The sequence below is a fragment of the Falco punctatus genome (assembly GCF_963210335.1).
Source record: "Falco punctatus genome assembly, chromosome: 15".
NCBI lineage: Eukaryota > Metazoa > Chordata > Aves > Falconiformes > Falconidae > Falco > Falco punctatus.
In genome coordinates this window covers 8752534-9015373 of record NC_137595.1, presented here as the reverse complement: position 1 = coordinate 9015373, position 262840 = coordinate 8752534, and the positions used below count along the sequence as shown (strand labels likewise).

Sequence of the window (262840 nt, the reverse complement as noted above, 5' to 3'; positions counted from 1 at the left end):
CTGCAGACCGTGGTGAAGAGGGTAAAGCTGGAAAAGCACAAACGTTCAGCACAACCTAAGGCCTGGCACTGAGGATTTGCATCCCTAGGGAAGCTGAGAAAGGGATGGTGCTAGCAACTGCCAAGTGTTAAAGGCTAGTGCAAGGTGTGTGTGGGGGTATGTTTGATGGCTGCAAACGTACTTCTGTGTACAGGCTTTGCTCCAGGCTGTTCTGCACCGGTAAAGCACCCGCTGGTGAACTGAAACATCTCAGAAGATGGAAATCCTCGCGGAACCGGGTAGGAGAGGCAGGCCTGACACGGTGAGTACATCAAGGGGCAGGTAGATTAACCTGTTCCAGTAAGAGCCTGGTGTTTGTCTAACAAGTGACTGCTGGTGGCAGCTTTATGTTTTCCCCCCACTATAACCAAAAAGGGAACCAACCATTGTGCACCTTCGGCATATCTCCAGGCTGCCTACGCTGCACGTGAGCTGCAGCTCTGGGCAATAGGGGTGGGGGATTCCCACGCAGTCCGTGCCCCCCTGCAGACCCTGCTTCCCCACCCCTGCCCTTTGCAAATGTAGGCAGGAAAATACCCCAACAAGTAGTGTCTGTGTGCATAAATAAGGAATTCCCTATTTCCAGCTCCTATCCCAGCTCGTTAGGTAGGCTTCCAATAGCCAGGTAGCTCCTCTGTGGCCAGTTTACAATCCTGAAGTCTGAGGAGCATCGGTGGGAATGCTACAGGATTGCTTTTGGAAGAAATTTGGCCACAGCTCAGTTCTCCCACAACAGTTTGCTACGCTCAGCAGCAAAGTAGCCCGATTTATTTCACCTGTTCCAACCTTGCGGCTGAAAGCACCGCATCTCTCCGTGGATTTTGGACAGGAGAGTATGCCAGTGCCCCATATGCTGCGGATGCTGGCGTGGAGCTGGGTTTGCTCCTCCAGCCGCAGCATCCGCCGGGAAAGGCGCCTGCCACGATGCGCGGCCGGGAGCATGGAGCAGCCTGCGGAGCAGCTGGGGCAGCGCTTGCCATGGGCACCGGGTGCTGGTCAGCTGTCCCTCGGGTCAGAGAGGGATAAAATCCTTTTCCCTGGGAACGGGCTTTCTGGGTATTGATGGAGCGCGCCGCCTTTCCTGCGCTTTCTGCTGGGTCACCAGTGGGGCCCGGGGAGCACCGGGGTGGCCGTGCCGATGCTTCGCTTGACTGTTCCCCACCTGAGAAGCTGGGATGTGATAGAGCCAGCCCTGAGGCAGGGGGGAGGAGGGCGTGGGGGTGTGCCCGTGCTCTCACATGTGCATTGTGGTGCCATTATCAGACCTTTTCTTCTCGATTCCCGTTCTCACTCATTTTTTCCCTTCCACTCACAAAATGCAAAGCACGCAATAGCAATCACAGAATACAAAAATACGAGGTAGAAATATCCTTTGCAGTGAAAACTCCTTACTTGCAATGAGAAAACCATCTTGTTTGTGCTTGCCAGTAAAGGATAACCAGATGCCCCCCCTGGTCTTGTCTAGCTGCATCTCCCACCCACCCCCAGTCCCCTCCCTGCCATCGGACCCTGCCTAGCGGTCCTGCACACTCACATCATTTCTTTTCAGTGTGAGTGTTTTCTCTTACAGAGCATATGGCATGAACCCTCACCCTGGACAGTTTATAAATGAGTATGTGCTCTACTTGAATTGTACTTTGAGTAACCTTCAGTAGTCCGTTACTTGAACAGCACACAGGAACGCCTTTACGTGAGAAATTGCTGAGAGTAATGTCTAACACTTTGCTTCAGAGTTGCAAAGACTTGAACTTGTATTTTTCTTCCATGTGGTGAGTTTGTTGCCAAGAACCACTGATTCATCGGGGTGCCAGAGCTATTGTTTACTCTGGTCATCACAGTCTTGCTTTAGCAAGCCCTTACTGGTGGAGCAGGTGACCTCGCTTCTCCTTTGCCATGTGGCTGCCACCTGCCACGTTTAATTAACCCCAGAGATTTTGTCTTGTGCAACTTTGCATTGGCAATACTGGTCGCTTCCCCCTGAAGCCGGCAGCGTAAGCGGGTACACGCTTTGTCACCTTATTTAGCCATAATTACATGTGCAAAGAGAGAGCGGGGCATAGAAAGTGTTTCTTCTCCCCAGCACCAAAAGCAAGACCTGAACTTATTAACAGCTAGCACTGGGAGCTGCTGTTGTGCAAGGCACTGCACAAGCACCTACAACAGTCAGCCCTGGCTCAGCACACACTGGATGTGAGCTGAGGAAAAGCAGATGAGGTGGGTGGGCAAGAAGTGCAAGGAAAGCAAGATAATGCTGGATACCACAATGAGCTGCTAACCTCTGCCAAAAATTCCTTTTGCATCAAAGGAGGTGAGCAGGAAAGCACTGAAGGTAGATAAGGTGGCGTTTGGGGTTGCTTTTTTAGTGTTTACAGGAATCTGCAACACCTCATTTGGCTCCCGCACCACCAGCTCTCTAGTGCAGGTACCTGGTACTGTGAGCAGAGTAACACAACCTCTGTCTCAGTGTGTGGGAGGGTTTCGGTCTGGGTGAAATTAAAAAAAAAAAAAAAAAAGATCGGTGTAGAAATGTGCGATTGATAAGTTTGTCTAGTGTCTCCCTACTAAACCCTGCAGCCATGCAATGGTGCGATGCTGTGCTGCACGTATTTACCTTCCAGCGGGAGCTGCCGCCTGCCAGCCCGTTTGTAAAAATCACACCAAAAACTCCTGGGAGGTTCAAAGACTTTTCCTCCACAGTGGGTCATATATATTCCTGATGCAGCAGACTTCACATTTAAACAGCAAAAATACATCTTGCTTTATCCTACACGAACAGAAAAGCTTGCCCATGCTGCTCTGCACGTGCTGCACAGAGCAATGCATGGCGCGCCAGGGCTCCCCGGGTGACTGCAGTCAGACCAGGGATGCTCCGCAAGGGCATGTGTTGGGTTTTTTCAGTTGGTTTGTGCTCAAACGCAGTAGTGAAGCTAACCTGCAAACACGTCGAAGGCAAGCTTTTATGTTTAAGGAAAAAGAAACGAGAGGAGCTTCCCCAGCTTCTCAGACAGAAAAGCGCAGCTGGATGCCTACCCCCTGGGCTTTCTGTATTAATAACTGGCAATATCCTGAAATATCTGGAGCAGAGCAGATGCGCTCACAAGGTACCTGGAGCAGTGGAGGGGAGCTGAGGCTGCCCGTTGGGCACCGCGGTACGGCCGGGGCAGGTGCCCAGCCCCACGCTGTGCCCGCAGCCTTCAATCCCTGCATCCCTCACCCCCCGCTCCCCACATCCCCCCGCCCAGTTCCTCGCATCCTTCACCCCCGGCTCCCCACAGCCCCCTCCCAGCTCCCCGCATCCCTCACCCCCAGCCGCGCAGGGACCACTCCCACGGCTGGTGCCGCTTGCCCACAGCACAGCCGCTTCCACGGGGACACTTTCCTGGCTCCCCTGGGATCGTTTTTCCTATTAGCTTGATTTAGCCTCAATTTTATTCTTGCCCGCTGCTCTGGAAACTCTGCGGTGCTTTTACTCTCCTGTTAATGTCAAGTTGTTTTGATCCTGGCAGGGGACTGTAGCCTGAAAGCAGTTTTAGCCAGAGTCTCCCGTTTTGAATGAGGTGGAAATCTCTTTTTTCTAGCTGAGTAAAATCAAAGTAATCACAACAGAAAAGTCTAAAAAGGAATAAACCTGATTTTTAACTCTAACACTCCACCTAGAAATGCTGACAACAGAAAACTTTCTCAACCCCCCCCCCCCCCGATGTAAAAATAAAAGTACAGAATTACAGAATTAATCACTATACTGACCAATTTCCCTGCAAACCAAGCTATCGGCATTTTCCTGAGGGAAAGCAGTATTTTATATGGTGATTAAGGGCTTGACTTGCAGAAAGCGGGAACGAACTGTTTTACAGATGCAAGCGAAAGAAAGAACACCAATGTCCGATTTGAAAGGGGTTTGCCGTGCATCTGAATATTGTGACTTCCACCCGCTGGTGGGCAGAGGCTTTTAAAAGCTGCTCCTACCCACACACGTGCCTCCTGCACCTCCCGTGCCAGAAGGGCTCAGGTGCTGTGGTGGTGTCCCTGGTGCCCACCTGGCAGTGCCACTGCGTGGACCAGGAGCAACAGGTAGGCTGTACATCAGCAAGAGGATGCTCCCCCACCTCCCCTGTCCCACAGCTATCGACTGCGATTTATTAATTCCTAGAAACAGTTGAAAACCTCCAAATGTTATGGGATTCACAGCCACCAGCGCTCAACAGACCACAGGACTGGGGCTGTTTGTGATGCACCATCACTGGCAGGAGAGGCAACCCGACTCCCACCGCAGAGGATGGATGCTCCATCATGAACCCACCATCCCCACCCTTCTCAGGAGCACCCCCGAGGCCCGAGTGGTCCCTGTGTCCATTCCTTGCTCCTGCCAGAGCTGGGAAGCTGCAAGAGGCACGATGCCAAGGGCTGACGAAGGAAAACCCATTCACCTTGGGGCTGGGCTTGCTCCGGAGGAGCTCACCACTGCACCACTTTGTCAGCAGGCAAACCCTGAAGTGCTCCAGCCACCCCACCCCACCCTCTGCACCATGACGCAAGTGCCGTGTGGGTGCTGGCCATGGGCAGCCCCCCACCCCAGCTGAGCCTTACCTGGGTGCCCCAATGGGGAGCTGCTTGGGTCTGGGGAAGTGATCCATCCCAGGGCAGGGCTTCCCTAGGAGCACCCCAGACACAAGCCCAGGGCCCCTCCTTCCCACCCCCCTGGGAAGCTCCCATCCTGCTGAACCAACCCCTCCCCAGCTGCTGGAAGCAGCATCATCCTGTGTTGCCCACCACCATGTATCCCCCTTCCCCATAGATGCTGGGAAGGGCTCAACACCATCCCAGTACCCTCTGCCCACTCCACCCCTGTGCAGCCCCCCCCCCCCCCCCCCATTAACGACACCAAGCCCTCGTTCGTTGCTGCCTCCGCAGTGGTTTATTAGTGTGGGAGACGAGAGCCCCCCAGCAGCAGCGTGGAAGGCACCGTGGGGGGTGCTGGGGACGCACCCTGAGAGCCAGGGCCCCGGCTCCTGCGGCAGGGACCGATTTCCAGCCTCACTAAAGCAGCAATGCAATACTGGAGAGCAACAGGCAATCCCAAACTCCAGTATTTACGTGCTGCTAGAGCACTGCTGACAGCTCTCCATCCTAGCGCCTCGCCACGGCTCCCAGCCCCCCTCCTTTCTCCCCACCCCCAAACACAGGGCGACAGAGTACCTTGGCCGATCCTTTGCCGGGGCAAGGACCGAGGAGCAAGAGGTGAGGGGTAAGGCACCAGCTGAAGGCACAGTGCTCGAGCCAGCATCGGCCATGCCCATGCTGGAGAACAAAAAGGAGCCGCAAGTCCTCCCTGCCTGCAGGGCCAGCCCCGCTGAGACATGCGCACAGACCCATAGGGAATGCATCTGTAGCAGCTGCAAAGGGTGTGCGCAGATACGAGCACCGGCAGAACTTATCTACACGTACCTGTTCACCTGAACTAAAGGGACACATGGGAATGCGTTAGCTTCCACATCTATGATAACCAGAAGCTCACCTTCTTGTCTTATCCTTGAGGTAATGAGGCAGCCCAGAATGGTCTGTATCTCCTTGTCCCTACAAACCATGATGTGCTGCTACATCTCCTCAAAGCCCACTGAATGTTGACATTCCAAATGGTATTTTGAATATTATTTTTTTTTTAAACCATGATACAAGGTACTGAAGAACACTCTACAATGAAGACATTTAACGTGCATGCATTACCACCACCATGGGACTTTTTTGTTTGTTTTTTTTTTTTTTTTTCTTCACGGGTGCTATCACAAAGTCTGTAACTATAAGAGAACAAGCAGTTACACAGTGCAAACAAACCAGTTTCAGAAACAAAATCAGAAATTAACTGTTTCCCCCACCCCCAAAACATACTTCGTATTTGGGTCCTGGCAAATCTACACTTGCAGAACTGCAAATCTAGCAGATCTGCTGCTTTTGCTACTGTAAGGAGCCCGCAGACCTTCCTGACCCTTCCAAACGGTCTGCGGGGAAACATTACCTTGTACTTTCCTCTTAGGGGCTGCTGAACATCAAGGACTTTCCAGGAGTTGCAATGTTAATATTTCAGATAAATAAATCCCAATTCCAATAGTTCAAACCTGTTAAGTCTTCCTTAAAATGTTTTTATTCAGCTCATTTTGACTTTTGAGAAATCTAAAAAAAGAAAAATGTTGATTTTTTGAAAGGCTAGACGACGTGCTCAGTTATTTGGATGGACAAACCTTACGTGACCAGAAATTAAAGATACCCTGGCACTCCATTGCCTCCCCTGCCTGTACCAGAGAAGAAAACAAGTGCAGGGCAGAAAGGAGGCAGGAGCTTTGAAGCATGCAACTGCTGAAGGCGCTTACAAGCCAGCCTGCGAGGGCTGTGCAGGAGCCGTGCAGATAGCCTGACATTTTTTGTGTTTCCTTTCAACTCCCCCCGCCGCCCCCCTCTCCCCCCCCAGTTATGTGACAACTTCCTTCAATTCATTTTCTTAAAAAGCAGCATCACAAAAAAACCTGAACAATGTCAGAAATGATGCCATTAGTTCAAATGCTTGTGCCGTCCCCTCGCGCTAAACACGCCACCTCGCCAAGTTCCAGTTTGTCCTCCTCCTAGTCCCTGCCTGTTTAGCAAACTTAAAAATAGGAATTTCAAAAGCTCTCATGACCCATGCCAGATTACTGCAGATTTTAAATCAAATATTTGCCAACAAAAAAAGCAGATTTTTTTCACCACTTCAGTGTCCTCAATACCAACAGCACCAGCTCCAACTCTCTAACGAGCAACTGCTACTTACTGCAAAGCCAACAAGCACCCAGAGGAAGTTAAACCTGTACAAGCTAAAACAAAACAACCCCACACGTAATTTTACCATTAATTATTTCTGTAACAATCTTTTACTTGACTGTACCTGCGTAGTCTTATTTCTTTCATCTCTTCAAGTGACTCAAAAAAAAAAAAAAAAGTAACAGCAAACAAGCTTGGCTCTAGAACCCATTTTGATTGTGCTTGAGGTTCATGTTTTAATTAATGTTTTTATACATGTATATATAAACCAGCCTTTAGCCTAGTTCAACAAGGGGGACAAGAGCTCTTTTTAGCAAGGAGGACTTTGCAAAGCGAGGGCTCAGATCACCTCCACCAGTCTATTCTCCAGCACATGGAGGGAAAAAAAAAAAAAAATAAAATAAAATAAAAAAAAAAAATCAACGTTCACACCAAGTACTGGGCAAGTGGAAATTTGGGATAGGCACTGAAATACGTATCTGAGAAAATATGCGTGTTTATGACATGACACCATAATTATTTCAAGCAATAGAAAGCTCTGTGTTTGAATCACCCCCATCTTGCACTTCAGCTTCTTTCAAACTTAAGTTTGTGCTTTGGATTCTCAGCGTTACACCAGAAAGCTGCCAGCCGAACGGGCCAACCTGAGTTTCTCCCGACCTCTCCGAGGTGTTGCCTTGCGGTGCCCAAGAAGGGAGATGCATTTAGGAGGAACCTGCACCTCCCCAGGGGGATGTAGGCGCGGCAGGTATTTCGGAGCAGGTGGGACACGCCAGCTTACCTTCCTGACTCACCTCTGACCGCAGGCGCATCGGCTCCTGCGCCGGCTCTCCCCGGACACCAGACAGTCGCCGCTTCAACGGGAGCTGGAAAGCAACACACAGAGGAGTTGACGAGGCACTCGCAGGGGGGCTGGCCTGTCGGGCAGCCTCAGAGCGGTCCCCCTCCCCAGGCATGCCCAGACCACAAAGGCTCAAGTGGGTGCAAATATTCTTAAAATTAGGGGGGGGGGGGGGGAATTAAAAAAAAAATAATCAACTTTTCACCTCCAGATAGGGCTGACTACAAAGGGGCACTGAAAGAGGGACTGCACCCCTTCTCTCCCTGTTCTCCCCATTCCCGCAGCCAGGGCTACCGGCACCGCTGCTGCCAGGAGTGCGGCTCGGTGGCAGCACCCAGGGCACACTGGTAACCCCAACTGGTCACCCAGGTGCTGCACAGCAAGGCAGGATGGCACGGCTCCTGCTGGGAGAAACTAGTGGCAGCTCCAGGGCTGAGTGGGAAAGCCAGCAGCAAGCCCACCTCCTCTCCCTGAAGGGGTTAAACCAGCAGCAGCCAGAACCAGTTACTGGTCCTAAAGGAAACACCTTGTTTACACCGATTCTGGTGACAAACCATGCCTAGGACCAGAAGCAAAAGAAACACCTTATTTATGGTGATTTAGGTGACAAGCCATGCCTAGGATGCGCAGGTAAGATGCAGACGGGCTAATGGGAGGAGGCAGCATCCCAGAAGCACCCCAACCTTGGAGCAGCACCCCACCACAGCCAGGAGTGACCTGCTGTGCTGGTAGCCCCAGATGTCAAGAGAACCACCCCAAAAGCTGCACCTCGAGGCCAAAGCATCACAACAGCTCTTCTGCTGCACAGGCTCCATGCCCGCGGCGCGTACACCAGCTGTTTCTAGAAATCGAGACTTCTACCTGTCATCTACGTCAGCCAGCCACCTACGGAGGTTTAATTAAATCCCCCAAATAACTGGGGAATTTGAACACAGAAAAATCCATTAGTGGAGTTCACAAAACAATGCAACTTCTGCTTGCCAAAGTATACTGGGCAATTAAGTAAAAAACACCCACCCAGCCCCTGCCCCAAGCCCCAACACACGCACAAACCCTAGCCAAATTAACGCTGAAATACAGGGTTCCCTTAAAACACAACCTAGTCCCTCCTCCTCACTGACAGTGTAACCAGAAAAAAAAAAGAAAAAAAAAAAAAAGGAGAAAAAAAAAAAAAAAAAAGAGTGAGAAAGAGCGCCATGGGAAAGGAAAGGAAATCAATACAGGAGCCCGTGACAGGCCAGATTTGCATACAGAGAATTCACTGACTCGCACACTTCTGGGCTAGGTAAGCTCAAAATCAAGTAAATATTAAGCATTTCCTCTCTATATAAAGCACAAGGGAAAAAAACCCCGTCAACTCTGCTATCGAACAGTTTTTCAGGAGACACGCACAAATCCTGAAGTCATTGTTCTCATTTGAAAGAAGAATTAAAATAAAAAAGGGGGGGGGGGGGGAGGGAAAAAAAAAAAAGGCAGCATTTACTATTTTACAAAAAGAGTAAAATAAATCATCTTGTTACAGATGTCCCAGGCATTAATTAGCGAGACACAGTTACAGTACCAAAACAAAAAATAAGGGGGTGAGTAGCAGCACTGAAACACTTTGTATCTGCCCCGGTCTGAAAAATCACACCATCTTCATTCCTGCCTCCCTTTGAACAATGAAATTTCAACAGAAGTCACGTATTAATATTTACAGATGTGGCTAATAGCTGGAATCAGACCCGATGCTTGATCGACAGCCACCAAATGGTTCCAGCTATTACATTTCCGATACGACTGGCCTCGCAGGGCTGATGAAGGCGAGCGAGGGCTGCGTAAAGAGAAATGACTGAACGAGCACGAACAGTCCGACGTGGGAACTGCACGCAGGCAAGTTACTTTCATTTGCACGGGCATCTACAGTGCATCCCCTCGGCGTCACGCAGCACGCAGACATCGCCCGGACACCCGTCTTAGCCCGCTAAGGCTTCCTCCCGGGTGGCACAAAATATTATTTTTCTCCCTGCTCATAGGTCAAAGTCATACCACAGCAGACAGCTTCTCATCCTCTTCACTAAAAATAATTTTTTCTCACTAATTTATCCAGAAAAAGGTCAGAGATGCAACACGTATTTCATATAAATAACAGTGTATTCGAGCTGCGTTTTAATTTTAGCCCAGCGTACCTTTCGCGCATGAAAACCACACGATGTGAATGCGCACCGAGGTGGGGCAGAACACCCGAAACCAAACTGCAGCCACAAAGGGCAAATTCAAATAATGCAAAAAATTAATTCGTTAACTTCACTTGATGTGAAACTCGACCCTGATCCTGTTTCTAGCAGGATCAACTGTATCTCTCTAGGCGAGGCTGTTAACACAAGGGAGAGCTACTGGCGCTCGCAAAGGCCTGCGGGATAAAACTTCCAACTTACAGTACTCCAGAAAACCAGTAAAATCCACAGTAAAATTCCAGGATCCACAGTTTTTTCTCAACACTGCTGAGAAGAAAAGTATGATGCTTCTTGTTACTTCCATTTTTTTGCATTGTCATCTCATCCAGTTTTAAACAAGGGACAGATCTGGAAGCCTGATTCCTACAAAGTTTATTTGTTAAGAACAGAAAAAAAAATTTTTTTTTTTGTCAGATGAACAATAATTCAGAACATAAGAAGCATTTTTAGTTTTGTTTTGTTTTTGTTTTTTTTTTTTAATATTTGGGTCAGTTCGCCTGAAGCATTAAAGCTTCCCTCTTATATTTCATAAATATTTATTGCATTAGCAGTTCAGTTTTACTGTATTTCCCACCAAAGTGGATTAACTAAATACAGACTTTTGCAGTTGCTGGTGAGCAACGAGACTTTCTTTGGGCTTCTCCAGAGCAGAAGATGATGAAACTTGGCAGAAGGTCCCTCACCTACACACGTCCACACCATACAACACACAAGCACAATATTTTTTTTGTTGTTGAGGGGTGCGGGGGGTAGCAACTGATGTTTTAACCTTGGGCAAACTCGCTCTCTAAATGTAAAAAAAAAAAAAAAAAAAGTCTTGCTGTACCTGATGCACATGTGGGAATAATATCGTCTTTGGGATCAATTAAAAAGGAAAAAAACCGGCGGCGTGCGTTGCCCCCATCCCCGCGGCTGCCGGAGCGCAGCTTGGAAGCCTGCCTTTGCCAGGATATTCAAATTTCCTGTACAAAGGAGTAACCAGCAAGGGGAAAAAAAAAAATTAGCAAAAGCTGGGTGCCAATTTTTTTTTTTTTAATCATTTCAATTATTTCATCGAAGTATTTTTTGGTTATACGAGTATTTTATTTTTTTAAAGGTATTAAACTACTTTCCCCCGTGCGCCCGCTCTGGCGGCGGGAGCTGGGGAGGGGCGCAGGCCCGACGGCAGCGCAGCGGGGGCGCAGCCCCCGGGGTTTCTTTAAAAAAAAATAATAAAACCGGGCAAATCCACCCCACACACCCCCCCCCGCCAAGGCCCAGCCACACCTGCGGGGGGCGGCCGCGGCGCCCCGCCACGAAAAAAAAAAAATTAAAATTATTAATAATAAAATCCCCGCGAGGGAAAGGCGCCCGGGGAAGGGGGGTGGGGGTGGGGGCAGCTCGGCGGGGCGCCCCGCACCCACGTGGGAACCGGCCCCCGCCGCTGCGCGGGGGAAGGCGCCGCTCCCGCCCTAACGGTCCGGCGGGGGCCCCCGCCCCGCCCCCGGCCCGGCCGCCCCCGCTGTCACTGCCCGCTGCGTCACGGGCCGCCCCCCGGGGCCGCCCCCCCGGGGGCCGCGACCCTCGCCCGGGGCCGCCTTTGTGCGGCGCCGGGCGGGCGGGCGGGGGGCGCTGGCGGTGCCGCCGCTCCCCCCCCGCGCCGGGAAAGTTTTTTCGGAGTTTTTTCCCTTCCCCCGCCACAAGTTTCTCCCGGGCCCGTGTCCCGCCTCCCCCCCCCTCCCCCGCAACGGGAGCGGCGCGGCCCCGCCCACGGCGGAGCGGGGGGGTGGGCAGCGGGAGGGGGCCGCGCCGTGCCGCCCCCCCCCCCCCCCCCTCCCCGGGCAGCGCAGCGCGCCCGGTCCAGCCGCCCCCCCCCCGCCGTGCCGAGCCGAGCCGCGCCGTCCCGCCCGCGGGGGGCAGAGGGAAGGGGGGGGCGGCGGTCGGCCCCCCGCGGCGCCCCGGCCCCGCCGCCCTGCCCGCCCTCCCTCCTCACCTCCGAGTCCACTCGAAAATGGCGCCGAAACCGAAAAAACTTCGCAAATTTCATTGTAGGCGGCTGCAAGGGCTGCTGGGAGCGGGGGCGGGGCAGCACCGCCCGACGGGGCGGGCCGGGCCGGGCCGGGCGGGGCGTGCGCAGCCGGGCGGGCCGGAGCGATGCTCCCGCCGGGAGCCGGGCGGGCACGTCCCGGGACCGGCCTGGGTGGGATGGAGCGGCAGCCCCCCACCCCCCGCCCAACTCCCGTGAGCGCGTTCCCGCGTGGGTGCGCGGGCTGGCCGGCGGGGGGCAGCCCGGCGGGTCGCACCGAGCTGGGTTCACCTGCCCCGGGCTCCGGTGCCGCGCAGCGGGCCGGCGGGGGGCTGCCCGCGGGGAGCCCTCTCTACGGGTGGGGGTAAATGTATATAAACCAGCCGAGCCGCACGGGACGGGTGGGGGGCCCGGTCCTGCCCGGTCCTGCCCGCAGACGGGCTGTGCCCCCGCGGCCTCGTCCCGCCGCCGTTCCCAGCCTCTTGCAAACCAGCCGGAGGAGGGATGAGGCTTTTCCAGCGCTGCTTGAGCAAAAGTTGATTTCTCATTGTTCGACGTGTGGCTCCGTCCGTGCACGGCACGGGGCATCGGGGCGAGGTTTATAACTGGGGCTTCCCCCCCCTCCATTACCGTGATGCTGGGGTTCTCCACCAGCAGCCATTCGCAGCCTTCCCCTCCCCGACCCACCGGCTCCGGAGACATTCCCAGCTCCCCGTTCCCCACTCCCCGTTCCCCATTCCCCACCATGTTCCCGTGCATGACTGGCACAGCTTTACAACCTGTCCCCGAGCCACCCGGGAGTGACAGGAACAGGATTCGTCACCCACGCTGCCCATCTGGGTGCGGGATGGCACCACGGCGCACTGGCAGGGAAGGCGGGTGGTTTGGAGACACGGGTTTTCTGAAAATGTTTTAATCTGAGGAGTTTGGGAGGCTGGTGCTGCGTGCCAGTGGGAGCCTGGCAAGCTGAGGCCTGAGGAGGAGCGATGCTGGGGCAAAGCAGTCCCTTCCAAAGGGAGAACGTGGATCTGAAGGTCACAAACTTCAAGGTTTATCTCATCCATCATCAGGAATGGACAAAGCCAAGAAGTCTCCTGTTGTCTCAGTGGGTTTGCAACCTTCCTGTTGCAATTTTTACTTCTACCCCCACCCCAAACGGCAAAAAACTCCCAAACCCTGTTGCTAAATAATTGCTCTGTTCTTACAGGTGAGAAGTGAAGCTCAATTAATTCTGCTTTGTGAAGCGCTTCTGATCCTTTGATGGAAACATGTAAGGGCAAAACACTATTATTTTGCAACTTGCGAAGGCTGATAAGAGCGGTAAAACGGAAAAAGTCTTACCACTGAAGGGTATTACAGCCCTGCGCTTTTTCCACTCGAGATCTTAGAAACTAGCTGATGGCTGCTGCTTTTCATTTAGCAGGGTTTTTCCCCCCCTTTTGAAAGAAACGCAATCACTACCAAGTATTCTGGAGGGACTTCATCTTTAAACAAATAATGTTTTTCTTGTTGGGTGTGCACTATTATTTTCTTAATTATTCCTGGATTTCTGCCTGTTCCAAGAGTTTTCTCAGATGGCAGAAACAATTGGTCCTTTTTTATTACACTAATAGCAAAAAGTATCCCTAATAAAAAGGCCCTGTACATCCCATAAACTCAAACAGGACACGTTTTGCCAACAATCACACCTCTTCATTGAGGCATCTTATATGCTTTTTTTTTTCTTTTCTTTTCTGTTCTTTTTTGGTTTTGGTTTTTTTTTTTCTGCGTTACTACTATTGTTTACTACTCGGCCTCACTGGCTGGCTGCATTTTGGTGCCAAGACAAAAGGAATCGGGTCGTTTATTTAGCACCAGAGCCCTCCCACTCACCCTGAGCGTGTACATCGAGATCTCAGCAGATGTGGTGGGAAATGAATGGGCAAAAAGATTCACCTACACCTCTCACATCTGCTTGTGGGTGGCCTCTAATTAATTTGGCTTCGAGGCTTCGCTGCAAGGTAGATGGGTTAGGAAGTCTGGCCAGGAGTCATCTGTTTGAATCATACCTATTCGATGGAGAACTTCATTGTGTAGCTGTGTCTGACCCGCACCCTTGCGAGAACTAATTAAAAAAAAAAAAAAAAAAAAAGCCCCACACTTATTGGAATGTCAAATATAAATGTCAGCGTTTCAAATGAAATGGTATCTTGGGAGGCTCCTGCACATTTAATCAGGCGGTTGCGCCATCTATATCGTGGACTCAAAAGCTGCAGTGAGAACCACGAAAGGCACTGGCTTAACATCAGCAGAAGTGTTTGCCAAGCTTGGATTATGTCACTGCTTTATGATCTTGCTTTGTAAAGGGAGAATACTCTTGGGGAGAAAGGACTCGGCATGCCGGATCTACAGCGAGAGCAAGGAATGAATGCTGCTTGCAGAAACCGTGGGGGAGGGCGAGGGATTGTGTTTGCTGGGGTATTTTTGCAGATGGATGCTTTACGGCCACCTTCCTCGAGCAGAGATGCGCCCCACATCGCTTGGGCTGAAAGCAGAAAGCCCAAAATACCCCAGGGAAGCTGTTTGCTGCTTTCCCCCTGTGCTGCCTTCCCACGGACACACCTGCCAGGGCCCCTGCCTGGGTGCTGCTCCACCACAGCCCGCCGGCTCTTGGTGCATCGCTGCTTTGCTCCGGCTCTCGGTGCATCGCTGCTTTGCTCTGAGAAGGTAGCGAGCAGTGCCAAGGCCCGCTGGCTTTCCCTCGCCTGCGGCTTGCAGACACCTGGCCAGGTTGGGGCTTGTCAAATAGTCAAAATGTGGTGCCTTGCAGAGATGGCAGCTATGGAACCGGTTAAAAAACAAACATCCCCGCACCACACACATTAAATGTGGCCTGCTGAAATGCTTCTGCCCCTTGCAGCAGGGATGAGCCACGGCTACTCCTTCTGTGCTGTAGGCTGGTGGCAAAGGTAAGAAACTTTCTTTGAAGACACCAATTCTCTTTGTCCAGCCCAAATGCCAGGCTCACCTTCACCATCTGCAAGGGGAAAGAGAATAAAGCAAAAAGCTGGGCGGTTATGTGCCCTGTGAGGAGTGCTGTTTGTGGGACAGGGGACATCAGAGGGGACAAATGGCTGAAGAGAGATGTCTCTTCAAAAGTAGCCCCTGGGTGTGAGAGCTGCATTGCTGCGCTGCCCTTGCTTTCGTGTTGCAGTGAGAGCCTTGTGCGGACCCTGCTCCACACCCCCCCCCCCCAGGCGCTGCCAGAGCATCCTGCCCAGCCTGGAAACTTCCCACAGCTACCGCGCTAATAAACTGCGGCTGCTTCTGGACGAGTGTCTGGCCAGCCCCAAACTGCAGCCTGACACGGGGGTTTGGCATGGGAAGGTGGGTCCCTGTGTCTGCAGGGGCTGTGCAGGGCACGGGGAGCGCGGACGGTGGCAAGGAGCAGGTGTGGGGGGGTGTGGCCACAGCATCCCGTGGTTCCTGATGTGCAGAGCGGGGAGCCGTGCTTTTTATTTCTTGCATTACCCCACGCGGTGCAGTAAACTGCCCATCTGGAGCTCTGGCTTCTGCACTAACCCTTCCTCCAGCGCTTCGGTCCCTTGCGACCAGACCGGAGGGGCGGTTCTGTGCTCGCTTTCTGTATGACTCTCCTTCATCTGACCTTGTGCGCTGGCCCTGACATTTTGCAGTTCTCCCAGGTCTGCACATGGTGTGGCAGTCCCAGCCTGGCCTTCCTGGGCACCATCGGTGTTTGTAGCAGCCTCGGCCACTCGCTGCCATGTGGAAAACGGGTGTGGTGGCCGTGCCGATGGGCTTTTGGCACCATCCCCTGCCTTCCCTTGGCTCAAAGAGCGCCCGGAGCGTAGCACTGTCTGGACAGGGATTTTATTACCCGCCATCCAGCCTGCCAGCGCAACCTTGTCATTGCAATTTGTCACACATATTTGGTATGTGTTTGGTATCTCGCTGAGGGCTCGTTTGCCAGGCGATCCATCTAATCGCTACTTGTCTGCTGCGAAGAGCGGCTTGGCCTCGGCCAGGCTGCCCCGCCGGTGTGCCGGGGGCTGTGCCGCGCGCTGGGAGGGAGCACTGGCCTGCCAAAGCAGGGAGGTGTGAATCAGCAGCGTGAGATTCCCTACCGTCAGCCTCCTCTTCCCGCTAAAGGAGGGTTATTTTTGTCAAAAGTAACTCTTTTTGTCGAAACTAATTTTAAAGGATCTTTTTGTTGTTCAGGGATGGAAGCCTTCTGCGGAGGCACCAGCTCCCCACTCCTCCCCTCCTTGTTTTTCTTTGCAGTTATTTGCTCTATTTATTTACTGCAAAATTTGCTGTATTGCCTGACATTTTTCGGTTATCAAAATATTTTGATTATGTGCAGTGGAGGGGGCGGGTTGATAGTGTGGCCGACATCTTGATAGAAAATTGCCTGTAAATTATTCCAACTTAATTCAGGCTGGGGAAGAGTGAGATGCTCCAGCCTGTCCTAGGCAAACCCTCAGTGCTGCTGCTGCAACCTGGGCCTGTGCAGAGCCTGGGGGCAGCTCAGACCCATTTCCCTGGATATTTCTAGCCCTTTGGGGTCTGGAGTGTGAGCTTTCCCCACGGATGCACCAAATACAGCAAGCAGAGAAAGGAGAGGAGGGCAGAGGGGAAGATGCTGCTGCATGAGACACGACCCGAAACTGCTGCGGAGGTTTTTTGATGCAGCATGAGAAGGGTTGGAGGCAGGATACAAAAAAGCAGAGCTCGGAGGGGTGGGAGGGGAGTTGCCTATGAAGGTCACTCCGAAAAGGGCTGGAGCACTACACTTTGTTTTCTCTTGCTGCAAGGAGCAGAGGCATGGCTCTCCGTAGGATAACCACCAGCACATTGGCTACGGAGATGTCTTCTGCCATCGGTGGATGGGCTGAGCTGGGAGTGAAGAGCCACTTGCATCTTGAAAGTAATGCGACTCTCATGCATTTGAAATAGCACTGAGAAATTACCGATTATAGCAGCTCTGCAGTTTCTGAGTGCGATGCTGCGAACAATTTTGAAGATCAATATTTATGCAAACAGCTTATGACGACTTTGCTGTTGCGATTTTTCTGTGTCTAAACAAGCTTGTCTTGCTTCCCTTAAGCCAATAGGTTTAAAACTTCTTCTGACGTTACCAAACTTGCAATTTGTCATTAATACTGTATTGTGTCAGAAATGCAGTATTGTGGGCACGTACATATAAATATTGTGCTCTCCTGGCAAAGCAAAATGTCATGATAGGATAATGTGTTATTTAATAGAGCTGTAGATTATACAGGGACATTTGCAATACAAACCAGTCCCAACATCAGACATTTGCAAAAGTCTTTGTTATGCTGATACAGTAGAAAAACTGATATTTCCAGCTGAATATTTTTTGTATCATGCTCCTTGGCCATCCCGTGGACCTCTGCCATATGACACGATATCGTCCAAGAGTTATTTTGTACAATTCAAGGCAATAGCCCCCGGAGGCATTCCTTAGACATGCGAGGAGTCTGTGAAATGGTGTGTTGGTGGTTGTCTTTAGATGCTTTGGCCCTCCTCCAAGGAAAGACGTTCTAGCTCCTGGCTTGTTACCTGGAAGATGTATTAATTCCTAAAGGCTAGCTCCTAGAACTGCTGAAAAGAAAACCCAAGCAGTGAAGCTGTGCATCTCTGGTAGTTGGCATCTGACAAGCCAGCAGGAAAACAGGGTTCTCTGAGTTGCTGGTTGCCCCATGGACTGCTCCTGGGCAGGTGCTCCCAGGAGATCCAGCTCCATTTCCAAAGCAAGCAGGTCCATTGCCAGGCCAGGGGCCCCAGGAGAGAGCTGGGGAGGCTTCTGAGCATCCCCTGCCTGCACGCTAGCACCGTGCTCTCACGGCTGTGTTTTAAGCCTCTCACTGGGATTTTCCTGAGGAGCACCTTGCCCTTTGCTGTCCGTAGAGAGCTCATTCCCATGCTGGGCGTTGGGCTGTGGTCGCTGCCCTTCCAGATCAAAATCCAGATAGATTTGCTTTCAAAATTCAGGCTGGGCTTGTGGAGGACAGGAGTAAGGGTCCAAATGCTGGCGGGAGCCTGGCAGGTCAGTCCCAAGCACTCTGCCTGCTGGCGTGTCCCTGGTTTCCCACCCTGGGAAGGAGTGGAAAGGCTTTGGGAAGGGTCACGCAGCAGACCTGTGGCCCCCCAGCCCATGACCACCCCATTTTCTCTGGGGGCTCTCGCACCCCCACCCTGGGGGAAGTTTAACTCAAGGGCCTTTTGGAGGACCCAGCTCCCATAGAGGTCTTCGTTCCTTTTGAAAATCCCCATCCTGGTTTTTGTTGGTGACACTCATTTTCCCAAAGAGAAGTGTTGCTTTCTAATAAGGCAGCTTGGAGTAGGGATAGCCGCTGTGTGCCGAGGCACCCGATCCCAGCTGCTAGCCCTGTGTTCCAGGGTGGGAAGAGGAAATCACGGCACCGAGTGTGCAAGCTGACCGTGCACCAGTTCCCCTGTTAGCAGGGTTTTAACAGGAAGATGAGCATGGCTCCTGAGGGTGAACGTAAATTATGTTTCTAGATGGGCAGGGCACAATATACCTTTAAACATGCTTTTTACCCTGAATTACTCAGTACACTGAGTTACACCTATTGTACAACAGAGTGTTTTCCACTCAGAGAAAGGGGATGAAGAAGCATTGCTTATGCCCTGATGTCAACGCTCACAGAGCTCATGGGGAGTCACTTTGTTTGCATTTTCCCTTTTTCCAGAGCTTTCTGTCTCATGGTGCCTCCAACTTGCAGGGAGGCTCGAGGGGTGAACCTGGAATTCAAAGCCACACAGGGTCTGACTTTCTGTGCAAAACTGCAGGCTTGCACCAGGAGTTAATTCAGCAATGCACAATGCAGAAGCAACGGCAAAACAGGCTTCAAATTGTATTTCTTGTGTTGTCCGAGGTGCAAAGAGGAGAAGTTGCATGTGTGGGAGGCCAAAACCTGCATGCAGTGTAGGGATTGATTGCACCACGCACTGCTTTGCAAATGCACTTAAAACAGTGTCATTTGGGACAGGAGGCCAGACATTTACCTGCCATGTCTGGCCCAATTCCAGTGAAATCTAGTATTAGCTTTATTATTACTATGCTTTCCATCTAAACTGCAAACTGTAGCATTATTTGCAGAGAATAGTATCCATATGCATATGTTTAACATCATCGGTGGACATCTGTCACTTGAAAGCTGCAGTTGTTCTGGGGCTCGTGGTGCCTGTGTGTCTCTGTATGGGTGACCTGCCCTGGCTCGTGCGTAGGGCAGCGGGGGCTCTGCGTGCCAGGGAGGGACGCGGTGCAGCCGGGGACATGGAGGTAAAACTCCTGCCCTGCACCCGAGCAAGGGGCAGCCAGCGGGGCTTTGCGACAGCCACCGCGGAAATCCCCAGTGGGGGTAGCAAATGCACTGGGAAAGGCGAGAGAGGAGAAAACGTGGGAGAGAGGGAAGCAGCAGCAAAACCAGTCTAACCCAAAAGGCGGAACGCCAAAATGAGACCACCCAGAATATGTTTAATTAGTACTTTTCCTAAATTAGTGCTCTCTGCTCTCAGTGCTCATCTTTCATTCATTTTCGCCTTCGTGAAATGTCAAGTCAAAGGGGTGCGATAACACGTTGCTCTCGCTCTCGGGAGTGGGAGAAGGGTGCGCAGGCAGCGAGGGGGGGCATGGGCAGGGACCCCAGGCTGCCCGCAGGTCGGGGGGACACAGCCAGGTGTGACGGGATGGAGCAGAGCTGCTGCAGAAATGCACGTCTATGTCTAAGCACTGCATACAGCAGAGTGCCCGTTCACCTTGTGAGCTGCACAATTTAAAAAGCACGTACAATGTCTGAGTTCGCCCGATATTATTTATTTCAGTGGATGCTGAAACCCGCCAGAAATAATAAGTGCCTTTTAATGGAAGGGGCAGGAAGATCTCTCCTTGGAGAAGGAAAATCAAGCTCTTCAAAGCTGAGGCCATGCTCCCATCAGCTGTGGGGTTGCTGCCGCAATGGATTGCAGAAGGATCTCTGTGTTAGAGGCCAGTTTGCTGGCCGGGCAGGCAGTGGGCAAGGCACAAAGGTGGGTGTCTGCACCCCGGTTGCAGTCTGGGAGGGCGGTGGGTGAGCCGTGACCACACAGCAGCATCAGCTTCCAGGGGGGCAGCTGCTGATGCACCTTCCCTGCCTGCATGGTTGGGAACGGTGCAGCTCGGCACCCTGCCCGGGGACCCTGCCCACGGGGGACGCACAGAGCAGCCTACAACACGCCGCTTTGCCCTGGAGGCAAGTGCTCCTCATGCCCTCCTGCAGTGCAAACGCCTGGCCCCAGGCAAGGATAAAGGTGCTGGGGCTGCTCCTCCTGCGAGCCTGGCTCCCTTTCACCCACACCAAATCTCGCCTGCCATCACATCACCCATCGTGTGGCTGCCTGGCACGGCCAGCTTGGCTATTTCCTTCCCGGATAGCTACATACCCTCTGCAAAGCATGTGTCCCCAGGGCAGCCAGCTCCTCACCCAGGGTTAGGTCAGCCCTGCTCAGCCTTTCCAGCAACCCCATCGCAGACATGTGCGTCGCATGGTCCTGAGCATCCTGGCTCCACAGGAGCACGCCCAGGAGGCAGGAGACATGGAAACCTCCGGGAGAAGCAGGGCTGTGTAATTCATGGGGTGAAGGCAAGGAGGGAAGCAAGGCAACCTCCTCTTTGTCTTCCAGTCTGATATGTGATTTGGGAGAGCTGGTGATGAGATGGTCTGTTGGAGCTGCTGCCTTTTAGTTTAGTCTTTTGCACTGACTACGTCTAATAAAATATTCTAATAAAAAGAATAACGATTTCTGAATCTTGCTTCTGGGAACAGGATCTACGTTTCTGTACTTCTTACAGGAAAGAAACCCAATTTTGTTTGAAAGAAAGAGAAATTTCAGCCTCTTGGGGAAAATACCTAACTGTAAAGAGACAGAAGAAAAAGCCCAAATTAGTTTCATGATGTCAGTAAATGATACCATGAATTGAGAAATCCATGAGTTTCGCTGAAACCAGTCACGGTTTCCACCTCCCCCTGCCTCTCATCTGCTTTGAAACGCTTTGTTCAGGCTCGGGGCTGGAGGAGTGCAGAGGTAGCTAAATATTTCCACATCTGGTTTGGGGAAGATTCGGAAAAACAATTTCACTGCAGAATTAACAACAGTTATGGAGTTTATTTGTGTCTCTCGGTATATGGCAATATATTGTAGCATTTCTCCCTGAGCACACGCATGCCAGGGCTGCCTGGCCTGGCACTATCGACTTGCCTGCTCCTTGGAGAGGAGGGTTTGCTGCCTCCCTGAGAGATAACAGGGCTATTCTCAACCATGGAAAAACTTTTACTGTTTCATTTTATCAGCCTGTGGTTAAGGAAGGTTTCACCATCTGAGCCCTGGTTCTTCTACACTTTCACTTACTTCAACTTTGTGGTTTCATGCACTGAAAGGATATCATCTGTTGGTGACACCAAGGAAAGTTAACACGGGAGACAGCTACATGTGTTTAACCGTTTGTCTGCATCCACAAAAGTGCTCCCAGAAAACAGAGGGATCTGTTTTGAAAGATGAGCGATGTCTCTCGGGAAAACATTTTGCCTCATGAGTTGTGCAAAGCAAAAGGGTCGATGATGACACTTTGCCTGGAGAGCGCCCCATGGTGTGGGACCCCAGCGGTGCCCACCCAGCCTGCTATGGCTCTGCGATGGTCAGTCGGATGCGGAATTTCACCTCCTTGCATGCAAGGATGATCTCCAAAACACAGAAGCAGCTGGTTCCTTTCAATGGCACGGCTCAGGGACTGTGGGTGGGTGCCCACACTGGCGGGCAGCTGTCCCCTGCCAGTGGTGCCAAGGCAGAGCAGGACACCTAAGAGGGACTTGGAGTGTGGGGTGGTGATTAGATGGAAAAGTGTCGTGATGCACAGAAACCACCTGTGAGCTCTGCATGAGAAGAAATGTCTGTGGGGCATCACCCACCACTTGCAGCTGGTGTTGGCAGAAGCGCTGGCAGCTCCCCCCGAGGGGGCTTCAACAGGGTGCCCCAGAGCAAGGCGGGTGACTTGGGGCTGGGGAAAAGCAACAGCTTATGGTGCCGGTCACCTCTGGGGAGCAGCCACGTCAGCAGAAGGCATCAGCACCTACCAAAACTTCTGGACAGGTTTTGTTTTCTCCAGCAGCCGCAGTTTACAAACTTGAGCCAGCCCTCACCTCCTCTGCCGCCTCTGCCGTCCCCCGGGGGAGGGAGGTGGGCAAGAAGCCACCGCGCTCAGGAAGAGGCTTTGTTGCAGGGCTCAGCCATTGAATTCAGCAGCTTTCTGAGAACCCCACACTTGTTTTAAAGATTTATTGTTCACTCTGGAAAGCAGCTCTGAAACGCCGAGTCCGCACAGCCCGAACACCAGCACGCACCGTCGGGAGGTGCCAGGCTGCTCGCTGCCCCCAGCGAAGGCTTGGACGCTGCATGGGGCCACCCAGATTTTGGGGTGGTGGGGGCAAAGGCTGGGTGCAGTCTGGCACAGCCCCCGTGGTTGGTGATGCACAGTGGGTTACTGTGGCTTCCCGGGGCGCGGTGGCAGTGCTGGGGAGGAGGAGGCTGGTGGAAGGGTAACGGCACTTTTTGTGGTGGTGGTGGTCAATTTACAGCCTCTTCCTACTCCTCCCCGCCTTGAAGCTCCCCATCGCGCTGGGCGGCTCCTGGGCACAGCCAGGCTTCCTGCTCGCTCGGGGCAGGTATTTCACCTCCTTTGCTAGGCAGTGGCTCCTCTCCAAGTCCCAGGAACGGCAGGAGCATGACAGAACCATGGCGGCGAAGGGGGCAGCCGGACACTGCCACATGGGCAGGGATGGGGATGGGGACAAGGGGCTTTGAGCCGAGGGGGCTGGCTGCGCGGCAGCCTCCTGCACCGGGTCACCCTCCGAGATGTTTGGCTGGGACGAGGCAGCCTGAGCCATAACGGGGCTTTCATGGAGCCTCAGGGAAGGCGCCTTGGCAGCTGTCACTTGCACCGTGTGGAGCGCAGCCCCCCCTCTCCGTCCCTGGTCGGCCATAACCGCCAGAAAGCAGCCTTGAAACAACAACCAGCTTTCTAATAAAGCTGGCAAGTCTGGCCAAGGCAGCGAGGGCAGGAGTGCCATGTAGAGCCGTGGAGCACGGCCCGCCGCCACCCCCCGCACCCCAGCCCCATGGCATGCCCCCCCGGCACCTTCGGCAGGACGGTGGCTGGTGGCCGCTGAAGGCTGCAGCCTGCGGCCTCCTTCCCTGCTGGTGGCATGTTGGTGGCTGTGCCTGTGCAAGGTCCGAGTGAGGCAGGTCACCGCTGACGGTGGTGGCGCGTCACACGGGTTGCACAAGCTGGGGAGGCGTTGGCGCAAAAAGCCGCGCAGCGGATTTGTCAAAAATGGGTTGACAAAGCTGGTGTCCCCTCTGTGTGACAATTAATAAAGTGACCCCTGCGGTACCCATCCAGCTTGTGCAGTCTCCATCACAGCCACGTGCTGCAGTGTCACATTTTTTAAAGCTGTTAATGTGGGGGAGGTGTTTGTGCTGTTCCAAGGGTGTGCGGGTCCCGCCTGGACCCCGCAGTGCCCTGCTTGGTGCAGCCCCCCAGCGCCCTCCGCCCCGCGGCCCCTCCTGGCTGGGGACCTGCCCCCAGCTGTGCTCCGGGCTGAGCGGTGCCCCAAGGGCAGGGCGGTGTCTGGGCAGGGTGGGGCGGGGCGGGGCAGGGTGTGGCCGGGGTGGGCTGGGCTGGGCTGGGCGGGACCGGGCAAGACAGGACAGGGCAGGGTGGGGCCGGGTGGGGTGGGGCTGGGCTGGGCGGGCCCGGGCAAGGTGGGGTGGGGCAGGGTGGGGCCGGGTGGGGCAGGGCTGGGCTGGGCTGGGCGGGGCCGAGCAAGGCGGGGCGGGGCAGGGTGGGGGCAGGTGGGGCAGGAGTGGGCTGGGCTGGGCGGGGCCGGGCAAGGCGGGGCGGGCCGGGGTGGTATCCGGGCAGTGCGGGCGCTGTGCGGTGCTGGGGCCGTGTCCGGGTGGCTCGGCGTGGTGCGGTGCGGTGCCGTGCCGTGCCGGTGCGATGCGCAGCGGTGCGGTGCTGGGCCTGTGTCCTGGCGCGGCAGGGCGTGGCGGGCGTGGCAGTGTGCGGGCGGTGCCGGTGCGGTGCGGAGCGGTGCGGTGCGGTGTCCGAGCAGTGCCGGAGCGGTGCCGGCCGTGCCGGGCTAGGGACCAGCAGAGGGAGCGCAAGAGCGCAAAAATCCCACATGGGTGCAGCGGGCCGAGGGCTGCGGCTGCGCTGGTGCGTACTGGTGTGCGCTGGTGCGTACTGGTGTGCGCTGGTGTGGTGCAGTGTGGGCCCCACGGCTGCTCTGCCCGGTGGGCAAGGCACCTGCCGCCCCATCCCGGAACCGCCGGGCTGCCCAGGGTCAGCGAGCGCTGGGGGGATCCACAGAGGGAAAGCAGAGGGCTGCCGGCAGCCACCGCGGCTCGGGGTCTCCATCAGCAGCCCCCCAAGCCACGTTATCGGGTGGGAGCCAGCGGAGATAACGGACCCCGTGCTGAGGACGCAGCCTGCATGGCATGGTGGAGCTCTGCGGCGACACGGCAGGTGCTTCAGGTCACGTTTCAGTTCAGATTTTTTTGTCCCCCAAAATTGAGTCCTCCGCCGCAGGCTGCTGGAGTGAGCAGCGGGGGCCGGGGGCAAGGCAGCGGGGACGTGCTGCCCCCCAAGAGCCATGCTGCCCTCCAGGCCGTGCAGAGAAGCTTTCAGCACCTCTGAGCCCGACTCGCTTTTGAAGTTTGCTGTGAAAAAGACGCTGTGGCAAAGTTCAGGGGGTTATTTTTGACGGAAAATGATATTTGAATGAAAGCAGAGCCACCACCCGATTCTAGCCCAAGGACCCAGGGACAGCCCCGCTGCGGCTTGGCGCTGCCTTTCTTGCTTCAACGCTTTTTCTCCCAGGGCCAAAGCTACCCTGAGGCTCCAGTTTACACCAGTTTATTCCCATGGAAGGTATCTGCCCTGGTGTTTAGGGCCTGCAGCCTTCCTGTCTTCATCAAATATGTCTCTGGCTGCATTTGCAATGTGATGCCCGGGCTGGAGCCTCCTTCAGCACCCTATGCCCAGCAGCAGCAGCAAGGCAAGCTCCTGCACCCAACAGGCTCCACCTGGGCTGGGCGATCAAAGCAGGCTACCACAGGGGCTCACAAAGTAAAAAGACAAATCATTTATTTCCAGCACGTCACTGCTGGAGGGACAGTACTGAGGGCTGGTTTTTCTTGCTTGTTCAAGAGGTGAATTCCACCCGGGAGGAATTCACTGCTCGCCTGTGCTAATATTAAAAACGTGCTGGATGGTTTAATTTTAGGCCCGGTTATCTTTCTCGCTGCAGAGTTTAACACAATTGCATGGCAGGATGTCTGCCGAGGTCAGATGGGAATAATAGAGGTGTTAGTCACTCCAGAAAAGGAATTAAATCACGCCAGGGAGTTTGCACAGTTACTTCTGGCGCTGCTGCGGGGAGAACTGCTAGGTCTTTTCTAGCAAAGCTTCAGCATTGATTTAGGAAAGCATAGCCAGCATTTTTTACATTTTCAGCTGCCTTTCATAGCAGGACAGTGGGTCCGTGTCGCAGCTGCTGTAGGGGACTGTCCCGCTGGCGGCTGGGTGCTGAGGAGGGGTTATTGTCCCATTGTGCGGATGGGAAATGCAAGCAGGGAGATGCAGAGCTCTGCTCGGAGGCTCACAGTGGCTGAGCTCGAGTCTCTGGGGCCTTAACTACAAAACCATCTCATGTGGTCCTCCATGTGCCGAGCAATGGGTTTTAGAGCATACCCCTCCCTGCCTGTGACCCCTCAGCAGCAGCTTCCCTGTGCTCGCTGCAGGGTGTTCCTCTGGAAACCCTGCCACTCTCTCCAGCTTAGGCAACAGCATGGATAAACCTCTGTTGCAAAAGTCTGAGCCCCCAGCCAAATTTCCCAGAGGCCGGTCGAGCTCTGGCAGCACAGAGCCAGGCAGGGTCTGGCTTGCCCCAGCACCGATGCCCAGCTCCGAATCCCAGGGGCTGGTCCCTGAGGTGTGGGTGCAGGTGACACCATGCATGAGGTCCATGAAGCAGGAGTGACCCAAGGACCTCCTCGGCTTAAAACACAAGCTGCAGACCAAAGCGCATGCATCTGCCCGAAGCTGCTATGGGGGAAAGGGACCGAGCTAACACCGGCAGGAGGGAATGGCAGTTTTGGAAATGCGTGAGTCATGCTTGGGTCTGACATTCAAGATAAAAAGGCTGAGATGTGCAGGCTGTGCTGGTTTCCTCGGCGGCTCCTCGGTGGGTGAGAGGGCTCTGGTGGGTGCATCCTCGCGGGGCCCGGCCCCGCCACTCCGGGGCATCCAGACGCGCAAGAACAATTGTGGCTTTCTCGCTGTTGGGCAATGAACGGGGCCTGAATATTGTTGTGGATTTCAATGGAAAATGCTTTCAGATTGAAATGACCTTGATTACAGCTGGTTGTATAATTTGTTGTGAATAAGGTTCTGTGCAAAGTTTGGCATTTTCATTTTCATTGCATAATGATTAGTGATTACATTTTCCCAGTATTTATCCTGTGCTAATCTTGATATGAGCCTGAAACGCCAGCAGTGTGATGACAGGAACCAGCATCCATGCCAGCGGGGGCATTATTTGCTTTCTATAGGCCAGGAACATCAAGCAGCCCAGAACTGCTTCCCTCTGGGAAACATACCACTCACTGATGCCCGTTTGGCTATTTTTAATTTTATTAAGGGCTCTGCAAGTCCCCCTCAGGGGACAGGTGCAAATGGGGAGGTGTGTTTGTCAGGCCTGTGCACACTGTGAACAAAAACCTTCTGCAAACGTATTCCCATGTAAACCCATTTATTCCCACAGTGTTCCTTTCCATCGTTATGGGACTATGGTTTTAGTAATGAAAATGAGGATGAATAATCCCTGATATTTACACTGACCATTTACAGAACCAGAACTTCTTGCCTTCTACACAATTTCTGGCAAAAATGTGTCAACAGAATTATTTAACAAAATAATAATAAAAATCAGCAGCTGTTCATAGAAATGTAATTTAGATTCAATGCATTCTTTTGTATGTGATACGGATCTAAGGACACAAACGGAATTGCACTGATTAAACTACAGACACAGCACTTAAGGTGGGAAAAAACCTGTATGAGCACCAGTATGTCTTACTCTAAGCTAGAATATGTCCAGTGTAAATTGTTTGGTGGTGGGTTTTAAGTAAGCCACAAAAAGTGCCTGCTCTAAACCACCACGATTGTGTCTGTACAGGAGGTTGCATCAGTGTCTTTAAGCTGATGTGAATTTGCGCGCAGGCAAACCCTGCGTGGGGTGGCCTGGTGGAGGGTCCCATTTCAAACTCCCTGCATGCTGTACCTTTTCTGCTGACTGGAAACCAGGACAGCACCAGGAGCTAGGGCAGAAGCCTGAAAAATAGATCATTAAGATTTGTCGGTGGTGATCAATGAATCTGGGACAAAAAAACTGCACTAAGTTGTCAGCTGCAGTGAATGGATCACCTGGTATTTGTTTGCTGTTCTGTTTCCTCCATTTGGTCTCACTGAATAGTAGCATTCACAGGAACTTTATAGCATTTACAGGAACTTTATATGTATATATGTATATAGGATTTATAAGAAGTTGGGTTTTTTTGTAGGTGAAATGCTATTTCTTTGAAGGATAACTATGCATTGCAGTCAATAGCAACAAATGAGTTCAAGTCCGTGCTCTGGCTGTCATCGTGGCAGGTTGGCTGCCATGAACTTGAGCCTGTTGGTTGCTGTATGTGCTCAGGCTGTTGTAAAGCACCAACAGGGCTCTGGGACCTGCTGCTCTGAACCCAGCAATGCAAAGGGACAGCTTCAAATATCCGCGCGTAAAGGGTGGGAAAGCAGTTGCCAGAGCATCTCCAACGGGGCATCTCCAAGGGGCTGCACTGGGAGATGGGCTCATGCCTTCCTGGCACGGGCAGATGCAAATGCAGAGCTGGAAGGTGCATTTGCAGCAGCAGAGCTCTAGAAGTAGGGCTTGTCCCATGCAGAAGTGGGAGATGAGACCCTTCTGGCTTCTCCAGCCCAGACCCAGGGGGGTCCAGCCGGCTCTGCTGTAAATGTTATTATATATTTATAAACAAGAGTGGGCTGGAGGGATGACATGGCTCTGTTTACCCCAGTGGCATGTAACAGTAAACACCCCAGATGAGTTGATCATTAACTTGCCTCCCTTGCTTTGCTTTCGTGGCTTCTTACATGAATAGGAACATCCCCCCCTTGACTCCTTGGCTCTGTCTGGTTTTGTTTGCTCTATCTCCACAGGGCTGATTTAATAGCCCTCCTTGAACTCAGAGAGGGCTATCATTTGCTTGCAGATCAAAACAATGCTGGCTGCCTTACATCTGCAGAATCCCCAAATTCTGCTTTACGATTGAGATAAAAATCCTCCTCTCAGTTTCATAAAACAAGCAGCGAAACTTTGCGTGGTTCGGCATAGTCCCATGAAAACTGAGACTTTACTGAGAGCTTGGGAGCAGGCCAATTTGATGCATTAACCTCAAGAAATAAATCACATAAATAAGAGATAAGCACATGTTTCCCCCCAAGCAAATAGAGGCCACTTGGCTGTGAAAGGCACATCCTTCTCAAATAATGAGTGGGAGACTCTAATTCCATGCTTGCAGTCAGTGTTTCTTTGGGGGCTTACAGGCTGTGAGTAGAGGAGTAGCTGAGCATTATCAGCCATCTATTGAAAGGCTGTACATCTCGTACAGCTCGCATAGCTGGCAGAAAAGTCAGCGCAGACTATTTTCCCACCCACACACTTTCACAAGGAGTGAAAGGCGCCACTACTGCACAGGTCTTCTAAAGGGTCAAGGATTTATTTTTCTTGAGTGAGCAACAAACTTCTTTTTCCACCAGCAATAATATTTTGTGACAGCGAGGCACCATCCCTAGGAAACAGTAGTCTCTGATCCAAGGGATGCCGAAACTGCAGACATGTCTGCTGGGTGGGTGCCCAACCTTTGGTGGCATGCAGAATCCCCTCCTTTGTACCAGGTAATATTTCTATGGCAGGTGCCAGAAAGGTAGGAAACACCTGAACCCCTACTTATGAAATCTTTATCCACCTCCTTCGTGTTTCTTTGCATGAATTCAGGAATGAGGGCTTTGCAGGCAGCTCCAAGGATGCTGCTTGGGGTGTTGGGAGAGGCAGACTGGGACCGGTCCAACACCGAGCACTGGTGGGGCAGGAGGGCTCCCAGGTGGAGGCTAACAGGTACCAGCAGAGACCGAGGCTGCCCAGGTGGGAAACGGATGGGAAATCAGGCAAACAGTCTGTGTTACTTTGCATCACCTTGATCTTTGTTTTCCCTTTGGACAGTGAAAAACTGGGGTGTTCTGTACGGAGAAGCCACATGGGTGAGGTCCGGTGCAGATGTCAGCCCTGAGCCCGAGCATTGTGACTCGACATCAGTAGCTGCAGCAGCAAACTCTGGGTAATCTGGAGTTTAGCTTTTGTGAGTCAGGAAAGGGGTTTCATGAAAACCCAAACCAGCCAAGTCAAATCAGGGTGAGTTACAGATGCTCCTGAACAAGCACCCACCAACTCAGTAGCCTGATGCTTTGCTAAAATTAAGTGCCCTGAGACGGGCTTCTCTCATCAGCACTTTCCTAAACTCATCTTTTCTTGCTTTTCTTCCCCCTGCAGCATCCACAGAGCCAAGCAACCCTGCAGCTCCCTGGGGCTGCCTGTCCCTGGCTTCATCCCAGGTGGCCCCATTTCTGTGATGGCCCCGAGGGCTCTGCTCCTTGGCCCTGGTGTTTCGCCTCTCCATCCCCACGGCCCTGTTGCAGCCTCTCACTTATTCTGGGCCATATTGGCAGCTGGCTTGATTCTTGCAGAGCTACCAAACCACATTTCATGAAGATTGATCACAGAAGCCATTGTTGTCCCGTGTAAAGCCATTTATTTGCTGGCTAATCCCCAGGGTGTCTCTAGAGGGAGAGGGGGAAAGTGGACAATAACGGGAGCAAAGGGACCCTGCTCGGTGCAGGCTTTCTCAGGGATGTGAAACTGCCGGCTAACCACAGCATGCTTCCACCCAGACACTGGGCTATTTTTAGTGTAACATTTCAGCTGGGTTGCTGCTCCCTCCACTCAGAGCCCAAACGTGCTCTTGGGAACTGACTAAGCATTGCCACCACGAGTGGCCCAAGGCGGGCGGGTGGCATGGCTCTTCACCGCACGCTGCATCCGCCAGGGTGGAAATCAGGGCAGGTGGCAGATCCGACAGCCTTACCTACAAAGGGCTCTTCAGGGCATCCTCTGGTGGGGTCTGCACCAGGACGGGCATCTGCTGCCTTTATTTCTCTATTCAGGCTCCGCTGAGCTACCAGCACTGTGTGCAGCTGCCGGGTGGCAAGTCCCTTCTACCAGACCTGCAGAGCTGGATCGGCGTGGGAGCAAGCTGTGTGCAGGGATGCTGGAGGCCTGTGAACGACATGCAGGGTGGTTGCTCTCGTATGCATCTCCTGGTGCTGCCAGTGCATGTCACATCTGCGTGGTGGCAGCTCTGCTTTTGCAAAGGGTATGTAGGAAAAAACAGGGGTCTAAAAGAAGCACACCATGGGACATCACCCCTTTTCACGCTCTGCCCCCATGTGCAGGCGGGGAAGTGCAGGAAAATGCTTTGACTTCCTACTCAGCAGAGCAGCCCTGACCCCCAAACCAGCTCCACGTTGGGCTCCCAGCCAGCCCGTCCTCCCTCACCTGGCTGCAGGAGGCAACCCCTCCTCAGGGGCTTTCCACGGCGGCTGGAGCTATCTCCTTGGGATAACATCCCTCCCGCTCATGGGGTCCCAGAGTGCAGGGACAGGAATTATTGGACTGCTGACCCTGGGACACAATTATGTCCTCCAGGGTAAACAGAAGAAGATAGAGAATAAATACTCTTTTATAATCTTTGCCAATGGAGACAGGGGTGATGTGTAGCAATCAGTGTCTCCTTTGGGGCAACAGAAGGGTTTCTGGGCAGGGGTGCCTTCCCACGCTGGGTGCTCTGAGAGCTCTGGACCTTGCTTTCTGCCAGGGTGCTGCCGGTGAGCTCTGCCGTGCGTGCTCGTGTGCCTGGCTGCCTGGGCACAGGGCAGCTGCTCCTGCGCCTGGACTGGGAACATTTTAAACAGGAGACTGAAGAGTAGCAAGTAATGAATACCACACTCCGGTCTGAGGTTTTTGGATGAATAATCATTGGTGTTGAAATATATGAGACGCTGTGAGTCTGGGCTCCGAGTGTTTTCACCAGTACTCGGTGGTTGTCCAAATACAAACAATGAATAACAGGAACCACAGCAAACGCAACGTGGGGAAGGGGAGTGCCGGCTTTGCTCTGTCTCCCCTTTCTGTCACCAAGCGAGGGGACAGGGACTTGTTGGGTCTCTTGGGGATGCTGCTGCCACCACATGTCCGGGCTAAACAAAGGATGTTTTATGCCCAAATCCCCCCCCACCTGGTTCCCGGTTTCCTCTCCCCATGCCTGCCCCTTCTGCTGCCGGTGGGCTGCAGACCTGGGTGCGCTGGCTCCAAGGGGCTCCTGGCTGCATACAACTGCCCGGTCCTTGTCCAAGTGTCGTGTCTAGGACTCAGCCAGAGCTTTTTCCATGAAGAAATTGCCTTGGGAGCCCTCGGCTGTGGCAAGATGATTCATACTGCCTTCAACAGCCTTTGGAAAGAGTCCATAGCCAGCCAAGTCTCGAGCTGCCAGCTTCAACCAGAGAAGTGGGTTAGCAAAACAAAGGCAGATGGCAGGGGTTTAACTCGAGCGCTTTTTCATTACCGCTATCACAGTGTAGCCATCGGGAGCATCTCTGCAGCCTTCGCTGTAACCGGAGGGCTGGGTTCCCTCTCACCCCTGGCTCGGTGGCACACTGTGCTCGGCCTGGGGTCTGCAGGCAGCCCCTGCACCTTCCCTGCCGGGACTGGGACCAGTCTCCGTATACACAGCCGTACGGAGAGCAGTGCTGTAGGGGCTTCTGTGTTCAGCGAGGAAGGGAGGGCAGGGTAAGAGCCCTGAAAGCCATGTCCCACAGGAATGGGGAAGGAGATGGGTCAGGCAGGCTGGGATGCAGGGAGGTGATGGAGCTGGTGGGGATGGGGATGCATCGAGTCAGGGCCCAGCACCCACGAACAGGTCACAGTAGCAAATCTGCTGTCCCCCAGACCTCTGGCATCAGCTCTGACAGTGCAGGTTTATTGAAGGACTTTTCTGCCAGATCGTTCAGGGACCATCCCACTTCTTGGGGTACACGGGCGTCCAGGCTGATGTCTGGGTTTAGGATGGGCAGCTAAAGGGTCCTGGGCTTCATCCAGCCCCCACAGTTCTCAGTCCCATACGCTTCAGGGGACAACTGCACTAGCCATCCTGCTGCCCTGCAAACTGGGGGTCTGCAGCCCCTGGAGCTGCTCACCTACCAGCCATGCCCAGCTGGGTCTCCCTATGTTCCTCAACCCTTGCCCTGGACTTTGTCCAGGGACAAGTCTGCAGCAGGGGAGCGTGTCACTTGTTGTTCAGACGTCACTGATTCAGGCCAGCATCCCCTCAGTCACACCTGGAGTCAGTCAGAGACTGATGTCAAATCCAAATAATTGCTAGATAAAAGTGAGAGGGATCTGTCAGCAACAATACAAGAGAGATTCATTCCTTGCATGGGTGGAGGGGAAATACATCCTAGGAAACGTCTGGTTTCCTTCAGCAGCATAAATGGCTCTCTGGATGGGAGATGGATATGTCCCCTTACCGGGGAGCATGGCACTGGATTTGCAGGGCTTCTCCCTCTTCCAAGTCCGGCTGCTGCAGAAATGCAGGCAGGCAAAAATGTCTGGAGTCAGGAGTCACCAGCACTTGGTTTTTAAATAGTTTGACTGTTTCACATGGTGACAGTGTTTGTTTGTTAGGCCACAAGCTTTGCACAGCCTTCCCCTCCAAATCCACCTGGAGCAGAGCAGCTGGGCACCAGTACAACTGCTGCGATGGTGGCACCACAGTGGGGCATGTCTGCCAAGGGACACGGGAACTGTCCCTACCTGCCACCATGAGCAACCTCACAGCAAAACCTCAGCCTGGCTGCTGGGTGGGAGCTGCCTTGTGTCACTGTTTTAGGTGGCCCTGAGTGATGTTTGGCTGCAGGTTCTTCTTGCCTGTGCTGGAGCTGCTGATTTGTGCCGGTCACTGTTTCTCTAGGTGGCTGTGCTGGGTGATTTCAGCTTAGCCAGCAAACTTTTTGTTCAAACATCAGCTGTACTAAATTTGTATGGAGCAATTCTCATGCTGTCCAGATGCCACTGCTTCTAAAAATAGTCCAGTCTAGTCTGTTTTCCCAGCTTCTTGCCTTTTATCAGTAATACTTTTATTAGTCTTTGCAATATTTTAAGGAGTCATTTGTCCATGTCAGGCCAGCAACTACTGGGAACAAGAGTCCTTCCCAGTTCCCCTATACTCCCATTCATGCCCTACTCAAAAAAAGACCATGAAGAAGCTCTTTTTTGCACTGGAAAGCAGAATTTTTCGGTGCATACTCAACAGGAGCTGTGCTGCATTGGATGAAGCCCAGGCTTTCCTTGCAGAGCTCTGCAGCACACAAAAGCTGCTGTGGGTCCTTCCCTTGGCACTGGTGAAGCATCTGGAGTGGGTGCGGGACATCCCTGAGGGTCCTCAACATGGTACTGTGTTGTGCAATGTGGCCAGAAGATGGAGAGCCATGGGATGGGGTGAAATATGTTGGTTATGGGGTCGGGGGGATGAGGTGAGATGAGATGGGATTGAGAGGGATAGTGTGGGATGGGATGGAATGGGTTGGTACGGGGTGGGGTGGCTTGAGCTGAGATGGGATGGAATGGGTTGGGATAGGGGTGAAGTAGGAGGGGACAGTTCCCTCATGCTGCCAGCCTGGTGGGAAAAGCTGCAGCATACACTTGTGCCTCGGTTTCCCCATCTCTCAGTGGGTATGACTGTCATTTGGGAACCTGGGAGCTTGGTGGCCGTCATGAATGCCAGAAAATGATACTATCTGTGATGCTATGTTGCTTGCTAATATTTTACTTCATGAAAAATTCATGCCATTTCTGAAGCATTTCTGCAAACACAAGCAGATTTTAAGGACCTTGGCATCATTTAAGTATCCAGTGATGTTCTTGAATGTTGTGGCTTTTCCTGTGTTTATTTTTCCTCCTCCTGGACCTTTCGCTTAGCAGACAGGCTGGGTTTTTTTTCTTTTGGCTCTGCTGACCTGCAGTAAGTGTCCCAGGAGGTGCAGCATTGGCAGAGCTGGTGCAGGGCTATGTTGAAGCTCCTGGGGTGGTCGCGGGAATGCCTGGGGGTCCAGAAGGAGGTGCATGTGTGTGGGGTGGCCAGCAGCCCTGCTCATGCTGGCGGCAGAAACAGAAACTTGTGTTTCCTCAGCAGCAGGTCGATGGGACCCATGGCATTGCCTCTGCCCACAGAGGCAGGTGAGCAAACTGGGAGAACCCCTCCAGGCCACCCTTCCCTGGAGCTGCTTTGTGCTCTCAGTGTGCCCGGCAGCCCTCCCAGCAGCTGGGGTGAAATGACCCCGAGAAATCCAAGGCAGTTGGCTTGGAAAATCCCAAGGAGTTTGATTTACTCACAGAACATGTTTGCGTAACAATACAATGGGGGAGCCCTATTTTTGGTACAATGCATCACTCTGTGTGCCAAGATGTGCTGATACTCCCCGGCTCGGGCAGGCACTGGAGTTGTGTCCTGGCTGGCCGCTCTCACCCTGCAGCCTGTGGGCAAAAAGAGGTGCCTTGAGGGGTGGGGGGCACGGTGGGGTGTCTGGTCCCCGGCAGGGACCGATGCTGCTGCTTGCAGGGCTCCTCGCTGGGCTGTAAAACCTTGTGTGCAGAAGTGATTGGCATTCAAGGTGCAGGACATGTCACCGAGCCAGCTTTTTGGGGGGATGGCTGAAGAGATTGTTGAAAAGCCCCAAATGGTTCTTCAACAGAAAACCTGGGAACTGGTGGGAAATAGTGCTCAGTGGGTGGAGGGGCCTTTGCTGGGCTCTGCCTTGTAGGACCCCCCCTGGTGTCTGAAATGCTCCACCTGACAGCACTGTCCACACCTGGTTTAGCTGTTTACTTGAGTCATATTGGGGGATTTTGGTGTGGAAAAGAGCTTTCCTGTGCCCCAGCATCAGCCCTGGCAGGCAGTGTCACACAGTGGCTGCTGGGTGAGCATCCCTCTCCGGGCTGCCTCCCTCACCCTACTGCAGCCATCCTGGGGCAAGCCTTGCTCCCACAGATGCTGATGGGACCAGTGGGCTTAATTGCAAAGACAGTTGCTAACAAGCATGTCTGGCTGCAGCCGCCAGCCCGGGGCTGACCTGCGCTGGCAGGGCTGCTCTGAGGGTGGCCAGCACCTTCTGGCCAGGGACAGTCCTGCTGACCGCAGGCTGGAGTGTTCCCAGGAGACCCAGGGCTCGCAGCAGCCCTGGCACAGGCAGCTCAGGCCCTCCCAGAGACCACACAAGTTATTTCTAGCCATCCCTGCAGCGGGGCAGAGCGGCCGGGGAACACCTCTTCACCTCTGGCTCGGCAGTCCTGCTTCTGATGGCTGCTGGCCTGAAAGAGCTGCTCCCCGTGGGGCGGCTGTGGGGGCTCACTCGGCGCCAGGTGAATGGGAGCGGCTGCCCCCCCGGCCCCCAGGCACGGGGTGCCCAAAGAGGGCAGCCACTGGGAGCCCCCCCCACGGCATCCCAGGAGGGCGAGGGGCACCTTGAAGAAATTCGTGCACGGAGAGAGCCGGGGCAGGGGCTTTCCTGCAACACAACCACCATCAGCCCAGCTGGCCCTGAGGTTGCATTCAGGTTTCAAAGTGTGATGGATCAAACATCAAACCGAGCACACCTGGAGAGGTGGTCCGGGAGAGGAAGAACGCTCCTCCAAATGCGGCAGCACCACTTCGGCTTTGCAGCTGCACTGGGCTTGTACCTGAGACCCTCCATCAGCAAAGCTCTGCCTGTTCTCCTTGCAGACGAGCCTTGGGGGCCAGTGGATGTCATCAACACTCACCCAGGCATTTGCTCACCGGCAGGAGATGTGCCGGCTTGGCCGTGCGGGCAGGGATGCTCACGCAGGCTGTGCCCAGGAAGGGTGGCAGGGGCTCAGCCAGGGCACACGGTCCTGTTTGCCTGCCCGGGTCTCCTCTGTGGGAGCTGGCTCCCATATCACTGCCCTTTATTCTGCTTCTTCCCAGCGGCTGCTGGGAGGACGCGGAACAAACAAACACAGGAACAATGCTTTCCAGGAACCGTGTGCTTCCTCCCAGAGCCCCAAGGTCAGGGTTACAAGCACCGCAGAAACACCCTGTGCTCGACGTGGCCAGCAAGCTGGAGTGGTGAGCATCCCGCTGAGCCATCCCGTCGGCATCTTTGTTCAAAAAACAACAAAAAAAAAGATTTCTGACTTAATCCCCATCCCCCAAAAAGAGCATTTGAATTTCCAGCAGCCCGGGGGGTGGTGCCAGCGTGAGGACCGGAGCACTCGGTGCTTTTGCATGTTGGTGTTTTGGGAAAGGCTCAGGAAGTGCTGATGAAGGTTCAGGCTTTGGGTCTTAAAAACTGGAGGGGAATGTGCATGGCAAGAGGCTTGTTCCCATAGCTCCACCAAAAAAATCCTTGCCAGCGTGCATTTGCAGTGGGCTGCATATAAATTATCCATAAATAAGCTTAACATTAGTGAGCAGGTGGAACAGGGCAGGGTTCAGGAAATTATGCAAAGAGAGTAGACAAAGAACGGGGCTGCAATTGCTCTTTGTCTAGGCGAGCCTGGCTCACTTTCTGCAGTCACAACGAGTTAGCACAGGGCACAAAGGCGGGCAATTTCAGATTTGATTAAACTGTTTGACAGCATTCATATGTTAAATGATTATGTGCTACTTTCTGCTGTTACAGTATGCTTATCTCAGGAGAATCACAAATGAATCGGTTGAGGCCAGAGTGTAGAGTAACAGGAGATGTAATTAATAAACCAGACAAAAAGGCAAATTTGTTGTGGTTTTTGCCCAATGGCCAGGCATGTCAAGTCAGGAAGAAATGAGTAACGTGGCATTTGAGAGTCTAATCTGGATGCAAATATTTTAGGCAGGATCCTGTCTCCCATCTTCAAAACTTTGAGAGCTGCGTGGCATCCCCCACGCCAGCAGATGCCTGCAGAGGCAGGTCAGGACTCCTCAAAGGCATTCTCAGCGTAAGGATTATTTTGCCTTTATGCTTGCTGCCCATTCAGTCTTTTGTGAGATGCCACGAGGAATCGAAAGACATTCGAAACAGGAGCAAGGATTAGAAACCCCCCATGTCAGCTGCACAATGTATGGGTGGAGGAGCCGCGGAGGATGCTGCGAGGCAGAGGTGATGCACACCCCGGCATCACCTTCATTGCAGGAGGGGAGGGCAGGGACCTTGCACCCCAGGTGTGCTCCCTTCAACCCCTGCCTTCCTCCACATGTGAAAAGATGCCTCTAAAACATGTGGCTTCCTGGCATAGCTGCACAGATTTGCCCATGGGAGAGGGGTAAAAGCCCATTTTGCCAGGTGAGAGGATGTTCAGGGATGGCTCCTGGCTGGGTGTCTGCTCAACAAAGGGCTGCATGGCTGTGGACATGTGTCCTGGGTCACACCAGGAACATGCAAACACCTTGGCCCTCAGAAAGGTGATGCCAAATAGAGATGCCACAGAGACACCAAAAATGCTGATGCTGCTGGAGAAAATATCTGCAGTGATTCCTTCTGTCTCCCTGCTCTCCAGGGGGAAAAATGTGGCTGGTGCCTGCCCGGGCTGCAGTCACCCCAGGCTGTCTAACAGATGGTGGTGGTGAGAAGCAAGGTGATGTGCTCTTCTGCTATGACCCCATCCAGGTGTGAACAGACCCCCTCCCATATCACCATAGGAAATGCAGAATAAAAGGAGTTAGATGGAGAAAGGATTGCAAAAGCTGCCCCTATGCAAGTAGATTAACAAGAAAAAAAAATATCTACAAGGGGGACGGAGGGATGGACTGGTCCTTGGTGATCCTGCTGGGTCACTGGGCTGGCTCTGTCCCCCAAAGGCCATCACCAACAGCCGGGTATCCTTCTCTGGGTCAGTGAGATGGGCAAGAGAAGGTGTCCATCGCAGGCATTTCTGCTGGTAACGGTGAGCACCAGGACAGCAGGGGACGTGCCCGTTTGCTCTGTTTTCTTATGGCCACCTGCAAGCCCAGATAGCCGCAGCCCTGCTGAAACAGCCCTGGTGTTACCCATGACAAGCTCATCCTCACTCCCTGCCTGCTGCAGCTGGACACAGGGAGTGCAAACAGCCCAAACCAGCTTTTTTTTTTCCAAGGGCAGCTGCTGGGCAGCCGCGCCTGGACTTGCATGTGGGCTCCAGCCCTGGGTCGTCCCTGTGTCACCCTGCATCACCCCACTCCCCATGCGGGCTCCAGCTCCACTGCCCTCGCCTTGCTTGGCTCCCGTCTGTGCCTGCTCGGTGCTGGGAATGGGATAAAACACGGCGCAGAGAAACCCAGCCAGCCAGAAAAGGCAATCATGCCTGCAGTGGTAAGGAATTAATCAAGATCTATGCTGATAAAGCAACTGGCAGTGCTGCCAGGGAGGGAGCAAGCTCCGGTTCGGGGAGGTGATGCCTGGCAGCAGGAGGTGAGTGGGCGAGCAGCCGGGTCCTGTGCCCACAGAGCCAGCCTCGGGCATCCCCCTCCCCAGCACAGCCCTTCCTGGCCATCACCTGCACGGAGCTGGGAGCCATCTCCCTTAGGGTCCTATAGCCATAGCATACACCTCAGGCTGCGTTCACAAAGCAGCCTCCAGCTGCACTCTAGGCATGAGGTTATGTGAAAAAGCCGTCAAACAGCCCTCTGTGCAGGCTTGGGATGCCTGAATGCCTGGCGTGCGGGTAAAATGTGCGTTGTGGGGGGCTGCGGAGGAATTGCCCCAGCTGCCAGGGCCCTGGAGCAGAGCTGGGTGGCTGCCCCAGGAGCTACCTACCCCCATACAGACACTGGAAATTAATTCACCAAGTCTCATTATGCTGATTGGCAGCTGCCAGGTTTAAGTTGCTTCTAGAGGGATTCACCCAGGGCTGGCTTAGAGACGTGTCTGTGGCCAGATCCGAAGCCAGGTGTACAGCCAGGGGTCCTGCAATGTCACCCTGTCACCAGCCTGCCTGGCTCCCAGCAGCACCTCGCAGCACGTTCAGGACATCGTTCCCCCCAAACCTTCTAATTCCCTGTCCGCTGTTGCCAACTGCCTTCTCCCAGAGCATTTCCCTCTCCCTCCAAAAGAAGAAAACAGCAATCAAGAAGCACATAAAGATTTTTATCTGGAGACAGGGGGCCCCGGGAGCGCGGCCGCCCGCGCCATGGCGGGGAGCACGGGCTGTGCGGGGAGACACGGCTGGGCTGCTGGCTCGGCACGGGGCTCGCCAGCGCTCACCATGCACCAGATTGCAATGAAAGGTTTTATTGCCCAGTCATCTAGCCCCTATCAGTCAACTATTTGGCTGAAGGAGAGGCGTCCATTCAAAGCCAGTTTACAGCAGAGTCTTTATTTTTATTTTAAAAGCATCTGGAAATTAAAAATCCCCTTTGGCACTCGTCCACTTTGGAGAGAGAGCCAGGCCTGTCATCTGGCCAAGCAGCCCTGCTCTAGCTGAGTTGGGTGGATCCAGCGCTGGGACATTTTTCTAACTCCAGCAGACGCGGGCTGATGGCTTTCTTCCAGCAGTTCCACAAACTTCCCACGCCGAGCGTCAAGTTTGGTCCTTGCCCCATACGTGTGACACCACGTTCGCATCACTTGGAGCCCTTCGGGGTGTGCTGTTCCCACTGTGCTCCTCCCCAACCCAGGGGGGTCTGTCAGATGGCGCTTTGACCAGGACAAAGAGCAACAGGCCGGTCGGTGCAGGTAGGGTTTGTGCCAGGTGAATGGTACCGACGCAAAATGTGGGGTATTTATTTCCAATTTGGGGTGGCTACAGCTCTGACAGATGTTGGTCACCCCCAACAACCTGGCTCCATGGGGAGGGCACATTGCTGCAGCCTCCTGAGCAGCATGGCAGGAGGTGACACTGGCTGAACCCTGTGGGATAGGTGTGCTGTATTTACAGCAGAGCCCTGTAAAGTTCTCCACGAACAGTGTATTGCCCCCAAATCCACAGCATTTCACTGAACTCCTTCCTTAGCAGGTTGCTAAGCCCCAGCTGGGTCACCCCTTGGGTCAAAGTGTGTTTTGGAAAAAGGAAAAAAAAAAAAAAATAAAAGAATGAATACATGCCTGTGTGCAGTTCTAGTTGTGCAGACCTGGTTTTCATCCTGTAGGAGAAGTGCAGGCACTGGAAATCTCCAGCCTGCTCCGGCAGCTGCCAGCTCTGGCTACCCAGCCCCACGCGTCCTTTCACCACGTCCCTGCAGCGGGAAGGTGGCTGCCCTCAAGCAAGGCAGAGGACAGAGCAGCAACAACGATTTATCTGTTCTGTGCTGCAGAAGGAATATCGAGAAGCTCCTGCCCAACCGCTTGAGATCACCACTGTGGAGAACCCGACCTGCCGAGTGCATCAGCTGCAACCCGGGACAGCGTCTTTTATCCAAAAAAGTGGGTGAATGAGCAAAGGCCCGTGCAGCTGGAGGAAGAGCTGAGCTCGGATCTCCAGATGCAGCTATTGCCTACATCCCGCTGAGCACTGAGTGCCTGGGGCTGCCCTGCTCCCCCTTGGCAGGGTACCCATGGCCTGGGGTGGCTGCAGCATCACTGTGTCACCCTCCGCCTGCATCCACGCCTGGAGGCAGTGAGGATTATGGCTTGTGAGCCACCCATGCTTTCTGGCAGGAGGGGAAGGCAATGCCCCCTCAGGCTGGGGAGAGAGGATCAAACGGGCACGGATCCGTCACCCCTCAGCCTACCCTTCCCCAACATGCCCTGTCCCAACGGCTCCTGCTTCCAGGCACAGTCCCCATCTCTGCTCCAGCATGCCGGGAGCTGCGGTGGATGGGCTTTCTCTTCTCCCTCCCACCGTCCTGGTCTCGATGAGAGCTTGTCCTTACCAGGAAAGACCAATTCCACCAGTCACGCAGGCTGGTGAGGGCCAGGCACAGGGAGACACGAGCAGAGACTCTTCTCTAATCTTAGCTAAGCTCTTGCAAAGCCCTTCTGCACATACACAAACTAGACATTCTCAGAGGCTCATAAAAGTGAAACAACCGTGGTCAGATCCTTATGGCAATGGCAACGCGCCCGTCTTTAACACAAAGCCTATCTTCCCCCATTGGATTTTAAGTCCCTGTTTCAGTGTATGGAAGCATTAGATCTTTCCAAAGAAAGGATTTCCTGAATTATTCTAACACTGAAAAAACAATGTATTCTTCTCTGCCCTGGCTCTTGCAGGCAGTTGAAGTACTTGGCTGAAATTTTCTCAAAAAAAAAAGAAAAAGCCAGAGTCATGACATAAGAGCAGGATCTTGCACTTCGAAGAGACAAGCAACCCCCAGAGCAGGCTGTGCTACCAACTCTGCCTCTAGTAATATCTGCCAACTTTGTGATGATTATACATTGTTTGAAGGATCTAATCAAGTTATATACTCCTTTTGAAGTCAGACAACTTTGATTTAACAATGGCTTCAGAGCTTTGAAAAACCCAATCTTTTCTAGTTTGTCTTCCACGATGGGTCCTTACCTGTCTCCCATCATTGAATAAATCATTATAAACATAAACCAGATGCCTAATGCTAACAATAACTTTAGAGAGCCCTGCTTCCCCTAAGACGTATGGGCAATGACTAACACACTTTTAGCCTCCAGACTTAATTTAAAGCATTCTGAAATTATGCACTGGTGAGGTGAAGGTTGCCCAAGACAATAACTGTGACATTAAAAATAATCTCTGTCTTTAGCAGCAACAAAGTCAAGATTGTGCCCCTTCAGCCCTGGCGCCTCATCCTGCCACAGACCCTGTGCAAGCCGCGGGGTGCACTTATACAAATCCATGCCTGAAGAGGTTGGAAAAGGAAGACCTTGCACCACCTTAAAGAAAATCAGGCGCCTGTGTTTGAATGCATGGGAGCAGCAGCTTATGCAAACTGCAGTGAGCGTGCAGCAGCCAAGCATGGCTCCTTGCGGCAAAGTTGGTGCTATTTTCAGCTGAGATGCGACAAGGGACCGTGCCAAGCCTCCTGGCACGATGGCTTTCTCCGGTAGGAGCACAAGTAGTTTGAGCCGACCTTAGCCTCTGCGTTGCCACCTGAGCTAAAGCACTTTGGAACCTGGCACTCACTTTGCCTGAAGACAGATCCCCGGTGCGTGGAGCAGTTCAGGGGGATGTGCTGGTGGAAGACAGAGTGTTTCTGACCCAGAGACCTCAGCCTGCGGAAAGCCCGTAGCTAACAGCTGCCTCAGAGCTGCTCTGTAGGGAATATATTGCTTAGCACAGGAACACACTGAAATGCATTACTAGTACAGCTAAATTAGCGTCTGGAGATTGAGCTCTGGCGAAGAAACAAAGTTTTGAAAGCTTCCTTCAATATCCTTTCACTTTCATATGCCTGCACACACCGAGTCCACAGTTCGGCTAATCTTGCCATTCTATTTGCATTTTTTTGTCATCCCTTATTTACAAGGTTTGCTGTCTTACTCATTTGCGGCAATAACAAAAAGTGGAGAGAAGAAGGAAGGCTGGGAGGAAATCTTTGGATCTCCAAAGTTAGGGGAATTCATCTTAGATAAACTCTTCCACGCAGATGTGCTTTGCCCTCGTGATGTACCAGCACAGCATGGCACAGCACGAAGCTCAGTGCAGACCTTCCTGACACAGAACGAACTAAAAAGATTCATCACTAAAAATATACCAACAGGGAAGCTCACAGATTGCTCAGGGGGGGTGATTTCTCCTCCCTGAACTTCATGGCAGCAGCTCTGTTTTGTTAAAAGACCTTTGTGTGATGGCCTCCCAAGCAACCTGGCCACACATCAGCCCAATGCTGTGTCTGAAGCCGTGGCAAAGATGCCACATGAAAAAGAAAAGCACACCAAGACAACCAGGAGCTCACCCTTTGCATGAAATTTGCATTACCTTTGCATCACAGCTTGGCTTTTCCTAATTTCCAGCTGCTTGGTGAAGCTTCAGCCCTGGATTTTTTTTGTTTTCATGCTGATTTTCAAATGAAAGCTCAATAAATTATTTGATACGTGGAACAAGGCAAAGCACAGAGTGGCTTGAGTAAAGACTCTGGACCCAGCATCTCCCAGGAAACTTTTGCCACCTGCTTCACCTTTGTGCTCTTGTACAACCACAGGAGAGCTCCTTGCCAACCCCCCTCCCCCCCCAGCTATCCAGCCACGCTTGCAGCAGCACCAAATCCATCTCCAGAGGAAGTTACTAGAGTACTAGAATATAAAAGACCATCATTTATGCGGTTTAAGCCATTTTTTTGATTATGTTGAATAGTGAGCAAAACCTGAAAAGCATGTTTTATAGAAAACATTAATTCCGCATTATGTTTTTTCCTTATAAAGAATGATTTACCTGTCTCTGTGGTTACGGTCTTTGTACAACAGAACACATGTCTGTTCTGGTTCCTTGTATCCGAGATACACATCCCAGGCAAACAGCTGTCCCATGGTATTGCGGGGTTTTCATGACCAGTGGGAATCTTTCACAGGCAGCTTTCACTTTTTCATCTGAAAGCCTCAATGCATTAGTAGTTGCCAGAGGTCTGTGAACTTTCATATCTATTATGCCATCACCACTACAAATGCTTTCAAATTAACAACCAGCCACGTTTCCTTTCTATGACCAAGCGGGAAAATAAAGAGAAAAGACAGAAATTACTACATTACAGCATACCTTCTCCTCTGTCCCGCTTAGCAATCACTTTGTAAAGTGATCTGAAAGCTTATTTACATTGGAATACATCTAAGGGGATGAATAAGAACAAATGCTCCAAAAAGGGATCACAGCTGTTTTCTTTCTTAGCCTTGTCTCTGCCGCTGGGCAGCCCTCCTCGTGCGCTCCTGGTCCTGCTCAGACGGGACCCTGACAAAGCAGACAAAAAATTGATGAGAAATCAGCATTTCAAGTAATCTCATAAATTCATTAGCAGTTTCATTTCCTTTTTAGCTCATTACATCTTCCTGATTCCTGTTTGGTTTTAGAAAGAGGGGTATCCTCAGGCTCTGTGCGGCTGAGGGCAGCACGCAGAGAACTGCCCTTTCTGCAGGAGCAGATCCACTGTTGCATTGGCAGTAACAGAATAAAAAGCAAGACAGAGTCGCAAGAGGAGCGTTTTATGGCAGTATATTGCACAGCTGCCCCATCACTGCCAGCACAGACTTCCCAACACACAAACATGGTGGGATGCACAGCAAAAAATGGCTGGAATCACGGCCTGACACCTTTTCGGGGTAGGATGTCAGGATCCCAGGTGCCCATTTGGTGCATCTGACAAAAAGACTGTACATCTAAAAACAATGAGAGCGATATTCAAAAAATCAAGGAAATTTATGTCTCTTCTCTTGACTCTGAATTCTTCCTGTTAATTGCTCCATCTTTTGACTGAGCCTTTTCAAACCCTTATCAATAGCCCCATCTGCCTGGCAATGAGAAGTGGAGGCACAGTCTTTGATGAGATCTTGCAGGGCTCTGAGACCTTCGATGGTCACCGACAGGAGATCACACCCAGGCAACCCCAGGGATCCCCCTGGTCTGGCAGTCCATGGATAAAAGCTGGGTGAGCGACTTAATACCCTCAAAAATTGCCGTGGTGAGTAATCCTCCGAGTTTTGGTGCTGTCCTCATAAACATAGGCTTGACAAATACTGTCTTTTTAAAAAAAAAACATCAAAGGGTCACATTTGCTTTTAAAGTGGTGTTTAATTGTAATATTTTGTTCCTACAGGTCAGTTGCGTTATGGGGAGGACATAGTGGTTTCAAAATAAATGATGCAGAATCTCCTCTGCTAACTGATATGCTTGAAAAATTGTACATACAACAGATGCCAACGCACGGTTCATTTATACCAGACACAATGGATGGTAGATTATGTTTTATCCTGAAAACTCGCACACACGTTTTATTTCTACCTTCACTGAGAAAAAGAGAGAATTTTGCGTTCCTGGGCTTTTATAACGCTTCCCTTACCCAGCTATCGCTTGTGGCAAAACTTCAGCCTTGAAGGACTGCGGTGGGAAGGCTTTTATCAAGGGGACCCTGGGGGCTGCTTCTGTTTACGCCATAGGCTCAACCAAAAGGGACCGCTGGGCAGTAGGTTCAGCCCCAATTTATACGTATAAATGGTGATGCAAAAATCAGAGAAGTAGCAAATTCCATTATCCCTGTACTTCTGGGGCAGACTGAGCATCTTCGACCTCTTTTGACACCTTGGGGACAAGACCGACAGGGCCGTTTCTTCTCATCCCCGTTTCTTACGTAGCTTTTAGTGTTGTATGTGAGGAGATCACAGCAGAGGAAAAGGAAGAAACAAACCCCGCTTTTCTTAGCCTCTTGGCTAAACCTCAAATATTTTAAACATTTCTGCTAGGGGTTGATTCCCCCGGTGAGTCTCAGAGCTCTCATCTCTGACTGCTATAAACCAAAGCCTGTTTACATGAGATCAGCACATGCCTGTGCTGCTTTACGGCGCGTACACTTCGTGTATCGATAGTGATGGGCAACCCATCCCTGCAAGCCCTTTAGCTATCTTACGAATGGTTTTTTATTCATTGGACACAATGGAAGTCATGCAAATGATTAAATGCAAAGATCTGTTGATCTTGTGAGACCACGGGTAAATAATTTAATGAAGATCTTTAACAAGCTTCACTAAAGGAAAAAGTAGGTCCACTTTAAACCCTGCTTTTCCAATTTGGATGTCTAAATCAGTACTGCAGTCCTTCAGAACAGCCACACTCTGTAGGAATTGCCATAGAGAGTCAGAGACGGAGCTCTGGCTGCCAAGTGGAAAAGAGAAAAACGTGAGAAACTCCGTAACAGGCAAACATGGGGTAACCTCCTTCCCCACAGAAGAGCTCATTCAAGCTCTGGAGACCAGCTACAACATTAAAGCAAGGGGGTTTGCCATACCCAAACCACTGCTTGGGTGAACTCTCCAGCAATGGCTCTTCTCCATAGGAAGATGCTGCAAAGCTTTTGATGATTTTATGGAAATGCCTCAATGCGTGTTTCAAGTATTCCCTTTACCATCTCCCTCCCAGAAGCATACTAACCTCTCCGATAAAATACAACTAGAGACATGATGTCTTGTGGTCTTCAGGTACCTGACCCTATGGAGAAGCCTTTGCTGGTGCAGCTGTTCAGGCTCGTGCGAGGAGCCTGGGTTCCTCACCAGGAGACACCTGATTCCCAGGGAAGAGATCGCGGGGCAATTAGTCACTGTAAAACAGTCGAACAAGGCTAAAGAATTAGGAATCGCCTAGGCCCCAATAAAACCCAGTGCTTTATACGACTCAAGATGCCGTTGGAGGAATCTGGCTAATCTTTTACTCTCCTAGTAAATCATTCATTGAGGCCATCTGTGAAATATGAGAAGAGCAGCTTCAACCCAAGATTCCCGCTTAGCAAAGCTCTTACTAGCTTGGCCGGAAAGCTTTCCTGATAAAGTTGATAGCTAGTCCAAGCCCTCATGATTTCCAGCAGCAGTAATCCTTCTGGGGAGATTAGAGAAACAGTCCTTGAAGGTCCTGAAGTATGGCCATGCATTTCAGCAAAGTTCAAGGCGGGGGGGAGGGGAACCCACAGCACTTGCCAGGGCCTGGCCCAGAGGTGCACCTCTGGATGTGTTCTTTTCCAGCAGCCTCTGCAGCCATGTCTGACAAACAGCCCCCAAACCGGCTGGTCACAGCCCCCCTGGGACAGGGAGCATTGGTGGGGCTCAAGGACAGCATCACAGAAACCTGGTGCCTTGATGGCCTTGAATGGTGGTTTTGTTCAAGGAGGGGCACAGACACCCCTCTGGAAAGTGATATTCAGCTCTCACAGCTGAACCCAGAACCCAAGCTTCCCTGTTTCAGGGTATTTTATGTCTGAATTAAACAAGTATAGTGTGGGATTGTGTCACTTGAGGGGGAATAAGCCATCCAGAACACCTCCACCAACCCTCCACACCAGGCTGCTTATCTATGTCGTCCATCCAAATTTGATTCAGTTTTTAAAGAAGCAGTTAGTCTTTTTCCACAGGCGTTGCTGCTAACCTGGGAATAGAAGAAAGTCCTTAGGCAAATACTTCTAGGGCAAAAAAAATAATATTTAGCTTACAGGAGAAATGGGCCAAACACCTAACGACAGTATTCAAGAACATGAGTTACAATCCATCTCCTCCAGGAATTAAGACAATGTAGTTTTGACGACTTTTTTTTTTTTTTAATAAATCTTCTAGTTTCCAGACTCTTAGGATGTGCAGCTCCCAGCTAGAAGGAACAGAGAGGTTCAAAGTGAAAAATGAGATGCCCAGCTCCTAGAGCCAAATGCTTGAAGGGAAGCAAAGCAAAAACTCAAATAGGAGAAAAAGTATGAGAGCAGCAGGGCTGGAGGCACAAGCCTAAGGTCTTACCTCGTGCTGGGCTCTCAGATGTTTGCGACCAGGAGGCTGAGCAGGTCTCACCTTTGAACTCCATCAAACCCAAGTTGTATAAATCCAGGCATTTACATTGTGTTTGGGTGCCTTGCAGATAAACAGCCACAGAAGGGAAAATAGACCCCCTCCTCTCCTGTGCTTAAGCTGGGCAATAAAATACTTGGTTTAGTGTTGAAGCCTTCCAAAAGTCTTGGTCCAAATTACAGTGCTCTTGATGACCAAGTAAAGTTAGGGAAGTGCTTATGCCTTGGACCATCGTGCCTGACAAACAGTAGGAGCTGTAGTTCCTCGGAAGACAGAGATCCTCTTCACTATGTGAACTTTAACCAAAGTTTGGTGTGATAATCCCTCTGCGCTGTGGTTTGTAAGATTTTAACTATTCTTTCTGTTTTCCTTGGCTATCTGGTGTTTGTTCCGCTGAGCCTTGAGGTCAGTAACTGTGTGGAATATGTCAATTTTTTTGCCTTCTCCCTAAAGCCTCCTCAGATCTAAGCAAAGCAGCATCTTACTGACCATTACACTGATCAGCTTATTAGTGGTGCTTTTTCTGTTGTGGAGAGGAATAACTAAGACTGGAAGCTGCTTTGTTTTGGTTTTAAAAGCGAAGGGTTCTTCCTCCCTGCTTACTAAGTATGTAACTGTTGAAGAAAATATTTTACCCTGTGGATCAGCTAATGTGTTAGGGAAGTGCTTGCTCTGTTTCCAGTTAGCAACGATAAATGCTGTAAATGCCCCTTCCTATAATGCTTTTTCTATTCTTAGCATGTTCGGTGCCACCCCCGGCAGTCAGGGCAGCTGGCTGTGGTGGTACCACCTGCAGCTTGGATTGCTGCAAACAGAGAGGGTCTGGGAGGAGCAGCAGTAGGGAGAGCAGCTAGCAGACGCTCCTTGGGTCAGAAGCAAAGTAGAGGAGGAGGAAGATGTTATCCAAAGGGTAACAGAGACGTGCTCAGCCTCAGCAAGACCAAGGATGCCGTGGCTGTGGCACTGAAAGCTGCCTGAGCAGAGCTGCAGAGGAGACAGGCCCCAACGTGTGAGAGCTCGTACGAGAAGGGGGTCTCCTGCCTTGGTGTCAGCTGGGCTCTGGGACAGAGAAATGTTCCATTAGTCAGACAGGACTCACGTTGTTCAGCAGAAAGCTACTCTGGTCTCCCAAGCACAGCAAGCTTGGTGCATCCTCCACCCTCCAAATCACACACGGTGAAGATTACAGGAGCATCTGTTATAAATCCTCTTCTCCGGGCAAGAGCAGGCAGCACAACTTTCACAAGACTTTCTTAAATGGAGAAAATCATCCAGGCCTTTTCTTTGCAAGCACTGCACCCCTCCTGGAGCCCTTTGTGATCTGAGTTATTTAGAAAGTAAATGAAATGGAGTGAGCCAGAGAGACAGTAATGGTTATTTCTCCAAGAAAGAAAAGCTTAATTTTACCATGGGGATCTTGTGCCTGCCATGACCCCTCCAACAGCTCACAGGAACACAGGAGGAATTCACCAGCAGCGAAGAGTGGTTCATTCTCGCAGATCTGTGAAGAGTTTCATCCTCGTCCTTAACAGAAATATTCCCCTTCCTGCAAAAACTCAAACCCAAACAACCTCCACCTAGTCCCCAGCTGGTAATGTGCAGCTCCTCCATAGCTTATCTCCTTTTTCCATCTAACCAAAACAGGTTTGTAACCTCTTTGGAGGCTTTCCTTTCCTGGGCTGCAGCCGAGATCATCAGCGCCTGAAAAGCAGGCAACATTTCCTGAGTGGCAACCCTGGAGGAGCTGGCTCCAGAAGAGGTGAGAGGAAAGGGAAGCGAGAAGAGGATTAGCAGGCTCAGAACCATTTATCATTTGCTTGTGGTTAGTATCTCTTCAGCAAACTGGAATTGAGATCAACAGCGAGGATTTTTCCATCCAATCTAAGTGAGCTAGCAGTTGGGTTTCATTCAAGTAATTGTTCTAATGGATAATAATGTCTTATTATGACTAGAGGGCTTATTACTAGAACGTTGTACTAAATTCAATAACCTGAACTCACCATATATTGTCCCTCTTGTGGGAGCTTCAGCTGTTTGAGAAGGAGCCTCAGAGTTGCGTGATCATCCCTGAAACCTTCTCCCCTAAGTTCCAGCTTTGGAGAACAAGTTGTTCATCATATGCTGAATTCAGCTTTGGAGTAACTCCAGTGAAAACAAAAGGAGTAACAACAGGAATGGATTAGGCCCAATTGCTTTCACATTTCTCCAACTTGAATTTCCAATTCCAATACTAAAGGAGGAGTAGAAAAAAACCCAACCCATCGTATGGCACAGTGACAAATGCACTTCAAAACCTAAGTCTGCCTATGATGTGACCCCATGCCCTTTGGAAAGTGCACCCAGGTGAGCTGCCCCAGGCTTACCTATGAACAAACCCTGCTGTCATCTGGCAGCAGCAATAGATATTCCTACTTCTGTCACTGCATTGTACCAATTTTTGCACGAAACGGTCGGACCCATCCTGCAGTTCTAGGCTGCTACACTTGTGACTACTGACCTTACAACATCTGAAAAAAGTAGTATCTGCCAAGCTGAGATATAAAGTCATGAGGATTTCGTTTCATAAAAACATACCGAGGAAGATTAAACAGTGTGGGTTCTGTGCCGGCTCCATTTTTCAGAGAGAGCTGTGCAGTCTCACCTACGAATCCTTACCTGATGGATCATCACCTTGGCACCTCTCTGGTGAAACAGATGTGAACCAACAGAGAGCAAGTGGAATAAGGACTGAGACTGAGAATCCCGAGCTACCCTGCTGGCTACCGAACCATGCCTTCTCCCAGTGCTTGTTGCACCACTCACTCTTTAGCTTTTAAGTAAGTTCCTTCTAACTTTGACCCGCTGTTTCCTGCCGGGGCTGATGAGCCACGAGTGCGGAGTCGCTCCCTCTGGGCTGGCTCCGCAGCACACGCCTTCAGTGGCTGCCACATCAAGTTAGCATTAAAAAAAAGTGTTGCTCTTGTTTTCACTGGAGTTATTCCCAGGCTGCTTTAGTGTGTTATAAAGGGGTAAGAGAATTATCCAGTGATCAAAGAAACAGCAAGTCTGAAGTCCTGGGTTCAATTCCTAGCTTGCATTAAACCAGCACTAACCATACGCCCCCTTTGTGCCTTAAATTATTAAAAGAATTTTGATAATAATGATGACACTCGCTTAAAGTTATTCCTAAACAAATAAGAAAATTATGAAGCGTCACAGCAGCACAAAATGTTATGAGCAGGTTTGACCCACGAGCTTTACGAAGTACACGCACGGCTTCATTCAGCTGACAGGCTGGAGACGGAGGAGCTCGGCTCAGCTGCTATCTAGCTCAGAAATCACTGCACATTGTTTGCAAACTTATCAGGAGTGACTTGAATTGTGAATTAGCTCCAGCGAGGCAGCTGGCAGGCTGCTGAGGCACACAATGCCTGCTGAATCTGCACTTCCTGCTGGAGACATGCGAAGGAGAAGGCAAACTATGAAAGAGCAGAGAAACCGCTCCCAGCTCCAGTCAAAACTATGTGCAGCACAGGCACAACAGGGCCAGTGGCTGCTGCGGGGGCCAAACCAGGATTCCCAGCAATGGTGGTGGTGATAGCACCCAGCCCTTGCACAGCACCCACCCTGTAGAGATCTCCAAGTGCTCCGTGAAGGAGATCAGGCTCATCCATCTTCCCCGACCTCCTTGCTGGGCTGGGTTAGAGCGCAGAGCCAGAGGGGCAGCGGCGGGACCTCCCCAGACCCATGCTGTAACCCTGCAGGCAGCTCTCCAATGCACAGCCCAAGGCTGGTGCTTGCTTATTTTTGCATCTTGGGTTTCAGTAAAGAACCCAACGTATGTCCAAAAGCAGCAGCAGGCACCAAGGCACGTTCTAGCCAGCCTTGCCCATGCACCCACCTGGACGCAGCGGCGGAGCAGGGCTGTGTGGCTGGACACTCTGCACAGGCAGATGTTCCCCTTGTGCTGCAGGTCATGAAGCTGAAGCCACCGTAAATCCCCCAGGACACAGGTCTGCCGCCACAAATCCCCCAGGACACAGGTATTTCTGCTACAGCCCACACCAGCTGGAACAGAAAGGTGCTTCCCACGGACGATCGGATGGCAACACTGCAGCATCAGCACCGCGGGGGGAAAACCCGGCGTGTACGCTGCAATTCCCTAAAATCAACTGAAATGTGCCACAGCGTGCTTCTGAAAGGCTTCACGGGGCTGGAAACACAGCCGATATGCGATATACCCCTAGAAAATCTCTCTTGCTGTGAGTGGGGCCTTTCATTCATTTCATGTGGTCAGGAAATTTGGTCAAAGTCTCCTCTAGCACAGGACTGTGTTATTCTTAGAACCCAAGAGCATCTGCCTTTTTTTTTTTTTTTTTTTTAAAATCAGTATTAATGTTATTTGTACAATGAAGTCCAAACCTTGCTCTGGAAAGTTCGCACTTGCTTTGAAAGCAAGAGGTTACGCTGTGAGTGACAAGGAAGAAAAGATTAGAAATTTCTAGCAATAAGAGCTGCAGGATGAACAGTTCAGACACACTTTGGCCAGTGTTACCGGGGCTCGTTAAACACCGTTCTGTGCTTTGCAAGCCACGAGACGCCATCCTGTGGTCACCCAGATCCCCGTTAACATCCCCATTAACATCCCACATCTGGTCCAAAGCACCCAACCAGATGTGTGTCGCGCTTGTGCCGGCACTTACGCTCATCCCAAGCCCTATATGCACTGCGCTCCTTGTTGTTCGTGCAAAGGCTGGAAAACTTCAGCTACTCTCCAAAAACACCTGATGAACCCCAGTAAGCACGAGCCGTAAGGCGTGGCTGTGGCATGGCTGGCTTGCTGTCTGCGTACAGCTGTGCCGCAGCCCTTCGCCCTCAGCGCGAGCCTTCTGCTGGCAACACGAGCAACCAGTGACGCTGCGCAGGAAAACCAGTGATTCCTGCACGCCCTGCATGCACTTGCTGCCATGCCATGCCATGCCATGCCATGCCATCTCCTTCCTGCTTGGTGACATTCCTCCTCCTGCTCCGCTACGGTGCTGTCTACAGGCTCTTGTCCCACCAGGTCCCCCATGCACTCCCACTGCTCCCAGAGCTTTTTGGGCATCTTTTGGACATCTCCTACACCCTCAATTCCCCTCTCCCCCCATGAAAAGCTTTGCCCACCCACCGTGTCTAGGATGCGTTTGATGGAAGCTGGCAATCCCATTCAGTATCAACAAGAAGTTGAGCGTCCAGCCTTGCTTTGGTTGGCCAACAAGTGCAACTATAATCTTCGCGGCTGATGCAAACTCAGTGTCAAAGGGGCAGGAGGAAAGCTGTTAAAGCCCACACAAACTCAGCTATCCCTCTGTAACCCTCCTTGCTGCCCATCTGGCCCACCCAACCCATGCTGCCCTGCACTGCTGTCTTTTAATACGGGGGGGGGGGGGGGGGGGGGGGGAAATGAGGGGACAAAAGAAAAAAAAAAAAAAAAAGAAAAAGAAGTGACCAGCAGCAATAACAGTCCTCAAAAGGCAAATGTTTCCTATTACAATACTAGTTCTTTCAGGCTCTTTGATGTTGCTTCTCCCACACAAAGCTGTTTCTTTCACAGCCTGTTCTTGCACACAAGCAGGATGTTACACGTACTATACGTAGGACATCCCCAACTCTTATTTAAAGCACGTTTGTCCCAACTCACTGTACTTTGTTTGCTGCATCGTTTTTCAAACCAATACTCACACATCATAGGCACACAGGCATTTTAATTCTAGCTCCACCTTCCACATTTACTTCTCTTCCAAATTCTTGGAGGTTCTGGTCATAAGTAGCTAGAGTTGAGACTGAGCTGTCAAGTTCATGGCAGTAGTTGAATTTCTTCAAAATTTTAGGAGCTTGTAGAGCAAAGGGTTTGCTTTGTCAGAGATCAGATCCAACATTTAGATTGTGGACTAATTAACTTTAGTTACATTCTTTATTTTACTTTGGCCCATAGTTTTTGATACAACCTGCTTCCTACCTGCATATTACAGATCCTAACTTTTTCATACCGAAAAAATTGTTGACCATGCATCGCATTGATAAACCATCACAGTTCTCATGACAAATTTAAATTGCAAATTATTTGGGGCAAGGAAAATCTTTTTGTTCAAGCACAATAGGGTTTTCATAATCTGCTTTATAAACTAGCCCCATACAAATAACAGCCTGGTGCTTCTGCCAACTTACTTTACTTTGGTAAACATTCAAAAATGTGGGGACTGAGCAGAATATAGTTGTCTTTAGGTGATGCAAGGGTTAAACCAGTCAATTTCTGAAAAAACAAACGCAAGTAATTGTCTTCAAGATTCATTTGACTCATGTTGTTAAAGAGGAGTTACTTCTGCATAAACTATATCCAAATGCCTTGCAGAATTAAAACACAATGGATAATTTTTCCAGAAAATACACATTGCATTATCGGAAAAATAATAAAAAATCCAGAACTACATTATACCCCAAAATGAGAGACACACAAAGTCCATCAGGAATTTTATTGCAGCTGTTTAGTAAGACAGTCAACCTACAGTAATTAACAGCAAATAATAATCGCATTTGCATAAAATGTAAAAATCTCATGGCCCTCAGAAATAAGGGAAACTAAAGGTATAAGCATTATTGTATGGTGTAAAATTATGCTTTTTGGACAAAAATGGAACGGCTAGACAGTCTGATGTCACCGACAGGCCTGTGGAATCACAGGGGACTGTTGCTGCAGACTTTTCAGAGACGGAGATAGACCATGCCCTCTTCGTTGGGGGTGAGCAGAACTTGTGGTCTTTCAGTAGTAGGTCCTTTACAGTAAGGAGAAGTGTTTGAAGGTGAAAGCATATTGGATTTTGCTGCTGTTACCAATGATATGTTCAAAAGACTCTTGCCTGCCTTTAAAAGAATCAAGCCTCGTATCAAACCAGCCAAATTGGTTTGCTAAAAATCAGTATTTCTTTGTTCTGTGTTTTCAGGTCCTATTTCTTCTAAAACCCCATCAGCTTTTGCAATCACCAAAACTAACATGCATTCTTTATTAATGGCAAGAACCTACCTCCTCCGCATCCCCAAACTTTAAAATGCAAGAACAAAACAAATTGCTCCAGGTTTAAAAAGAAAATGTTGGCCCTGGCATGCTAATCAGAGGCAAGACTCAAACCCAAAGCCCAATAGGCCCCATATCAAAAGGCTTTAAGATCTAAAAGCAAGTAATAAAAAGCAGCTTTAATGCAAAACGGTTTGGATTGAAACAAGAGACTTCCGTTAAGTGCCCAGTACACTAATAAAAGGATAGCCTTGAGGTACACGAACACATTGAAAGTGGAAGTTGTGTGCGTTTGTATTTACGGGAATGGCAGCGCCGAGCCCGCAGCCCAGTCGCTATAACCTGCCTACGTGAACTCTCCGTCCACAGCAGGAGCAAACCCAGGCTGTCATGCTTAAACCAGCTCTGCAGCCTGTTTACTCCCTCAAAAAACAGACTTGCCCTAAAACAACATCTACGTTTGATTTTAGCCTGATGACGAAGGTCCTAGCCATGAATTAGATAATCAGCCCTGAAGGAAGCCCAACCGCCAACCCCCTGCCCTCCCCAAAGACGGCCAAAATGGAGAGAGCTGCTACTCTAATTTTGACTGGTAAGCATGGCTTGCTCTTCTGGGGATGGATTGAGCAAAACTGTCCTAGGCTTGCCAGCAAGGAGTCTTTTCCTCCAAGTCCGAACAGTGCAGACCCTCATCAAAGTCTCAGTTGCTTGAAAAAAACCTCATTTTTCATTTGAAAATTAGTTGGATAAGCTAGGTCTACATTCAGGGCTAAAATTCTAATTTATAGTCAAAGGAGCTAGTTACTACATCCTTCTCACTGGGTCATGTGGTACCTTCAGTGACCCATCTTACATCAATCACCAAATTTGCTAAGGATTACTTAACAGATCTCAAGAGAGCCTGAAATGTTGAATGGTAGGCAAAGTCCCTTGCCACTTACTATGGCCAGTTGCCATTTATGTAATAGCCTTGGACTACAAGAGGCAGTTTGTATAGCTCCAAAAATATTTCTTGGCCTTTACTCCAAAAAAGCAAATGAAACAGTCCTATGACTTCATGAAATATTTGAACCCATATTAATGCAAAGCGCTTTTTATTATGAAGTTACCGAGATTATATGCAGATGAAATTCCTCCAGGAAAAACAAGTTCTCGTCTTTGTTGTCTCGCAATATATTAGCAGGGTCTCCAGATAAGAATGTGAATATTTGCAAAAATTAATTTCCCAAGGCTAGTCTGTTGTGTTTGTCCACCAGAATACGAGAGCTCCAAATCTGCCTAAGCCTGCTCTAGTTAACCTCTGCGTACAGCTCCCAACATGGTTCTGTCTAAACGTGCCAAGCTAAAGTCTTACATTTAAAATGTTTTTAGCATTTTGAGTTGTTAAAATGAGCGCTCTATTTTTCTCATGACTTAAAAAAAAAAAAAAGAAAAAAAATCCCACTTCACTGTTTTTATACAGTATAGCTTTCCGTGTGCATTTCAAGAATGAGTTTTCCAATAAAGTCTGCAGGACTCAGATTTACATCCTCACCCACTGACAGTTTAATTACTTCCATTGTAGGAGAAAGTATTTAATCACATACAGTCAGAAAAACAGCCCCTTGAATACAGGCTTTCGGGCCCATGATCGCCAATTTGAAATTCAATGAAGGAGAATGAAACATGCATACTGTGATCCATTTCCCGATTGAGAACACTTGATATTATCAAAACATACAGAGTTCCACAGCTGACACACACATTTTTCTAAACCATTGGTAAAATCCTTCCAGCATTTTAAGCCCACGAATTGAGGATTCAGCGTGCTTTGGATATGATCTAAAGGCAGTGCTAGTCAATGAACCATACAAAGACCAACTTCATAACGCTGTGCTAATTAACATATTAAAAATAGTCCGTCTAAAATGCTGCTTGAATTACGCTGGTATTTGCTGGTATTTTAACTTTCTTCTCAACAGTTACAACATTAAAAGTAAGTCACCACTGGTGATTCTCAGCCATAGATATGCATTAATACTTCCTCATTATTAAAAAAAAAAAAAAAAAAAAAAAAAGAGGGGGAGGAAAGACAGGAGCTCTCAGACACTCATCATGGCAATTCAGCACAAGTCCGTCTGGTGAAATCATAAAAAAAACCAGTTGTTAAGTGTGTCAATAGTTACATATTAAAGCCGACTACCAGCACCAGCTGGCCTTCTGCCCCAAACTGGAACCTAATTTGTTACAGACAAGACAGTTGACAAACCCAGAAACGCGACTTCAGTTTTAGTCAGAGTATGCTGTACTAGCCTTTACATTGCCGTAAGGATCGAGTCTGCAAGCAGCAGCAACTCACATGCAGTTAAGTGCAAGTATCAGCTATCAGTCTTAGAAACCTTAAGTTTTACAATAAACAAGTGGTCTTACAGCTATGGGCGCGAAACAGAGCGTGGTCCTCGGTGGGACCTACTACGTTACACAGTGACATTCATTCTGAAACAACAGACACAGTGTATGCGTGTGTATTACGTATATATTTTATAAAAGAGCCATGTCTTCTGAAGAGCGAAGAACAGCCCAAACACTAAAAAAATGCTGTAACAAGACTGAGCATTTGTGCGTTCGCTTTATGAAGCTTACATTCTAATGTTTACAAAGGCCAGCACTTATATAAGACTCTCCACTAACAAACAAATCTGGAATACATCAATTGTACAGGTAAGTCAGCCAAAAATAAGCAATAGCTATGCTCTTCTCAGTTTTAAGAAAGCATGCAATAGGTTTCCCCCTTCTGCCACCCCTTGTTCAGATTTCTAAATCACAGTACCAATAAAAGCACAGTATCATGAAACTGGGGCACAGGTAACAGGTTGAATTTTATCACATACTGTTTATCAATATTTTGCAACTGTAAAAGCAGCCGCCTTTTAGCATCGAGAAGGCAGAGAAGATACAAGCATGAATAAAAAAATAATTAAGCGATTTAAGACATCAAAAATTCAAGAAATAGCACTGTGCATATACAAATAAAATTAACATTCAATACCGTAGAGCTCATTTAAAAATGGCACCAATGGACAATATTTTACAATATGCACATTTATTTGAGGTGGGGAACTAATGCTCCACAGGTGAAAATGGTAATACAAATACTAGTGCCACTGTTGGCCCATTATGGTAATTCTTGCAATTTAATGGAAACACTTTTAAAAATAATCTGGTATGTACATGTCTTCTGGAAACTCAACAGCTTCTTCAGAACAACAACAAAAAAAAACCCCACCTATGGTTCTCCTCCTCCCCTTTTTAGCCAGACAGTATTGTCAGAGATTGTGCTCACTTTTAAAGCACATAATCTTACTTTAAATTCAGTGCTATTTTCTTTCAGAAAGATCAGAAGTTGTACTTTTAGGTAACAAAAGCATTTATGTTACAAACATTCAAAAATGGAAGCTTATGATTCTGGCAGACAATGTTGCGTATTAAATACAAACCAGCCAGCAATTACTGAACATAAAAAACTTATTCAATCATAAAAAAATACTATAATTCATCACCACAGACTTTTTACATAGTTATAAATAATAAATAGCATAACACAGTAGATTACAAACGGATTTATTTTGCCCCGTTAAAGTCTTTAAAAAGTAAAATATCTATTGTCTTACCTCAGACCGACCAAGGTACTGTATCGACTACTCATAGCTCAAACATCACTCCTTAGCCAAACAATTTGCAGAGTTCGTATTCAATCCCAACTTTTAAATCTCTCCTTAGAAATCCAATGTTTGCTTAGCTGTTTGCCCTGCTCATGACCAACAAAGACACAAACACCGCACACAGCAGCTGCAAAGGGTATTACTTTGGCTGCCGCGTCACAGCGGAGTTGCCACTGCCCACAGCACCTTGCAACGGAGCACACACCTTGGAAAGGAACACTAAGGAAAGCAGCATCGACGACAGATTCTGGTAAGCACTCTATAAACAAGCTGTACACAAAGGACTTTTTCCCACCCACCCCTCTGGTTTACATTCCATAATTTTGTAACAATGTCCCCTAAGGCACAAAAATACCTATGACCTCAATGCCACAGGAGACATCGATGGTGCCATACACGGTTCTCCTACACAGTAGTTTAAATAACTTAGTTATCTGCACTCTATGTCTTAGATCAAGGCGTGGATTAATTTTCCTTGGCCAAATCTTCCTGAATATTGACCTTATTTCATACAATCTGTAGGATAAAGGATCTGGGGAGAGAACTATGCAGCTGTTTTCATCATGTTCGTAGAGTATTATTATTTCTTCACTGATGGCAAAAGTGCCAGTCATTAGTTAATTTTGTTGTGGGATGGTTTTGGTTTTTTTTTTTTTAATCTGAGCGTGAGATTTCCACACCACTGTGGTCTTCTGTAACAAAAACGACTAGCAGCACTAAGAAGTTTTTTCTCCCTTCCGTAAGAGAATTTGAGGCTAGTGACTGAAAAAAGCAATGAGAACAGTTTTACTCAATGGTGTAAGTGCCAGAGAATAAATCAGTATTTTCAAATCCTTCCAAACCAAATTATTTCCCTAGACATAGTGACCACGATAATGATATAAATATTGTCCTAAAAATTGCAATACTAATAGGTAGATACCTATTCTCAGACTCAAAAAGTGTATGCAAGTTCCTGAAAGCAGAAAGTTAGTATAATCTGAGCAGACATCTTGTTTAAAAAATAAATTTGCAAAACCAGACATTAATATGGTCTACAATGTTCATTAAATGGATAAATCAAAATCACTGGAAAGTCGCCAAGGATTACAGTTACAATAATTTTTCCTTTTAATAATCCTCGTGTTAATGGTTCAAGGATCAGAGTTCGTTTCTCTGTACAAGTGTACAGTAAGGGAACAGCACAGCCAGACACTGACTCAGAACTTAAGTCACTTAGGTGAGAGATCGTCCATCAAAATGAATGAAGAACATGAGTTTGAGCACGTTACTGGAGACTCTGTGGTTATGCTGCCTTTAGTCAGTGAATCAGAGGAAGAGCCAACACTGCTGCTACTCCCATCAAGAATATCTGAAGAGAGGCTGGGGAAAAAGGAAAAGGTTATTTAGAAACATGGGCATGACGCCTTTGTGTAAAGCTAACACACCTACGTTTTTGTAGAGAAAATGTAGGAGACATATACTACCACTCAGTCTTTACTGCAAGACTGGCAGCCCTGAAGACTCCTTGTTTTCTGTAGCATGTTATATATATATTCATGCTCTTTATGGGAATAAGGAGCAGAATTTATTTATTTTTTTTAACATGCAGAATAAATTACGACTGTGATTTTCATCAGTCATAGAAAGGAGGTGACAACTAATGAGAAAAGTAACCTTAAAAGGTTATAGAAAAGGAATAATAAGAATCTAATCAGCAATGCAGCAAAGATGTCGTTAATTAGCTAGTATGTTCTTTAACGTTGCACCACTCAAAGCAAGATTTTGAAACCTATTTTTCCTTTGTAGGTAAGGAATTCCTGTGTTTGGATTTTAAAGTCTTGATACAAGATTCCAGAGGGCACATAACTTGATGCTTTTGCAATTTAGCTAGAAGCAACACCAAAAAAAAGTATTTCTAGGTAGTTTCAAGTCTGTAGGTAAATCGAAATTATATTAACAGAGTTGTTATTTTAGAACACTTAGTATCTGTCTCTTGACATAAAAGAGAATTCAGCTTTTTATGATCCTAGTACAGAAAGGAGACAAACCATAACGCTAAAAAAATCATGAATATAACCACATGAACTAGTTAACTGCAGTAACTGTTCAAACATACATTTTCTGAATAGTCAGGTTAAGTACCACAGATACTATATTACCACTGCCTACAACACACCGTAACAATGAAGCATCTTTAAGGCAAAGTAACTTTGCTTATGAACCAACAGAGTTTTGTAACAATAATATTAAGTAGAAAAGCTTTGATACACAAAATCTAGGCTAGAATCTGCTCAGGAAGAATCAATCAAATGAGCAGGAACATTGTCACACTACACTACCACAGGAATAGTTCCCAGTAATATGCATATGCAAGCTAACAGCAATGTATTTTTTTCTGGGAAAAAAACAACCCCACAAAACAAGAAAGATTGTGATAAATGCACATTCCCTGTTCTTGGTATTTCAGGGCACATGAAATATTTTACCATGAACTGAGATCTGTCAGATGTGTAACATCTGGAGAAAGCATGTTGGTTGTTCCTTGAAAAAGTCTCTTTGGCTGACTTTCAGTTTCCATTTCACCTAAGGAAAATAGTGCAAATAATCAAAACTCACTTGAGTCTCTGGAATGTCCATTTAATATTTGTCTATTGTAAAAGAGAGGTTTGTCCCACAACAGAGCAAGGTTACATTTGTAACGTAACTCCTCTGATTCAGCCAACCGAGCACTTGGGTAAGTCATTAATTTGGCGCTAGCTGTTGTTTAACCATCCAGTCTGTCCTTAATTTAACTAATGCTTCACCAGCATCTGAGGGACTACAATGATTTCAAAGACATAAAACTAGGCACTTGCTACTTGGACTACAATCAGATAAAATAATCTAAAGCAAACTAATTACTATGACTTAATTTTAAGTAAGCAGCTGAGATGAGGCAACTGACATGATCCAAAATACAGAGATTAAAATTCATAGTGATTATGAAAACAGGAATGCTGGATGGGTTCACAGTTTCACCCTCCTGTGTACAACAAATTCCAATACATATGTACACTTTTACAGAAAAGCTGAGAAGATTAGATTTGGCATGTGTATGCATTTCCACTTACTCGTCAGGATCAGACCATCTTTGTACCTCTAATCACCTACTGACATTAAAAGATTAAACATGATGGGGAGAATTCATATAATATGTTTAGTATAATCTGCCCTGAGAATGAGCTAGCTCATGAATAGCTTCTGTACAATAGAAACATTTGGAAATATCATGAACTTGCCAATAACAAGCTTAAAAAAAAAAAAAAAGGAAACCCTCTCAGCTACAGTATATTTTAATTTTTAGTTTGGCAACACAAAATGTATGAAATGGAAATAAATTTTCTGGCTTTTTCCTACACTTCACAGCAGTTGTGGCATCAGTTTGAAAAGCTGACAGAGGTTAAGCATTATAGCAAACCAGTATGTATTGATATGTTACACAAGAGAATTATACTACCACTCATTTTATAGAAGACTGATAACTCCACAAAATTTCCTATTTCTTTATCCCACAGGGATACATTCCCTTCTTTGAAGGGTAGGACTAACAGGCAAGCAGACTAACTATCAAGCAGAATGGGCAAAAAACATTTATAAGATCACTTTCTTATACAAAAATGAAGAAAACCCAAACCAACAACTTGGGGGGGGGGGTAACTTTTGCTACTTGAAATTTCACAAAGACAAATCTGCACTGCTACAACACAGTGCACACCAGTATTAATTCCCTAGAGCAGTGAAATGTTATTCTTCCCCCCACATATTACAGTGTCAATTTGTTACCATGTAATATCAGTAGAATATAAACCATAATGCTACTGCTAAAATTCAGAAAACAGGACTATGTATTTAGGAAAAGAAATTAGGTTCATTTAAATGGATTAGATGTTTTACAATTAAGGAACATTTTGAATATTCCTTGTTATTTCAAGTAAAAAAAGGCAAACTCCTATCTCCACTTTGTAAAAGTTGCTCCATAAGAGCACTTGGATAGGACAAGGAAAGCCTGCCCTTTACCCACCCTGTTTTCACACAATCTGTGTAAAGTCTATTGTACAATGTTTAATATAAAACAATGCAGTATGAATACCTATTCCCTATTAATCATTGAGCTTGATAAACTTTTGTTCCATTTTGCTCAATTCTTTAATTTTTAATGCCTCCAAAATTCATAGACAGTAACAGCCAAGATAGAATTGGCATCCATGAGAAAACTGGTCTCTCTCCCCTGTTAACACAATATAAATTAGATAGCATTCTTTTATATGACAGGACAAGTAGTCCTAAAAAAACCCCAACGAACAGTAACTTTTCTCGAAGGCTAAATATAAGTCTTGTAAAAAAAAAAAAAAGGGCATGCTTTTGGTGCAGTTAAGAATGCCCAAGTTAAAAAAAAATATTCAGAAAGAATAAGCATAGCTAGAGGCACACTTGTAAATATCTCAGTCCTATGGTCCTACTATGGAGACTTGTTCTGGGATGTAATTCCAATATCCTTAATATGGAATACTTCCAGGAAAGAATGCGGTTTTCCCCCTTCAGGAGGAAAGGGCACTGATCCATTCAATTTCTCTAAACACTCACCTTCTGAACTTTCAGAGTAAAAACAAACATTCAGGACTAAGTTTAGAGATACTGCACGATAAGCAACATTCCTAAGATGATCTGAAGGGTGTGCACCATACAGTGGTACTCTTAGGAATGTCAGGGCTTACGAATATTCGTAACATTTAATTTGAAGCTTTTCATTTCAAAGTTTGCCTCTTTCAAGCAGTAGCTGCTTTTAACGTTTTTCATTCTTGTGTTTTAGACTAGCTACTTTACATTGTATTTTTAGTTATGGCTGGCAATTTCCAACTCGCTGGGGATACATGTGCATTATATTTACAGAACAACAACAAAAAAGTATGGAAGAGAGAAGTACATGCAGCTGCAAAACGACATCCATATTAAACCACCTGATAATGTAGATACACATACCTTTTCTTTTAATGGGGCCAAGAACACTGGGCCTGATACAGTTGATTGGACTTTGACTCCTCCTGCTAGAGAGAGAATACTGATACACAATCAGGCCTGTAAAGGTTCCAAGTCTGAACACCACCATACCTAGCATCGAATCACCACCACCACATCATATAACACACTTTTTAAAAAACTATTCCTGCACAACTGGAAGGCTTAGGGAATCTAAATACATAGACAATGTGCTCTAATAGGCAGTACTCTTGTTATCTGCCACATAAATTTGCAGTAAACTTTTTCTAGGGTTTTCTCCCTCCCTTAGTGCGTCACATCCTCGTTTCTAAATTGTGTGTAACATCTATATAGAATTAATATGCTGACAGAGTTAAAGTTCATTTGAAGTACCTAGAAATTTCCCCACAAGTTACCAAGTCTAGCTTAAAGTTGACACAGGCCCCTAAAAGAGCACCCACATAAAGCTAACATTGGTAAAGGCTGAAATTCCAGAGCATTTTCACGTGGCAATACTTCAGCTATTGTAAAACTAAAGTCTCTAAAGGCATTAAAATGCCTGAACATCAGATTTAACTAAACTTAGTGCCAGCCTTGGAATTTAAGACAATGTATACCTGTTACTTGCAGATGTCACTTACTTGGAGAATCGCCTTGTTGGACTGGGAATAGGGCTTGGAGGTAATCCATTACTGCTCACAAACATTTGCAATGATGGTGAAAAACATTGCTGCAGAAAAAGTCACATCAAGATGCTTCAGAATTTCCTTTTACTCAGGTGTTTCACCCCACCCTCCAAACAAAACAGCCCGTTAAAGAAAAGCTAGTAACAGAATAAGGCAGAGATGACCAAATTCAATCTTAGAAGCATTACAACCTAACTTGCAAAAAATGTACTGGTTAATGCAATACTGCTCAGATTAACCGAAAATTCAAATGCACAAGAAATATGAAATTTAAATAGACACTGTTTTCTAAACAAGACAGTTGTTTCTGTAGCAGTACAGTCCTCAGGACTTACTTCTTTCAAGGAACTTATTATACAAACGAGTTTACTCAAAATACATCTGACCTGAAAATTTAACACAGAATTCCAGAGTATTTAGCTCTGCAGTTCCGCAGCTAATTTGAGCTTAGCCACGAATGCCCATAGCTAAGCACAAAAATGTTTGTCAAGTCTTTACAGTCAGATTCCAAAGGTACTGGACCAGCTGTCAGCAACAGTGTTATGTTGGGAGCACATTTACCCAGCGCTAGTATGTGGCTGCTCCACACAGCAATACTAGTAGAGGCACGCAATGTAACAGTAGCAGTACAAAAGCAGGGCCACAGAAGAGGAGGAAAACAAGATGCAGCAGCCAATCTTTAAACACTGTTGCCAGTTTCTCTATGCTACATTTCAGTTTTCCAATCCTCACTGGAAAAAGTAGTTTAAGATCCACCTCTTCCTCTTCTTCAGCATCTGCCATCAGCCTTTAGGGCAAGTTCAGCATGCCCCAGTCACCCCTCACAGTGAGCTCATGCCTTCCTTTCCCTGATGGACATACTACCATCCTCCTCATCATGCAGATTTGCAGCTTCTGGTCTTTACCTACACTCTTAATCTACATATGATACACTGCCATTTTGTCGCCTCTCCCCCAGCATCCCCAACTTAAGCAGCTGGAGATCATGCGCTAATCTGATTACTCTAACAACCTCTTCCAGCTTCCCTAGAAACAGAACCCTAACCCGTCCAAACATTGCACAGATATCAACAACTGACAACACTCAGTGTGACAGAACAGACACACTGCTTAAACTCTGCAGCTCTAAGATGGTAAGCATCTGATTCTCAGAAATCAATATAAAGTGGGTTTGGGGTTTGTTGTTGTTTGGTTGGGGTTTTTTTAAACTTCCAAACAATTTGTGAAGTTACGTGTGTCGTCACGGTTCACCTGGGCCTAGAGTTCTAAAATGTTCTCTCAGTTTGCTATTTCACTTATCCTACCTTTCCTATTCCTCTTGTAGGTGAAGGTGCAGGCGAAACTGGAATGAAGTCTATTCTCTTTGGAGAGGAAGACTTCTCAGACTTGTCCAAGTCATTGTCACTCTGTAAATACAAGGTTTCACACTCAACACTGGCACAGGACATTACCTTAGAATCCAAGGCACAACCTTTTAATGGAAAGTGACCAGACCAAATGCACAAAATAGCTACAGCAGATGAACTTAAGTTCTTCTTAAATTATTTTCACAGTTAATTCCTCTCCTTCCCTTAAATTCGTCAGTTGAGTGTAAAAGTAGAATTAAATAGGAAACATCTATAAAGAGATTACCAGGCTCAAGCTTTCCTCCCATGACTGGCTTATCTGCATTGCTGTTTGCACTTCCCTAGAATACAAAAAACCCCATCAGTAGCTACAAAGAGGATAACTCTGGCTATTTTATCCTCTTGTTTCAGTAACACTCACCTTTCATGTGCTGTTTCTCTGTTCATTAAATCCACTCCTTCCTCCTGCAGGAGATAAATGTCATAAGTTTTCCTGTAACATTGGATTCATCACCGATACTTGGAATAACCCTTGCGATTCAGTAATTTGCCATTAGAATTGAAATAGGAACAGCAGAACCACTCCAGGAAAAGACTGCTACCAGCCCAGCTCACCATTTCTCTTGAATGAAACAACACTTCAAAAACGCAAGGTAGTTTAAACTTGACAACAATAAGCCTTGCAAGAATGCTATCTCACTGAAAGTAAGTCTTAAAAAAAGATTTGTTTCCTCTAGTACTTGAAAAACCCAATAGGAAAGAAACTCCCATTATGTAAGTACTTCAATATTATATAATACTTTTTGTTCTGTATCTAAATATACAGATAAAAACTATACTTACCCTTCTGATCTGATGAAGTCGGCTACTAGGAATACGAATAGGAGATGATGACAACAGCTGAAAAAAAAAAGTGACAACTACAGTGATTAAATCACACCTCAACAGCTTGCATACATCCCATTTACCATCAAATACATTCTTAGTGAATTAAAAATGAGCTGTACAACTACATGTGGATGACTCAATGTTGCAAAAAGAAAACATTGACCTTCAAGAGAAAAGACTTGTTTTACCACTTACAAATTCATTCTATCACTCAGTAAGTGACATGGATCTCAAACTTGCAAGCAGATACTGCTTAGCATCTCAAATATACAAACAGCTATATATGACATTTAGACAAGAGAGGTATTATAATTATAAATGAAACTACAAACATTATACAATGCCCTACTGCCTAGGGTAAGATGACAAACTCCTGTACTAACTTACTCAGCCAGCTGGCTATTACAAAGTAGAAATCTCAGTGTTTCAGCTCAGTCTTGAACAACAATCCCTAAAACTTTACTTTTGCAAATGTTTAATTGCATGCAATTTTATGCATCTATTCCTCTGGAACTTTGGCTACCATCACATACAAATGTGCGAACGGTTCCCACTCAAGATGCCCATGTGTCTACTTCTAACACCTACTGACTTGAGCTCCAAAATTTTGCATCCTTATTTTTAAGAAATCTCATAAAAGAAGATCTGGAATTAAAATTTCATCTTGCTTACTCTGAACATAATAGAAGACACAGAAGAAGCCCATTTCAGGACTTTAAGTTCTACAGGTTTTGAGAAAAGCAATATACCTAGTCTACACTACTGTCAGATGAGAAAGAAAAATTTCAGTGGAAAAGAGCATGTAGATCTCTGAGGTGACAAGGACAGAGTGAAAAAACCAAATGTAACATCTCTGAAAAGTTAAACTGCAATACTGTACTCTACCAGACTTCTGTAACAGAGAGAGTATCACTCAGTAAATAAATTCCTCTTTTTAAAATCATTTTCTGATGTTTAGCATTCAGCCTTTAAAAAAAATGTGACAGTGTTGAACAAACAGGTCAACAAAGACTAATGACTCTCTCTTCCATTTTTACAACAGCTTAAAACACCCTTCCACGACTTTTAATTGTGACAGCATTTTCCAGCTCACAGTCGGGTCCAAATTAACTTTAAGACTGAACTTAATACTGGGAATTACACACAGCTTAAGCCACCGCTGTCTTCTTGGGGACACAGAGTTAATACACCACCATTATTTTGTTGTAGGTTGCAGGGCGGGGGAAAAACCGCATATTCTGCAGCCTGGAAGCTTGCTAGGATGTTTAGTGCAAATACAAATCAAGTTTAACTTCATTTCTCCAGCGCAATTATTTCTTGTTGGGTGTAAACAAAACATGCTTCAGATTCCTCACCATACTGTGACGGCTCATAACTGTCGTACTGTTCCTGCGCGTTCGCAACACGTAGGGCTGAAAAACCTGGGAGCTGTCACTGGAGGGGCAAAAAAAAAAAAAAAAAGTTTTGTGAACAACTCTGTGAGGTGTGCTTTCCTTGAACCACCCAGCACTGCCTCCCGTCTCCAGGGCGCTGAAAACGCCCTTTTTACCCGCACAGAAGCACCGCCTGCCCTGCAGGACCCGGCAGGCGCTTCCCCGCTACCGGCCCGACGGCGGCACGAAGGAACCCGCCGCCCGGCCCCAGCGCCCCCCGAACCCACCGGCACGTTCAGCGGCCTCCAGCCCCCAGCGGGGGGGGGCCGGGCAGGGCCCGCAGCGGGGCTGGGCGCGCTTCCCCAGCGCAGGGCCCGGCGGGCAGCCGAGGCCCCCCGGGCCGGGCCCAGGCGCCGCCGGGGCTGCGGGGCCGCCGCGGGCCGGGCCGCGCCGCGCTCACCTGAGCCCGTGGATGAGGGGGGCGCTGTTGGATCGCCTCAGGCCGCCCCCGTCGCTCGGGGCCGCGGCGCTCCCCGGCGGCAGCTCCAGGTCCAGCTCCATTTTCTCCTGAGCCATCGCGGCAGCGGCGGCTCCGGCTCCTCCCGCTCCGCCGCGATGCCCATTCACTGCCGGCGGCCGCCGCGGCTCCTCATGCCGCCGCTCCCCCCGGCCAGGCGCGGCGCGGCCGCCCCTACAGGCCCCGCGGGCGGCGCCGCAGGCAGAGTCCGGGGGCGCGCCGGGCCCGGCGAGGGGGGCGGCCCCAGCAGCGCCCCATGCCGCGGGCGGCCCGGGGGGCGGCCCCTTCCCCCACTCGCTCTCGCCGACGGACGAGCTCGCCGAGCGCTGTTCCGCTGACGGTGGCGCCGCCGGTGCCGCCGCCTCCGCGAGGGAGCGAGCGCCTCGGACCGGAGACCCCCCCGCGCCCGCCGCCGCGCAGCGCGCATGCGCGGACCGCGGGGCGGAGGCAACGCTGCCCGCCTTCCCCGGCGCCTGCGCCCTGAGCCCGCCCGCCGGCACCGCGCATGCCCCCGAGGCCGGCATCGGGCCGGCGCCCCAGCCGCTGCGGCGTGTGGGCTCCCGACAACCTCCGGCCGTGGAACGCGCGCTGATTGGCTGGCGGGGCAGGGCGTGTGTTTGAAACGGGACAATGAGCACCGCGACGTCGGATCGCGTCGGGCGTGGGCGTGGCCGGGGCGTGGGCGTGGCCGGGGCGTGGGCGTGGCCGGGGCGTGGCGCCGAGTCCGACGGCGGGCCCACGTCTCGGGCCCATGTGTTCTTAACCGGGTCAGTCCGGGGCCGGGTTTGTGTTTTGCCCTGGCGGGAGGCAGCGCCAGCCGTGCGAGGGCTTTGCGACCCTGCCCAGGGTTACGGTCTCCCTCTCCCAATGAAATCACGCGTCTTTTCCACCCAATGAACAGACTACGTTTGTAACGAGGACATCAGCCTCTGCTCTGTTCTCAGAAATCTGGCATTAAATTTGTTCAGAAACATGTGATTTTAGTTCTTGGCAGTATTTAGGTTTTTAGATCGACCTCTACAATTCCATTCTAAGTGGTCAAAGTATCTAAGTTTGTACTTACTGATTTTTATTCTCTAATACGTTTCTGTAATGACAGTTGCAACATCGACAACATAGACATTTGTCTCTTATATGCGTGGGCTATTCAAGGGTCTTTCCCAGCACCAAATTTTAAAAGAGGTCTTTCATTTTCTCCTGGGAAACAGCAATTCTTTTTCCAGTGCACTAAGTACAGAGACTGCTAGGACAGAGAAGTTAGGATTTTTAATCATTTCACCTTTCTTAAATGGGAACATGGCTAGATGAATTATTGTGCTGCTACAAAATCATTGAAGGTGATGTGATGTTCCTAGATAGCCGAGTAGAGCTACTGCATATATATAGCTTGCTATATATTATGGTACCTCCTTGCATTTTTTGTTAAAGACTGACTCGAGCATATTCCATTCTTCTACCTTCAGAGACAGTGTATATGTCTCATCAACTTTTTGTTCCCATTTCTTGCATTATACTGACACTATTAATGAAGAACTTTGTACCTATTAAGTACCTGAGATGAGTTAACAGACCCACAAGATTACATTTCAAATATTTTCAAGATTTCTCAATTATGTATTTATATTGAAAAACCTGGGGAGAAAATTCCTTGTATTACTGCAGAAAGAAAAAACTTTCACAGTCCTGTACCACCGCTTATGCTGTGATATACTGTAGCCAGTAATGACACCTTCCTGTGAAATGATACAGAATTGCCATCATCCTGCAAAGATCTAAAACTTTCTTTTGCTTGATTTCTAAGAATTATGATCAGTCTGATTCACTGGAAAATTAAGATCTGCTGCTACAAAAGGAAAACACTGTTAATCAACCTCCTCTGCCACTATTCCCTAAAAGCAACACTGCGCATTTAATACGGAACCCGCACCATTTTCCTTGTCTAATGCTTAAGCACAAGCATTTTGTAGCTTGTAATAGCTTTCACAGCTTCACTCTCCATGGCTGGAGAGTGCCCAAAAGGCAATTCAAAATGACAGTATCTAGCAAAGCATCTAGCTCTGAACGGAAATCTACTCGCATGTATGTTGGCTCTGCTAAAACAAAAGCCACCTGCAGAATCTGATTACATCACCAAACTATGTGGATTTTGCTATTTGTGATTATTGTGGAGTTGTGATATTATGTCTTTGCCGCTACGGACAGAAAAAAGCTTCAAGTACTATGTACCAGAATACTGTTAAGGAAAAAGTCAACAATATCCAAAATGGGGCTGCGAGCTCAAAAACATCTGCTTCGTATACTCAAATTTTTCAGTGCCAGGCACCAACACCATCAGCCTACTGTCCAACCACGGTTTACTATAACCAAGAGAACCTTCACAGGAATAATATCTACAAGAGAAAGTGAGTACTGTCAAGGTGACCCTCAAAGGCCCAAGAAGGGTAAAAAGGCAGAGAAAAAGGGATGTGGATGTGGGGGAGCTGTGCTATGGGACAGAATGAGGTGAAAGATGGAAACGAAATCACAGATTGCTGAGTTAGAGAAACAGCGCAAATGTCCATGGCAACAGGGACTAAGAAAGGAGAGTATATGTTAAACAGAGCCTTGGGACAATACAGGTGAAGGATGGAGATTCAAAGCGGGGAAATACAGGCTGGGAGGACAAGATAGGTGGGTACAGTGGTACAGAGGGACTGGTAGGCATGAAGTTACGTTGTGGGCAATGATGCAGGAGATATTTGACAGTATCAGGGAAATATCCCTGTGGGTAAAATAAACACAGCCACTCAAAAGTTACAAAATGCCATTAGCCTCGGTAGGCACGTGACCCACAAAAAAACATTTTAGCTACTTACAATCTACCTTTCCTCTCCAGTTATTTTTGTCCTTAAAGACTGTCTGAAAATCTCACATGGAATATGAGGTGATGAAGGGATGTCTGGGCCTGCAAAGAGCAATCAACCATATTTCTGAGAAGCAGCAATGGTTAGGTATTAACCCAGATGCTCAGCGTTCAATATTTAAAGGTCAGCATTGTAGCACTCAGCAAGGCAGTACTAATGAACATACTTTAGACACCTAAAATATTTACATTCGAGTTGTACATACCTAGCTACAGTTAGATAAAACGATTTAACTACAGTTAAATGGACGGGTATATGGTGATAGATCATAAGATGGCAAGTGGACAAGGGCAGAATGGCTTTCTACACGAACGTTTAGACTCGGTTTCACAGAAACTATGGTATGGAAAAAAAAGGTACAGGTGCCTTCTGTGGCACAGGGTCCCCGTGCCTCTGCGGCAGCCGCGCCGGCCCCGGGGCCCCCTCACCTCACGGCGAGGGCTCGGCCTTTCCCGCCCGCCTCCCAGCGACGTGTGGTTGCCCTGGCCCGACGCGGCTCGGCGGGACCAGCAGCTCCAAGGGCGCGTCCCCCGCGCACCCGGCCGGCCGGCCGTCCCGAGCCCCGCACAGCCCCGAGCCCCGCACAGCCCCGGCCGCCGCGGAGGCGCAGGGCGCAGGCGCGTTACCCCGCGGCCCCGCCGTGCGGGGGCTCCTGTGGCGCATGCGCGCTGCGCGACCGCGGGGGGGTCTCCGGGCCGAGGCGCTCGGTTCCCTGAGGCGGCGGCACCGGCGCGGCTCGTCCATCGGCGAGAGCGGGTGGGGGAAGGGGCCGCCCGCGGCATGGGGCGCTGCTGGGGCCGCCCCCCTCGCCGGGCCCGGCGCGCCCCCGGACTCTGCCTGCGGCGCCGCCCGCGGGGCCTGTAGGGGCGGCCGCGCCGCGCCTGGCCGGGGGGAGCGGCGGCATGAGGAGCCGCGGCGGCCGCCGGCAGTGAATGGGCATCGCGGCGGAGCGGGAGGAGCCGGAGCCGCCGCTGCCGCGATGGCTCAGGAGAAAATGGAGCTGGACCTGGAGCTGCCGCCGGGGAGCGCCGCGGCCCCGAGCGACGGGGGCGGCCTGAGGCGATCCAACAGCGCCCCCCTCATCCACGGGCTCAGGTGAGCGCGGCGCGGCCCGGCCCGCGGCGGCCCCGCAGCCCCGGCGGCGCCTGGGCCCGGCCCGGGGGGTTTGGCCGCCTTGGCTGCCGCCCCGCGGGCTGCCCCGTGTCTGCCCGGCCCCCCCGCTGGGCGCCGCAGCTCCTCACCGGCGTCCCGCAGGGAGACGCGGGGCTCAGCCCGGGCCGGGGGCGTTTCGGCGAGGTGCCCCTCCCGGTGCCCGGGGCTGCGAGGGCGCCGCGGCCGCTGTGCTGTAGCTTCGTTAAAACGCCTGGCTTGTTGTCACCCGGCTGTGCTGTGTAGCTGAGGAGCGCACAGCCGTGTTGCCAGGTCCGTGCCCGTTGCTGTAGATAAAGCACCGACCCTGCCGTTTTCCCTCATGGTTCAAGTCCGACCCCGAAATGCCTCTGCACCGCGTGTGCTTACTGCAGTAAATGCCTTCAGAACAGCCGGGTCAATTCGTTGAAGGTCATTTCATGGCGCCTTGAGAGAGAAAAAAGTTTTACATTTAGTGTAAAACAGCGTGTCAGTTGTCCTGGGGAGAAACACAAGGAGCGGTGCAGGCGGTTTTGCCAGGCTGTTGCCATCGGCCTGTGGCAGGTGGTACCTGCCAGGGGGTTGGATGTTTGCCATGTGTTCCAGGTTTAGCTTTCTTGCAGCTGATGGAGCAGAGGCAGTGGCAGTCCCAGGCAAGGGCAGGGGGTAACCTCTCAGATATGCATGGTCTCTTGGATAGTTTTGTGTTTCCGTAAGTTTCTAACTCAGGGTGCTATTTCTTGCCTCCTCTGGGCTGTCCTGCAGTTGGGAGGTGCCCCCATCAGCTACATGGTGTGGCTACCATCTGAGGTAGTCCTTGTGCTTCTGCTAGTAGTATGTCTGCAGTTTGGGAGAGCATATTGACGATAAACTTCATTAAATGTAGTATAATACGTGATAAATACTTCGGTTTTTTTCTTCAACTTTGTGTTTCTGTAAGGGACTAGATATCAAGTGACAAACCTCATAGATCTTTTGTACCCAAATGGTTAACGGTGAGTTAACAGTTCAGAGAAGACACTGATTCTTGCCTGTTCAGTCATGACTTAATGTTAAGTAAACATAATTGTGGTTCTTTTACACAATCGTAAGAAAACAGCTGTTAGTTTACATTTTAATGCAGTATAGAAGTATTGTGAGTGGCAGTTATTCCTCAGGGAGATTTCTGACCAGGTAAACTATCTGTAAACGGGGTGAGATGTTTCTCAGCCTTTCACAAGTTGTTTCTTAGGGACTGTGAGACCCTTTACTCCTTTAAAAAAATAAGCATCCCATAACCATGCTGTAAACAAATTGTTTCATTCGGGGTTCGGGCTGGTAGAATGGTAAGCCTCAGCTTTTGCCTCAAAACTGTGCATACGCTATATGTTAGGGTTTTATACAAATTAAACTGAAATGTCATTAAACTAATTTGAGGTGGTTGCAGGGGTTTGCCTGTTTATTAGGAATTTTCCAGCAGAATACTGTTTTTGCAAGGTTGCAGCTCTTGGCAAGAAACCTCAGTTTTTCCCAGAATGGTTTTGTTGGGTAAACCGAAAGAAAAGCTCTTACTCTTGAACAGCTTGCTTTTTCTACTTTGCCTCCTGTTTTGACGTCTTCATTAACAGGTTTAGTAAGGAGCTTGGAGAATGAGTTACCATAGAGCCAGAGAATGTTTTTAAGCGCAGTATTTTAGATCACAGAAGTTACCTTGCACAGAACTTCTGACTCTTGTTTTCATGCCAAATAAAATTGATTTTCAATAGGATTTGTAAGGATTTTCTGTGAAAGGTAAGTCTGAGATCTGACCATCTCTGATGTGTTTGCAAGGGAGATTAAAGGTAAGGATATCTGCAGAGCTTTTTCTCTCCCTCTCTTCTGTTTTAGTTAGCACAGGATATTGAACTCAGCCTATGGTAACGTGTTACAGAATCATTCCAACCTCTTTTCTTGATTCAGACCCCTGATTTCAGGATGTACTGTTTGTGTTGCATTTGTATACCAACCAGTACACTTACACTAAGAAGAAGTTAGTTTTATCTGTTGGCCTCGGCCAGTAAATCTCATATCTAAACATGATGTCATGGTTCCCTTAAATTTTACCTGTTCCACCCCCTATGAAATGGCAACTGTTTGATCTCTTGTGGGTGTAAACTGAGTAAAACCTCTTTGAAAATTGTAAATTATGTCTGGTCATTTGTACTGGAAGTTTTGGAGAAAGAGTTTTTGCATTCTTCTTGGTGAAAGGCACAGTGCATATGCCAGTTGCTGTTGGCTTTTATTTCACAGTATGCGTTGTTTGTTTTTTATTTACAACCAGCTAAAAGTGGTCTAAAACTTATGTGTCTAACTGGTGCATTTTAAACTGGAGGATTCGGAAAGTGTTGTGTCTTGAAAATGCATAATGATTATCAATCTTTAGAACAAGGTAATTCTGTTGGTCAGATTAGTTTTAAGAAATTGTACTTGTGTAGTGCTTTCATTCATCCCAAGTTAGCAGCTGAAACAAGAAGATGCAATCCAGTGACTTCTTGTAATTTAGATCTAATTACAATCTTATATTTGGATCTCTTGGCCTGTGCTGGTAAATTTTAGGCGTGGGGATTGTAGGATTGTGGCTCAAAATTTTTATTCTAGCAACCATAAAACTGAATTTCTGCAGTCACATTCATTAAATGCTGATCAATGGTTGATGATTACACTGGTGTTGACCAGTGAAATTTGCTTTAGGAAGCAATAGAACTAAAGTTGCCTTGAGAAAGGAGCTCATTTTATATCAGATAGCTAATCCTGCATTTTTAAATGGATGTGCTGCTTCCTGGTTAGAAGCCTGACTGTGGTCAAAAGTCTTAGGGCTTTAAAAACTGGTTTTAGTGTATGTTTAGTTTAACCTCTCTTGGAAAAAAGTTCAGAACTTGTTAAGTGTTTGTAGTGATAAGACTTATCAAGATACTGTATTTTTTTTAATTCTATTTTATCTATGGTGGTTTCAGTTGCTAGTTATATAACATTTATAAATTTGTTCTGTTGAATGACGTTTGAAGCAATGTGCAAGCTGCAGCCATTCCAAACATAATAAATTCCCACAGAAGTGATTAGCCTTAACAATTTTTCTTTTATTCTGAAGACTCGGTATGATTAATTAAAATCATTTACTGAGGTAGCTGGGACTTGGGGGAAGAGCAGTTTGGTTTCCACTCTGCCAACAAGCTCGAAGAGTTCTTATGTATCTGTCTCTCGAGTGCTTTGTCGAGAAATGGTAGCTGTCATAGCATTTGAAACTGAGCTTATATTAAGAGGTACTTTTTGATAGGAGGGAGATGGCTTCTGCATTTGACAAGTGTTTCTTTTCACAGCGATAATTTACAGGTGTTCCAGGCTAACGTTTTGCGAACCCGCAGGAACAGTACCACAGTTATGAATCGTCATAGTCTGGTAAGAAAACTATTAGACCAACCACATTAGGTCCAAAGCAGAAGTGTGCATACAGGATTAGAGAAGAAAATGAGATTGTAGTCTGTGAAACTAATACCACGTGTTTTCAGAAACAAGGCTCTAGACTGTGACATTAATATGCTGTAGCTATAGTGAAATTTTATTTATAGACCATTTAGCCTTAGAGAGTACTTACGTTTCATTGTGACCATAACTTTGTTCATAAAATGCAAGCATATGTTCTAAGATAAAGAAAGGTAGTTTGCAAAGAAAATTAAATATGTGGATGTATTGTTGTTCAGTAATCAATGTGTTAATAATTTCAGATGTTTAGAAAAAGACAGTGATGCTCTGATCTTAATTTGTCTTCTGTATAGTAGTGACTGTATAGACCATTGTAATCAACAATTTGATACAATAAGATGGAACTGGATGATAGAACATGTATCTTGAGACTTCCAGAATTAATGATTCCATATCTCTTACAGATGCTCGTTTGTGATTTCAACTTTTCTCTGATTTCTATTATTACAGCTCCCAAAATCTGAGTCTTTAAAATAATAATCTAGACCCGTGGTGATGCAGCCCAGACAAAATACTGTATTGGTTTAGTATTGTACAAATTGTGGTAGAAAGGTGTGCTTTTGACTGATTTAGAACACCTGCACAGGTTCACATAGACAGTGTGGTTTGCTAACCCTTAAATGGTTAGGGTATACAGGGTAGTTATTTCCCCTGCCTAAAAGGAATTTTTGGTCAGACTTATATGTATAACCAGAAACGTAACTTTTCCCGTAAGACAGCCTTAAGAAGCCAGTAGATGCAGGATAACACCCAGCTACATTCAGTTGATTATTAACGTTCTGGAAAAGTTAAGCTATGTTGGAGTGTGAGACAAGTGGTATGAAGTTTTAAGTATGGGAAACAAAGTCCCTGTAATGCTAACAGCAATTATCCTGTTTCTTAATTACCTTTTGAAGATGCTTTAGAAGGAATTTGTTAGCCCCATGTTACTGGTTGAACAATACTACTCTCCTATTTTCTCGACCGATGCCCCTTGGCTAAAATTCTGGTTTAAAATCAGGACAACTACTTCAGTAAAGGTTTGCATCTGTATCAGAACCAGAATAGTTATGTCAAAGTGTAGGAAGGCTGGTGGAAAAGCCTTTCTCCTGCTAGGGTATAAAACCTGGTAGAATGTATTACAGTAAAGATTTCTTAAACAGTCTCTTTATATATACATTTTTAGAGTGGCAGCTTAGGTTAAATTTGTTTATGCCTGTGGTCAGATGAAAGGAGAAACAAAAGCAAAATCTCAGTTTATTGTGTTTGCTTCTTGAAGATCCGCAACTGTTGGGCAAAAAAGATGCTAATTTAGGATGCATTGCCTGGAACTTGCTGGGAAGCAGGGACTATTTTACTGATGGGCTAGCTCTTCTGGCTGGCTGTCCCTAACAGAAGCTGCAGCCTTCTGGACTGAACCAGTGTTCCCATCTTCATGGGATGATGTCCTTAACCCTTCACCTCACTTTAAGATTATTAAAAAGCATCCTGAAAGTTAACTTTCTTCACTCCAAGCTGACCAGGTGCTGACAAAATACAGTTATTTTACTTATGCTAAAAATCAAGTGTTCCATTGACTGCTAGATCAGTGCCTGGTCCACTTTGAAATATTTATTTGGTTATGGTCTAGTTTATGGTTCTCTTGAAAATGTCAGGGAGGATGGAATTGGAAAAGAGTTTAGAGATTATCTCATCCTTCTGTGGTCTTAAACCAGGATCATCTGTAGATAAATGATTTTGTGAAAACAATTAAACTTTCAGCATTAAGGACTGTAAGCAACCTCACTTGGTATTCTTGCTGTAGCAAAGATGTAAGTGTAGTTTTATGATCTGAAGAGATATTCTAAGGAGCTAGATGACATCTAATTTGGTAAATTAGATTTTACAATAAATAGGGGATAAAATGTACTTCAAAAATTTTTTTTTTGTGTTTAGGAAAACTAACTCAAGTTTTATTGCAGTGTAAGGTCTAATAAAGAGGTGAAAAGATTCAGTAAGTGACTGAAACTTTGTTAATTTAGTATTATAAGTACAGCTAAAATTTTACGTTTTGTTAAACCTTGGGGGAAAAAAAGGTGGTTTTTTGTATTAATTGTATAATAATTGTATTTTTTGTATTATTTGTATATTGATACAAACATCAATATATTAATATTCGATTAATTGTATAATGTGTTGTGTTCACTGTCATGGAAACAATGGTAGTTGCTAAAATACTCTGGTAACTGAAGGTTATATCCTATCTAACTGCATCTTCAGGGCTATTGTGCTTGTCCCAGTTGCTCAGCTGAATTCTAAAATCTTTTCTTTTTTGGGTAGCTTCTCCAAGTCTCAGACTCCAACTCTTTTGTAATGATGACTGCAGGGGCAGCTATGCCAGTTTGGCCGGGACTTAATCTCCAGGTTTCTGACACTGTATGTAATTGCTGAGGAGGGGTCAGCTAGGCTCGGTGTCTGCTGTTGATTTCCTTCCAGAAGGTATCAGTGGCTTCTAGTGAATAAATGTTTTGAGGGTTTTGGGGTGGTTTTTTTGTGTGTGGTTAGGGTTTTTGGTTTGTTGTTTAAGCAAAGCGTTTTAGCCTGTGGTTAGATGTTTAGGTACTGTTTCAGCAAAAGCTGGTTGATGTATTTATTTGTTTATTTGAAGCCCCAGAAATGCCTGTGTTGGCAGAAGCCAGGGAGCACTGCAGGGGCGGCAGTGGAAGGAAGGGCAGAGGCGCGTGGGGCAGGGCACCTTGGCAGTGGTGCCTGCCAGGCTGGCGCTTCTGAAACTTTACCTTCAGTGGAAAACATTGTTTAACCTACTGGGGAAGGGGTTTCTCTGCCATATGACAGTCTAATAGTTTGTGATGGTTTTTATTAAACTTTGTGCTCACTTAAAACACTGGGGATTTCGGTAGTTTAATTTTAACAAATGGTTCAGTCTGCTTTAGCAAGTGTCCATTCAAAAAAGTCTGAAGTTTCTTTTCAGGAGAATTAAATCAAAGGACTATGATGGGGAAAAGTGAATTTTAAGCACGGACAAAATAAGGATGATTACTTGTTGGAGATGAGATGTAGGATCCTCAGAGTTAGTGGGTGTAGTCAGTGCATTAGATCCTGCAAAACAACACTTAACTGTCTTTTGATTATTTTTATTTTACACTGTGAGCCATGGGTTTCATATATATTCTATTAATGTTAAACCTTAAAGTATGTGCAGCACAGTCATAAAATTAGAATAGAATGAGTGGAACAAATTTCTACTGTGGAGTGACAGAGTGAATAGGCAGGAATGTCCTGTTGTCTGAATCCTTTTCTCTGTGTGAGAATCGAGGTCGACTCAAGGTCCACGTTGGCTGGTACAGCTTGGAGGAGTTGTTATTTAGGTGCACTGGATTTTGGGGAGCCTGATGTAATAGTAAAGCTGACCTAAACTGGACTTGAGAAGTAGCAAATCAAGACATTATAGCTACTAGACTTCAGTAGTATATATTAGGACGACTAAATTCTGGCACAAACATTTGACATCCTCTGTGTGAGTCTCATGGGCTAGTATCTTTTGTGAGAGGAAGGGCGTGATGTCTTGATGTTTGTTTTTTTAGCGGGAGGATTCTGGATATATGAAGCATTAATAGTCTGTGATAACTTACCGTAATCTTTTGTGTAAGGCCGCAAAATCTTTGTGTTCTCCATGAAGATGTTGCAGTAAATGGTTAACTGAATGTTTCTTAGTTTCCCAGCACTAGCATAATGAAGAGCTGTTTTGTGAAGGGAGGAAGCTTCATACTGCATAAAGTATATAAACAGTAATAGCACAAACCTTACTTGCTGAACGCACATCCAACTTAAAAAGACATCTTGTCTTTTGGAGGGGTTGTCAGCTTACAGCAAAAAAGTTAAACCTCTGTTCAAAGCTGTAGCTTGGAAATTTTTATCCCTGAATGGGTTATGACAGTCAGATACTTGAGGGATGGAAAATACATGAAAGGTAACTATATTTTGGTAAAATAATAAATTACTTGGGTTTGAGTGTGCAGTTTTGGATCCTAGTATTCCAGTGAGATCTTGACGCAAAACTGACAAAATTAACAAAGACCATTTTCAGTGGCATCTTCTCTGGTTTCACCCCAATTGGTGAAGCTTTTGAGAAACCATAAAGAAGGTCTTTAATTCTTTGTTAGCTGTCTAGTAGCTGATTTTTTTTCACCTGTCCAAGTACTTGTTTATAGGCAGACAACAATCCAGAAACCTTTTTGCACAATGCGTTGTTTTGGGTTTGTATTTTTAAAGGATCTTTGGGGAGTCCTCTGGATCACTTAAATGAAAATATTCTGAATCACTTAAATGAAAATATTTATGCAACTGTATATATGAAGAGTGGCAGTGTGCTGGTTGAACACAGCTTAATTCTGCAGAGAAGGCTGTGACTTCTAGTTGCCTGGAAATGAAGTGAAAGCCAAACCGATACCAATTACCATCTGTGAGCATACAAAGCAGTATAATATGGAAATATATATCATCATGTCCTTGTAAGTAATTAATGTAGTTTATATATCCTGAGAGCGTTATAAATGGTTTGGTGCTGTTAATATTTTTTTCATTTGGGATAGCACTATAGCATGGCTACTAACATTCCTGCACCTTTCCCTCTCTTCTCCTGTAGTTTCTAAGCATGTTTCAGTTGTATGTGGCTTTGTTTTGCAGTTTGTGCCATCATCTCCTATCCGTATTCCTAGCAGCCGTCTTCATCAAATCAAACAGGCAAGCACAGATTCTAATTTTTTAATTTTTTTTTTATTTTTTAGAGGTGGTTGGTTTATTTGCAGTTAACGTGTAAGTCCTTCAAATGGTTATTATACATTTTACTTTGAAACTGTAGTAGAGTCTGCAGCAGTCTGTCACTTCAAGGTGTTCTCAAAAGTAAAAGCTGTATCTTGTCTGCAGAGTTGCAAATTTCATGTTAGCACGCATCTTATAGTAAGAAGAAGATTTGAGGAGAAAGAGGAATCTTAAAATGGCCATTTTAGAAAGGAAGCCTTTAATGTAAACCCTTAGGGTAGTTGCATCAAGTTTTTGGCAGTAGCGCCAGCATAAATATTCAGGGCCAATAACAAAGTGTTCCTTAACTTGTGTTGCCACAAGACTTTTGTGCAGCTCGAAAATGAACTGGATAAGGAAGCACTCTGGCTAAAAAATAGTTTGGACTCTTCTGGCTGGGCTATTTTTCATCTGTATAATTTTCTTATCCAGATCACTGTATTTGTGCTGTCACAGCAGGAGCACAGGGGGAAGGGCACCAGAGCAAACACTTAGGAAGGGAGGGGGGGGGTGTAGCAAATATCTGCGTAGGCTTAAATAGCACTGCTACCAGATAAAGACCACAGTCTCAAGGGTCAAGTTTTAAAATCAACAAGCTCAAACTCTTGTGGCTCCTCCATTTTATATGTCCACTTTTTGACAGTAGAATATTTATTAAATTGGCTTGGAGAGGCTTGATTTTTTTATACATATGTATTATTTTTTTTTTTTAGCTTGCTAGTTTTCAATGGATAGGCTTGATTTTTACAGGGTGAAAAGTTAAGAAAATGATTTAATACTTTGTCATACCCTGAAAATGCTGTCCATCTGAAGTGATGGAAGGCATTTCTGCTTCCCATCTCAGGTATTTAAGGTGTATGCATAATAAACCTGAAGAAAATAACTGCTTGCTTTTATGTAAATTATTTACTGGCTTAGAGAGACTTGAGCACTCAGGTCAGTTGTAGAGCTGTTTCATCAACATAAAAAGGCTTAGGATTAATATGTGAATTTGATGAGAGCAAGGGAATAAACTCCTATGGCTCTGCTATATTACATGAAATAAAGTTGGTAATTCAGTTTTTGGAAAATACTTCTGTATTCATACTTGTTCCATACATTTAATAAAGTGAGCAATTATATTTTCTAATTTATGTTTGATCATTAAATTCACAAGTTGAAATTCCATATCTTGTATACTTGCAGAGATGGGAACCTGTGTGATTTACTTCTGATGTCTTTCAAATCTTAGCAATAATTACACGTAGTAAGACTCTTCATATGATGAAGATTGTGAAGATGTTTAGTTGAACTTCTATTCTTGAACTGGTCTGAATTAGGGAACGCTAATTCACTCAACAGACTGGGTAGCATTCAGTTAGTTTTAAGGAATGGTATCTATCTCGAGGGGATTGAGTCAAGTTTGTACTTCAACTTGGTGTTAATGTTTAGTTTAATTTTACACCTTTGATCCGTTTTAGTAATATTTTATGGGTACTTTAGAAAAAAACCTACTAAATCCCGAATTCATTGTGTACAATGCACTGTATTGCAAATGAAATGCTGACAAGTGTCTAGTTAGTTAGAATAAGGTAAAGAATTCAGCCATGCTTTTGAGGATTATCTGTACCAGTTTCCATTTTGTGAAATAATATTATGCAAGTCTGCATAAAGATACTCTAGAGTGTGCAGAATTTTTGGTTCATAATATCATTGTTCAGTCTTGTAACTACCTCTTGAACAGTAATGAAAATAAAAAAGCTGGTTGAGAAATAACTCACATAAGCACTTTTTATGCAGTGGTCTCTTTTGCTATATCTCTTTCCCATCCTCTCCCCCTGGCTCCTTTTTGTGTAGTGAGAGCTTAAGGTTACTGTTGCTTAACTGAGTTGAATTAAATTTTCTGCATACCAAAGTGAAATGAAACTAGAGCTTTTCTGATTTGCTGTAGCAAAGCACTTTTTTAAATCTAATTTTTCATCTGCTAATATTTTAGGAAGAAGGAATGAATTTGATGAACAGAGAAACAGTACGTGAAAGGTAAGCATTAAGGCAAACTAGAATACTTATTGTCCTGGGCCCATAGAAGACTGCATTAAATTTCTTTTCTTCTTTATAGGGAAGTGCAAGTAGCAATGCAGATGAGCCACTCATGGGAGGAGAGCTTGAGCCTGGTAATGCATGCATTCGTGCTTTAATTTGTATTTCTATTATCAGTATCAGGACACTAAAGACTCTGTCATCTCAATATTTTCTTTGATAGTTTGACCTGCAATTAAGGTGTTAGTATATCACTGCTTTTGATCAACAATTTTTCACACTAACAAGGCCCAGAATTGTCGTTGTTCAAGGATACATGTGGTTTCCTTGGGCTGGTGTGTCAAAAGAAAATTGCATGGATGTCTGGCTGTTCGAATTTTCTTCCATGTTCTGCTTTTTCTGTTGTTGATGTTTAGTGTAAGCTTATAAATGGCTACCTAAAAATTGTTAACATGGTGGAGGATAACTTTGGAATCGTACTCAATTCCACACCAATCAGTCCTTTTCATGTTGCAGTACTTGCTCATAAGATTATTTACATGTACTATTCACAGAGCGACAATGATTTTGAAAAATCATCATCACCAAAGCAAGTAGACTTTGTCCCAGTTTCTCCAGCTCCCTCACCTACCAGAGGAATAGGCAAGGTGAGCAAAATGTGGGAATAATGGCTTTAACTTGAGTAGTGCTAAATACATGCAGCTGAATTAGTAGCAAAAGATGAAGCCACCTGCTCCTTTCTACCTCAGCTGCAAACAAGAAACTAGAGAGTAAACAAAAAAACCCTAAAACCCCTAAACAGAAAATACCAGCTAGCAGTTGCAGATCTTGTGGATGTGAATTTCTGTAGACTGTTCAACTGTTAATCTGTGGTTAATAGACCTTAGTCTTTACTTGCCTTCCTGTTGGAATAAGAGGAAGGGGCATACGTTCCTATTTTGCAAAATAAATCCTTTTCAGTTTGCATGTATTCTGCATGAAGATGAACCTGTCCAATTTTTTAACACTCAGTAACAAAAAGTGGTATCTCAGTATACCCAGCCGTATTGACTGGTTGCTTAAATTGCTAATGGGTTGCTTATTTACCTGCCATAAGGATCAGTTGTTACCATATGGGTGTGATAGTGTTTATACATAAATAACTCAAACTGTTTTACTCTCAGCAATGTTTCTCACCCTCTTTGCAAAGTTTGGTGAGTAGCAGTGGATTACCTCCAAGTCCTAGCCCAAGTCCAACAAGGCGATTTTCAAGGTAAATACCAATCATGTCAATAATAGCAAATTGGCATAGCTTGTTCACAGTAGGCTTTTGAAATACCAGAAACTTATATACATAATTTATTTCTAATCACAAATACAACTTTACATATTCATGTAAACTTTAGATTTTACAGTGCTCTAAAAATCTTCATGTCATAAAACTGGGAAAATGGACTGCGTCGTGGCATCTGTCTTCTCAGTGTAGTTTCTATATTGTTCTTAATCACATTTATGTAACTGAATTGAATCTGAAGGGAAAATGAAACCAAAACAAACAGATTCAGTTTGTTTCTGATTCTGGTTTTAGCTGCATTGGATGTTGTTTTGAGTGACGTGGGCAAACAATTAAATTTTATTAGGCCCTAATAGCTCAGCAGAGTAGCCTGTCGACTGAGATCTGGTCAGTGCCTAGACGTGGCTTTTAGACTGCCCCAGCTGTGAAATAATGTGATTAAACTTTTTCTGTTAGGGTCCATACTTCCTTGTCTGTCTTCGGGAGGGGGGTGGGAAGGACTTATTTTGGATAAGCTGGTTTAATGCCTATTTTCTTAATGTTTTCCACTTGGTAGTTTATCAGAGTATATTTTTTTACATGTTTTCAGTCTTCCTTTATTAGTGGTGATATCAGTATAGCATATGCCTTCTTTTTAGCAGGAGAAGCCAGAGTCCAATTAACTGCATTCGACCAAGTGTTCTTGGGTCAATAAAAAGAAAAGGTACAGTATTTGGTGCTGGCGCTTCAGAGTGACTAGAAATAGAAGGTGTTACAGATAACCAAATAAACATAATGGTTGGTAGGGATAAAGCAGACAAATCAGTTTTTACTGTTCCATGAAATGAATAGCTGTTCTGTTCAAATGCCTTTCCATTGCTGTATTCATATCAGTCTGATAAAACTAATGTAACCTGCTTAACAAAACAAGAAATACAACTATTGGTATATTTAACTGAACAAATAGAAAATTTTGAAAGTCCTGGCTAACTGAAGCACACAGGTACTATAGATTTGAAATCACTCTTCAAAACCAAAAGCTTATGCAGAGACCTGGTAGACACCTTACAGCTTTACCGGGAAGTGTTTCTTTATCTTCCTTAGTTTTTCTTCAAGTTTAACTTCTGGTAATTTTATTGTATCTGTTTTCATATGTTCATGCCTCACCTTTGTAACAGAACACTTCTGGCTCTGAGAAAACTTTAAAAGTACTTTTATCAGATTTCTGTCATAGCCAGTTTAAGCACATATTTATTCTCCCTTCTTCTAGAGTATTTGGGAATCAATATGTAAGTTTAGTGATAATCCTGAACCTTGTTTTTATTGATTGCAAGAGGAAGACAAGCTTTCCTTATTCTCGGCTTCTCTGCATTGGTGGAGCTAGTCAGTGAACGGGTCGCTGCATAAACTGAAACGAAAAGATTTTGCTTTGCTACTGAAGAATAAATATCTGATAACTAAACCTCAGTTCATAAGTCACTAAACTTTACTGAAGGTTGGAGTAAAATGTTTCCAAGAAACAGTCTTTAAAATTTCAGCATCAAACTTCTATGTTATACATATAAAATAATCTCTCATCTATTGTAATAAGTTTGAACCTCTATTCTGTTTACTCTGTAGAGTACATTGGAAGTATATTTTAGTTTAAATGGGTAGTAATTTTTATCACTCCTTATCTCTTACCAAAGGTGTAACAGAGATGGAAGATCATCCAAAAAGATTATTCCAAGGATCCACCAACATGCTTTCCCCTGAAGTTTCACATCAGGTGGACCTTGGGGGATGGTAAATGCTCTGCTATTTATTGTGTGGATCTCATCGGAAGCATTACAAGTCTTTTCATCTCGCAATGATTATGCTTGAAGTTGGGGGGTTTTGGTTTTTTGTTCTTTTAATACAGCTATCTCATAATTTTGCAGCACTGAAATTATCACAGTAAACAGGGAGTAATATTTGCTACAATTTTATGATTTCTGGGACTGACTGTTAACATGCTTCACATGTGGAAGTTGGGCCTGTTTAGGAAAAGATACCTCATGGCTGGCAGTTTTTGGAATTGAGTTTCAAATTGCATTAGCATTCATGTTTGATTACTTGTGGGTAGATTGGGGTGGTTTTCTTCTTTTTTCTTTTTCCTTGCTCTTAGTCGCATGGGAAAATTAGTCTGTCTGACCCTCTCTGCTAGGAAGAGATAAAAAATACTAGGTTAAAAAATCATAATGATTTTGCATAGTAAGAGATTTTGATTTAGTATTTCAGTCACGAGGTCAGTAATACGTAGGGAGTGCTCACACAACTGTCAGGGCAGGGCTGTTTACGGTACTTCTGTCCTTTTTGCCTTACAGTTAATGTACATAGCTGTGCACGAGCTTTGAGCCCATTGCAGTGGCAGCAATAAAACAGGTGTTTTAAAGGTACTTTCAAGACATCACATTTTTGCACACCCTATCCACAGCAGGCACAGCAGTGCAGGTTCAGTTGCTGCATCTTGGTTTAGAAGATGGTAATTTTAAAAAAAACACTTCGATGCTATTACTGATCATTATCACCTGTAGTTACAATTTTGTGTCCTGTGAAATACATAGTGAACGGTACAACTCCAGTGCGTACAGTTTATCATCAGCTCTCCTGGCAAAAGAGGCCTCTGAATATATGCTAGCCCAGGACCTTGTAGGAGATGGGGTAGAGCTTGCAATGGGTTGCTCAGCCTGGTGCTTCTAATCTGTACGTCGTTCCTGTGTGAGCTGAAGGAGGAAATTAGCATCATGTTATCTGTTTGGAAGTAACTGCAGGGTGAGTAGTTGCAGATTTATTTCAAACCATAGGGGCTTTACTGTTTTTTCAAAGGCGACCATTTTTTAAAATGGCTTTATAATGAATGGAAGCTAGTATTTGAAACTTATCAGAAAGAGTACCTTACATTCCTCATACCTCCGTGTTACTCTGTTTTCAGTCTGTCGTCACATGCTCTTGATGACAACAGAAGCAGTGCAGGCTCTTCCTGTGACTCACCAGCTGAAGTTGGCACCAACACAGACTCTCCAGTCTCACTATCGGACTCCAGATCTCCTTTTTTACCAGTAGATCTTATGGCTAAGTTACCTATTAATTGAGAAACAGAAGTCTGCTAATGGACACCAGGAAACAAGCTGGATATCAACAAGACTTTCTGTTGTGTTTAACTGATTCTGTTCCTCATAGGAACTTCCAGAAATGTCGTTATTTCTAGAAAACTTCCAGAATAGTTCCTTGAGGAGGAATTCACATTTCTAGTGATTTGTATGACATTTACTAAAATACAGTAAGCATTTGAATTGCAGACATATTTCATGCTATCATCAGTAAGCAAGCTGTTGATTTATAATGGATATTGTCTTGTTGGCGTAAGTTACAAAATGTGACGTACAGAATGTGTGTATGTTCTGCTTGTGGAAGACTTGGCTTTCCAACAGCCACCAGGCAGTGTCCTCACTAACATAAGCTGGTGCTTATGTAGTAGCAGATAACTTTCGCGTTTGTCCTCAGTCTGAAACTAAGGAAGCAGCTTACTAATTTCTTTTTATTCCCTGAGTGTAAGATATTTATGGGTTTTATTCCTCATATGAAAGGGGGAGTTTCGGGGGGGGGGGGGGAATTGATTCTTGTGTTCTGTTATGATTGGCTGTTAAATCTGTGTTCTAATAGGTGTCAAAAGAACAAGTTCATGAATGAAATCCAACATACAAATGTAAGTTGACAATTCATCATCATGACTGCTATTGTGACTAAATTCAAATGAGGTGTGGAACACTCCTCTGGGGTTTTGTATTACTTTCTTTTTCTTCCCCATTTAGATGATGTGTTAGAGTGGTAGATGCTCTGTTAAAGGTCTTTTGATAGGGAAAAATAGTAATAATGTTTGGAATAAAACATTACATCCTGAGGTTTTAGTATTTAGTACTTCAGAAGTGCTTTATTTTAACAGACAGTATTCATCCTCATATGACTTCTGTTGGACAAATACAGTGAGGAATCTTGAATGCCTTTTTACAGGCTGAGGTGATCAAACATGTTTAATCTATGTTTAGTCTCATGCCATTTCGTCAAACAGTGGCATCAAGTTTTTTCTGCTGTTGAAAATGTCAGACACTGATCGGAAGCCTAGAATTTGGTAATCTGAGATGTTTCAGGATTCTTTTACTGTATTTGAAAAGTCAGTGCGTTGAGGCATCCTGAGCTCAACTCTGAAATTCCCCAGACAGGAGGAGAAATCTGCAAACCCCACCATAAGCCACATGTCAGATTTTCCAGTGGCAACCTCATTTTGGTTGTTGACTCCTGTTAAGCAATTGAGTTTCCCCAGCTGCGTCCCCATTTGTACATCTGTGTGTGTCTGTACTATGTGGTTTCAAGCCTTCTCTTCAGAGCGGTTAGTAAGAAAAATGTTTTATTTTTAAACACTGAATCTTTGTAATGTGTATTGAACTGAGAGAGGTATAGAAACTTCCTGAGGTTGGAGAAAAGCTCACTTTGAACTCTGCTGTGAAAGGTTCACATGGATGAAGTTTTGATTGACATCAGTCATCAGAATTAGAAATGGACGACTTGGAGGGCAAAGGCCTGCTGACCTGAGGGCCGGTGACCAGTTTCTGTGTGTCCTTATTGTAGAAAGAAAATAGAATGTATTTTAATAGTGTTACTCAGTTCAAGTAAGATATGACATGGTTTAGTTATGATTTCATTCCTCTTAAGTTATTGTAATAGTCAACGTCCCGATTGCCGTTTTTTTTTAAATTCAGACTGTCCTTCATCCCTGTGGCAGATGGACAAGCTTGTGTTTAATGTCTGTTTGCTCTGTCTAATATGGCATAGTTTGTTTCGCTATTTCAGGTATGTGCCAAAGAGCCGCTGTGCATTCACTATTTTGTGGTGAGGGCGAGACTTTTTTTTTTTTTTTCCTAAAATCTTGCTTATTTTTTAAGACTGAACCTCCTGGTGTCTCTTCCAGTCTTTTTTAAAAGGTGCATCAGTAGAGGAGTTTAATAGTTGCGTGTGGGTCAACTTGTCTCTCTTCTGTTGAATATTTATGCTATTTTTCAAATAAGTGCCAATAAATGGAAAAATAAATGTGTTTTACTGTTTCTGCACTTTGTTAGAGGGGTAACCACGTTCTTGTTTTCATCTATGATTAAATGTTTTCCTTTTTAAATCGGAATATCTATTGTAACCCACTTCCACCCAGTCTAGTTTACATTGAAGTTGGCCTTAAAACCTGCAGCAGACTGTTCTGTTTTCCTAGTGCAGTGCTATCTTAAAGTTCTGTGACAACTCTAGGAACATTGAAGAATAAACCCAAACATTTGCAGAAGGCTTTGATAGCTAAGCATGGCCCTAGTTTATACCTGGAGGAAGTCGTGGCGAGATAGTTTGGAAGATAGAAGCTACAGCTGGCTGGTGGGCAGCACGGGGGCTCTTACCTCTTGGGAAGAAATGGGGCGTCTCTGTGGTTTGCTTTAACAGGGCAGTTAATGCTGTTGGGGGAGAGAAGCAGTTACGTGTCTGCAGTTGTTCCTTCCCCTGCTTTGGCGAAGCAGAAACCACCTTGAACTTGTGGAAAAAGGCACCTTGGTTTCTTGTCCATCCATGTCATTGGGAAGCTGTGGTTTTGCGTCCTGGAGTCAGGAGATGTACAGGGGTTTTTCCACTGAAATGAAATACTAGATTCTGGAACTATATTACCCTTCAAAAAATATATCTGGATTCAGGGAATTAGGGTGCTATACAAAGTGCATCATCAACCCTGTACTCGCATGGTAACTCATACTGTTGGTACTAGCTCCATTTTGCCAATTCCCCATTTACACATGAACAACGGATACTGACGTTTTGCTTGGTTAGATGTCATGGTTACAGGACTGTTGCGTACCATGTTCCTTAACTGCTCTGAGTTTATATTGCAAGTGTCTACGCCTTTGTCTTCCTCTGAGAAGAAATGGGCAGCTTTCTTGTCTCAGGCCATATTGGAAGTGTTATGATTATATATACGTACATATCTCTGAAAGTATAAGTATATATAACCATACAATTTATTTTTTTTTTATTCTGTGACTCTTTCGGGGCATACAGCTGTTTCTGGGGTTCTGCCACTCCTCTCGGATGGCACCCTGCCAAAGTCGTGCTTGTGATCGGCACTTGATTGGTCTGGTTGAAAACTATCCTGTAGCGTTTGTTGGCATTTAACCCAGGTCTTGGGCCCGTGTGTCTTCCTCGACAACTGATCGGTGTTTTTCTTCCTTCCACCTTCTCCAGAATGACACACTTGCTGAGGGAACATCGATAACCGTGCCAGTGCTCGGGGGACTGTATTTTTGGAATGAGCGCTTTGGTGGTTACTGCATTTAGCAGAGGAATAGATACTTCATGCTAGAAGAGAGGTACAAATGCCAGGAAAAACGAGCCTGTGCATCAGCCAGATTAACTTGCTGGGGTCTTCTGCGTGTCGCCAGCAAGCCAGTCGATCCAAATACTCGACTGAACAGCTGCCCACAGTCCTCCCGAGATCAGCATAAGAACTTAATCCTAAATTTGTTCTTTTCGCCTTCCTTCAGAAAACTTGAGTCTAAGTGATCTCCAGCCTGTGCCAACAAAACAGGTCTCCAAAGGGTTGTATTGGTGAGACCAAAATATCGTGATGTATAAATGCGTGTCGTGGTTCTAATATTAGTGCTGTGTTTGTGAGTCCGGCCCCGCTATGGTGAGCGGGTTTGCTAGGGAAGTGACTGAAGGCAGGAGTGACCTCTGGGGCTCCGGGAGCCACTTTCCAGCCTCAGAACAGCTTGTGCATTTCTTTAGCGTTTCAGAAATGTTCACTTTATGCTGTTGCGTTAGTGCATATGTTGGAGTCGTAACTCGTTTGCTTAAAATAGAGAGCTTCAGGAGCTGTAATTAAAATGTGTGAGCTCTTCATACCCTGTTTTAAGCAACCTTTCTCATCACCAACTGGCAGACGGAGTTTAAGTTGATCCCTCTTCTCCTGGAAGCACCAAGTTAAAATATTTGTAAATGCAAATGAATGTTTACAGCTAGAGTACAACAATTAAAACCTTACTGATACAGAGGGGAGCTTGCAAGAGCCCTTTTCACTAACTAGATGGAAAAATTGTCACCTCGCGTTTTTTTATTTGGAGTCTGTTCCCTAAAAGTATGTCTTGGATGATGGTTTGTTGGTTTGCTTTACCTGTAACAGTAGAGTCTTCCTATTTTGTTTATATTTGGTACGAGCATCCTAATGATAAACTTGAGGCCAGCTGCCGGCCAGCCTGGGTCTCGGTCCGGAGATGCCTTTCGTCCGTCTCAGCGGGCTCCAAGCAGCTGCCCTACACCTAAAAGATGAAGCAAAAGGCAGATTGCTTCCCCTGTCGGGGCTTTGTGGTAGCAGCATGAGAGAGGAGGGAGGGGAATAAACAACTGAAGGAGAATAACCTTGTCTGACTTTCAGTAACTGGCTCGGGAACAGAAATTTCCAAGGAGGGAGGAGCTGAGAGCATTCAAACCAAAAGCAAACACGGGCTCTCCGTGCCCATTGCCCTGTGTGCCAGGGAACCGTGAGGCTTCCCCAGTCTCATGGGGAGGAATCTCATGAAGATTCCTCAGACAAATCTGCCATTTACCGAATTTTAAATTCTTCTGATTGTTTAATTTCTTCTTTTACTTGCTTTGTAAGAGCCTTGGAAAATGCTCACTATGTAAGACTTCCTTCCATGGTTAATAATGGTGCGTAAATGTTTAGAATTTTGCTGGATGTCAGCTTTAGAATTTTGTTGGATGCCACCTTAAGTAGGAAGAGCTGCTCAAGCAGGAGCACTGTTTGCTGCAGGTACTAATCTGGAAACATGGTTCTCGTGATTTGCTTTTTCCCCTTGTGTGGAGAAAAAATCAAAGGCGTGATGTGCGTATCGCACGTGGCGTTTTGTGGCACCGAAACAGTGTGCTATGTTGTCTTTCAAGCTGGCTGAAATCGGGCTCTGTGGCACTGAAATTGCTGAAAGAAACTTCCTGCTAAAAGTAAATCGGGATCCTTTCATTTGAAGCGTGTTCACTTCAGCCGTCAGGTTTGATTTTGGAGATTCCTGGCAGATTCCTGAGGGAAAGGCGCTAATGGCTTTGGTGATGTTGATGGAACGTGGGATTCCAGAGCCTTGCTGCAGAGTTTTATTTATCTCTTGATGGTGGTTTCTTGTTTGTCTGATGCCACCTTGTTCATACCTCAAAGCCACCAAGAGTATCTGCAGTTTCCTGGAGAAGAATGCTCTCGTTTCATTATTGTTCGTATTTCATTATTTTGCTACTGTAAATTGTATTGTTAATTCTTCTTCTGTTTTGTTAACGTGGATTTAAGATCCATTACAGACTCTTGGTTCTTTTACTCCGTGTCTTTGATAGGAGTTTTATCAAGCATCTTGTTCCTTGGTATCTCCTGTTCTGCAGGGATCAGGGTGACGGCAGTTCCGTGTGTCTGAGCTGATATTCCACAACTGAGGTGTCACAGGGAGCTGGTCACCGAGGCGGGCCTTGTTCCTCGGGGCCAGGAGACCCTCTGTTGCTTTGATTGTGCTGCTGTGGTCATGGTTGTGCTCTAAATTTATTCCTTTGCAGAGTCTCTGCTGTTTCAGGGACCAAGGTGCCTGCCTTTGCCTGCACGTAATGCCACGTTACATTGTCAGCGTGGTTACAGAGCTTTGCAAATTTTCAAGAGCTCATATGCATTAGCTACAGTTCGTTATCCAAAGTAAACAGCTAGTTAGCATACAGAAGAGAGCTTCTATAGAAGACAAAAATAGACCCGAAAAATGAGTGTATCCCCTTACTTGGCTTTACTTGTTACGGTGTTGCCTGCCTGTGTTCATTCCTCCAGCACTCGTTTTTTGTGGATACACAGGTTCTCCAGGCTCCTTTCATTTATCCGTGTGTTATCTTGCCATGGTTTTTGCCGCGCTGCATGGCGATGCTTTCCCGGGTTTTCTGGCTTATGTGGCAGTGCTAAGCAGGCGATCTGCTGCGGGCAGCAGTGCCCTCCGCTCTCCTCCAGCAGGTTCAGCCGTAGTTTAATTTCCTCGGGCAGCAAGCTACGCCTGCAGGGAACCTGGAGCCCAGCACCAGCACCGTTACCTTCGTCTCCTTCTCCTCCAGCTCCGGTGGGAGACGGTGCCATCCATAGCACTACGGAGAGGAGGGAAGTGCCCCGTTTCACAGGACCCCCCGGAGGGTCTTGTACAAGGTCAGAGGGTGAAGAAAGCACCTGAGCTGCTCTGACCCAAGAGCCCAAACTCCCTCCTGGCAGGGAGGTGATTTAGGGTTTGGGGTTTAAGACCTCATGTACAGCTTGGTCCCTGAATTTTGAGGTTGCCCTGGATCCCCACGGGCCCTATGAAGCATGCATCGCTTGGCACCCAAGAACTTTTTTTCCTGTAAACAAAGTATTCCTGGATCTGGCTCAGGCAAGTTTCCTTTTGTAGCCTGGCCCCAGCAGTGGGATGAGATACCAGTGCACGTGGGTCTGAAGCATGAGATTCATGCTCCTGACAAAGGAAAGGGAGGATGGAACTTGGCATTTGTGAGGAAAGCGAGGTATTTTACATATACAGACAAATGAGGACTAAAATATGGTGATTTATTGCCAAACTGATCTGGCAGCCTCTTTCCAGTTGAGGCTTGTGGGTTATCACATACTACTTAGGTGTGAACAGAAAATGCAATACTGTACAGTTGGCTTTGACAGTTCTTAGCCAGTTGATTCCAGGAAGGATTTCTGCGCTGCGTTGCTGAAGGCACGGCTCTGTGCATGGGTGTCTCTAGAAGCAGCTCAGATGCTGCTGTTAAAGCTGGTTAAAGGCGCGTGGTGACCGTTGCCCCCGCCAGCCCCCTGGGTTACCTTCCTGTGGCACCTGAGCAGCGGCAGCAGCAGCTCAGCGTTTCCCTTTGCAGGGACTGGGTCTGCCCGCAGGTGAGCTCCAGGGGAGACTGATCCCCCCGCTCCCCAGCCTGGGGGGGCTCCATACCCTGCGATCCCTTGTGAAATGAACTGATGATCAGAAAGTTTGGAAACTGATGATCCCTGGAGCTCTGAAACAGTTATATTGGGTCTATTACAGTTTGAAGCGTTCTGTGATTTGCTCCTTTAGATAAAATCGGGAAGTCCAAGTGTTTTCTGAGGCAGGCAAGTGCAAACACCTAGATGAGATCACGTACCAAGCCCACAGCTGCCCGGAGTGACGCTGGTGAACGTGATCTCGGCAGCAGTCCCAGCCGCTGCCTGCTGGCATTGCCCCCCTGAGATACCGGTGCCATAGCGAGTGCTGGGTAAACAAGGTAATTGTTTCTGCTGGATGATCTTAAAGCCTTCCTAACAGTCTGCTGAAAATACTTTTCCATTTCAAGGAAATGACTCTTTTGTTTATCTTAAAGAGTCAGGAATGGGAAATGACGTGAAGGCTTAACTGTTTTTCCTGGTGTTTTTAAGAGGAGGCATATTCACTGTCTCAGGTCTTATTTCCAAAGGCATTCGGTGTTCTCCATAACCCTATTAAGCACTAGAGATGTGTGCGTGTATATATACATATTATGTATCAGAATTATCTTGTAAATCTTCCATGTCCACCTGGTAAAATTGTCTCCCTGTGCCCATACCGTAACATGATTTGATATATTCCCCTTGCAGTGCTGAACTGAAACTGTCCTCAGGTATCATTCTCCCCAAACTGGAATAAATCTGTGATTACACAGTGTGCTGTAATCTCCCTGGAGCAGAAAGAAGTCAAAATTCACATTTGTCATGCTTACTTTGCCCAAGCACCAGTTTTATCTGCATTTGCTGAGTTACACTGTGCATTTAATCTTTCTTATCGGTGTATTGCTCCTTGCATGCCCTTGGAAAAGACATGGTCCAATGTTTTAGGTGCCGGTAACTTTTTGTTACCGATTTCTTTGGTCAAGATGTTTCTCTAAACCAATCACCTCTTAACTTCCTTGAAACCAAATGCTGGCAGGCAGGGTCTCTGTTGGCTGTAATCTCCCTGCTCAAGGCTCATGCGTGCCCTGTCCTGCAGGACCAAGGCGGCTGCAGGTGTCAGGACTTGGTTGTAGCAACTCCGCGTTCTTACACGTGGGCTTCTCTCTCTTCTGTACTTCTGCAAGTGCCTGGGAAAACATGATCCTAGCCCATGACTAGAACTCTAGGATATGGGGCAAAAAAAGGTGGTTTTGGGTGTGTTTCGTGGTTCAGGGTTTTTTTCAATCACTTGAATACATGTCTTGGTAACAGCCAGGCTGATGTACCATGGGGTGGTTTTAGCTCCCTCCCCTTCCTCAAGAAGCAGCAGGTTAAACTGCCTCGTGGAAACCAGAATTGACAGCGTAGGTACCTAACAGAGAAACTACAAGAATGCAGCTCCGCAGTGGCAGGAAAACACAGTCACCCAAAAAAAAATACGATCTCAGTGTTTGGAGGCAAGTGCTGTCTGCAGCACCGCTCTGGGACACAATGTTCTCAAACCACTTAATAATAACCTTTTTTTTTTTTTTTTTTTTTTTTAATGCATGTTAATGTTTGACTCTTCTTTATCATCTGACACTGATAGATGACACAATTTCAGTTCTTCTGAGAATCAAGCTGAAGCAACATTTTATTGTCCTTTAAAAACTTACTTGTCTTATATATAAGAAAAAAATGTAGTGATTAACAACTTGAATTCAACTTTTTTTTTTTTTTTTTAAAGCAACACTGTTACCTGCATGGTTTCTTTGTACTTCCACATATAAGCAGAAAAGCGACCCATAACATGCAGGGGAAAAGGAGGTTTAATTTCCAAAATGTGTTTTTTATACAGATCAGAGCATATTATAGACTTCTTATAAACAAAGATTTGCATGTATGAATCAAATGCATTAATAGTGCCCCTTCAGCAGAAATATTTTTAAACTTAACATCTTGACAGTGAAATGTCAAATGAAGGGAAATACTTACTATATGAAACAAGACAAATATTCACCTAAAGTTAAAAATGGCATTTGAGCAGGAGTTTCTGATACAAAGGAAATCCCCTACCTTAGCTGGGGGTGAAGGGATGGTGTCAAGGAATGCCTGTGTTGCTGTACTGAGTTTGGTCTCTAAAATCATAAAAATGGTGATTTTTGTGTTAGCGTGCAGCGTGAGTGCAACTTCTGTTACTGCCACTTAATTCACATATTGCATGCATCCCTAAGAAATGAAAGGATCTGATTACAGAACTTGTTTTTATTGTCTACAGTTGTGATACAAAATGGCTGTTGCAGAAATTACTTCCCCAAGTAAGAAAACAAGCACTCAATGCTATATTGGAAATAATGAAGTAAGGAATTTTGAGAGTTAATTCTTCACCTAAAATTCATGGTTTATTTCATAGTTTCACTGATGGATTTTTTAATTTTCTTCAATGATTAGTCATGACTCTCATCCTTCTGGTATGTATACAGAAGTGTTATGCACCAGCCTCAGCATGTACAACCACAAACCAAATGAACATTTTACATAAGACAGTTTGCTTTTATAGTGATCACGCACTGATGTGAACATAGACTAAAAATAACAAATGTTGCTTTAATAAGGATTTTTTACAGTAGGCGTAGATATAAAAGTTTTTCAAATTATTTTCACAGGTATCACTGAACATTTCATAGCTGTCTGTTACAGAAGCACCGAAAAGTGCTTTGAGTCTTTCATTTATTATACATAGTTAAAATATATTACACTTCTGAAGGTATCTTAAATCACTGAACAGTTTTGCTAGCATCTTAATGAGCCAAATGGGAGTAAAAGGCAGTCCACATTCATGATGTGAATATACAGTAAGGTGTTTGACATCCTATTAACTCATTGCTCATGTTCTCAAAATAACCATGGTGATGAGACCTGAAAGACAAGAATTAAGAACTAAACACAACGCTTTAATTTCACTTAATAAAATATTTAAAATTCAGTTTACCCTGTCACAGGCCAGTGCATAAATACATGCAGAATGAGTTTATATATACACTTCACTTAAATACTAGAAGTATTGCTCCAAATGTTGATGTAGTCAAAAACTGTGTAAAAAGGGGGGGAAAAAAAAACCCAAACTGCACTGAAGTGGCAGTATATCTAGTAACTAAATGCCAAAGCAGCTATAAATACTCCAGACAATTACTGATCTCACTACTGGAAAATCTTAACGTTAAGATTTTAACTTACGCAAGTGTAACGCTAGCACACAAGCCACCCGTTTTCGTGGGGGCTAGTTATGGGCAGTGTAACTCGCATGCTGAATCATCAGTAAGGCAGATTAGCTCAAGGCTCCAAGACATTTTTGTTCCTGCTCTGTGCAGAATAACTGATCAAAGATTAGTTTTAGACAAAGATGTTAGGCTTCCTTGTCAGTCTGCACAGGGAGCTTTCTACAGAGCCTTTGTGACGACCTTTAAAGAAGGAGGAAGAAAAAAAGAACTGCTCTGATAGAGGTTAAAAACAATTAAAAACAGATGAAAGCAGGAAATGTGGGGCTAATAAACCTACCCATAACTCGCTGAAAGTTCACTTTAATTATGTGCTGATACAGTGCAAATCTGCAAGTTCTTAGCCATGAGTTACATGGCAGAAAGCAATAAGGCATACAGAAAAACATTTGGGCTCCCTCAATTCCAACCTTACATAACACCAAAATAGTAGTTTATCTGTTCTTAGGCAATCTAACTTTCTTGCAGGCTCAGATGACGTCAATATAGCAGCCTTTCACTGCAGAGAGCTTAGCTATTTCATATATATTTAAAATATGAGTAATATAATTTTTTATATATGTGTATGTATATATATGTATTTATCTAGGCTTAGACAATCAGTACTGCCACAACTGCTGTAGGCCTTAGCTTGGATTATCTAAATCATTGTAGAGTAGTAACAGAGGCTTCTGGAAGGTGCTACAGGACAGCCTACACCACTTGTACAGGGGCTTTCCGGCAATAAAGGGTTTGACTCATGTCTGTAAAGCAAATACTCCTCAACTGTCAAGTGTACCCAGTTGGTTTCTTCTTCTCAAGAGCAATCAGCTTTCTGCAAGAGTTGCACACAGAATGATCTTTCATGAACACTAAAACCGCTGCTACCACAGGAACAGGTTAAGTTGTTGCAAGTGTATGAAGTCAAATGACTTAATACTACAGCTGGCACCAGCAGAAACTGAAGTAATCTTCAAAACTAGAGACAAACACCAAGCAAGGATTACTGCAAGGTCCTGATCTGAAAATACATCACCATCAGCTCAGGCAAAGAGCAACAAGTGAGTTTTCAAACCATTTCAGCAGACTGACTTGCAGGAGTCAATCAGTCAAGGGAGTGTGCGTGTTAACCATCAAGAACTTGCATCTTTTCCCATCACTACCTCACCTCTAGCTATCAGTTTGAAGCTGCCTAGCTCGTTTCCTTTAAATCCTCATTTCTGCCAGGTAGTGGGACAGGAGAACTGAGTTTAGTGTGACTGTTCTTCAAATCTGAAATAGTTACAGGAAAATAGTCATAACAAGTAAAACGTGCAACTTCTCTACGTTTGCTAATTTAGGAGCAAGTTACACATCAGGAAGAACTGTGGATGGTAGTGGTCTCTTAGGGTTTACAACAACTTATTTCCACACATTTCAACTGCTTATCAGGCAGGTAGTGAATGGAGCCTTTCAGGTCAGCTCACCTGGGTTGGAGAGAGTAACAAAACAAAAGAGATCTAGGTTCTGCAGGAGAGTAACTCTCTGTTTCAACGTAAGAATAAGAAAGAGCACATTCCATTCAGTGTTGTTGGCAGATGACTACAGTTGGCCAGTCATCAAATGAAGGTGAAATTAACATGTAGGGGCCTGTATATAATACCAAGTAAACTCTAGTCTAAAACACTTATGATAACTAATTTACCCTGATGTCACTATGGCTGCAAGTTAAAATGTAAGTGGAGATGTAAAACAGAATGTAACGTGGTGCTTTGTCTCCATCAAGTTTCCTGGAGCCACTGGCACACACAGAAGTTTCCCAAATCACAGAAGTTGCAAGAAAACATCTACAAAATCCCAAATACTTACCTAAAACATAAGCAGCTACTAACTTTTGATTCACACTTAAGTGGAGGTAGAGAGGCACCAGGGATTCCATTTCCCCCAATGTAGGTAGCATTAGTGCTGCAATACACACTATTCCTAGGAAGACTGTTAGTAAACTAGGTCCCGACGAGGCAGTTCTGTTTTCTGAAAAACAAGACAGTACCAACTGTAAGGAACACCTAACCAATAGAAGTGTTAAAGATTCTGCAAAAATACTTGCAGTGCAATGGAGCTGCAATATCCTCAGATTTTCTTTTTCCTTTGGAGTTTGGAGGGGGTGGAAAACAACTCTTCAAGCCACCCTTCTGAAGCTTCTGCCTTTTGCAGTGGAGAAGGCTGCTGCCTGGTGTGATGCTGGGAATTGTTTTTACGTGACTTCCCAAACCTCTCCTTTCTGGGGGAACAGAGCCAGCCAGGCCCAGCAGCTATCCAGACACACTCATGACAGCTGGATGTTTCAGCTACACTTCAGGTTTCACCATGCGGCCTGACTCCACTCCTTGACATTTCCCTTCCGTGATCAGCAATCAATTGGGAAAGAGCACCTAAAGCAGACAACTGCTTACACCTCCAGAACAAAACTTGGCTATAGCAAGAGCACAGGTTCTTGGGCCAGATGAGTTCCCCTCATTTCTTTAGAGGATTTAAGGGCTGCACCTGCCAGAACCAGTTTACATGCCACAAATCAGTAATATTTGAATTTTACTTTAAAAACTCTTGAGAACGAACCACTTTGACGGTCCAGTATCACCAGGATAAGGAATTGCAAACTACAGATGAACTGTCCTTCATGCTTTTTATCGCACTGCAGTTTAATAGCTGGAACCTGCTCAAAGGCACACTGTAATCTTTGAAAAGAGCTGTTAACATGGTAGTTGAATACCTCTAACCAAATTCTTAAGACCCGCTGGAAATTAGCCAATGTTCTTACAAAGTTTTTCTATCCTCAGTGACTAGCAATATGTGTCCTATTTCATTTCCATAAATCTGTTATTTTTAGGCTGCAGGTTATATGCAAAGACTGTAGTTGCTTTGTTTACTGTTTTTCTGTAAGCAAGCAATACAGTGTAGTCAACAAGGTTTTAAGCAGAGAAATAGCATCTGGATGAAGACCAGTATCAGATTGTTCAGGACAGTTCAAACCCTCTTACCGGAACAACTATCATAGTACATTTTGTTCCCTGAACCCAGAGATCTTTGTAGGTTTGCTTTAACCATGTAGCCTACTAATACCTGTTCTTGAGGGTCTGGGGGTTTTTTTTTAGTAAAAGGTGTTTCACCAGTCAACAAACTATGTATAAACATAGTGAAACAGTTTGGCTTTAACAGGAGGAACGCTCTCAAGCAGTTTCATCTATTTTCTGGAACTGATTTTGTTCTTGTCATGAAAAATAAAACAGCGGCAAGAATATTACAGTATAAATCAGTAGAAGTAACAAGAATGTAGACTGTCAAGTCAAGAATTAGTTTACATTCAGTTCTGGTAAAACTTGGTATTTTTTGTATCTCCCTCTACCACTTCAATTTAACAATTTGGTCCAGGTTTTCCCCAAGACCGTTGATTCACTTCCTCACATATGAAAGATGCAAAGAGTTTTCAGCTAGCGACTGTGCTTTTCTGTACTTGTGAGACAGACAAAGGAGATGGCTCAGAACAAGGAGCACTTTAGAAGATGTTTTGGCACTATTTCCTGCTCATCAGGAAATGGAGGATTAAGGGTTTGGAACAAACTCAGAAGGGGCATATGTTCTGAAAAAACCCAGGGGAAAAAATAACTACCAACCTTTTGCAGATAAATTCACACTGGCTGTAACAGAACTTCTGCACCAGAGGAACAGAGGAGGTACTCTCCAAGGTATGACATGTAAACACGGGGCAGCAAAGGGTCTTAATTAATCAAGCCAGCATAAGCAGCATAGCCATAGTTTGGGTTCTTGGGATCCCCCAGTGATAAAGACAGCAGTCTTACAGCTAAGTAAAAATAATTATTTTACAGTTTATTTTAATCTAGTCTTTCTAGTCACTTGAGCTGTTCATAACAGATACAGAAGACAGGAGGGGTAAAAGATTTCAGCTACCTGGTTGACACAAAGTCTGCTCGAAAAAGACACTTTCAGCCAGGTGTTCTTTTATTCGTTTTTCCTCCTCTTCCTTTTGTTGTTGCTGTTCCTTTGCAGACGGAAGTAGAGTAGCAATAATCTCCTTTTTCCCTAATGCCTTCCTCTGGCTCTGCTCAGACACTTGTAGACGGAATTTATCTATCACACCATAGTAAGAAGCCCGAACATCTCTGTGACGAATCACACTGCAGAGGAAAACAGCATTTTCAAACAGAGGAACTAACAAGAAGCATGTCTCCTATGGATTTACATCCTGCAGCCCAACGTTTCCCCTCTTACTCCCCACCCAGACAGACTGCGACAGTCCAGATCCCCATTACCTCCTCCATCACTCAATGTTCTTTAAGATTTGGTCTTGCTTTCTTTCTTTCTCCCTCCTCCCTCCTTACGTCTGTTCTGGTTCCCAAATCTATATTCTCCAATTGGCTGGCCAAAAAGAACAGTTAATTCTTTACCTCAGGCACACCTTTGCCTTGATCTGAGGCCTAGCTGCCAAATTGCATGAAACCCCCCCCTTCTCCTTTATCAAAGTTGTTTGACGCTGGCCAATGATTTTAAAAGGTATGGGGGGACTGGACTGGACAGGGAAGGAAAGAAGGAAAGTAGGACTGCCAACCACTTCGATAGGTGATGGCACAAGTCTAGCTTTTTGAGGAAACCAGGCTCCAAGCTTTATAATTATACTTTCTCAGAAGCAAAACTCATTCACTTTACAGACAGGAGTCAGCTAGATTTAAAGGGATTTTCACAGTCAGAGGCCCACCATTAAGAGCATGTTGACGCCTGTGTATCTACACAAACGTTTCTTATCTGTCTTTGGTGAAATAAACCTGGATATCAACAGCAGAGCTCTGTGCCGTCACAGCTTTGCTCATCAATCTAGCTACCTTGAGCATATTTTGTAGCCATCACTGAAATACATGATGCTGCAGATACTTGACTAGCTACCAGGTGTAGCTACACAAGCTACAATCACAACTCAGAATGCAGTGTAGACATCTGAGTTATAGCTATGAGTCAGTTATTTTCTTGGTAAACCTTCTCACTGTCCAGCAACCACTCTTGCTCTACTGTTTTGAATACATGGACCAAGGTGGCTTCAACAGTAAAACAGGGTGATAGTTGTTGCACTCCTCCTAGTTTTATGGCATTTTGTGGGAAAAATTATATGTTGGACCTAAAAAAGGCACGGTTTTAAAATAGCACTGATCAAAGGCAATACAGACCTCGAAGCAGTGCTCTGCTCAACTACCTCATCTCTACGTTTATGATTCATTTTGAAAATACATATCTAGTATTAAAAAGCTGTAACATTTAGGTTCTGAAGTCTTATCAGCTCTTAGGGTTAATATGGATTTTAATTATTTTTCCAAAGTGGAAAACTTTTGTGAAAGGCTATTTTAAATTTCTAAGGTAACAATGTTAGGTTAGAAAAATACCTACATATCAGTGATTTGGCTTCAAGAAGTTTGGCTTCAAGAGGGGAAAAAAATTATTCTACCCTTAGTAATACAGGATAGTAGTCTCAAAATCGCTTCAAGAAACCTAACTTTGTGATAATATATACATTTAAACGCTTCAAGAAACACTTTTTGTGTTTCAGTCTTCAGTTAAAAGGAACTGTATCACATCAAGATACCTACAATTATTAATACAGCCAGTGTTTGTAACTGCTATCTAGTCTGAATAGACTGTTCAGCAAGGAAACAGAGACTAAGTCAACCCCCAAGCAAAAAGGCTGCAGGAATGTACAGAGTTTTAAGTCACTTCAGAGGCAAGAGCGTGCTTATGACAGGCTTTCAGGAAGCTGGGTGTTGGCTGGGCAACTGCCTTCACTAAAACAAAAGGCTTCCTCCCCTGCCAATCCTAATACATACAACTCTCAGCACATCAGAACAGCAGACTCAACTCTTTTATTTCTTCCTTTAACACTTCCTTTTAAATTTTTGTTTCTACTCTTAGTACCAGGGCACTAACTACCAAACTAAACAGAATCTTTACATAACACTGTGCTATGAGAACATGCATCTGCTGCCAAGCAAAGAGATATTTTTTGCAGACCCTTATAAACAGATACATTCTCCTGTTACTTTTTAGAGACCATTGCATAATTGGAAGCTCTGTAGAATATCTGTTTATCTGGCAAATGGCCATACTTGCATAGTACTGCTCATATCCTAGCAGTAAACACTGCCCTTAGACAGCAACTGTTGGAATGGGATGGGAGTTTTTACCACACAAAAAATCTGCCTTGGAAACACGCATATGTCTTATCTTTTTATTTAATAAAAGGCATTTGTTTAAGATTAACCACATGTAATCAAGCTTGTGTAAATGTCTGCTAAAGACTGGAATCTTCACTGATACACCGGTATATTCTAACCTGTTTTGTTCCATTTTTAGGATTGTTGCCCCTGCCCATTGAAACTTTTCAGTTCCATGTTTTAAACTTCCCTTTTATTTGATGAGTCCTTGGCATCTTCCAAATTACACCTAAGGAAAACAGCCTACAGGGAAGAGCCATTCCCAAGCACTGCATTATTTATCTAACAAAAGACAGATCATTCAGCAGTGGAGTGTTTTGTATATGACCATTTGTTAGCTACAGATTCCAGAAGGTGTTTTACAGTTTGCAAATTTCTATTCAGAAAGCTCAGTCTGCACTTTTAGGTACTTCATACTTTCTTTATCTGTACATCAGCACAGAAATAACATGGCAAATGGAAGATGAAAAAAGTTGGTCTATTTTAGCTTAAATACCTACTCTACATTGAATTATAACAGCCTACAGACCCTGTACATTGCTGTGGTTACTTAACTGGCTTTCTTATTTTCTCTGTTACTGAGTTGGGACCTGACAGGAGAAACAAGTAAAGGGGAGACAGAGAGATCCAAGAACGGGAGTGCAGCACTCAGGGTGAAAGGTAGACAAAAGTACCTTTATTAAACGTGGCCCAGGAAAATGTGCTCAGTAGGACTGCGCACATTTTCATTTTGCCAATCTGCAAACAAATACTTCTCACAAAGAAATCTCAACCCTGGGGGTCTTGCTTTTCTTGTTATTTATCTTGCACAAAAAAGTACTCAGAAGAGGCTCACATTACTCTCACTGCTGGTTTACATACTATACTACAGGTGCATTTAGTAGCATTTTATTTTGCCTAAAGACAAATTAAAGAAGGAACTATCTCCAACATTGTAATACCTCTGCCCTAGAGTGAAAGAACAGCCAAGACCAGATGGCCTCAAGAACACAGAAGATGAAGAAAATATTGTATCTTTATCCAACATAGTTTATACTCTGCGTGCTGTCATTTACCTCTTAAATAATAAAAGAAATTATGATAATCAAATGTTATACATTAGAAAAAAAACCACCGACAACCAACTTTTACTTACATATCAACACAGCACTGCGGCTTCACTGCACCAGTAGCATCAACCACCGCGTATTTATTTGGAGTTGTACAAAGAACTGTAATGAAAAGGACAGTTGTGGTAACAAATCATGAACTAATACCTCACCAACTTCAACAGATACATGTAAAGACACGAGTTTGGTTTTGTCACAAATATGATTTGTTACATGAATTATAATTGGACTGTTCAAGATCACCAACTGACCCTTAAATAGAACTTAACCTAAGAAACCCACCTTTGAATTTTAAGGCAAACTCATAGGGGTTATATAGAGTCAACACCTGCTTGTGTGTTGACTGGTCATCTGCATAAAATATAAGTTCTGTAGGAAAAACAAAAACAGGAAGATTTCCTTCCACTAACTCTGGCTGTCTTTTTTGTTGCTGCATTGGCACTGAATCCTCCTTGCTGCTTCTTGTGTTCTTATGATTTTGAATCCTCAGAGACTTCAGTTTTTGAATCGTTTAAGAATTCCAAAGCATTTTGGCAATTCTAAAGGAAAAAAGGGGAAAAAAGAGAAAAGGCAAGAAGATTATTTCCATAAGTCTATACTAAACTGAGGCAGTCAACAAAGGTGTGAAAATACAAAAATGTGATGCCTAGTTATGAATCCACAGCTATTTGTTCCTTGAAAAATACGGAAATAGAAAAAATTTTTGCATCCAGTTTCCACCTATTTAACAAACTGCTATAAAATAAATCGATAAGCACTTCTTCAAACTATTGCGGCAGCATTTTGGGGTCCCAGTCCACAACTAAGGTTGCTTATGCTGGGTGTTTGCAACACAAACCAAACAACGACAACAAAAAAGATATCCCATCCTGTCCTCAGGACACTAACACTCGAGAAGAAACAGAGCAGAAATGAGGGAACACAAAGATGTAAGGCAGCAGTAGTCACTGCTTAGGCAGGAATCCTTCTGCAGTGGTGACCTTCCCGGATGAGGTATAACAACTTAGGTATAAGCTCACACAGCCACTGAGGTATGTCAAATCCCAGAGATTCAGAACAAAAGAATGGGAAACACCCTCACGCCTTGCTTAAACTAAACTCTTGTTACAATTGCATGGTAGTTACAGGCAACCAACTGAAAAATAACTGGGATGAGTAACACCAAACAGATTTGGGATTTACTATTTGATTAAAAAATAAGACAGGTCTTCTACCACCACTGCCTCTAACCAAAGTATTACCATTGTAATTCTCCCTCTGCCATCCCTACAGTTTTGTTTTATTTTGAGTGACATTCCAGAATTAAACCAGAAACCATGACCCAACTAAGCAACAATCCCAAATGTAATTCATAAAATAAAATTAAAGCCAGACTCCTCAGCACACATACCATTGACTTTACACACTACAGACAGAAAAAAGCGAAACAGCTACATATCTGTCCCCAAAGAACGTCATATTTTACTGTAGCTCCTATAGGTTAATTATCAAACTGAAAGTGTCCTTTGAGGTTTAACTTTATTGTATAGTAGAAAATATTAGAAGAACAAAAGGTTCCTACTGACTCATTAGCTGTCATTTCCACCTCTACTGAAATTTTATAAAACAAGGTCCATTTCAGCTCTTCTCCCGTCTAATAAACTGATCTGGTTGCACCTTATGAAATGTAGTCTCTGGACTTCCCAGCAGTGAATAACCTCATCGTGAACAATCAAAACCAAATGCTTATTTTTGCATTCTAAACATCATGATATTCATGTTTCCAAGCACCAGATATGTGTTTCATCCTTGAAATATGAGACAGGTTTAGGTGTTTACTTGAGTATATCTGTCATATCTTCAGATTTACAGGTTCTGATTCTTACTCACAAACTAAGCTTCTAAATTTACATGTTTTTTTTTTAAATAGCAAATCATCCCTGTAGAATTTAAATTCATGGCTCTCACTGGAATGTCTTTTCCCAAGATCCAGTTTCTTTTCAGAGCACAGGTTTGTTTCCACTGCACTGAAATGCTACTAATAATATTCTGAAAACAAATCCCCAAAGATAGTGTTCCAAGTTGATGTCCTGCTACCTTATTAAGAGTCTAAAAAAAAAGCTCTGTAGGTGGCCACTTGGGTTCCAAGTGCTGCTTAGAATTTTGGTGGATCCCTTTCGTTTCAGAAGAATTAAACTCTGGAATCACTTCATGCAGCAAGTGTACGTATTATTACTTTAACAACTTAATGTACTATTGCAAAGTGAGATTCATTGTTCCATTCAAATATGTTAAGGCTATATGAAGAACTAATGTGGAAAGCCTGCCAGCTCACAGCAATACAACATTACTTACTCTGAAACTTCTCATAGGCAGATGGGTGAAGGTGTCTGTTTTGGGTCTTTTTTTGTTGTTGTTGGGTTTTGGGTGTTTTTTTTTGAAGGGGGAGGTCCCCAAAAGTTAGCTCATTGCAGTATACAGTAAGCATATGTGAGAATCTTTGGTCCTTATGCATATCTATACTGCATACATTATGCACAATAGAAATAGAGGCAATCTTTGAAATTAACAGGTTGGTTTTTTCCTAATAAATGTTTTAAACTACTGTACACCCAATAGCAAACTACTGCTATATATTTAAGTGACTATATGTAATATTTTTATAAAAAATTGTATAATAATATTATTTCAATGCTTTAGTTTTTTATTTAATAACTGCACATGTTTCATTCCGATTCTTGTCATCATATCACAACTCCAGTTTCTTCAGCTCAGCCAGGTGTTTAGGTGTCCAAAACCCCACAAATCCCAACAACAGCGGAGGTATAGATCACTAAGCCTATTAACAGGCTCATTTTTCTTATGCAGCCATTAAAAACACAGTGCATAAACCTTCCAGGATTCCACAACTTGCAGGCGGAAAGCCACCAATCTTAAAAAAGTATATCCCGTTATTGCTTCCTTTTCTTATTTAACTTGGCTGGATAAGAAGGTACCGCCCAAACTGGCAAAAGTAAAATCTGGCAAACCCAGACTTATAATAGGCACATTTGCTGACACAGCAGCGTCATTCAGGATATAAATGTCTGGATTTCTAAGCAAGCAACCAGCATCCTTTTTAAGACCATCACTTTGGCTTAGAAGTCACAGCGCTGGGATATCTCCTCAAGTAACATCAGCAGAAGCGCTCTTCCCAAAACTGCATTATAAACTGTACATATGCTGGGAAGATTTGACGGTTTAGTATTAACAACAGCATACCTTTCATACAGCACTCATCACCAAGAAACTGCAAAGACTTTCAGAGAAAGCCTGTCTCATCACAACTTCTCTGCGCAGATGAACCCTAAAGCAGCACTCATGTTCAGAATAAAGCTACGCAGCTGGCTGCCTTTGGCACCCCAGCCAGTTCATTTAAAAGAAACTTGGCTGCTGCTCTTCTGCGCTGCAGCTCAGCAGATCCTCACAACAATCGCTGCATTTTGTAGCCAAGTCACTGTGATTACTTGCAGAACATAAAGGTAAGCACAAACCAACCCGTACAAAACTGAGATCTGTGGTCTCGATTCTGTGACCTACGCTGCACAGATGGGTTTCTCCTAGTACTGCCAACGAAACTCCCTGCAGGTGCAGGAATCTGTCAAATGTAATGCTCGTTACTGGACACGGGCCAAAGTACAACACCTGAACAATGCCAGCTTGCTTTCCAACGCTCTTTGAAGTCCAGACAAACAATTGTCACTGATTTTTTTTTTAGCACAATAAGGATCTTTCCTCCCTGAAGCTACTAAATATATACTGCTGGTGTCACAATAGGACAGATCTGCCAGTTTTTCCTTTGAAATCCCTTTCCTCATAAATTTAAACTTGACAGAGAAAAACATGAAGTGAAACGTGTCTTCTCTCTAGGACCTGAAATAACACCATTTGTGATTTGTTTTTACTTAATAAGTATCTGCTGAAAAAATAAATCAAGTGAGGAAGTTTTTTGTTCCCATTGTAACTTCCAACAGCCTTATCGCCATGGCTTCTGAGTGCATTTGTTGGTTGGGTTTTTTTCCTAATGACTACAAATAACTCTACAGAATGTCATCTAGTAAACACTTTATTCAGAAGATAACCTCTTTACAGTCATAGCCTCCACATCCTCCTTTTAAAAATTGTCTCATTGCAGTGTAATCTATCTTTGTTAGATCTCATGATCTACCCTCTGATTCTACCCAATAAGCCCTTCTACACTATCTGCTCAATAAAACTCATGCCTTTTGAGCGCCTATTTACAAAATAAGCCAAAACCTTCTTCAAAATTCCCTCCTATGTCAAGTTGAGCTACGTGTAAATATGACATAGAATCCAAAGCAGATCTATTAACATTCTGTTTCTCCAGAAGTTTTTGAAGGCCTTAACATGCACTGACGCAAACCAATGTTTAAACTACCTGCAATTATTTGGGAGAGTCATCCAATGATTAGAGCACAGACCCAGGAGCCAGAATGGCTGGATTCCATTTTTGCTAACTCTGTCACCGACACTCCATGACCTTGAGCAAGTTGGTTAACCTCACCTCAATTTGCTAATCTATGAAGGCACATATTCCGCAAATCATTTAAGTAGGCGGATAGTCACATTTAAACTGGCAGAACCACTCTGACACTTTGCAAAGCCTGGGCGGAAATATGCTACCGTTTACCTCTTTGCAGGGTGATGGGAAATGTAATTAGTAACAGTCTCCAGTATGATGTAAAATGAAATAGTCTCAAAGCGTTACCTATTAGCACAGATGACTACAACATGCATCAATCATGCTGATACTGACAGCAAAATTTACCAGGACCTCATTACTTATTTCCTTTACTTTTTCAGATACTGAAAAGGTGACAGTAGCAAAAAACATTATTCAAATGCAACTAAAGAGACATGTGAAAGCAGGGAAATATGAAATAACAGCTATGCATTGCTTCTTCTGAGCCGTATAGTAAAACGGATCAGAACCCTATGGAAGGCTTTCAAGGGCACACCTACTTTAGTCTCAGTTTTCTCACTTTCAGGTTGTGTTTGATGCATTAAACCCAACTAGTTTTTAAACGTGTATTAGTGCTCCTTAGCGCTACTTGGCCTGTCCCCCTATCCCAGGCCAGGCTCAAATACTCTGCCCCAATGCCGAGGTGCCACAGACTGACAGCAAACCCCCCTTTCCCCGGCGAGCGGAGAAGAAAGGCACCCCGACCGGCCCTCCCAGCGCACCTGCCGAAGGCAGGGAACCAGCAATAACCGCACACACTTAATTGACCCTCTTTGTTTTCCAACAAGGCGCAGCAGAGATAAAGGCTGAGGTATCTGCGCGCTAACGGCCTCTCCCCGCAGCCTGCCCTGCCCGTGACGAGCGCGCTGCCAGCACCGGCCCCGTCCCGCCCCGTTCCCCACCGGCAGCTCGGAGCCAGCTCCGGCGAGCCCCGGCCCTGCACCAGCCGGCCCGCACCCCCGGCTCCGGCGGGAGCGCCCGGACCCCGCTGCCCTGCTGCCCCGCTCCCCGCCGCGGGTGCAAGGGGCCAGGCCGGGCAGGCGGCGCCGGGGCCTGGCAGCGCGGCCGCCGCCCCGCTCCTCCCTCCTCACGGCGCCGCCGAGGGGAAGGGCCGCGGCGCCGCCAGCGCCCCCACCCCGGCCCGCACGGCCGGAGCTGCCGGGGCAAAGCTCCGCGCTCCCCACCGCAGGGAAGGGGAGGGGAGGGGGGCCCGGCCGGCCAGAGCCGCTGCTGCCGGGCCCGGCGCCGCCTCACGCCCAGGGTGCCGCTCCTCCGCCCCGCGCCCCAGCCCGGGGGTGTCGCCCGACGCCGCGGGCCCGAACTCACCCCTCCGGGGCCGCTGGCTGCGGGCTCGCGCGGCGCCCCCTTTGTCCGCCCCCCCCCGCCTGCTCCCGTCACTGCAGGTAGCGTCGTCGCTATGGCTGCCGGGATCGCGGCGGACCCGCTCCCGCCCGCCGCCGGCCGGCCGGCCAGCTATCGCGAGATGTGCCGCCGCCCCGCCCCTCGCCCGCCACCGTCACTGCCCCCGCCCTGCCGCCGCCATGCCAGCCTGGGCGGGCGGCGGTTATGGCCTGGTGCTGCCCTTGGCGGCGGGGCCTCGTTTCTCGGCTGTTTCCATCCCCAACCGGTAGCACGGTCTGCGGCCGTGCCACGCCGCCGTTCCGGGGAGCCCCGGCGCCGCGGGGAAGGGGTGAGCAGCCGGGCTGGGCTGCGCTGCGCTGCCCCGGCCGCAGAGCGAGGGGAGGCCCCGCGGCGGGAAGCGGGGGGGTCTGCAACCGGCCCGGCGCTCTTGTCGCGCGGGACGGTGTCTTTTAGGAATAATTTCCCTCATCCAGTGGTTTCTGAGGGCTGGCCCCTTCCCTCAGGGTTCCCGGCCGCTCTTCGCTCTCGCTGGCCGTGGGGCTGCCGTGGGTCCTGGCCTGCGGGCTCCCCGGCCCCTTGCCCGTCCCCCGGCGGGGGTCAGGCTCAGCGCAGGATAAAACAAGGGGAACGTGTGTTTGTGATGCTCTAATCGTACAGCAGAACAGCTTAAATGGGGCATGTTGTCTCTAAACTGTTCCTCTTTCTGTTACCTTTCTTCTGTAGTCTTCTTACTGGTGTGTTTTTGTTAAACTGGGCTTTAGCCCATTTTATGCAGTATCCCCTGTCACCTTGAGCTGGGCTTTTTCCTCGCTTGGGCTTTTAAGCCCTGTATAATCTAAAAAACACGCAGCAGCGTAATCGTCACCTAAGATCATCTGCAACTTTCCGATTATTAATGCAGCAAAATACTTTTGTTGTATGTTGGGTGAATAATTAAGGTTTATATTAAGCCATCCAGTCAGCAGGATTGCAAAATCTTTGACCCTTTACCAGGCTTTACCCACCAGTGAAATGAACACACTTCAATGGTGAAATAAACACAACAGCCATTAGTATTTCACAATAACATCGTGAAACAAATAATGAAACAATCCAGGACAGGAAGTAATGTATTTTGTCTGTTTAAAATAATGTAAGATGTTAAATAATAAAAAAAATATCCATTTTGCACTTTAGCCAAGATGTGTTAGTGCTCACCTTTTTCCTGATAGTAGATCAGGAAAAAAAAAATTCTGCAGATCTAGTAGTTGCTAATAGTTTATTAAGTTTCAGTCTTACAGCCACAAATTACATAATATTACAGTTAAATTGTTATATATAGAAATAACAATCTTGTCAGAATTTCTGCAGATGCATGCAGTGAAAACTGGTAAAATATTTTGTTTCTTGACAAGTATCAATCAGCTTATGGGGTTTAACATGTTTATAAATAAACTGGAATTCTTGGTTTTAAACAGACTTACCAGACATCAGCCTTCGGGATACATTCAGAAGATTATTGTTTTTACTGAGTATTAATCAAATGCAGGGTGTTGCTGATTTTGCAAACCTGTCTCAGGAGAAGCAGCAGACATAAACATGCTTCAGAGATACTCAAATTTGTATAAACAGAATGATCAAATTAGAAAAAACATAATTTAAAATGGCTAGACTTAGAAGCATGTTAATTAGCTAAGCTGATGGTTTCCAATTCACCCAGCTCATTTACAAAGAAAGTTCAGAATCTCTGAAAACAAGTTTTAGGTCTGCCTTTATAAATTTACCAGGATTCAACTTTGGTTTATCTATCACACATTTAATAATGTTTGCATCCACTGGCCACCTGTTGAAAATCAGAAATCATGCCAGTCTCCTCTTACCTATTGCTGAAGCTTGGTTTTAGGTTATTTTGTTATTTTAAAAGCCCTGTGTTAACTCCAATTAAATGTTAAAGTTTGTGTGCATACAAGTAGGAGTCAGTGTTCTTCTGTTCTTGTTGCTAGTGCCTGATGCTTCAGAGAGCACAAACCCCACATCACTGACAATTGTGCAATAATGTGCCCTTGAGAGAGATTTATGCCCCATCCCAGACACTACTAACGTTACATATATGCCATCACTATTTAACCAGCACTGACGTATGCGAAAATATTACAGAGCTGCTTGATAAACTCACTGGTGCCGAGGTTTTTGGTTTTGGGGCATGCCCAAAGCCTGGCCTGGCACAGACCTACTGCTCTTCTCACTGCCATGCCAGCAAGGCTTGGTGCTTTAGGTGGATGAAAAAAATTGTTGAGAGGATGTGTATGAGTGTGTCCACATGCCGTGCACTGTGGGTAGACTGCTCATCTGCAATGTGGGAGATGGAGACTACTGCCATGGGTGGCAGTAACTAGTAGTATCTCAGATCTGTGGGAAGTTTTCTCCTTTATCATTAGGTTATTGTTTCTTTTGCTTTCTCCTGGTTGGGCTACTTTATTTCACCCAAATAATTAATGATTTCTAGGATCAGAGGCAGATTGAGGTTGCAGTCCTTGTTATGATGCTGTTAGAGCAGAGAAAAGATGGGAGGAGAAAATGTGGATGAAGAAATCTGAAATACAGATGCTAAGGAGTAGAAATAGACGATGCAGTAGAGAATCTGCGACAAGTTTGTGAGGTCACTTTAAGTAGGACCTGAGGTGTAAAAAAGTTCTGTTCCTGTAGCTAATGTTTGGTCCTCTGCTTTTTTACCTACCTTAGAAACCACTGCAAGCTACGTAAAAGCATTGGTTAGTCTTCGGTTACATCAAATACTGCCTCCTTGCAGCATGAAACCTGAGACTGGAGTCTGTAGATACGGAATGCTCCTGAATGACTGTCGGTTTTGGTTGCTGTGGTGATTATCCATCTGTTTAAATACTTCATATGGGAGATTCTCAACTCATGTATCGTGGAGGAGACTTTCTTAAGTTGTGAGAAACACAGCATTATGCCTGATTCCTGTAATTTTCACACCTGATTAGCAAAAAGTTCCGCTTTGTCTGCCATGGGTTGAGGAGATTGTGTAGTGTTTAGGTACAGAGGGTACAGCACTTGGGTTTTGTGGTCACCACTAGCCCAGTGTGCCTGTAACATTGGCACATGTGTGATAGTTGTGCAGCTGGAGAGGCTGACTGCAAACACTTTATGAGGGGGCCTCCTTTAAAGAATCTTCAGTCTGAAGCCATTACACAAAATAAATTGTATTTTTACAAACTCTGACAGGAGAAGAACTAGTGTGCAGACAGGAGAGACCTAAACATTTTATATATCTGAATTTAACCTATAGCTCTTAATGCATTTAATCCTTAATAGGCAATACTCTTATTATGATATTTTGTTTTTCTTGACGGTTGCCTGCTCCATGGCACAACATGGCAGATCCTCTTTGACTTTGAAGTAACTCAGGAAATGAAGTGAGGTATCTGCATTTCTATTCACGCCCGTGTTGTGTTGTTTTTGTCTTGTCTTTCTGTAGAAAACTGAGTTTTCTTTCTAATTAATACCTATTTATAAAACCCTCATAATAAAAGATCTTTTTTTCACTTTAAGAGACTATCAAAAGAAACAAAATAACTGCTTTCAAACTGCCACCTTAAAGCAGCATACATATTCTGACTTGTAACAGAAGCAAGAATTGCCCAGCCTAAATAGTCCAAGCTATTCTAGTAACTTTAATTCACCGGTAAGGTTTGGTTGGGGGTTTTTTTGCTTGCTTATATGGCAGCTTTTCAGATTCCTCCCCCCCTGCAAATGGCAGCGTGCTGTATTCCCATTTTGTGTCACTAGGGACTTAAATGTACTAGCATGCAGTTTTTTGTGTCAGAGGTTAGACTTTGTTTTTATGACTAATAATGTGGACCTTGGGAGCCACATATCTAAGCACTGTTGAGGAAATATCTAGACCTCTGTTAAAGTGTAATCCCTTTCAGGGCATGCCTATACAGGAGAGTAAAGACAGCTCAAAGGTCTCTCTGCCCATGTTCCACAATGGCTGGAGGCAAGCCAGTTCCACCTTAGAAGTCCTTTAGCTTAGCTCTCTGCCCGTGCTGATGGGTCCCTGAGATGTGCCTATGGACACGGTGAGCACAGCATGCCAGAGTGACATATTTGCTGCAGAACAGATAAAATGATTTGGCAAAAATACAGCCTAAATTGTAGCTGTCTTTAAAACACTGAATGTAAAACAAGGGCAGGTTTCATGCATGCTCATTCTTGAGAATAAGGCCGATGTAAGATCTAAGTGATCATTCAAGTCCCTCTCGGGCCTTGTGCTGAGTGAATTTTGCCCAAAGTATGCTTTATACTTCAGACAGGTATCAGCGCTCAGTTCCTTGTACTGGGTGTCTCATGGTTCTTCATGTGGGAATTCCTGACCTATGCTTTGCTCTGTGAAGCTGTATGAAAGAAGCCATAATTGAGTCTTAGACATACCATGGTATTTATAATCATTTAGAAGCCTCAGAGGGAGCAAACATTTAGAGTTTTATAGACAGTCATCGTCTTTATGAAGTGTAGGATCTATTTCTGCATCGTCTGTAGGACCCTGCTGAGAATCTCCATTGTCCTGCTCATCGGAAACCTGCAAACCCAGCATGGGCTCTACTTCTTTCAAGGATGTGCATATACGTCTCTTATAAATAAGCAGTTATGGTTGTTTCATTAGACCTCTAATAACATCTCTATTTCATTTTCCTTCTGAATGTTTACTTCAGTGTTGACACATATTTATAATGTAATCTCAAAAGTAAGAGGCTATCCTGTCAGATTTACAGCCATTATAAAATATGATGCTATCTGCATACAAATGGACGCTAGGAACCTTACAGATTTTTCCCTATTATTACTGCCTAAGGAAGCAATAAAATTTTAACATTTACTATTGGGAAACACCTGCAGAGATTAAATTAAAACTAGATTATATGCTTATCAGTTAAATGTTACAAAAGCAAATTCTTTAGAGATTAACATAAAAATCACTGTTATCAAAATCTTATTAAAAGCTTCACTTAATACAATCCATTTTGCACCTCTGCTGCTCAAGCATTCTACGTGTGCAATGTATTAAGTCTTTGTGCAGCTGTACAGAGGGAGGCAGGGCAGCCTCACTGATGGCTTTGCTATCGTGTTAGCAAATACCTGCCCTGATATTTAGATTTGTCTTTAAAAGCTGACCACAAGCACCATTTGTCCTTCTCTTTCTGATCCTGGCCCTCTCTGAAGGGCCCTCCACATTGCATGCTCTGTTTCTTGAGCATGGCACCAAGGCATGCTCCAGGCTCCCTCATGGAGTTCTTCTGGGAATTACTCTGGAAACCACTTGTCCTTCCTGCTGAACTCATTCCTTATAATGGTCAGCAGGACAAAGACAAGGGATTTAAAAAGGCTGGGAGTCAAAACCAAGAAGCTGTTGTTGCTGCTAAGCAGATGGTCTCATGCTTAGTTCGTGCAGCCTTTGGTATGTTGCAGACACGCTGCAGAATAGAGATCTGGGAGGTGAGCACGCTGGAGTTGATCTCTGACCTGGAAATTCAAAAAACGTCTGGATTTGGGCTTTGCTGCCACCAACGATTGAGAAGTTTACAGTGCAGATAATATACGTGCACTGACTTGAAGAGGACACTGTCAGCACAGATCCTACTTGCGCTTGAGTTGCACACACTCAAATTAGAGGTTAGAGTTTATTTCTCCATCTGGTATTATGTGACCTTTGACTCAAGGCATTAGAAGCAACATGCCTTGGGCATATTCTGAACTGTGTATGGGACGGTACAACTTGGCAACAGCCACATCCCGAATTACTTAAATGAAGGCCCAGACTAAAAAAACCCAAACTTTGATTGTAGAGATCCTACTGAGTCTGGTGGATCTGGAGAGTATGACATTAACAAGAGATTGAGATCGTTGATGAGACGACTGTAAAATGTCTCTAGTCATGTAGTTTACCAAAAGCCAAATTCAGAGGGGGATTAGGAAGTATCAGACCATGGATTCCTGCAGACCTCTATCCTGAAGACAAATGTGATATAGGGACCTCCTGGCCATTTTTTCCAGCCCCATGCCATCTCCTCTGTTCTTGGTTGGCACAGACCATAACATTTAGTTAAGTGAATCAGACACATGGGGGAATCCAACTTAAAAAAACCCAAACCCCAACAAATTCAGTTTATAAAAGTAGATAAAATAGTGCATAGACCAATGGGGTGGGGGGTGCAGAGCCGAAGTGTAGCCAAAGATCGGGGGAATAGAAATAGCTGGAGCTTGCTTTGCAGGGAAGAAAACGTGTCTGCAACCCTGGCCTAATATTTTAAGTAATAAGAGTTTGCTGGCCCAGCTGATTTTCAATGAAATAGGTTAGGGAGTGTTCAAACAAGTAAATCCAGATCAGAGGGGTGGTAACCTATTGCAGGGCAATGCTCAGCAGCCTCTGGGCACACTGGGGGAGGACTCTGCTGTCAACACAGCTGGATTTGGGAGGAGATACTTGTCCACAGACAGACTCCGCAACTGTCGCAGCCTAAACCAGTCTTGCCATGTGCCTCCCTCTCCAGAGCAGTGTGTCTCCTCTGCAGCTGTAGCATGCAGTTTGCCTTCCCCTGTGCCTGCAGGGACGAGTTGTATGTTAGCATTTTTATAACAAACTTTCCTTTGAGGTAATGGACATATCTGGTAACTTCAGCAGAAGCCATGGCCGCATCTGAATACTGGGTGTGAGCCTGCATTCTGTCATTTTATTTGGACAAATTACAGTATTTAACTTGGAAAGGCCTGCTTATGTCTCTTGCTCGACTTTCAGGCTCTGAGAAGGTGAATTACGAACATGGGGATTTAAGATTTCATTTTTCAAAAATGACATACATTTTTGTATGTACATACCTATATCCAAGATGTAGAAACTATTTAACTGTAGTCTGAATTTTCCATAGCCATTATGCTAAGTAATTCACTTCTACTGCCACTAGAGGTATAACATTCACTTGAGCAAATACCAAAGGAAACATTTAGTTGGAAGCCTTGCCCATATTAATATTTCATTTTTCAAATAATGTTTTTGATCTGGGTTTTTTTTTGAGGCCTCAGCCTACTTTGCCTATTCCTGTTGGGTAGCCTTTCTTTTATCGAACTACAGCTGGCTACTCATGAGATGAAATGCCACTTTGTGATTAAAGGGTACAGAATCGAATGCTCATTTAAACTGCATAAAAAGCTAAATTATAGTATCAGTCATCATATCAATCATCTGTGACTGCCTCATGTGCAAGCTTGTACCAACACATTTGAAAGTCTTATTCCACATTGCTTTTTGTTCCGGTGCAAATTTACATTTATTCTGAAATGCAAACATCACGAAATTTATTTAAAATTAATTTCCTTTTTTTCAGTGTGATGACCAACTATCAGATGAACCACCCTTTTGAAACTCAGGAAAATGTCAGAGGGGACAAGGATAGCAATGAAGCTCCCACACGTCCTCTGGGACTGGCAGGAGAATTGCTGTGTAACCTGGGGTTCAGTGGCAGACCTGCAGTGCCTACGCAGCCTGAGTGCAGCCGACGGGATGGCTCAGCTCAGCGGTGGTGGGTCTTTTGTGGGGGGTGGCAGCGGTTCGCTGAATTACACCTAGCTACAGCCCTGCTGGAGCATAATCTCTGTCTGTTTGAAGTTTGTAACCTTTCTTTCAAAACTGTCTGACATGCTCAGAGCAAGGCTCTGCCAGCTCAGCGCTGCCTGTGCAGAGGAGCCAGGGAGCAGCGGGTTGCTGTGGGAACTGCCCGCTGTGCCATCGCAATGCTGCGGCCGTTGCAAGCTCTCCCGCTGCAATCGGCACGGCCTGCTTCGGCTTCCCACTGCATTTCCACATGCTGCTTTTCACCTCCTCCTCAGCTCTGCCCGATGAGCGCAGCCCAGCAAGACACCAGCGCGCCAGCTCAGGAGTGAGCGTGGGGAGAGCGAGGTGACGTGAGCCTGAGCTGCAAATCTCTTCATGGATAGTGAGCCCCCAAAGCAGCCTTCCTGCCATGTTCTCCTTGCAGGACTGCACCCACCTTGCTCCAGAGCGGAATGGAAAAAAACAGGAAAGTCCATGATGAATGCTGGAAGGAAAGATCTTTTTCACTGGTTTTGTGAAGTTTAATTTGTTATTTAGGGTAAAATTGCAGCATTCAGAAAATAAAGGCATGATGGATAGATTGAAATGTCTGTTTTAATTTAGAATATATTGCACTAGAGTATGGTATACACCGTATTTATAGGCACCATGCTACATGTCAGAGTAAAATTATTTTGAAGGGAAGACATTGAAACAAGACACCAGATGCTCTCAGAATTTTTCCTTTCCCCTTAAAATGAAATTTTGACAAAATTACTGATTGCTTGAAGCATTTAATTATAGTAAAAGTGGGATTTTGATGGGAAAGGTGTTTCCAGGGTACGTGAAGCACGGATCCTCGTAAAACTTCTGGCCTATTGCAGCCTTTGGGTTGCTCCTTTCCCCAGTACAATGCTAACAGCACAGTTCGGTGTAGATAACTTAGATACCGCACTTGGTGTATTCTTATTGTTAGTTTCTTTGTACTTTTTGTAGTAATACTGATAAATTCACCGGAGTCTTATTACACTCACAAGAAATTTGTGACTAAGAGAAACAGTGTACATTTGGGATACTGTGGATTATATTAGCATAAAAGTCAATAAACTGATACCACTGAAATTATAGCAATGTGAGATAAAAATCTGAACCACTGATTTCATTGAACACAACAGATCTGCTATCTGATCTTACTTCTGCCCTATATACAGTCATCAGCAAGACTGTGCCATTTATTTACTGCTTCCCCCCATTGCACACAGAATCTTAGGGAGTAAATTCCATTGCAGAAGTACTTAGAGTGCAGTTCTCTGGAACAGTTGTGTTCAGAACAATGTTACCAACATGCTTTCTCCCCAAAATCAAGAAAATAGGTGGCAGCCTTTTATGTTTTGTCCACAACTTTGATAACTCTTCCCAGGGATACGGTTTAGTGTCAAGTTGACCTTTACGGTTTTCACAGCTAAGGCAACAGTTACATAAAAAGGATGAATGAGCAACAACAAAAGAGGAAGGCTGGGATCATTTAATCTGAAAACTGGAACTGCCTGCATTTTTACTTTACTATTTCAGTAAGGGAGGCAGCACTGAAAAGTGGTCAAAGCTCACAACTGTAGGGAAGGAAACAGAGGTCCTGCTCTCATTTCTGCCTTATATTCCCTGAATTGCCCTGTGTAAGTTGCTGAAGACCAGACTGCAAATGTCACCTAATTTAAATTAAAAAGGCAGGAAGTGTAAAATTTTTCCAAAACCCCTCAAACTTGTAACTAATAGTCAAAATTCTGTCTACTGGTGAAGAAAAGGAGGTACACAGCAGTCAAGGTGATTTTCAGTGACAGAAGTGCTTTTGGCTCCTACTGATTGGACTTTGATTTCTCCCTCAGTGAATGAGAATAAAACACACCATGTCAGGCATGTTGGATGTAAGTTAGTTTAGAGGACTATTAACAGTTGGGATTAATATTTGTCACTAAACCAAAATATTGGCAAGTACACAAGTAATAGGGAAGTGTCACTGTTTTTCAGTCTTGCTGGTTGTTTATGCTCCACTTTAAATTTTGCTGAGATACAAACGGCCTGACTTTCACACAAACTAATAATTTAATTAGTACTAGAACTGCATGACAAGCCTGTAACTATGGTTAGGTAGAAGTGTTTGACTTTGTTATGATGCTAAACCAGATCTGGGCTCATCTGGAGAGCTGTTTTTAGTCTGGCAGTAGTTGGGTTTAACTGGACCTTCTTTCCTTGCTCTGCAGGATTTTGGGGTGGACATCTGGGAGGGCTTAAGCCACTGGATAAAGTTTGGGTCCCCTTAAGGGAGTAACAAACAGTCCCTGGCCTTTGAGGCCAGAAATTCATATTTTCTTCACTGATTTCTCTGAAAATTGACATGTTTCTCCCTCCCAAGACTGAAAAGGAATGTGTTGTTGAAACAGCAGGTTGGCCTCGATGCTGCTCAAGCCCACTGAGTTTTTGTTCAGCTGCTGTTTTTGAGGCCTGCCTACTTCCAATTTTAACTGTTTATCAAATATCTTCAGAACTAACAATGCAGACTATTGGTATATGTAAATCTGATGGGTTTGCTAAAGCAGATTGCGTATAGTTTTCATTGACCTTGGCAGCAATAAACAACAGTGTTTTCAGAGGGAGGACTGAGTTTCTCTGTATATTTGTTGTGCTAGGTCTTGGTTCAGGATTTTTTCCACTATCGTCTGTTAAAATTTGGTTTATGTCCTGTGTGAGACAGTGACTGATGCTGAAATCCTCCAGTGCCTTTTGGAAATGCAACAGAAGCAACTTCCAGCCCATGTCATAGGAAACGTGCATGATCCTATGAATAAAAATTAAGATGAAAGCAGGGTGTGTGGGAAGACCTGGTGGTGACAGAATCATTCCTGGCTGCTTTCTTGGTTGGAGAGCAATCACAAAATGAGGATTTTTACCAAGCTTGTTTAGATCCTCATAAGTGGATTTTGGCAGGAGGCAGGATGTGGCCACTGCCAGCTGCCTTGCTGAGCTGTGTGTATTCTGTACCTCTGTAAAACTAATGATTAGGCTATGATGAGAAAATAAACCTCAGTAGGAAAGAACAGTTAGCAAACTCCTGAAGTTCATTGTCTGCAAAAAGTCCCATTTTGTAGATAGGTTTGCTTTATTTTAATAATATTAGGGGAAACGCTCCATTTTGAGACAGAAGGCATAGTGTAGACCAGGCCTATGAAATTAGATAGCACTCTTTTGCCTATCTACTGGGAAAAGGAGCAGCTGAGTATAATGTTTGCACACAGGCAGCTCTCTGTAGTGTTTCAAGAAAGGCTTTGAAAAAGATAATATTCTCATTTATTACTTTAACAAAAAATTGCACTGACTGCAAGAGCCTCCATGTTATACTTGCAGCAATTACAGCAGTTTTCTGTGGCGTTGCTGCAGCCCTACCCTCCCTGTTTGCCACATCACCAGCTCCTGGTAGCCAGCGGTGCTGTGGCTGGGCCAGTCCTGGAACCCAGAGGCAGAGGGTCCACCGGACAGCTTTCTGAGACTGCCAGCAAGCGAGCTGCAGCTCCACAAGAGGGGGAAATACGAGTCCAGCTTGATGACAGATACCCTTTGCTGCTTTTGTTTTAAAATAGTAAATGAGGAAGAAAAATATTATGGTTGTATCTGGTATGCAGCAGGGCTTTAAAGTTGCATTTACTTACCTTCCAAGCTTTCCACATACCCCTTATTTGACCAGAGGTTTGCAAACGTGGCTATGGGAGGGTTGCAGGGGTAATTGGCTGACAGCCTGGGGACTGCATTTAATTAGCAAGGAATGCACCGGCTGTGGCTGTATTCCCTGTAGGAGCAGCAATCCACGTAGCTACAGGTGCTGTCCTGCTCTCTCTTCAGGCCCGGGGACAGCCCTTCTTCACGCAGGAGCGCTGCACACAGGAAAAAATATGTTTGGATATCACTATCAGAACAAAAGTCTTTCTATTTGTTGTTTGTTGCTCTGCCAGTGATGTCAGGCAGTATCTTTGCATTTAGGGTCCTACTGCCCTCTTAGGCTTATACTAGATGAATCTCTGGTTGTCCAAACGTTGGTGGATTCACATTTTTTAATGCCTACGATTAACCATTTCAGGGCAGCTGGGCCTGACTGACTAGCATCAGCTGCTGATCTTACTGAGTTCATCTGGAGTTTCAAGTGATTGATACCTCCGAGAATTAAGCTCAAAGTGCACTGGGCTAGACTGCCTAGAGCTAAAATACCCACAGTCAAAGCCCATTAACTGAGATGTCTGCATTTCACTGAAATTCTCTTTGGAAGGCTGAGGCTAATTTTTCCTCTGTTGCCACCATTCTGAAATGTTGTGCCTTGATATACTAAGATGTAATACACTGTTAAGATTTAGAAGAAAAAAGTAGTCAAATGGCTGAATACCCTCTTCGGTACTAATTTCTAAATTAAAAAAAATTGTTTCTATTTCTATGATCTTTTTAGTTTTATCAGTTGATTCTGGTTGCCTGGGACATGATTCAGGTGAGCTCCTGTTATGTGTATCAAAAGGTAGTATATGGTTTCAGTTTATTGAGTTATGCATTTTTTTTTGTAATTAAGGCTCTTCCTATAGAACACAGGAACCTTGTTAGACCTATGCTTCTTTCTGGGCTTGTTTTCCTTCTGATCTACACTTTTTTTTTCACAGTTACTTTTCAAAGTGGTTTTTTACTTGTTTTGCTTCTGTGAATCTGTTCTCCTACCATTTTCATTTTTCTCCTGTCTGTGTTCCTTAATGTGTGTGAGCACTGAGGAGTGTTGAGCACCTGGGGAAGGGCAAAGAGGCTGTGAGCTCTTAGTAGGAAACTCCGAAGTGTTGGCACCGAGATACTAACCCTTGAAGGGCACAGTCCAGTATCAATGACTCTCTTCCCAGGACGGTCACGTTAGCAGGGGTGCAGAACAACTTAGGACCCCCCAGCCTTACTGCAAGTATACCCCTTGCCTTAAGATTTTTTGTTCAGTGTGTTCTGAAGCTGAGAATACAAGTGCTATGGAAACCTTGAGTCATCAGTAGCTCATCACAGATTCCCACTGTGCTAGACCATCACTAGGCTTTTGTGGTCTTCCCCCTTGAATTTGTAATCCTGTTTCATTTTTTGTATATCTGTAAAGTCTGTGCCCAGCACTCATCACCCACCACATCCTTTTCCTTCCCTCCTACTGTGCTGCTTTCTCCTCTTTCTTTTCTGCCCGGCTGCTGGATAGTAAAATGAAGGAGCAGGAGGGGGGTGTGCTGGGAGGAAAGGGGAGATTGCAGCAGGAGAGGGTAGGACTGCTGGGAGGTAAGGGACAAGCTGCCTTTCCTTGTCTCAGGGATGCTGTAGAGTGTGTGTGCTTTGTGCAAGGCTGGGGAAGTGTTGGGGTGATGAATGAACATGTTGTGACATGGGAAATAGCTGGCACAAACTCCCAGTTCAGTTGGATTTTCCTTGCAAACACAATGGGTTTAGCTGAATAGGGAATAATTGAAGTTTGAAAATGTTTCTGACTCTGTTCTGAAATTGTTTGGAAGAGAATTGGCGTTACTACAGACTTTTTTTCTTTTTTTTTTTTTTTAAAGACTGGGCATGATCATAATTGGAAATTCTTGTCTTTTGTAAATGTTGCACATAAAATCTTTTATTGCAGTTACTATTTTTTAAAATGAAACTGAGTGACTTCAGGGTGGAGTTTCTGGTTTTTCTTTTTGTTTGTTTGTTTTTCCTTGCTGTCTGAGGTAAATTGTTACTTTCACTTGGCTATGGAGAGCAGTTGTTCTGTTGCCTTTTCTTTCTTTTTTTTGTAGATAGTACCAAATTATTATTGGGGACTGGGGAGCTTTTTGACCAAGAATGGAGAACAGCTGCATTTTCTACCCTTTGAATATGAGATACAGAGGCTACAATTAAATACCAAAACATAGGATTAACATTTTCCTTGTTTTAACCTGAGATTAGCACTTTGATAGCTAATGTAATGTTCTCTCTCTGCACAATTACAAGTGTGGTTGCTCTAGGGAAAAGGAGTGGGGGGGAGGAAGGAGAGGAGGAGGAGGGTTGGATCCTGAAGCTCTGCCAGAAGCATCTCTTGCTCTCAGAGGAAGCCTGTTGGAAGATGGAGAAGAGCCGAGCAGAAGAATGCAGAGAACAGTTTAGTTTACTGCTTGTAACTGATGTGCAACACACTGCTTCATAGCTCCACACTGAACAACAGGAACTGCCACGCTGTTTCCAGGAACAGTCAGCGGCAGATGCTTAGCGATGAAGAAAAAGGCCACATACTGAATCATTTTGACTTGGTGTCGCCTCCTCCCAGCTTTGGGAAATCAGCTGGGTATGGGTTTGAAAACCCGAAAAGTTTCACCTAAGCTACTGTGTTTATTTGCTGCTGATCACACTGTCCCCCATGAATTTGTTTAATGCCTTTTAAAATCCATTTTCAGTCTCCACAACCTCCTGAGGCACTGACTGCCACAACGCAATTATGGACGGTATGAAACAGTACTTCCTTTTGGGTGTGTTTGTTTTAAACCTGCTGCTTAATGACTTTGTTGGATGCCCCCTCAGCTTTTGTACTGCAAAAGAAAGTGAACAATTATTCTGTATTTACCTTCTCCATTCAGCATTTTATAGACTGCTGTAATTTCCCTCTGCAGTCATCTTTTTTTCTTCAACCTGAAGAGCTCTTCTCTATTTAATTTCTTCTTGTAGCAAAGCTGTTCTTTATCTCAAAAAAGATATATGTGGGCTTTTTATTACTTCTCTTTCTTTTTCCTCTCAGACAAAAGTGTCAAGGAAACCTTATACAGGAATGTCATAGTTGAAGGATTCTTTGGTGCCTCTTTGTGCCAAAATAATTAGCTTTCAGCTCTTGGAAATTGCCAAAAACTTCTGAAAGAAAACTGTTCCTGTAACCCTCTCCAGTTTGAGGTTGTATTCATGTCCAAAACTAGGTAAGAGCACGCAGCAAGTAAACAGAAGTTGTCTGAATTTGAAGTTCTCGTTTGCTGCCAACAAACCTTCAAATGTAACACACAAAAATTGAGTGAGTGCAAGGAAGTGATGAAATTGGGACCTGAGAGAGATCAGGAAGTCCAGTAATTCAGTCTGCACTGAGCAAGTCCAGCAGCATTAAACAGGAACAAAGATAGCAACTCCAGGGAGGGCAGAGGGGTGGTTTTTTTTCCTGCTTGGTCCAGAATAAGCACAATATCTTATATAGTGTATAAATCTTTAGATACAGAGGAGGAAAAGAGCACACTTTTATTTACAATTTCTATGTTCCTATTTGGCATAAATACTCCATTTGGGAGGCAGATGCAAATGTCTTCAGATCCAGGCATGAGCATGTGCAGGGGACACCTTGCTGCCTTCTCAGTCTGGCAAAATCACACAGCTCTTCTGCCTTTTTTCTTACTCCATTGCATTTGAGCTGACTCTTCAAGACTGCACACCTATTGCTTGCTTGCTGCTGTGTCTCAGTTCTTTGGATTTCCCATCTGGTCTGTGCTGCTGGCAACACCGTTGTACTGTGCTGTCTGCTCCTGCCATCTCCTCCTTTCATGCCACTGCACAGAGAGCTGGTCTTGCAAGACAACGTTGTGTCTCTATCTAAGCTCTTCCTGGAACCTTGTTTCTTCCAAACGTCTACCAGATACCTCAGGAGAAGAGCCTTCGCTTCCCCTTCCTCATTATTTATCTTAAAAAAAAAAAAAATTGAAGAAAGATCTTAGTTTTATTCTCCTGTGTACTTGCTTTTTGCTGAGTTCCTTCTAGCTTCAGGAGTGTGGCTTAGGCCTTTCTCTCCTGTCCCGCCTTGCTGTCGTCTTACCACCCACTCATTAGATCATGTCTGAAATTAGCTTGCAAGAACTACAGGGCAGGGTTGATTTTTCTTGCCTCTTTAGTGAGGACTTGGCACAGTTTTGTGTGGTTTTGAAAAAACAGTAAAAACAACAAAAACCATCCCTTGTGCAGCTGGGAAAACCAAGGTAGGAAAGCCAGGTACCTATGGAAGATGCTGGTGAAGACCTGTGGCAGAGCCAGCAGGAGCTCACATAGTACCAAAGCTTGTGCTCAGAGTAGATAATTCTGTCTGCTTCTGTAACTGTCTTCAATGATGAATAGTCATTAGGATGAAATATTTGGATTCCTTGGGGGGGGGGGGGGGGGGGGCAAGAAAATATTTTGCAAAAAATGCTTACGGTGAAATGCAACGCTTTTATTGCACAGTTTTGCTGTAGTAGTTTTGGGGCGGGGGGTTGACAGCTAAATGATGATAGAGTAAACATATTGATGCCATGAAAGTGTTCAGGTTCAGTAAGATGATGATGATGTGTTAAGGTGATGTCGGAAAGCACAGAATCGTTTAGGTTGGAAAAAACCTTTCAGATCATGGAGTTCAAATGTTAACCTGGCACTGCCAAGTCCACCACTAAACCATGTCCCTAAGCGCCACATCTACACATCTTTTAAATACCTCCAGGGATGGTGACTCAACCACTTCCCTGGGCAGCTGTTCCAGTACTTGACAGCCATTTCCGTGAAGAAATTTTTCATAATACCTAATCTAAATCTCCCCTGGTTCAATTTGAGGCAGAAGAGACTGACACTCGCCTCACTATAACCTCCTTTCAGGTCGCTGTAGAGAGCAATAAGGTCTCCTCTGACCCTCCTCCTCTCAGGCTAAAAACCCATAGTTCCTCAGCTGCTTTTCATAAGACTTGTGCTCTAGACCCTTCATCAGCTTCGTTGCCCTTCTTTGGATGCTCTCTAGTGCCTCAGTATCTATCTCGTGGCCAGGGACCCAAAACTGAACACAGTATTTGAGGTGCTGCCTATGTTAATATTAATCCCTAAATAATACATTGGCTTCCCAGTTTGGGACCAGTAATTTGATTTTAGGTGCTCTCAGCGCAGACTTAATGTTCCACAGAGTGGTGTCCCTTGACATTTTGGAGACTGTCCCTAATTTTTTGTTATTTTTTTATTTGAGAGACAAGGTGCCATGCCAGTGGGGGCACTGGGTGTGCTGGGTGAAGTGAAATGGTGCTGAGGGCTGAAAAGTGACTTGCAGAGCCAAAATTGGAAGGCTGGGACTTGCAGCAGGGTCTGGTCCGCTTTGGATCAGGCATAAGCAGGATGTGGAGTATATAGTCGGGTTAGATAAACTTTCTCTGTGGGAGGTACTTTGAACTTTGTAAGGGAGAAATTCTGTTGCAGGCAAGCCACGCGTATGGTAAAATAACGTAACTGTGTCCAAAAATGAAACACCCAAGAATGGCTTTCCCTTTATGATGAATACTGTCAGTTCAGAGCAGATCCCCAGCCCACACGAGTATTTTGTCATAAAATAAATGCTGATAGGTAATTGATGAAGCAATGTTAACTTCTCACTCAGTGGCACAAATCTGTGTACCCTAGCCTAGGAAAATGACTTTCCTAATCAGTCTCTGTTGGTTCCAGTCTATTTAAAAATGTGTGTTTTCAGGTGTCAGTTCTGGTAACAATATACTGCGTTTATGACTCTTCCTCACAGAAACTCGGGCAGAAGGCTGTAGCTTTCCTTAAAGAGGCAATTTTTTAGTCTGTCTTTACATTTTATGTTGTAGAATGTAATAAAATCCAAATCCTGCTACTTTGCACATTCATTTAATTCATATTGTTGTTTTCCACATGGGTAATACTCTGGATTTTACTTTTTTTTATAATGCCTTTCATCCAAAGATCCCAAGCTGATTTGGCCTGATTCCCAGGTAGAGCTTAGCAACACTTAGCATAAGACCAGTAAAAGGAAGTAACAGGGAATTTCACGCAGTTCTTGGCTGGCTGTCAATTTAAATGCACCGACAGGTCGGAGCATCCCTGGCCCATGAGCCCCCGCTTCCCGGGGCTGTGACTGCCTGGTGCAAGTCTCTCCTGTCTCAGCCAGAAATTCCTCTCCTTTTTATTTTTCTCCTCCTCCAGAACAAGCTCTGCTGTCTCCCAGAATTTAAAAGAGAGAGATGATAAATCTTTATGTGGGGGGAACTTGGTGGGAAAAATAGGGTCTTGGGGCTAGGAGATCCACCCCACTAATTTGTTATTTGCTGTTTGATCACAAAGATGCGCTAAGCTGAAACACACACTTTCAGTTTTGTACCTCCCTGCATATGTGCAGGTATATGCATGATTTTAATTTCTTTTTCTCATCTTCGTGTTTAGAGTAACTCAATTCTCCAGTTTTCTAAATTTACCAAGAAGGTTTCAGTTTCTTTTTCAGTAGCCAGAATATTTTTCAAACTTTTATTCTGAATGTTGTTTCTTCTTTGGAGAGACTCTTGGACTTTGAAACCAGCTCTCATATTGAAAGCCTTGCCTGTCTGAAAATTTGTTCCAGCTTGATTTGCTGTTCAAAGTACTGCTTCATGGATTCATTTTATGTCTCCTCGGAGACATTTTGTGAGAATTTTGCTTATCTACTATTATTGCAAAATGATCCACCATCTTAGGCAACCAATCACTTCCTCATCCCCTTTTCATTGGTCTTTAAAGCAAAATTGAAATTAAACTGTGTCTGCTGTTACGCAGACTGTGGTGATCTGGCTTTCACCTTTGGACCATGGGCAGTATTAGCTGTGCTCACATAAAAATCTTGCAGAAAGAGGAAAGATACTCTGTACCTCGTGCATAGAAAAGGGTTAACACGTGCGTGGTGGAGACAGGGAGAAAATCAGGCTGGCTGGACTCTGCCCCTTTGCTAATAGGCCTCTTTTTCTGAAGTGCATGGAAGACAGATGAAAAATCTCAGAGTTGCCCTGAATTATTTTCCTGAGCGTACAGCTTTCTCTTTTTGTGGTTAAATATGACAGTTATAGTGTAGTATTTATGCACAGTCAATAAATCAGGAGAAAACGTGCTGCAGTCAGGGCATGTATCCGTAGTACGTTCCTTATAGTTCAGTTGAAAACTGAATTCTTGAATTTGCTGAAGCCTGTGAAAAGAAATTCAGGTGCATATCTCCATGGGAGGCTTACACAAAGCCTGATGGCCCACAGTAATGTGAAATTTGCACCTCAGTGTCCATTACTGTCCTCAATCTGCAAACCCAGACTCCTAAAAGGCAAGTTTTGGATCAGGCTCCCAAACTCTTGCCTTTAGTGGAATGATTGCAGGAAGGAGATGGAGCAAGTGAAAGGGGCAGAAATCTTTAAGGGGACGAGTTACAATTTTGTGGAATTTTGTAGTGTAGTTACAAATTAGTGGTGGGGGAGGAAAGGTGCTTCTGAGCTATATCCTGGAAAATACTGGCTTGCTTTTTTCAGAGGGGGCTGTGTGACACATTGGCAGAAGCAGCCTGGCTTTTCCTAGTGTCTGGCTTAAGAGCAGCTAACTGCTGACGAGTGAGAATATTTAGCCCTGATAGAGCACACTATCCAGGGCTTGAATTTGCTCAGCTTCTGCCATCTTGAATCTAACTCAGTTTTCTCACTCCGCCATATAGTTACTGGAGCTGAGAAGGAGATATTATTTAGCACAATTTCATATCTTTCATACTGGAGTTCAGCTGTACGCAAATTACTCATGTAAAAACAGGGGATTTCATCTTTCAGAAAGGGACAGTATAGATCTGTGGCTGGCAAAGAGCTAAACACTTCTGAACTCTCACTGTGTTACTGAAGATTGTATCTTGTGTGGTGCCAAGCAAATTCCTTCGCTCTGGTGGCAGGCCCTTTTTTGTATGATAGGGATAATACCTCCCAGCTCACGGGATGAATTAATCAGTATTTTTATAGTAATTTAGCAGCGACCATTTTTGCTCTGGCTTGAAACCTTTTAAATCAAACAGGAAAGTAATCAGAACAGCTGTATTACAAGACCAAGATAGGGAGCCACAGAAGCAGAGGGAGGTTTGAAGGGTTTAGCTGTTGATCCAGATTTTGAGTAGATAATTTCTGACTAAGGTATCAAGTGTGCCCCAAATTCAGATGGCTAATCGGTGCCAAAGCTGACCTCCTTCAGTGCCTAAAGGAGCATGGCTAGTGTCTCACAGACACATTACTTGTTCAGGTCAGAAAGTAGCTAGGTGATGAAAAAAAAACCACAACCCAACCAAAAACAGATGAAGCAATATAAAAGTGTTAAGACAGACTGTCAGAACTAAAATCCTTTTAGAGGAACAGCTCAGATGTTGAGCTGTGTTAGGACAAGAAACAGGAAAATAATAACTTATCAGCAGAACATGGAAAAATATCACTGATCTGTTTGGTTGGAAATTGAAATTATTTTTCCTGAATTATGTTCCTTTTTGCTGTGGGATAGAATATCTACGCAGGACCTATTTCAAAATATTTAATTATAGGAGAGCTTAATCTGCAGTAGTTGTTCTGATTAATTTCCCCATAGAAACAATTCCTTTAACTATTGCACTTGAAGAAACGTAGATGAGCATAATTTCAATTAAAACCCAAGAAAAAATTGAATTTTATAGATGTAACAAATGTCTGCTGCCATAGGCTGCCAGGTAGTCAGCACTGCAAACACCAATTGTATGGTGGAACAGCAAAGAACCACTCACTCTAGCTGCATTCATACACATTAGCAACCATGGTGTCTGTTACTTTCAGGAATAAAAAGTCTCATTAAACTAAAAAAATGTCTTGCATTGTATCCAGAAAATTGCTAGATTTCAGCTCTTGTGGTGTCCAGCAGGAACAGGCTTCAAAAGCCAAAATCTTCAGCAGAGAAAGGGGGAGAGTATGTAAACCTTGCCTGCTGCTGCCCTTGGAAAGGTCAGCCTCTGAAATGGGAAACAAGAGAGTTTCATCTTGACCTTTAAACACTATGCTTGAATGCGAGAGAAGCAGCTTTTAGGTATCTGGCAGTCTGAAATAAATAAAAAAAAAAAAAAAAAAAAAAAGGGTGAGGGTATGAACTTCTAATTGCTTAGCATTTCATATAGTCTGACTTGAGAACACTGTACGATGCAGGGCCTCTAGGTTGCCAGTTTGAATTGGCTGAGGTCAGCTGGAGTCAGAAGTTAGTCTCTGATCTCAGCTGGCTGATGTGAGAGAAATGCATAGGTGGCCTCATCAAGTTCTCGGTGCTGGGACCTAGCGGTATTAGCTGGCATCTTCTACCAATAGTTTAGTTTCCATTCACCCCTTAGCAAATCTATTCCTATTGAGGAGTTGTCTTTCCAGGCTACCATGCATCTGTACAAAAATATGGTATCTACATTTTTGCTTTATCTATAGAGATTCAAATCTCATTTCTTTCAGTCTGGCTCTATTCATGTGCACTAATCACTTGCGTAAAAATATGTATTGGTTTATCCCTCCTGGCATTTCTTACATGATTGTTAAAATTCAGAAACCTTGATCACAGTTGCACTCACACATACACAACCAAGGGAGGCCTGGGTAACAGAATGGAGCTTCCAAGTTTGATACTATCTGTTTTCAAAATAAGCTGCTTTTCAGCTATTAATTTATCCACTTTTGGTTCACTAAAATAAAATAATTTGATAATGTTAGATGAAAAATATTTGCAGATGTTATGATTTTTGAAAAGAAAACTTATTTCTGAAACCTATATAGACTTGTCACTGTCTTAGATTCAGATGTTGGTTTTTTTTCGGTGACAAAAGGGACAAGTACATCTCTGAACTAAATGAATTTATATCTCCAGATAGTTCGATCAAGATGGGTAATGATCTCTTCACAAACATGCGTATTTTGTAATGCTTTGTAATGGGGATTTTAGAACTCACCTGTGGTGTTGTGAAACACTAGTATCGTCCAAATGCTTCACAAAAACGGGAGTGAAAACTGAAACTGCCTCTTTGCTTGTTGTTCAAACGAATGGCAAACAAAATCAGCAGGAAAAGCCTCTGGAGCGTAAAAGCGTTGGAAAATACTATCGGTTTCTTAATTATTGTTTTAAACTAAGATTCATATTGACAGCGCTGCTTTTGTGTTTTTTGGATTCGATCCTGGAAGCAAACAAGCATTCACGAGCAGGCATAGTGCTAAATATTTCCTCAGTCTCATTCCACTTATCCAGTTACAGTCACTAGTAGCTGCTCGGGCCTGTGCAGGGCAGGGGCCTGTCCCGTCCCAGCCTGCTCCAAGGCTCAGGCCTCCATTTTTTTTCCTGAGGACACTTTGATCCCTTCTTTCAGGCTAGAACTTTTTTATTTTTCTGGTGCGTGTTCACCTGAGCGGGAAGAAGTTGCCCAGGGCTTTATGTCTTTTCAAAAAGCATTGCCACGGTTAATTTGTTGCCACCCGGCCCTGCTGCAGGTGCTGTGTGTGACACGTCGCTCTGCTGCGGCCCCTGAAGATGGCCGTTACCTCACGTGGAGGGCTGAGGATTTAGTGCTTAACTGAAACCTCTAAAGAGCAGAACCGGAGGGATTATATCACCGGGTGATTTGCCGAGCTGCGTTGCTCGCTCCCCCAGGGCCAGCCTGCGGCTCCTGCCCGCTCCCCTCAGCCACAGCAGGGCTCCCCGGTCGTCGAGGGCTGTGCGGGCGGCGATGCCGGGCCGCGGCGCGGGTAGGCCGCGGCGGGCAGGTGTGAGGCATCGGCCCGGCCAGAGGGCGGCCGCGCGGTGACTCAGCCGCAGGGACCGGCCGGTCACCTGGGCGGGCGGGGGGCGCGGGTCTGTGGGGAGGCGGCGGTGCCGCCGACCGCCGTGGGCAGCCCGCGGGGCGGGGCGCCCCTGGGGCGAGGGGCGGGGAGCCCCGCAGAGGGGCGGGGCGGGGTGACAGGTGCGGCGCGCGCGCGCGCGCAGGGGTCCGGTGGCGGCGCCTCCCGCGTCCCTCGTCACCCCGCCGCCTCCCCGCTCCCCCGCTCCGCCATGAATATGCAAATGTCGGTATAATTGGCAGCCAATGGCGTGCGCGCTGGTCACATGGTGCTGGTGGAAGCTCAGGGAAGAGAAGTTGAGTCTCGGCGAACACAGGCAGCTCAGTACCGAGCCGCAGCGGCCGCAGCCGGAGCCGAGTCGGGGAGGGCGGGCGGACGGACAGGCGGCCGGCCGGCCAGGGGGAGCGAGTGAGCCGCTCCCCCCCCTCCCTCCTCCCCGCGGGGTGCCCGGCGGGCCGGGGCTCTGCCTGGACCATGCCGATCCTCCTCTTCCTCATAGACACGTCCGCCTCCATGAACCAGCGGGCGTATCTGGGCACCAGCTACCTGGACATCGCCAAGGGCGCCGTGGAGATCTTCATGAAGGTGAGTGCGGGGCCGGGGGGGGCCGCCGCCGCCGCCGCCCCGGTCGCCCCCTTCGCCCGCTCACGCCGCTTCTCTCCGCTCTCTCCGCAGCTGCGGGCCCGGGACCCGGCCAGCCGCGGCGACAGGTACATGCTGGTTACCTTCGACGAGCCGCCCTATTGCATCAAGGTAATAACCCCCCCGCGGCCACCCCGGAACCCCCGCGGCCGCCCCGGCCCCGCCGCGGGGCCGCCCTTGGCGTGGCGGCGGCGCGGCGCAGCCCCGTCCGGCCCGGCGGCGGCAGCAGCAGCCTGTGAAGATGGCGGACATTTTGCTTTTGTATGGAGGAGAGAGGCTGAGGGCGCTGCTGAGATGGAGGAGGGGGGGGGAGGAGACGGACGGGAGCGTGATTCACCGCCCCGGCGTGGCGAGGGAGGCGGGCGGCCGGCCCCGCTCCGCCTTCCCGGCCGTTTCTTGCCCGCCTCCCGTGAGGCGGTGGCTCCGGCGGGGGCCGCGCCTCGCCTCGCCTCGGGCCTCTGCCGCGGGTCCCGGCCCTCTCGCGCCCGTTGGGTGGGGGTGTCCCGGCCGGGCTGCGGGGGCACGGCGGGAGGTAGCGCCCTCCTGGCATCCGCGGGACCTCCCGCCGCTCCGCCCGCGGGACGGAGGCGCCCGGCGCCGTTTGCCGCCTGTGCGCGGCGAGGAGAAGCGGCGACGCTGCGGCTGCCCCCTCCCTCCTGCACCGGTTTGGCGTGAGGGGCCCGTGGCCGCGGCTCGGGTGGGCACCTCGCTGCGGGGCCGTGGCGGCCCGGGGCGCCCGGGCTGGCCTCTCCCGCCTCGGCCCTGAGGCAGGCAGGCCCATGCCATTTGTCACGGCCACTGCGCCACAGGTTGTGCCAAGAGCAGAAAAACATCGGGGCGCTGTGTCCCTTATACCGGAGCCTTCAACTTGCTGGTAGAAACGTTCATTTAAAACATTCAAATAAAGTGTGCCACAGGAAACATCATCGCTGTGGGAGCTTTAGAATCTTCCTGAACACTCCTGGGTTAGGGCTGTGTTTGCCACGACTAAGACAGTAGTTGTCGTAACCGCCGGGCCTTGTGCCTGTACTGCCAGGGCCGAAGAGTTTTGTGTAAAAAATTCCTTGCTGGTCATCCCAGAGAAGAAAAGAGAACCCTCTGTAGATCCCCCAGCTAAAACTTCTGGAAGAGAAGAACTTTTAAAAATAAGCGTGCTGACTGCTGCTGTCTATTCACATCTTTGATAATGAGGAAACTTAATTATCAGGAACTATGAATCTTGGCTCCTTTCATCAGCAATATATTTACAGAGCTAAAAAGTACAGCCTGCTTTCCAAAGTGACAGGAGTGATTTAGTGAGTCAGTATTTACTGTTTGCTACTGCAACTTTTGTTTCCTTGGTAGAAGGTGTGGAAGTAATCTTATTTCTGTGAGCTGAAACCATCCTTCTTGAGTTACAGAAACCTGCTGTCTGTCAAAAAGCCTAGGTCTGCCTAGGAGAGAGGTTTTTTAGACATAATACACGCATCCTTTTCCCCATCCATGTTTCTGGCTGGATGCAAAACCCAAATCTTTGTTATCCCACTGTGAACTGTACATTTGTAAGGGGTTTTTCTCCTAGTTTTGTGTTGGGTATTTTGCAAGTACACCTTTATTACATTTGAGAAGGAAACCTTTCCACTGCAGTGACAGCAAGCATACTGGTGATTTAATAAAAAAACCCCAAACTCTTCTGCTGGCGGTGTGTGTGGTAATGCTACAGGTTATTACCACATACGTACTCAGATTTGCTGAGGAAGATCCTTACGTTTAATGAGCATCTGTGTACGTTCTAATGTACTAATGAGCATCTGACTGTGTTCCCAGTTTTAGTAAATAGTAATTGAAATAAATGGGACTGTGTGATACCCATCATAGTGTTCAATCTTGTTTAACGTACAGTAAATGGTCAAGGGGAAAAAAAAAAAAGTATTGTAGTTCTTGTAACTTGCTAGTATCGTTCCTTATGAATTTATTTTTCGATCTTTAGCATACCAATTTTTTTAAATCTGACCTTAAACAGTCTTAAAATATTTTTTCAAAACTTAGTAACTTGTGTAGGAACAGGCTGCAGCTCCAACAAGTACATTTATAATAATTATGATTACAACTCCAGTTGAACTATTATGTGAAGACTTCATGGCTCAAACTAGTGTGGTTAGGCTATCATCGTGTCTCTTACTAGAGCAGACAAAGCCTTACAGCAACAGCATGATTTCTTCCCCTGTTTGAAGACATGTTCTCAAGACCTTTTACTGGTATTTTTGATGCTCCTCTTGTGTTTTCTAACAACCACAGTTAGGCCAGGAAAACTTTCTGATCTAGGCTATATTCTGTATGTTTTACAAAAGATGCTTGTAAAAGAAATAAAGTTTAGTTTCTTTGCTAACGCTGCTATAGTCAGACAATCTCTCTTGATTGATTTAGAGAAGGAGAAAAGAAACTTGACAAGTGAATGTGTTTTGCAAATCTGCTTTCCAAGTAAGTGCAGTAAGGTTTTGGTTAGTGGCTGCTTTAATGTCTTTTTTTCTTCATGATTTACACTAATTAAATTATATAATCTCACAGATAGTTCTTTAGGTTACCAGTGAAGCAACTGAGGGTAATAATCTTGTATGGAGTTGAGACCTCCTGCGAGGTGGAGGTATTATGGGAACTTCAGCTTGGATCAGGAGTAACTGTGAGACGAGTGAAATTTTTTTTTGTTTCAGAATTTGTTTACATGTAGCCTTAAAGTATTTTAAATTAACAGCACTGGTGCACTTTCGATGAGCAAGAATATCTCAAGAAAACATCATGCATATGGTAGTATTGTGCTAAGTGAAAGGATCCTGCTGTTGCACAAATGATTTCCTAAAAATACATGCAAGGTGATGTTTTTGGAACTCTCCTTAGTATAGAGGGTTTGAAATTATTTACGAGACCTGTTGCTTGTGTTTTAATTAACTATAGCTTTCTGTTTGTGCTGCTTTTTAAAAATGGGACTATTTAGTCTCTGAGTTTGTAGTGTGGCTCTGCAAGGAACTGGTGCCATGTGTCTAAAGAGGAGGCAGGGTGCTGCCCTGGGGAGGTGGGCACAGGGAGATGGGGATGGTAGGAATCTCAGTTCCACTCCCGCAGCAAATGCCTCTGGAACCTTGTCAGCTGTTTTGCTCCTGTTTGTTACGTAATGTATAGATAATGATTTGTGACAGTAATTATGATGCAGCCATTTATAACTCTTACTTTGCTTCCAAAATACACTCCAATAAGAGACAAATATTTAATATTTTAAAAGCATGTTATGAAACATAAATCTGTAGTTGTCAAATGATGTGATCCTGTATAGGTCAATGGAAAGATAATGTAATTTCTGTTGAATGTTGGGTCAGACTCTCACTTTATGGAATAGGAAGGAAAAATATGTTAACTCATGAGGAATGCTCAGCCTAATGTTTATAGTGTGTTTTTCTTCCACTGTGTTTGGATTAAAATTGTAATACGATGCTGTCAAGTGAGTCTGTCACAGGCTAGTGGCATGTTAGCAACAATGAAGTGAGCCAGTCTGTTCTGATTTTGGTTATGTGGCACACTTGGGAGGCTAATGATACCTATAGTAAAACTCCTTTAACCAGTAGCATGTGGCAGGTGTCTAATACAATTAAAGCACTAGAGCTTAAATGTAGGTATTGAAGGAATCTATTCTGTGTGTATCCAGTTCTCTTGGGTGAGAAAAATGGGTTGCTTGCTGTCTGGCACAGTATTTGAAATTCTTGGCCTTCTAGCTGAGATAAATGCATTATCTGATTCAGTTAATACGGTACCTGGTATGTCCTTGTTTTGAAGACTTCACATACAGGGACTGCTGGAACTCGGAGCTTGCTCCATCCCATCTGTGCTTTGACCTGGTATTGCGGTACCTCCAAGCCCCCCTGTGTGCTGGTCCCACCCTTGTCATCCCTTGCTGTAAAACATAGCTGATTCCGACTGCCTAGGAAGGAGGGTGAAAACAGGCCAAGCGCATTACTGAGAGTTCTGCAGGGCACTTTCTCAGGCTCCCACAGTTTGTGGTTCAGAGACCCTTGCTGAGGGGTGGTATGTCAGTAAGGGCCTTCTGTGGCTTCTTCTATGTATTCACCCAGTTGCTTTTTTTGAAATCATGTAAACTTTTAGCATTCTTAGCTGCATTTTTTCCCTTTATCAAATATACATGTTTCTCTACACCGAAGCATATGCTACAGTATAAATGGACAGAATCTTAAGGCATTTAATGTTATCTTTTTTTCCCTGAAGTTGTGGTGCTACAGCAGAAATACAGGGAAAAGAGAAGAGTCTTCTCATCTGCCCCCTCGCCCCAAGCTTTTCCTGTTTTCCAGTGATGCAGAAAAGGCGGAGTGAGCTTTCAGCAAGATCTACCTAGATTTCTCTGTAAATGGAGCTTATTCCAAAAATCTCTACTTAAAAGGATTTTTTAAAAAGGAAAGCAAGGTTTGGTGCCTTTTTTTTTTTTTTTTTTTTTTTTTACTTCTTGATTTTTGTTAAACCTCACATCCTCCAGTTTGTGGTCTGCTTGTGGATTTGTGCTGCAAATGGCTAGTTCAGGCCCAGGTGAAAAAGCAGCAATGGTAGTCTCGTGTGCAGTTATTGATTAACTGGACTGCCCTGTTCACTTGTGACTGATACCTGACTGTTGGCAGTGACATGGCCTTTCCTCAGTGCTTGAGGAATATTATTTATGGTAGGATCACAGAAATAAGGCTTTTGTTCGATGTTTTTGTGAGATTCTGTAGTATGATCTTCATAAATGATCTGACCACGAGTCAGACTTAAAGAACTTAACTTACTCTGCTGAATCTGAAATTACATGTCTTTTCCTCTTTCTGTGATGTGTTATACTGAATTCAAGAGTCACTTGTGACTATACTATAAAAATAGGCTCCCTGAATTTGAGTGCAGAAATATGTACGTAGCTGTCTGAAAAGTAGCTCAAAATACTTAATACAGTTTGTGTGAAACACTTCACTGTTTGAGAAATGCAAGCTGGGGCTGATAGATAGGATGCCTTCCAGTTCTGTTGCTGTTCCCTGCTAGTCTGAACCTATGTTTCAGTGCTAAAGAGCTGTCCTGTGGAAGCAGCTCTTTGTGATGGGCTCTGAGCAACCTCTTCTGTTTTCCTAAAATTCTCATAAGGCGTAGCAGCTCAATGACCTTTGATTTTGGTGTTGGATTGGGATACTTTAGACACTGGAATAGGCATTTGTAGAAGGTTCTTTTAAGCATCTGTCAAAGAGTACTTAATATGAAGATAACTGTTCATTTATGGTACTAAAATAGTGCTTCAAAACTGGGAGTCCATAAGGTCAAACTCGGTGAGAGACTACTACCTTTTCTTTTTAGTGGCACAAAAGCTTTTGCCTGCATTGTTTAATTCTGCTTTCACATAGAAGCTGTGCTGGTGTAGAATGTACCCAGTTACCACTGACTCTGCAAAGGGAGGTGGCAAATGAATGGACTGTGCTGCAAAACAGAGATGTGAGATCTATTTGTCTGTTTCTTCCAGAAATTAGTTCGGAGCTTCTGACCCTGAGCTGCAGGGAGAAAGAGAAACCCAACTGTGAAACCTGTTGAGTTTGAGGCAGAGATCATGTAGGCTGCCTGAGGTGATAGGAAATGCATTTGTGTGTGTTCTAACTTCTGTCAAGGAAGAAAACCGGAGGAATACCTAAGCTAACCTGTAGCAAATCCAGGAGTAATTTAAACTTTTACAGGAACCTTGAGACACCAAAAACCCGTCAGTTTTATATGCAAAAGGTCTGGCTTTTGGCAAATGCAAGTACTTGGTGGTCTGACCTACGCTGTGGAAAAGGATGTATGAACAGCTGGAAATATGGTTGGAGGTTTACAAGTTGGTAGTGAGTTATGCAGGCAGAATTGTTTGGTGCGAGGTAGATAACGGCTGCAGGGGCAGGAGGGAAGCTGTTATCAGAGAGGTGCAAAAGGGAAAGAAAGCTGAGGTAAATGGGAGAGGCCTGTCTTTCTCTTCAGATATGCTGTAAATAGTGTATAAACTAAGTGAACCCACTAGCCAAGCATTGTTGGAAGGACACTCCCCCCCCCCCCCAACAAACTAAAAAAACCCTGCAGCATATAGTACTGAAGAAGTGGATTTAAGTGTAGATAGGATACACAGTGTCTATTCTTGATAACTAATTCAGGAGGCTATGTTCTGTATTTCTTTAGTAGAAGGAGCAAGCCATTACTGTTTTATCACTGTACAGATTTTGAGACAGTAATAGCAATGTTTTTGTTTTTCTGAACACTTAACATCTTCCATTGCCTGTAAGTACTAAGCACACCTCTCCTCCAGTCCTGCAGTAACATCTTCCACTGTGCTTGGTTTGGGCTTTGTCATGGAATTTGTGCATTTTGGGAAGCCTGACTTTCAGCATAAGCTACTGGCAGGTTAAAGCCAACAATTGCTCTTCCTCTACTAAACACAATGAATTTAAGACAAGAAACAGAAGTCACTTAATTGTTTAAGAAGCACTCATGCAAGTCCTATTTGTCTAGTTCTTTTTTTACGACAAAATAAAATGCATTTAATACTGATCAAGAATCCCCCACCAAACATATTTTACGTGCTCTTTTCTATTTAACTGCCTTATCACTTAAGTTTTTGAACGGTGTGTGCTCTGTGTGCATGCATGCAAAAAGATATTTTTTTTTCCCATTAAGCATCTATTTTTGAGTTGGACAGGCAAGGCCAGATAGTTAAACGGTTCTTGTTGATGCATGTGGTGGGTTTTATTTTATATACTGTAGCGCATGTCTCATAATCTGAAAAAAACCCCTATTTTACTACAAACTTGAGAATTATCGGTTGGCGTCCCTGTAGCAAGCATGCAATACAGTATTGTAGCTCCTTTTAGCTTATAAAGGTACTAAAAGAATTCCAATAGAGAGCATCCTTTAAAAAGCATGTTGCCTTTCTTGTGAGACAACATATTGCAAAGCATGTTAAAATGCTTTTAAACATTCATAAGCATGCTAGTCTTACTTCTTTCTCCCTGTCCTGAGTGACTGCTGCTTGCTGTCTGCCTTTTGTTTGTGAGTTGTAGTAAATGGCCTTTTGCAGCAAGTGGTGTGATGAGGAGAAAGCACTATACTGAGAGATTTTGTACATGGTAATGTACTTTCCCTTTAAAAATTGCAAAAAGGTGATTAAGGTTCTGAAAGGAATCTATTTTAAATGGAAGGACGGTTCAGAAATTAACTTAATCATAAATGTGATCAACTGAACTCTGGTTGACTGTCACTTTTATCATTGGTTTTTGAAGTTAGTTAAATACTTGAACTTGTGCTTTCACCTGCAACCTGTCTTCATGGGAAGGGAGAGTCTGTGTTGCTAGGCTAATTCTTAATAAAAATATTTTAACTTGTTCTGTTTCTACAGGAACCTACAAACTAAAAGCTTGCTTTTTCATCTGAAGTGGGTTGCTGCTTTGTACTATTGATGAGATGCCAGAGGCTTTGAATGGAAACCAATATCTGTTGTTCATAGCTGTTTGTTGTGGCCATTTATTTTTTCCATCTTTTTATTTGGTTCTTTATTTGATCTTGGACACATTCAAAGATGTAAGCCCTTAAGACTACAGGATAAACTAGACAAAAGTAGATATGTTTGCACTAAGAGGCTTAACTCATCCTCAGTGCAAAGGTCGCTTTTATTTTAAAAATAGAAGCTTAAAATGTGGAATTAAACAGTTGGGCTGGATCTCCCTGCTTGTATTTTTGTAGTGAGATGTTCCATAAGAAGAAAGGTGCTTTGTGAAGTTGGTGGTTCCTGTCATGTATAATCTTTATTGGCTGCCTCCTCCCCTTTTGTGCGTTTACTATTTGAGTTTCACATGTTTGTTGTTTTTTTTTTTTTTAAAGGCTTCTTTTTTGTTGATATTTACAGAAGGCCTAGGCCTTGTAACCTGGTTTTGTGGTGTAGCTAAAAATATGCCCAAAATATTTCTGTGATATCTTGAAAATGGGCATTTATTCTTTTTAAGCTTTGTGAAAAACTAACATCGTATTAAATGCAGATTGTCTCACACTGGAACAATGGAAAAAGGTGCTGAAGGTTGCAGACACTTCTACAATGTTCACACTTGCGTATTTTTCAAAACAGCTTGCCAGAAATACCCGATTTGCTGCAATGGTGCAAGAGTGGTGTTCTGAGCTTATTGTGAACACGGAAAGACAAAATTTAGTGCTGTCTCCTACAGTGTTTTCATACTTCAGACTGTTGGAATTAAATGGGAGAAAGTAATTTCTGTACTGTGTGACTTGTCTTCTGGAGATCAGTGCTTTTGGAGGGAAGAGCAGTGCCAAGTCCAAGGGCCCTGTGAGAAGATTCTGGATGTCTCTAGTCTTCAGTGATTCTCTTCTTCGCTTGCTATATTTTGAATGCTTGTATCCCTGATTTTATTTAATAACGTAGACTACAAAAAAAATCAATTGAAAGAACAGTTGCTGCTGTTCTGAATTTAAATGCAGATTGTTAAGTAATTCACTCTTGTGAATGTAGAGTCTTGGCATTTTTTCTTCCTTCTTGAGCTTTATTCTTAGTGTACCACGTAGTATGTAACTCTTACATTTCTGCCCCCTCCAAAAAAAGTATAGGAAGTACTAATTTAAAGAAATCTACTAATTTAAAGAAATCTTTTGCTTTGCATTTTTCTTGCTAATTTTAGAATAGTCAGAAAGTAGTTGTGTACTAATTGACATCAGCTGTAAGCAGCATGTTGTAGGGTTAAGATTTTAGTAAGGTGCCCATAGACTTGCATTGGTCTGTATATTCACTCTGCAGAGTATTTGAAAGACACGGTTTCTTTTCATGTAGGATCTGGCATTTACAAGAATCTCTGAAACTTGAGAACTACTTACTACCAGATAAGTAAACCAGAGCCTTGCTTTCTTTTAAATAGCTTTCCACACCCCCCCCCCCCCCCTATATTTTTCCTTTTTGCAACTAAAGGGCCAATCTCACATTTTACCCTGTTATTATGAGTCTTTGCTTGGGCTCCTATGCAGACTCTCCAGCAAAAGCATCACTAGATGTGTTAAATAATTATCCTAGGCTACAAAATCAACACTCCAGAACACCTTAATTTTGCTTTTTAAAGATGAAGATGACTGTTGATTTGCTTGTGTTTTCATAGATGTTTTTAAACTCTTTGAAGTGTAAAATAGCATTTAAAAAAATACAAATTTTCATAAGGTGGATGTTGTTGAACAACTAATTTGACCGAAAACAAAGATCTACAGTGTAGTTAAGCTGGTGTTGCTATGCTTTGCTTGTAAGTGGGAATAATGCATTAGTATTGGTCTTCATAGCATGTTAGTGGTAGAGCTAATAAGTTTTTGTTAACAAAAAGAAAAGAGAAGGGGTGAAAAAAAGAAGTTAGACTGCTTTGTGGGAAAATCTACATCTGTTGAACCAGAACACTTGGTGCCCTTTGCTGCTGCCAAGCGTCGTGATGGTGTTGCTCACTGGCTGGAGACGTGGTGGGCAGCCTGGGCTGGAGCAGGGCTGGTCCTGCTGGGCGGCAGGCAGCCAGCAAGCTCTGGGGACGCGCATGGGCACTGTCTTGGGCTAGCATGAAGAAGGATGCAGGGTGCTGTGGGGTAGAGTGAGGCAGTGGGTGTCTCTTTAATCAAAAGAGCTGAAGCTCAGGTCGTCATTTTTGAACGGGCCAGCTCTAGAGGAAAGATGTGACTTACCCTCCTCTAAAAATGCAAAACTGACTACAACTATGGTACTCCGCCAACATATTTTTGCTGTATCAGGTTTGAAGGTGAAATGGATGTTATTTGCTAGGCTAAATAATAATATAAATTAAAAAAATTTCTCAGTTTGTGTTCCTTCAGTGAGTATTTGAATTTGTGCTCTGAAGTCTGTCATATTTTTTTTTTCTTTTCCCCTCCAGCAGTTCCTTGGATAGCATTTCAGACATGAATTAGGGACATTTGTCGATTAGATGACCCCCTCTAGATTCGTTACGTTCTTGAGATTCAAAGTAAACTTGTAATATATGTAGTGCTTTGGTGTGCTGCACTAGTTGTGTGATGTGCTTTTGGAAGGAGCAGGGAGGAATGTGACAGTTTTCAGAATGAATGTGGATCATGCTGTGTCATCTCAGCTCAGGGCTGTAAAGCGAAGGGATCATCAATAATTCTCTTCCACTCAATTCCCAAAAATGTGCCATGAAGAATACCTTGTCCTGATAGCCCAAATTTTGTAACCTCTTAGGTCTTGCCTTTATTTCTTGCAATTTTTTCAGCTGTGCTGAGAGTAGGAAGGGACCAGGCAAAGGACAGAGCTGGGGGCTGAATGGCATTGGGAGCATGTTTGATAGTCTGGAAGAGCAACGGGTGCTGTGGGTAAATGTGGATTTTTTTGATTGAAACCTCCATGTTTCAATGGTTGTCCTCTCTACAGTGTTTGTTTTAGATGCGCCTGTAATGATATTTCTAAAATGACTGCTATGTTTCTGAACAGAAGCCCATAGCCTCTTGTTTTGCTTGCTGTACTAGAGCTTGTAGGATTGTATGATTACATCTGTGTTGCCTCTCCATTAAGCTATTCTGTGAAACATAGTTTGTTCTACTTCAACTCTGTACTGAAATACTCTAGTTTGTTGAGTGTTTCTCAGAAATAGGTGTTTTTTTAACTGGATAGTGTTCCTTTATTTTAATAAAAAATGCTTTTTGGATCAAGGTGATACCATGATCTCTTTGGTGTTTATACTTCCCTTTCTTCATGTGTAGTTCTTTCATCTTTGTGCAGCAAGAAGTGTGGTGAGAGTAGCTGTCAAAACACATGAAATATTGTTGACCAAAAAGCTAAATCCAGAGACTGATTAAAGGAGGAGCAGCAGGTAATAAATAAAAAGGTAGAGTAGGCTTTTTTCTTCCTTGCTTGGCATTGATTATTATTATCACTTGATGCCAAGCACAGTTTCCAGCTTTGAGTTGTTCATGCAGCATCTGTTAGACATCTCTAACAGGAGAAGGTACTGCTTCTGTATAAATGCTAATACTAACAGGAGGCCTCAGTACTACTTTCATAACTGGAGTTAAAGAACCTCTCTACTAGTGTTTTGCATGGATACTGTGAGTTGTTCCTACAGGAACATCTTGAATTCTTCTTGATGAAAAAGCATTTCTGTATCTTTCTTTAATGTTGAATTTATCTTAAAAGGACAGTGAATCACATGATGTGGTTTGACCAAGGTTGTTTCTTAAGTGTGTGATTTTTTTTGTTTGTTTTTTGAGGTATCATGGGGAAATACTTCTTTTCTATACAAGGTAAACCCCTTTTTGATGTAACTGATGGCCTGTCAGTAACAACTGGCACATAATGCACTAGAATGCAGTTCTGATCTTGGTCACTAATACATGCTTTAGAAAACAAGCTGGTCTAGTCTATTTTTCATTTATAATGAAATAATCTTTGGTGCACCTACAGGAGAGTTCAGCTTAGAAATGGGCAGTTGAAGGGGGTTTCCTGTGCACCTGAGTTCACCCTGCAGACCTGCCTTGGAGCGTCAGAACTGGATTGCTTTCAGATGAAGTAAAAGTGGAAGAAGCGCCCCAGCTGCAGTGCTGAGTCTACAGGACTATAGAACAGTTCTTGTGAAGTAAACCCCCTGAAATGCCGCCATATGGAAATGCAGCTGTATGGCTGTCATCTCCTCAGAAACAACTGCCTTGTTTGTGCTGTACTGCTTGCTGGCCTAAAGGTAGCCAGTGCATGACACATTTTTCCTTGCACTAAAGCAGTTTCCAGTTGTGTAGGGTAATGTAATGTGGGTGAGGGGAGGAGGGATTCTGTGTTTGTTACCGAGGTACGTACTCTGTCCCAGAGAAAAGGGAAGAGTTGTGGTGCTTGGAAGTAGATGGAGATGGTGGACAAGCAAAGTAACAGCTTTCTGGTAGAAATCTGGTGTCAAAATATATCAGCTGTGTGGGATTAAAGGAACAATCTACTAAATGTCTTTATTTTTAAAAAAAGATGTATTTTTTCTAAAGATGTATTAAAGCAGTTTATGCTTCTCTGTTCTCTTGGAGATGTTTTACATATATTAAACTTACGTAACTTTATGTGACTAGGACTTCAGCAAGTGTTTTTTAAAAAAATAATATTATTTTTATTAAGAAGTCCACGCTGGATTTAAAGCAGTGCTTGACCACTAGGTTTTGGTTTATGCATCCTACAAACCCAGCAGAAATAACTTGACAGGAAGAAACACTTGGCTTACTGTTCACAACCCTTTAGCCTTAAAATGGTAGTCTGTTGGTCGCTAGCTGTAATGTAAGGAGGACCAAGAGATGCTTTTGTAGACTCTTCAGTGTACTTGAAAGCTGTGTGGGCTTATTTAGGAAACCTGTGAGTTGACTCTCCATTAAAATACTCCTCAGATGAGAGAACTGAGAAGGTGGGTTTTTGTGAGGCTGGTCTCATAGTAAATAGCAGTGTATAGGTATACGCTGCTTGAGCAATCGGGGCTTGTTTTTGTTGTGCCTGCAGCAGGTTCATGTCTTAATTTTTACCCTGAAACTCTATTCCCTGTTCTGCTCTGGAAAACCAGATTTCTATGTGAAAGTCTAAAGATAGTCTACCCTGGCTTGCTGACGAAGATGTATTTGTCTTTTCATCCATCCTTGCCCTTTGCCAAAAAGATTGCCAAAACAATCTTGCTTTGTTCCAGTGAAGTATAGAGGTAGAAGCTGTCTGTGATTCAGATGTCATTATCTAAGGCAAGAGGAGGCTGGAAGAGTGGGGAATAGAACTAATAGAAATGATTTACAGTGTGCTGGAGAGCCTAACACAGTGATAGCAATTGCACGCAGCAGGCTTGGTCCCATCAAACCTTCCTCCTCTTCCTGCAAGCTTTGCATCAGACCATTAAGATCTGCTGATGTGCCCCCACCAGCACTAGTCCTCCAAATCCAGGACAGTACAGCCTGGATGCGAGCTGGCTCATTGTGTTCAGTACTGCCCCGATGATAAGCTGATTTCAGGCTTGTGTGCCAGTATCATTCTGTGCTGAAGGTATGCTAATCTCCTATCTCAGAGGTGGGTGTTGTGATGCTGTCCTGTGCCAAGAACAAAAAAGAATTGATCTTGTGAGTTTCTTTACTAAAGGCTGTTTGAAATTGTGCAGTGACAGGGCTGGTATGTTGCATAAAAGTAACTAGAGAGCATAGGTACTGAAATGAGAGAAGAGTTACTCTGCAGCTGAGCTACAGGCAGAACCTGAGAGCTCTGTTGCCTCAAAAGTGGCATTCATGAGGATGTGGAAGGGCATCAGTATCTGTAGGTATCTCTTAGAGCTATTCCTTCTGCCCCATTTGCACAGTGCAGACAAAAATTTGTGAGGGTAAATTAGTAGGTGATATAGGTTGTATGATGTTGAATTATTTTAGGACTTCTAAGTGTTAAATAAAAATGTACACAATGTTTATAGCATAGTCAGTACCTTTCTTCTACTGTGTGTTATTTCCAACTACTAAATCTCTGAACATCAAATAAAACATGAGGGTAGAGTGGGCACTGGCTGTTCTGTACTGCCAGGCAGCGTTATCCCATCCTTTATGGGGCAGGGAGACACGTGGTCCCAGGACCTCTCCTCCTCTCCCCTTTGCTAAGTTTTGCCATAACAAAACTGGGGTGATCAAGATAGTCTTTGTGTTTGCTAGAGTTCCTTTTCCAAAGTCGCTGAAGCTGGGGTAGGGGAAGCTCTTAAGTTACATAGCAGGTATTCCCTGCTGCAGAACCCACTGAGCAATGCTGGGGCTTCGTTCCGGAGATTGCAGAGGGGGTGAAGGTATTTTGGTATTTGAGAAGCAGCCTCTTGCAATGTAGGGAGTCCAAAAGAATAACACAACGTAAAAATTATCTGTTCTGATTATTTGGAAGGCAAAATGCTCTGCTGGTTTCACTGTCTTCCCACAGTACTTGGAAATTCCATAGCAGGAACAGTTTCAGATTTCAGCAGCTGGATTTTTTTCTTGCCTTATTTTTTCCAAACGGATGTCACTGACAACCTAGGATGCCACAGGCATGTTATCCTGAACTAGTCTCAACTTTGCAAAGATGGGTGCATTTAATAATGGCTTGAATTATTGAGCAACTTAAATACTTCAATGAAACTGTAATTTCTGAAATGCAGTTCTTCTTTTTAGGGAGACATTAGCAGAACTTTAAAAATCTGTATGTTTAAATAAATACCGAGTGCTTACTGTAATAAAGGCTGTTGTGATTGGCATGCTAGATTGCAAGTTGTCTTCTTACTTGGAAGATTATTTTTAGTAATGTTACACTTTTTGAATCGGATCTGAAAGCAATCCATTGGACATTAAACTGCACAGTTTTGGCATTGCCTGGCATTTGCCAATAAACTCCATCTTTGGGCATTGCCTGTAGAAGCACTGAAGATGAAGACTTGCAGTCTCAAAAGCACCAGCTCCCTGGATTTCATGGAGCTGGTGAAACCTGGAGACTCTGCTTTGGACCTTGTGCTCTCATGGCCAGCCTTTGGGTCTGCCCCTGTAGGCTAAGAAATAGCTGTAAACAACCATGCTGCCCAGAAATGTCTAGTTTAAAAAAACCAAACAACAAACCAACAACTGACCAACCAAAAAAACTACAATAAAACCAGTAAATATGACAGTTAAGCCAGTGTAGCTGAGATTACAACACGTTTGTTACACATACGTAAAACTTGGTAATGTTTTACTTGTAGTTTGATATTGCTGTCTTTTGTGTGATAAAGGTAGCGTGGGCTGTGTTTGGTGTTATGTTGTGTGTCCCCTCCCCAAGCATTTTACAAGGTTCTTTTTCCTGTCTCCTTGCAACTGAAATCTCGTGTTGTTTTTCTTAAATCTTGAAGGTCTTTTTAAGCTGATTCTGAATTGAGACTTTCTTTTGCTGCTCAGCTCTGTTCCTTTTGATGTTCAGTTAATCCTGGTTCTGGTTGGTGTAAATAAGACCTCTTCTTCACTAGATTTTTCACCTTGGTGTTTGTCTGAATGCTACATAATCTGGGCCTATTTTGCTGCCAAAATAAGCTATTTTGACTGTGCCTGCTTCTTGAAGCAGCTGAAGTGTTTCTGTAGCTGTATGGTGAAATAGAGCAGGGCATGGATTTGTCTAATCAGAAAAAGAAATGTTACTTTTTAAGTACATAATTTTTTCAGTATGATTTGCTTGCAAAGCTGAAGCCAGGAGCTGGAAGGTGGTATGCTGCTTCCAGATCTCAGGGTTTCATAGGATTGTATCCAAAGCTTGCAGTTGTCAACACAGGCGGCTAAATGACAGTGCATTTTTGCCTGTTCTTGGCACAAGCAAACAGGGTGAGATTTTTGCTTATAATACTTGTTTTTTTCCCCCCGCTACGTTTGAAGGTCTTTTGGTATGTGGATACAGACTAAAATTACTTGCTCATATAAATTACCAAAGGAGATGCTAGTAACATAATGGCAAGGTAAAGGCTGCTCAGATTTGCTATTAATAAATTCTGGGCATAAAAGTGAGTAAATAGGAATGCAATATTGAAGATTATGAGAAATTAATCTCAATGTTATAATTGGTTCATAATGTTTACTTCTGACTTACTAATTACTGACCTGTAGAGAATACATGTTTTTGCAGAATATGTTTGTATTTGGTCCTCTAAGGTTGTGGGGTTTTGGTTGGGTTTTTTTGGTTGGTGGGGTTTTTTGGTCGTTACTGTTTCTGCTGGCAAGTGGAAGCAGTGCTACATTAAAGCAGTGCTTTTTCTAAGCAGCATTAGCGGCAATATTTGAATTTAGGAAGGATAATTATTTAATCACTTCAAAGTGCTGCTTTGAACTCATGAATATGCTCTGTGTTACATACTTGATTCTTTTTATTTTGCTTTAAGAACGATCCTACTGTATATATGGAGAGGAGCATATACAGAGTTCTTTGGGGCTGGAGTTTCTGTCCCTGAAATACATGTTGAATTATGTACATTGGCTTGAGTCTTTCTGGAAAAAACATTTTATGGAAGTAGATCTTCTTGTCATTGATTTCAGTATTTTTAATTCAAGAAGGTTGTTTTGAGTATAAAGTAGAGAATGTAGTACATCAGCTAATTGTACCTTCCTTTAAAACTGGGTATGGAATTAGGAAATCTTGCATTTGCTGCTGCTGTTCTCTAACGAGTTGTTCTTCAGTGTTAAGTCTGTTTGTTTAAAAGGTGCGGCTCTCCTCAGGGTTTATCTGTAGAGATCCTGTGAGAGGCTGGAAGATGAAAAGTAGTTTTCTTAGAAGGCCAGATCAGTGGTGATCAGCTGCTCCTCATGCCTTCAGCTTGCTTAGTTTTATGCATGGGAGAAATGGCAGCATGTTTTGCAGGCAGTTGACCACACTGCAGCTAGATCAAATACAGTAGGAGTTGGAAGCTGAGCAAACATTGTTAGATGGGAGAGCACCAGAATCTCCAAATATCAGTGAAGACTGTTGCTGGTTATTTTACAAAGAAATACTCTTAAATTTGTTAGAATTCAAATCCAGAGTTGTAGGCTGGGAATAGAGTTTCCTTTGTGAATGTTTTATTTCCCCATGTGCTTTTGCAACAAAGTGACTGAAACAGCAGTCGTTGCTGGAAAACACCATTTGAACTATAGCCTGGCTATTCCCAAGGAGCTGAACTTATTTGATAGGTGTTTTTACCAGACAAAATGAAGCAGTTTTACCTACATCTAGGGGTTCATAGAATTCATGCAAAAACATCTTTTGCAATTGTTCACTTAAATTGTTTTAAGACAGACTTTTTCAGGATAACACAGATGATCTTGTTGGGATTTGGTGGGTTTTTTTCTCTGAAAAAAGATCATTAAATCACTTTGACTTCAAAACAATGACCCTGTGTTTGCACTTTGTTCTTGCCTTAGGCTGAAAGACGTGTGGGGAGTTGTCTGTGGCTCAGCTGATGAGATGCTGTATTTTGTTAAGCTGTCATTGTGAGTGGGTGTTGATGGTGTTTTATTAAGAATTACCGGGCTGATCGAACTACACTGTTCCTTTGAGCTTCAAGGGCAGTTTGATGATACAGCTAAGCCAGACCTGCTGAAAGTGTTCGTTCTTTACTCCGTTGCAGAGTTTTCTGTCTCTCTTGCGCTAATCTAAAGCCTGAGGAACTAGTCCTGGGAGCTAAACTTGACCAAAACCTGTTTTTTTTGTATCTGTTTATAATAATTCCTTATTCTGAAAAACTCAGGCTTGAGAACTCAGCAGCAGATATTGATCATCTCACGTCCTTCCTTCCTATTCCTTTCCTGTATTCATTTAGGGCTCTAAACTTGTCTACCCTGTGACCACCTGCACAGTCCACAGTGTGTGTACTGAAGTGGGATATAGTGTTTTAAAAAGTACAGGAAAATCTGTCCTTTCAGGTCCTTGAACAGCATGGCATAGTCAGCGGGTGATTGCTACTGAACCCAGTGCTCCAGGGAGGAGAGAGTCTGCTTCACCCTGGAGGATGTATTGCTCAGAGATTGTCCCAGCAAAAGTCAGACTGTCTGAAATGATTCTCTCTGCGTGTGTGTAATTAGGATTCCTCGTGGAGCCTGGGTGTATTCACTGCTCGCTTACTGCAAGAATGGTTTGGAGAGTATGATGTGATAGCAAGGCTGATAATTGAGTGAAGAGCTGGGATTTTCAAGCTTTGTTTCTCTTAGTTGAGGCAGCTTAAGTCCTCTTCCAATTTCCTGTGAGCTAGTGTTTTCTAAAATAGCTTCCTGACCCTGCACTGTACCACTTTTAAGAGAAATGTGAATCACAGCTGATGCTGATGTGTGTAAGCCCTGCTTGCCATAGGATCCAGAGTGCTTGGTAGGACTGATCCATCTTCATCGCTTTTTGCTGTTCCTTTGAATGGTCTGCGGGCTTTGTCAGCAATAACTTTTTTCAAGACCTCCAAAATTTCAAGCTGTGATACTGAGACACTAAACAGTGATTTGGTTCTGCGTTATGTGGGGTGTTTGCGACTGCTCCACAGAAAATGTTATGTTGGGAAGTAAGGACAGAAGGGTGTGGTTAGAAGGCTGGCAGTTGAAATACCGAGGTAGGAGAAAGGCAGGGGAGTTGTAATGCAGAAGTGACAGAGGTTGCTTGATACAGCGCGTTAAAAGGCGTGAACTGAGCCTGCAGGGCTGGGATGGGGGGAAGTACAAGAAAAAAGAAAAGTTGGGCAAGAGTCGTGTAATACTAAAAATAGCTGATTATGGGGGTTTTTTTGGTTGTGGTGTTTATTGTTTTTATATTCCTTCTACTAAATTCATATGCTTGCATGCTTCCCACTTAGGGAAATTGTGAGAAGGGGAGGCTGTGACAAGGGGGCAAAGGTGACAGTCACTGTTGCTACTGCTGCTTTACCTTTCTTCTTTTTAACAGTTAAATTTCTAATGCCTGCATTAGTACATGTTGCAAATACATCCTTTCTTTCCCTCTAGCCTCAATTTATGGAGGAGAGGATGAAAGGGGAATGGGTGTTTATTTGAAGAAGCAGCAACATTGTGCTGCTTGTATCTTAGCTATTACTTTGGCAGCTGCATTTCTGATTTCTAGATTTGACACTTTCTTCTAAAATACTCACATGCCAAATCCAAATACTTCTATTAATTGCATCACCTCTACGGCAGTTTTCAATGTAAGAGATGGGTATTTGCAGATTTGTTCAATTGCTCGACAGTGAGTGTTCTGCAAGCCTCCCATTACAGGCTTAACTGTATATTTCACATCAAGTTGTGCATGTGTGGATTAGGTGTGTGTAGCATGTAAATGATGTAGTGTATCCATTAATCAGGAATATAATTTTTGATGGGGAAATAACTTGCAGTTGATTTCAGCTTGTTGCTAGAATAACTAATAAGCTTTTTTTGTTTTATGTATAGGCTGGATGGAAGGAAAACCACGCAACGTTTATGAATGAACTGAAAAATCTGCAGGCTTCAGGACTGACAACCCTTGGTCAGGCACTCAGGTCATCATTTGACTTGCTAAATCTCAATAGATTAGTGTCTGGAATAGACAACTATGGACAGGTAATAAATCTGTTTGTAGTCTTCAGTCTTTTACTTTTTCTATGTTTCTTGAAATTCTAGTGGGAGAGGGGTTTTGGTGGTTCAAGTTTGTTTTTGAGTTTTACTTTTTTTTTTCTTCTTAAATGTTGGACTTTTACATTATCTGTAGTTAAATGTCCTGGCTTCCCCCCCTCTCACATTTGAAGGGTCCAGTTCTTTTGTTTTTGTCCCACTGTCATCATGAGTTTCTGAGTTCTCTGTATTACTACCAATTTATAGACCACTTTTGTGAGCTGGAGGGGTTTCATACTGTTACTGGAGGAAAAAGACTCGTAATTCTACAAATGTCTTTAGGATGGGTGTGTGAGTGCAGAGTAGCACATCTTGTACAGTTCTGTTTGGCTCCACACATGAAAAGAAAATTCCAGGGTTATTTTGAAAGATTGTTCATATTACTATTTATTTTATAATGACAAAAATACAAGTCTATAGCCGAGCATTAAAGTTACTCTTAGCATTCCTGTGCTTTTTGTCTCTAGGGAAGGAATCCATTCTTTTTGGAGCCATCTATTTTGATTACCATCACAGACGGAAACAAACTGACAAATACGGCTGGAGTTCAAGAGGAGGTAAACTTGCATTACATTCTTTCAAGTTATGATCTTGCAAGTTGGTGCTATGCTGAGATGAATATTAATTGTTTTTTCCTGCTAATTGTACTTCTGCTTCATCAACCTGTTTTATGGAGAACAGAAACTAGCTATGCTGTCGTTACCCAGTGCTTAAATTCATAGCCCATGTGGGTTTCCAGACTTCAGATAAAGTAGCGGATAGGAGAGAAATCGGGTCCTTTACAGAGGAATGAATGAATTTGGGTATTACGTTTTTACATAGTGTGCAAATACTTGAAAATATTCTTAAATCTTCTTTTATCAGCTTCATCTTCCCTTGAATTCTCCTTTGCCTGGAAGTGAACTAACCAAAGAACCATTTCGTTGGGATCAAAGGCTGTTTGCTCTAGTACTGCGTTTGCCAGGAGCTGCATCTGCTGAACCAGAGCAGCTTGGGAGTGTGCCTACTGACGAATCTGCCATCACACAGATGTGTGAAGTTACAGGAGGTAACTGGATGTTCCTTTGTTTTGGTTAATATTTGGCATTTGCCTTAAAATGTTTCTTTTCCTTTGATTCAAATTCACCTATGCCTGTTTTCTCCATCTGAATTGCTCAGCGTCCATGTGAATCTGGGTGGTGCTTTTTGAGCTTGGTTTCCAGTATCACAAGATAACTTTAAAATAAAACAGTATTTCTGTTTCAGAGCTTATAAATGTGAGAGCATTTTATTAATGCACCAGTAGGAGGGGCTGGAAAATCCTTCAGGTGGCTGGCTTTGCTCAGTCACAAGATTTTTTTATTTAAATGTTGAACTGACTGGGACAAGTATTACTGAGATGTTAATTCTGCTACAGGGCTAATAGGCTGAATTTCATTTTAAAAGAACTAATTCTGGAGCCTGTTCCTTGATGTGTTGATCAGGTGTTTTTTTTTTAATTGGTGCTTGAGAAAAATGTTGCTTGGCAGGGGGAAGTTTGGGCATGTATAGGAGTTGGTAAGGTTTGGGTAGACAAAATCAGATATATGACATAGACTTGGTGAAATTGGATGTTCTTAAGTACCTTTATAGAGTTGGCCTTGAACCAACCTGATTTAGCCTTAATGGTGCCTTTTATTAATGAATGAAAGCTCAGCAGGTTTGTGTTTTTTTTTCCTTGGTTATATTGCATTTGAGAAGTATGTTGCCTTTTTATATAAAACTTACACAAAACTTACTGCTATTATTTTGGATAAAACTGAAAGCCTTGGCAGTGTGACTTACGTAATAAGACATCTTCCTTTATTAAGATTACTCAAAACTTGCTTTTGTATTTTCCCTGTGTAATTTATCTCTTGCATAGGTCGTTCTTACTGTGTTCGGACACAAAGAATGTTGAATCAATGTTTAGAATCTCTAGTTCAAAAAGTCCAAAGTGGAGTTGTTATTAACTTTGAAAAGTCAGGACCAGATCCAGCTCCTATTGGAGAAGGTATAGTAACTGGGGTTTTTTTCCCCCTGATGTTCAAGAAGAAATGTTTTGTATGCATGCAAATGTCCTTAAGTGTCTTCAGTGTCCTTCCTACCAGCTTCTCACTGTAGTGTACAGGATGCATCAGATGCTTAATACATTCTAATAAGAAATGCTTCATTGGTAGTGTTCTGGTATCTAAATACCCCACATCATAATGGATGTGCTGTTCATAGCTTTTGAGTAGTTCTGTGTTGTTTATTTATGTTTAGTCTCATCTTCGTTATATTTTTAAAAGTGTTAGTTTGATCCTTCATAAGTTAAATGGTGTCATAAGTTTGCATGTATGTACTTGTATGGATGATCTACCTGCTTGCTAGCTCACCTGTCACTCTTCCTACCTCTCTTTGGGGGTGGGGCTGAGGAAAGTGAATGTTTGCAGGAGGCAGTAAAGTTTGAATTACGGTATTGTCAAAACTTGGTTTTAAAATAATTAAATCCAGGACCAGTGTATTTAAATGCTTAAACAACTCTAAAGTAATCTCAATGCTTAATTTTCTGTATGCTTTCATTCTGCTAATTGATCACAACACAGTAAACTTCAATTGAATGTTAGCCACAAGTGAAAAACTGCATGGAAAGAACAAGGAATTATTATGCTAGCTGTAAGTAAAGTGCATAACAGGGAAAAGGAAAATGCACTCTTAATGTGGAGCAGTTTTTATGATTTGCAGACATCATGCTTGAAAGGAAGGAGAGGGAGCTGACCAGTTCATATTTAGGAAATGAAGATGTTCCTGGAATGTCAGAAACATAATGGCTTTTAGGATCCCCTGACCATCCTAGCATAGCCAGCTTTATTCCCACTTCCATTTTTGAATTACCTTTTTCTTACTTGTATATATTTTTTCTCCTTTTGCGTATTTAAGCGTTGTTTTATTGGAAGGCTTTCCTATAACATGGTGCACGACAGCACCTCAGCAAATTCGTGTGTCTCTGTTGGCCTAAATGCACTCCTGTGTGGCAAAATGATTGGTGACATTTGTTGTTTCTTTTATTTTATTTATTTTTGTCACATTTAAGTGGTGATGTACTGTGGAAGTGCATCTGTAAAAACACTGAGAGACTTTCCGTCTTTACGGTAATTGAGAAAGTCCTAAAATAGAGAGAAATACGATGGGCTTTACCAAAGCTATAAAAATCATTGTGGATATAATGCAGAGAAACCAAACTGATGCGTAACAGAAAGGTGTTTTCCACAGTATTATTGGCCAGTTGCCTAAAGCAAGGAAAAACAGTAATATAAAATCTTTTCAAAATGAAGATTCTTTAAATAGGTGAGCTCTGCTGTGATGTTTGCTCTGAAGAGCAATCTTTGGAAACTACTAGTCAGAATCTGTACTGCTACAAAATTCTTTGTCAGTGGGGAGTCTGTGCTGCAGTGGGCTGGGAGAAAATGCTGGTTGGTTCCAGTAGGTGGTGGTTTTTAAGTGATATTTGAATTCTTCCTGATTAAAAATGTGACAAAAGCTGCTCCTGCAAGATGCATCTGACTTCTCCATGAAACTTTTCTCCACTTTGTTTCCACTAATGGCAGCATCAGTCCATGAGCTTTGCATCTGATGTAGAAAGACTGTAAATGCACGTGACCAGTCTCCACAGGTGCAGCAGAACTAAACCCGATAGGCTTGCTGTCGCCTATTAGATCTATGTCAAAGTACTAAGCTTAAGTAAATAGCGTTTTCTATAATACGTGAGTATACCTTGCTGCACTAATTATCTCATGCCTGTGCCACAGGAGCAGAAGGATAGATACGGGCAAATGTTAGCATTGTTTCTCAGATGATGCTGTTCTACACTGGGATGTATAGTTTTTTTCAGCCACTGATGTAAAGATCTGTATGTCTTTGAAACAATTGTAATGAAACACCTTATTGGTTGCTAATACAGAAATTTTGCTAGGAGACAAATGCATGCATGTAGCTTTTTTTTTTCCTTTTTGTTGTTATTTTGCTTTGTTTAAATTTTAGATGGACTTGTTGATTCATCCAGGCCCATCAATTCATTTGCTTCTCAACCGTGGCATAGTTGTCATAAACTCATTTATGTACGGCCTAACCCTAAAACGGGTGTTCCTGTTGGGCACTGGCCAATCCCAGAATCTTTTTGGCCTGATCAGAATTCACCAACACTGGTAAGTAAAATAAGAACTGAAAAAAGGATGCTACACCTAATTAAACAGACTGAAAACGAATACTACATTAGTTTTTTTACTTTCTCCGTTTACTAATATGATCTGACTTTGCTTTAAAAGGGTAGTTAAAACTGTTTTTAACACAAAATGGTATAATCTAATGTTGATACTGTATGCTGTGTTTTTTCAGTTTTTTCTTCTCATCTGGAAGGTTTTCTTCCATGTATGTGGTTAGTTAGTTTGGTAAATGGTTTTAAAAGATCATAAAACATAACTATAAATTACTTCACATATGACAAATCATAGTGAGCCTATTAAATTTTAATCAAAGCTTTATAAAATGCATTTGTATAGAAAAAGGAGTATTTGGTTTTGACAGAAGATCAACCATGTTTTCTCTGCTTAGTATTAACTTCATATGTGGACTCTTCCTTCAATAGCAGGAAGAATTAAAACTGAAAGAGAAGGGCTACCCCCTTCAGAAAGCAGGGAGAAAACAGCATTCATTTCTCCTTTTCATACTGAAATACTCGTACATTTGGCATGCCTTACTAGCCTTTCTAAACATCTCTGTCTTGCTAGGCATGTTCTGTTTCTGTACTTTGCAAATGCTCAAGGTACTGTTTATCCATTCCCCCCTACCCCCACCCCTCGATTGAAGAGTAAAAAAAAAATCAGACTTGCAGGGAATATCTGGGGAGATCTTTTGTGGAGTGCAGTTTCACATCTGTAATTCTGAACATCAAGCTGGGAAGCAGAGTTGAAGTTTTCTTTAAACCTGCCTGTGTTGTTATAGGTTGATTGACATGGAGGCTTTTAAATACCACGATAAAGAGTTGAATATTAACCATGTTTTTCTCTTGGTGGGAAGAATGTGTGTATCAGTGTGTGGCTTTTTGGTTTGGGTTTGTGGTTTGTTTTTTTTTAAAGTTGGAGAAAAAAATTGGTTATTCTGTATTCTATTGTGGAAGCTCGTTATGTTTTCTAAATAAAATTGTGGAAATGGAGAGTTTAAGCCCATAGGATGGTAGAATTTCTGCTTATGAATCTTTTTAAGAGAATTGATTTGTTTACCATAAATACGAGACAATTGATATGCTTTTCCCCCTTCCTTTTAGCCTCCACGCACAGCTCACCCTGTTGTGAGGTTCTCCTGTGTAGACTGTGAGCCAATGGTAATAGACAAGCTTCCTTTCGACAAGTATGAGCTTGAGCCTTCACCTTTAACACAGTACATCTTGGAACGAAAGTCTCCGCATACCTGCTGGCAGGTATTTGCCCTTTATTTGATTCTAGAAATGTAATGGGTATCTTAAGGTACTTCAGTCTTCATAAGCCTGGAAAATTGGGGTCTGGTTGCAGACTCTGCAGTTGATGAGAAGAAACATGTCAAGGTTTCAGTTACCTCCTTTCTAATAGAATTATCAGGAGTCAGAATAAGTGTTTCCTCTACAGGCTTGGTAATCTCATTTAATTCTGTTTCTAGGTCCATCTCATTTTGCTAAGAAATGTGTCCCTCAGGTTCCATTTTTGGCTAAATTGAAATCCTCTGTAGGCTTCCATTTGCTTACAGGGAAAACCTAGCACTAGTTTCCATTATGCTACCTAATCAACAGCTGCAAATAATTTCCACTAGATGGTTGAAGCTGCTAATGGGAATTGAATGGAAGCTGTTGATCTTGTTGACTAGATTGGCCTTGAAGAGGTCAAAGTTCTGTTGCTGAAATCCTTTGTCACATGCTCCTTTTGTCAGGTTTTTTTTTAAGTGACTTGTTTCTGCATCCCCTATAAAATTAAGGCTTTTAATTCCCTTCTCAGTGGTGTTTTTGTAAAGAATAGCTTAATATGTACACCAGGCATTTGCTTAGTGTGACACTTTAGCTGGAAAGATGAGTTTGGAGATGTCTTTTTCATGTTTCTGTTTTCCTAATAAACACTACAACTTAACTGAAAATATAATGTGCAGATTCAGAAGAAAAATGGAAGTTACTTTTAATAATTTCAGAAATGTCCTTTAAACATTCATAGATACATTATTTGCCTGTTAGTAAAATGACTGCTGTTTCTCAAAAACTGCTTTTCTTCTCCCAGCTACATAGCAGACCCTTAAAAACTAGAGAAATAGGCTCACTCTGATAGAAACTGTGTAACAAACCCTGTTTCTTATGCCCTGAAAAAATAGAGGAAACCCACTTCCTTTTTACTTCGAGGTTTACTTCTTTTTTATGAGAGCTGTTTTTGGTTAGATATGGGTTATTTTGACTGTCTCAATAAGAATACATACCATCTTTATCCTATTGAAATAGTTGTTTGTCTGTATTGCTTTTCAAGGCTAATACCCCCATATATATGTATTACATATTTTTAAAAAAGACAATGTTAAGAGTGTTGGTGCTTGGCATAATTAAAATGTTTGTTGAATTTTTTTTTGTTTTGCTTAATTGCTAAACTTTAAAATTTTATATTTCTCTTATCAGTGTTTTAAATTTTAGTCAGCTATTTTATGTTGGAAGAGTAATTTCAAATAGATTGTTTCTTAACATACCTTCAACAGATGTCCCCTAACCTATTTTAAATAATTTCAAAAACTTTTTAGAGCATCACTTCAAAGTAGTTTCACTAAAGCACTAAAGATCGTACTGCGAAGAGAATTTCCACACTGACTGGGGGTACACTAAATGTTGCAAGTCTCAGTTTTGTGACTGGGAGATGTAGGTGCATACTCATCCTGATGTGTGCAACCTCAAGCTTGGCTCTTCTTGACAATTTGCCATCTTAAATGCAGTTGGATTCAGATGGATTTTAATTTTTAAATGCCCTATGCTTAATATTCTTAATGTTCTTCTAATACAGTGATATCTTTTATTCTTTGTCAGGTATTTGTGAGTAGCAGTGGAAAATACAGCGAACTTGGCCATCCGTTCGGGTATTTAAAAGCAAGCACTACTTTAACCTGTGTAAACCTCTTTGTGATGCCTTACAACTACCCTGTTTTACTTCCGTTGTTAGGTAGGTAATAAATTTACATTGGACTGCCAGTGCAGCTACGTCAAAGTAAAAGCAAAACAATAATGATTGGTGTTCTGCCTTAGTTTGAGACATTATAAAATAATGGAGATCAGAGAGTAGAGAATGTTGCAAACTCTTTAACATAATTTGGGAGGAGAGGATTTTCATACCCCCTCTCCCTTTTTTTCTCTCCAGCAGAGGAGGAGAGCTACCTGCTTCCAGTGCATGTTTGATGCTGTTCACCTCCTAGACACGTAGCCTCTTCCTTAACCTGGAGTAAGCTTCAACCTCCATTCTTTTCCCTCATTTAGGGTGTGGTGTATCCAGGTTTTGCAGTTGCTCTTGTAGCAGCTAATTTTTTACTGGAAGATCAGATGCAGTGTTTGTCATGGGTGTTGGGAAGAGGGAATTCCCTGATGCAGTTTAGAGCAGTAAGGAGGAGTTAAGCAGTGAAACAGTCTACATTTCTTCCCTGCCCAAAGGACCAGTGTTTTTTTTCACCCCCATAATGAAATTACTTTCTACAGGAAAGACGGTATGAAAAGGTGCTGTGTGTGAATAACTGCCACAATTATTGTGGTTATTAGGGTTCCGGTATAAAGGTAATGGCAGAAAGAAGAATTTCCTGGGTGCTACTAACCCTTTTAGTTGCAGATGCTGTAAGGCTTTTTCTTGTTCTGGTTTTTGTGGGTGTGTTTAGTGATACAGAGTAACAGTGGAGATCAAGAGAATTAACATTGACTCTGACTGTCTTACACAGATTTTTCCATTCATTTCTAGAAAAAAGAAGCCCCGCAACACAGTTCAGGAATGCTTTTTCATAATGCTGGTCATAACCAAAAAAAGAAATTTGTGCTTGCTGATAATTTGCATGTGTCTCATATAGTTACCCATGTAGCCTAATAACGGTCCCACAGGGTGCAAGTAGGATACTTCTAGACTAAATCAGCGTTTCTGCAAGTTTGTGGCTACTGAATTACTGCAGCAGATCTGCTAGCTGAAAAGCCATCACTGATACTAAATGAATTTCCCTATTCACTTTGATGTTGACATTTGCAGTTCTGCTGTGTCTTCCCTCGCAGCTCTTGTCTTCCCCCTGCCTTTTTTGCAGGGGTGTAAAGCTCTTCCTACTCTTTGGAGAAAGGCATTTTTCAGTATGTGTAGTGCTATTCTGCAGCTTAGTCACCTGGTGTCTCACATCTTAAATTCCTGAAGGTTTAAAGGAAAATGCAGAGCTTCAATGTTGCTTGAGTTATAAAAGGGGTGCTTTCTTTAGGATGCAAATACTGTGCGTTCCGTATAGTTAACACAAACACATACACAAAGTGTTACGTTCAGATCTTGTTCCAGGACTTTGTTTATCCTTGGTGTCTAAGGCACGGTGGAATTGAATTCTACAGAATATACATAAAACACAAAAGCAGATCTGGCCCCTTTTCTACTTAGCAGTGCAGAAAACAACAAAGGTGATAAACCAATCTTTGATGACTCTCACCTGGATTAAAAAGGATGTGAGAAATTCCAAGCCCAGGAGAAGCCTGCTCTATTCGGCCACTGCCACCCATACTGCTGCATCAGTGTGGTTCTGGTGGCTACTACCTTACTGGTAGAACATTGTGTTGGAGGATTGGGACTTGTCTTGGGATAGTGCCATGGATAATCTCTCTCTGTTCCTTCTAGTGGCTCTTTCAGACCAAGCCAAAACCACTTCACAACGGTATTATTTGCACTGTCTTATCAAGTGGCTTATATGTGTTCAACCTTATAAACAGCTAGTAAGATGCTTAAGAATATTTTTTTCTTGCATTTTCGTTTTCCTTCTGCATTTTGAGCGGGGGAAGTTTTATTTCTGTTTTTGGAAAATTATGTAAGAGCCCTAAAGGACGAGTAAAATAGGTATGCGTGAGTAAGCTTGCAGATGATACTTGAGCAAACTGAAACGAGATGTAGTGGTCTGTGACTGAAAGAGGTAAATTGTACCACATCCTTCAGATTTGGTGATTTTATATCTCTGCTTCAGCAAGAGTGGATTTTGGAATGCTGTAGCTTTTCCTAGCTTGTAACTTAATGGGTCTGCTTTTAGAGTCTGAAGCTTTGAAAGGGAAGGAGCTAATTAATGAAACTTTGTAAAACAGTGAAGCTGCACAGTCTGTGTGTTGACCTGACCCATGCGCCATGGTAATCTGACTGTCTTGACAAAAACTCTGGTCTCTAGTTCTTTTACAGAGGTAAGACAGACCATGTGGGATGTGCTGTTGCAGCTGAGAAGCTCCTTTTTGCTTTCCTGGGAAAGGCTAGAGAGGCCATATGAGTGGCTTGGGGTGGTGGTTTGCTCTGAGAACTGAGGAGGTGGGGTGCAGTTCTTGTAATTTTTTTTTTTGTTCAGTGTGAGGCAGACTTCTGAAGGCCGAGGTTTTCACAGGCAGATGCTGACGTACTTTGCTGAGTACGTTTGGCCCACAGATTGCAGAAATTTCCTCTTGATGGATTGTTGCCTTTAACTGATCATAGCAAAGCTATGATCGTTCAGATATCGTTCTGTTTAAAAGCAATTGTACAGCCAAGTTTATAAAGTAGAAGTTGAATGAAGGGTTTGAGAGTGAGCTTAGCAAAGATGAGGTGTACTTCTAAATGCTCCTGCCTTGCCTCAGATGTTTCTTTGGCTGATTGTAGCTGCGTTAATGGGAGGACAGGCACTGCTGTGTTATCAGAGTAATTATTCCCTGGGATTGTCAGCAGAAGCAGTAGCGAGTGATGAAAACACCACGAGAAGGTGGTTGATACCCTTTCTCTGTGGGTCTAAATATGCAGAAGACGAGCATTTAGAAAATGTCTGCCTGTGACGGACTGCAATGTGGATGGTTTCCTTTGATGCTTTTACAGGCTCTCCGAGAGAACCTGCAAGTAATGATTTTATGTTTTGGAGACGAAGGGCTGCCTTTCTCACAAATGTGAACACAGCATGCTGTGGTACAGGGAGGGAGAGCCAAATGTTTTGAATCAATTGAAAAAGTGTGCCATAATACCTTTTTTAATGGTGGGTACTATTTCACATTGTAGTGCCTTATTTTTGGCTAGATTGTTTGCAGGGAAGGATACTGTTTTCCATGAACGTAAAATCATGTCTCTACTGCTTAAAACAAAAGAGTGTATCTATTAGTGAAGAGGTATAAAAAAGCTCAGAGAACTATAGGAGTCAATAAGGAATAGTGGTGTACTTGCTCAGGTGGAATTTGATGTGGGTGGTGATTAAAAAAATAAGTTTTACTTGGGAGTTAACATGGTGCAAGCTGTCACTCAACTAGTCTGTTGTCACATGAACTGTTCTTGTAATTAGGCTCCAGCTGAACTACTGAAACTACCTGCTGACCATTCTCTTATGCTCTTACTTCTTGGTGGGTTTTTTTACTGTTCACTGAGCTTGAAAGTTCATCAAGCCCCCTTTTGTGTAGTTCTGGGTATTAAAGATGTGTATGGGTATCCTGTTTGTCACAATGTGGTGGTTTCGCACATTAATCTGAAGTGGATAAAGACTTTCACCACACAGTTTTAAATTAACTGGTCTGTCTGTAGTTTTACCTGATCTCTTGAACTGCTGCAGCTGCGGCCCTTTCCCAATTATCCAGTGCTTTTAGATCCCTCTGAGTTTAGAAGTGAAAGGAATTCTGCATTAAATGGACTATACAGAGAGTAGTACCTGAAAGTTAATAGATCGAATTCAAGCTAACCTACAAAAGGATTTTACAATACTTTTGGATTTTATCTACAAAAATCTGGGATTTAATATATGAAGGACATAGTTAACTGGGTTACTGATTGTTTGCTTATTTATATAAATGATTATGTGCAGCCCAGGGCACAGTGGAAAGTACATTTCAAGTGCCTGTGTTGCAATCTGCTGACAGTGTATGTCTCAAACTCTCCCGGTAGAGGCAAGGTAAGATGTTGATGATGATGTTCTCTTTGAAACTTGTGGCTGTGTTTTACCACCGTGACTGCCTTCCTTTTAGAGGGTGAGTTCGTGCTCTGGGGATGCTCTCATTTTAAATAGACAAATCTTTGCTGAAGCTCTGCTTAGATTTGAGAACTTGGATAGCGAAGATCAGGGAGGTGTATTGGCATTTGAGTTCTCAGATACGGCTGTGCTGTGGATTACGAATCATAGCTAGCTGAGGATTATGAGCATCTGTGCTATTTAAGAGTAGTTGTGCAGTTGAACTGCAGGCATTATATACTGGTCCAGCCTTCACAGTGCAAGAAGTGAGACAATAATAAAGTGCTGATAAGAGGTTTAAAGTTCAAGGCATACTCGTAACCAACTTGCAGACTTTAAAATATTAGGGTGTACTATAGTACTGAACATTTTACATTTTGAATCTTTTTTTACTTATTTTGGGAGAGGGATATAGTTTTAACTTCCATTTTGCTGCCAAAAGCTAATAGGCCTATAGGATAAGAGTGGATGTAATTTTGTATTTGCCATATGTCATGATATCATCACAGGTTCTTCTGGATAATAGTGCTAAGCATATGGTATATTGAGATTTTAAATGGAGTTCTAACTTGTCCTTTCCAACTCCACCCCACTTCCTTCAGGCCAGGAAAGAGAACAAGTAGCATCTGTAGTGTGCTTTTTATATGTGATACAGAACTCATTTAGATTGGAAAATACCTGTAATTGAGTGTGGTTTGACTGAGAACTTGGAAAATTGTATCTTAACATCTGTTCGGTTTGTGCAGAATACCATGCAAGTCAAATTTTCTTCTCCAAATATATCTTCCTGAAAGCTCAGTCTGGAGAAAACAATTTCCTTGCTGCATCTGTCTTTCGCACACCCTCTTCTGTGCATCTCTGTCTCCTACAGCTCTCTCCAGTTAATTTTTGGACATCCCTTTCTCCAGTCCTGCATATCCTTCCATTAGCCTCACTTTGCCAGCATATTACAGCCCTACTAAGGAGAAGCTTTATTTCAGTTTATAATTTGCAATTTTGAATGATAAATTGCAGGATACTGTGTTCGTTTTTGATGTTCAGAGGTCACTGTTGCCGTTTATAGCATGCGTGACAAATAGGCACATGCTTCAACTCAGTGATCCCTAAACGACCGTATGCACACCTCTAGTGCAAGCAAGGTATTTCTAAAGTGGTATCCAAAGGAAATAATCTGTCTGGTTGCCCCTCTCTTAAAGGGCAGCTGTTTTTGTAGCTAATCACTGTCTCTTATCTGTGTCCGTGGGAGAGTTTGCTGCTCTGGCAGGAGGCAGGCAGTGTGGCTGGAGGTACACCCGTTTGCTCAAGGGCGGCTGCTGCTGCCGCCTGCAGAATCCAGCAAAGCTGACTAGAAGGACTCCCTGTTCTGATGTTTATGGGTTTTTGGGGTTTGTTTTTTTTTTTTCTTTCCCTTTGATGCCCAAGAATGTTTTTTTTACTGGAGACCAGAATTCATCATACAGGTTGAACAAAAGAAAGCTGGGCTGAATACGGAAATTGAAGCAAATGGGTGGTGTTTGGTTTTATCAGGTACAGGGAGTCCCTGATGATGCCAGAGAGAGGCAAGGGAGGTGAAACGCTTTAACAGGTGGATCTGTTGCAGCTTCTGTGTTGCAAGTAGTTGCAATTTAAGTCTGGTGTACCTTGTAAGTTTGCTTATAATGAGGACTTGTTCTGGACTGTCTACTGCAGCTAGGACTGGGGATTCACAATCCTTCAAACCTAAGATTAAGAACAGTTTTTATGGGGAAGGTCCCCTTGGGAGATGGGTGGAGGGAGAAAAGAAAAAGGGGGGAAACCTGGCACGTTCAGTTTTGGATTGTGCTAATGGCTTGGGACTATATAAATGAAACCTTCTTTTGTTGTTTTCCTTGTTGCAGATGACTTGTTTAAGGTTCACAAACTTAAGCCAAATTTGAAGTGGCGACAAGCTTTTGACAACTACTTAAAAACAATGCCTCCTTACTACTTACTGGTATGTTCCTTTCTCATTTCATCCTGCTGGGTATAATGGCTGGTGTGACCAGAGTCCTGTGCATCATACCTCTTACTAGTAAATTTTGTTTACATAATTAGCATGACATTTTAGGTAGTAAACATTTTTCTTTGCAGAGGTATGTACATCAGGTCAAATGTTTCTAAGAAATAATAAATTTCTAGTAATGTTGAGTAACAGTAACTATATTAAGATATTAAATGTATTTTCTGTACATTAAATGTTATATAAGCTTTGATCTAAAGTACTTCAGATTGTTCAGAGAAACCCAATTTGGCATTTTTGTAACTTTGATAAGGGAAACGCAGATTTGTTTGTTAATGAGGGTGTAGTGCTAGAACTTGGGAAGGTGATACTAAGAGAACTGGCTGGGCCAAATAAAGGGTGGGGGGAGGCACTGTGTCACCTTTTACATGTAGCTTGGACAATGCACCTCAATATGGACTTGCATCATCCCGGCTATTCTGGTACTGAAGCCTTTGAGTGGAAATTGCCAGCGGCACCACGCTGTGTGGTGTCTTGGTGATGTGGCATAACGTCCATTGCGAGCTAGTTAGACTACCAAACTCATGTCACATGTTATCTGAATAGACTTGAATTTTAGTGGCCAAAAGTGGAAAAGCTAGAGCACTAATCTATGTGCCTTAGCTTCCTGTAATTGATCTTATAAATTTTTTTTTTAAAGACTTATTCTCTTACTATTGTGTATTTTGTTTTCCTTATAGCCATTAAAGAAAGCCCTAAGGATGATGGGAGCTCCAAATCTGATATCAGATAATTTAGATTGTGGACTTAGTTACAGTGTTATCTCTTACCTTAAAAAACTCAGCCAACAGGTAGTATTGATAAAACCTTTGCAATTAGAAGTGCGTTGATTATTTAGTTTGTGGTAATCTTATTATAAAGCAGTTAATCCCTGTGGGAGTTCATATGGGTGTACAGCGTATATTAATTGAAGATTGGTGAGAATTTCCACCACAAATATGGATGAATCCGGAGTGGTTCTGTAGCCAGTGATTGTGCCTTCTGTAACTGGTGGAGAGGAGTGCGAAGGAGACCTTTTTGGCTATATTTTAAGTATCTGCTAGACCATTAAACTCCAAAGATAATCACTGATTGGATTCATGACTGCTCTTGCCATTGTTTTTCACAGCTGAAGTCAGAGGCTTGCTCTCAGTCTCATGTTTATTTCCATGTGTGCCTTGGCAATGTGTATGTTCCAAAAAAAAAAAGGCATACGTTCTTGTCCACGGGGAATAAAATCATAGCTCAAACTTTATATTTGAGCTTCCTATTTCCTTCAGGTCAAATTCATTCTGTGTGTTAAGTGTGACCTGGTGGGAAATAGTCCTACATATCTTTCTCTCTTCGTCAAGAATGCCGTTTCATGTGCAACTGTGTCTGAAAGCCATGCCTGCTTAGCACGAATCATTCTTAAAACAGTAGTTTAATGTGTAGAAGTCGGTGGGGAAGCAGTGCAGCCTTTAAAATCAGAAAGAAAAAAATCCTGCACCTTAAAGAATGCACAAAATACATTCCAAAAGCTTCTGAATTACTGAGCATCTATTAGACATACAACTTCCTGTGATACTTTGGTAACTTAATTATACGAAAATTCATATTATTTATCTGCAATATGGAGTTGGAATGGCTTGAGACGGCTGTGTTGTTTTCACAGACATTCTTGGCACTTGAAACAGTTTAAATGTGTTGGATGCATTATAAGCTCCTGTATAGGGACAAGCAATTCCAGAATTCTGCTGTGCTCCTCCTGTCTTAAAATCAGTTTCCCACAAGCCATGAAGCAAACTCAGCAGAGAATGAGATCTGGAAGTGGGTTGCAATCACTGTGGGTTTTGGGGTTTTGGTTGGTTGGGGTTTTTTGGAGGTATTGCAAGTGGGTAAAAATCTTACTTTGAATACAGTAAAAGCTTAATAAAGTAAAATTATCTGTAACTATAATAAGAAATCTGTGCTAATTGAAGAAGTAATATGTTTTTAGAAAATTGCTGGTGAAACAAAATTTATTTCTCTTAAAAACTTCTCTCCCTTATGTTGCATACAGTACAAACTGTAGTTTGTAGGTTGTTACAAAAATGAAGTCTGAAATTATGTTACTGTATCTGAACAATGCTGTTTAAGATGCAACTTTACAGTAACCTAAGGCATCCCACCTTCCTGCCCCCCTCCCCTCCCCTTTCCCTTCAAACATATTTCTTCAGGGACATAAAAGTAAGTCACAGACTTGCAGCAAAATCAGGGATATTCACAGACCTCCTACTGGCATATAAATTTAGATACACTGGCTAAATATTTTTCCCATATGCTAGCACATTAGGATTTCTTTCTACTTGAGATCTAGTCTGTGTAAATCCAATATATCCCTGGGTAGGTAGTTCTCCCGATTGAGAAGTTGGGAACTAAATTTATAGTTTTATTCTGTTAGTGTACTATGTGTGTTATACTGGAAATGTGCAATGCCTGCTGATTCTTTAACTGATGGTGTGATTCCATTTTAGACAAAAATAGAGTCGGAACGGATAATAGGTTCAGTGGGTAAGAAAGTTCCACAAGAAATTGGAATAAAAGTGAAAAATCACTCCAGTGGCCTCTCCTTGGTACACAGTAGGGATTTTAAGCAACTGCTGCAAGGGATCACTGGGGAATCTCCACTGAGACTGGCGGAAATGAATGTTAAAGAATTTGCTGGCTTCCACATAGGACTTTTAAACAAGGTAAACAGCATAGTGATCTTGCATGATTAAGCAGTTAATCTCATCTGTTTTGAATGGGTAACTTTTATGGACTTGGTGTAGAAGAAGGAAGTAAACACTTTCACTGAATTGTGAAGAGTGTAGCACAGACGTAAATAGTGAGAAGAGTAAATGCAATTTTTTGCACTTGATTTTGGGACACTGTTTGAAAATCCCGTGGTAGTAAACAAAGATTACTGTGTTTTAAGTGGCAGTCTCTGCAAAAGACAACTAGTGTTCATCGAGGAATTAACATGCTTATTGTTAATGGAGCTGAAAGCCCTAATGCTGAATAAGGTCTTGTTGAAAAGACAGTCATTGAGTCTGCTGTATCCAGTTATGAAACTCAGAAGTTACTTCAGAATAATTTTTTTAATACTTAACATTATTACAGTTCATAGAGGAATTCCTCTGCATGAGGACTGATAGGTTAACTGAATGTTACCCATTTTGTTATAAAACTAGGATTTGAAGCCACAGGCATTCAGAAATGCATATGATATTCCTCGTCGCAGTCTTCTAGACCAGCTAACTAGAATGAGAGCCAATCTTCTGAAAACACACAGGCTTATCTTGGGGCAGGATGAAGGTAAGTAGCCACTGTTCTTCGTTAACCATTTGGTTAGAGTACAGCTATTAGTTTTTTATTCCCTGAAGTAGTGTTTTCTATCCTGAGTGTGGGAGCAGAAGTGGACATTGCATCATTTGTTGAGTCAGTCAGCGTCCTTTTCTTGACTCCAAAGGGGATAGAAGGAAATTCTTGCCTTCTGTCATGTGGGATGATGTGCTTGCTTTGAATTTTAAAAATAAGTTTCATGGCAGAGCTTTCCCATATGCTAGGGCTCAGTAGACATATTTTTTGTAGCAATGGTGGCTTAAAGGAGAGAGGGGCTTAGGGCATTTTACCCTTGTTAGGTGCTGGTGGTCTAAGATGCAGTTGTTAGCATAGAAATCAAACTTGTTTATTTTTCATTCTTCTGCCAATTAAGTTCAACTCATGCCAGCCTTATTTTCAAAATTGTAGTCTTCAGCTCTTCCTCCATAGTGAAAAGAAATAGTAATTTCTAGTTCTTAAATGCTAACACTTGCAGTTGAAGTGTGTGAAGTCTATATTGCCTTACTTTTAAGGTAGACTAAATTAAGCTTCTTATTCTGTTGTAGACTGCCTTCATAGTGTTCCTGTTGCTCAAATGGGAAATTATCAGGAATACCTGAAAATGATGCCTTCACCCCTTCGGGAGATTGACCCAGATCAACCAAAAAGACTTCATACATTTGGCAATCCATTTAAACAGGATAAGAAGGTATGAGGAGCCACACTATCTGCTGTATCTTTATATTTAACATGGCTTGAAATAATTGCTGAGTAGATTTTTCTCTCCCACAATTGCATTTGTTGCTAACCCTGGGTAGCTCTTCTATCATGTGCATCTTTCATGTGGTCCAAGAGAAACATGTAAAGAATTACACTGATTACAGTGGCACTGGTCTGTCTCTGGTTACAGTGTACATTAGATATCTCTGTTCTGAGAGCTGTAAAGTGTTTTGAAAGTTACCTGGATTTTATCACAGAGGGACTTACTCCATCAATTAATTGATAGAACAGTTTCTATTTTGTACTGTTTTAAAATGTTGTGGTTTTGTGTGTGTGTTGTTTTTTTTTTTTTTTTTAGGGTATGATGATAGACGAAGCAGATGAATTTGTTGCTGGGCCTCAGAATAAGATTAAGCGTCCTGGAGAGCCCAATACTCCAGCGTCACTAAAGAGAAGGCGTAGCATGTCACCACTGTTGAGACGGCCACAGTCACCACCTGTCGTAGCAAATCATGTAGGTGGGAAAGGGCCACCCTCTGCTTCTGGATCCCCATCTTATCTGAACCTCAAAGGCATCCCAGCAAATAAAGGTATATTGAGTTGTAGTACAGCAGCTTGCATGGTCACAAGTGGGAATATCTGTGTTTAAAAAAAACACAAACAAAACCCAAACCAAACGCAAAATACCCCCTCCCCCCGCCCCCCCCCCCCGTCTCTGTGTGCTTTCTGAATTGGTTCAAAAGGGTGTATCAGTGTGTGTGTATGCTTTAGTGTTACAAGAACTGAGTTTCTTTTGTTGGCCTAGATAAAGACTGCTGCTATAGCTAATGGTCTGGAATAAAAAAATAATTTTTATGTACTGTTTTTTTTAAGAAAATAATACAGAACCTATTGCTAAAACAGTTTGGAGGTAGCAAGGGTTTCAGATCAGCTTTTAGTTCTCATCTGTGTACTCTGTGCTGGAGAAGGAAAGTTGAAATATGGTTAGGTTTTAATTTCCCACAAATACAGATTTTCTTACCCACCTATTGCAGCAGATGGAGTCGGAGGAAAAATCTGTTAGCTGGACTTGGGGGAGGGAAGGAGAGAAAGCATATAGTATGCCAGAAGTCATAACGTTGCAATAGGAATACAGAAAATGGTGACTTCATAATAGTGATAAAAGATGGTAACAGTCCAAAGAGAAGTATTCCTGTGGTTGTGTCAAAGGTTGAATAGAAGTATTGGAGAGTTCTTCAGCACTGTGATATCACTACACAGTACTTCAAACAAGAAAGGATACAGAACTGTTTCCTCCTGTTTTTTTGATACTGCAGTTATGCACTAGTAAGATACATATTTTTAATTTGTAGATACCAATAACAGTGTTGTCCAAGATGGCAATGGAGAGAAGAAAGCAGAGAATTGTCAGTCACTGGAAAAGGAAATGGATGGCTTACCTGTGCAAATGGCTGCTTCGGTTCCAGCTGCTGTGGGAGAGGATGAAATGTTACCCAATGACTTAGACTCTCTACCTGTTGAATTCAATTGTTTAAGCGAAGATGGGTTGGATCATAAACCTGGTACCAACGCGCTTGTTCGAGGGCCTCTAAATTACAGTGTGACTGGAGATGACCAAAAACGGGCGATGGAGTCTACTTCCGAATCTGTGCCAAATTCATTTAAAATAACACCTATGATGCTGGAGGGAAACAATGCTGATATCAAAATTAAAGTGATGAAAGAGGTTCGCAAACCTGGAAGAAGTAAGTTGTGGGTTTGTTTTTTTTTTTTTTAATTAATATATTACACATGGTGCTAGAGAGAAGACTCTTGAAATAAGGAGGTATTCTCAGTGTACATACAACTTCAGATTCTGAGTGATTTCTGATTGCGTATGAGCAATGGAGAGACAAAAAAGGAAGAAAGTTCTTACATGCTGGGCAGGTGAGTTGAAGTTTAGACAGCAGTACTTGGGAAGTTGAGTGCCAAGTGACCTTGTTTGCCCTTGAAGTTAGTTTAGATGGTACAGATAGTACCCTGTGAAAGCACCTTTTAGGGGTTCTGGTTTTGTTACTGATGATCTAATGAGACTAGACAGACTGCCTCATGCTGCACTGCACTTTGCATACGCGTAGCGTAGGTTGCTCCGTGCCTGTCAGTACTTCCTTTGGAGGGCAACGGCATATGTAGCTGCAAGGGTGCGGCTTGTAATATGTTTGAAAGGGAATCTTAACAGATAATAGTGAAGTGATACTTTTTTTTATTTTGTGAGACAGTGTAATTACTGATGGAACACTTTGCAAACTCATGAACTGAAGACTAAAAATTAATTATTTTTTTTTCTTTTCCTGTAAAGTTTGATAACCCCTGAAAATCTAAAACATTGTGAGGAAAGCAACTTGCCTCCTCAGCTTTTGTTACATGTTTTGCCTATAATTGGATACAGGATCAAAACCAAAACAGTAATCTGAAACTCCAACTAATGTAGATGCTGTAGGATTTGCCATAGGCATAATCTGTCTGGTTTTTTCTTAAGTCCCTTATGTAGTTTGTCTGAATTATTTCTACAAATTAAACTACTGAATATTTTTCTAATACATTGTCAAGTGCCAGTAATTAGTATAATGGACCGTTCTTAATTCTTTTGTTACTCTGATCTTGCATTGCTTTGCCAAAACTTCGTATTTTGTTGAGGCATATAGTCACTGTGGCAGAATGAGGCTACTGAGAAGTGAAGCCATTTTTATGTTGCATCTGTATTTCATTTTTAAGATGTTTTAAAACTTCCTGTTTGGGTATGTCTTTTCTTACTGTTTTACAAAGTGGCCTCATCTAATCTTATATCAAATTCATGTCTAGTAAAAGATGATGTAGAGTAAAGTAGTACAATGTTCAGAATGAGTTACCTGCCTTACTGCAGAGTTCAAGTGGTCATCAAAAAAAGAAGCTAAATAGTAGTGGGTTAGATATACACATATATTCACATTTCTGACCGTATATCCTCTCTGTACCTGCTGCATCACTCTGAGCAGGCTCTTAGTCACAGCACCATAATATCTTCATACTGGGTTCAACTTCGGAAAATACTGAACCAGTGCTATATTTTAATTTGTTTCTAATTTAATGTACCCATTTCATTCTTTTGCTGTGGATGTATTTCCTGTGTACCATATTAACTGTGCTCACACTAAGCATTGATAATTATTCTGAGAGAACTAATCCTAACCTGTGCTTTAAGAAATGACAGCTCAAGGTTAAAAGAGGGCTTGGTTGGCCGTATGTGATGACACTGTGGTCAGGGAGATGCGAAGTTCTACCTAGCCTGCATTTTTCTGAGGACAGATGTTTGTAGCTGCTTCTCTTAAAGAGAACCTAATTCTTTGGTGCCATGTTTGAATACCAGATCGTCAGAATCACTTCAAATTATTGGCATCACCTGCTTTCTGTGCATAAAGCTAACGTGGGCTTTTTTCTTGCCTTGCGTGTATTACCATACACAGATGCATGAAACAGGGCTTTGTTTTTTCGTTTGTCTGTTAAGTTTTATTGCAGATGCATTTACAAGATTTATTTCTAATCTATGGTTGGATTTTTATCTTTTTTTTTTTTTTTAGATTATGAAAAGATTTTCTCTCTTCTTGAGGAAGTACAAGGACCTATGGAAATTCAGAAATATTTCATTGAATTTGCTATCAAGGAAGCAGCAAGGTTTGTGTAGATACAAATTATTCCGAGTCATAAATTAAATGTTAATTTAGGTCATGGTAGTAAATCATGAACTTCTGCACTGACAATATTTTCTTTTTGACATACTTCAGTTCCTATAGTTGTTCTAGTGGTCAAGCTACCATTATATTTTTCGTAGAGTAAACTGTCTTCACTTAAAGTTTAAACGTGAAATAGAGAGGTCGGTTGTTACTGAAGACCAATCCAAAATCTGGGTGGGTTGGGGAAGGGTGGTTGTATTAAACTAAATTTTCTGGTCATTCTAATGCCAGAAATGAAGCAAGCTCTTTCATACTGGAAACAGAGAGCCTTTGGTAATATGATTTGTCATGGCTGAATAGTCTTGAGTTATTCAACTGTATTTTTTGAAGAAAAAAATTAAATTGCTCTCCCTCTCTTCTGTAGGTTTAAAAAACGGGTCTTAATACAACACTTAGAGAGAATACTAGAGGAACTAGAGTTCAACAGCCTACCCAACAGAGTTAATCATGTCAACAGTAGATAATAATATACCAGCCAGACGAATATGGACCAGGAATGAGTTTGCTGTGCCGCAGAAGAGTGGAAGAGGATGTAGCTGCTGCCCTCACCATCTTGGCAGCCAAGTGATTTTACTGTCGCAGTCTGAGAAGAAGCAGTGGAGCTTTAACTTTAAGAACCTCTATCGGCAGAAGCTGGGCTATAACCTTAAGGATTTGCTATGAAAGGTGTGGCTTTTTTCCTGTGGAGGGTGCTATTTGCTCAACAGGCTGAAGAAAATAACTATTGCTGCCCCTCCTGCAGGTGATGAGAATTTACTCATTTGAACGCTGTCATTAGACATTTACGTGCTATAGGCAGCAGGTTGCACTAAAATGGGGCACTGTCAAATGCACACACTGTCTGCATCGTGGAGAGAGCCCGTGTGTTCCCAAAAAAAACCCTCCCAGAAACACCTGCACTGGTAAAATTGCATGTTGCCACCACAGAGACAAGGGTCCTGTTCCCAAGAACTGCTAGCCATGCCTTTAAACTTGAGATTCAGTGTAGATTGAGAGTAAAGAAACTGCTATTGTGTTAATGAAAGCTAAAGACAGCCCTGTGACTGTTACCACCCGATGGTCACTAAACAATCTACCTCAGACTCTCTTCTGTTTTGTCTGCAGACATTATGAAAGTGCACCTGAGGCTTCCCAGGTCCCCGACTTCAGTTCTCTTTCATCCTGTGAGGAGGACGGAGATTCTTCAGGTGGCCTTGGCACACGCTGTGCTTTGGAAGCACTAAAAGGAAACGCTTTTAAAAACGTGTATTTTAATGTTCATACAAAAGAGATTATTTTGAACAGTATTGTTACCAGATCACTAATTTGATATTTTAACTGTATAATTTTTTTGGAACATATGTATATATAAAATAAACCATTTTATTAATTTTTAATAAGTGCTAATCTGAGGAGTCTGTAGCGGGCAGCACTGAGTTCCTCCAATTACTGTTACCAACAGACTGCTAATATTTTTGTAAAACCAGTGAGTAGTGCAGCTGTACTGCAGCTGAACCTGATTTTGCATACCCTGAAACACAGCTTGTGGTGATAATTGCAGAATGTGTTCGTGCCCTGGAGCACCTGCCCCATCACTCTGCTTAACCTGCGTGGGGTGCACATTTTTACTCAGTATTAAAGGCACTAAGTTCCAATTTACCAAACCCTTGGTTACCTGAGCTAGTATCCTCTCCTCCGTTCCTCTTGCTGTTTTGTCCAAAGGTAATCTTATAGATCACAAAACATACAAAGAAGACTGAAGCACCTGCATGTAATTATTTTTTTTTTCCTTTAAAGCAGTAGCAATAATGTGCCAGTCGTAAAGCAGCTCTTCGGATAATTGTGTATTTTCGGTTGTTCACACGTAATATCCTCTCATCCTCTAACAGCTTTCTTTTGAAGACAGGTTGAAGTTGTGCTCATGTTAACTAGCTCTTTACCTCCTACTGCAGATACCCTAGAGATTCCAGTTGACTAGCCAGCGCATGAGAGGCAGGGAAACAGATTTTAGCTGGTGAGCCTGTACTTCTCTGTTCTTACTGGTATTTTTAGTATTAGCCAGCCTGTGAGACATCTTTTCCATCCTCTCTGAAGCAGTGGCCTTCTGGAAAGATGCAGTTTGACCATTGGAATTCTGCTAGTGAAATTTAAGAAGAAAACAAAATCCAGCAACAGCAAATCTCTGTCACACTGTTGTATGAATGAAGTGATATAGGGAAAGGCATTGCTATAAACGTACCCTAATTCTTCTCTTAGAAGTAGATTTTATTCTTCTGTACAGCCAAACATTTTTTTAAAAAAACAGGAATACCTTGGAATGATACAAAGGGGGATTCACTCCTTCAGAATCGTTGTCTGGAAGCTCTATGTTGCCATGATAGACCTCCCATGGCTAATGTTGGACTCTTCAAGGGAATTTATTTACAGAGGGTTAGCTATACTGTGCATATCTCATTTTAAAATGGCCCGGTTGCGTGGATCAAGTTGCATGTAATACGCTATTTTTGAAATAGTAGGTGGTAAGAGGAGACAGCTTTCTTCCATATAGTTAATGGCTATTTAATTTTCTTTCCTGATGCCAGAGACAGTCACTTGATCATAGTGTGTCTGAGCAGGGGCTGAGCTCTTAACTAGTGACCTTGTTAGTATGTAAACCTGCTCTTCGACGTGATGCAGTTGGCTGCCAAATTTGCTACAGGAAGCTGGTGACTTTCATTCACGTCTTTGGAATCTTGTACTTCAGAAGCTATCAAAATAGCCCATTTGACTACAAGCAGTGAGAATTTTTCCCTTACCCCACCATTATTTTATCTGAATAAACTGAATCTGGATCAAAATACCGGAGGGAAAGAAACTTTATAGTGAACTGGACATGAGTCTTCATAAGAAGGAAGGAAGATGTGCCGTCCTCACAGGTTGTGTCAGTGAAGAGGTGAAGAAAAAGGAGCAGCAGTAATTCATCCAAGAGCGCCAAAATGTGTCCCGAATCGACCACAAAATGAACATCGCTTGCATAGGAAACAGTAAATGCTCCATGACTGTGTTAATGAGACTCTTAACGGAGGTAACTCGTTGTAAGACAAGCGGCCGTGCTGGATGTGGGCGAAATGTGCGTTGAACGAACACAGCCGCAAGCTTTGAATAGCACACTTGGACATGCGACCGGGACAGCCAGGAGAGGTTACGGGAGTGTCAAGGCTTGCCTTTTCTGGGTAGAGACCATGACCCCACAAGCAACAGCTGTGTAACTGAGAGCATGTCTGGTCTGTGTGACAGAGCCTCTGCGCAACAGCAGTGTTCCTCAGCAAGGGCTCCGGAGACGGCACAGGTCTGCAAATATGTGTATGTGTGGATGGAGTCTGGAAAAAGCTGTATGTGCTTTGCTCAAACCTAGATTTTTGAGCCCTTGTCTAAGGTTGAAATAATGGATGTTCAACTGGGATCTTAGAAAGTGGGGGGAAAAGTCCAGCGTGCTGTGATCCCTGTAAGGAGCATTGTCTTAATACTCCAAATTGTTAAGCGCTTACCTTTCTGCTGTGGGTAGAAGGGTTGTGTGGTACTGTGGAGTCTGGATATCTCTATGTTCTGCTTTTTTTAACTAGGTGTCCTCATTGCTCATTACCTTTGTTTTTTCCCCTTGTAGACATCAAGGAGTTTTCCTCTTAAAATGAACCCGTAGCCATGCACCTCCCAATCCAGTCACTGATGGCAGATGCCTGTTAGGTGCTGCTGTTCCCAGTTTGTGTGTGCAGTGCATTTATGATGGGCAAGTGTATTCTTGCCCAGCTCTAATCGGCGTCAGAAAGCAACTGTCACCTTCCAAAATAAAAGCTGCAGAGGCTGTTCTGTGCTATGCTTGACTTTGCAGTGGTCAAGCAGTTGTATATCTGCCTTTACAGGAAACCGTAAAAAAAAACCCCAACAAAAAACCCAAGAAAAAAAAGCCCCAGACCTTTTTTCTTTTTTTTTTTTCCTCCCCCCCCCTTTTTTTTTTTCTTTTCCTGTTTTTCTTCTGGTAGTTTTCTCCAGGTTCTGCCTCTAAAGTGGCTGGCTGAAATGGCAGCAATGTAGGGTATTAAGTTTGTTTCCATTTGTTCAGTTCTTTAATATCTACTGAGAAACTTCTGATGGAAAAAAAAAAATGGAAATGCATTGGCTAACAGAAACAAACTATTAAAAAAGCCTATAAAGCTAAAAAGTGTTTCATACCAGCAACATGGCAACATCACACATTTAGCAAATGGACTCTAGAACGCTTGTCTTGAAGAATATGCGACTTAGTTAAGATGAAGACAAGGCCAAGACACTTCAAATCTGGCAGAAAGGAGGTTTGGCAGAGATCGGAAGGAAGGATGTTAGTCACTGGATTTAAAAGAAGCTGCTGCTTTCAGGTTTGCAAAAACAAGTTGAAGTCTGTCTTAAGTGGAAAGGGAAGAAACTGGAGAAGAACAATGCCTTGGGATTTAGCAAGAATCTTGTGGCCTACAGGAATTGTTAAACTGTACTTCTAAATCTGGATCTTGTGATCATTTCGGGAAGGGAAGGCTAAACCAGAAGGCTGGACTTGTCAGATGTTCCTCATTCCAGTTCGACTGCAACCTGGCATGTTGTTTTCACCCTTGCAAGTAGACTGTTGGCTTGGCTTTAGCATTGGTGCTTTTCTTCTTTCATTCAGCACTGACAGTGTGTGCACCTGTCTTTAGGTAGTGGCTAAAACGGCCTGGAATTTTGTGGGAATGCTGTTGTCCATTGTGCAGGGAACACAGGTAGGGGCTGTGGATAGTCTGTGCGAAAAGCAGCTGCTGCTTGTGTGCTGTAAAAAGCCGGTTCAGCTTCCATCTGTTCCACTTCAGAGCCTTTGTTTTAAAAGTGTATGAGACGCTTCCCCGGGCTGGTAGTGCCAACCTGGTAACTTAGCAGCTGGTTACTCAGAGTTCAGAAGAAGAAGGTGTCAAGGAAGAAGTTAAACTGTTGGTACAGCCTTGTGCTAAACTCGCCAGAAAGCATTTTCATATGGAGTGGAAGAACATAGCTGCATGTGCCTTCCCTGAGTTGGCAGCCACGTGGGTTTGCCAGGAAAGGTTGGGACCATGTAAAGAAAACAAAATGAACCTTTACCATGAGTTGGGAACTACCAAAGCAGCTGCATATTAAGATTTTGAGCTTAGGCTGAAGCTCTTAATTTATGGTGAGGTCTTAAAAGAATAGTTTGGCCTGGAAAAGGCAATGGAATGGAAACCTCTGATCAGATTTTTGCTGGAGATTTATTTGGGTTTTTTGAGAGCTTGGGGAAGTTTCATCTTCACATCCGCAATGGGAATTTCACGGCTGTTTCCTAGTCCTGGATCAGCTCCAACAGCAGTGGAAGTAGCTGGATCCTTGGCGTTTGTATGTGCTTGCTGTCATCTCAATCACTGTTGTTCCTCTAGTGCAAGCAGTCTTGCATAATGTCCCTTAAAATATCGGGCACCTCTAGCAATTTGCTGTAATCTAGTGCTCTACTCACCACTGCTGAGCAGCTATTCGTGGAGCATTTTCATGGTGTGTACCTATTTGTAAAACACAGCCTTGCAGGATGGTGAAATGGGAGGAGAGGTTTATAAAGCATTTTGGTACTTCCCAGGGAAAAACTCTGTTTGTGTGGTCAGTTTGGTTGGTTTTTTTTTTTGTCTGTCATCTCCAAAGTACGTGCATATTTAATGTTAAATTTTATTTGTAAGTAGTTAATATGTAGAATATGTCAAAGAGAGGTTCAGCTGTTTGTGAAGGATGGAGTTGGAAGGTTTCCCCTTCTGCTTCATCTTGTAGCTGTGACCTGCTGCTTGTGCAGAATTGGCCCTTGCAGAGAAAGGTGCTGGGCTGCGCTCAGGTTTTCCCTGGGGAGGGACTCTGCTCTGGAGCCATCCTTGGTCTGGGATATGTGACAACAGGCAACTGCCTCGTGGTAACTGGAGCTGGATTTTTTTGCTGGATTTGTGGAAACGCAGATACTGTTTCTTGAGGTGATGGTAGGAGTGTGAGCAGTTACTGTCTGGGCACAACTTGTAAAGCTTAGAAACCTCTTTGTGTAAACTGGGGTTGGAGTGCAGACGGCTGAAGGTGTTGTGGTCGGTGTACACTGCTGTAGTAGCTGCCTGGTCTCTTGGTAGTGGGTGCCTCAGGATTCAAGGGTGCTTTCGTAAGTAGGACAGAAATAAAAGCTAGCCCTCCTCGCCAAGACTAAAAAGTGATTAAAAAAAAAAAAAAGGTTTTTTGCTGATTGCAGATGATGATAATGCAGCTGCTCAGTAGTGACATCCCAGCCATGGAAAAATAACATTGGTTCTTCAAGCTATTTTCCAGTCTGTGCAGTGTGTTAAAATCCTTCATGCACAGCTGGCACATTTAAGTTTGATTATGTTGTTGAAGTGACTGATCTGAGAGCAGCCTGGATCCCAGTTGCTTGCAGAATTCAAAAATAAGGTTGTTCCAATTCATCTGCAGTTGGTTATTTTGGAAGAGACACAAACTATCTCGAGTACTTTTAGGGCTGCTAATTAAAAGTCTTGTGGCAGTCCTCTGAGAGAGAGCGCCTTTAAAGATGGATGGAGGGACTTACCCAAGGTCATACAGTGTGTCACTAGCAAAGATGATTATAAAATCCATGCCCTAATTTGGTCTTGTACCCTGAATTATTTCCCTGGTGTTGAAAATCCCACCACAAAACAACACGCTGGCTGTGCTGGGCTGTGTGTCCGTGGGCTCCGACCTGCCGGCCTGGGTCTGTCACGGGGGGGAGCGTGGGGTGGTGCTGGGGCAGGTCCCTGCAGCCAGCTGCCACGCAGAGGTGGCTGAAGTGGGTGCTTTTTGCTGGAAGTGCGCCTCTGGGGCTGGAAAAAAGCAGGAGCTTGGAAAGAGGGAGGCGGGAGGGCTGTAGAGAAGTTGCCCAAGCCTGTAGGCACTTGCGGTACTGCCTCTCCTTTAAAGCTGAGTTCTGGCTTCTGACCTGAGCTGCTCCGGTGTCTTTTTTTTTTTTTTTTCCTCAGACTTGTAAAAGTGTATTTTTAAATTCCGCTGACATCCCCTGGATTCAGGGCTCCTCCCTCTGCGTGCCAGGAGTGGACAGAGCATTGTAGCCGCTACCCAAAATGTTTGGCAGCGTAAAAAGGAGATGGTGGGGAACTGATGAGCTCTGGAAGAGGCTGTTTTAAGTGTATCATAGTGAGCAAATCCTCTTGCCGGGAGTATTGTTGGAAAACGGGCAGACAAGTGCGTGGCACTTGCAGTGCTGCCGCGGCGGTGTGGCTGCCCGTTTGCTGGCTGTGGGCAGGGCACGCCAGGGCTCCGCGTGCTGGCGAGGGATGCGGGGAAGGATGCTCATGGAGCTGCTGCTGCGGCTATCCCTGCGGCTGGCGGCAGGTGAAACGGGGTGAGACTGACTCCTGGGAACTGGCTGTGAATTCCCCTCAGGAAAGGCGGTTGCTGGTGAGTCACGGCCCTGGCTGTGATGGGAAAGTTGCTGGATAATAGGTTAAGTGATGGCTTTTTCCAGAAGTGCACACAACAGGACCCTGAGGAAGCTCTGACCTTGTGGGGCAGCTGAAAGCAGTTTTTTGCCTGGGTTCCAGGTGGCCGAATTGTGTGTTCCTGTGGATGTGAGCAGCACAGGCTTTCCTTCCCAGGGTCTGCCTTGCACCCCCGGGCTAAGCGTGGCCGCTCTGTTGAGGCGAGAAGGGGCTGTGAAAGCAAGGAAACGAGAGGGACTGCTCTCGTCATGATAGGAAACCGGTAAGAGGCTGTAAATGCTGAGGAAAGCCTTGTCCCGTTCATCCCGGGGCACGGATACGCAGATGGGGAGCTGCTCAGAAAGGTGGAAACCTGCACCAAGCCGGTGTCCCTGGGGAGGCTGGTGCACGTGCTCCGTGCGGGGCTGGGGTCGGTGCTTTGCGAGTGGGCTGTCACGGTGCCACGCGGGGGGGTGTCAGCTCTGCTCTGTTCTCCCTGGAACCGCGTCTGACGTGACTCGCCGCTCTTCTTGCAGTGCCTGTGTCTTTGCTCGCCCATTAGTTGGCCTCTGCTGAGCATCCCATTGTGCTGCGTCCCAGAACGTACGTGGTGGGCTTCAGCCTCAATTCTGGCCCTTTCGAGCTCTGCAGTTCGGGCTTGAGCATGAGAAGCAGAGGGCAGAGCGCCTTGCAGACCTGCCCTGACCACAGCTCCTGTCACGCCGGGCTGGGGGACATCTCAGCCTGCCTTGGTTGAGGTTGTCCTCTCCTGCCAGCCCTGGCCACCCAAGGCAGCAGCACGGCTGTATGTGCAGCAGACCTGGGTTTATTCGCCAGCCCTGTCGCACCCCATAGGATATGTGGGTGCCTCCCGTGCGAGATGAACATGGGTCTCGCTCTGCTGTGGTTTTTCATGTGTGATGAGGAGCTGCTGTATTCAAACAGGCTTCGAGGTAGCAGCCAGCTTCTGCCTCAGCGTGGTGGTGGTAGCTTTGACACTGAAATGGCGCAGCTGTCACCAAGGTCCCTGGGAGGCATCTGTATGGGGTGGGAGGCTGCAAATCAGCAGCAGCGCCGTGGTCTTGGAGGAGGGGGAAGTGTTTGGCCCCTTCTCTTCCCTCCCCATGCTTTGCACTGCACCAAGGAGGTGGTGCCTCACTGTGGGGCTGCCCTTGCTGGGGGCTGAGCCCAGGCCTGGGGGTTCCTTGGTGGCCCCTGTCACGGGGTGGGGATTGTGTGGACACGGGGGAGCGAGCCGCTTCTTGGAGCGCCTGCCAAACTGGTTCCTCCAAAACTGCTCTTGGATGCTAGTGGCTCATTTTGTGCACTTCTGCATCCGGGATGGGGGAGTAAATGGCTGCCTAAGCATCTGCTGTGCAGGCCGGGTGCTCTTCCTGCATCCCGTTCTGCAGCAGGGACCTCCCAGGGACGGGGATGCTGGAGCAGCCTGGGGCTCGGAGGGCATCAGTGCTGGCCTTGGCTGGCTGGCCCTGAACTGCGCTAAAACATGCAGCAGAAATACCTTGGGGGTGGAGGGGGAATTTTTTTTTTTTTTTTTTTTTTTTTAAATCCAAAGTGCAGTCCTCTCGCAGCACAGCATGCCTCCAGCGAATCCCGGGGAAAATGGTTCAGCCAGCACCAGCGTGGGCACAGAGGGCACTGCCAGCACCACGGGCTCCGCCTGGCAGCAGGGGTTACACCAGGGATATGAACTGGGAGTAAATAGCTGCGTCCACGTGTGGTCTGCGGGCTCCCCGGGACCACTGCCACCGGACGAGCCGTTGGTTTGATAATCCAAATGTAACCTCAGATTTTTTTCTTCTCTCCCTTCTTTTTAAAAAGGCCTGGTAAGTGGTGCCACGGCACAGCCTGGGCTCCTGCCAGGGAGCCCTGGGGCTTGTGTTCCTGCCTGCGCTGCCAGGCTCCTGGCTGCTGCGCTGCTCCCTCAACTCCCATTGGCCTTTCTTGGCTGGAAAAAGGATTAAGTTAGCAGGACAGGAAAATTAATTAGCTGCCATTTTAAGGATGTAGCTTTCCTTGCTAGTCCAAAGTGTTTTGAAATGACATTGTAGCACCGAGACCAACCTGGGGCTGGTTAAAGGGCTGTTACCTGCCGGACCGGCGGGTTTCCGCTGTGGTTCTCCCCCAGGTGGTTACGGCTTCGAGGTGAACCTCAAGGCCAGATCAAAGGAGTGTTGTGCCTGTGCTGCTAGTGCCGGCCATGGAAAGCTGGTACCGAAGTTCTTCCTGCTTGTTTCACATTCAAAGTAGCTTTTCTGTGCCCTTCCCCTCTGCGCAGGCAGTGGGGGGCTGCAGGGCAAGCTGTGCCATCGCTGCTCAGATGGGGCTGGGGGACGGGGGCGCTGCACACAGGGACCACTGCAGCCTCGGATGCTGTAGGCTGAGCCTCAGCCTTTCCGAATGGCCTGGTGGAAAACTGCCTCTTGGTGTAGGTAGCCCCCAAAAAGGAGCAGAAGTGGTGCCACTCTCCAGGGGTGTGTGTGTGTGTGTGTATCCAGCTGGAGGATGTCCCCACTGGAGGTGCTGGAGACAGAAAAGGGTGGCTGTGCTGCAGCATGGTGGAGAGCAAGGGAACCCAAAGCATGGGAAGCAAGTGATAAGAAAGCCAAAAATCATTTTAGAGTTAGAAATTGCCATTCCCTGCTTTCTCCAGGGAGGGAGATGCGCTGGTGCTCCAGGGGACCAGGAAGGGGCCCTGAGCCACCGGCTTTCCCGAGAAAGCCCTACTGCAGCAGTGGGGAGAGGGCACCCCGGGCTCACCCTCACACGCAGCGCTGACGGGTCTCACGGCTGCACTTTGCTTTCCTGCGCGGCAGCGCTGGTTCCAGCGCGCTCAGTCTCTGCCCACGTGGGGAGGGAGCCACGATGCTCCTCCGCAGCTCTCAGACGTGCGAGATCAGGAGCTACTGTCACAAGCGGTGCTACGGTTCAGCCCTCGCTGAACTCTCTAGGAAAAGGGGTTTCTGCCAGCTGTGCTTCCACCCCAGCCTCCGATATGGAAAGGGCAAGTGACAGCAAGAAACCTGACATAAACCGTGGTCCCTGTCTCCTCACCTTGTGAAGGTCTAAACGGCTCCTGCTCTCCTTAGCTTTAAACAAAAGCCCCCCCTGAACTCTCGCTGGCTGGTGAGGAAAAGCAGAAAAAACCCAGCAAAATTAATGCAGATTAAACCTGCTACTCCAGCAATGAATGCAAATTATCAGCACATTACTTCTAGTATTTAACGTAGCAGAAACATCGCATCCTGCAGCCAAAGCAACTCAAGGCGCGATGGCAGTGAGGGCGCACGGGGCGAGGCTGGCATCTCCTCCTCTTGTCTAACCCGAGAAGCTCTTGGCAAAACTCTTGTTTTGCTTTTGAAGAAGGGAAGCTCCTCTGTGAAGAACTGCCTGTTGCAAGGTAAGCACGAGGTAGCTCTGGGCGCTGGTTGAAGTGCCCCCTCCTCAGAAGGCTGCGGACCGTTTGGTTTTCCTTACCCCCACTCGGTGCTGGATGCAGGCAGCCGCAGCGGCGTGGCAACGGGAGCCTGCTGCTCTCGCGGTTGCAAGCGTGATGGATGCTGCAGTTGAGCAAACTCCTCGAGCTCTTTGCTAACTTTTCAACCTCCCCCAACTGAAAAGCAGAACAGCGAGTGAAAAGCCACCTTGCTCAAGCCCAAGATTTTAACTGTCTCCAGCCTTGCCAGTAGGCAGTTTTCCCGAGCGACTGTTGCAACACCAGACCTTGCAGGGGCCTGTCCCGTGGCTTGGCAGGGGATTAGCGCATGGTGGAAAAGCCTTTGCTATGGTTAAATGGAAGATAGAAAATACGTCAGCTCTGCCAGATACATTAATTAGGAACCTCAAAGGCAGGCGGATCCCCAGGCTGGTAACATTTCCCTCCTAAATGTTTCGTTTAGCTACTTGTAGCGTGCTATTTTGATTCCCCCACTGATCTCATCTCATAGTTATGAACACCAGGCCAGGCATGCACTTTCACACAGAGCTGCTGTAATTAAGGCAATCACTTCTTGTCAATGCTAGGCAGTCACTTTTAAATATTCGGTCATCAGCGATTTGCTGCAGCAGGCTCCAGGTTGGTCAGAAATAAACTCCCAAACACTTCAAGGATATCAATTTTTATTGAACATTGCAAGATCAATAAGAAAAAATAATTTGTACAGCTTTGTGATATAACCATTGCTGCTGAAGGGTAAGGCTACTTGTCTCGAGGAGAGACCTGATGCAGCGAACAGGGTGTTCCCGGTAGGACCCGCTCCCAGAAGCAGGTGATGTTCTCCACTCACCCTGTCCCACAGCAGCACCTTCCCCCTCGGGCAGCTCCACGTAGCCTTACGGTAGCACAAATGGGGCTTCTTAGACATGAGGGGTGAGCAGCCCTGCTCTAAGAGACCCTCTGCAAATGGCTCACTGCCCACCACAGCTGCGGTATCAGTCTGGTACAGTGGTTACTGACCTTCTGCCTTGCTTCTCCCTCCCTCCCTCCGCTAATTCTGTCTTTCCTTTGAGCCTCATGAGGTCACCTGGCCAATGTTCAGCCCTTTCCTCTATGCAGCAGCTGTTGCACAGCGGCCTCCTTCCCCAAGGAAAGGGCTCTGTCCTCAATACAGAGCTGACCCGGTAACTATTTTTTGGTGGCCTTTGGTGACTGCATCTGGCAGGAGCAGATTTGTGACACCAGCTAGGGGGGAGCCAGGACACTTTAGGAGGTAATCCTGCAGCTCAGATGCTTTGAGCTGGCAGAGTAACCCTTTCTAACCAAACCCAGATGCTTAAGAGTGATTGTAGAGCAGCAGCTACGGATATTGCTCTAGCACTGGGGCACCCACTCCATAGGACGGGCAGAGCTAGAAAAAGAGGCTTCGGTTTACACAGTATTTTTGCTAAGCTTTTTGCCTTTGACAGTTCTTTTAACAGTTTAAAAAAAAAAAAAAAAAACATTAGGACAAAAGGCTGAGTTTCTATGGTGGCAGTGAGACATCCTCAGATTAAGCAAAATTCTAGTTGGGCCCATCAGTATGTCCGACTGCCATCCCTTTGCTATGTCAGATGGGTGAAATGCCAGACCAAGAGAAATTTTAGCATTGATTCCACCCCTAAGGGGAGACGAGAATTTAGACATCGGTAAGAGTTAAGAACTGCGTCATCTGTCATAATACATGAAATCAAGACAGTAATCTTAAATCAATGAAGGGCTCAGCTGGAAAAAAGAAATCAAACTGAATGGCTCTGCGGGCAGAAAAGGGCGTAGTTGTGCCACAACCAGTTGATTACTGCTGCTGTACTAGCGCCAGCAAACAGAGCTACTAGCTGCTGGACCCTACCCCTGGACTGCTGACAGAACAGATACTTCTTATTGATGCTGAGATACTTCTCATAGAAGATAACTTGGGAACTTGTATCTGGTGCCACACAGCATTCAGCCATCTGATGAACAATCCCATATTCACAACCAAAGGAACATAAATACAGTGGGTACACAAGCTGAGCAGAGTAGATTATCTATGTGATCAGATGTGAGCTGCCTCCCCCGCATCGGCACCAAATGTACAGCTGCACCCCAGGCAACTTGAGGCAACATAAGACAAGTTTACACTTAAACGAAGGAGGGCAACATGGAAATGATGTGATAATAAAAACCTGGGGGGGAGGGGGGAACAAAACCCCAAACCAAAAACCTTTGCACAACTATTTTTCAGCATTGTAAAAAAATAAAAATGAAAGCAATCTTTCTGACTTCCTGTGCCTACACCAAGCAGGTCTCCCAGGCATCCTAAGAACAGGAGGCGCTGCCCCTTTTTCTGCTGTTAAGTGATGCAGTGCACACAGTATTTCTGAAGGAGTTTCATAAACTGTTGTGCAAGCAAACTGAAAAAATAAATAGCACTCAAACATTCCCTCTTGTCAAAGAACATTAATTGCAGTAAAAACTAGCTTGCTTTTTTGTTTTAACTGAAGTTAAGTCTGCTGCAACTTGGTTTAATATATGAAAATTTGAAGATGTGTTTCACAGCATAACTGTAGAATAATTTACACTGCATTGCCAATTCACAATTCAGTCATTTTCATTAACAGTGTACAAAGAAGGTCATTAGTTTATATATATATACTTTATAAAGTCTGGAAGATCAATATAAATACTGCTCCAGAAATTAAAAAAGTGTTTACATCCCCGACTTGAATATTACATCTCAGTGTCCTGGATTATTATTATTATAATCTGTAAAAGTCTTAGCGGCGCAGAGGTTCAAGTTTTCGAAATTTCAGTGACGAGCTGGATGACAAAGCATCTTGGTTTGAAGAAGAATTCACTGTGTCTGGGGACTGGAACAATACTCTACCACGATGATTAAATACATAAAAAGATGGATGGTTCCTTAATGTGTCAAATGTCCTTCAAAATAAATGTAAAAAGTCAACATCAATACTCTTTCAGAATATGGGGTTTAGAAGAGGTCAATTTAAGGTGTACCAGCTTTTACAGACACAGAAATACAAGTTTTTCAATCCAAAACTCTTGCTTGCTTTGTAAGTTTCCTAAACCAAAACACAGAGGAAATACAAAGCCAAGCACGGAAACTACTAACTGCTCCATGTGCAGAGGCTGCCCACCCCACAAACTTCACCCTCCTTCCTTGAGCCTAGAGGCAGTATCGCTGCACGCACACACCAAACGTGCCAGCTGTCACCTGTGTTAGTAACCTTGATGCTGCTTACTGTCACCTTCCTGTCCCTTTCTGTGCCTGAAGCTAAGGGTTTTAGGTAAATACTACGAAATATAACAATGTCAACTTTTGTACTTTTCACACTCCCCTCTCTTTTTGGAAATGGCCAGAGAGGCCGTGTCTGCCCATCCAATTTTATATCCTTTTCAAAATCTTGATTCAAAATCCCTTATTTTCTTAAAAGGCTTTCAGATATCCCACCTTGAGTAGTTTAGTGCTAAGATTCAAATAACTCAGGCTCTTGTAAGGAAGCAGAGAAAGAGCGAGCCAGGCATGCTGCCCTGTAGACTATGAGACCACCTCACGACAGCAGTTTGTGGCTGCTGAGCTCTTACTTTGCACATAGACATTTCATTCCTCTATGAACTCTGCACAGCAGGATTTTGGATGAGGAAAAGCAAGAAGTTTATTTAATTTGTTTCAGTTATCTAATTCTCTCTGAAATTCAAGACACTGTTGGCTTTCCCAGGGGTGACTGTTCCTCTCAGTGTTACCGTCTACCATGTGCGTTAAAGAACTGAGCTAAAGAGCAACTATTTCACAGTGTTCTGTTTGTAGAGTAGCAGATAGAGGCGTTTATGAAAAGAGGAAATAAAACATACTTATTTTTTAGTTCTGAAGTGGCATCCATGTCTTTAAATTCTCCCGCGATATGTGCTATCCCATAGCAGGTGACTGCAAAGGCTAACAGAGTCTGAAGAACTATCTGTAACAGAGGGAAACACAATGCAACACGCACATTTCCTGATATCTGCCCCCCCCAAAATCTCATCTTTCAAACAAACAGTGTCTCTTGTGCTTTTCATCCAGTGATAGTAAGTGCTCTACAGAGCTGGGAAATTCAACAGTAGGGAAACTGAGGCACGGGAAGATTTAATACCCCACCTATTTAGCATGGCAAATCGGTGGCAGAGCTAAGAAGAGCTTCAGCTGCCTGACAACTGGTCTGTGCTGCATGAATCGAACCAAATCACATGGCTCCTCAGCGAGATCCCTAGAACAAAACACTGTGTCCTTGTGCACTTAAGGATCTAATACTCTTTCCAAGAAGCAAGTTGGCTGCCAGCACACACTGTGCAGCGGTGGCAGCTGCCGCTTGGTCCAAACACCATGCCTGCTTGTTGTGGGTATTTGATTTCCTTACCTTTCCGAGTAAGCAAAAAAAGGAATGGGTAATAACTGAAGTGGAACTAAAAAACCCAAGCAAATAAAGCAAATAAAAACAACCTCTTCCCGAAGCAGGTTGTGCTGGGATCAAATGGGTGTGCAGCCACACTGGATAAACAAATGTCAGCCAACAAAAGCCAGAGGGAGGAGGATGTTTATGCTGCAAAGAAGGAGATGGATGCAAAAATTCTCTGAGCTACATTCAGGGAATTCCTGGACAAGATGCTTCAGGGTAGTACTTGAGAAGGAGAGGGAGGTCTGGACCTGGGACATGTTCCCTCTGGCAGATGTAACACAGCACAGGAAGCTGGGACAGAAAACACGGGTCCTTTTTGACAGCAGGAGCTCAAATGAAAGTGCAATTTGAAAACTACCTCACCCTTTACTCTTGCCTATCACATTTAAAAAAAAAAAAAAAAAAAAGCAACTGAGAGACAAAACTATCCACACAGCGTTACACCTTTCAAACATTGTAAAAGCTTAAACTTACATCTATGGGCAACGTTTCATCTTCCTTTTCTGTTAACCTCATGTAAGAACGATCTGCAAAACGGAAACACAGACACGCATCGAGCCCCCCGTACGCGCCCAGCGACACAAACCCCTCGCGAACTTGCGGCCGGTCTGGGACACGTGTCACCCCGGGCTGCTCCCGGTGCGCGGCCGGTCCCCAGCCCCGGGCGGCCCCGGCCTGCTGCCCCTCCCCCGGCCGCAGGGGAGGCAGCCGCGCTCCGGCGGCCCGGCCCGGCCCCGCTCCCCCCAGGCCCCGGCGCTCCGCCCGGTCCTGCCCAGCGAGCCCCGGCCCGCTCCGCCCGCAGCCGGCCCACAAGGGCAGGGCCGCGCCGGCCGCGATGGTGCTGAGGAGGAGGATGATGATGATGATGATGCCGCCGCGGCCCGGCCCCCGCCCCGGGCGCTCCCCCCGGGGGCCTCCCCGCGCCGCAACCCCTCTCAGGCGGCTGCGCCCGCCCTGACCCCCCCCGCCGCCCGCCCACTCACGCTGCGCCGCCGAGAAGGCGGCGTGGGCCAGGGCGAAGAGGCCGAGCCCCACCAGCCCCTTCCACACCGAGGCGGCCGCCATCGTCGCCGCCGCTCGCCCCGCCGCCGCCAGGGGCGCCCCCCGGCGCCCGGTGATGGCGTCACGGGCAAGGGCGGGGCCGGGCCGCGCCCGCCGAGGGGCGTGGCTTTCCGCGGAAGGGGGCGTGGCCGCGCCGCCGCTTTCCCACGCGGGACCCTTGGCCATTGAGAAAAGCCAAGGGGCGGGGGCGGGCCCGCGGGGGTCCAGCGGAGCCCTCGGCCCCCAGGTCGGGCCAGCTCCCCTCCCCCGGGCTGGAAGCGGGGTCGTTCCCGCTCTCCAGGTGTTCAGCCTCAAAGCCTGAGCAACCCGTGCAAGAGGAAGTGGCATCCGGGGATGCGCCGCGCGTGCGGGGGCAGGACCCCCGACCCCAGCAGGGCCTGGAGCAGAGCAAGGGGACCCCGCTGCCACGCGCGCGGCCGAGCCTCCACGGTCTTCCAGGCCCCCGCGGCACCACCATCGGGGGCACAACAATTCTTTGCGGGTGTTTTCTACAAACCGCCTCTGAGCGGGTCACCGTGGCGTTTCGCGCAGCCCTCGCCTCACCGGCTGCACAAATCCCCCTTGTTTCTTGCCAAACCGGGCGGGAAGTTCCCCCTGGCCGCGGCTCCTGGCGCCGCCGCCCCCCAGGACCCCCCGGCTCTGGGGAGCCGCACGTGCTGCACCCCACCCCCGCACACCCACCCCCGGCTCCCCCGCGTGGCTGTGCGGAGCCAGGGCCGGTGCGAAACTTCTTCCTTGCTGCAAGTCTGTTGGGGGGATAATTTTTTTCCCCTCCTCACGCTCTGGCTCCCCCTTGCGAACCCCGTTTTGCACCCTCGCGAGCTGCTCTCTCCCTTGTAGCCCCCCTCTCGCCAGCCTCCCCCCTCTGCCCCACTCCAGCCCCCGCGGCCGGGCTGCCGCCCCCCTGCAAGCCGTCAACCCCCTCCCCGCCCGGGCACGGCTCCCGCAAGCCCTCCCCGCTCGCCTGCAACACGCTTTCCGCCTTACGAGCTCCCAGGCGCCGCCCTCGCCCCCCGCCCGGCCGCTCCCCCTTCTCCTTGGCTGCCTTAAGCCAAAATACCCTTCTCTCCGCCGCAGAGCCTCCCCTCGGCCCGGCGGCACGGCGCTCCCTCCCAGCCCCGTCCCTATCCGGGCTCCCGGCAGCGCTGTCCCCGCCCCGCAGCGCCTGCGCCCAGCGCCGCTTCCTGGTGGCGGCGGGGCCGGGCCGGTACCGGGGCGATGGCGGGGCCGGGGCCGGTGCTGGCGGCGGCGGCGGGGCTGTGGGCGCGGGGGGCGGCGGGCGGGGAGGTGGTGGCGGCGCGTCCCGGGGCGCTGGAGGAGGAGATCGTGTCGGAGAAGGCGGCGGAGGAGAGCCACCGGCAGGACAGCGCCAACCTGCTCGTCTTCATCCTGCTGCTCACCCTCACCATCCTCACCATCTGGCTGTTCAAGCACCGCCGCGCCCGCTTCCTCCACGAGACCGGCCTGGCCATGATCTACGGTGAGGGGCGCCGGGACCCCCCCCCGACCCCCCTCCCCCCCCGCCCCGGGGAACCGAGGGCACAGCGGCAGCGAGCGCCGCCCACCCTGCCCCGGGCACTGGGACCCCCATCCAGACCAGTCCCCGCTCTGTGCTGGGCCAGCTGGGGCGCCCGGGTTGGTGCCTCGCTGCCCGCTTTCATGGGACCACCAGCTGCCCACCGCTCCCTCCTCTGGTGCCTGGTGGCCCCTTGCCAAGGGGCTGTGACAGGGTTGACGTGGGTGTCTGCGTGGGCTGAGGGGTGCGCGGATCCCCCCGACACGCTGCATCCCCAGCCCGATGCGGGGATCCCCCCGACACGCTGCATCCCCAGCCCGATGTGGGGATCCCCGTGACACGCTGCATCCCCAGCCTGATGCTCCCATCTCGCTGGGATGGCTGGGCTGCGTGCCCTGTCCCGGCTGGCCCCGTGCTGAGCGTTATGTGGCAGCTGCTGGAGGATGGGTCGGTTGGTTCCCAAACCCTGGCTGTCGGGGGCTATCAGGGGCTGTCGGGGGCTATTGGGGGCGGGGGTACTCCATAACCTCTGGCGGTGAGGAATGGGTTGGGTTTTCCCAGGCAGTCTTGCAGGGTGGCATGGGTGAAGCTGGTGGGGTCGGGGATCACCGCATGCCGAGTGGCCTTGAAGCCACCTCGCGGAGCAATGGCAAGTCCTGCTTACCTGCCCCAGGGCTGAGAGGGGGGCTGGGGGCAGCACGGACCAGGCTGTGCTCTGGTCAGGAGTCTTGCATCCTGAACGCTGTGGCCAGGTGTTATGTTTCCACTGTGTGTTTAGAGGGCCTGAATTTCCAGAAGCTGTCCAAGAAGAGTGGAGAGGCTGTTTGGGGAGATGGTTCCACCCTTTGCCATGCTCAGGGACCCGCAGGGCCAGCAGCTTTACGTCCTGCTGCTCAGGGACCTGTGCACATGAGCCTCTGATCAGGGGCTTCCTCCTCCTGCTGTGCTGGGACCTCTGGGTGAGATGTCCCACACGTGTGCCCGTGGGTCAGGGGAGCGGAGCCATAGCTGGTTGGGTTTTAATGGTGGCTTGTGATTTACTGAGGTGACATGAAGTGGCCCTGCCATTGTATGAAGGTGCCGTACGCGGCTTTGCCCGCATTACCTAGCATGGCTTGGAGTTCAACCAAACTAGGACTGTGAGTTGTGCTGGGGGAGTCGTTAACACAGCTATGGGTCCTTATCTAGACAAGCTACGTTGAGTTTAGGATTGGAAAGGTGTCTTCTGCTGAGTGCTGTGGTCAGTGGCTCTTCTCTGTGCTGTCCTTGCCCCTGATTGTGGGTGATGGGCGACCAAGCTCCGTCAGAGCACCAGTGTGGGCCAGCCCCCTGCCCAGCAGAAAGCGTTGCTGTGGAGGCTATGGCTCGACCTATTTGGGTTGTTGGATTTTGTGATCCTACGTTTCGGTTCATTGGAAGTGTCCGTTCTGAATGAAGGGGTGGAGACACTTGCATCAGCCCAGAGGCACAAAATACTGGCTGCCTTTTCGCATTCCTGCAAGCCACTGCTGAGGGAGGTGCAGGCATCGCTGGCCTCCTGCCCGGGGCAAGGGTGGTCACCTCTCGGGGACAGGAGCTGTGCTGTGGGAGCACGTGCTTCCAGCACAGGTCTTCCTTCTGCTGCCCTGGAGCTCGCTGGCTCGTGGACTTTCTACTCCTCTCACGCTTTCAAACTTGCCATTAACCTTGTTCTTCTCCTGGAGTTTGCTGCTTCTTGGTCCTCTGTTCTCCCTGACCCACCTGAGTGCTCTCCTTTGCCCTCAGAGGACAGCTCAGGTCGGTTCGGTCTCCTGCGGATTTGTAAAACAAATCTTTTCTGTCTGCTCTTTTGCAGACTGCACTTAGAGAATTGCTGGTGAAATCGGTAACATCACCCATCAGGTCATGCAGAAAATTCCAAGTTTTTCCCCTGCTACCGAGGCTCTTGGCATTTGCTGCTCAGGTTGTGAAAGCTGCATAGGAAAAGGGATGTGTAGTTTCCCAAGGAATGGTGAGATGCTGTTTTACAGCGACCGCTTAAAAGCTGCAGGGAGCAAAGCGGGTACTGCTTCTGCTTCAGTGTCCCGGCCCCCTGCCATGCCTTCAGCCCCGGGGAAGTCCATTGAAAATGTGGAAGTGTGGCAGCAGGCAGGCTGCAAAACAGACCCTGAGATCTGGGCGAGAAAAGCAATTTGTTTTTTTTTTTCTAATTAAAAAAAACCCAGCAACTAAAATAAAATTTTTGCATACTTCTTGCCGAAATACGTCAGAGTTTCCTTTGTGTTTCCCTTTCTACTCTAAGTTACAAGCTCTGGCTCTGCGTGGATTTCTGTCTTACAAATCATGCTGTCACCTCAGAGTTGATGATCAAGAGCTGGACACAGGCTGGGTCATCTCAGGGTGATAGACAGTAGGTGTTTGGTAGCCCCTAAGCTTCATTCCGGTGTTTAAAATGAGGTTTCTGCCTCCAGGTACTCAACATTAGGATGGTTAATTGAACAATTTTGTTTCAGTTCTTCTCAGGGTCTGATGGTGGATGTGGCAGGAACTTCTGTAGTTTCCTTGTACTTGTTCCCACTTGGCCTCTGGATTACGTATGTCTAAATTGCTTGTTGTTAGGATGTCTTCGGTTGCTTGCTACATTTTTTCTTTCCTTTCGGTGTCCAGATTAATGCTTGCCTGGGGATCCTGTGCGCTTCCATTGTTGTTAAGTGCCTGGATGTGAATTATATTAGTCTTCATTTAAACCCTTACCTCGGAAATGTTCAACAGCACCTTAAAAAAAAAAAAAAAGCCTATGGGCTTTTATTCTTTTTAATGAAGTTGGGAGAAATGCAATGAAAATAATCTCTTACACTTTGCATAAAAGAACTCAATTAATTTACCAGCTTTGCCTTTAGCTTCTCTACTCCTTGCACTTTCAGCTGGCAGCTTCCTCGGTGTCAGGTTCCCTCTGCTCATCTCCCTCCCAGGGCTCAGTTTTGTAAAACTTTTGGCTGCAAAAGCATGTCGATACTGGCAGAGCGGCTCACAGGTTGCTGCTAGGACGGCACTTCAAGTGCCAAGAGAATTTGAACCATTTCCTAAGAGACCGTCAGAACCAGGAGGACCTACACGCTGCCTTGGCCTTGGTCCAGGTAGCCTGAGCCCAGGATGGGTTTGGGGTCTGAAAAACCTTGGCATCGACGTCAGGTTTGCCCCAGGTGCCTCCAGTGAGCATCATTAGGTGGCGGAGGGGGTTGGTTAAAGACCCACCGTCGGGCCGGAGGTAGGGTCATCTTAACGCTGGCAGAATAACTGGCTTTAGAGCAGCCCCGTGCTTCCCCTGTAAGTAGCTCTGGTGGTACCTCTGTGTCGGGAGCTGCTGGGGTGATGGCTGGCTGCTTCACATGCGGTGCCCAGGAGCAATTTGTGCGGATGTATATTTGCACTTGGGCATCTTTTCCCACCCTGCTCCAGAGAGCTCTGGGAGCCTCCCAGGCAGCATGTTGCAGGGCAAGATAATATGCCTGATTTTGGGACCCCCAAGCACAGTGGTCTTGGCAGATTCTGTAGGTTTATCTGTCCCTTTTCCCTTACCTCATTCCTGGCCAGAGTGGGAATTTGGCTGTGGCTGGAGCACGGCCGGCACGCGGGGCAGGGAACAGCTGCCCGGGCAAGCGAGACGGTGAGGACAGGCAAGGGATTAAGAGTAGAGAGGAGGGTGAGTCAGGATCCCTTCTGAATCCCCAGCAGCGATGTCTGTCCATCCCTCCCTCCTTCCTCCTGCAGGGCCTCTCATCTCAAAGTGCTGAGCCTGGGCATTGAAGGGGTCACTGGGTGCACTTCCATCTGAGCAAAGGCAGGCAGCTGCTGCTGCTGGAGGTTTCTGGCTCCTGTGTGAAGATCTAAAATATTTTTTTTTTGTTGTTTGTTAAAAACCAGCTTTTTAAAAGCCACCCCAGGTAGCTCTGGAGGGCTGCAGAGTGCAGTGTGCCTGGTGCTGCCTGCTCCGTAGGAGTGGAGGAGCAGTTGCAAGGATAGAAGGTAAATGAGCTCCGGTCTGGCTTTCCTCCCTTTCATTTGACTTCTCACTGTGACTGTTTAAAGCTGCTTAACAGTCCTAATAACCCTTTGAAGCTCATCTTATCTCAGTGAAGAGTTTTGGTTGCTTGCCATGGTACCTTGGGGGTCATCATCTTCTGGGTGAAAGGAAGCCTAGGTGTTTTATCCCGATGCTGCGGTGCCATGCACCCCCCCGCCACGTGCTCGTGTATATACGTGCTGTGGCATCTCAGTGTTCTTGACATCCTTGCCTTCATTTCTGTACTTATTATTTCTGGAGCACTGGATGACTGCAGGGAACAAAGAGGCTAGCAGAAAAGTAAGCAAAAGCATTCCTCTTTGGTGTCCCCCTCTTAGTGATGCTGGTGTAAAAGCAGCTCAGTGCAGCATGATGTTCCCTGGAGCAGCTCTCCTTGCTGGCCGTGCCTGGCTGTGCCGAGAGGGACCTTTTCTGCTACTGTTGGGGTGGTTCTGTACCAGCAGTGCAGTGCAGGGTGAAGCAGTGAGCACATGGTCAGCTGTGCATGCCTTAAACCCACCTGTAGCCTTGCAAGAGCAGCTCAGCTGTGCTGCAGAAGTGCCGTGTTAGACCAGGGATGGGCTTTGGGTGCAGCTCCCGGTCTGTCAGCCCGGTCCCTGAGACAAGCCACCCTGTGTCACTGGTGTGGTGGGTTAGCAGCGGTGACTCTGCCTGCAGCTGATTCTTCTGCCTCTGCTCATGGTCTGAATGCGTGCCTGGGTGGCCCTGCTGTGCACGACATCCCCTGGGATGGGCGGCGGGGGCATTTTTCTTGGCCATAGGCAAAATGAGCAAATCGCATCCTGGAAAACCACTGTGAAGGGAAGAGAAGGCAAAAACCAGGTGGTAGATGGGGAACTGGCTGCAGGAGATGCTGGGTGTGCTGGGACCCCACAGCCTCCTGCCTGGCCATGGCAGAACTCCTGCCCAGGCTCTGCTCCCATGGGATGGTGGCAGAGGAAGAGTTGGGTGTTCTCCAGTCGGGGTTGTGCCCTGCCTGTAGGAAAGCACAGAGCAAGATCTTAATTAAGGCAACAGTAAAGCAGCAAGAGCATCCTAGGAGGCAAATGGAGAAGCCGCCTGAGTGTTGCGGTCTCTGTTGAGTTCCCACGTGTCTGAAAGCTTTTCATAAATGTGTGGTTCAGAGATGGGGTTAAGATCTGGGATTTCTGTGGTGGCTCAGTGCTGCCTTAATCAAGGAGTTTCCAAACCCTTTTGTGCTGAAGGCTACGTGGAAAGGTGTCTTGTGGGACATCCCTCCTCCCCAGCCTGCAGATGTCAAAAAGCTCTGCCAGCAGAGTGTTCGGCACACCGTGTGGGTGAGAAGGAGCTGGAGGAGCCTGCACTGTGTGAATACCATTAATCTGGATGCAAGACCTCAGAGCGCAGCTCATCAGCTGTGCTGCAAAAGAAAAGTGCCGTATAAATTGCTGACTTGCAAATTAACCCCACGATACTCCTGCGCAGCGGCTGAGCCAGAGGCAGAGCTGGCTCACGGGGCTGCCCTGGGGCTGCTGCTCCTGGTGCAGTGCTGAGGCTTGCAGGGGGGTGAGGAGCAGACCTGGGTGGTCGGCCTGGATTGGGAAACTTCCACGGTTTTCATAAAATGGGGATCGCTGCGGTGTGGTGCGAAAGCTCCTGGGTGTGGGAGGAGGCTGTGTGGTGCTGCAGCATCCTGTGGAGGATGCTCACCATCCTCAAAGGGTTCATGGTGGTTGCTGCGTATTGGTTTTAATCCTCTACCAAAATGGAGGGTTTAATGGATTTCTGTAGTGGCAGAATGTGACGCCATCACATTTCCAGGTGCAGTGGGCAGTTCGGGCACACGTGAGCAGCACCTTGCCCAGGTCCCCAGCTGTGCACCGGCAGTACCAGAGTGCTTGTCCTAAAAAAAACAGCGTGCCCTCAATGTCAGCTGTTTGCTGCACTGGAGGGAGGGTCTGGCTGATTGCTGGGTGATTAAAAGCCTTCAGGACCAGTCTGTGGCTGGTGTTAGAAAGTCCACATGAGCATGAAGCATTTGCATGGCTCACGGAAGGACGCAGATGGTTCGGTACCGCTCAGGCAGTTTTGGACGGTGGTTGGGCTCAGCAGCTGAGCGAGAGGGTCAGGATCCTGACATGCCTGATGCTGCACCCATGCTCAAAGAGATTGTCCCGGGAGTTTGCCATGGCTTGTCTCACTGACACGTGTCCCTCTCCAGGGGTCCTGGTCGGTGTGGTCCTGCGCTACGGCATCCATGTCCCCAGCGATGTCAACAACGTGACCCTGAGCTGCCAAGTGCAGACCAGTCCTGCCACGCTGCTGGTGAATGTCAGCGGGAAGTACTACGAGTACACCCTGAAGGGGGAAATCAGTGCCCAGGAGCTCAATAATGTCCAGGATAACGAGATGCTGAGAAAGGTAAGGGAGTCAGCAGCTGAAGAGGTGAGCAGTGCTCCCCCCTCCCTCCGTGGGGACCAGTCCTCTGTCTGCTGGATTAAGTGATTTTTTTATTATTTTCTTTTAAACTTCGGTCAGACTGTCATCAGCTATAAGTTGAACACAATGTAATGAAACTCTAGTTTCAGCTGATCTTAATTTAAAGTGTTTAGACTCTGGGCTGTGTCTCCAAAAGATCCCAGACGCATCCTCAGCATTGACCCAACAGCATTTCATCTGTCAGGGGTACAAGGTTTCCTCCCATACATTTTATGTGACATTCTTATTCGTGTTTTGTTTTTCAAAGTCTTTAACAAACCGTTTTACTGTTGTTTGTTTGTTTTTGTTTTGTTTGTTTTTTTCTTAACAGGTGACTTTTGATCCTGAAGTGTTTTTCAACATTTTGCTTCCTCCAATTATATTTTATGCAGGCTACAGCTTGAAAAGGGTACGTGCCTTTACAGTGCCTATGTTTTTAGTTCCTCTGCCTCCAGAGCATTTTTAATACTTGGGAGTGCTATCATGCTTGCTCAGCAGGCCCAGGCTGTGGAGCTGGGTACAGTTTTCCCCAGGACATGTGGGATTGTAGGAAGCAGGAGGGGTCAGTCTTGTCTGCCCCTCTGCCCTGGGAAGGGTCAGTGACTTCAGCCGTACCCTGCACGGGTTTGCACAGGGGGGGTTGAGGCCAGCTGGGGCCATTCCAGCCATCCTTGCTTTCGAAACACATAGGAGGGTGGGAATGTTTTAGGAAGCAGCAGCTCTCTGAAATGCTGATTTGGAAGGAAAGGAAAATGATCCTGTTTAGCTGGCGGGAGAAGGAAGGAGGAATGCTGCTGGGTTAGGAAATCAGTTCCCAGGACTGTACCTTATTAAATACACAGGTAGAAGAAAATGGTGTGTTCATGTTTATTAAGGCTGCATTAAGATCTGCTGGTCTGGCAGTGTACGCCGTGGCGCTGGGCACTGCTCAGCCGTGCTTGGCCAGCTCGTGGTGTCTGAGCCAGGTCCAAGTTGCTACAGACACTGTGTGGGTGCCTGTGCAGGCTTGAGATAAATGGTTAGCAAAATATAACTCGGGTTTGGTATTTTATTTTTTCCTTGCCTCTTTCTTCTAGAGGCACTTCTTCAGAAACTTGGGATCCATCCTAGCATACGCTTTTCTCGGCACTGCAATCTCCTGCCTGGTGATCGGGTGAGTGGTTGGAGCTGGTCGGGCTCTCCCGCGGGGGTTTGAGCCGTGCTCGGGGTGCAGTGCCCTGAGACCAGAGCTGTGGCTGCTAATCCCAGCCCTGAAGGATCACACGGGCTCCCTGCCACCGCTGCTCAGCAGAGGCAAACCCCACTATTTACTGTCCAAACTTCTGCTGCGTGGACAGGGCGATTACTGTCTGATTGCACAGTGATTTCTCAGCATCCCACGCAAAGTAGTTATACACCTGGCAAAGAAAATTTCACGCTTCTTTGAAGATTGTCTTGAAAAAAACAGTAACTTCAAATTAGTGCAAGCACAGCCCTAACAAGCGCGAGACACAAGAGTAGAGGGCAGGATCGTGAACGCATGTCCTGTCCTTACTTGCTGGGAGCAGGTGCCTAGCAAGCACAGATTGTGTTTCAAATTATTTATCCCAGCGCGCAGAGGGAGCTGGATGATTCCCACTCTGAATAGCAGCATGCAGGCTGGCGTAGGGTGTTTTCCACTGGAGAGTCCGGTGGTTTCAAGCAAACTCAGCATCCGCATTATCTATTCCTTGCTGAAAATTTCAGCCATTTCAAAGTCAGGCCAAGGTCATCCCACTGGAATGTGTGAATGTGAAACACTGCAAAACTTTCGCAAGACCCCACAAGTGTGGCTGCTGCTTTTCTTTAGCCACGTTATGTGTGTGGAGGAGTTTCAGTCCCGCTGCTGTGGTGTGCGTGGCCCGACACTCGCCTCCAGGACTGTGGCCGTGGGCTTTCGCTGGGCTCAGCTCATCCAGTACAGTTCTTTGGTGTTCCCGTGTTTGGATAACTTCAGGGGTTAATCTGGCAAATTCAGGGTAATTGAGCCCATTTGAATGTCGTTTTAATGCACTGCAGAGATGAGTAATTGCTTCTTCTAATCACCAGCTCTGTTGTGTATGGCTGCGTAGCGCTGATGAAAGTCACTGGGCAGCTCGGAGGAGACTTCTACTTCACTGACTGCCTCCTATTTGGTGCCATCGTGTCGGCTACTGACCCTGGTATGTTACATGGTTTATTTTTCCCCCTCATTTTACCTCTGTTTTGATCTGCTTTGAGTTGTGGTGAAGCGGGGGAGAAAGTCTGAAACCCCTGCAAGTTCCCTCCTTCTGAATTTTGGAGTTTAATTTATTTGTGACATTCCTAGAAGTCAAATTCGTCTCCGTGCCTTTTTGTTTCCTTCCAGGCACAGGTGATATCCCTTCCAAACCTCTGCTTTCCCGAGCCTTGGTTTCCAGGGAAGTCCTGGGCAGCCTCTCTCTTGACTTTGCCAGGGTTTGGGACAGGTCCTCTGTGTCCCTGCCGCCCTGTGCCAACAGCTGGTGCCGAACAAGATGTGTAACGGGGGGAAGGTTCGGCTGATGGTTTTAGTTTAGTGATTTTTCTTCTGTTTCCATTTGGGTGGGATTTTGGAAGGGGCTTATCTAACTGAAAATTGATCTTAACGAGCAGTACTGAGGACAGTAGTGACATCTGGGTCTACTGATGGGCTTTGTAAATCCAGACTATGAAGAACATGCCTTGTCCAACTGAGTTTTGCTTAGTTCACGATTGCTTTTACGTGGTAGCTGTTTGCATGTTCCACCCTCCCCTAGAACCACAGGACCACAAAAAGGCCTCTCTTTCTTCCTTCCCTTTGCTGAACAGGGCTTGAATTTCTTCCTTTGCAGCCTGGCTACTGCGCTCGAGGCCAGCCTGGTGGGGCTGGGGAGTGGCAGCATCTCCTCCTTCCCGATGTTACGTAGCTTTGGTGCATCTTTTTAAATGCAGATATTGGTCAGTTTTGCTTGGAAGGGAGAGGTCGCACACCTGGATAAACCAAACCTTCTGCCCTTTTGAAACAAGTGCCGGTGGCTGTCGTTTCCAGATGAACTGGGACTTTTACCTGCTCATCTTAACAATGAGTCATGTCTGTTTTCAAAGGCAAAATGAGGAGCATTGTATGTATATGCATATAAACAAGAATGATGCTGCAGAACATAACCTGCAGCTTAACGTGGGAGTAAGCCACATCTGTCTGCCAGGTGGAGATTTGAGATGTGTATTCCCCATGAGTTTTTAATAATTTATTTTTTGTGTTTCCCTAAGACTTGCCAGGTGTGCGGCTACTGCAGCTGATAATTTTATTATAAAAAAAATTCCCCAAACCCAAACTTAAAAAATAAGGTAAAATCATTTCCCAACTTCTCCAAACGTGGGCATACATTCAGGCCACTGGTTCCTTTAGCAGGGAGCTGCTCCCACGTGGCTGCGAGGTCGAGCATCCTCCCCGTAACTTAGCCAGGGTGTCACCCTCGAGAGGGGGGCACACTGGCAAAGCAAGGAGCAGCTCCCAGTCATGACAGCAGTGTGGTAGGTCTGATGGCGGGTGGGCAGAGGCCAGGCAAGGACTGTAGGCAGAAGTAATGCTTAGAAATGCTGCAGACGGGCTGTCGGTGTCGCATCCTTTCTTCAGGCTTTGAAATGGGAACAAGAAAATCCCGCAGGTAAAAATGGAGCATTTGCCTGGGCATAAATGGGTTAAACCCCTTCAGTGTGCATGGATGAGTCCCTGAATGCTGTTTTAAAGGACTTTCACAGAAGTTAATTGGAATTAGCTCAGCCCTCCACAGCAGTCTGAGCTGTGCACAATGCACCGTGTGCGACATCTTGCTTGCTTTAGATGTTGTGATCTTTTTGCAAGGCTGATACGCAAAATCTGCTGCATTTTCATTGTCTTCCTGGAGCTGCTGGATCGCGGAAGGGCTTGAGGGTACTCCGATCTCTGCCATGTGGCTGCAAATCACGAGGAACCCCCACGTGGGGTTTGAGCTGATGCCTGGCTTTTTCCAGATAGGTCTGAAACGTTAACACATCTGTGCCGGCACTTGCAGTGTGTCAACCTGGGTTGAATGTGAGGATTTCTCTTGGAGTATCAGGGATGGAGGGAAAAGATAGCCATCATCCTGGATAAGTCTGGCCTTCTGCAGGTGGAGGAAGGCTCTCCTTGGTGTTCCAAGCTAACGGCATCCCAAAAGCTTGGTGACACCAGCTGGTGTCAGTGTGATATCATGGTCCAGTCCATGAGCTCAAACCCTCAGGAAGCTCAAGAGCAGAGTGTGCTCATATCTGCCCGCTAAAGACTCAATAGATCTAATGCCCGGGATGTGTTTTAGTGAAAGGAGGAGGAGGGAAATGATAAAGCAAATCTAAAAATGAAAGGGCAGAAGGATGACTATCAAAGGGAGCATGGGGGGTGGCTGGCACCATTGCAGCAGTTCCACAGATGTGCAGGAAGGCAGCTTTCTAAAAAGGGGCTTTTTGTCTTTGATTACAGTGAATTAATGGCACCTTTTTAAATGTCTTTCTATTTTTCTATTTGTCAGTGACTGTTCTTGCCATATTCCATGAACTCCAGGTTGATGTTGAGCTGTATGCCCTTCTCTTTGGCGAAAGCGTCCTCAATGATGCCGTTGCCATAGTGCTGTCTTCGTAAGTGTGTTCTGTTTTTATTTTTAATTGTTATGTATGTTACATGTCAGGGGGGACATGGGGGGAGCCACTAGGCCTTGCTCCTGTAAGATAGGAGCATTAGCGTTTGCAAGCACAGATTTCCTTATTAAGTGTCCTGAAAAGCTGTAGTGACCTTCTGACTCATTTCCTCATTGCACACGGCAGCTTGAAATTGCTGGTTGTCCCTGCAACTTTGCCCTGCGTGATGGGAAGTTTTCTTTTGCTTTTATGGTGGTTGACCCAGCCAGAAGGAAGTTTTTATGTCCCTCTGAAATGGGAATAGCACCAAGTCTGCTTTTCAGCCCCAGGATCCCACTGAAACCCCTTGCTGGTGGCTTTGCTCCTGCCTGCCTTCCTTCCCATTCACAAATACCTGCTTTTGTTTTGGTGGAAATAGTTGGTAAAGCAGCTGTTCCCTTTCTCTCTGCACTTTCTGTGCATCAAGAAGATGGTCCTTCTTACAGCCAGAGTTAATACCCTGGACTGAACACATGGGAAACTTGCTAGCTTTCTAAAAAATGTTTTATATTCTTTAATATTTTATGTCCTGTGCATGTAGGACGTATTTTATCTGCGTTTTCACTGTGTTGTCATCACGGGAATTTGTTTGGAAAGATATAATATCTGCAACGGTGACAGGTTAATGTATAGCTAAGACTAATGCAGAAAATATTTCTGGAATACATGTCACTCCAGCATGCTGGTTGCGTGGGTTTTGCTGAGGTGGAGGCAGCAAGTAACATACTGTGAGCTGTGTATCGCCACCCGCATGGGTTGTATTTACTGAATTGAATGTTTCTGTTGAGGTTTCTGGAACTGTTTGTATTGCTCGCTCTGGCTTTTGTGCTGGATGTGTCACTGCTAGTGCGAGAGTAAATGCTGCACAGCCAGGCCGTGTTGAAGCGGTGATCCTGAGTGAGGAAGGGACGGGGTCTTTCAGCCTGTGCCGGGAGGTTCAGAGTGGGACTGGGTGGGTTCGACGTCAGAGTAATGAAATCCGTGGTGGATCTCCGCGCACGTAGGTGACTGCACAGCGTGCAGCGATTTGCCTCTTGCACTGTTTTGGTACCAGCTTTGTAGCCGTTGCTCTGATTTCCTGCCTTCCTCTTTCCACAAGCTGAGTTCAATCCACCCCCCTCCCTGAAATAAGATAATTTGCACCAAACCAGCAGCTCTGAGCTGCAGCCAGCAGTTATTTTGCAGCCATGCTTTTGTGCAGACCGGCCCAGCAGCACGCTGACTTGCCAGGGGCGGCTCAGCAGGGAACCCGTACCCATTTTAGAGCTTGCTGTGGTCTTTGTCTTCAGGGTCCCCGTAAGCAGTGTAAGGCGGGTCAGCACGGTGGGTATCGGTCGCTGCAGGTATCTCAAGGGCAGCCTTGAGCCACCTGGACAGAACCACATCTTGGGTGCAAGGAGGAGGTGAGGACCTCTTGCACCGAGGAGGAGAGTGCCTCCAAGAGCAGTCCAGAGCTCCCGTTTATGGTTCCTCTTTTTTAGATTTAGCTTGGCGTTTGCCTGTTTCATGGCAGAGACGTAAGTAGGGGAACTGCCTGGGGATGGTTCTGCTCCCCCAAGCACGGCAGGACCCGCTCTCCAGTGAGGAGATGCAGGGGTGTGTTGGGAAGATGGGGAATGGGGTGGCTTCTGGGCAGGTGGGCTGTGTTGATGGAGGAGCTGCCACCGGGGTGACAATGGGTGGTGGGTCTCACCTTGTCCCAGGGGTGAAGAGGGGCTCCAGCCACAGCTGGCTGGGTGCCTGGGTTCGGCGGTTGCCCGGAGAAGCACTGTCAGCTCCTTGCACATGGTGAAAGCGGGTGCTGCAGGCACTGTCCCCACGCCGGCGGAGGATGGGGAGCTTGGGGGACTCTGTGGGTCCCACCGGGAGCTGGGTGTCCCCGAGGCTCCTCTCCTCCCTGCCTTCAGTCCGGGACCCCCCGTGCCTTTCTGTCCTGCCTGGTGCTGGCTTGTCCTGGCCTGGCGTAGTGGCAGCGGGGCGGTTGCAGGATGAAGGGGAATTGAACCCAGAACCGAAAGCTGGTGGGCAGCGAGGAGCCGGGGCTGCGGTTTGGGTGTCACAGGGGCTAAATGCCACAGGGAGCCCCGTGGGCAGGGAGCGGGGAAGTAAAGCACACAAAGGGCAGCTGTGGATAATGTCTTATCAGCGATGCAAAAAGCAAAACCAGAAGCAAAACTGTAAGAGGTTAAAATGCAAAACCGACATCCAAACAGTCGGTTATGGAGGGGAAATGAAATCAGTCTGGATTTTAAAAACAAACAACCCCAAACCCCAGAATAAGAGCATGCTGGTGAATGGGAAGTATGAAATGGGGTTGACAAAAGAAATTAAATCACAGGGAGAAATCTGTGGCTTGCAGCGTAGAAGACAATGCAGAAAAATGAAATGTATTAAAAGCAAGGAAGTTTAGCAAAGGGAAGTGACCTGTGACCCGTTGGAAAGGGGAGGATTGTCATTGTGTTGCAGAAAAATGTTTGTGTGTCGTTAGGGGGGAAGGCTGCAGGATGTGTGTGCTGAGCGTAACTTGAGGGATTAAACAGAAAATGATGAAAGTTCACATCCAGGAGTTTTAACAGAGCCAGCCGAGGGATTGCTAACTAGGAAGTTGATGTTTTTGATATGTTTACATCAAATAAAGTGATGTAAGGAGTCAACAAACGGGATTTAGGAGATGGATAAGGCCGCCCCTGTATCCCAGCCTTTCCAAGTAAAACAGCAAAACGGCTGGCGCAAGGCTCAGCTCCTCAGGAGTTAGGAGGGAGCCGGTTCAGAGACGGGATCAGCACGGCAGACCTATTTGCCATCTCATCGCAAAGGTCTGTTGAAGTTTGGTGGATGAAGGTAACAGCGTGGCTGCTGCGAACCGCATTGTGCCGTTTGTTTGCCTTGCTGCCCTGCAGCGTTTCACTTTGGACTCGGAGCAGTGCCAAATAAATGTGGCGCATGTTAAATGCGGTAAAATGGCATAACTTACAGTTCTCCAGGGGATATTCACATCAGCCGCCTCTGTGGAGTCGACGGAGAAACGTAGGCTTCCCACTTGAATGCTTTGTGGTCCCAGATTGCCTGACTGTAGAGAAAGGTGATGCCAAGCCCCCGGAATACCATCATAAATGACGGGCTGATGACTAGCAAATGTATTTGTGGGAGATCGTGCAAGAGACGGGCTTTGGTCCAATGTTCTCTAAGATCTAGAAGGAGCAAATGCAGACCCGTGCCCAGGAGGGGTGGCTGAACAGCAGAAAGCCAGCCCGGAGCGAAGGGGGTCCCGAACTCGCGGGGACGGGGTGGGCGTGCTGCCGCCGCATGCTGCAATCCCAGGGGAATTTTGGAATCCCTTGGGGTTTGTCTCCCTGGTTTCTCAGGCTCGGTGTCTGCAGCGGTCGTAGCACTTCATGGTGGAGGTGCCTGAGGAGCGTGTTGTTCTTGTGTGTGCTTTCCCTCTCTCTTCCAGTTCAATTGTTGCGTACCAGCCGGCGGGCGACAACAGCCATACATTTGATGTCACAGCGATGTTCAAGTCCATCGGGATCTTCCTGGGGATATTCAGTGGATCTTTTGCAATGGGAGCAGCTACTGGAGTTGTGACAGCTTTAATATCCTTTTTGTTGGGTTTTTTTCCAAGTGTTTGCATAGCAGCTTCTTTTTTTTTTTTTGCTGTGCTACATCTCACCCAGGTGCATTGTTTCATGATTTTTTGCTTAAATTAATGAAAGGCAGCACCACAGCCTTGTTAGGGGCAGGCTGTGTAGTGTTGCTGTGATACGCAGCTGAATTTGAAGCGCTCTTAGCCTAGAGTTTCTCTCCAGATTATCCTTAACCATCTGTCACGTCACCAAGTTCACCAAACTTCGGGAGTTCCCGTTGCTGGAGACCGGCTTGTTCTTCTTGATGTCCTGGAGCACGTTCCTGCTGGCTGAAGCGTGTGGCTTTACAGGCAAGCTCCAGCCCAGTCCTGCATCTGGGACAGAGATCGGCAGGGGTGATGGGGCTACGGTGTTTTGCTTCTCCCAGTATCAATTGCAGCCGGGGCTCTCCCTCTGCTTTCAGAAGTTTTAATTATTTTGGGTTCTGGGGTTATTGCATTAAGTCCCCTACACTGCTGGGGTGCAGCTCGGTTCCCTTGTCGTGACCAGGGGTCTAATGTGATGCTCTGCTCTCCAGGTGTGGTGGCCGTGCTCTTCTGCGGGATCACGCAGGCCCACTATACCTATAACAACTTATCTACGGAGTCCCAACACAGAACGAAGCAGGTGAGAGCTCCGCAGCCCCCCTCAGCCTCTCTGAATTTCAGTATTTTTTCCTTCCCTCTAGCCAGAATTAGGTGTATCTGTCTTTCTACAGATGGATTTTACTAGGGTTGCTTCTGCAGAAGTATTTATTGCGTGATGGATGGGGTCACATGTTTTTTCTGTTAAATCTATGTAATGTCTAACTTGCTTTTAATTTGTTTTTCTCTTTCAGTTGTTCGAGCTTCTGAATTTCTTGGCAGAAAACTTCATCTTCTCCTACATGGGACTTGCACTGTTCACCTTCCAGAACCACGTCTTTAACCCTACCTTTGTGGTGGGGGCTTTTGTATCCTTTGGAGCCCGTTTTACAAAACAAAAAAAAAAAAAAAAAGGAGAGGTGCCTCATTCCCAGTTTGTATTTTTCACTCAAATCTATGGGGCTTTTTTCCAGTCAGTCTAGATTTATTTTTAAAAGGGGATTTCTCCCATGTAGTGGTGCCTTTACTGGTTATTTTAAGGAAATGGAGATTCTTTCCCAACTTTTCTGGTGGGGTTTTCTTGGTTTGTTTTTTTTTTTTTTTCTTTCCCATCTTCTCTCCTTTTGTGGGCATTCAAATCAGCTGCTGCAGGGACACGGCATTCGATGTAAATGTGGTGCAGCGTGGCACCAGGGGTGGCTTTGCAAATGGGAACTGCCTGGTATAGTCATTTATTTCCTCTTTTCTCTGCTATTCCACTTGGTTAACCCTTCTTTTGTTGGTCAAATAGCACAGTTAAAGCTGCAGTAGATGTCTCTGAACGATGTCATGAGAAAGATTTCCCCTTCTGCAGGCTGATGCTAACAGAAACAAGCTATTTGCCCTGGTATGTCTCAGAAAAACAAGGATTTTGAAGGAATTTTTTTCGTATCACGAGGAAGCTAGTTCAGCTGAGCAGAATTATTTTCACCCTTTGCCTGCACTGAAGCAGGTTTATACTGGTAAATTATACTAGTAAATAACACTTTGTTATCTTTGCCAGTGCTGGTGCATGGGTTTGCAGCGGGGTCGGCTGGATTTCCCTGATGAGCTTCTGTGGAGTTGCAGTGGGGTAAAGAGAGTGAAGAGCAGGGAAGTGCCGTTTGTGTGGTTAGATGGAAATTTTGTGCTGTGCCTCTTCAGTAGGAACTGGCTAACTCGCTGATGAAATAGCTCATTCATGAGAGAGATCATGAAATGTGTCTCTTATGCAAATTCATGATGTTCAGGAAAGAACATAAAAGCTGGAAGCATTTTCCATATTATTCAAGGCTGAGCTGAATACTGGCTCCAAGATTATTTTTGCCATCTGGGTGCTGGTATTAAAAGATACAGCTTCAAAGATAAAAAGCAATATGAAGGGGCTGGTGATTCTTGTATCTCGCAGGCTATGAAAACAGAAAGAGTATTAGATTATTATTTTTTTCCCTCTTAGCGGCTGCTGCTTTCATTTTACTGAATAATCTTTGGGAACGGGACTTGGCTCAAAGCTTGAAACCCAGCTGTGAAGTGTGGTGTGCTGGGGAATGTCAGAGGGGTTGTGGTAGCTGTGGTAACTTGAGCTTCACAGAGGACAAATAATTCTTGGGGTGGAAAACGGACCCAGCAGGGGAGAGCATACAGTGGGAAATGGTGTTTTTTCTCTCCCCTCGCTAGTCTAACCTGTCTTCTCATCATTTCCCTTGTTTATTTGTGCTTGTCTCTGTATGATATTCCTGATTTGCAATGCGTGCTTTGCTTTGGTGAGGTAGTAACATGCTCTTCCCACAGTGCCCGGCGCCTCTGAGGCTCCCCAGCATTTCCATCAGGCAGTAGAAACTGGCTCTGTGTGCAGAGGTGGGATGCGATGGGAGACATAGGAAGAGCCATTTCCTTAACGTGTGCAAATACAGCTTGCTATCTTCCTAGGAAGAGCTGCCAATATTTACCCACTGTCATTTTTACTGAATTTGGGGAGAAGAAATAAGATCGGAACGAATTTACAGCATATGATGATGTTTGCTGGTATGTTACCGCATCTTTGCCTCTGACCACGTGGCCCATCTGCACTTCCTTGCCCCTGAGCGCCTGGACTTATTCCTTATTCAACTCTAAATCTCTTATGGGCAATGTCTAGAGAAGAGGCCGGGCAGGGAAGGGCTCCCTTAGGCTCAGTGGTGTGAGTGCCTTGGTTTTGAGGTGTAGGAGTGACCTCTCCTGCCCTGCGCTCCAGCGCACAGCGTGGGGCAGGAGGAGGGTTTGCCTTGCTGGGTTTGGAAGGAGTGGTGGTAACGCCTGCCTTCACAGCATTGCGGTCTCCTCCAGTGGTGGATGTCCCTCAGAGGGACAGGACCACACGTGGGCAGCACGATGGAAGCCCTGGGTGGGGAAGCCTGTGGTGGGGGTGGCCACCTGGGCTTGTGGGCTCACGCAGCTCCTCCGCCGTCCCTTCCCCCGCAGGGCTGCGAGGAGCCATGGCGTTCGCCTTGGCCATCCGCGACACGGCCACGTACGCCCGACAGATGATGTTCAGCACGACGCTTCTCATTGTCTTCTTTACGGTGTGGGTTTTCGGCGGGGGCACCACGGCCATGCTGTCCTGCCTGAATATCCGGTGAGTGGCACGCGTGGGGCTCTCCTGGCGCAGCGCGCCCTCTCCCTCATCCCACTCTCATCTCGAGGTGCTCAGTTTGAAGAGACAAGAGGAAGATCGCATCCTTCCCTCCTGGACCACGGCACGTACCCACCTGGCATTGCTTGTGCTAACCCTCTGCTTGTTTTTTGCTCCACAGAGTCGGTGTGGATGCGGATCAGGAGAACGTGGTGAGTGCGGCGGTGCTGGCAGCCTCTGTAGAGGGGTTTGCACTGTGCTGATCAGTGCAGGGGTTACAGCGAGAGCCCGTGAATGCCCGTCTGTGCTCCACTCCCAGCTGTAGGAGAGATTTTAGCTCCTCTAGTTGAATGAGTTTGCAGTCAGCAGGAGCCGTGGCTTTTCTGTTCTCTCGGTGGTTATAATGAGGCTTGCTTTTATTCGGTCAGAGAGCAAGGCATAGAATAACCGCTGGACTGTTTAGTAAGTCCACGTTACTGCTAGAATAGATTTGGTCTCTCCCTTGCTGGGTTTGAAGTAAATATCAATATGTGCATGACATGGAGGTGCTCTGCCTCATCCCAGTGTCCAGAGCAGTACAGAAATGCCATTTACTGACTCATTTAATGTAGCATCTTCTGTCCAACTTTTACCTGAGGGTACCCTCAACCTCTCTTTTGCCTCTGTGTTTCCTATGGGTAGTTATGTGGCAGCCCAGGAACCACCGACCACGCTGGGATAAATGCTGGAGCCCTGCGGTGTTGGGAGTTTTCCTGCCTGGTAGCCCCGAGCTGTCTCACTCGTGCAGCAGCAGCTTGGTCGTGCTGCGGCTGTGGCTCGACTTGATTTTGGTGTGGGCTCTGCACCTTGGAGGTTCATTTTATTGAGAGCCATTTACTGAGCTGTTCACCTCCTGCAGAGCAAGCATCAAATGCTAAAGGCAGCCCAGAGCCCTAAATCTGAAACCCAGACTTCTGTGAAATACATAATTGTATTCATAGTCCCCTCCAAACAGTTTTATATTTTTTCTCTGACTAAAAGGAAGCCAGGAGTCCCTGTAACACACGATTATTTGCACACAAAAATCTCAGGTGAGATTTGATGGAGGTTGGACTTGTCAGTCACTATTAAATGTGATGTCCAGATGCAGCTGCTGGCTCCGAGGCACTTTAAACCTTGGGGCCAGAAACAGGAGGGCTCTAGCAGAGAAACAGTCACTCCGTGCTTTGATACCACCTCCCTAAGGCTGTCGTACGCTGCTAGATGCAGAGTGCGGTGCTGGAAGCACCTGCTGTGGTGTGGACGTGCTTTTACTCACGGCAACCCAAATTTTTCTTCTGAAGAAGCAGTGGGAAGGTGCGTGTCTTCTTACGTTCCCCTGGGGATAACCTCCTGGCCCTGATGCAGGTCGTGGCATGTTGCCCTGCTGCTGTTTAATGTTTTGCTTTCCTGCAGGGTGTCCCGGAGAGCGAGAGGAGGAGTACGAAAGCAGAAAGCGCCTGGCTTTTCCGCATGTGGTACAACTTTGATCACAAGTATCCTTGAAGGGCAGCTGACGCGTGCCATGTCACATCCCATCCGCTTGGTCAGCTCTGCTGACTTGGAGTGTGACCCGCTCCCTGCTTAGCAGAGGAGCCAGCCTTTATTTCCCATTACACCGCTGGTTTCTGGTTTGCACCTCCTCATGTCTGCGGCTGCAAGAAATGACCGTTTCCACCCGCGGTCTGTGGGGATGCGGTGGTAGCTCAGTTCAAAGCTGGGCTCGCCAAGGCTGGAAGCCCAGGGGCTCCTTGATGCCAGTGGCAGGTGGGCAGGAAGGGCAGGGGGGCTCCTCATTTGTGGCCCCGTTGCTCAGTCTGTGCCTCCCCTCCCTTGCAAATGCTTTGCCACGGATCGGCGGAGGAGCGATCTGCCAGGCTGAGGGGGACAGGGTGATGGGATAAGTGATACTGCTGAGCCTTTTCTCACCGGGACTGTGCCCTGGTCCACTCGTCCCACTGCGCGTAGTTGCATTCCTATTGCTCGTCCCTGTAATTCTTGTGCTTCCAGGGACTTGTGTTTCTTTCCTTCCTGCGATTGCTTGGAGACACCAAGTCCCTCACCACTGCCTCTGCACCCCACACTTGACTGATACCGGCCAGTTCCTCTTTCTTCCTTATCCCTCTGCACAGCTATCTAAAGCCTCTGCTGACACACAGCGGTCCTCCTCTGACGACCACGCTCCCTGGGTGCTGTGGGCCTATTGCCCGGTGCCTGACAAGTCCACAGGCGTACGAGGTGAGTCCATCAGTGTCCTTTCTGTCATGGTGCTGGTGGAGTTTGACATGTTTATGTTTCTGAGTAGCTTTTGGATGCTGCTCTGCAGCGTCGAGCTGGGAGCCTGTGGGGGGATCTGGTGCTGGGGCTGATGGATGGCACCTCTGGTTACGGTCACGGCGCAGGAGAGTCTGTGATTCGGTGCCTCTGTCTGCTTGTTCACTGCCACTGTGCGATTTCAAACACAGCTATTCAGGAGCAGTTAAACAGCCGTTTCCTCCTGTTCGTTGCCCAGAATCAAGAGCAGCTGAAGGACGATGACTCTGACCTCATTTTGAACGATGGGGACATCAGTCTGACCTACGGGGATTCCACCGTCAACACTGACTCTGTCGCATCCAGCGGCACGTCGCGGCGATTCGTGGGAAACAGCTCTGAAGATGCGCTTGATCGGGAGCTCGCTTTTGGGGACCATGAACTCGTAATCCGGGGAACACGCCTGGTCCTTCCCATGGACGATTCAGAGCCACCGTCAAACGTCCTGGATAACGCAAGACATGGTCCAGCATAAGGTTGCTCAGTTTAATTGACAGTAATATTTGCATATATGATCAAGAAGTATGTACTACCTAAAGTCTAATGCATGTCTCAAAATGTCTAAGCTGTATAAATATTATTTATATGGTGTCAGAAGAATATAAATATTCTCTGCCAAGCACTTGTGAAGAACAAGCTGCAAATTTAAGTTAAAAACTGTGTTGACTGCACTGTGTAGGGTGGAACTGTTCTAGCGTAAGAGTCTTTTGCACACAGTGAGCTTCTTTAATGTGTGATTTGACGAAGGGTGTAGTTCCCAGCGGGGTAAGTAGAGGAGCTGACTCCCTGTTCATCCTTTGAGCCTGGGAGAGGAGGGTAGGGAGGTGCTGGCGAGCAGTGGAAATCGCTTTCTATTCAGATGAGGATTTTTTTATTTTTATTTTTTTTTTTTTGTCTCTGATATTTGGGTAGTCACATTTGAAATATCACAAAAAATCTGCCCATAGACCCTCTTGCCGGGCAGTGACCAGCGATGAGCTTGTTTTGTGGGAACCTGAGCTGGCACCTGGAGACTTTCTGCTTTTTAGGGACCCTCTGCCCAAGCCCTGCTTTAGCCGGCTAACGGCAGGCACCGGCCAAAGCTGACAGCACGGGCTGCGGGTGTCTGGCTGCTTGGCTGGGAGCAGGAGGGAGAGAGGGTTTGTGTCTGTAGTCACGTTTAGGAGGAGGTGACCCCACAGACACTACACCAGGCATGCACAGATTTTAGAGCCGAGTCCATCTTTCAGTTGTGGCTCAAGCAGCTTTCTAGAACCAGGCGTCAAATCCTCAACTGGTAACTAAATATCACGTTTGGGAAGCGGCTGTGTCTTTGTGCAAGCGAATCTCTTCTCCTGCAGCCACAGGCGTAGCTAAGATGTGCAGAGCTACCGCAGCTGCACACGGGGCCGTGGAGCCCAGCCAACCTTGAACACAAGCTTTATGGCTACAAAAAAAAGACACGGTACCTCCGGACCTCTCCAGAAGTGCTGAGCATCCAGGTGGTGCTGAAGGGGAGTTGTCCGTCCGTCCTGTATAGTCAAAAAATCATTGCACTTTGTTTAATAACCCTTTAGCATGCTTGTGTGTCTGTAATCCCCTCCCCGATCTCTCTCGTGTCTCTTACCATTTAATGAGAAATGTTTGCGAGTTGATCTTTTTTGTTTGTTTGGTTTTATAAATTTTTATTTTCTAAGGAAGAGCACAGAACAATTTGCGATTTCACACTAGTGTTAAAAGGATTTACTCTGTCGTTGTGGGAATGGCTAAAAGTGCAGTGAAATTGTTAACCCTGACATCCTTCTTTTTCTCCTGAAAAGGGGAAATCACAGAAATTTGCTGTATGTAATTTTATTGTCTATTTTAGCTACAGTTTTGCTATACAAACCTTTCAGGGTTACTGGTGCACTACAAGCTCGTACTGGAGTTAACCTTCTCCAGAGAGCTTAAACAGAGATGTTTAAAAAGAGAATATATGAGAAAGAGCCAGGTGAGTCCGAGCACTCACAGCTCCCATGAGCTTTCCCTGGAACAAACTCTGCATCTGTCAGGATCTGACCCTGAGACCTCAGAGAAGTGTCCCCACAGCTGTTTTCCCCAGCACCACCTGAGAGTTGGAGGAGACAGAAAATACTGAAATTTTGAGTGTATATGTATAGTTGAGAAAATAAATCTACACTTTTTCTTTTTCGTTTTCTCAGGTCTAATGTAACATTGCCTTAAATTTATGGATGTGAAGCTGATTATTTTGGCAGTTTATCCCCAAGAAAACGCTTTCTTTTTCCTTCTGAACAAAATGTATAAGTGTTGCCATCGGACCCCTCTACAAGAGGGGCAGTGCTCTGTTTATATTGAGATAGGGCATCTTCCTTGCACCAGTAAATGGCAGTCTCGCTGTTAACATAGCTGTTGGATTAGCGCTAGCCTCTTTGTTTCCTACTATGCAGGAATTCCATAAAGTGTGCATTTGATATGATGTCTGTAACTTAACTTCATGTGTTTAAAAAAAAACCAAAAAAAAGGAGGAAAAAAAAAAAAGTAGGTACCTGTTGACTTTAGGTTTACCGCATCACTTCTACATCCTGTTTTTTGTTTGTTTTGCCTTTTTGAAGAGGTATAATAAATAACTACCTCTTGTTTTTTCCTGTATAGCCTGACTATGAATTCAATTTACGAAGCTGGCATTGGTGCAGCCGGAGGCACAGCGTGGCTCTGCTCCCCCTGCAAGCCCCCGGTCCCATCGCAGGACCCGTGCAGCGGCGCGGTGCAAGGGCAGCGCAGGGCTCCCTCCCGGGCCATCCTCAGCTGAGGTGCACATCTGCAGCCCAGCGCTGCCGGGTGGCTGCAGCATAAGGTTTTAGCATCACCTTGGTAGCATTCCTCTCTTTCTGTGGCCCGTTGACTTCAGTAATTTATCCACCCTCTTTAAGCTTGCCAACTCATTACCGTAAGCCTCAGCTTTTGAAGCCGGTGACGGTTCAGTTAGTACACTAAAGAAATGCAAGTATTTAAATGATGATTTTGTGGGTTACCTGTGAGCTCTTATGATCCATACATAGTATAGCCAGGACTGTTTTGAATGGTCTTGGCAAATGAATCTAAGTTGAAATTCAAGATTGATTTAATACCTGACTGATACTCATCCTCAGCTGATGATTTGCTTTGTCCTGCTGCAGCAGAGGATGCGCGAGTGCCTGTTTTTCAGATGCAGAGCCCTGATGGCTTGCCTGCTGCAGATGAAGTTCAGGGTACCTTGGAGAATCAGCCCCCGAGACCTTTTGCCAAATAGATAAGACAGCGCCAAGGAGGCAGTTTACAGCTCCCACGAAGATTTAGAGAAGGTGCCCTTCTGTAAATTGAATTTTCATGGTTTTTGCACATGAAAAAGCATTGTAGGTAAAGTTATGATTTGTACTGGTACTGTCAATTTGTGTGGTAATGGCATTAACCCCGTAGTTGTGGTGTTTGTGCAGCTGATCTGTGATAGCTGATGATCACTGTTGGACCTTCTGTTTACACTGACTAAATCCTTTACTGTTGCATTGTACTGTGAAAGAAGGATTATGGGCCTATAAAAGTTTTGGGTTTTGTTTTTTGTTTGGGTTTTTTTTGTTGGTTGTTTTTTCTTTTTTTTTTTTTTTTTTTTTTTTTTTTTAAATTCTGGAATGTGTGTACCGTTTCATTAATTCACACAGAAATAAATCTGTAGCAAAGTGACGATGTGCCACTTGACCTTCTCCAGACGAGTTTGTTCCTGGCCTTTGGCCAACGGGTAAGGCAGCAGCCACGGATGGAGATGCTGAACCCGGCGGGCTGGAGGGCAGCCAGGCTGGGGTGCACACCTCCTGCCTTCCCCCCCCCGGCTCCGGAGACACAGCCCAGCCCTGGGACCATCTTCCCTTGCAGCAGCAGGTGATGGGGAGCAGAGACTCCAACAGGCTCCGTGAACAGCAAAACCCAGTTGGGGGTATCACTCACACTTGCCCTGGGGCAGAGGGTGGACCTGTGTGATAGGCATCGCTACCAAGTGTTTGCAAAATCGAGGCTCCTGAGCTTTTGTGGGCCTTTATGTCCTGTTTTTGTTGAATTTGCAGTTGGCCTTGTGGCAGGTGATTCTGCCCCGTCTCCCATCTGTACGATTTTTTTGGTGCTGTGTGCAGTTGGAGCAGCCGGAGAGGTTGGTTGCTCAAATGCTTTACAATCCTTCGATACAGAGGGCACCTCAGAAACTTCAGGAATCTGTTTTTGAGGGCTTTGGTTCACAAAGGACAACCTTCATCTTTTGAATGCTATAAAAATACATTGTTCATAGCTCTGTATCTCTGCAGGAGGGTAACCCCTGAAACCTAGTTAAACACGCTTGTCTTCCATCCATAGCAGCGGACAGCCGCGGGAATGTCTGTTCTGCTTTCCAAAGGGACCAAAGAGCTGCAGCTCACAAAAGCGCTGAGTCTGCAGGTGAGAAGGACTTGTCCCGTGTCATGCTGGTCATGGGTGGCCTCTGCTACTAGAAGTCACAGGAGTAGGACAGGAGACAACGGTGTTTTATTTTCTTACTGTGAAATGGTGCTAATTCCACCGTGCACTCTCACACCTCAAACCCCCGATAATCAGAATAAACACCGCTAATGCTGCTGTTCACATGCCATCCAGCCCGGGCCTGTGTTGTACTCGGGCACGTAACTAAAACAAACAAGGATGTGATTTAGCAATTGAACAAATGCCTTTTGGCAGCTCTTTACCCCCACAAACCCTCAAAAAGAAGTGCAGCACACCCCTTACACGTGAATTGCTTTGTTGAAGTAAGGTACGATGCAGGCCCTTGGGCTCACCGTTGGTGAGGGCTATCTGCAGTGCCAAAAACGGAGCCGGGACCAGCCAGCGTGCAGGCAGACATCCTCCGGGATGGGCTCGCTGTGCCATGACCTGGCATGTTGTTTCAGCCATGCAAAAAGGTTTTGGATAGGTGCTGTTCAGCGGCACTGGAAGCAGGGATGAGGCAGATCCCTGTGTAGCCTGGGGAGGGGGATTTGCACCCCAGGTAGGTCCATAGAGCCGCCGCTTGCTGAACAGTCCCCGTTTTATTCGTTCAGCTCAATCTGAGCTGATGAGGGACAGCTTTCAGTCAAGCTGTCGGACCACCCGGCCACGTTCATGTGGGGGTCAGTGAAATGGGAAATGGGCCAATGCCTGGTGTCCACAGCCTCAAAAAAAATCACAGGGCTGTTTTCAGAGCAATCCTGTATTCCCGTGCACTTGGCTCTCCGTCTCCACATCATGCTGGGGAAGAGTTTATGTGAGATAAAACTAAGAAAAGCAAGCTGTTGATTCTTCTTCCTTATCTCATCGTGGCCTGCAAGGAGCTCTTGTCCTTGCTGGGTCCTCTAGATGGCAACATCGGGAAGGACAGTAAGTGTCCATCACTGCTGTGTCCCTGCAGGTCCCGGCAGGGCAGGGGCTGCCAGCCCAGCCCTGCTCCAGAGACCCTCCCCATCCCCTGCCACGCTCACCCTGCCTTAGGCACCATCCAGCTCCAGCCTTCAGCTGCCCAAAGAAGAGACCCCATCGCTACACCGACTGCTCTTACACCCTGAGGCCCTTTGCAGAAGCCACCACCTTCTCAAACATTCAGGGGTCTGGAGGCAGCTGAGGTGACCTTTTGCTTGGACCCTGCATCTTGCTTTCCTCTTTAAGGTCAGCTGCTTGTTGGCATTTTTTTTTCCCTGTTAGGCTTTCCCAATCAGGAGTTTAGGGCTGATGCTCACAAGCTGGTTGCAGTATCAGTTTTAGCCCCTCAGAAACAAGCTGTAGCCCTTGCTGGAGCTGCTGGCACGTCTCAGAGCTGGTTCAAGCCCCACATGCAGCATCAATCCTGCCAGGGCACCATCCTCCGTGGCACTTCTCCCTCCAGGCTCCTCAGCTCTCCCAGGTAGGGCATCGCTTAGACTTTAAGCCATTCCCGGCACTAGAATTTGCTGTCATCCGCAGCTGGTCCATGGACATGATGGCTGTTTGCACTGTTGCAAGGGGACTTTTCTCTCTGCTTGGCTCCTGCTCATCACAGCCCCCAAAGAATGTTTGTCACCAGCTGTGGGGAGTATTCTGCAGAAAATACCTTGGTGAGATTAAGAGAGGAGGTGGGGGTGGAAGTGCCTCTCAGGTGCTAGTTAGATTAGATGCCCAAATATATTCTTACAATATTAAATTGTAAAAAATCTTTTGGCCACATGTGTCTGTAATTGGAGAGTAATTGGAAGACAAGGCAAGTAAAAGGGAAATGAAGAAATGGTGTCCTTGCTGACAATCCCAACAAAATCTGCCAAGTCGATGAGAGAACCCAGAGGCTCTGGGAGTATTTGTGTACCCCTGTGTCCAGTGCAAGTGAAGCAACAATGCCTGCTGCTTTCCATCTCCTCTGCTCTCTGCTGAACTGGGAGCGATGTGGGTGTCACTTAACATAAAGGCATTTACAACTCACCTGGTCCCTTCAACCATGTTAACAGCTGATTTGCACCTTGCTGGCAGGAGCAGCACTGAGGACAATTTGGCTCCCAATACCTTGATGTCTCTGCCATGGCAAGGAGAGCAGCACAGCAATGCAGTGGGTCTGACGTCCCTGAAGGCTCCTGTCCCTCGGACAAGCCTGATAAGAAGCAAGGAAAGTCTTGATGTGCTGGCTGCTGCGGAGGTGAGAGCATTACTTTGGGATATATAGTTCATCTTAGTGTTTTTCCTTACTCCAGCCCTTACAGTCCATGTGGGATGCCTCGGTCACAGGCTACAAGATTCCTTAATGACTGCAGGAGAGACTGTAAGGTTCAGGACTCTGGGGTAATAAAGCCTTAAATCTGTTGTCCAATATTTAGACATGTGTATATACAAAACGATTTGGTCTTCATTAATTGGCCTTTCATAGGAAATTCCACCAGCTGTTCTCCTCCAAGGGGTGCTGGAGATGCTCCAGCCCCGAGGAGCCCATATATGGTTGCAATCTCCTAACCCCGTGTGTTTCGCAGAATAGTGTGGTCATAACTACTTTTAAGGATATGTGTGAACGTTGCTCCCTTTCCTGTATGCATCAGCTCCCAGGAATGTGGACAAAGATAAAAAGTGTACAAATTAAAGCTGTTGGGCTTTACACAGCATGTCAGCTCTTCTACCTGCAGCAGCAGGGTTAGTTACTCTAGCCTACCCACACGGGTGCTGCACTGAGCTGGGAAGGCACCACAGTGCAGAGGATGCTTTGTGAATAGGAAATTGCCAACTGGCTGAACATCAAGGCATTTTGCAATGTAAATGTGCCTAGGCTGAGACAGCAACAGAAATATTTTCCCTTGCCCTTCCTCCTCCTATAAGCACATGCTAAACTACACCCAAGAGCTGCAGATACCCAGCAGCTACCCGAGTCTTTTTTGTCTGTGAGGGACTTCTGTAGCCTGAGTTCTGCCTGATGCTTCTGCCAGGGACACCTTCCCCCTCCTCCCTGCTCTGTAGCCTGGTGTCTGCAGCCCATCGCTAGCTCCTGCTCTGTTCATTCTCCAAATGCCGCAGGAGGAGCTGTTGTCTCCTTCAGTGTTGGTAGCAGTAAATGTCCTGCAACCCACTGAGCTCCTCCTCTCCCCCATGCTAGCTGCAGCCCCTTTGCCTCATTAGGATGGGCTAATCACGGAAAATCAGAGTGGGGGACCACAACAGGCATGTTCTGCACCTGCATCCCAGCTACAGCATCTCCCTTGCCCCTCCTGCAGTACTGGCCTGTACCAAAATACACCTTTCCTGCTTAGTATCTCCAAGGACATAACCTTAAAGACAGCTAAGGGCAGTACGTCTCCCACATCCCCACAGCATCCTCATTCTCTGCAGTGCCTTGAAATATTTTCTCTGTACCCTTTGATGATGGATGGCTAAGTCTGCTCTTCTGTGATACGGCTTGCTCCTAAAATTCCCAGAGGCGTAAGAGGAAGGAGAACAGATGCAGCATTGCTTGTTCTTCCCCTTTCCCAGGCAGTTAATATTAATCACTGGTGGGTTTGGATAAGTTGTGTGAATTCTCCCAGTCTCTGAAGCTTTTGAGATGTGTAATAAGAGAGAATTGGAAATGCCTCTGGATCTCAGTGACAGAAGGGCCAGATCCAATACACACTCTTTCCCTTTGCCAGATACTTTGTCATAATTTTTTAGGTTTGGAACAGACATGAACATCCTAAAGCTGTAGCTAAATTACATCTGGTGGAGTGGTCTGAGGTCACTATTTGCATTGGTGTCTGTTTCTCAAAGTGCAAAATCAAGGATTCCTCTGACGAGGCAGGTCAAGGCACCATCCTGTAAGTGTACAAGGTATGTCCAGATTGCTTTCCACTCTGGGACTTCAGAGCTGCGTCAGCTGCTCACATGAGAATTTCCAAATTCTTACAAAAGGCAAATGAATTTCCCTCGTGACTGTGACTGTTTCTGCTCTGCATGGGCTGGTTCACCAGCTGGAGCTTTGTTGCTGAGATATTTGCTGTCGATAACATGCCTTAGCTCTGGGTCAGATGCCTTAGAGGGCTGAATGCTATTGTCCCACTAGAGAGAAGCCAGCGCCGTTTGGCACAGTTACACGCCTAAACTCAGCTCCCATCAGTGACTTGTTGCTTCAGCTGGAATCTGTCCGTGCTCCGATGACAGAGCTGATAATAGACTGATGGCACTTGTGACAAGGGTGTAGGGGCCGAGTAAAAAATTCCCTGGAAAAAATGGATCATCCTGGCTTTACAGATATTTAATTTGAGATGCCATAGCTGGCATTGGGCCCCAGCAATGCTCACAAGACTGAATTTCATTGCCCTGAGGATGAGAGCCCAGCTGGGGGTCGGGCAGTCGTGCCCAGAGGCACTGGAGAAATTGTGTTCACAGCAGCATGGAGCTGGCTGGGCTACAACGTTCTGCTGGTCTGGGGGGCGGTGGGCAAATCTAATGCTGCAGATACCTCAGAATCAGAGCAGGATGCATTGGCCCCTTGGGCTGGGGACAGGAGCATCCGTTGTCTTCCCCGGGAGCGGATCTGACCCAGGACACTGAGATGGTGGGTGTTATGGTCCAGCTGAAAGTCCTGAGCCACAACAAGCAGGACAGTTAATACCTGGACTTCTGTGGCTGGCCATGCTCCTGATGAGAATGAGGAAAGCCAAGGCGCAGCGTGTAAATATTTATAGCCCAGTTACCAGGTTTCATGTTTGGCCGGTCCCTCTTGGCTCCTACCACTTGATGTTTGTGGCTCTGAGTTGCCAAGGACACTCAGGGGGTTGCTGGAGGGGCACAAGCCTCTCTGAAGGGAGCCGGGGGTTGCTGCGGCACTCCTCTGAGGTAGCCAGGCCAGCCTGGCAGCACCCAGGGCATCGGCTGACCTGTCCTGGCAGGGAGAGCCGGTTCTAAACACCGTGCCGCATCACAGCAGCACCCGCTGCACCCGCCCAGCACCTGCATCCCAGCCAGCAGCTCGGGGAAGGGGGGCACAAGTCACCGATGAGCCCCCAGAAGTCGGTCTAGAGCGATTTTCACTGCCCGGGCCAGGTGTATGTGAAGGAGGTGGGAAGTGCACGTGCAGCACCCAGAGCCCTTTTCCTGCGGGGGGGGACGTCTCGCTGTCGCGTGCCGCTCTCCTGAGACAGGCTCCTTCATCAAAATCTAAACAGCCTCTGCATAACTCTCACGTTCTTCCTCAAATCCCGACTCTCTAATGCCAAATATTTTCCCTCGCCGTTGGTTCAGTTTCTTCTTCTGTTTCCAACCCTTGCTTGAGCTGCTGAGGGGAAAAAAAAACCACAGTCTGTTTTTACTGAAGACGTTTATTCAGCTTGGAAATGGCAGGAAGACAGCTCCTCTATATCCATGCATATATCTGAGATCTTTCTCTTGGGTCTCTTTCAGCTTTGACTTCAAATAATCTTTAAATCACTTTAGCAGAATTCAAGCAAAGAAGTGAGGTCTCTCATTTTCACATAAGAGGTGATTGCTAGAAAACTTGGTTTAAACCAAAGAAAGCACAGCCATGCTCCCTTCATGCCAGCTGAAGCAAACCGGTTGAAAATCCCATCTGAACTGCAAGGAGAGCAAAAGTCCAGCGCAGACAAATTTCCTTCACGGCCGGGTATCATGTCTAAAATCTTTTGGTAGAGAAAGCTGCCTGACAGCTATTTACTGCAGCTCCTTCAGCACACTGAGCTCAGGAAATTGCATTCATAATTTCTTTAGTGCCAAAAGGTTTGTAATTTTCCCATGACTATTCCTTTTTGTTGTTGTTTGTGAAGCAAAGCCTTTGAAAAGCATACACAGATTTACTTTTTGCCTAACTACGAAGTTAACACGAAGCATATAGTTTAAGGAGATACTGTTCACTTGATTTGTTTGACACAGGGAACGAAAAAAAATGTTTGGCACAGGGAATAAAAAAAAAACCCAACCTTATTTGTGACTAAGCCTTCCATAAACAGCCTTATAATTTTAATATGATATTTTCTAGCAAAGGGAAAATTGGAACATTGATCTGACAGAGAAACTAAAAATACAGTTGGTGCTGTAGGACACAAGGAACGTGCAGAAAAGGCAAAAGGGGTGATGGGGCTTCTCTCTGTTAGCATCAGCGGAGGCCTGAGTAGGAAGTATGAGTCCCAGTGCACTCATATATAAGAAAAAGACTTGACTTTGATTTAGCCAGAGGCACTTCAGTCTTCAAGTCAGTCCCAGCCCCTGGGCCAGATTGCATCCGTGTCCTTGGACAAACGGCTTCTTTCTCCACTTTGGCCCCGGTGTAGCCATGGGCACATCGTGGGTAGTTTAGGTTGGTACCTTGGAGCACACCAAATCCAAGCCTGTGCACGGCTACAGCTGCCATTAACTATCTTACTAAATAAGGCTTTCGCTGACATTAATTGTGAGTCACACAAAATCACTGTGCAAAGAGCCAGAAAATCATTTGCTAAAGGCTCCGCAGCCTGAGGCTTTGCATTCAGAGGGATGTGGACACGCTGACAGCGGGCAGGGGAGCGGGCTGGGCTGTGACTCCTGCATCCCATCCCATGCCTGAGTGGAGCGGACTGGGAGAGGCTGTGGCAGCAAAGGAGGTTTGTGTGAGTCCCTTGCAGTAATGCCATGTCTTCAGCTATGCTTTTTGAACATGAATCTCCTCCATCGGGTGATTTTACATCCAAAAGCTCATCCTCTTTCTACCTGTCGTCGTAAAACCTGCATTTCAAACCGCCGCCGAGCTGCTCGCATGTCTTTGATAACACACCTCCCTAGGAGAGATGTGGGGAGCAAACAGTGTTATTATGTCTTTTTGTACACACAGGAACCCGAGGCACAGTGAGACGAGGCGAACCTCTCCAGCCTGGCGATGTAGACAGGGCAAAGGCAGCCCCAGACCAGCTTAAGCGAGGGGCTGTGGGCACTGAGCACCACTGCTCCGATCTGGAGTACGTCCATAGCGTAGCCACGAGCCCTGGAGCCGGGCAGGTAGTGCCTGGGGGACTGGTGTTATGTGACTCAGCCAAAGTCAAGCGAGAAGTTTATACCAGGATGAGAAATTTAATTTTGGTCCCCTGAGCTGTAGGCAAATGCTGTAAGTCACAGCCCATGCTGTGCCTATCGCTTCTCATGTTCGTTGCAATGATCGAATCCAGTTGCATTTCTTCATGGTCCTCAGCTTTCTAATTGATTTGATTTTAGCTGCAGACTCAAGCAAAATGAAATTTGTCATGCTTTGAAAACCTTCTCTGCTATTAAAACACTTATTTTACTTACACTAGCCTGTGGGTACCTTGAATTAATATTTTTTTTCCAAGACTAAAATCTAAAGTTAAAATTAATAAAGGAGCCTAATTTCAGTCTGATGCCTGGAAGTCATCTTTTCAAATCCAGAACGTGAAACTCCTGGTGAGCCTGAAACCAAGGAAAAAGACCACTGTTAGGGTAATTATGCAGACTAAGATAAAGATAAACATGTTTCAGGTGTCCATCATACATACCATCGTAAATCCCTTTGCTCTGTTAAAAGTAAACCTTTGTATTATATTGCTATTGCTTTACCTCATTGCTATTAAATACTTTGTTTGTTAAATCTCTCTGGATATGTATCCACCCAGTAATTAATAATTGATAAAGACCAAGAACCAAACCACATCTCAAATTTTATCTGTTTTGCTTAGGCAAATACTCAAATATTTGATGGATTTCTGTTGCTGAATGGCTGGCCAAGGTGTTTGCTGGAAGGGCCAAAGTCTGGAAACACTTAAGCAGATTGTGACCCAGCAGTTGTTCAAGTCAATGGAAATTTACTTGACTTGGACAGATGGTGGCTGAAAAACTTCAGGCGTAGCAGTAGTTCTGCAGGAGCAAAGTTACTTGTCTGCCCGGACTGCTGCCCATGCTGCAGCCTCTGGGCTCTGCTCAGGATTAGACAGGGTTTACACAAGCGATGGGATCAGATGAGGCTGGCACACGGGGGTGGAGGGACAGAGGTGTGTGTGCTCGCCGGGCTCCCACGTCCCGTGGGTGCGTGCCCATGTGGAGTGATGCCCGGGCCACAAGCTGCCTGCTGCTCCCACGTCCCTGCCTGCGATCCAGCAGGCAGCGGAAACGACACCGGGATCCGGCACATGAATGTGGACGGAAACACTGGGGTTCAAATGACCACAGAGCAGAAAACCTCGAGCCCTACCCTTGGCAGAAAACCTGGTGCGTTTGAATAGCCCCCTGCAGGCTGCAGATAAATAGCTGTGTCTGCCGCCAGCATTCCTTGAAAACTTATATTGTTGCTGGAAAGATGCTTGGAAGCCTTCGTTTCTGTTGTCTTTTCGAAATGTAGCCTTGCTGGGGCCGGAGAGTCAACAGATGGGTCCATTTTTGTGGGGCCCGGGTACATCATCTTTTATAAATGGGAGTCACCTTTGTAATTTTCCATGCACAGAAGGAGCAACTTGTACCGGGAGAAGCATTTTGGCCTCTGCCAAAGGACGCCAAGCGGGCTGACACGGCTGCTCCTCTTAATCTGATAGCTGAGCCAGCCCTGCAGTTGCTTTTTAAAGGTGGGAACAATCTCTCGCTAGATCCGTTCTCAAAGTGCAGGTTCTGGTGTCACTCAGGAAAGTCTGAGTAGTGGTGATGCCTTGAATAACGTAGTCACTGTCGTTACTCATGGGCTTATGTGATAGTAGCTTTTCAGTGGGCAGTTGTCCAGTTTTTGGAAACCTCTTTTGATCCGTCGATCCAGGTTGGCATTGTAGGGCTGTGCTGCAGACACACTTTGACACGAAACGGTGGAAAGCTGAGCAGTTTTATGCATGTCACCCAATACAACCACAATTTTTTTTTTTTTTTTGCATCTCACTGTCCTGCCCGCTGACTTCAGGAGAGCTTCCTACTTCATCCTGTGCTGGTTTGTACAACTACTGATGAAGATGAATCCATCGTTACCCCTTAGCAGCAATTTGACCCCTTGCTCCCATGCACGTATATGATTTCCAAACCACGTTGACAGGAAGAATTAGAGTGGATGCAAAGGCAGGGAGCCGACTGATGGCCTGGTTTTTTGCAGAGGTGCGCTTGGCAGCCTGGCTGCTCCCCGCTGAGCATCGCGGGACGTGGCCAACAGGTTGCGATGCTTTCGTTTGCATCGACTTGGAAAGCAGCAGGTTATGTGTTTAAACTCCATGGAAAAAGGGTTTGCATCACTGATGTTTTAACCACACCATTATAAAACCTCCCACAACCCCACCCTTACTCGCTCCCTGAGAGGAATGACTCCGAAATGTTTCAGCTTTTCCATTACTTCGCCTGCCTGGAGACTCTTTGCTAATGGCCTGCGAGGTAATTAGGCGGTTTCAGGTGAGCCCCAGCTGCTCAGGGTGAGGAATCAACTTGGCCACAAGTCATCCCCCACGGCAACACAATGGGATGGTTCAGGGGAGGGGGATGGGACACAAGGGACATTAGCTCTATTTCCCCAATTCTTTTTCTCTTCTCCCTCCCCTGCCTCCTTTTCTCACATCCCTGCAGGGTGCTGCATCGGGGCTAAAACCAGCCCAAGCCAGAGGACAGCTTGAGGGGGGAAGCCATCACTGGGGCCTCGGGGGATCAACTTTCCATCGTGACTCTTCTCCTTTCGGCTGGGAGGCCTGTTGTGGGCCACCGGTGCTTTATGTACCAGTAGGAAACCAACCGGTCCAAAACAGGGCACGATGTGACTTCCCCGCAGCCTCAGGGACAGCCACATAGGTGGCACAGGAGCCTCTGCAGGGAATGCCTCCCACTCTTGGAGGCTGGTGAAAGGAGGTGGCTGTGTTTACGTGGATGAAGCCTGTTAATTAGGCAAATGTCAGGGCAGTGACCCCGGGGAGCCAGCACAGCTGGGGCAGTAAGGTTTGTGATGGCACCTTGCCCCCCAGAATAGCCGCATCCCTCAAGTGGCCACACTGGAAAGAAAAAAGGAGAAAAAGAGCCCTGCCTAGCTGTTTTGGATGAAGGAGCAATGTTGCTTGTGAGAAAGGAGGCCTGTCTGGAGACAGTTAATGAAGGGGAGTGGTAATTACTCTCACCTGTAGCTGAGGGGAGAGTGGAGGCAGCTGCGGGAGGGAGGGCTGAGGTGCTTCCCTGGCACACAGGGAGGAGGAGGGTTTCTGCAGGGTGGTCATCTCTCTCGGCATGGAGAGCTCTGTGTGGCCATGGTATCCCACAGAGGAGAGGTGAGTGGGTGGCTGTCACCGTTGTCAGCCCTGGCCTGGGGACACCATGGGTGGGCTGCATCGTCCCCAGTCCCTGGTGCGTGGGAACCAGGGCAGCCAAGCCCACCCAAGGGGTGTGTGAGTATCATTCTGCATGGATTCACCCCAAAATGCATGTGGCTTTCTTCCACAGAGCATCAGCTTGTGAAAACCGGCCTCGTTGCGTGAAAGACTTTCCTCCTGTCTATGGCTGCAGAGGGATTGAGTGAAAACAGCACGGAGACCCACAGGACGATGCGAAATACTTCTCTGTCTTCGCTGGTGTGGACGAGCCTGTGCTCTCAGGTGAGCCCTTTGCTTTGGGGTAGTGTCCTACCCCTGCGGGGTTTCTTGCAGAGCGCTTGGCTGTAGAGCAGCTTCCCTGCATGACTCTACAAGCTCCACAATTTCCAAATAAAGTTTCCTAGCAGTTAGATTTGAGTGAGTAATTAAACTGACTTGGTTTTAAGTGGTTCTGCTCATAGTTCATTTTGTTTGGATAACTAGTCAAGGATATATTGGAGCATTGGAGTGCTTTTTCTTTTTTTAAAATGTGTTGTGTTTGCCAAAAATTAATGTGCAGGGTAACTGATTATCTTCCTTAGCAAGCAATGGTGATAGGATGGGGCTGACTCAGAGTTGTCTCAATCCTTTGAAATGAGTTGTGTCATTCTTGCAGTTTATTCTTGTTTAACCAATGCTTTGGCAGAGATTTTTATAGTGCTATGTTGTATCTGTAATACAGCAATGCCCAAGTGCCTTTTTCTTGACTCTGGTTGCTTGCTGTCCTTGCTTTCTAAATCATATTCTGTTCTTTTCCAAACGGAATAAAGCCACTGTTGCAATATGCATGAGGTTGAGTGCTTATGTTCTTCTCTGTCAGGTATACTGGTCATTTTAAGTCTGCAGACTTGAGGTCTGATCCTGCAAACACTCACTTGCTGAGAGAAGCAGCAATATTGAAGGTGGGGTAGGGCACTTGCTCTGTGCCACGTGCCTTTGCAGACCTTTATTCTGCTGCTTTTTTCTGGATGTGACATTGTGTCCCTGGGGCTGACCAGGGAAGCCAAAGGGGACCTGGAGGATGCAGCAAGTGCAGGATCAGGCCTTGAGCTGTGATCCAATGACAGCAATAAGTTACTCAAATAACAACTCGCTCTGCTGTTATCAGTGAGAGGCATGTTAAATAGATCAATTTGGTATTTAGCTGCTACTCTGCAAGGCCAAGAGACACGCTGCCTTGGACTTGGTTTTGATGGTAGCTGGTTTTGGGATTTGACGGTGCAATCTGTAGTTTGTGTTTTATGTGGAAGGCCTCTAATATTTTTAAATAAGAGGCAGGGGATGCTGATAGCAGCCTGATGATGTTCCCTGCAGATACGGAATGCTTATGCTGCTGGTGAGCTGCAGGTACCTGTTGTCAGCGTTGTTTTCTTACTGGTGCACTTGTGCTTCTACAGGATGCGTAACACGGTTGTGATCTTCCAAGATGCATCTGCAAAGGTGCAGGGTCGGTTCCCACATACTCCTATTTTTTATTGCAGGGGCAATGACCAATCTCTGGGGAAGGGGCATTAACTAAGCTCCACTGGTACAGGTGCTCCTGGAGCAGGGCCCTTGCTACTCTTGTGTCCTCCTACTTCTGCTTCTGACCAGAAGCGGGAAGGCTCCTTCATTTGAAGGAAGAAACCCTGCAGGAGGTGGCTGCGGAGTAACTTGCCCCTGGTGACATTTTTCTACAGCTGTGCAACACCTAGTTTGTCTTTTTATCCCCACATTCTACAGCTTTGGTTTCTCCTGGAGCTCTTGGCTTGATTTATCTAATAGGGAATGTTCTGTCTGACTGTCCCATCCTTGAGGGATCCTCGTGTCTCTGATCTCTCCTGAGTCCCAGAGCTCTGCAGCTGCATTCCTGTAAGCAACATCATACATCGGGGGCAGGTGGCTTTTGCTAATGTTCTTGTTGGCGATGGTTGGTTACAGATGGCCACTAGAGAAAAGCTCGTGCTGATGCTAAATAAATGTTATGCTTGCTGGGAGAGCTGCTGGAAAAATGAGCTAGAAATGGGTATTTGGATCCCTTTGAAAATCAAACGTAACCTTCAGTCCATAATGATAAATAATGTTGGTGTTTCATATCTGTATTTTATTCGTGGCTGAAGTTGCTCTTGGCAAGTGGTGACAGTTTGAGCTTGAACCTCCCGTCCACCTGATTTCTTGTCCCCTCTAGGAATGTTGTTAATATGGATGATGCGACGTTGGAAGAATCTGTGGGATTTACCTGTTGAAAGAATAGAGACACACAGAAATACAAATGCTTTTTTAAAGAGAGTGTGTTTGCCCTTACACACTAAACAAAAGAATTCCTTGGCTCGAGTATAATGATCTGCTTTCCAGAGATACCAGTGGTGTATCCACAAAATACCCACCAGGATATGCAGCCTCTCCTGCCGTTAGTCAGAAGCTCTGTGGCTCTCCAGGGCACCACAAAAGCCTATTTGTAGTGCAAGAGCTCCAACGCAAGCACCTCCTTTAAAAGCCAAACTTACTTGCTGGACCACATATCCAGTAGCAGAAGTGTGGAAGAAAGTAGGAGAAAGTTGGAAGACATAAGAACAGGGGGAAAAAAGCGGGGGGGGGGGGGGGGGGGGGGGGGGGGGCAGATAAGGGATGGGGAAAAGAAAACAGATGTGAATGTTGTCAGGTCTGTCTGATGTGATGCAGCACAAACAGGAAGATTTGCTTAAAAATAGGAATGACTTGCTACCTGCCGGTACTTTTTCTCATGTCTGCTTTGCAGAAAATACTCCTCTTTTGGCTTTTTTTTTTTGTTTTCCTGCCGTGCTCTCTTCAGCTGGGTTCTTTCCCTCCCTGCAGGCTGCTGACTTGAAACGCATCCCTTCTGTTTGTTTTCTGTCCTGGAAACCCTGTCTATGAACCTGAAGGTGACACATATTGTAACACAGCTGCCAGGAAAAGCTTTAGCTTTGAGAGAGGGCAGTTTGGATGGTATGGGAGGCTGGTGACAAATCTGCCCATGAGCAAAGCTTTCTACCACGTTTTCCTGGTGTGAGACAGACTGGGAGCACAACTCCTAGCGCTTTAGGGGTAGTAAGCCTTGTGAGTTCCATGGGTCCCAGTAACGGCGGTTTGCTGTCACGGGGAAGCAGGGGAACGGCTATGCTGGCAACGTGCCCTCGCTGGTTGGGTTTTCCTGCTGTGGACGGTGCAGAGGCCCTGGGAGGAGCAGGCTGTTCCCCACCTCCCTCCAGCTGCTGTCCAGGCAGGAACAGTACTATTGGCTGGACTCACGGTTTTTTGCAACGCGCCTCCCTGCTATAAGTGGCAAAGCAGCCGCTGTCCCGCCAGCTGGACACCCCAGCCCAGCCGCATTGCCTCCACCAGGCTGGAGGCACGGCCCTGGACCAAAGCGCTCCTGCATCCATCCTGCTGCCGAGGTGCTGTGCACAGCCGCACGCCGAGCTTGGTCCATCCCTTCCCTCCTCCAGGCAGCAGCCGCCTTGCAGCAGCTCCCAGGCTCGCCGGCAGCCAGTAAGCACATGCCTCGGTCTCTCCCTCTTGAGCATCATCTCGCTGAGCAGGGCAGGGAGCGTTTCAGCATCCCACGCTTTGCAGATCTTGGGATTTCAGGGCTTGTGCTGAGTCTTTTCTCTGCCTCGTAACTGCTCTGCTGGGGAAGGGTTGGTGAGAGCAGGGCTGGGGAAAATGGGAAGTCTGTGGCTGTATAATGTACTTCTGATACACTCTTTCTAGCAGGCGTTTTCTTCATGGATTGCCGAGCTAACCTCAGAAACTGCCTCTGCTTTACGGGGTGCTTTGAAGGTGGGATTTATCTCGATTCTTGCTTCAGATTTCTCTTGCATCCTTTTTTTCTGATACACCTATTCCCTCCTGGAAGGTGGTGGCTTTGAAAGTACAGGCAGCCACTGGGGTATAAATACAGCTTTTTCTCTTTGCTTCCCAGCCGAGTGGGTTGTTCAGGGAGTGTTTGCAGTGGTACAGAGCTGTGTAAGAGCTGTCAGCTGTGTGTTTTCCTAGGCAGGCAACCAGGTGTGCCTGTTTGAAGCTTTTAATGTCAGCTGGGGAGGAAACAGCTGAAGCAGTGGCTGTTCTGTGGGCTCTCAGGTGGTGTGATGCTCTTGGAAAGTGAGGGACAGTATCTGAATTGTGGGAGCAGGCTGGCAGTGACAGAATTGGGGAATATGGAAATGCAAGCTTTTACTTGATGTGGCTGCTTTTTAAATCGCTGCAATCTAGCACGTGGAAGGGAGGGAAATGATTAAAACAATCCACCTACCAATTGCTCTTTTACCTTGTTTTGAGAGGAAGAGTGTTTTTTTTAAAACAACAAAAAAACTTCCGAAAGGAAACTGATTAAATTCTTAAACCATGATGTAAAAAAAGAAAAAAAGCTGATCAAACAACCAAATATGGCTTTAAAATGTAAACTTTCTTTTTTAATGATAAAAGCACCCACACACTTCACTTCAGTGACAACACCATCCTCTCCACTGCCACCCCCCCCCCCTCAAATACAGCATTCTTGAATACAAACCAGTTCTTAATTTGTCCTTAAAGAGCTCAGTAAACTCAGTATATAACAATTCATTCTTGACTAATATCTCCTAGAAAAATGTGGGTTAGGTGTTTCAGAGCTGAGACCACAAGTGCCAAAAAAACCCCCCCTTGAGCTTAGTCCAACAGAAAGTAATTCCTCAGATTTTGGACCGTGGCTCTGAGGAAACCAGTTCAGGGCTGGGGTTTTACAGGTGGTTTCTGACTTGTACTGCTCTTGGGGAATTTTGGCTGGGGGAGGTTTGTAGGATTGGGCTCTTGAAGTGTTTCTAACAGGAGAAGTTATTCCTTGCAGTGAATGATGGCTTGCCTCCACGTATGCTGGTATAATTCTCTGCCTGGATGTAAATAATGGCTGCTGCTCAAAAGGAGGCAATGTTTAGGGTACTCAAATACCTGAAAATAAACACTCTCCAGTCCATCTTGTCTGGCCTTTATTTTGGAAGCATCCTTTCCATCAAACTGTACCGTGAATGGAAAATCCAGGCATATAGTACAAAGCAGCTGGTGGGAGCTCTGCCAGGTCCCTGTTCACATCCATGAATAGGGGAACAATGCTGTAGGATGGGCTCGATCTCTGATCTAAACTCATGTCATACGAATGTGACCATACAGTCCACACTCATTGCACAAGGATATAAAAAAAACTTTAAGTCACTGCCCTCCTTGCCCCCAAGGAACAACTTGCTTCCTTTGGTGTAACACCTATGCGAAAAGGAGGTTGCTCAGTGTTAGAAGGTATCCCGCAGCCCTCTCTGTGCTGTGTGCCTGCTGGTGGAAACTTGTGCTCTTTGGTGTGGTCCCTGGGTACCATGGCTGTGATTACCTTCCCCATCTCCATCTTGGAAACGCCTCCTTGCTGTCAGTACATACGGGTCCTGGCTCTGGGTGGGTACTGGGAAATGGTTGAAACTTCCAGTGCTTCAGTGGAAAAAACTAATGATGTGAGCCAGGAATAACATTGTCCCCTCAGCAGCAGCCTGTGTGAATTATGTCCTTTTACGTTTACTCCCCGTCCGGTGGATGCACTGGGGGATTTAGGTGTCAATGCCTTAAAGAAGTTTGGAAAATTCCTCTGGTCTTTGCTGATGAGGCAATCCAGTCCAGCCTGTGTTTAGCATCTTCCCCTTTTGTGGTGCTGCTGTGACGTGAAGTCGCAGTGGCACTAGAGGCGGTAAGGTAAGCCTCGCCACCAGCAACGTGCAACGTTTGCTCAGGCTTTGGGTATGCTTCTACATCAGAGCAGCTTCTTGGAGAGCAACGAGCAAGTGCTGGCTGGCTGGTGCCAGGCTTCCTGTGGGGTCACACTGAGATGTGTGGAGGGCTGAGCTGTGCAGCTGGTGCCTGCCTCTCACCCTCGTGGTCCTCAGCCATTGTCACCTGGTGCTGTGCATGTAGGAGTGCAAAGGTAGCAAAGCTGAGATTTCAGAGGCCGTTCTGCAACTTTAGCTATGTGGAATCACTATTGCTTGAAAAGGTAACGTAAATGAAGTCTGTACATTAAATCTTCTCAGACCTGACCTGTGATTTTTATAATAAAAAATGCATTGCAAGTCAAAATAGTTCACTTTGAATCACTGGGATCTCTTTTTTATTATTATTTTTTTATTTTTATTTATTTCTCTATTATGGAAGGTGCGGATGGGGAGAGTAACAAAGCAGAAATATCTGAGATCAGTCATTTCATGTCTGATTTTGGCAGAGCAAGTGTGGGAGGAAGAAAGAGACCTCATGTTTCATTTAGATACCCTGATTTGGAGAGGAGTTTTAAGCAGATGGCTTTTGAGGCACTAGGACTCTAAAGGATTAAATGTGGTTTAGATAAATGCATGCTTCCACTTCTGCAGCATGGTTTTAGAAGGACTGTACCTTATTGTTCTGGTTTCAGTTCTTTTATCCCTGGGTCCAGTAAAACCCCTGTTTGCAGCCACTTGGCTGGGTGTAGAAGCAAAGGCACTGGGGCTTCCCTGGGGTTCAGAGACAAGATATAGCCCAGCGTGTTTTGACTCCCTGATGTGCTTTGACTGGGGCTCTCTGTAGACAGGCAGCCCAAAACCAGCTCTGGGGATGTAGCCCCAGCTGGTTTCTGTGGGAATGAACCGGAGCTGAGAGGCCCAGGCTAGTTGGTGATGAGCATTTCTCCCCCCTAACCCCCTGTATCCAAAGGGAGCCTGCCGACTTGGCAAAAATACTGTGGAAACTTCGGCTCTGGAACAACGTGTAAATTAGTGGAATAAAATCACTTAAAGAAGGATTAAGAGTTGCTGGGTGCAGGGAGGTTGTCCTGCGGTGGCTAGAGGCAGTCACAGAGTCGGGCTATGATGAGGGCTACCTGCTGGGGGGCAGCCTCAGCCTGGGTGATGCTCAGCCCCATGGAACGGGCAGAGCACAAAACGAAGGGTGGCAGGGGAAACAGAGCCCTGCCCCAGCTTCTTCCCCTCATTCCCAGGGGATGCAGGTGCTGTGTGTACCCTCACCCTCCCCAGGCCCACAGCCAAGTATCTCCTACCAGAGATGGGCTCGTTTTGCTGCTCAAAAGTATTTCCCGCTAAAGGCTTTGCTCTGCTCCAAGCTGCTATGTGGAAAGCCACGAGAAAGCAGTGTCGGTGGGGCAGCGTCCAGCATCCCTGCGTGTCCCTGACATGTACTGAAGCAGGTTTTGGCCCTTGATGCTTTCAGAGTGATTCAGGCATGTGTGGTGCCAAGAACGCTGCCAGAGCAAATTCCCACTGTCGGAGCAAGAGCGCGCGGCATTGTCTGGGGCACAGAGGTGGGTGGATGGATGCTCTTGTGCTTCTCCAGCTTTTTCATCTCCCCCTGAAGAGATGGCAAAGAGCCCTGTCCTGCCATAGGATGCAAGCCCTAAAAGGACATTTAGGGCTTTGGAGCTATTCAAAAGCAGGGTAAGGCTTGCTTTATAGCCACGCTGGAATGGGATGGGCAGGGTCCTGAGGAAGTATTCTTTCAAAAAAAGGCTGTATTAAAGAGTGCCCTGGAAAAGGTTGGAGAGCCAGGACAGAGTTCCCGACAGCGATGGAGCTGCAGCCCAGGGTGGAAGGGCTGGTATTTTGCTGTGTGCCTGACTGGAAACTTGCAGGCAGAGTTACAATTTTGGTTTGGATGCTGTTACAGAATTGCATTGTTTTGGTAAATAGGAAATTCAAAACCTCTTGACTCCGGACTGTGTTTTCAGAAGACCTGCTCGTTCCACAGATGTGCCTGATTTTTTTTTTTTTTATTATTTTTTTTTTTTTATTCCTTAAGGTGACCCTAGTGATTGACGTAATTTGGGATGCATCCCTCTCTTCCTCCTGCTGGGCAGAGCCGGCTGTTTGGCACATGAGTAGGCAGTCAACAGCCGTTAACTGTGAGGGATTAAAAGTGGTGTGACATGGCTGCATTTGTGGTCTGTTGGGATCAAATGCAGAATACCAGTTGTCACCCAGACCTCTAATGAAGAACAGGAAAAAACTCTTCCTGCTGGGAACACGCGCTGCAGGGCAGCTTTTTGGCTTCCATGTTTCTAATATCTTTCCACCCCTGGAAAGGGGAAACTGGAGCAGAGTGGAAAAGAAGAGACTAAAACCTGACTCACAGGAGGCTGCCTGATGGGTGTAGCTTGAGATTTAATAATTTGGACCAAAATGTTTCAGAGCCAGTTCACTCGTTGAACTGCAGAGCTACAACAAGACAAGCCTGTTCTCTCTACTGTGATACAGGTGGGGAGGAAGAAAAGGTGAAGTAGCTAAAAAAAAGTTTTCTCTCCTGGAAAATCATCCCACTCCTGTCTTCAAGACATCAGAGACCTTCATGCTTTATGATTCTTTGAGATAGGGGGAGCTTCAAATCAAATGATGGCTGGCTCCCGTGGCGTCTATCTGCTGGGATGATGGGTTTAAAAGACCACTGTTAACAAGCACTTGCATGTGCTGGGTAGGCCGAGGGAGTCCACTTGGGAGGCATGGGTGGTCCAGGGAACTATAATCCACCTATTTTGCTTCAAGCTAGCTTTAATGCTGAAGTAGCCACCCCAGCATGTTAGGGTTCTTGTGTCACATCAGTGTCTAAGCAACAGAGGACTTCAGAGCTTCTGGCAGAGCAAGAATTGCTCTCCACTGTTTTGCTGGCCAGAGGCAGTGAAAAATCTGCTCAGTCCTCCAGAACTCTGTCTTATGAATGAGGGTGCTGGACGCGCCTTTCTTCTTTTGCTAAGAAAAATAAAGTGGTTCATGACACTAAACCCATGGCTGGTCCAGCCCACAGTGATTGCTAGCTGGCTTTCCTGCAGAGGTTTGGCTCTCAGCATTTCCCCACTGCCTTCATTTGGGAATGTTCAGGTTTTGTGTGCTTCCAGCGGTCCCTGACCGAAGATCCCCTTAAGAGTAACTATGAAAGTGCCCTAAATATAGCTCCCCCACTGCTGATAGGATGCTGGGGTGGGAGAAAATAATGTCCTTTCTTTCAAAGAAGTGCCCCAAGTTGTGGGAACCATTCTGACTTGGCAGGCTACTTGCAAGGCATTTGCTCTTTGTTTAACTTGGGACTGGCTGCCCCTGGCAGTTGTTACCATCATCCGCCTTTCTTATCTGCTCTTTTCTATAATAAACACTGGAGCAAAGGTTTGGAATTAGTCATTTCTGAGGCACTGCCTGCCTGCCTTTCCAGCTTCTGTCTTATCGTCTCGTTTTTGGACTCTTGAGCCTTTCACACTTTGTTCTGTGCCTCTTGGTTTGCCCCTCTTCTCATTGCACTGGCATAGCAAAGAGCTCTTTAAAATATCCCGTAGTTTTGTCATCCCCAGGACTGCCTGCATCCCAGAAGAGATGCTGCCCTGGGACAGCTCTGTGCACTCATGCTGCTGCTGGGTATTACAGAGATTCTAGCGTGATTTACCTAATTCAGCCGACTGGCTGGGTGAGTGGTTCTAGCTGACGTCTGTTCAGATGAACAGCCCACGGAGGCGGTGTTGGGATCTTGAAAGCATCCTGGGGACCTGGCACCACGTCCTGCTCTTTTAGTACAGCATTAGTCGCAGGGCAGCCGCTGGTTCGAGGGAATACAAACACAGACAGCACCTCCAGAAGCACAGAGATGTATGATCCTTGTTCAGACATCTGAGTAATTCCTACTAATCTGCTTCCACTTCAAAATTCCCTGGTGATGTCTAAGCGTTGACTTGACATGGTCGTCTTCTGACAGTACCATAGGAGAGGTGGTAAAGAGCAGTCCAGGGTGCAAGAGTCTTTCCCTCTCTCTGGTCTCATTTAACTTTAAAAATACACAGAGCTATATATTTCACTCAACACATGCAAATACTGTTTCCTATCTACCCTTGCTCTGCCCATTGAAAGTCAGTCAAGCTTCCCTTCTGGGACAGCCTGCCTGGTAAATGCCACTGGATGTATAACAGATTTCAGTAGATTTCAGCGCTGCCTCTGGAAAAGGCGTGGATGGCAGCATTGGAGCAGGATGGGAGCACAGCCCCTGTTCACCCTGCAGTCGGTGGGGATGAAAATCTGTTTAGTTCTGTCCAGATTTACTTTGTTTGATGTATGAGTATGTCATCCACCTCTTGCCATAATCTTCCCTTCTCTCTTACACCGTTATTGCTGTAATGATTTTTAGCTGAAGGTGGAAACTTTGACTCCGGATCCATCTCTGTGGTGGGATGATTTTTTTGCAGTGGGTAAGGGACACAACTTGCCTGCTTTCATTTCAGCAGGCTGGGCTGGGGGCTTAGCCATGGATTATGTATCTTGACCAACATTTCGGTTAGTTGGGTTGAGCTGGTCAGGGTAGAGTTTTTCTTTCTTGCAAAAAAAGCCCAAACCCTTTGTTAAATGTAAGAGGCGATTTGGGCAACTTCTGAGCTGTATTGTGGCTCAGGTCTAGGTGTGACAAAACCAGACATCGCCGATCTTTTTCGAGCACTCTACACATTGCAGATCAGAGCAGGCAAATACCCTGGGTTAGTGCTGCTTCTCAGTGCCCTTTGTGCTGATGCGTGTGATGATGAACGGGGGGGAAATTCCTGCCCGAGAACATAAACTAGCAGCAAGTCCTATATCTGTCCTGTGTCCTCACAGTCCTGACACGTGAAATGATACTGATGATGGCTGGTGTTAGGGGATATTCTAGTGTCAGACCTTCCTGATACTTGTTTCAGGGAAAGATTTTGGGATTTCTAGCTGGAGAGGATTGCAGACAGCATCTCCTGGTTTCTCTGATGTGCTGGACTAAGCCATAACACCTGTCTGGTGCCTGGGATGGCAGGAGGCTACCATGTGGGGTCACCTGTGGTGAGCGATGGCCATGCCTCACACCTTTTCTCAGTTTTCTGTCACTGGGGTCAGGCCCAAAATCAGCTTTCCCTCTGACCTCGAGAGCTGCTAACACAGCCCATCTCCATAGCAATGGCTGTAAATACCATCCTCCACACTCTTACACCCCAGGCTGTGCTGGTGCTATGATGTGGTGAAACTCTCTGTGTACTTCACTAGACACTGAAACAAACAACCTATAAATCTGTTATAAACCAATGAGTAATTTGTTTTGGTTACCAGGGAGATTGCCAAGTGCAAATTCAACCTGAAATAGCAATGAGCTCATCCTCTGAGCAATGTCGGTGCCTGAGCTGGAGCAGCCGGGTGGAAAGGGAGCCAGCACCAGTAACGCTGTCTGCTCCACTGACATTTGGATGCTGTGTGAGCTGTTTTGCCAGAGAGCTTTTGCCTTGTAAACGAGATCATGCAGGGGATAATGCATGATGCTGGCTGCTGAGCCTGGGCTTTTACAGTTCCTGGAAGTGTGGCAATGACATTCCTGGTGGGACTGTGGCCTGGAGAGCCCTGGGGTAGGTTAAGGTGCTGCAGAGGTGACCTACTCCACCACCTCCCCTATCTTTGAAACCTCCCTGGGTGCAAGGATTGTGGGGAAAACTGAGATGCTTGACGTGTAGGTTAGTTTAAACAGCTAGTTAGATAGGTGTATCTGACAGGCAGAGCTTTTCCTCTGCTGCCGCTCCAGGGGCTGCAGCAAGGACTTGGATAATCCTCACCACCTTCTGCAACATATCTAGGGCTGGAGCTTGGAATTTTGCATTCTGCCATTATTTCACCCCGAAGTGCCCCCAGTTTAGGTAGATCAGGACTTGACTTCTGAAGTGCCGATGCTAGAGGGTTTGGCAGCTTTCTGTGTCTGCCTGTCCCTGCAGTTGCTCCCAGGAATAAGCCTGCAGGCGACACTAGGTGTCAGGAGGACCTGTGCTGGGACAGCCGCTGGGATCACCTCCTGCCAGGGCACAGCAGGGTGGTGTGGGACCTGCCCCTGCAAGAGAGACGTGGCTTTGGTTGGGGTTGGAGGGGGCTCCGATAGCAGCCTGCACCCCTCTCTGCTACAACAGAGATGTTTCCAGATGTACTTGCAATGAATTCACATTTTCTGAAGAAAATAAGTTTTTAAACTAAAAAAAGTCTGTCTGTAGGAGGAAGTACTGCTTGTCCCTCTGCGTTAGGTGGCTGCACAGGGGTTGCTGGCAAAGGTGTGGCAGTGGTCTCTGCTGCTCCCTTTTCTTGGTTTTTGCTCCCCGTTGCTAAGTTATCAAACACATGAAATTATGTAGAAATACATCAGCATATCACCTGGCAGCTGTCTTGACAAAGGAACGCATAAACCACTTCCCAGAGGCCCACTGATGGATTTCACCAAATCTTTTAAAAGACATGGTTGCCAGTGGCTGAAAACAAATACAATTATCAACAGCACAAATGCAGAGAAAGGCTGAGCCCCTGAAATGTAATCCACGAACCTACTCACATGGTACAAAAACACAGTCTTTTTTTGGATTAACCTCATGGCTTTCTGGAGCAAGGGATGAAGGTCGCATCTATAATAAAAGGCATTGGTTTCAGTAGGGGTATTTTTGTATTTTGGAAGTCTTTTACTATAATTTTGCAAGCGTGGAGTGATCTGTCTCTGTGTTCTTGTGAGTCCCTTCCAGGCCTGCGGGTGGATTTCTTCCAGCTCCGTTCTGGAGCCATGTGAGAAATGCTTTGGTGACATGACCAAGTCCCTCAGCATCAGAAGCAGCTCCGTCACAGCCACCAGTGCATTCAGCCATCAGCTCTAGAGAAGGGCTTCATGAAACCCTAATACTTGGAGTACGTTGGCATTTGAAAGACCGTGCTTTTTAACGTCAGGAGTTACAGCTGAGTGAGATTTGGGTGAGAGACCTGAGTTCAGCTGCAGGTGTCTGTCTTTTACAGTTGGCAGAGGGTTGGCAGTGCTGTCAGTGGGTGCCTGGGCCACCCCAGTGTGGCCCTGCAGCTGTGACTGCTGCGTAGCACAGCCCTATGCCCCGGCCACCACAGCCCCTGTACTGCCCCATAGCTGGCAGGCAGCTAAAAAACCTACAAATGCCCCCGTGGCATTCTATCCCTGGCTTTCAGCAGAGAAAGAATGCCACGGGGGCATTTCTAGGTTTTTTCCACTTTCTTTGGAAGTGAGACACAACTTGTTTAATGAATTGTTTAATGTGGTGTTTGATATTCCTTTATGTCACCTCTTTTCTGTGGGGTGGAGCACAGGACTCTAGTGTTTGGGAGTGGGACAGGCATCCCTGCAGGTCTGCAATGTCTCTCTTCCCCATGTCCTCCCCCAGTAGCGTATCCCCACCCCAGCATTTCACCTACTTGGTATCGAGGCGTGTTTGCTTTTTGGCCAACTCTGGGCAGCTAAAAACACTGCTGTACTCTGCAAAGCCTGGACTTGGCCAGGGTCAAGTCTAACCTTGCCCAATGCTAGCGTAAAGCAGGCAAGGCTTGCTCTAGCACAGCTGAGAATTTGGCTTAAGGAGTAACTTTATCAAAGGGACAGTAGAGTCCTTGCTAATGCAGGAAAAGTCCTCCACGGTTTGGAAACCTCACCCCTTCCCCATTGTCCTGCAGCATTCCCAGAGGGACACGGGTGCTTGTGGGCTCTCACGCGATGCGGCTGCACAAGCTGGTTGTGGAAGCAAGCAAGCCACTGTTTCACATCTGCTTTAGCTTTTTGACAGTTTTCTCTGGCACTTGTGTGCAATTAGCACTGCTTTTTTGTCACATGGAGCTGATCCTCTAATAGTTTGATTTGGACGGTAGTTTGACAGCTAGCAGCAATTGTATTGAGAAGGGCTGTTTCTCTTTGCAGACCGTGTCACTCGTTGTCCCTGAATTTATTGTCTTGCTGCTACATAAGAAAACAAAATAATTTTTTGGGCTTGGATCCAGCCAGAGAGCAGAGGATGGCTTAATCAAACACATAAGTGGTTGTACCAACTCCAGTTAGTTTATTTCTGTGTTTAAAATCAAACACTTTTCTAAGTGTCTTATTTTTCTTATTCAGAGTTTGTGTTTAGTAGGTGTAACTGCCCATAGACTTTGCCCGTTACTCCAGGGGTGAGCACAGATAGAAATGCTGTAATGTGCAGTGCTGCTACGGGACCCTCAGTGGGAGCATGGGAGAGGAGGGGGGACCTTCTCTTGCCTCTGATCACCCTGGCCTGCCCCTGTGGAGGTGGGGGATGAAGGTATTTGCTGTTTCAGCAAATGAGAGGCAAATTAAATGTAGCAGTTTAAGCAATCTCACCTCCCAGTCCTGCTTTTGCCTGAACTGTCTCTTGCCAAGTATTAGTCTACTGATCCTAATGTTTTCAAAGACACTAAAACAACTCAAATTTTGCTAGGTTACCCCAAAACTACGGTGGGATTGTGTTAGGGGGGGACAATTCCCCTGCCTCCCTCTCCGAAACAGCCTCCATCCTGCAGGCGATGACACTCAGCTGGGCTACCACAAGCCAGGGCAGGGCTCTGATAGCCATTCTGGGATGGGTCTCTCTGGCTTTGGCTAAAATTGAATCCTAACGGTGATGAAAGATTTAAAGATATTTGTTCCTTTTTTTACCATTTGAATCGGTGTTTTCTAACCAACCCCGCAGAGCATGCTTTTCGGTGTAGCCCCTGCCCAGCTCTGATCTGACATGATTTCCAGTGAGACCTGGGATCCTTATCACTTTATGAAAAATGACCTGTACATTCCTGTACACACAGGCACTTTGAAAATATTATCCCTGACTCCAGAGACATGGCTCATACATTTTAATGCCGTTATTAGAAACTGAATTGACAACATTTATCCTCAGTGGAAATTGTCGTGCAGCTCAGGGGGAAAAATATGCAGAAAGCACTGGTGGAGACTTCAGAGAGCTCTCATCACCCTAAGCTGTGTGTGCTTTCGGTGCAGTGTTTCTGCCGAATGACAAGAGCAAGGTTTGATATATGCCAGAGAAAGGGGAAAGCACAAGTGCATGGGCCAGCCAGCGTCATGGGGTGAGACAGCACTGGGGCTCAAAGCATCGGGACAGCTTCTGGGGTGAAAGGCAGAGTGCCCCCAGGCCTTGCACGGTGCTGGGGAAATGTGGGGTGCTCTGGGCTTGTCTGTCCCAGGGTGCTGGGGAGGTGTTGCACACAGGTGCTATATTTGCTGTCTTAGTAAGCATGGAGAAACTGAGCTGGGTGAGTGCTGGTGTACTGGCATAGGAGTGAAGTGCTGTTGAGATGCTCAGATTGGTGAAAGATGCTCTTGGGAGAAGCGGCAAGGAACTGCAACAAAAAAAAAAAAACAACACCAGATCATGTTGCTTTTAACTTTTTTTTTTTTTTCTTCTTTTTTTTGTGGTCAGTGAACTTGCAAGAACCAGCCTATCTCAGCTCCTCTCAGGGCACATGGCCTCTGAGGAGGACTTCAAAAGTGGCTGCAGGGCATCGAGGCTTTGGGGTTGCTGAGCTGGGAGTGCCTTGCTCCTGAGTGTGGAGGGAGGGAGGAAGAGGGACACTGTTGGCAAAATAGCCCTTTATCTCCGGCCTCCAGGCTCTTCTCAAAGTCTGGCTGACTTACCTGGTTTTGCCTGAGTCCTTAGTCGCTTGGAGGTCAGTTTGGGGAAGAGCAGCCAAGGCAAGCTCAGTAGGATCAGTGCGAGTGGTCTCCTAGTTGGGCAGGGGCTCCAACTTCCTTGAAAAAGGACAGAGGTGAAGAGCCTGGCTGAGCAGCGGGATGTGTGGTCGTTAAACGCACAAGGCTTTAACGAGAGGCTTGGTGGGCTGATTTGCAAAATACTAACACGAATGGTGGCTGAGGTCAGCTCTAGCTACAAGCTAAACCTGGGCAAGGCGGAAAGTTAAATGGCATCTCTTTTGGCAGAAGAAATGTGTGATAACACAGGACCAGAGCAAGGTGTCTTGGAAGGCTGCACCGCGGCTCTGTCTTACAAGTGAGCACGTGCCTGTGGGCATCCTCACCCCACGCCGGTGGGTGTCTTCTCCTTGGCTTGTCCTGGAGAACATCCCCAGCCTGTCCTGGAGCATGTTCCTTAGCACGGCCAGCAAGTGCTCATGTGATGTGGTGCCAAAAAAGCAGTTGTGGATTTGAAGCCGTCCCACGGTGAAGGGTTTTCACTTCTCCTGCCCTTGTCGTTGGTGCAATGTGGCCCAGCCGGGCTGAGCCTTCATTGTGTCGGGGTGCAAGGAAGTCCACCCCTTCTTCCATTTCAAAACACACTTATCTGAAGTTGGAAGTTAAATCAAACCCTCCCAAAATCAGAGGTTTTGAGAATCACTTTTGTGACCAATCCACCCCCATTGGAGGGGACTTTGCAGCTTTGTTTTTCCTTGTAAAGAATGCCCAGCATATGTCCTGACAATTAGTCAGAGTGCCCAAAAATACCCGTCAGCCCTGCAAGCTGATCTCCTTCAGCTCTTGGAGCTGAGACAGACAGAGGGTTATGCACTGGGAGGCTTTGGGAAAGGTTATTTTTAAAATGGCCACATAACAAGGGTGATTTGGTCCTTTCAGTCACCAGCAGTGTCTAACAACTGAAGGTGTAGATAGCCAAATGCTAATCTTGCTCGAGGCGACTGCCGTGCACCCAGGGTGATGGGCTGGTTATCCTGCTAAACCCCTACGCCAAGGCTCAGCTCTAAATCAGCACTTAGGGCATGGCCCCGGCGCCTCTGCCAAGTCTGGGCGGTGCTTTGATGGTGTGCTGGATGCCAGAGAGTCTTCCCAACTGGCATGCCAAGGCTTGGAAGGGCATGTCCTTCTCATTGGAGTGGTGGCCTGTCTCTGCCCTTAGCCAGGCAGCGTGCTTCTGCCCAGCTGTTTTTTGAGAAGCCTTTGCTTTACCCTTCTCTGACCACCTGAGCTGAAGCTTTCCGTCATCAGTGTCTCCCAGTGGTGAATTTCTGGAGGATGTCTTGCCAGAATCACAGTCAGCCATTTCTTCTGCTCTGAAAATAAAGCTCTTTAAGGGGAAACACCAAGGCTTTTTGGTCTTGCAGAGCACTGCTTGTGCGGGGTTATGGCTTGGTCCACCGTGCTGTGGGGGCAAAGGAGGGAGGTTTGCAGAGCCATCTGACCAGCAGCTGCCCGGGAACACGATGTTTTACTGGAAAACAGCACATCAAAAGCATTCCCAGCACTCTGGAGGAAAAACTTGGGCATAGCCTGCAGCTCCTGCCTTGCAATTCTTTCTTGCTGCCAGGTCCCGTTAAATGAATACAGGAGGATGGCAGAGCTACTGGAAACCCATGTAGGGGATGCTGGAGAGCATGTGTCTGGCTAGCTGCTAATTTCTGACTTGTGAGTAGATTTCCAGGGAAGGTGAATGACCCAGCTTTCAAGCAGTGATGCAAACTAATAGTTGAACTTCCTTCCACGCCCCCCACAGTGAGCTGTTTAACTTCACTGGGAGAGAGCATTGCTCAGCCAGTTGCTGTGCCCATGAGAAGTAATTGAAAGCAATTAGGAGTGCAGAGAGAGTGATGGAGGTTGTGAAATATTATTTCAGTGATAGCTCACTAACAACTTGGTGAAGCCCCGACATGAGCATTTATTGTGTGGGTCTGATAGGATTATATTGCTGTGAGTGTTCATCAGACTTCATCTTTCCTGGAAAAGACTGCCGTGCTGCCTGGCTGGGATCAGCGTGGTATTTATTTGACAGGGACTTAAGTTACTTTTCTCAGCTCTGAAGCCAGGGCTAAGCCATTGGGGGAAAGCTGTGACTGGCAAATCTTTGCCTCATATTTGACTCCACCGGTCATTCCTCCTCCACGTGACTGCATCCGAACGTGGACCAAGACAGACCCCTGCAGCTGGCCAAAACCGCCCTAAGGAGCTCCACTGCCCTGAGCGTGAAGCTTTGTGGAATAACTTGGAGAACAGCTGAGTTGTGGTGCAGCTTGCTTGGCCCCAGGGAGGGCTCCTCTGAGGACCCTATCAGCTCTGGTGGCAGTGCTGGTGGTACCCGAGAAGTATCACGCCCCTGCCACCTGTGAGGGCACGGTGCTGTGCGGCTGCGGTGCTGCAGCCACAGCTCGTGGCACTGCGGTGAGCAGAAACCCCAGGGCTCCTCGTGGGAGCTTGGATTGCAGGGGCCTGGCCAGTGTGGGTGAGAGCGTGGCACTGCTGGGGCCCCGAGATGCTAACCTGGATGCTGTCCCCATGGCTCCTGTGTGGCTGGACACGGGCTGCTTCCCCTGCGCCTGCTGGCTCATCTTCCCCGGTAAACGCCGCACGCCTCACTGCGGCACCCCTGGCTGCTTTTGCGGTAAATGAGCTGATTTCTGCTCCTCTCATGGCAGATGACCTCTGAGGAGGACTTCACGCTGGGCTGCAGTGCGTTGAGGCTGCTTTGCTCAAACTGGGCCCCGCTGGGTGGGTCTGTGCCTGGTGCAGCTGTAAGGTTGCTGGGAAGGAAGGAGGCGAATGCTGGGTTTGAGGCTTTTTAGCCCAGTTAAGGGCTTAGTGCTCTTAAAAGGTATCTGAATCAGACCAGTCTTGGCAGCGCATGTGGATCTTTCTCCAAAGAGGAGCAAAGGAAGTCTTTGTTGTGTCTCCTTAGGGCTGGCTGATGTCCAGGCTCATTCAGATCTGTTGTTTTCACCTTGCCGTTCATGCAAGGGGGTGGCGGGCAGCCTTGCGAGCCTCCCGGTCTGCTGCCTGTGTGCTCACATCTCCCTTCTGCAGGCTGAGTTGAGGCAGAAGGACATGGGGGAGACAGAGCTGGAAAGGGAGAGATGGCCCAGGTTTAACCTAGTGTATTTAAGACATTTATCTTTCTAAGCTATTTTAAAAAAAAAAAATCATCTTCCACCTTTTGGGACTGTCCCTTTCTGAGCTTGTACTGAAGATCTGAATCGAACTGCAGGGACCACAGCAAGCACTTGGCATCCTTGCTGCTGGAAGATGGAGCTGGCATCTTATCTGTGACACGGCAAAGAGCCACAGGGAGCAGGGACAGGAGGCAATGAACTTCCTTGTGCAGTTGATTCAAAGCCAGCCCTGTGCAGCACCTAAAGTTGCTGCAGCCTCTTCTCACCCCGGTCCTCTCTGGAGCCTGCAGGTCCTGGGGCAGCTGCCATGGGTCTGTGTGGTGCCTGCACCCCACCATGCTGCAGCTTCTCTGCTCCAACCCTGGGATAGCCATGGGCCGGGACAGAAACTGAACAAAGCTTTGGGTCTACAAAGCAGCTCTTGATTTATGTGCAGACGTTCCCCCCAGGCCTTGGTGTCACTTGGCTTTCAGCAGCAGCCAGAGGTCTGCCATGGCAGCAACAGGTGACGGAAAGAAGTGCCAGTCAGGAGCGTGTGTGGAGGGGAGCCACAGAGCAGATGGCAGCGGGGAAATAAGTTTGGAGCTGCCATGGGAATAGTCCTGGAAACAATCCAGCCTGTGGATGGAGGCAGATGGGAAAAATGCAGTTTATATTTCTTCCCAGTTTTTCTATTTTTCAGAGGCCTTTATTTCCAGCTCTGTTATCTCTTGACCATTCTTTCCTGTCTGTTACTACATCCTCATCTTTATTTTTTTGCTTCTTCTTATCCTGCCTTCTTTTCCCTCTTTTGTTCATACTTGCACTACGGCTGAGTTCATGAAGGGTTACTCAGCCTGTGTCCGCTTCCTTATAAATCAATTCCCGGTTCCTCTATCCCTACCTCCATAGCTGATCCCAAAAGCTTCCCTTGGCACTGAAAGGGGCAGCACACAAATCTGACCCAGCTGTGGGCTGGAGCTCAGCACTGAAGAAAGGAAAACGCGCTGTGTGCTCTTGCCATGTGCTGCCCCTTTCCTCCTCCACCGTCCCCTCTGAGCTGGTTGCCTGAGGGCACGGGGCTTGACTGATGGCTGGTACCTTTGTCCCCGCTGTCACTGCGGTGATGCCCTTTGCTCTGGATGTGGGTACATCCCCTGTGAACCAGCGTGTCTCTGTCTTGCGTTCATGTGAGTGCCTGCAGGATGCCTCACGGGTGCGGAGGTGCATCCTTGTATGCAGAACGGGGGAACTGAGCCAGGCTGAGCCTTCTGAAGCATGTTTGTGACACTGCAAAGAGAAACTGGTTTTGATCTGAATTGGCTGTTTGAAAGGACTAGGTGGAACCTCCCCATTTTGGCTCAGATGTGATTGTGGGTGGCATGCAGTGTCCCTGGCTTGGGGTGGGGAGGAGCAGGGGCCATCCCCTGGCAGCCCTCTCCGGATGGTCTGCAAACACTGTTCTGCAGTGCCTTTCATCAGCGCGAAGCCAGTGCTGGGAGCAGGAAGCACATGGGATACTGAGTGCTTGGAGGGCTGGATCAGCCCCAGGTGCCAGGCTGGGATCCCAAACCTACCTGGCATTTCTGTGTCAGTGGGGCTGCTGCCTCCTCCATCCTGCTGATGGACCAGCTGCAAGGACAAAGGCAGACTTTTTCTTGGAGAGCTGTATTTGTGTCCTCTCACCTTTTTTCCTGCAAACTCTGTCTTGATATTAGAAAAACAAAAAAGCTTTAAAAACATGATTTTGTTCCTCAGAACATGATGGCTTCATGATTTAAAAACATGATTTCTGCCTCAGAATAGCCAAGAGAGGTTTAACTGGGGTCTGCAATGGACAGAAGGAGTGCTCTCTGCTGTGGGTGAACACACATTGCATGCAACCTAAGATAGATTTAAAATGTAAAAAAAGGCTAAACCTGCTGTGTCGTTACTTGAAAAGCAAGAAGTGTTTGTATGAACGGTGAGTGGGAGCAAACCTGGATGTGGACCTCTACCCCTGGTGCTGCCTGGCACAGCCCTGGCTGATGGCGCTGTGCCGGTCCTGTGCTATCCAGCGGCATTCTCCAGCTGGAGGGAGAGCACGGAGTGTGCCCAGTGCCTGCCTGCATGATGGGGAGGGTAGGGAGCAACACGGTGCTCTCGTTTTATGGGCAGCCCGGTGAATGGCTAGTGTGCTTCTCTGCGCAGGTTCAAGCTGCATTGCTAAGCAGTGTGTATGGAAGCAGAAGGTACAGCGTTACCCTAAGGGGTGGACAGGTGCTCCCCTCGTGCCCGTATTTACTGCTGCCTGCTTCTTTCTTTGATGATGGTGACTAATAGTTCATCAATGCCTGGGTTATACCGGCTCTATTTAGGACTTTCTTCCCGTTGAGTGACAGCAGGATGTGTGAGCAAGCTGAGACGCCCAGACCTTTTCTGGCAGGATTGTTGGGGCAAGAAAATACTCTGGAAACCACAATGTGAATCATTTGTCCATCCGAGTGGATGACACTATGTCCCAGCCACGGCGCTTTGCAGTCAGACCCGTGTGGTGGGATCAGTGTGTCCAGATCCCTGGAGTCCTGAAGAACCTACAGGACAGGCTTAATGTTAAAAACATGAAAACCCAAGCCTGCCTGCCCTGCTGTGCACTTGCTGACTTGCTTGTAGCACTCTTCCCTCTGGGACTTGCAGACGCATGATGCCTGGCTAGAAGAGAAGGGCTCAGATGGGGCTGGCGCACCTCCTGGCTGGAGCACTTTCTCTTTCCTGGGGGGTTTCTGCTCCCTGCCGTGTTTCACAGAGCAACTATGTCCCTCCTTGGCAGTTGTGCTGCACCTTGCACCACCAGTGCATTTAATCACCTGGCCTTATTGGACAAAGGGGAGATTGGGAAGATGATGAGAATTGTCCGAGGTCATATGGCTGAACCCAAAAGCAGCCCTGTCTTCTCAGTAAGGGTTGTTCCCCACTCCGTTTCTGCTGTGCTTGCCCAGCAGGTCACAAATTCAAACAAAATGGCCTTTTAATTACAGAGGCTTTGCAGCGAGCTGTGCCATGAAATGTTTCTCCAGGGAGTTTCATGGTGAAGCTTCATGAAGCAGGGCTGCGTCTTCCTCCTGTTGTTTGGTTGGGCTTCCTCCGTCCCACCTCCTCCAGCCCATGTTGTTGTGCTGCAAACACACATGTATTCATGCACGTGAAATATTTTGATGGCCAGGTGTCTGTCCCTACTCTTCCGCAATGCTGTCAAACTGCTGGTGACTTGCAAGCCGCCTCTGGGGTAGGACATGGCAGCTGCTGACACTGCACAGCAATGCCGTTCCATCTTTTAGGACAGGGAGCAAAGGTTACCATTTCTAGTGGAAATACAAGGGAAATACTGTGGGAAGCAGGAAATGTAGAGCCAGGCAGGAGGGATGCCAGTGCTTTGTGTAGGGAGCTAGAAAGGAATGAGAATGGTTAATGGTGCAAACTCTACATGCATTGCCAAAAATGAACTCATGTCTGTAAATATTACACTGCGAGCAGCAAGATTAGCACAGGAAAATACCAGTTGTTAGGGTTCCTGTTACCATCTGAATTATGCAAACAATTTGCTTGAGTTTATAGATGAGCTGGGGCAGAATAACGTTGGGTTTTTCCTAGCCAAAGTGTTTCAGCGTGCTAGTATTTTAGCATGTTTTCCAGCCTCAATCTGCTATACAAGTGAATCCACGCTGAGCTCTTTTGGGATGGCATGCTGTCAAGTGTGGCCTTTTCCAGGCCACGCTGGAAACCTGGAGATACTGGGATGAGATACTGGGTGAGAGGTTGCCCTTCAGCGTGTGCTACCCGGGGGCCCTAAGATGGGTGCAAAAGCTCAGGGGGTCACTGAGCCTGGTGCTGGGGGCTGTGCACACCCTGCTGCGTGCGTGGGAAGTGGAGGTGTTCCCCGCCCCTGGCTGCAGCGGGTCCACTGGGGCTGGAGATGCTGATTGCTGCGCGGAGGCCAGACACCACCGCGATGGGCTCCCTGGAAGGAATGATAAACACTGGCTCTTCCCAGTGGCTGTCAGGGAGGTTAACTGACTTTCCCACGGCCATGCAGTGAGTCAGTGTCGAGGCGGGATTAGCAGCTGGGTGTCCCTGGCCCCCGGCCCTGAGCGTGCGCTGCCACCAATTGCATAACCTGGAGCGAGCGTGCGGCCGCAGGCTGCGCGTCCCCGCGGGGCCAGCTCTAAGAACCAGAGCTCCCGCCACTCCCGGTCACATCCCGGTCACGACTGTGGTGGGAATAGGTTGGTTGGAGCCACGGAGCTGGGGTCTCCCAGGGAGCTTTGTGGACACCTGAGTAAAGAGGACAGAGGCACAAGCCAGTGCCCTCTGTAAGCCGTGTGCTGGGGAATGAGCCCAGCCGCCATGTTAGGTGCTAGAGAAGCCCCGTCATCATGAAACCTGGCTTTCCCAGTGCTCCCGTTCAGGGACTTGCTTACTGCAGTTAATGCCTTGAGCTTCCTTAGGGTAAAAGCTGGAGGAGGACCAGGTATGGTAATTTACTGGCAGTAAAACTTCAGCATGACCCTCATGTTGAAGCCAAGTCTAACCCACCCGTGAACGTATCTCTTGGTACTTCTGTGGGCTACCAGCTGGGTCCCCAGGGGTACAAGCCACATCCTTTCTAGGTTGTACCTGTCTGGTACAACCCCTTGCTGGTTTCTGGGACTGCAGCCCCCCCAGCGCCCATGGGGCGGTGATTCACCTCTCGCCTTCAGCAACGGCACTGCAGAATTCATGTTGGGTCTGTAATTTAGCTCAGGACTGTTACGAGACACAATCTAGCTCTAAAGCCAAGGCCAAATAGTACTAGCATGGGGTCAAGTTCCTGAGGCACACTCTGCCTTTGGGACTAATTTGGGTGCTGAGTAGCTGAGCAGGTATTTACATGTTGCCTACAGAGACCTAGAGGTCTCTGGATCCTATTCTTCTCCCTTGGATCACCTAAAATGGTAAGAATTTTCAAGGGGGATTAAGGTTGTGATCTCTGTGGAGGGGAGTGGACATCTGGTAGGAGCCCCGTCCATATTAATAGCCTCCGTTTAAATGTATGTTATCAAACGGGGCAGCTCCTAATCGGCCAAGAGACTGTGAACTCTGTTCTCTAAGAGGCTGCTGGTGACTTTGGGCTGTTAATCATGGCTTTCCACAGGCACACAGGTAAAGTGGACGTGGTGCCGAGCGTTGTGGGAGAAGCCCTGTGCGTGCAGTGCCTGGTAAATGGGGACAAAGGTTTGCTAGCAGGCTCCTCCATCAGGGAAATACCTCTTGGATGTGGCCTTAAGCCTCAGTAACCTGCAGCTGTAATTGATGATGGCAAATGGGCTTATAAGCAGCGTGGGGGACTGGTGCTGGGAGCGTGGTTTTGGTGGAGCCTCGTCTATTCGGTAAAATGCATTGGATGGTAAGTGCTTTTGTATCTGCTGCTGTGGGAAGGCTGGGGCTCAGCTGTTTTTTTTGAGGAAGACTAGGTGAAAACGGGGGACGATGCTCCTCCTGGCAGGGAGCAGGGGAAACTTGTAGCAGAGGGGAGCATGCAGAAGCCCAGTGTGTAAACCCAGGTGGTTTGCTCTGCTCTGCTCTGGTGGGAAGTTTGTGGTTACTCCCTCTTCTCTGTGTTTGGCTTGTAGATCAAATGGGATGACCCTCACCAGTGATAGGAAAATGTAAACTTTTCCTTCCCATTAATATTGACAGGAACCTTGAGAGCACGTTTTGCATGTCCCCCGTTGCACAAAGATGTGTTTTATCTTCCCATCTGTGACTGATCTCCTCTAGCCCTCTAATTACAGATACCTGAAAGCCTTTCAAGACTTTTACAATCTTATCCGATTCTTAGAAGATGACCATATTTGTGTGCACAACCAGCACATCTCTACAGCCACATGACAAAATACAATGGCAGGGGCACTGCATCTCTTGATGAGACATAGCCCGAAGGGTGCACGTGCCTGGGGACAGGACAGGGTGGCAAGTTTGAGGCGAAGGTCCCATGGGCATCACATCGAGCTGCAGCACACCAGGAGCCAAGGGACAGTGTGCTCGTGAAATTTGGTTGGGAACATAGAGGCTCTTTAAAACTGGGGAGGAAAGTCACAGCATGGTGTTCAAGCTCACGCGCAGCCTCCCAGGACAAGGCAAGAGCAGGCTTCTTGCATGGCATGTAACTACTTAGGATTTGCGTCTGTGATGCAGATAGTCATTACTCAAGGTACTTTTCTGAGTAAAATCTGATTTCTGTAGTACCATTTTTAAGCACCTCAAAGGTGTTTGAAAAGAGAAATCCATTCAATTAAAATGTAAGAAGACTTATTTTTTTAACTTAGCTCACAAGAGTGACGGATGCTGTAGCATCCTTTCAATATACTCCCCGCTGTATCTTTGTCTTCTTCCTCAGGGGGGGTATCCTCTGGAGCAAGGACCCATGGATTTGATGTTGTGCTGTAATATAAAATGCTAAAGTGTCTTCTGATCAGATGCTGCAGTTGGAGTGCTGCCCCCCCCCAAGTTACAATGTGTTGTCTGTTCCCACACGCCACAGGGAGCCCCGCTCTCTGGGACAGCTGTAGTGCCTGGCCTGGGGGGGTGAATCCTCCACAGCAGGAGAAAGGCTTACTACATTGGGCTCTTGGGGGCACCTGGGTATGAGAAAGGCATTCAGCTACCGAGGTGGAGGCAGATCTGTGCAGAGCTGGGGACATAACTGAGGAGTCTCAAGGGTCAAAGCTTAAGGCAGCTGCAGAATGGCTCGGCTACTGAGCAGGACTCTCTTGCTTTAGCTGATTTGGTTCATTTTGCAAGGTTTGGGCTTCGCTGCTTAAACTCTAAGTGCTCAGCATTACTCTAGGCAGTGGCGCTGTGCACACGGGGAGCCTTGTTAGCTTTAGCTGAGCTCTGTATTAAGTGCAAAAGCAAGCCCTGGGGGAAGTGTTTATGGGGCTGGGGTGTGTTTTTTAATAGCATGTCCCTACTTCCCCTGAGAACTGTGAAGATTTAATAATGATTGGGATGTGCTCAGACATGGTGGCAATAGGACCGTAGGGAATGTTTTTGGCAACTGCCTGAGGAACTTGGAGCTGTTCTTGGTCTAAATAAAGAAGCTTCCATTTTATCAACAGACTAATTTTTGAATTATGGAGTATGAGACTCACACGTGCCCCAGCCTGGCAATGGAAGAGCACAGCTCTCCACTCATTGCTGCCAGCCCCCCCAGCAAAAACGACCTGCAAATGATTTCTTTCTTTCCTTTGGCTTTGCAAATGTTTGTTGTCCGGAGCAGCATGCCAGTGACCTTGAAGTGCAGTCCTGAGTGTTTCTTTGCATCTTGGATTTACGGGACCCTTCTTTTAAGGGTATTCCCTGGTATTTATAGCAAACGACTTGACATTGCATAGAGGAGTGCTGAGAATAGTACCCCAGGTGACAGGCATGGGGATGCCAGGTCCTGAGGTGAAACAGGCAGGTGTAGCCGATGCCTGGCGGTGCGGGGGCTGCGTGTACTCAGTCTACTGAGAAAAATAAAACTGATGGAGAGTCAAAGAGCAATTGCTCTTTCCCTTCCATATTGCCATAGAGTATGCAGCTGTGCATAGGGCAGAGGCTTAACACGTTCAGCCTCATCTTTCCCAAGCAGCAGAATAATCCCTAAAGTTTAGGTACAGTTTCCCTGGTTGTTTTTAGAGACCACACCTCAAGTTCTTCTTTGGTGGTTTATCACATCTAAACATATTCCCCAGAGACATTAACACATATCCTGTGCTAAGTGCTTTGCTTATCAGCTATGCCTTCGGCTCCCTTTCCTGAGCGCTTGGGTTTCATTTGTTGTGCAAACCTCTGCGATGCTGCCTTGCGGTACACAGCTCCGCTGAGCCGGGACGGGCACAGGGGCGATGGCAGGCAGGAACCGACAGAAAAGGCTGGGGATTGTGTTAATGCAACAGCTTTTGTGGGGTGGCACTTCTTAGGTCTGTACTCTTCCTGTCCCAAAACTTGCTGTGCTGCAGGGTGCAGACGTAGCCCAGATCCCGACTGCTGAGCTGGGGCAGTCCTGTGCCTGCCCCACAGCATACTGTCAGTCTGCCTTGAGGTGTGTGGAAGCTGGTGGCCCCGAACATTTGAGATCTTTGAAAGATGAAGGCATGGTTGTTCAAGGGCTGAGGAGCTGCTTTTGAAAAGCAGCAGATGCTCTCTGGGGCAAGTGGCTAACTGGCACCTCTGTGGTCAGGTAAATGTTAAGGTTGAATTCCAGGGCATCTTCATGCCAAATACCCTGATACTTGAGAAGGCCACTGATCTGGCCAGCTGCCCTCTGGCCAGCTGTAGCCAAATCCATCAGGGAGCTACATTTAGACAGCACCCTGCCAGGGCTGGTGGGAGAGGGACACCTTGCTTAAAGGGAGATTAGTTTCTGGAAGTAGTGCTGGATTTTTCTTGAGCTCTTATTTTTATTGAAGGTCCCCTAGGCTATTTAAGGATGGGCATGTACTGCACTTACCCCTCTCCCCAGCAGCCTGCACTCTCTTCTCACCTGCTTCTCTCCAGCAGACCACCCTTTGCATGTGGACGTCAGCCTGGGCCAGAGAATAGTTCCAGTCTGCCCGTAGTTTTCTTGTTTTCTAAATCCCGTTCTGTGGCCCCAGACTCAAGCTGCAATGAGGTTTGGGTCAGTGCATGGCCTCAGGGTATGTGATTTTCCTGGGGTTAAGCAGGAGACACAACCAGGCTGCCAGCTCTGAGACGCTGTAGTCTGGTGTAAAGGTACAGCCAAAGAAACTGTGTTCAAATAACTTGCAAGCTAAACCAACTGCGTGTACTGCTGTAGTTTTAAGCACGCCACTGAGAAAAGAAGCAAAAAGGTACGGCAGTTGTGATTTTAGTGATTTGATGAGTGCTTACCCTGAGTACTGTGTTGCTGTAGCGTGGTTGTACCACTGGTGTGAATCCCTACTGCGTGCTCAACAGCTGCCGCGCAGCTTGCTCGGGGAAGCTATGCAGTGTGCACAAAAATAAAGGCCCCAACGAAGAGCAAGGAGGAGTCATGGTTTTTCCATACAGCCAGTGTGTCCTTAGGTTCATGACTTGCCTTTTTTCCAGACAGCGAAGACAGGCTTCAGTTAATATAGCTGGAAGCTCTGGAAAGTTAAGCTGTGGGGATATGGTGCAGCTGGAGGGTGAACAGGTTATTAAGGAGATAAACATCTCCAAGGCATGATCTGCTGCCAACCAGGCTTTAGAAGTTTGTTTTTGGTTTTTTGTTGGGTTTTTTTTTTTTACACAGCACCACTAATATCTGTTCTGTCTACCTTCTGTGAGAGGGGACAGGACCACTTAGGGGAACAGGAGTAGGATGCTAAATTCATCTTCCACAGGGCAGCAGAACTCTGAGGTCACTGTGGACATTTGCTCCACTCTGGGAAAATGATCTGGTGGTCCCAGCAGAGCTGCTACCAGTGCAGGGCCCTGCTCTGCCACAGACTGACAGCTTCTGGGGTCTTGTGCGCCAGCCCCTGGGCAGGATGTTCCCGGTTATAGGAGATGGTCTGGCTGATGTGGGCTCTTGGCGTGGCATGGGTGAGCTTTGTTTGCTGGGACAACGTGGTCAGTGCATCTTTGTTGCAGGCAAGAGGATGGTGGTGCCTTTCCTGGGTCTGGATCAGGAATGATATTGCTGAGGAAAGAAAGCTGGGAAGCAAATTCATGCCCTAGCCTACGTATGAGAGGGGCTTTTTGGTCCATGAGGTGGCACAAAGCAGGCGGAGGCTGGCCTGTCTGCATGTACAGCACACCTCCCAGGGCTGTCAGCCCCAGTGCTAACTTGTCTGTGGAGCTTCTGTGTGTGTGTCTCACACTAGTGCATGAAGCATTACATGGGAACACAGGTTCATGTTTCTCCCTGAGCCCTATGTTGACGATTGTGTGTTCCAGTTGAAAGCAACCCTAAACCTGAGATCAGGAGTGTTTCAAAACCATTTGCCCTGGACTCTGTGCAATTGCACTTCTAAATAAAACCCGCTTGCCTGATAAAGCTCTGCAGAGCTGGCGGTGGCTCACATAGTTTCCATGTTTCCCAGCTGTTTATTTGTCTCACTTACTTGAACCAGCAAAACACAACCCTCGGTGTAGTCAGCAGGATATGGCCGTCTCCTGACCTTGGCCATCTCCAGACCTCAGTCCCTGTGGGGTGTAATTCCTGCCTGCTCGGCATCCAGCCCGCTTCTGTAAGGTTTAGGGGAAGGGTGTGAACCTGGTCCCCACCTCTCCTGCAGCCTCCCTGTGTGATGATGCTCCTCTCCAGAACTCTAGCCTGCTTTCTGGAAGGGAAATGTTCCAACTTGTTCTGGCCTGACATTATTGAAAGAGTGACAATGAGGAGACAGTGAGATGACTCTTGGGTTTAAAAATCTGCTAAGTAACGGCATGAGTGCTGTCTCCTGCCCCAGCACCTTTCATTGACTACCCAACAGCTGCCTGAGCCCAGAGCTGTGGCAGAAGAGCTCTGAAATAACAGCAAAACAGCTATTTGCAGGCAGGCACCTCCCGGGGCTTTGCACCTGGCTGCGTCAGGGCTGCTCACGGTGTGCTGCCAGCAGCACGTTACTCTCCAAGTAAATAAAACTGGGTTGGCAAAGGAGATGGCGAAGGCAGCAGCCGCCCGTGCTTCTTGCTGCAGGGCCTGGGCTTGCTGGGCTGGGCTGTGCCCCGGTCAGGATCGGTCGGGTTTGCCGTGTGTGCACTGGTGCCTCTGCCGCCCAGCCCTGCTCCTCACGAAGGTGGCAGCAAGGGTCCCTCAGCCCCGGGGGATTTCTCACGGTGACAGGTCGGGCCATGCAGCTGATGGTAAATCCAGAGCCGCTGGGGTGGGCAAGCGCCCAAGAAGAAGCTGCGTAAGCAGGTCCTCACGCCGTACCAACACGGCAGCCCTGCTGCACAGCACCTTGCAGCCGAGGGTGAGCCCAGCGGGGTCCTGCTGATCCCCGCCCCCCCCCTTGCCAGGAGGGTACAGCCGGGAACGGTGTGCCCTCTCTGCACCCCAATAGCCCCAATCTCTCTTTCAGCTTATAAAGGTGCCGTGGCGGGGCTTGGAGCAGCATGGCTGGAACAAGCAGCCCTTGTGCTGCGGAGCTCGGTCAGGAGCCCCTCAGCTCCAGGGCTGGGTGGGGTGCTCCGGGCTGAGGATATGTGATGGGGGTGCTCACGGCCTCCCCCTCCTCACAGCAGGAAGCAGCAGCCATTTGTGTCGCCTGACCATGTCCTCCTCCCTTTCCTGCTGGTGCTGCAGCTCTATCAAGAAAATAATAATTAAATTTCCTCTTGGCAGCCCCCGTTGCCAGACCACTGCCGCATCTCCCGTCGGGTCGGTGGTGGTGCAGGAGGTTCAGGGCTGTGTCCTGGGTTGCTGGCCGTGCGGGGGAACCGGGGCGCTGCCATGCTGGGCGCTGCAGGCGTGGGTGGCAGCGGCAGGGATGGAGCTGTGCTTCTGGGGCCCCGTGGGCTTGCACAATCCTGCCGGAGCTTCTGCAGCCCCCTGGCAGGAGTGGTGCTGGCTGCTTCTGGGGAAGGGCGTGCGGAAACGGAGGGAGCTGTTAGCAGGAGCTGTCTGGGAGGCTGAGCCTGGGCGTGCAGGCTGGGATGAGCGTTTGGGGACAAGGTGTGAGTGTGCACCAGTGGTCAAAGCGGAAAATCCTCCAGTCAAGAGCCTCCACACCCACTGCTGTGCTGGCTCCCTGGCCGTGGTGGCATTGTGCCTCGGCAGAGCCCTGTTGGCACGAACTAAAGAAGTATCTTTACATGTAGGGAGATCTTTTCTTGCTTTTTTCTTATGACTATGTATGTGAAAGCCCAGTGAAAAGAGGAAGCTGGAAGCTGCACAACTATCCAGCACAAAAGGCCTCAGAGGGCTGCAGCTGGCTGCGGGCTTAGGCTGGAAACATGGAAACTATTTTGCTGTGCTCATGGTTGGCGATTTCTGCGCACAAATTATGTGGTGCTTCAGCCAGCACCTCGCCAAGGCCTGCAGTGGGCTGGCCGCGATGAGCTAAGCGGCTCTCAGCGCATGATCAGGTACCGTTATCCCTGCTTGATGTGAAATATGTCAATAAAAGAGTCTAGTATCCTTCTGCTTAAGAAGGTGATGGGGAAAGACTGGGGTGGGACTCTGGTCCCCCTGCCAGCGAGCAGACCCTGCAGTGCCGCGCTCGCCGCGGGCCGGGCCCCGGGAGGCAGAGTGCTGCGGTTTGTGCTTGGCCAGAGCCTGTCCTGCCGCTCTGTGGGCAGAAATTTCACATTTGTGTCTTGGATGGCTGTCAGGAGAGCTGTACGTGTTTGTGCTACCAGGGCATTGCTGTGTTGGGTTTGCATGGCGAGGGTTTGGTGGGGGGGGCTGCAGGGGCGGCTCTGTGAGAAGCTGCCAGAAGCTTCGCCCATGTCCGATGGAGCCCGTGCCAGCCGGCTCCGAGACGGACCCACCGCTGGCCCAGGCTGAGCCCAGCAGTGACGGTGGCAGCGCCTCTGGGGTAACACGGTTAAGAAGGGGGAGAAATGACCTGTGGAAGAACAATAATGGAGAGAGGCGTGAGAAGCGGGAGCAGCAGCCCTGCAGCCCCCAGGCCGGGGCAGGAGGGGGCCGGGGGGCTCCAGGCGCCAGAGATCTCCCCCTGCCCTTATCCCGCCCCAGGAGCCCCTCGCTGCGTCTCTGCCCCCGGCCCGGCTGAGCAGGGCAGGGACAGGGCGGCCCGGGGGGACCCAGCACCCAGCGGGGGGGCACCCAGCACCCAGCCGGGCTCGGCCCACCACAACTGCTCATGCCAACAGCAGCGGCAAGCAGACGTGTCCAGGAGGCAGAGCAGCCCCTGCCCTTGCTGAGCTCCATGGCACAGGCAGGACTCAGCCCATACGGCCTTACGCTGTAGCCCACATTTTTCTGAGACTTCACGGTTATTTCTTTTTCTGCGTCCTGAATGGCAGTGTGTGACCTGGGACGTCCCAGCTGCCGTCTTTAGCAAGGGTACAAGTTTTTGGTTGCTGTGACCAAACCCAGGTTGCCTACTGCACCCAGCCTCCCCGAGCGTTTGTTGGCCCAACATACACCCAAGCTGGAGGCACCTGGAAAATGCCAGTGCGGCTGGTAGGGCTGTGTGTCTTATAACCCACTGACCTGCCCGAAGGAAACATTGCCCCTAACTGTGCTTGCATGGAAGGCGCTTTCCTGCCAACAAGCCCTGGAGGAGCGTGATGTCACCACATGCTCACTGTTGACCCATCTTCCTGGTACTTATTTGCGTAGCTCCCCAGAAGCTGGAGCAGTGATCAGGGCTTCCGTGCTGTAACGTCACCCTCTCTCCTCCTGCAGGGCCTGGCAGTTACACTGTGGGCACCATGTCGGAGCGCTTTGACTGCCACTACTGCCGTGACCCTCTGCATGGGAAGAAGTACGTGCAGAAAGAGGGCCGCCACTGCTGCGTCAAGTGCTTTGAGAAGATCTGTGCCAACACCTGCATTGAGTGCAAGAAACCCATCGGAGCTGACTCCAAGGTGAGGGCTGAGCAGTTAAATGCGTGATGAGGAGACCTGGGGCAGATGCTGATAACCCTCCTGTTTGTTTTCCCGGCTCTGGTCTGTTTGCGAGCTTCTGTGTGAGTCCTGTGGCTGATGGGCCATGTGCTCCTTGGGCAAAGAGCCAGAGGTTCTGGAGCACTGCCGTAGGGATGCTCACGATGGGCTCCTTCTGACAAAGAGCTAAATTCAGGGTCTAGATTCAGTCACATGAGCTGCTGGCAAATGCTGGATTGTCCTGAAGAGTGTAACTGCGGGAAATCCAGCTTGCACAGGACTTGCAGAAATCCCATCTGGGCGAAACACTCAGGAACCTAGAGGACTGGTTTTTGTCAGTCTGTCAGATGTTTATTGCTTCAAGTTTATGGCAATAACGTATACCCGAACCAGAGGGAACTTGATAACCGGAGAATCTCACGCTTACAGAACTTCAAATCTCAAAGCTGTTGGTTTGAAGCATCTTCTGCTACCCTGGAAGTCTGAAGTGAATGTGATTCTGTCAGTGGGTTTGGTTTAATGTCCTCCCAGCTGCTTGCAGATGAGCTGCACCTCCAGCCACTGAATGCAGACATGCTTAGGAACCTGTCCTTTGCTGATGAGACAGGAGCTTGGGTTTAGGGTGGCTCAGCAAGACAGAAGAAGGGCTTATTGATCACTCCGTTTCTGTTCGTTTCAGGAGCTGCATTTCAAGAACCGTTACTGGCATGACACCTGCTTCCGCTGCTTCAAGTGCTATACGTCCTTGGTCAACGAGCCCTTCATGCTAAGGGAGAACAACAAGGTTTGGTGCAGCAACTGCACAGCCACTGAGGATGCACCCAGGTGTAAGGGCTGCTTCAAGCCTATTATTGCAGGTACTGGTGCCAGCGACACGGGTACAACTGCCAAGTTCTGCTCTAGGGCACAACTGTAGCAGTTTATTGTGCTGTGGAAGCTGCAGTCAGGGGTATGGGCATCATGGTGGAAGGCTGGAGCACCGCAAAAGGGTGCAAGTTTTAACTCTTGCTCTTGCCTGTCCATTTTATGCAAGCATTGAAAGGCTGCTTTGCAGTTAACCCTTATATGGCTAGTTCACCCTACTACTGCACTACTACTAGGCTACAATGTCTGACAAATATTTTAAGAAAATCTAGAAGGTCCTGGCTAAAGTCTGATGCAGCAATTGACAACTCATCCCTTGCCCATGTTACAATTTAATCCTGGTCTTGCCTACAGGTGTGTTACATTGCACAGAGCGAGGAGCTTGCCACCAGTCTAAAATCCCATGTACCAAGTTATTTCTGTCTGTTGTAGGAGACCAAAATGTCGAGTACAAGAAGATGGTCTGGCATAAGGACTGTTTCACCTGCAGCCAGTGCAAGCAAGTGATTGGATCTGGGAGCTTCTTCCCCAAGGGCGATGACTTCTACTGTGTCTCCTGCCATGAGCACAAGTTTGCCAAGACCTGTGCTAAATGCAAGAACGTAAGTCCTTCCACTTTTCAAAGGCAGCTGCCAGAACTAGCTCTCACACATCTTTTGGAAGCTAGGAGAGCAAACCTGTAGGCTTATCATGCTGAAGCTCTACCACTGCTTATCTTCTTTCCTTGAGACACTGGTGCAAGCAGCTGGTGGTATAATAATGTGAGAGCCAGTGGTTCTTGCACATTACAGCACCTGAGCAGGGGCTGTAGGGTTAGCCAATGGCAGCTCTGCCGAAACAGAGCGGGCACTGGTCTTGTAGGTGCTTTGGGATGGTTTAAGCTATGTCTAGTAGGTATTGTGTCTTCAAGCAGCAACACTATTTTGTAAGATAGCTGGTTTACAACTTTGGTAACTGATTTGTGTAAGTTGCAGTCACTGCAGGTAAAATTATGAAAGCTCCAGGCACGTAGGATTTCATGCTGGAGGAACTCTAGTGTGCTACACTATTTAATTTTAATGAAAACTTCCAAGAGATCTTCTCCCTGACAAAACCCTCTTACCCTACATCCCGTGCCCGCATCACCTCTCTTTTTTTCTCCCTCCCAATTACAAAACACATCTCTGCTCTTTGCCTTCTAGCCCATCACTTCTGGAGGCCTCACTTACCAGGAACAGCCTTGGCATTCGGAGTGTTTCATTTGCTCCAACTGCAAGAAGCAACTGGGCGGGAAGCGCTTCACAGCTGTAGAGGATCAGTTTTACTGTGTCGAATGCTACAAGGAGTGTGTTGCCAAGAAGTGTGCTGGCTGCAAGAATCCTATTACAGGTATGTTGGATTAAATGCAGCTTTGATGGCAGTGGGTGCTTAAGGTCAGAACAGCAATCCCCAATGACATGCAGCTCAGAGGCTGCTAACACCAGAAGCAGGTCTAGTATTGCAAAGTCCAACCCCAGCAATTCACATGTGATCCCACCAGAAGCCACATGCGCTTGCCGGGAGGAGCCTGAGCAACTGAGCTCTTCGCACACCTCAAATTTACCACCTTCAAAACTTCTCCGACTAGAACGGTTCCCAACTTTTATGTCTAAAAAGAGCAGTGGTTTATTGCCCCGAAGTGACATTTGCTTCTGATGTATCTTACAAGTAGCAGTTACTGGATTACAAAGCTGTGCCCTGAAATGTGCACACTATCCTGCTAGTCCCCTGCGACGCATTCCATTCTGCATTTTAGCGCATGGATCCAAGCCCATACCAACCAGTAGGGCATTTAGTCCAACCTGTCCCTGCCCTACATCTTGATCTTTCCTCCAGTTTGACTGTTTCCTGGAGAAAAAAAGATCCAAGGGACAAATGTTATTGCAGACACAAGCCTTATGCAAAGCTGCCTGTTCCTCTAAGAGCAGCAAACGATGTGGTTCAGTTGCCATTTTGGCTAGTATTTTAAGCATGCAAATATGGTCTGCAAGACTACAGAAGCACAGGACCCAGTAAGAATGGGATCTGCTGTTTGGTGGGCTAACCCAGCCAAGGGAAAAGCTACTATCGCCGTCCTATAATTGTTTTCTCTCCTAGCAGGATTTGGAAGAGGAACCAGTGTGGTTAACTACGAAGATGAATCCTGGCACGATTATTGTTTCAAATGCACAAAGTGTGCCCGTGGTCTGGCCAACAAGCGCTTTGTTTGCCATAATGGAAAAATTTACTGTGCTGAGTGTCCCAAACGACTGTAACGAGCAGACAGCAACTGCTGTAAAATGGATTTTAGAGCCCTGCTTTCCAAAACAGTCCTGGTAAAGGAGCAGGTTTTTGCATGTTAATGATTTTAACTTCTTCCATTTTAGTACAAAAACTAAAGTAGCTTCAATACACTTGGTTTGACTTCTGAAGCTCCTGCAGTACAAAAGCATGTAGCCTTGCAAAAATCTAACTTTGTTTCCAAATAACTCTTCATGTAAAAGCCTGAAATGCCATTAGATTTAGCATTAGAGATCTCCATAATCTGCGTGTGGCTTAAACTAAATCAAAACTAGTTTAAAACTTGTCTGGTATCCGTTTAAGCTTGGCACTTAAATGAAGTGGGTTTGACAAGGCATGCACCTCAGCGATGTAAAGATTGCACCCAGGATCAAACAGATCCATTATTGTGCTTTTACAAGCACAGGTACATTACACACATCACACCATTAACAGCAGCTCAGTAACACATACTTTAGCTTACCCTACCATACCAAATTGCACGACGTGTATGGAACGGCTTCATTTTACATATAACAATGTTTTGGTAGGGTGACTCAGCTTTAGTTAAGTTTCCATAAAATCGTTTTAGTCTTGATTTCCGCATGGTTTGCGCATCAGCTTCTTTTGTATCATTGTTTAAATGAGGCTGCCTACATACAATTATTAATCCATTAATAAGTAGTAAATCTTTCAACTACAACAAAATGCATATGCATTTAGAAGTGCCTTAAAAATAGCTCTCCTATCATGTCAATGTATGACTTACGATTTAATAAAAGTGAGAGTAGTGCCTACTTGGAGTCCTACAGTCTGGAAAACTGTTTTTTCATTTTGCCGTCTTACACGACTGACACCTCTTATGGCTGAGCTGCTGATATCAACTCTCATACACTGAAACCGGCAAAGCAAGAAGTCAGCTGTTCTGCCATAGCACCCTTAAATAGCTGAGGACCAAAGCAACAATTTCCATAAACTAATTCATTTTTTTTAATATATAACTGACATGGGACCATCTGCCAGGGAACAGCTTGTGTGAAAAAGCCCTTTGGAGAACATATGTACAGCCACTGTCCATACACAATCCACTACCCTTCAGCAAACCAAACATTGGTTTAAGGGTTTTTTT

The 262840-nt window shown here is 46.4% G+C and overlaps 7 protein-coding genes and 3 long non-coding RNA genes across 25 annotated transcripts; 5 read left to right on the top strand and 5 right to left on the bottom strand.

Moving 5' to 3' along the window:
* Positions 1–4927: 4927 nt before the first annotated feature.
* LOC308053678 lies at positions 4928–23618 on the bottom strand. 2 transcript variants are annotated; one of them, XR_013923761.1, is made up of 3 exons: positions 11858–23618; positions 10087–10847; positions 4928–7694 (listed from the first exon to the last, which is right to left on the bottom strand). It is a non-coding gene; the product is annotated as an uncharacterized lncRNA (long non-coding RNA). The 2 variants fall into 2 exon arrangements; XR_013923762.1 differs by having other exon boundaries at positions 10087–10248; positions 11858–23613.
* A 35362-nt stretch (positions 23619–58980) lies between these two features.
* PABIR2 (PABIR family member 2) lies at positions 58981–68776 on the bottom strand (the record flags this gene model as incomplete). 4 transcript variants are annotated; one of them, XM_080365443.1, is made up of 10 exons in its annotated part: positions 68098–68770; positions 67620–67698; positions 66220–66276; positions 65798–65841; positions 65663–65717; positions 65335–65436; positions 63986–64074; positions 63348–63409; positions 60815–60911; positions 58981–59708 (listed from the first exon to the last, which is right to left on the bottom strand). In XM_080365443.1, the coding sequence occupies exons 1-10, from the start codon at positions 68676–68678 to the stop codon at positions 59558–59560; spliced, it is 1317 nt and encodes a 438-aa protein (XP_080221569.1). In that variant the 5' UTR covers positions 68679–68770. The 4 variants fall into 4 exon arrangements, with proteins under 4 accessions (XP_080221569.1, XP_080221572.1, XP_080221571.1 ...); XM_080365446.1 differs by having other exon boundaries at positions 63348–63412; positions 68098–68594; XM_080365445.1 differs by having other exon boundaries at positions 59569–59708; positions 63348–63426; positions 68098–68776.
* Positions 68777–69930: 1154 nt separating this feature from the next.
* On the top strand, positions 69931–88843 carry LOC308053761 (P2R1A-PPP2R2A-interacting phosphatase regulator 1). 3 transcript variants are annotated; one of them, XR_013923789.1, is made up of 11 exons: positions 69931–72152; positions 75521–75599; positions 80349–80405; positions 82438–82481; positions 82561–82615; positions 83036–83128; positions 83645–83733; positions 84393–84457; positions 85422–85518; positions 86079–86147; positions 86687–86823. XR_013923789.1 is itself a non-coding variant. In XM_080365442.1 (10 exons), the coding sequence occupies exons 1-10, from the start codon at positions 71401–71403 to the stop codon at positions 86844–86846; spliced, it is 1488 nt and encodes a 495-aa protein (XP_080221568.1). In that variant the 5' UTR covers positions 69935–71400; the 3' UTR covers positions 86847–88843. The 3 variants fall into 3 exon arrangements, 2 of the variants coding, with proteins under 2 accessions (XP_080221568.1, XP_080221567.1); XM_080365442.1 differs by lacking the exon at positions 86079–86147 and having other exon boundaries at positions 69935–72152; positions 84396–84457; positions 86687–88843; XM_080365441.1 differs by lacking the exon at positions 86079–86147 and having other exon boundaries at positions 69937–72152; positions 86687–88843.
* On the bottom strand, positions 88674–110332 carry MOSPD1 (motile sperm domain containing 1). Of its 2 annotated transcripts, XM_080365448.1 has the most exons (7): positions 110184–110332; positions 104639–104895; positions 104383–104458; positions 100942–101168; positions 98845–99006; positions 98165–98268; positions 88674–96658 (listed from the first exon to the last, which is right to left on the bottom strand). In XM_080365448.1, exons 2-6 carry the CDS (start codon positions 104790–104792, stop codon positions 98189–98191), a joined length of 699 nt encoding a protein of 232 aa, XP_080221574.1. In that variant the 5' UTR covers positions 104793–104895; positions 110184–110332; the 3' UTR covers positions 88674–96658; positions 98165–98188. The 2 variants fall into 2 exon arrangements, with proteins under 2 accessions (XP_080221574.1, XP_080221575.1); XM_080365449.1 differs by lacking the exon at positions 98165–98268 and having other exon boundaries at positions 110184–110330.
* Positions 110333–110386: 54 nt separating this feature from the next.
* Positions 110387–118408, top strand: LOC308053765. Its single transcript, XR_013923790.1, has 2 exons — positions 110387–110547; positions 117602–118408. It is a non-coding gene; the product is annotated as an uncharacterized lncRNA (long non-coding RNA).
* Positions 118409–127774: 9366 nt separating this feature from the next.
* LOC308053766 lies at positions 127775–131719 on the bottom strand. The gene is made up of 2 exons (XR_013923791.1): positions 131582–131719; positions 127775–130695 (listed from the first exon to the last, which is right to left on the bottom strand). It is a non-coding gene; the product is annotated as an uncharacterized lncRNA (long non-coding RNA).
* Positions 131720–132770: 1051 nt separating this feature from the next.
* LOC308053760 (integrator complex subunit 6-like) lies at positions 132771–177119 on the top strand. Of its 6 annotated transcripts, none has more exons than XR_013923787.1 (19): positions 132781–133046; positions 133137–133214; positions 152037–152186; positions 152705–152794; positions 153102–153285; positions 154120–154248; positions 156258–156421; positions 157540–157692; positions 159298–159430; positions 165302–165396; positions 166143–166253; positions 167937–168152; positions 168636–168759; positions 169332–169474; positions 169844–170075; positions 170838–171230; positions 173082–173175; positions 173599–173976; positions 174339–177119. XR_013923787.1 is itself a non-coding variant. In XM_080365437.1 (18 exons), the coding sequence occupies exons 1-18, from the start codon at positions 132936–132938 to the stop codon at positions 173696–173698; spliced, it is 2700 nt and encodes an 899-aa protein (XP_080221563.1). In that variant the 5' UTR covers positions 132781–132935; the 3' UTR covers positions 173699–177118. The 6 variants fall into 6 exon arrangements, 4 of the variants coding, with proteins under 4 accessions (XP_080221566.1, XP_080221565.1, XP_080221564.1 ...); XR_013923788.1 differs by having other exon boundaries at positions 173599–173900; positions 174339–177118; XM_080365437.1 differs by having other exon boundaries at positions 173599–177118.
* A 7701-nt stretch (positions 177120–184820) lies between these two features.
* MMGT1 (membrane magnesium transporter 1) lies at positions 184821–190313 on the bottom strand. The gene is made up of 4 exons (XM_080366127.1): positions 189610–190313; positions 189101–189153; positions 188046–188149; positions 184821–187112 (listed from the first exon to the last, which is right to left on the bottom strand). Exons 1-4 carry the CDS (start codon positions 190013–190015, stop codon positions 186950–186952), a joined length of 726 nt encoding a protein of 241 aa, XP_080222253.1. The 5' UTR covers positions 190016–190313; the 3' UTR covers positions 184821–186949.
* A 471-nt stretch (positions 190314–190784) lies between these two features.
* On the top strand, positions 190785–215268 carry SLC9A6 (solute carrier family 9 member A6). The gene is made up of 16 exons (XM_080366126.1): positions 190785–191168; positions 197450–197649; positions 198038–198115; positions 198783–198859; positions 199774–199886; positions 202251–202356; positions 205850–205991; positions 206227–206332; positions 206560–206648; positions 206860–206973; positions 208537–208648; positions 209084–209237; positions 209416–209446; positions 210669–210748; positions 211385–211490; positions 211765–215268. The coding sequence occupies exons 1-16, from the start codon at positions 190907–190909 to the stop codon at positions 212038–212040; spliced, it is 2046 nt and encodes a 681-aa protein (XP_080222252.1). The 5' UTR covers positions 190785–190906; the 3' UTR covers positions 212041–215268.
* A 14435-nt stretch (positions 215269–229703) lies between these two features.
* FHL1 (four and a half LIM domains 1) lies at positions 229704–262514 on the top strand. Of its 4 annotated transcripts, none has more exons than XM_080366110.1 (6): positions 229704–229834; positions 258371–258552; positions 259250–259427; positions 259867–260036; positions 260616–260802; positions 261550–262514. In XM_080366110.1, exons 2-6 carry the CDS (start codon positions 258397–258399, stop codon positions 261705–261707), a joined length of 849 nt encoding a protein of 282 aa, XP_080222236.1. In that variant the 5' UTR covers positions 229704–229834; positions 258371–258396; the 3' UTR covers positions 261708–262514. The 4 variants fall into 4 exon arrangements, with proteins under 4 accessions (XP_080222236.1, XP_080222237.1, XP_080222235.1 ...); XM_080366111.1 differs by lacking the exon at positions 229704–229834 and adding an exon at positions 247692–249974; XM_080366109.1 differs by lacking the exon at positions 229704–229834 and adding an exon at positions 250030–250182 and having other exon boundaries at positions 261553–262514.
* The last annotated feature ends 326 nt before the right edge of the window (positions 262515–262840 follow it).

Bases quoted from the DNA above. Each gene is read 5' to 3' on its own strand.
- MOSPD1 (XM_080365448.1), bottom strand. From the start codon at position 104,792: ATGCAGCAACAAAAAAGACAGCCAGAGTTAGTGGAAGGAAATCTTCCT. The intron at 99,007-100,941 runs GTAGCTGAAATC...CTTGTTTTTCAG, and splicing joins GCAGACTTTGTGTCAACCAG to AAAACAGAACTGCCTCGTCG. The intron at 98,269-98,844 runs GTAAGTATTTGG...TAACTATTTCAG, and splicing joins AGTAGCTGCTTATGTTTTAG to ATTTGAAGAACAGTCACACT.
- LOC308053760 (XM_080365437.1), top strand. From the start codon at position 132,936: ATGCCGATCCTCCTCTTCCTCATAGACACGTCCGCCTCCATGAACCAG. The intron at 157,693-159,297 runs GTATTTGCCCTT...ATTCTTTGTCAG, and splicing joins CTCCGCATACCTGCTGGCAG to GTATTTGTGAGTAGCAGTGG. The intron at 173,176-173,598 runs GTTTGTGTAGAT...TCTCTTCTGTAG, and splicing joins GCTATCAAGGAAGCAGCAAG to GTTTAAAAAACGGGTCTTAA.
- FHL1 (XM_080366108.1), top strand. From the start codon at position 250,161: ATGGCTTTCCACAGGCACACAG. The intron at 250,183-258,370 runs GTAAAGTGGACG...CTCCTCCTGCAG, and splicing joins GGCTTTCCACAGGCACACAG to GGCCTGGCAGTTACACTGTG. The intron at 258,553-259,249 runs GTGAGGGCTGAG...TGTTCGTTTCAG, and splicing joins CCATCGGAGCTGACTCCAAG to GAGCTGCATTTCAAGAACCG.
- SLC9A6 (XM_080366126.1), top strand. From the start codon at position 190,907: ATGGCGGGGCCGGGGCCGGTGCTGGCGGCGGCGGCGGGGCTGTGGGCG. The intron at 197,650-198,037 runs GTAAGGGAGTCA...TTTTCTTAACAG, and splicing joins ATAACGAGATGCTGAGAAAG to GTGACTTTTGATCCTGAAGT. The intron at 208,649-209,083 runs GTATGTTACCGC...CTTCCCCCGCAG, and splicing joins GCATATGATGATGTTTGCTG to GGCTGCGAGGAGCCATGGCG.
- MMGT1 (XM_080366127.1), bottom strand. From the start codon at position 190,015: ATGCCACTTCCTCTTGCACGGGTTGCTCAGGCTTTGAGGCTGAACACC. The intron at 188,150-189,100 runs GTAAGTTTAAGC...CCTCTGTTACAG, and splicing joins ATGAAACGTTGCCCATAGAT to ATAGTTCTTCAGACTCTGTT. The intron at 187,113-188,045 runs GTATGTTTTATT...TTTATTTTGAAG, and splicing joins ACTTCAGAACTAAAAAATAA to GACATTTGACACATTAAGGA.
- LOC308053761 (XM_080365441.1), top strand. From the start codon at position 71,401: ATGGAAAAAAAAGGTACAGGTGCCTTCTGTGGCACAGGGTCCCCGTGC. The intron at 72,153-75,520 runs GTGAGCGCGGCG...TTCTTTTCACAG, and splicing joins CCCCTCATCCACGGGCTCAG to CGATAATTTACAGGTGTTCC. The intron at 82,482-82,560 runs GTAAGCATTAAG...TCTTCTTTATAG, and splicing joins AGAGAAACAGTACGTGAAAG to GGAAGTGCAAGTAGCAATGC.